The 285,495-nt window shown below is 46.1% G+C and overlaps 3 protein-coding genes, 3 long non-coding RNA genes and 1 other non-coding gene across 11 annotated transcripts; 6 read left to right on the forward strand and 1 right to left on the reverse strand.

Annotated features, from left to right (window-relative positions):
* The first annotated feature begins 28,097 nt into the window (after nucleotides 1–28,097).
* Nucleotides 28,098–39,244, forward strand: Lrrc15 (leucine rich repeat containing 15). Its single transcript, XM_046457977.2, has 2 exons — nucleotides 28,098–28,211; nucleotides 36,049–39,244. The coding sequence occupies exon 2, from the start codon at nucleotides 36,054–36,056 to the stop codon at nucleotides 37,881–37,883; it is 1,830 nt and encodes a 609-aa protein (XP_046313933.1). The 5' UTR covers nucleotides 28,098–28,211; nucleotides 36,049–36,053; the 3' UTR covers nucleotides 37,884–39,244.
* A 4,914-nt stretch (nucleotides 39,245–44,158) lies between these two features.
* Cpn2 (carboxypeptidase N subunit 2) lies at nucleotides 44,159–53,453 on the forward strand. Of its 4 annotated transcripts, XM_046458029.2 has the most exons (3): nucleotides 44,162–44,225; nucleotides 48,854–49,115; nucleotides 51,512–53,453. In XM_046458029.2, the coding sequence occupies exons 2-3, from the start codon at nucleotides 49,065–49,067 to the stop codon at nucleotides 53,153–53,155; spliced, it is 1,695 nt and encodes a 564-aa protein (XP_046313985.1). In that variant the 5' UTR covers nucleotides 44,162–44,225; nucleotides 48,854–49,064; the 3' UTR covers nucleotides 53,156–53,453. The 4 variants fall into 4 exon arrangements, with proteins under 4 accessions (XP_046313986.1, XP_046313984.1, XP_046313985.1 ...); XM_046458030.1 differs by lacking the exon at nucleotides 48,854–49,115 and having other exon boundaries at nucleotides 44,159–44,225; XM_046458028.2 differs by lacking the exon at nucleotides 48,854–49,115 and having other exon boundaries at nucleotides 44,160–44,225; nucleotides 51,424–53,453.
* A 16,217-nt stretch (nucleotides 53,454–69,670) lies between these two features.
* On the forward strand, nucleotides 69,671–191,912 carry LOC124101694 (uncharacterized). 2 transcript variants are annotated; one of them, XR_009228073.1, is made up of 4 exons: nucleotides 69,671–69,875; nucleotides 88,380–88,499; nucleotides 178,244–179,848; nucleotides 183,260–191,912. It is a non-coding gene; the product is annotated as an uncharacterized LOC124101694 (long non-coding RNA). The 2 variants fall into 2 exon arrangements; XR_009228072.1 differs by lacking the exons at nucleotides 69,671–69,875; nucleotides 88,380–88,499 and adding an exon at nucleotides 171,132–172,066.
* On the forward strand, nucleotides 143,127–143,199 carry Trnam-cau (transfer RNA methionine (anticodon CAU)). Its single transcript has one exon. It is a non-coding gene; the product is annotated as a tRNA-Met (tRNA).
* Nucleotides 191,913–232,727: 40,815 nt separating the features above from the next.
* Hes1 (hes family bHLH transcription factor 1) lies at nucleotides 232,728–235,264 on the reverse strand. The gene is made up of 4 exons (XM_046457907.2): nucleotides 234,901–235,264; nucleotides 234,656–234,751; nucleotides 234,304–234,391; nucleotides 232,728–233,652 (listed from the first exon to the last, which is right to left on the reverse strand). The coding sequence occupies exons 1-4, from the start codon at nucleotides 235,006–235,008 to the stop codon at nucleotides 233,102–233,104; spliced, it is 843 nt and encodes a 280-aa protein (XP_046313863.1). The 5' UTR covers nucleotides 235,009–235,264; the 3' UTR covers nucleotides 232,728–233,101.
* Nucleotides 233,647–235,829, forward strand: LOC124101767 (uncharacterized). Its single transcript, XR_006854703.2, has 2 exons — nucleotides 233,647–234,544; nucleotides 235,342–235,829. It is a non-coding gene; the product is annotated as an uncharacterized LOC124101767 (long non-coding RNA).
* Nucleotides 235,830–236,408: 579 nt separating this feature from the next.
* Nucleotides 236,409–266,694, forward strand: LOC124101866 (uncharacterized). The gene is made up of 5 exons (XR_006854720.2): nucleotides 236,409–236,466; nucleotides 240,173–240,238; nucleotides 251,237–251,341; nucleotides 253,522–253,675; nucleotides 266,373–266,694. It is a non-coding gene; the product is annotated as an uncharacterized LOC124101866 (long non-coding RNA).
* Nucleotides 266,695–285,495: the final 18,801 nt, after the last annotated feature.

Genomic DNA, 285,495 nt, shown 5'->3' on the forward strand with positions numbered 1-285,495 from the left:
GGGTCCCCTAAGTGGATTCAGAGAGCCAGCACGTGACTGTGAAGGCTGGGAAACTGCTCAGCATGCTTAGTCACCTCCCCGGAGTTTCCACTTGCTTTGCATCAGTGAAATATGTCATTTGGTTTTCATTTCCTGGAACTAAACACCACATCATTTCATAAGCATTTATGGAGCAGCAAACATATGACAGGTGTTCATGAATGTAATGATAAGCTTGGTTCCTGGTTTATTATGCTTGTATCACATTCTCATTTATTCTTCCAATTGAAAGCAGTTAAGCCCTTGTTGCTTTAATTGAATGGCTGTGCTTGTGAGAGGCATTGGTTGACACAGGGCTGCTAAATTGACAGCTGTGGGTTCCGTCCTGGCTCCTCAACTTACTGCATAGCACCTTGGGCAAGACACCTACACACATTGTCTAAGCCTTGGTTTCCTCATCCCTGAAAGGGGATAAAATAATACCTGCCTCACAGAGCGGCTGTGAGGATTAAAGGTGATAAAGCATATAAAGACTTAACCCAGTGCCCTGCATACAGTAAATGCTCAATGAATGGCAGTTATTATAACTCAAGGGTGAGCAATGATTGCTGCATCATGATTTCTAAAGAAGAGTTTTGAGTTGTGTTTTTCTTTGGATATAAAAGAAAGAGCAAACTTTCTCAAACTGGAAGTTCTATTCAAACCCGTCATCCTTACCTGTGGGTGGTCTCAGGGCTGTGTGGTGAGGCTCTGTGCTCACAGCAGAGCTGTGGATCCTCCCAACTGGATGTGGAGCAGGAAGACCTGGATCCTGGCATTTGTTGATGTACTTCTCTTTCAAGGACAAGTACAAATGTCTGCTTGCATGGTAGACTCATGTGTTCCCATGGTGCTTTCTATCTGGCACTGGGCACCCCTCCCACTAGGTCCTGGACACCCTTTACTTCAGGGTTTCGATTTAGGGTATCTGTTTAATGCGACTCTTGCACTGTAAACTTCTTAGCTGGATGTAGTCTTATTTTCAAATTTTGAAATTACTTACAGCTAAAAATCCAGATTTTTTTTTTTTTTTTATGGAATACTGACTGCTTTCTAACCACTATACTCTCAGGCAAGCTCCCTAGCTCTCAAGCCTCTGTCTCTTCACCTGCAAATGAAGATGATAACAATCCCTATTACTGTTGCAAGGATAAAATGAGATAATCCACTTGAGATAAAGTCAGTGGCTGGTGCCCTGGGGCTCAAAATAAGTTAACAATTCTGATTAGCTATTTCTGGAACTCCTCTGTATTCTAGGCATTTCTCAAGGCCTTAGCATGTGTTCATTCATTTGGCAGATATTTTTTGAGCACCTACTTTGTACCCCTTCTAAATGGAAGGACAGAACTATGGATAAAACAATGTGCACACTTACATGGGGTTTGCATTCTACTGTCCCTTCCCACTGTAACTTTGATCCAAAACTCTTGGCCATCTTCCAATATTCAGAAAAGTATGGGGGACAATTTTGAGCACATTGGCTACTATAAAATGTTTATACTTGGCTATGCTTGCTTCACAATTAAATTTTTTGTTTTTTAGTTATAGTTGGACACAATACCTTTATTTTATTTATTTATTTTTATGTGGTGCTGAGATTGAACCCAAGGCCTCGCACGTGCTAGGCAAGCGCTGTACCACTGAGCCATAACACCAGCCCTTCACAATTTTTTTAACAGAGTAAAATACAACAGATAAAGTTGAAGGCTCCTGTAGATATCTCTTCCCTGATTTCATTCCTTTCCTTCTCTCCTGAGAGATCACCTACTTAACAAATTTGGTGTTTCGCATCCATCCCTGTGCATGCTTTTAGATTTCTACTTTTGTTTTGGTAGAGTATTTTGTTGTTGTCATTGTGGTTTGTTTTGGTTTGATGCATCCTCAGCCACATCCCCAGCCCTTATTTTTATTTATTTATTTTGAGACAGGGTGTGTTAAGTTGCTTAGGGCCTCAATAAATTGCTAAGGCTGGCTGTGAACTTGGGATCCTCCTGCGTCAGCCTCCCAAGCTGCTGAGATCACTGGCGCGCCCTACTGCACATAGCTATTTTTACCTCATGTATTAAGATGCTCAGTTTTTTTTTTTCCTCCTTCAAGGTGTTGAAATGGTAAATAAATTTACAGATTTTGAAAAGCAAATTCATATCCGCCTTCCTGAGGTAAACTCAGCCTGGCCATGCGTTCTTAAAATATATTAATAGACTCAGTTGGCTAATGTTTTGTTTTGAACTTCAGTATGTATTCGTTAGATTTGCTTATGAATTTTTTTAAATAATATCTTTGAGTAGTTTTGATGTCCAGATTATAAACTGGGATTTTTTTCTCTCACTCTACTTTGTAAAACTGGGGTCATCTTTTCCTTGATCTTGTTGTAATGCTCCTCTGAAAACCCTTCTTGGCCTAGTTGTATGTGTATATGTGTGACATATCTATTGCTACAGAACAAATGCTCCAAATCTTAGTGACTTCAAACAATATGATTTATTATCTCACAGTTTCTGAAGGTCAGTAATTTGGCAGTAACTTCGTTGGGTGGTTCTGGCTCAGGGTCTCTCAAGGAGTTTTCATCGAAATCTTTGCTGAGGCTATCATCTGAACAGGGGTGGACAGTCTGCTCCCAGAGTCTCTCACACAGTTGGTAGTTCCTTGCTGGTTCATGGCAGGAGGCCTCAGACCCTTGCCACATGTACGCCTGTAGTAGTTTGTTTTGTGTTTGTTTTGTGTTACTCTGACAAAATACCTGAGGCTGGGTATGGAGACTGGGGTATTTTATAAAGAAAATAAATGTATCCAGATGTGGTGGCACATGCCTGTAATCTCAGTGACCCTGGGGGCAGGAGGATCCCAAGTTCAAGGCCAGCCTGGGCAACTTAACAAGACCCTGTCTCAAAAAATAAAAAGGGTTGGTGATATGGGCATGTAGCTCAGTGGTAGAGAGATCCTGGGTTTAATCCCCAGTACTGAAAAAAAAAAGTGTATTTAGCTCACAGTACTGGAGTTCCAAGAGCATGGTGCTGGTGTCCTGGTGAGAGCTCCTTTGGCGGACTCACAACATGGTAGAGAAGCTGGAAATGCAACATGCAGAAGAAACATGCAGAAAAGCCCATGAAGCATCCTCATGATCTGATGACCTGTTCTCACAGGACTTCCCAAGAAAGCAAGAATGGACCCTCATGAGAAAGCAATAAATCTTTTTGTTCTTTTTAAACTAACCATACTTATAGTACATATTAATGGGATTGGATGAGATATTTCCATGCTCTATACAATAGGCATGGATCATATCCAACAACCCTCCTGCCATCCCCTTGCCCCCACAGTAACCATGATTCTATTATCAGGTCAACTTAAAATAAAATCTGATGTCACGTATAACCAAAAGGAACAAATTTTTAAAAAGGTAACAAAATTTAAAAAATAAAATAAAATTTGAAAAAAAATACTGAACTGTATACTTTAAAATAACAAATTTTCTTATATGTGAATATATATCAAATTTACAAAGTAAATTCAAGGAAAGCAAATAGGATCAAGAAAATATTCATTGTAAAAAATGACCTACAGAGAAGGAATGTCCCTGTGAGAGAAGGAGAGAGGCATCCATTCCTTCCAAAGGTGGGGCCTGGGTGGTATGATCGTCCCCCAGCACGGCCACACTAGAGATGCATTTCCAAGCACATGAGCCTTTAGGGGACAAACCATGTCCAAACTGTAGCAACTTCTTTTGGGGCTGCTTGAATGTCTTCATGAGAGGGCAGCTGACTTCCCCAGAGCAAGTGATTTAAGAGCAAGATATCAAGGCAGAAGCCCACAGTGCTGTTTTATGGCATAGCTTTGACGATCACAGTCATTTCCACAGTAGCCTCCTGGTTTGCAGAGGCAGGTCTGTGCAGTGTGGGAGGGCCTTACTCACCAGGTGAACGCCAGGAGGCCAGAATCACTGCGGTCACATTGGAGTCGGATTGCCACAGTATACATGACTTGTGTGTGTGCAATTTATCTTAAATACTGATTGAGGTTTTTTTTCCCAGTGGTTACAGATTTATTCATTCTCTACACCCTCACTTTTATTACAGTCTTTATTTTGAAAGTGTCCATTTTGTCCTAGCATTTTTATTTAGCTTTAAAAATCTCCACCAGATCTTCAGTTGTTCCTTTTTAAAAATCCCTATTATTATTTATATCCATTTTTATCTTGTTCACTTTTACAACATTTTTTCCCTCATTTTATTAGATTTTTAGTAAGGTAAGACTTTGAGCTTTGGTGACCCACTGTATTGTATCATTGTTTTGTTTTCTATATCATTCATTGTCAATTTTTGTTTTTTTCTTTCCTATTTTTTTTTTTTAAACTGGGAAATGAACCCAGGGGCACTTTGCCACTGAGCCACATCTCCAGCCCTGTTTTATTTTTTATTTTGAGACAGGGTCTCACTAAGTTGCTTAGGGCCTCGATAAATTGCTGAGGCTAACCTTGAATTTGGGATCCTCCTGCCTAGACCCCAGAGTTGCTAGGATTACAGGTGTGATTGACCACACCCAGCCTAAATGCATTTTTTAAAAAAATATTTCTCTTATTGATTTTAAAATCAGTTGTGGTCTCTATGATTCCAATTCTTAGGACTTGTTTTAAGGCTTAGTACATAGTCAGTTTTTGAAATTGTTCTCTATGTGCTTGAGAAAAAGAATACATCATCTCTTCCCCATTGGGTTCAAGATATTATATATCCATTAGATAAATCTTGTTAATTTTGTGCTTAAGGCTTCTGTAAAGTCACTAAGTTTTGGTTTTCTTGTTAACTGATTTTTGAGAAAAAGTTGATTGTGAATTCATTGATTTTCCATGGTAATTCTATAAATTTAGCATATATTTTATTGTAAGTCCCCAAAAGGCTTAATTCTGAGATGTCATAAGAGGTTTGATTTTAATTTAAAATCACATAAAAGCTTAATTTCTAATGAATTTAACCTTTTATAGTTATGTGGTATCACTGTTTATCCCCATATTTTTTTTTTAAATCTGTTTTGTCTGATTTTCCCTTTTTTGTAGGTCACCTGTTTTCTTTTGGCCGGCATCTTTATAGTACTTTTGTTTTCCATTCCTTATTTTCACCTTTCCTCTTTGGTTTGACTTTAGGTGTATCTTTTTTTTTTTTTTTTTTTTTTTAGGTGTATCTTTTGTAAGCAGCATGGTTTGTGTTTTTCTAAACTTTATTTAGATAATATCTTTCTGCCAACAATTGAAATTGATCTGTTTACATTTAGTTACCTGCTTGCTGATGTATTATTATTAGAAAGTCACTGTGTGTTTCCTATTTTCCATTTTTTTCTTTCTTCTTCTCCCACCCCCTTTCATGTCCTCTGGTAGGTTGATAAAGTTTGATTATTATTTTTCTCATATTTTTAAAGGTTCTTTTTAATGGTTATCTTTTTAAAAAACATACTTAATGATAAAAATTTCCAACAAACTCAAAAGTATTAAATTTCTCTTTTCTCAAACGTGGCATGGATTTTATTGTCTATCCCCCTTCTGACAATTTGGATCCCTTTTATATCAATTTTGATAATTGTTGAGAAACTTGAAAATGAATAAAAAGGAGCAAATGCCATTATTTCTGTGTAACCCTCGTTTACTTCGGTGTCAGGAGTATAATATCATTCCATGTCTGTTCTATCACTTCCTTCCTGTTTCTAGAAATTCTGGGCCTTGTGCCAGCTGATTCCTGGAGCTTCTCTCTACAGCCTTCCTTAGTTGCTTCCACAGTTTCCTGAATTCCATATCCTCTTCCTCCTTGTTTACTCCTTATTTTATAACTGCCTGGGAAGCGGGAGACAGAGGGCATCTCTATACTTGACTGCTATTTTAACCGGGAATTCTACATCTTGCACCAAGATTGCTGGTAAGAATTTGTTGTAATTATGGATAGGTGATCCTTTATTCTTTCTTTTTCTTTCACTTTTTTTTTTTGTACCATTGAACCCAGGGGTGCTTAACCACTAAGCCACATCTCTTTTTTATTTTGAGACAGGATCTTGCTAAGTTGCTTGAAGGCCTCACTATGTTGCTGAGGCTGGCTTTGAACTTGTGATCCGCATGCCTCAGCCTCCCGAGCCACTGGGATTACAAGCGTGCACCGGGCTCTTTGCAGTCCTTTGTGTTCTGATCTCACCAGGCACAGCTCTTTCATTTCACTGATGACAATGAGAACTTCCAGGGTCCTCTGGAGACTTTTGTCCTTGCATTTTGTGAAATTCTCTCTTTTTTATCTTTTAATCTCCTTCCTTCTTACTTTTCTCTCATTTTTTAAATCTCTCTCTTCTGGAAGAGTCCTCAGCTCTGTCTCCCAATTGAAATTTTAATTTCTGAAATTACCTTTTAAATTGAGAACAGTGTTTGTTTGTTTTAAATAGACTTTTACTCTTGTTTTATAAACACAGATTCTTTTAAAATTTTTCTTAGGATACAGAAGTTAGTGTTTTTGAGGCTTTTTTTTTTTTTTTTGGTGGGGGTACCAGGGATTGAACATAGGGGCACTCAACCACTAAAAAGCCACATCCTCAGCCCTATTTTGTATTTTATTTAGAGACAGGGTCTCATTGGGTTGCTTAGTGCCTTGCTGAGACTGGCTTTGAACTTGTGATCCTCCTGCCTCAGCCTCCCGAGTCGCTGCGCTGGGATTACCGGTGTGCACTACTGCACCCGGTACATTGTTGAGTTTTAACATTTCCTTTTACTTTCTGAACTACGTCTTTTTTTTCTCCAGGATTTCTTGTTGTTTGTTGCTTGTTCCTCTCAACCTCCTGCTTGTGGTCTCATATGTTAGAAATGAAGCAACAAAAATGACTGACATTGGGAGCTTTGTACGCACAGGTAACTGTAAGTGACTTTGTATGCACAGGTGACTGCCAGTTTCACTTTAGGGTACTGGGGTGTCAAGCTGAGGGCTGTCTTGGCAATCTCCACAAACCACAGTGCTTGTGGAGGGTTGCTGCTCCGGGACCTAGTAATCTCTTGTAGCTTTTGTTGGTTTGTTTTCTAGGGATGGGAGCAGATGCAACTGTTACGTACAAGCTTTCAAATAACTCCACATTTTTTAAAAATATTTTTTATTTTGATAGTTTACATATTTTTAGTTTTTTTCTTTCTCTTCTTTCTTTCTTTTTTTTTATTTGTTCTTTTTAGATACACATGACAATAGAGTGTGTTTTGACACACTGTACCTACATGAACTCCTGGCTTTATTCGCCCATTACCTACCTGGCCTGTGTTGTACCTGGTGCCATGAATTTCTCTTGAGTTCTGCTCGGAAGGGATCCGCCACCCACCCAGCCATGCTCCTTCTTGCCTTCCACTCTTTCAACTGTTCTGTTTCATAAACTTGCTTGAACCTCCATCCATTGATGATTATCTCCTGCTCCCCGTGACATTGTGAATTGATAACTTTTTCAGTTCCTGTTCTGCCATCCAAGTGGGGTCCCCTGAAGGAGAGGCCACACATTGATATTTGAACTAAATTGAGCTTTTCTATTCTCTAAGTTTCTAGCTCTGGAAGTTTCCTTGACTTCTCTTGGGTCTTCCTCCTCCAGGGTTCCTCGTGCACTCTGCACCCTGCCCCCCTGCTATATGTTGTACTGGACTTTTATCTTCCTAGAGCCTCTGCAGGTTGGGCTCTGGACCTCTGTGGACATTGGAACTGACCGAGGCTGTTTTGGGAGAAGTCACTCTGGGCTTCCCAGCTTTTAAAACTCACCATTACTCCTAGGGCGTGCCAAAGTCAGGGAGATGCCAGGACTCACTGCCAGGAGCTGTGCACCCCCTCATTAGACACCTGGAATGTTACAAGATGATCCTATCAACATCATAAAAACACAAACACTCATTGAGTTCCCGGGCTGAGCCCAGAGTACGGGGAGGATGAGATGCCCAGGGGGGGAAAACAACCCCACCCCTTCCACCTCTCTTCCAGGAGCTGCTTCCTGGATTTTATAACCCCAGCACAGACACTGATATTTCCAAATCCAGCCTCTGGGAGGGTTCTGTGTTTCAGGGCCCATGTTCAGTATAACCTTTATAAAACATCTAATATGTATCTGGTACCATGGAGTTAGTTTGCCTAGCCCTCCTAACTGCCCTGAGAAGTGGGTGTTACTGTCCCACTTTACAGATGGAAAAACTGAGGTCCACCGTGAGGTGGGAAATACCTAAGGTTATGACGGGGAGAGCTGTTACAGGAGCTCAAGTCTCTAGGCTCCTGGAGGGATTCTAAGGCCCCCACCCCAGCCCCATCTCCTGGTATGGACTGGGTCAGCTGCCAAGCCAGGGGTAAGTGCCAGGGGACACCACTCGTGTTCATGGTCATAGACCTCTTGACCGAGCAGCTCTAGTCTTTCAAGTCTATCAGGGACCCCCTGGGAGCTGAGCATTGTTTGTGGGGACCTTCACTGATGAGAAGGAGAAAGAGGAGGGAAGGAGAGGAATAGAGAAGGAAAGCTGTGTGGAGAGAGTGGATGGGAGGAGAAGAAATGAGAGAAAGGAGGCGGGATCCTGAGCGCAGACACTGCTGACAGTGGTGACGGCTCGGCCCTTCCCAGGCAGGAGCCACCCAGGGTCCACCGGAGGCATCCTGTATGGCAGGAATTCAGAGAGTTGGTCTCAGCTCTGCCACTGATTGAGTTTCCCCTCACCAGGGTGTTCTGAGTCAAAGAAGGTAATGGAAGGTAGGTGCACAATAAGTGGGGGTCTGTTGGGCTTGAGGGTTCCCTGCTGGCTCACGGGGGTGGGGGGGGCTGGCGGGTGGGAGAATGTGGTATCTGCTCATCCCTCCACACCCCTAGTGTGACCCTGAACAGCGCCACTGGCACAAAGGAGACCTGGAACAAGGTGTCAACAGAGCTACAGAGGGGAACAGGTGTGGGGGGAGGCCTTCTAGACAAGTCTCTCCCATGGCCTGTCCTCTCTCCACAGACTCCCAGTCCAACCCTGCCACCCTCTCCTGCTGACCTCCACTACAGAGACCGCCACCATTGGAGGCCTCTACAACCCCAGCCTCCTCTCAGCAGAAGGCAATGAGTTGGGCCTCCTTCTTCACTCTGAAGAGAGGAGGAAAATACCAGTGTTTCTGTTTCTGTCCCTTCAAGCTCAAGAACAAATTCATCCTCAGTTCAAATTTCTTTCAGGTGATTGTAGAGGAGTAGAGAAGATGGTGTCAGTGAAACTCTGCTGAGCACCCAGCTTTGAGAATGGCATTGCTCTACTGAAACATTGGCCTAGAAACCTGGCCAGAGGTATTTAGGGAGAACACAGCCTATCCAAGGACGAGACCCAGAGAACCTCTTGGATATGCCAGGTCCCCGCTTCATTGCACCATGACCCTCCCACTGCACAGCACCCTTTTGTGGTCCCACTACAGTTACTTCTAGGTACCAAGAGGCCTTTCTATTTCCAGAGATGATGAAAATATCAGGGCTTAATTAAGGAAGGTTCTTCTCTGTTCAGAGTTGTCCGTGGGACTGCACAGAAGAGGGCTCCGGAGGTATGAGGCAGTGAGGCTCTCAACACCGGAGGGTCATCAGGAAGATGCTGGCCCTTTCTGAAACAGTAAAGCAACCAATCCAAAAAAGGACAAAAGCTAGCCCTGGCGGCTTGTGACTTCATGCTTTATGAAAGGCCATTCTTCTTCCTTGTAAATCTCTTTTCCTATTTATGCCAATGACTGCTGCATACATCTCCTGCACAGCCTTAAAGAATTCCCCCCCAGATGAAATCATTCCCACTGTCAGAGTTTGCCATTTCTCAAATATGAGAGGCAGAATGATGGTCCCCTAAATGTCCTCTTCCTAATCCTGGAATTTTGTGGATATTACTTTAAATGGCAAATAAATAAGCTTCTTACGCATGATTAGGTGCAGAAAGAGAGATGGAAGATTCTTCCCGGAGCCCAAGGCCATCACTAGAGTCCTCCTCAATGACAGAAGGAGGCTGGGGCTGGAGTAGAGAACTGAAGATGTGACAAAGAGGCCACCAATCAAGGAACACCGGCAGCCTCTAGAAGTTGGAAAGAGGAAGGATAACATTCTCCCCTAGGCCTCTGGCAGGAGCGCAGGCCTGCTGACACCCCGAGTTTAGCCCCATGAGGTCCATTTGGGGTTTGTGATAGTTCATCGCAGAGGTGACAGGAAACCCACTTTTTCCATTTTCTCAAGCATGGCCACTGGCACATCTTACTACAACTCTATACAGACGGATTTTCTTTCCTGGGATCCTGGTGATAAAAACTGCTAACTAAGCCTGGGGTTGTGGCTCAGTGGTAGAGCACTCACCTAGCACATGCAAGGCCCTGGGTTCGATCCTCAGCACCACATAAAAATCAATCAATAAATAAACAAATAAGTGCATTAAAAAAAAACTGCTTACAATTTTCCTCCCATGGGGCTGGGGCAGGGTTTGGCATATAGTAGGCATTTATGGTGGGTGCTCTTCTGAATGGATGCGCGTGGGCAACAAGCCTGGGCCTGACAGAGGCCGGTGATGACACGTGCTGTGCTCTTAGGGGCAGGCCTCATGGGACCCACAACCCTGGAGAGAGGCAAATCGTTCTTACTAAGATTTTGGAAAATCAGTTTTTGCCACTGATTTTCCAGTGGATGATTATGAGCCCCATAGTTCTTGTCTCTGAGCAAGTGTGGCTTTCCTGTCTTGGATCAGAGTGTGGGGACACGAGATGGCAGGGAGGACAAGGGGCTTGTGTGTTAGCTACCTCCTCAGGACTCTAAAGGGAGCATGACTCATAATCCTGGCCTGTAACTTAACTGTTCTGGTCCATGCTGAGGTCACAGCCAAGTGGAGAGAATTTAGAAGAAAATCGGAGGGGTGTCGGGGAGGGAGAGAGGCGCCGATGGGCTGGAACTGCAGAGCCGGGGCACTCAGCCTGCAAGTGAGGATTCGGAGGGCACTGGTTACACCAGTAAAGGGTGGATACAAGGCAGAGGGAGGGGACTTGTTCCCTGTGGTTTCAAGAACAGATTGGAAGTGGATGGGCGGAAAAAAAAAGGGGGCAAAGTATTCTCTGAAATGAGGAGAGACTTGAGCATCCTCTCAGGTTGCAGGGGCCCAACATGCACACCCAGACGCCGGCCTCTGAGACCCAGCAACCACAGGCCTGAAGGAATGCGGGCATTGGATGGAGACAGGTGTGGGGCTGCAAACTGCTCCTTAAGGTCCCTTCTACCTCACCCAGTGCATGATTAGCCACCCCTGCCCTGGGCTGAACTGGGTGGATATGGGTGTAACCTGCTGTCCAGACACTGGTCACTTGAGACACTGGCCTTGACCTCGTTAAGCTGACCTGTGCTGAGTGGAAGAACAATTTTCAGGGGTTGTTTTGGCTTCGGCGCTTAATGCCCTGGGGACAGTCCAACCTCAGACAAGCACATAAAGCCAGCTGCTCCGAAGCTAGGCTTCTTGTAGCTTGCTCTTTCCAGGGGAGGGGGCTTGGTTTTATCTTCCCAGCTGCTTTTGAAAAAGCTCAATTGTAGTGTCTCACAGAGTCCTTGCCAGGCACCAAGGTGTGGGTCTGGCTTTCTACCCACTTCCTGTGTCTTCGCCCTGGTGCATCCCAGCTAGGCCTCGGTCCTTCCTCCCTCCGTTTATCCCAACTCGACTTTCCTGTATCTTCTTCCTTCCCTGCTAAGTGTCCTATTGGAGGAGTCTGTGTGGTGATCTCTGTAGTGAGGTGAGGCTTGATCTTGCAGTGACGGGTCAGTGGTCCTTCATCAGTGGAGGAGGGGACCCAGCAGATCATACCAATCTTCACACTTCAGATAATGAAATTAGAGAAGACAGAAAAATGTGAGGGGTTTCTAGATACGAGTCCTGTCGTATATGTTAGCGAGATTCAAGTGGTCACTCTGACTGGCTGTGTGACTTTGAGTGAGTCCCTTCTCCTCTCTGGGCTTTAATGTCCCCATTCTGTAAAATGGGAGTCTGGATCAGCAGGTCTTCCCACTCTACGCTCTGGAACCCAGAGTCCGGCTCCTGAATCTAAGTGTCCTCACTCCTCACCTCCCTTCCCTTGCAAATCTACCTCCCTCCCTTCCTTGATGCATCCCTGTCACCTGTCCCTACCCCACCCCCATGTTGCACTTGAATGGTGGCCCTGCTCACATCCCCTCACATTCTCAGAACAGTTGGAAAATCAGTACAAGTGTCCACCTTGGTGTCTCTGTCCCCTGTGCATCCCCACAGTCCTTCCCACACCCAGCAGAATTGTGCTGGGATGGTAGTCCTGGCGGCTCTTGGCTGGAGGGTCCCTGGTCCTGCTGTGCTGTGGCCAAGCCCAAGGATGGCTGCTACCTGGAGCTCTGTCTGTGGCTCCCAGGTGGTTCCCTGTCCCACCTCTGTCGGTAAGAGAGCGCATTCTCAGGAACCTCACACCACAAGAACACAAAGTTCCCCGGGTTACCATGGCCCCGCTGTGACTCCGCCATGTCTGGGACAGGCATTCTTGGGACAGTCCTAGTGAGGACATGACTGGGAAGGGACTTTGTGACCTGAGAGCTCTGCGTGAAGAATGGCCACACTCAGAAGGTCCAAGGACACCCCCAGTGGCATTTGGGGGGCACTTTAGGTCAGCAGGTGCCACTGCACTGGGGCAGAGGCCTTAAGCTCGGGTGCTTGCTAGAGAGGGGAGTGGAGGGCACTGTGGCCTCCTGACTGGGCTGTCCCCTCGATACACGAGCTGAGTGAGGGCCTTCTTCTCTGGACTCCATCCCTGGCCTGGAGAGTAAGAAGGTCCATCTCCCCACCATAGTCATCGACATGATCCCACAGGGGCGTGCCCCTGTGGACCCGAGGGCCTTTTCTGCTTCCCTGAGAGCCCTGGGTCACTCAGCTCCTGGTCTCCACTGAGGCTGAGGAATCAGGGAAAGCAGAGCAGGCTGAGAGGCCGAGATTGCCTGTGGGAACCCACCTGCAGTGAGGCCCTGCTTGGCTGCTGCTTGGGCCTCCTTACCCTAGGGAGCTTAGGGAGGTGGGGTGGTGGCCAGGGACCCATCCCCACCAGGGGCCACATGGCCTCCCAAGTGTGGGTCTGACACATTTCCTGACACAATTCCATTCTCCTGATGGAATGCAGTGTCACCCTCTCAAATAGGGCCCAGGCCTTTGGACTTGGCTAATAGATGACCATGGGTGTCACTTCAGTGCCTGCTGGATCCAGCCCTATATTTCTTTTTCCTCTTGAGGAATTCCTACCTGTGCTTGGATTGACCTAGTGGTTCCTTTGTCAGGCACTTAAGGACCCTTTCTTTTTATACAACTGACTTCATCAAAAGAGGTCAACTCTAGCTAGGTGCGGTGGTGTACGCCTGTAATCCCAGCAGCTCAGGAGACTGAGGCAGGAGGATTGAGAGTTCAAAGCCAACCTCAGCAAAGCAAGGCAATAAGCAACTCAGGGAGACCCTGTCTCTAAATAAAACACAAAATAGGGCTGGGGGTGTGGCTCAGTGGTTGAGTGCCCCTGAGATCAATCCCTAGAACCCCCCCCCCCACCACCACCACCACAAAAAAGGGATCAACTCCAGTACGGCAGGTCTGGACACGGGAAGCCTTATACTTTGTCTGACACTTGGCCAGAAGGGCAGGATCAGCCTCATGGTCATCTGAGGCACATATTTAAAGAGCCACATTAATTGTGTTTTCATCATCTACCTAAAATAAATATCATAAAGACAAAAAAAAAAGTTCAGATGAGAGCAGTGATATTTACAAGAGCTGCTGGGAAGAGACGCGGGCTCAGCTGCTCCTCCTGCTAGTTTACAAATACACCCCTTAGACAAGCTCCAGGTGCAGAGAGCAGGGGTCCTGGTCCTCAGTAGGGTGCCCTCCTATTCTGAGGCAATGCCATCTGCTTTTGTGGAGGGACATTATAAGAAAAGACCCCGTGGGGCTCATGGCTCTCAGTTGTTAGAATGCTTTTCTGGAACGTTCAGATCAAGTGACAGAGTGTTCACTGCAAAGACCCTTAGGAGAAATGCTCCTTTGGCTGATGTCACAGGGTCACTCTCCTCTTGGGCCACTCCTCTTGTCTGGACATACGGATGGGTTTGGTTTCCTTTTCCTTATTGTCTGCCTGGAAGTTGAGGGGGAAGTGTATGTCTGCTCTGTAATCCCTCTGTCCTGCTGCTCTGGCAGTGTCCCCTGGTTCCCTGAAGGTGCAGCCTCTCTCACTGCTCTCCCCTGCTGAGAGCCCTGGAGACATTTGCCACTCCCTCCTCTCACCCCAACCCCTGCTCTGTGACATCCTTGGCTTCATTCACGCTCTTCCGAATGGCACTGGGGCTGCATGTGTCAGACCCACGGAAAACACTGGCCTTGCCGAGTGGGGGAGGGCAGTCCTCCTGTGCCTGCTGACCAGACATCCGGGGCAATGCAACCTGTCCATCACCTGTGGTCTATGGCCGCAGCACCTCCAGCCTGTGTTTCTATCCCAGGCAGGAGAAAGTATAAGGACAAAACTGAATGTCAGCCAGGTCTATCCACTGAAAAATAAATTTTTAATATCCAGACAGAAAAGCAAGTAAGTCGCATGCATGTGGCTGGATGGACAATCCCAAGTTTAGTTTTGAGGTGTTCACTTAGCCCCTTTCCTCCCTCCCTGTTGGCCGTTCACTTCTGTTTTCCCACCTTTAACTTGTCCTATCCTGGCACATTTTACGTAAATGCTAAATCCTCTCTGGAGCCAGGGCTTCCATGAAGACACAGCAGGTGAACCTGTAGATGGGAAGGTCTCTAGTTCTCTGACATGACCCAGAAGCTGCTCCAGCCAGAACCCACCCTGAACCATGGCTCTGCCCTTGAGGCCTCCTAGGAACAATGGGGAGCCAGGCAGATCCCAGGGATCATCCACCGTCAGCCCCAACACCAAAAGTTTCCGCACATCACTTCTTAACCGGGTCTCCATCACACTATCCACCTGTGGTTACTGTGTTCCTGAAGCAATCAGGACTTTCCTGTCTTCAGAGTTCTGTGCTAGAAGAAGCAAGGTGAAGTCCTTTCCCTTAGTTTTCTAGGAAGGAAATAGCCCAGGACCAAGTCTGTGGATTGGTATGGTAGCACATGCCTGTAATTCCAGCAGCTCGGGAGGCTGAGTCAGGAGGATTGCAAGTTCAAAGCCAGCCTCAGCAACGTAGAGGCCTTAAGCAACTTAGCAAAGACTCTGTCTCAAAATAAAAAAATAAGAAGGGGATGTGGCTCAGTGGTGAAGGGCCCCCGGCTTCCATCCCTGGTACAAAAAACAAACAACTTAAAAAAAAAATTCCAGGTGATGGCTCTCACAGTGGAACCTAGGCTCAGTCCTGTCTTAGCATGTATTAACTAGCACTTGGGCTGGGCATGCTGAAGACCATGTTGACACACATGTAGTGGTCAGCACCAAGCATCAAAGGGTCTGGAACCGGAAGTCAAGAAAGATGCAAATGTGGACTGTGAAAAAATTCCCCTCCTCTTTCTCTCCCTTGTTCCTGCCTCCCTTCTCCTTCTTTACCAAACGAGACTAGGTGAAAAGATGATTTTATTCATATACAAGTAGGCTGACATATATGGTTATCTGGTATAGCGTCCCCACTTTATAGATGAGAAGACTGAGACCCAAAGAGGGAAATGACTGGCTAATGTCCGTGTCTGGGTTCCTAACCACCCCCTGTCTTCTTGAACACATTCATTAGCCTGTTTATCTGGCTAAAGGCATTTCCCTCTGTTCCTTTGAGGGCCGCTCTCCAAGAGGAATTGGTGGCAGGGGCAGGAGAAGAGCAAGGCACCCATGGAAGCCGCAGTGGAAGAGTGGGGCTCCGCTCGTGTGCGGGCACGGGGCTGGCGGGGCCCTCAGCAGAACCTGTTCATTCACGCAGCGATGAAGGAAAACACCCTTGTGGCTCCGTCCCTGACCTTTAATTAGGTGTGGTGACGCTGGAGACTGCTCCCGCCGTGAGGGCTGTGAGTTGTTCACTTAATCATTTCAAAGGCTGCTCTGTTTTATTGTGGCATAAAATTTGGACGTCTCACATTAAAATGGACCATTAAATGCAACTTGAATTGCTTTAGGCCAGAGAGAACTTTTCCCTTCTTCTCCCTGGGACCAGCCCCGTCCCTTCCCTTCCCCTTCCCTTCCCCTTCCCGCCCCCACCTGTTAACTGTCTGTCTTCAAACTCTGAATCCTTTTGAGGGAAAGGAATGGGAAGGTTCTTTGGAAATCAAAGTTTTTCAAGCCATCTATCTGGCAAGCTTCCTGGCTGGGCTCAGATGGTCCTTGAGGCTGACAGGAGGCAGCCTCGGGTCTGTGGGTCCAGGTGGACTGAGGTCTCCATAAAAAATGAAACCACAGTCATGAGTGTCAGGGGCTGATGCCCAGGTACCTGTGGAAAAAGTTCAAGTTGCTTCTCCCTCCAGGCATATAGGGCCTCCCGATGCAATGGCTCTAAAAGCTCACTCCCTCTACCACAGGGCCTTTGCTTCTTGTCTAGATGGCCTCTCCTTAGTCCTGTCCCTCCCCACAGTCCTGCAGCCACCTTTCCTCTTCTCTGTGCCTTCCTGGATTCCTCCAAGCTGGACACATCTCTCCCTCCTCCATCAGATCAGGGAACATTGCTTACAGGAGGTCAGGACTGGCTTGAGTTTGGGGTGCTTCATATTCCTTGTGTGTGTATCTCAGTCCCCAAGCTTATTTCAGCTGGACCCTGCGGACCCCTCGCATTGTGCCTGCCTGGGGTCCAGCAGATGGCCACAAAGTTGTGCAGGACTTTTGTTCATCTAGACAGAGTCTAGCCCGTTCTTACGAGCCTGCCCGCACGACTCACCCACGGAAGTAGCATGTCACCAGTCACTCGGGAGCTATTTCCAGGCCCGCTTGAGAAACATTGCCGGGGACGCGCGGAGGATGGGGTTTTTAAAATAGAGAGAATTCAAGGAATGTTTCCTCCATTATAAAAATCATCAGTCAATGGCAGAAAAATGTGAAAAAATATAAAAGGCAAAATTATAGGGCCAGGAAAGATGGCTCATATCCCGTCACCCCTAGCCAGGCCAGCCTTCCCCGAAGGCCTACGCCACACCTGCAGGCTGAGGGCAGCGGGTTCAGGCCAGGGCAGAGGGGTGGGTTCGTGACCAGTTGCTCTCCCTGTGGAACTGGGCACCAGCTTGTCCAGAGTGGGTTTCCATGGCCTTTATTTTTTAAATAATATTTTAAGAAGGGACTAAACTTTAATTTCATAGAATGACATTTCACCAGTAAAACAATGATCCTCAATCCAGCACAATTTCACCTGAAGTTTGCTTTGTGTGTGTGTTAGAAATATATATAACATAACATTTATAATTTTCTCCAATTTTAATTTTGGTAAAAGACATACAAATTTACTCTCCTGATTTTTTTTCTTTTTTTCTTTTTTTTTTTTTTAGCACAGGGTATTGAACCCAGAGACGCTTAACCACTGAGTCACATCCCCACCATATTTTCATTTTTTATTTTGAGACAGAGTCTTGGTAAGTTTCTTAGGGCCTCCCTAAATCTCTGAGGCTGGCTTGGAACTTAGGATTCTCTAGCCTCAGCCTCCCATGCTGATGGGATTACAGGTATGCACTACCAGTCCAGGCCTATCTTAACCATTTTTTAAAAATTATTTTTTAGTTTTAGTTGGACACAATATTTTTATGAGGTGCTGAGGATCAAACCCAGGGCCTTGCATGTGCTAGGTGAGGGCTCTACCGCTGAGCCACAACCCAGCCTTTTTACCATTTTTTGAAAAAGTTTTTTTAGTTGTCAGTGGATCTTTATTTTTTACTTACTTTATTTATTTATATTCGATGCTAAGGATCGAACCCAGTACCTCACACATGCTAGGTAAGTGCTCTACCACTGAGCTACAACCCCAGCCCCATATCTTAACCATTTTTAAGTGTATAGTTCTTTGGCATCAAGTGGATGGCCACCATCCATCTCCAGAACTCTTTTATCTTCCCAAATGGAAGCTCTGTATGCATTAAGCATTGACCTCCATTCCACGCTTCCCAGCCCCTTGGCAACCTCCATTCCACTTTCTGTCTCTATGAACTCGACTACTTTCTGTACTTTATATCAGTGAAATCACTTGGTATTCGCCCTTTAAAGATTGGCTTATATCACTTGGCATAATGTCTTCAGGAATCCCTTTCCTGAAGTTAAACAGTATTCCTTTGCCCGCATGCACCACATTTTGCTCATTCAATCATCTGTCCATGGACTGGGGCTGCTTCCATGGTTTGTTTGGTTGCTGTGACTGCTGCTGCTGTGAGCACGAGTGTACAGGTTCTGCTTTCAGTTCCGCTGCGTAGAGGTAGAATCCTGCATCACATGGTGATTTTATGTTTAATTTTTTGGAGGGGTACCAGTATTGAATTCAGGGGTCCCTGACTACTGAGCTATATCCCCAGTCCTATTTTATATTTTATTTAGAGACAGGGTCTCACTGAATGGCTTAGTGCCTTGCTTTTGCTGAAGCTGGCTTTGAACTCGCAATTCTCCTGCCTCAGCCTCCTGTGCTGCTGGGATTACAGGTGTGCATCACCACGCCTGGTTTATTTTTAATTTTCTGAGGAATTGTCGTGCTGTTCCGCAGTGACTGTGTCATACATCCCTACAGGCAGTGCACAAGGGTTCCAATTTCTCCACATCCATGCTGACGCGTTATTTTCTGTTTTTGTTTTTGTTTCGTTTTGTTTTGATAGCAGCTATCATCCTAAGGGTAGGAGGTGGTATCCCTCTGTGGCTTTGGCTTGCACTTCCCTAACAACAGTGACATTGAGCATCTTTCCATGGGCTTGTTGGCCATTGGTGTATCTTCTTTGGAGAGAGGTCTATCTAGATCCTTTGCCCATTTGTTTCATCGAGGTGTTTGAGTATTGCTTTCTCACGTGTGGATACTCTCTCCTCCACCCACTGCTCCAGGCGCGACACTCCAACCAAACACTCGTGACTCTAAAAGTCATCATCATCACCAGGAACAGATGCTGGGGACCCAGGGCAATCTTATGAAACTCGTCTTTGGAGAAACACCACTAATAACTGGGTAGGGATGGAGATGAGTCTGGGAGTTGCCACTAGGGATTTTAAAAAGGTGACTGTCTGCTTGTTTGTCCCGTTGTTATTATTCTATATATTTTCAGTGTTTCTGGCTTCATTCTTCCCACATGAGGATGGTGCCTAATATAGTCATGTGCCATCTAATGATGCTGCGATCCACAAGTGGCCGCATATGCAACAGTGGTTCCATAAGATGATATCTCCCAGTGTCTTCCGGGATGTGTAAGGTGCCTCTGTGACGCTCGCACAATGATGAAATCGCCTGATGCTACCTCTCTCGGAAGGCACCCCTGTCGTAAGAGATGCATGACTGTTCCTTTTGAGACCTGTTTCTGCCCCTTTGGGATGAGAATGGAGATGATAAAGCCATTTCCTTTTCCATGATGAAGGAACATTTCCTTTGTTCCTGTTTGCTCATAGCATTGACTCTATGGGACAGGGCTGCAGAGGGCAGGGGCCGCTCCCACCCAGGGGCCACTCCCACCCACATAGCCTCTGCTGAGAGGGGGCCACAAGCTTGCCATTTCACACGTGACTTTTCTTCTAATCTCTGCATCAGTCAATGAGGCAGGTTGTCAATGGAGTTCACACGTGGGGACAAGAAGGCCCAAAGAGGCAGGTCAGAACTGGGCAGGGTTGCAATTGGAAGCCACTGGGAGCCTGGGCCCTTTCTGTGACAGGGAACACTAGAGTGGCATTTGCAGCCTGTTTCAAGAAGAAAATATCCTTCACTCCATCTCTTCTCAATCCTTCCCTCTCCACCAGACATTTCTACTCAGTCTGCGGATGTGCTTAATTCTCTGTCATTTGAAAACAATCCCTGTGTGCTGTGCTCTGTAGGAGACTATAATGGTGGACACATGTCCTTACATGTTTGTCCAAACCCACAGAATGTCCAACACAGGTGAACCCTGGTGGAAACAATGGACACTGGGCGATGACGATGTGTCAGTGCAGAGTCATTGGTCCTAACAAGACTGCCACTCTAGTGGGGGGTGTTGATAACAGGGGCTGTGTGTGGCAGAGGGTGCAGGGGCAAAGGGATATGGGAAATCTCTGAATCTTTCACTTAATCTTGTGGGAACCTAAAAATGTCCTAAAAAAATTAAGTCTAGCCAGGTGCAGTGGTGCATGCTGTCATGCCAGCAACTCAGGAGGCTAAGCAGGAGGATTGCTAGTTGAAGGCCAGCCTCAGCGATCTAGCAAGGCCCTAAGCAACTTATCAAGACCCTGTCTCAAAACAAAACAAACTATATACATACATACATATATATATATATATATATATATATATATATATATATATATGACTTGGGAATGGGGCTCAGTGGTTAAGTATCCCTGAGTTTAATCCCCAGTACCAAAAAATAAAATAAAGTCTTTTAAAAAAGAAAAAAAGACAAGCTGGGCTCTGTGGTATATGCCTACAATCCCAGAGACTTGGGAGGCTGAGGCAGGAAGATTGCAAGTTTGAGGCCAGCCTCAACAACTTAGTGAGCCCTGTCTCAAAATAAAAAAATAAAAATAAAAATAAAAAAGGCTTGGGATGTAGCTCAGTGGTAAAATGCCACTGGGTTCAATCTCAGTAAAAAAAAAAAGAGAGAGAGAGAGAGAGAGAAAGGGAGAAAAAAAAAAGACAAAAATCCCTATAGCCCCATGTCCCCTCCAAGACTGGCTTTCTGTCCAGTTCCTCCTGCTAGATCCTGTCTCCTGCACCTGTCCCTCTGCTTCCCTCACACTGACATGTCTAGCCGAGGGTTCCTGGTACCCTGATCTTGGGGGCTACCTGGGAGCACAGGACCCCTGCTCTGCCTACTGCTCCTGCTCCCTCCCTCAACGCTGCTTCTTGGTTCCTTTGGTTGACTCCTCTCCCTCTGTCTTCGGTTGCTTTTCTTACCTCGCTCTGCACCCAGACCCCTTAAGAAACTGCTGAGAGAGTTGGGCTGCCTCCCTAGAAAAGTGCACGCACATGTCCAGGAACTCCTAGACTGCAGCCCTCAGTCCTGCAGCTGAGAGTGGGTCAAGGGGTGGGGTTGGCGGGGTCCAGACTAAGGAGGCAACCTCCTATCTTTCCGTGGCTTCTGAGCTCTGTCCCAGACCCAGGCCTTCCCCTGAGCTCAAGCCTGGGTTTCAGATTTTGCTGGATGGGCCATGTTGGGGTCCCTCGGAGCCTCAGACCCAGTGTGGCTCCACACCTGTCCCTCCTCCTGTGTTCCCCAGCCCTCATATGGTATCAACCATCCACGCAGTCACCCGGCAATTGGACTTCATGATTTTTTCTCTTTTATCACTTATGACTTGGACTGCTGATGCCCCCCAAAAGCTGCTCACCCTGACTTCTACAGTTATAAGAGTTTAAATTTCTGGTGTTTAGCTCAAGACAACATTTCTCTTGCAGATAGGAGCAACCATGTGACTAAGATCAGGGCGATGGAATGTGAGCAGGAGTGATGAGTGTGGTTTCTACACCATACCCTTAGAGGGAAGGACTAAACTTTTTGCTTCTTCTTCCTCTCTTTGGCTGGAATATGAAATGAGAAGGCAAGATCTGGAGCAGCCATTTTGGATAAGATGGTAACCATGGATTGAGGATGGCAAAGCAATTAGATGGTATCTCTGTTCCCAGTACGATTAGGCCACCATTCCAGCTCTAGATGGGAAATGAACACCTTTTATGTTCTTGTTGCTTTGGGCTTGTTTGGTTTTGGTGTCCCAACCCATATCCTAACAGGCCCACTGTGTCACCCCCCTGCCACCATAATGGATCTATCCCCAAGCTTTACCATGCTTTACTCCTTGTTTAACTTACTGGTTGCGACTTCTCGTCCCATCCTCATGGGCCTGTCTTAGTTTGGGCCTTCATCATCTCCCAACAGAGCTTATGCTATCATTTTTCATCAGATATTCCTGCTCCCACCTTTCCTAGCAATCCATGCCCCATACTGCTGCCCAAGCTCCCATCCTCTAGCTCAGCATTTCTTGACCTTGGCATCTTGGATTATCTTGGACCAGAGGAGTCTTTGTTGTGGGGATTGTCCTGTGCATTGTGGGACTGTAGTATCTCTGGCCTCTTCCTACCAGAGGCCAGTTACATTCTCCAAGTGGTGACAGCAAAAATGTCTCCAGACTCCGCTGCATATCCCTGGGAAGAGGGCAACAGCAGCTTGGTTGAAAACCACTGCCTTACACTGAGCCATCATCTGTCTCCCCTGAGGAATGCTTCTGTGAACTTCAGAATGAGTCCCTGTGGGTGGACTCTTCATTTGTCGGCTCTCGTTGCCTTCCAAGATGACGTTTCTGTTTGTTCTGCATGTGACCCTGCTCTGTGGGATCTGCGCTGTTTCCCACACACTGATAAGCAGTGGTCCCTCATGCCTTTGTGCTTTGGCAAAAGCTCTTTTCATCCTCTGTGTAAATGCACAGATGCCTCCTCCTCCTCCTCCTCCTGCCAGCCAAAGCCCAACTGTCACCTCCCTGGCAAAGCCTTCCTGAGGTAGGCTCAGCAGCTCCCTGCGTCGCCCCTCCTCACACAGGCCTTATACTTGAACTTGACTGCCGGTGATCAGAATGGATTCACTCCTGCACCCCAGCACCTAACCCAGGGCCACTTAACGAATGCCACGAGGGCCAGTCGGGTGATTGAGGGAGGGGGCCTGGGTGTCGTGTGCCCACAGCAGAGGGGAAGGCTTTAGGATGGTGAGACTGCTCATGGGTCCCAAGGGCTGGCTTATGGGCAAGAGCAGGCACTAGGGGGCCCCAAAGTGGAACAGAACCCATTGGTGGAGCTTCCAGGAAGGATTTAGTTTAATAGAAAGCAAGAGTTCTTAGAAATAGGACTTTATTTTTGTATTTAAAAGTAGTTGTCCTAGAGGCTGGGGTTGTGGCTCAGCGGCAGAGCGCTTGCCTGGCGTGTTTGAGGCACTGGGTTCAATCCACATAAATAAATAAAGGTATTGTGTCAGTCTGCAAACAAAGTTTAAAGATTTAAAAAAAATAGTTGTCCTAATTACCTACTAGATGCTATTCAATAATGCACATTTATTTCAATGAAATGCAAAACTATGTAGAGTTAAAAATGTCATTCACCACTGCTCCCTGCCCACACTGCAGCAGTAGTGCTGCACCTAGCCCTGTACATCTTTTCCTGTGCATTTGTATATGGTTGTCTCTCTGTATCCATGGGGCACTGCTTCCAGGATCCCCTACCGGTATCCAAATCCTTGGATGCTCCAGTCCTTAGATAAAATGCTGTAGTATTACCGTACACACAGCCTCTTTCTTTTTCCTTCCTCCTTTCTTTCCTTTCCCCATCTCCCTCCTTCCCTCTCCTCTTCCTTCCTTCCTCTTTCTTTCTTCCTTTCTCTTTCTCTCTCCCTTCCTTCCATCCTTTATCTTCTTTTCTCCTTACTCTCTCTCTCTCCCTTCCTTCTTTATTTCATTATTTCTTCCTCTGTGTTGTCCTGGGGGTTGAACCCAGAGGTACTCTATCATGGAGGTATATCCACAGCTCTTTTTATTTTGAGACAGAGTCTCTATAAATTGCCCAGGCTGCCTCAAATTTGCAATCCTCCTGCCTCAGCTTCCTGAATCACTGGGATCCTAGGCGCGTGCCGCTGTGTCTTGCCTCTTATACACTTTAAATAATCTCTAGGTTACTTGCGGTACCTAATATAAATACTATGTAAATAGTTGTTACACTGTATTTAAAATTTTTTTGTATTTGTTTCAATTAGTTATACATGAAAGTAGAATGCATTTATCCACATATTTACACTGCATTTTTAAGGGAATAATGAGAAGAAAAATCTGTACATGTTTGGTACAGACACAATCATCCTGGGCCTACTTATATTTCTAATCCTTGGTTGGTTGTATCTATAGAACCCATGGACACAGAGGCCCAATTGTACAGAAGTGGATAAAGACACACTTATACACACGTGTGTATATAAGTGTACACATACATACCATAGAGGTAGATAACATTTTCCTTCACTGTACTGTTCTTTCTTGTTCCTCCTCATTTGTATTGAAAAGTTCTTATTAAACTGAGTAAATCAACAAAGACTGAAGTGGCAGAACACTCCATTAAAGTTCTTTTACAAAGGCGTCCACTGAGCAAAGGGGATGCCTGTTTGTCTCTGGGATTCACTGCTCTGAGGAACAATCTAATATTCACAGAACAGCCAGGACCCTAGGAGCTAGCCTGGAGCCACAGGCCACTCCTTGGGACCTTGAGGGTCCATGGCCTTCTCTGCCTCCAAAACAGAGGGGCCACTGCAAGGAGAGCAGAACGGAGTAGATGGATGGTCTGTGGAGAGGAAATAGGTGGGAGGGACCCGGCAGAGATGGGAGCCCTGAAGAGCCCTCTGATGCAGCCTCTGTGGGCACTGAGGGCCACTCAGTGAGGACATAGGTTCTGCCCCAACTTTTAACCTTTTGTGTGATTATGATCAACAGAGAGTTAGATTGCTTTCCTTACTGTTTCCTATATGTGGAGGTATAATAAAACATTTATGTCTTTTTTCTAAAGTCAATATATGCAACCGTATTACATAATCTATGATTTGCTTCTTTTGCTGATAAATTTTTCTTTTCAGCAAATAAAGACGTATCTCACTTTTTTTTTTTTTTTTTGGTACTGGGGATTGAACTCAGGGACACTCGACCACTGAGCCACATCCCCAGCCCTATTTTGTATTTTATTTAGAGACAGGGTCTCACTGAGTTGCTTAGCACCTTGCTTTTGCTGAGGCTGGCTTTGAACTCACAATCCTCCTGTCTCAGCCTCCCAAGCTGCTGGGATTACAGGTATGTACCATTACGCTTGGCTATATCTTATCTTTTTAAAGTGTCTATTTGTTGTGGATTTTCTTGACATATGTGGCTAGTCTCATGGACGGACACATTGTTTAAAATGATCCATTTTATATTTAGTGCTGCACTGCACATCCTGGAAAGTACAGCTTTGTGAACACGCACCACCATGTCTTCCTAAGTACACCTGACACTGGTGAGTGCGTTTACATACCTTGAATTTTCATAGCTATTGCTCTACCCATCTATATTCCCATCAGCATCAGCCGTGTGAGACCACCCACATCGTTGCATATTTTCCACCTTTTTTATTTTGCCAGTCTACCAGGGGCTTCATGGTGAGGCAATGCCCCTCACCCTGAGGTGGACTAAGTAGGATGGTAACTGCCCCTATCCAGTCCCTGTGCAGGATTTCCTCCACAGAGGGGAGCTCAGACCTGTGACCTGCAATCCCCTGGATTCTAAGCTTCTTACCCAGAGACACAAAGGTGGGAAAGATCAGAGTTTTCTGGAGCCCTGAGGCAACCTTGGCTCTCAGCCCCCACCCCCTACAAAGTGTGCCCTGAGGTTACACCTCCTGTGGTGATGTCAATAAGGCTAATCCATCTCAACTGTGGGGGCCAACTGGGTGCCATTTTGTTTTTCTCTGAGAAGAGGGTGGCCTCCCCCTGGAAGAAGGGGTCTCAGTGGACTGAAACTGAGAGCTCTTGCAGCTGGATCTCTGTGGCATCACCAATCTGGAGAAATGGTCCCTCTGCATGGCCTGGTTTCTGTATTGAAGCCCATGTCTTGTCATAAGGGCCAGAGAGGTTGGCCCTGAGTGCTTTGAGGGTCTGCCATGAGACCTTGAAGCCCAGCCATACTACACTTCCTGCACATGCCTCTGAGTGTGCTTGTTCTTCCCTGCAACATCCATGGTGGCCCCTTTCTGCCTGCAGAGGGTCATCATGCCCTTCAGGGAGGCATCCCAGCCCTCAGAGAGGACCCCCACAAACCTGGGCTCCAGCCAAATGTGATATTTGGTCAAGTGCTCTCTCTCCTTCTCTGACATGATGCTTTTCCACTTCCCCACGTGTCTGGGTCCTGTTCATTTTTTAGGGTGGCCTTCTACATGAAACTCCAGCACCATCCCCTCAAATGCATGCACATTCCCAGCCTTACCATGAGGAAGGTTCTGCCATGACCTCACTCCCCTCATCCTTTCACAGTCCCTGCTCTGCACAGTTGAAGCCAGACCATGGTTCTATCTCTAGTAGGTTGTGTATCCCAGAATTCAATCCAATGGTGGTGCAAATTTAGCACACAATCTGCAAGCTGGGTCTTAAATCCTGGTTCCGACTCTCAGCATATGACCCCAGGGAAATTTGTTAACTGGCCCAAGTCTCAGTTTCCTTGTAAAATGGAAGTGGTTATTCCGCTCACAGAAATTTCAAATAGATCAGTAATTCTCCAGTCAGTGTGTGTGTGTGTGTGTGTGTGTGCATGCGCACGTGTATGCAAAATGTCCAGTACATTTTTGGTTCTCACAGCTTGGGGTAGGGGATGTTACTGGTACTTAATGGGTTGCTAAGCTCTTATGACAGGGAAGTTTCCTCACATCAATCACCTGGCCCCTAATGTCATAAAATATGAAGTGACATATAGATGTCAAAAAGTCCCTCATGGTCTCTGTCTCACAGCAGTGCTTGCTGAATGTCCAACCTAGAGTGTATCCAGTCCATGCCTGTGTGGTCCATAACTCTCCCAGCATGGGCCTAGCACAGAATGGCTGCAGTTAGGATTCAGAAAAGAAGAGAAATGGGAGTCATTCTTATTCTCACAGGTTCAGTGGACAGGAAGTTATTACCCCTGGTTTGGGATGTGGCGGCCTCAGCAGTGAAAGAATGGGTTCTTCATGTGGAATGTGATTTCCAAGGGAGGTTAAGGATTGAAGAGATTAGACTGGGGGTAGACGGGGGTGGTAGTAGGACTCACTCCTAACAGTGTCTATCCTGCTTGTGCTCCTGTCATTGAATGGTCAGAGTACTTTTTGATTCTGGCTCTGAATCACAGTGCCCAGGTGAGGAGGAATGTAGTATGATTCAGGCTGCAGAGCATGACCATGGCAAGCCACCCAAATGACTATTTCAGTAATAACACTATGCACTTTTATGTCAGCCTTTCATCGCAGATCTCAAAGCACCGTGCAAACATTAATTAAGGCTCTTGGCATTCTGTGAGGCACTGAGTGTAATATCACTCTCCCTGCTTGGTAGACAGGGTAAACTGAGCCAGGGAAGGGCAGGGTGGCTTCAGCCCAAAGTAGCTCATAGCATGTTGAAGATTAGTCCTGGAGGAGAACCTGGGGACTACCAGCCTCCTGCCTCTCCAACTGTGATTTCCTCAGTCCCCCCAAAAGAAGTGATGTCTTGGTCCCCTACCAGGAAGGGACAGAGGGTAGACAGGTCATGGGCTATAATGCACAGGTAAAGGGCAAAGGAGAACGCACGATTCATTCTTAGACATGCCCCGTTGATTGCTGTTCCTAACCCAGCTCTGGGAGCAGGCAGAACCGGCACAGAGGGTGGCATCGGAAGAAAACCCAACGGCTGTTTTAAGGAGAGACTCAGTGGGGGTACTTTTGCCTTTCCTTGTAATTTAAAATAAATGTTCTCCAAATCCTCTCACCAGGCGAATTGGGTTAAGCATACCAGTGTTCCTTGTATTATTCTTGCAATTTTTCTGTAAGTTTGAAGCTATTTTTATATAAAAAGTTTAAAAAAGAAAAAAAAAATGAACACATTTTCTAGGGCCACAGCGAGCGGCACTGGGGACAGCTCTTAGGAGCAAAGCAGGGCTGGCTCCTTGGGCCGATGAGAGGCAGCAGGGTCCGCGGTCACTTGGCCAGGGGGCTGGGGCTGGGGGAAACTACCTTCTCCTGAGCAACCAACGCCAATGCAGCAAAAGAACCCAAGAGGAACCCAGGGGGAGAAAAGAAGAAACTGGTTTTAAAATGTGCTCCAATAACACCCCTTAAACTTGAACGCAGGTCGTGCGTCCGCCGGTGCCACTCCAGGACGTCGGGGCAGTGCCGCGGCCCTCGGTACCCCCGCCCCCGCCCCCGCCCGGCGCAGACACTGCCCCCTGCAGTGACTCACGCCCCGGATCGTTTAAATGTCGAGAGGGCACGGCCAGCGGCACTCATGCTGCAGCCTTGAGCCGTCCCGCGTCCCCCTCTCGAGCTCCCTCTGGTCGACTTTGGAGGCGGGCGGGCAAGAGCTGCTGGTAAGTGGGCGAGCTGCCCTCCCACCCCTCCGCAGCCATCCTCTTCCCTTTTCTGCGGGAAAAAGCCCGCTTGGGCTCCCCCTGGAGCGACCTCAAAAAGGGCAGGGCTGGCGTGGTGCCTGGGAATGCGCTCAAGACAGTGCCAAGTGGAGCTAGGGCTGGGGTTCCGGGTGGGATGCCAATCTGTGCCCCTACTGCCCCAGCGCCTGGGGATTCTGGTCTGCTTCTTGTTCCTCTTGTCCTTAGCATCTTTGATGTGGGCGCGGGTGGGGGGGCCGGGGGGGGGGGCGGCGGGAGTTGTTGAAGGTGCTGAGAGGCGCTTTAGACTGGTGATGGGTTGAGAGTTGACTCCTTTATCGCATGGCGTCACTTTCCCACCCAGTCTACCACTTTCTGGATACTAGATCCATTGGGGTAAGTGTTGCTTGCTTATTTATTTATTTAAAGTTAGGGTTATTTGAATCGTTGTCCTTCTTCCATATGCTACTTGTTGCCTTCCCTGAATTTGTGTCTCTCCAGGACGTTAGGCTTCCTTCACCTTGTTTCCCAGGGGGGATATCTGTCCTCTGATTTTCAGACTGATAATTGCTACAAATGTGACTTCAGCAGATGTGCGGGTGCCTGGTTGGGAGTTCCCATTTGGAAGACAGCTGTGGACTCAGGCATAGTTTGGATCCTAACTGTGTGTGTGTGTGTGTGTGTGTGTGTGTGTGTGGTTTAGGTGACCCTATTCTGGCAGCTTCCCCCTCTTCTTACTAGTCAAGAAGTGCCTGGGAGCCCAAGGCTTTGAACAGGGAGGCGGGGCTGGAGGTGGACCTGCAGGAAGGGTACTGTGAACATAAAACTGGCCTGCTGGACCTTTACCTGCATATCTGCTCCAATGTAGAGGAACCAACTGTAGAAAACCAGATCTTTTTTGGGACCTTCCCACCTGTGCCAAAATTTGGGAGAGCCCTTCTACCTCCAGGATCAAATGTGTTACCTCAGGGCAGGCTGCACCTCGCTGCGATGACACACAGGATGCGATGGAAGGAGCTGGGTGCCCGCGTGTCAGGCTCCACCTTCTACTCCAGGGCTATCTGGGATTATCACCTAATCACAGGCAGCACTCAGATGAGTTGAAGCCACTTGCTCCCTAACTTAGAAATTTCCTGACGGCTGCCACTTTTGTTCTGCATCCAGTGAACATCTGGGGTAAATTCAGGGCCAGACAGTCCAATTTGCCTGTGGTCTTGAGTCAGCCGGACAGGCTCAGCAGTGTCAACAGTGAGGCAGGCCTGTGAGAGGGTTCAGGGTCAGAGGAGAACTCTGAATAGAACCCTAGAAAGAGCAGGAAGGTTCTCCCAGGGTTGGGGGATATTCCCTTGTTTTGTTCATAAATGGAGAGAGTGGTGAGGCACTGGTAGAATTAGATCCAGATGTGGAGAAATAAGAGATGGGAGAGAAGCTGCCCCAACTTGGTGCTGCCAGGAAACACTCGTAGGCTGTTATTAGAGATGGTAATTAGCTTCCCTAAATCCTGACCACGAAAGAGCAACTGCAGCTTCAGGGGTTCATTGCCTCTCTCGGCTTTGGGACACAGCAGTTGGAAACAACTTCCAAGGTGTTTGGATCAGGGACTGATCCATTTCTAGCTGCTTGGGCCCCCTAGGTGCTACCCTGAGAAAGGACATGTTCATAGACCCTGGCTTCTTGGGGAAGAGTCCTGTTTGGGAAGTTCTCCCTGTTGTGCTGGGCAGCGTGTCAGTAGTTCCTGCCACTCTTGCCAAGCTAATTACAGCCCTGCTCTGGCCTCCATAGGAAGCCAACCTCCCCCAGCCCTGGCAGGATCCCCACAGAGGGGTTGTAAAAGGAATTGCTTTTAAAAATGTTTTATTAGTTTTTTTTTTAAAACAATGAACATTATTTTGTTTTGAGGGGCTGTGAGAGATGGGGGTCAACAATGGAACAGTTGGAGGATGAGTCAGTCTTGCCTTAGAGTTTCAAGAATGCTTAGGGCAGAGAATTCCTAAGTCAGGGACCTGCCAATGGGGCTGTGGGTGTTGGATTACTGGGGTCAACTCCTTCCGGTGATCCTTTCTGTTCCGTCGCTCCCCTGCTCCAGGATACGTAGGTGAAACTGAACAAACAGAAACATCAGAGTAGCCTTAAAGAAGAAAGCCCTGGAACCACGCAGCCCAGGAGTTGGGAGAGATGCTTTTTTCTTGGTACTGGGGATTGAACTCAGGAGCACTTGAGTTCACTGCTCCACATCCCCAGCCCTTTTTATTTTATTTTGAGAAAGGGTCTCACTGAGTCGCTTGGCACCTGGCTTTTGTTAAGGCTAGCTTTGAATTTGTGATCCTCCTGTCTCAGCCTCCAAAACCACTGGGATTATAGGCCTGCACCACCATGCCCAACAGGAAGAGGCACTTGAACTTGGCTGATAATGCCAGACAGGTGGACAGTGAATTGTGTATGAGCTGTAGATAATTTTTTAAAATATTTTTTAATTGTCAATGGACCTTTATTTTATTTATTTATATGTGGTGCTAAGAATCGAACCCAGGGCCTCACACATGCCAAGCAAGTGCTCTACCACTGAGCCACTACTCCAGCCCCAGCTGTAGATGATTTTAAAATGGAGAAGTAAAGCCACCTCTTTGCCCCTACCAGACAGGTAGTAAGCAAGGTCCTGATGCCTGGTAATAAGGTTTAGGGGTTTGCCCAGCTCTGAGGTTAGGGACCCTGACAGGGTGTCAGGACTCTTCAACAGACTGCATGACCTTAGGCAAGTCCCCTCTACCCTGTAGACCCCTCAGGTTTCTCATCGACAAAACAGCCAGATGGTTTGACCAGATCATCTCAACAGGCCTTTGTATCTCTGACCCCCTGTGCTCTAAATGCTGTATCTGGAAGCAATTTCTATGTTTGGGCTCAACTTAAGGCAAACTGTGGATTCCTGACGGGGTGCAGAATGGGCCGCTGAAGGAAAAGCTGGCAGAGGGAGCTGGACCAGCCTGTGGCATGACCTTCCGGCTCCCTATCCTGGTTCTCTGTCTGTGCTCTTGGTAGTAAGAGGTACAGGCGGTGGGAGTGGGTTCCCAGCTCGACTAGGCCACACTAGGTGTATCTGAGTGTGGTCTGTGGACCCCTGTGTTGGAGCTGCTTGGGGGTTTGTTAATTGTGGCTCTCTGTGGGTGGAGATCCAGAGATCCAGAAATCAGGATCTCTGTGGGTGGAGCTTCCAGAGATCTGATTTTACTCTCCAATGAAATAGCATCAGTCATCACTCACATTTGTTGTGTACTCACTTTATGCCAAGAATGAGTCTAGGTGTTTTCCATGTATTAACTCAATTTAAGACTCCAGTGGAAGACCTGTGAGTTCAGTTCTTAAACAAGCTTTCTTGGCCATTTGAACGTGGTGCTCTGGGGTGAGGTCAGTGAGACAGGGAGGTCTGCACACACCCAGGCTGAGTCTTTCAGTGACTTTGGACCCAATGCACTGAGCACCAAAGAGCAAGAGCAAGAGTGTTGTCCTGAGGACAAGCCTGGCTGCTGGGAGCGGGGCACAGCTCCAGGCCTGGCATCTCCCTTGGGAGACCTCAGGCTGCTTGGGGACCATCTCATTGCAGAAAAGGCCACTATTAAGAAGCCCTCTGAAAAGAGAGGGCCCAGACCCGGGGAAGCCTCTTTCGGGGCCTCGGTTTCCCCAGGTGGCCTGGGAGAGTGCAGGATCCCTCTCAGGCCCTAGGTCCCATGAAATGACCATGTTTATGTGAAGACGTGAGATTGGCTAGTGGGTTGGCTTGCTTGGAAACTTCTAACACGAGGTGGGTCTGACAAGATGAGTACAGGATCCTTCAGCCTCAGCATGCAGATGAGGCCAGGCCAAGTGGCACTACTGGTGATTCAGTGTGACCTGTGGAAAGAAAGGAGAGGAGAAAGGCGAGTCCCAGTCACGTCTCCTTCCTGCCTCCAGTCAGAAGGTGTTAGAGCTGCTCGGGCCTTAAGAGTCCTCACAGAAGGAAGGGGAAACAGACCTGGAGCACTGACCTCCGCTCACACTGTACCTTAGTGTTCAGAACAGAGCAGAACGTGGGTCTTCCGAGCTCCTTCCGAATGTTTTACTTTGTGGCATTGAAATAAGAAGGTGTGTCCTCCCAGGGAGCTTTGTGTTTAGGGAATGTGAATGATGGTATTAAACCCCAAAAGTCCCAACTCACCAACCAACAAAGCCCAAGGCTTCACGGCTAATTATGTGTTCACTCATGAGTCACGGGGTGTTTCTGTTGGAGATCTACCGCCAGCGTGCCTGGTTCCATCGCTTCTCCTCCTGGGGAGGGGCCGCGTCAGTGTCCAGGTGAGCTGTCTGGGTGTCCTTCTGTCTCTCTGCCTGGCTCGCTGACTTCATGGGTCAGCGGCAGACGCCAGGTGGACCCCTTCTCCAGGGGCTGGACAGAGGCTGGACCGAGTCTCTACAGTGATTGAGGACGCGCACGGCGCCTGAGGGAGAAAGGTGTAATTAGGGCTCTTCGTGGGCCTTTAACTGCCATCCCTCGGCTGCCAAGCGGCACTGGACAGCGTGGGCTATTAGTCTGCTGTGTGCTGGGCTCCTGAGGGCCAAGGGCCACACACGTCTGCACACTGGCTGAGGATCCAGGGGCCCAGCCCTGGCCTGCTCCTGCGCCCCTCCTTTCCCTTAGGGCCCTGCCGTTAGGCTGAGGTGGGCCCTTTGGGGGTGGTTGGAGCGGTGACAATCACAAGTGCTGGAAAACAGGAAACGTCTGGCTGCTCGTGGTGCCGGGTGGGCTCTGCAGACGGGAGGGTTTATAAAAAGACAGTCTGCAAATTCTTGTAATCTTTGTCACACCGAGTGTGGTCCATTTTAGACAACAGGGAATGGCCCTCTTCCCACAGGGAATTATCTCTCCATTCCTCCTCCTGGCCCTTGAGGGACCCTCCACAGGCCTGACTTGACACCCCCTCCCAGCTAAGGGGTGCAGACTCAGAGAGGTGGGTCCTCAGAGGAGCCTCCACCTACGTGCTCATTTACCTGTGAAGAAACAACACATGTTTTTCAGGTGATGGGCTCTTAATTCATCTGGGTATTTGGGCTGTGACACTGTTTTCGGAGTGTGCTGGGCATAGGAATGTGTGGTGACACTTCATGAGCACTGGGTAGCCCCACACCAGGCACCATCAGAGCCTCACCTTTTGTAAATCCATCTGGGGGTCAGCTGTCACACACACATACCCAGGGAAAGGACAGACACCCACACCTCTGCACAGAGCCCTGACACAGGCACAGTCATCCTATAAATGGATCTCATATCACCCTCTGGGACTCGGCCCTAGAATCCTGAAATCTTAGGGATGGACAGGACATTGGCTGCCCAATACCTCACTAGGTGTGGAGGCTTCTCTGCAGCTTCCTCATCGGGAGGTGACTCAGCTCTGCTTCAGCACTTCCAGGAGCAGGGAGCTGACTGCCTCTATGCTGCAGCCATGGGCTTTACAGACTCTCTTTGGTGGTGAGCTGAAACCCAGCACTTTGGAACTTTTGTGCACTAGCTGTGACTTCTGGAACTGCTGAGTTTGGTTGCTTTCTTTATCCCAGGGCGGCCCTTTCCGTATACTGGGGAGAGTGCTCCTGGGATCCCCGCGCCTTCTCTCTTTCTGGCCATTCCTCCGCCCCTCCTTCAATGGATGCACAGATGTTCTGGTTTCTGGGTCTTCTCACTATCAACTAGAGAAGTTCTTCAAGAAGCCAGTTTGTCATTGGCCTTTTTGAAATTCAGAGTGGAACTGAGCATGGCAGTACAGGTGTGGCCTGATCAGGGACTGTAGAGTTGAGACTATCTATCATCTCCTTTGTTCCACGCTTGATACGTCGATTGATGCAGTCTCTGGTCATGGTAGTTGTTGTGGGCAGCCTCTTTCTATGTGCGTGTTTATATATAAAGTGCTTCTCTCAGGGTGGTGGTTGAGCCGCTTTTTCTGTGGTCCCTGCTTAAGCAGTTAGTTTTCTGCTTTCAATTTCGGGATTTGGGCTTTTTCTATACAAGTTCATGATTTTAGATCTGTCCACAGCTTCATCTGGTCCCATTCTTTCACGTCTAGATTCCGTCAGCCAAGTTATTCTTTTTCCTTTATTTGTACCACTGTGCTGCATACTTAGCTAAATCCTTAATGAAATCGTAACAGGTCAGGGCTTGGACAGGCTGGGAATAAGTGAAGAGTTCAGCCTGTATAGGTGGGGATGAGCTTGGGGTTTTCCTCAGACGCCTTGTTGAGGGTCGGGAAGCAGCATGTGGGGCAGAGGCCAGGGCAGGAAGCCTGCATTATTTTGAGTTATGCTCCAGGCTCAGGCCCCCATGAGTTCAGGGGCACAGGAAGAAGCCGGACAAGGGCCTTCTCCACGCAGCCCGTGTATGCCTTATATGCCATCTTTTCCAATTCCTTCCTCTGACGCTGATGTTTGCTCATTAAGAGAGAGAGAGAGAGAGAGAGAGAGAGAGAGAGAGAGAGAGAGAGAGAGACTGCATAAACAAAGGACTCACCTAGGAGTTGGGGCACCTAGGATTTAATACTTGATCCTCAGTTTCCCTGCTTCCCCATAAAATGAAGAGCAGCAGTCACTCCTCAACCCTTCAGGAGTTACAGGGCCCTTTAAACCTTGGGCGGAGGTCACAGATGGCCTCTCTGAGTGTGTCTAAGTTTTCTGGAACCTACTTCAGGCCATCTGGGAACTGGGACTCAAGTTCCAGGAGGCAGGTCCCAGGCATCGGCTGGGGTCCAGCAGCCTCCCCAGCTGCAGACAGTTGCTCTGCACTGGAAGGTGGTTTGAATTAAACCTCCATGAAACACATGTGGACAGGTTGCTGGTGGTGGCGATGGGCTGGGTGGGGCAAGGCAGAGCGGGGGAGGGGGGGAAAGCTCGGCTCTCCCTCCATCTTTCTGCACACCAGCAGTGTGGTCCTCCCTCTGCTGGCTGCTACTGCTCCTCCGGGCAGGCCACCACATTTATAGGCTGGGCATCTTCCCAGGTTCAGGACCTATTTATTTGTTCCTATCTCTTCTCTGTTCCTCCTGACAAGGCCATGTTCCAATATCCTTTTAGCTGCTATGAGGGCTACAGAGCTGGATAAGATACAGTTCCCACCTTAAGGAATGTGTAGGAATGAAAGATGTGGCCCTTGTCCTTGAAAAGCATATTAATGAGGGAAGGAGATAGTTGGAAACACAGTGAATGTCCGGCTGTGGAATGTCCATGGGGAGGTTGGGAAGACCACCTGCATGGGCGGGAAATGAATCCTGATTCATGGTACAGGGAAAGCTTCCTCAAAGTGATGGCATTTGAGCTACACCTAGAAGCATGGGGGAGATTTGATGAGGATGAAGAGCACTCTGAGTGGGGGACACTTCCTGGGCAAAGGCTTGGAAGTGGGGAGGCAGGGGGAAGGCCAAGAGGCTTGCTGACCAGAGCAGAGGGGAGCACTGAACTGGGTCCATGATGATAGACAGCACTTGAGGCCAAGCCACTGCTGATATCAAGGTTGGCGTTGGCTTAAAACAAGCTGTAGTAAGCCTGGTAGGTGGTGCATAACTGTAATCCTAGCAGCTTGGGAGGCTGAAGCAGGAGGATCTCAAGTTCAAAGCCAGCCTCATCAATGGCCAGGCACAAAGCAACTCAGTGAGACCCTGTCTCCAAATAAAATACAAAATAGGGCTGGAGACGTGGCTCAGTGGTCAAGTGCCCATGAGTTCAATCCCCAGTACCCCCCCCCCAAAGAAAAGAACTAGTCACAGTGTCAGTGAGGTGACCCTGACTAACACGTGCTGTCTCCTTGCAGAGGCCATGCTGCTGAAACATTACCTCCTCTTGCTGGTGGGCTGCCAAGCCTGGACTGTAGGCTTGGCCTACTATGGCTGCCCGAGTGAGTGCACCTGCTCCAGGGCCTCTCAGGTGGAGTGCACGGGGGCACGCATCGTGGCAGTGCCCACGCCTCTGCCCTGGAATGCCATGAGCCTGCAGATTCTCAACACACACATCACCGAACTCAGTGAGTCCCCATTCCTCAACATCTCGGCCCTCATTGCCCTGAGGATCGAGAAGAATGAGCTGTCACACATCATGCCTGGTGCCTTCCGCAACCTGGGCTCGCTGCGCTACCTCAGCCTCGCCAACAACAAGCTTCAGGTTCTGCCCGTCGGCCTCTTCCAGGGACTGGACAACCTGGAGTCTCTCCTTCTGTCTAGTAACCAGCTGGTGCAGATCCAGCCCGCCCATTTCTCCCAGTGCAGCAACCTCAAGGAATTGCAGCTGCATGGCAATCACCTGGAATACGTCCCCGATGGCGTCTTCGACCACCTGGTGGGACTCACCAAGCTCAATCTGGGCAAGAACAGCCTCACCCACCTCTCACCCAGGGTCTTCCAGCACCTGGGCAACCTCCAGGTGCTCCGGCTATATGAGAATAGGCTCTCGGACATCCCCATGGGCACTTTTGATGGGCTTAGCAACCTCCAGGAGCTGGCCCTCCAGCAGAACCAGATCGGCATGCTCTCACCTGGCCTCTTCCACAACAACCGGAACCTGCAGAGGCTCTATCTGTCCAACAACCACATCTCCCAGCTGCCTCCCGGCATCTTCATGCACCTGCCCCAGCTCAACCGACTTACACTCTTTGGGAACTCCCTGAAGGAGCTCTCCCCAGGGATTTTTGGGCCCATGCACAACCTGAAGGAGCTCTGGCTCTATGACAACCACATCACTTCTCTACCCGACAACATCTTCAGCAACCTCCACCAGTTGCAGGTCTTGATCCTTAGTCGAAACCAGATTAGCTTCATCTCCCCGGGTGCCTTCAATGGACTGACAGACCTGCGAGAGCTGTCCCTCCACACCAATGCCCTGCAGGACCTGGATGGGAATGTCTTCCGCATGTTGGCCAACCTGCAGAACATCTCTCTGCAGAACAACCGCCTCCGACAGCTCCCAGGGAATATCTTCGCCAATGTCAACGGTCTCATGACCATTCAGTTGCAGAACAACCAGCTGGAGAACCTGCCCATGGGCATCTTTGATCACTTGGGGAACCTGTGTGAGCTTCGGCTGTATGACAACCCCTGGAGGTGCGACTCAAGCATCCTTCCGCTCCGCAATTGGCTCCTGATCAACAAGGGTAGGTTAGGGACAGACACTCTCCCAGTGTGTTCCAGCCCAGCCAATGTTCGAGGACAATCCATCATCATCATCAATGTCCCTGGCCCCAGTGTTCCGGCCCCAGCCATCCCTGAGGTTCCCAGCTACCCCAGCTACCCAGAAACACCACGGTACCCAGACGCACCACGGTACCCAGACGCACCCCGGTACCCAGATGCTCCGCGGTACCCAGACGCACCCAGCTATCCTGACACACCCAGCTATCCTGACACCACATCCACCTCCTCTACAACTGAGATCACTAGCTCTGTAGATGACTACACTGATCTGACCACTATTGGGGCCACAGATGACCGCAATACTTGGGGCATGACCCAGCCCCAAAGTGGGTTGGCCATTGCCGCCATTGTAATTGGCATTATTGCCCTGGCCTGTTCCCTGGCTGCCTGCATCTGCTGCTGCTGCTGCAAGAAAAGAAGCCAAGCAGTCCTGATGCAGATGAAGGCACCCAATGAGTGTTAGGAAGGCAGGCTGGAGCAGGGCTCAGGAAAGGAGAGACGGGAGCATCTAGGAATGTGAGCATTCTGCCTCCACCCTTGGGTCCACAGAGCCAGGCTCTCAGGGCTCTTTCCAGGCCTTAGAGAGAGTTGCCCCACCTTGTCCTGACCTGCCTGATTCTTCTGTGGAGAAGCAGGTCTCACAGGACATTCTTACCACCAGGGAGATCACATGGCTGTAGAAAAGCCCCTGGAAAATTTCCTATTCATATGCTTGGGTTTCGCTCAGAGGGGCCTTCCCCCAAATCCTCACCACCTTTCCTTCAAGAACAACTTTCCCTGCACCCAGGCCCCCTCCTGGCCTCTGTAGACTCAGTGGTGAGAAAACCTGCTCACTTTGTGGGAACAGTTCTCCACCAGGACAGCCCCTCTCCTCAGAGTATTATGTAAGTTGATTTCCCTTCTTTTGCTTCTCTTGTTTGTGCCATGGCTTAACCCTGTCCCCTCAGATGGAAGTTCTCCCCTTAATTTTCTGATCCTGAAGGCAGGGTGAGTTCTCTCCTCAAAGAAGGCTTCAAATCATTTAGCTGGTTTCTTAAGACCTGCAGACCCCCCGGCTTGGAGGATGTTGTGAAAGAAAGAACGAATCCCATACTGCTCAATTCCTGGACATACATTTACCATCGGATCTCTCTTGTGATTTTTGTCTAGAAAAGAAAGACACACGTGCAACAAACTCAGCCTTGTAGAGGATGATAATTCCAAACTACAAAGTTTGCTTGGCAATTTTTAGTCCTTTGTGGAATAAAATCGTGAAGAATTTTTGACTTCTAAAACCATTTAATTTGTAAAATCAGCTTATTGGTACTGAGTGGAGAAAGAAACCTGGTGTCTGGGGCTAGGGGTTTTCTTTTCGATTTTTTAAAATTGAAGTATAATATACGTACAGAAAAGTGGGAGCGTGATAATGTACATCCATGTGATCAGTGTCAAATCAAGAACAGAGCATCACCAGTATCCCCAAACCCAAGCTTTTACTGAAGGACTGGGACATCTGAAGATGACACGGACTTACCTGGATTCTTACCAGGGGCCTCACTGCCCCCAGCTCCATGGCCAGCTGTTGCAAAGGCCCAGCTGCCAGGATGACAAAGATGTGATATGGACAGCACAGGAGACTGGCCTGGAGAGGAATCTTAATAAACCCTGAGATCTGGAGGGACCCAGGCTTGCCAGGTCAGAAGTGTCCTAACTACAGTGGCCCATGCAACCACAGTGTCTTCCCTGCTGATAAGCTGCAGGTCATTGGAGGTTCCTTGTCTGGCCCCTTTTATGGGCATGATATGCCTATATCTGTTTTTAATTCACTTTCCATTTGGGGGAAATGAAATAGCTCAGAGATGAGATCTTTTAATTGAACATTCAAGTGTAATGGGAACCAGGGATCCCTCTAATGTTGTGGAAAAATTCTTCGTCAACATTAGTCAGCTAGCAGCAAGACTTAGGATTTTCACAGACAGCAGATATCAAGATACACTGACAGGTCCCAGTGGTTGGAGTGGCTCTCTGAAGTTCCTCCTACTTATCATCTGGTTATGAGTTAAGTCATTTGATCCAGGGTTTTCTCTTCCTTGAGTTATAGTTGAATTCCTGCTTTCATGCCTTTCTTGCTACACACATATTCACAGATGTTAAAGAAATTATGTTCAAGGCAACACATGTCTTTCTCTGGACATCTGATCCACCAGTTCAGAAATAAAAGCTGTAAAATTGAAGAATTTCAGGTCTCCATATCTGCCCAAGAAAGAACTTCAGTTGATCTCAGGGATGTAGATCCCTGAGACCTACCACCAATCCTGATTGGCTTTTATTAGGTCCCTCTACCTCACAAGATGAGTAAGAAGCCTCAGCAGCATCATGATGACAGGATGGCCAGGCCCCCCAACACAATGTCTCAGAAGGAATGTCTAGTGCATGTCGTAGCTTTTAACTGTCCCAGAGAATCTGATATCCAGGCAAAAGATATTATTTCCCCAAGGCAAATCTGGGTCTACAAATGTTTTCAAAATATTAACAGAATGAGTGCATGTGTATTAAGTAAGGCTCACCAGGACCCAAAAGGAAGGGAGCCCCAAGCTTGAGGCATGATTGACGGTGGCCTGCCGCGTGGGCCCAGGGGCTGGAAAGGGAATGTGGGTCTGCTTTCCTCCAGACAGGAAGCCTGGTTTGGTATCACATTCCTCAGACCCAGAACACTCAGGTGCTTCTTGTGAGTGAGCTCCAGTGTTTCATTGTGCTTAGGAACAAGTGGCTAGGGATAGAGAGAGGTAGGAACCCTCAGCATTCCATGCTCCCTACCAGCCTTAACCCAGAACTCCTGGGTGTTTCTGACATTGGCCATGACATTGGAATACCTTCCTTTCTGGCTCAAAATACTGGTCTGAGAACAGGTGTCTTCAGACGACCCACCCAGGTGGATCCCAGGTGAAGGGGATGGGCCTGTTAGATGACCCTTCCCAGCTTGCCTGTTCCTTTCTCCCATCAGAATGGTTTGGAGCCATCAGCCCTGTTGTTCCTTGTCAGGACTTTTGGCCTCTCTGAACTGTGCTGTTTGGTCAAGGAGTGGCCCCAAAAGCTGAATGGAGTGCCCTTTTCAATACGGCACTATTGAATGATGTATTTGCTCAATTCTTGGGACTGGAGTGAGCTGAGTGGTCCCTGAAATGTTGGGTAGGGTACAGAATTCCCTTCACTTCTCCTCTGTGCACTGGTTTCTAGGCCACCTTGCCGTTCACCAGCAGCCTTCATGTGACACGGAAGGAAGGAATCAATGTTGGAGGAAAGGACCATTTTAAGAAGTGCTTACTGTGCACAAGTGTCCTCCAAAGCTCTGGACACATTCCCCTTTAACCCTCCCAGTGCCCCCTTGGGACAGGGCAGAAGACCGTCACAACAGGTTCTCAGTAGGCTGGGGGTTTACTTCTGTCTTCAGCCTTTACACAAGACCTCATGCTCTGACTAGGGTTTTCACCATGAGAACAAAGCAAATGGGAGTCCCCGTCCTGGTGCTCCTCATACTCTTAAGTCACTGGGACCTCACCTGGCACTGTATGGATCCCAACTTTGTAAATACAGGAAACTTGTTCAGCCATGAAAGAAAAACTGGCCCCTGTCCTTAGAATTATTGGTCTGTGTGGATAGCGTTCTTTCTCTTGAGAATGTAGAGGTTCTAGATCTTCTCATGGGCAACCACACGATTCCCATACTTCAGATGTCAGGGTAGAGCTGATCCAGGAATCTACTCCCAAGCTCAGGAAATGTATGGAGAGCAGACAGCTAGCAAGTCACTAGATGACTGGAGGTGGGGGCAGAGGTGGGGTATATCCCACCCTTTAGCTATAAGCTACTCAAATTTGGCCCACGGCTGATCCTGTGGCCAGAACCTAACCCAGTTTGTTGGGGGAGGCTGTGGCGGTCTTGTGAAGGAAGCCACCACTGTGGCTGAGAGAGGGTGTGCGGCAGGCTGCTGCCAGGTGGAACTCCTCCCGATCCTGGGTTCCTTCTTCTATGGAGAGATGGTTCTCACCACCCATTGCTTTCATGCTGCCTGCAAAAATAGATCACCTTTGCCTTGCTAAGAGAATCACTGCAAATAGTCCCAGGTGCTTGGCAGTGCATGTAGCGATTTCTAGGCCCCCAGGGTTTTATAGAGTGTGAACCCTGGTGGGCAGGGTTAGGGGTCTGTCTTTTGCTAGATGCTGCTTGTAACAAATTTGGTGTACAGAATCAACAATAAATGGTATACCCAGGACATGTGTGCCCTCTCTGAACTTCTTGGTGGTGGTGGGGGCGGGTCTCACACCTGTGAAGTCTGCTCTTGCCACAGAGATCAAGCCTGGCCTGGATAACACCTCACAGAAAATAGATTCCAAGAACAGGACTTTGGAAAGTGAATGGGGACCAAAAAGGAAATAACAAATCATCTCCATAGGCTTCACGAACTTAAGACAGGAAATAATTTCCCAGAGTCACCTGGTGAACTAGGGGTTGAGCGAGCAAGAGACCCGGGCTTCCAGTTTCTTCTGTGCCACCCGGAGCGCATGTTGCTCAACATATTCACACGTGCAGGGCAGGAGGGCAGGACTGAGCTCCCGTCAGGACTCAGCACCAGGCTCAGCAAGTCACAGGCTCTCAGAATATGCCCTCGGAGTGAAGGCGATCGCTTCAAGTATCTAAATGTCCCCAGGCCTCCCTCAGGCCTCTAGTCCCAGGGGTGCCACAGCTGCTGGTGTAGGAACAGCAATGCTAACAGGGATGAGCCCACTGTTCCTTAACACACCGTCATCTCAGGAAAGGGCCTTCACATGGGATTGTCATGTGTTCGCTTACATTCCTGTCAGGTGTCAGCTTGTCCCAGGAATTTGGGACAGGACAGAGGTCAATAATGTTCATCAGATTATGTGGCTGGACCCCTTCAGGAATGAAGGACAGGGCTTTGCTGTGCTCCCCTGACCACTGAATCTCTGTCTACTCCGACAGGTTTCTGAAATATGAGATAAATAGAGTCTTCATCCCTAATCTCATGGAAGATCTCTGGAGGTCTTAATGCAAATCTCCCTCCACGCATGACCCACACGCCCATTACCTGAAGTTTGATTACATGTGCACACACGGTGGATGTGCACACACACGCACACACACACACACAGAGCTCCCTGAGCCCTCAGCCATACCTATCCCACAGAAGAGAATGCAGGGACTTATGGTAAATCTTGAGTAAATCATGGTCTAGGAACTGGCTAGTTATGCTGGGCGCGGTGGCACATGCCTGTAATCCCAGCAGCTTGGGAGGCTGAGGTAGGAGGATCACAAGTTCAAAGCCAGACTCAGCAATTTAGTGAAATCCTAAGTAACTTAGTGAGACTGTGTCTCAAAATAAAAAACAAATGGGCTGGGGATGTGGCTCAGTGGTTGAGTGCCCCTGGCTTTAATCCCCAATACAAAAAAACAAAACAAAAAAACCCCTACAAATGGTTAGTTAGTTGAAGAGTCAGAATTCAAACCCTGATCTCTCTAATGCCCAATTTCTCTTGTTCACCACAACATGTTGACGAATGGACTAGCTGTGTTTCTGGGGGTGTGGATGCCCTGAGAGCCTGCTCAGACAAAGGTCCATTCTCTCACCTGAGAGGGAGGCTCCCCAGAGGTGCCTCTTCCTCCCCATCCCCTCCTGGAAGCTGACACCCTGCTCTTGCCAGCCGAGGTGCCATCCAGAGTGGGGCTGGGTCCACTCTGTCCACTGCCTCTGTCCCTCTCAGAAACACCTGCATTCCTCTGCCAAGTGTGGATTTGTAACCTGTCTCTATTGAAAAAACGCTTCCTTGGTACAATCTGTTGGATCTTTGTAGCGCCGCTGAGGTAGTGTGCTCACGTGCAAAAGAAATATTATTTTGTCCTGGTAAAAAGAATGAGCAGAATATTAATACCATGCAACAAGTTAAAAAAAAAAAGCCATCAGACTACTTTGAATGGAAGACTCCTGGCATTGCAAATGATCTTCGATTGCTTGCTTCGGGCTGCACCCCTGAAATCATATGAACACTCCTGGGCACACATACACTCTCACCACACCCTCCACCCACTCTCAGGAACAGTTACTCTCACACATTTTCATCATGCATGCGTAGACACACACATTCCTTCCCTTGCACACTCTGACTTGCACTTGTATACTCTCCACACAGTCTTCAACTGACTCCACGGTTGGACACCTCCAGAGGCGGGAAAATCACTCCCTCCCAAAGCTGAGGCTAACATCCTTCGAGAGCCTGAGTGGGGATGTGTTCCACTTTATACGGGGCCAGAAATTCACTTCCTATAGTTTTCCCCCCTTTTAACTAAGAAAGGGTTCAGAAAGTTAGTTCATTAAACAAACAAATCAGCAAACAGACCAACACACACACAACCCTCTTAGTTCTCCAGTGGCCGTGTACAGAGTGGAGGAGGGACCTGTGGCCAGGGGAAGTGGACCCTGGGTGGAGCCCTCACCTCAGTGCCGCTGCTGGGTGCCTTCCAGGGCTGGTGGATGCCTTGGGTCCCAAAGGCGCCCAGCCTGCCACTTTAGAAGGATTTTGGCCCCACCAGGCACCTGTGTATGGGAGCAGCTTAGGGTCATTTTGTAATCTTTAGTGGCCTTGCCCAGGTTCTCTCTCTGCCCTGTGACCCTGATGACATTCCCAGAACAGGTCACGTGAGGGGAGGAACCACTGTCCAGAACTTTGATCAAGGCTGGGGCAGGCTGTACCAGACGCCCCTCTGCTCTGGAGGAAGATCCAGGGCTGCCTGTCCCACCTGCTCAGTCTTCATGGTAGGGCTCCCGGGGCCACGCCTGGGTCTGTGGGTGGTGGGGGCATCTGGCCTGGAGTCCTGGCTCGGGGGCAGGAGAGAGGCTTGCCTCTCTTCCCCGTTTGGGAGCATTTTCTATCTCCAGCAGGCTGCAGTACCCGGGTTCCCCTCCTGTGGGAGGAGCTGCAACGAGGGGCTTGGCTCTCTAGGGCTGGAAGGAGGCAGGAGGAGGCCTGGGCAGGGGCTTCGGAGATGACCACCTGGTCCCTGACTAAGTGGCAATCATCAGGGTGATCCATGGCTGGATCTGCCCTTGTCTAGACCTGTTACCTGGCATAATTATTGCTAGGTCCCTCTTCATTCCCATAAGTGTCCAGGTTTAGATGATAAAGTTTATTGTCACCTAGGACTGAAACCTGCACACAGCTGCTTTTTATTGGATGTCTGCTAGTGTCCAGGGCTTTATTCTTACTGTTTAATTGAGTACCACCGTGACCCTGAGGGCTACAATCATGGATGAGGAATTGAGTCTTGGAGGGATGGAGTGAGCGGACAAAGCCCACATGGCTAGTAGCTAGTGTAGAGACAGACTTTGAACCCAGGTCTGTCTCTGCCCTGGCAGAGCCAGAGTGCTTTCCTACTCCACTAAGCAGGATGCAGAGCATGGCCTGAAGTTAGGGGATCCCAGAGAGCAGTGCCATCTCTCTGCCAGCCCCAGGCCAGGTAATGAGTGCAGAGCATTGAACCCTGGCCCACCTCCCCGCCGAGTTCAATGAAGTGGGTGTAACTGATTTGAATGCAGAGCAGAAAGACCCAAGCCTTCAACAGAGGATGAGAGACCCAAGGATCCAAAGGAGGGGCAGTCAAGGAAGTGGGGAAGTGGGACATGTGCGGCCTTAGGAGGGTGGGTAGGATGGATCAAGGTAGCAGTAGGAGCTGGGCATGGTGGTGCACGCCAGTAATCCCAGCGGTTTGGGAGACTGAGTCAGGAGGATCAAGAGTTCAAAGCCAGACCCAGCAATTCAGCAAGGCCCTGTCTCTAAATCAAAAATACAAAAAAGGGCTGAGGATGTGACTCAGTAGTGTAGTGCCCCTGGGTTCAACCCCACTACCAAAAAAAAAGTGGCAATAAGAAAAGGCAAGCACAGGTGCTCCACAATGTCAGTGGGACCTGGAGTTGGGGACTGGGGTGGGAGAGTGATGGCACCCAATTCATGACCTCCTCTTGTTTCAAAATTCTGGCTGCCTCCTCTCCTAGAACACCTACGCGGCACATAGACAAACTCCCCTGAGCCTCGCAATGCTACGCCAACAGGTACAGAGCTCCAGGAAGCCCCTGTTGGGCACTTGGGGTGGCACATTTGTGTGTGCACAGTGAGCCAGTGTGACCCAGTTCAGCCTTCTGGAGGGGACTGGGAGTTCTGCCTCCTTTTTAACCCGACTATCTCCATTTTTACAACAGAATAACTTCCCCGTTATTACCAAAGTTATACATGTTTATCATTTCAAAATGTAGAGCATACATTTTTAACCAAAAGAAAAAAAAGTCACCCACAATTGTATTTTTCAGAAATAACCACTACAAATATTTTGTGTATAATCTGTTTTCAGTGCACGGATATACCTTAAAAATGGTAATGTAGCATTTTGGGATTCTACATAGATTTCATTTTAAAAAGTGCAAACATTACTAAACACATATCTATAATTTTAAAGATAGCAGAGAAGATTTGTACTACATCTGTGTAGCATAATTTACCTAACCAAGCCCTCAGGTTGCACATTTAGGCTGTATCTTTATTTATTTGGTATTTGGGATTGAACCCAGGGTGCTTAACCTCTGAGACACATTCCCAGCCCTTTCTTATATTTTATTAGAGACAGGGTCTCGTTGAGTTGCTTAGGGCCTTGTTAAGTTGCTGAGGCTGGCTTTGAACTTGCGGTCATCCTGCCTCAGGCTCCGGAGCTGCTAGGATTACAGGTTTGCGCCACAGTGCCCAGCTTCTCAGTCTCTTTTATTTATCTATTTTTATTGTTTTCATTTTGAGACAGGATCTCGCTAAGTTGCTTAGGCTTAAGGGCCTCACTAAGTTGCTGAGGCTGTCCTCAAACTCTCCATCCTTCTGCCTCAGCCTCCCAAGCACTGGGATTACAGGCGTGAGCCATCAAGCCCAGCTCTTTTTATTTTTATTTTTTTGATAGTCTGGTGCCTGCTGTCTCATTTCAGTGCCACACTGGCCCTAATAATGCTAGACTGTAGGTGTCCTGATTGGCGTTGTCATGGTCGCTCTCGATTTACAAATGTGAAAGCAGGGGCTTAGAGGGTCACACCTGGGCAGGTGTGTGTGGCCAGCAGGATAGGAGCCCAGGCTGGAACCAGCCCCAGTCTGCCGCCTCAGCCCCTTGACTGACTTCGTTGGGTTGAGAGGGAAGGAGACCAGGTCTGGGAGCAGCAGATCTTCCTTGGGGAAACGGATAAGGTTTCCATGTGCTTCAGAAGCCACTTTTCCTGCTTCCAGATGTGTGGCAGCCTGAGTGTAGAATCCAGCATGTACTGACGCAGTCTGGGGACCTGGGCCAGGGTTCTGGGCTCCCGTCACCCTCTGGAAGGAGTGAGGCTTAGCTCTGTGGTGGATGACAGATTGGCTTGCAACGCACACAGAAATGTACCAACCCAAGGGCAATTTGAGAAGAGGAAGGAGTTCATTTGCACCCAGTCAACCAAAAAAATAAAAATAAATAATAAAAATGTAAAATCATGGATTAGGCCAGACTTCCTTGGCTTGCTGAGTGTGGAGCATTTTTGGGGACATGTGCTGGTCTTATTCCCAGATGAAAACCAGCAACCTTCTGGCTGCCTCCCCATGGTGGCCCTCTGGTGTCCATCTCCACCATCCTTTGGTGGGGTGCTTCCCATCTCCGGAGCTCCCCAGTGACCTGCTCTCTTGAGGGTGGGCTGGGAAGGGCCTGAGTCTGTTCCTTTAAAACAAGGACAAAAATGCACTTTCACTTGGCCAGAGAGGACGAGGCTAGAAAAAGTGCTGTTGAGAAGCATCTCTCCAGTCCAGAGTGGGGCGGTTGGATGATCTCATCGGTTTTTCCAGAGCTAATCTCCATGACTACTTCGGAAGAAAACTAAGGCTGGCTAAATTCAGGAGAATCAGATTTGCTCTGAGGATGGAGATGCATTTAGCATGGCTAAATACTCCGAATCAGCCAGGCTCTGGGAATGGAGTTTTCTATGTATTCTCTCACTTAATCCTCACAACAACCCCACAGGGAAGGTAGTATTGTGTTGGTGGTTTTGGAGGTGAGGAAACGGAAACACAGAGAGGTTAAGTAATTCAGCTAAGATCACACAGTTTATTAAGGATGGATATAGGACTTGAGTCCAGATTGTTTGACTTCAGAGTACAAACTCTTAGTAAATCCAGAGCAATGCAAGAATGAGTCTTGGGCCAGGAGTGGATCATTTGGAAATTATTGGTGTTCTGCACCCTTATTGCTAGTATCCTTCCCTGCATCCCCACTCCATCCCTGTTGGCTAGGGCAAGAGGAGTCTTGCCTTGAACCTTAAAAGACCCTGTTCTGGCCTTCCTGTTCCTAAAAGATCCCTAAGGGTTTAGAAGATGTCAAGACCAAGGGGCACATGCTGACTGGAGGCTGGGTTCCCATCTTGAACCATGTTTCAACTACCCAGGACCAGGTCCATGTTCTCCAGGGTGATCTTGCCACAGAAGAGCACACCTTGGCCTGTGGTCCCTTGGAGTAGCTATGGATGGGGTCTCAATACCAGAGACTCAGGTGAGAAGAGAAAGACATAGACCGTGGGTGGGGTTCCCTGATATGCATTCACCCTGGGGCCTGCAAATGTGAGGAGCAGGCCTGCCCATCCCAGCCATTCCTCAATCTTGGCACAGAAGCCGGTGGGGTCACAGCAACACCCTACTTTGAGCACAGACCTCAGAACTGATCCTGCCCCTTGCTTCTGAGTGTGTGCATGAGAGTCTCCATTTCCCTGTCCTAGGTACTTCTAGATTTGCTCTGAGGATCAAGATGCATGTGGCAGCTTTGGGAACTGGCAGGTGGGAAGAAGCCCTTGGCTCGGCCACCCTCTCAACAGATCCCTCCCGCCATTGCTGGAGATGGTTTTTTGTGCCACAAGTCTCATGGTCTTGCTTCAAGGCCTGAAATGAAGCAACTGCCTTTTCTGGGAACTTCTAAAATGTATTATTTCCAGGTGACAGGATTCAAGAGGCCCAGGCAAAGGGAGAGAGGACACAGTCTGGGGCGGGCTCAGTTGGGAGGCACATGCTGCAGCAGGCTCGGTTCTCCTCATGGTGCTCCTCCCACTTCGGCCACAGTGTTCCTGGCAGAAGCAAGTGGGAACACAGGAGATCTGGGTTGTGCCACCCGGCCCGGCTGCAGACACCCCGGGCCTGCCTCCCTGTCCTGAGAGGAGGCTGGCCTGACAGTCTGCAGGGCTCTCGAATCCTAGTGTTGGATGGCCCTTCATACTGGGGGAGTTTATTCCAGAAACTGCCTTGGAGAACCAAAAATCCAAGGGGTAAGCCAGCAAGAGTGACTGGTCCCTGGATACCATCATGGCACATTAACAGTAAGAATTGCTGGTTTCTTATTGTTGGGCAGATTCCAGGCTGTGATCCTGTCCTGACTGGTGCTTCATGGGTCTGTGCAGCAGCATTCCAGGGAAGGACCCTGCGCCTCCCAAGCTGCTCATCCCTGTCTAGGAAGTTCCATTCAGCAAACACTGACTGAGCCAACAGGAAGTCACTTGTGCCCTGGATGCCAGGCATAGAGAGATGATGAACACACTCATCTTCACACAGAAAGGACAGCCATGATTGGTCTTTCAGAGTCCCTGGGTATTTTGTCCACAGGGGCGGCCCAGGTATGTGACATGCACAGGACGCCATTCTGCCGAAGCCAAAGTCCGCTGCATTTAGGTTTCTATGCGCATGGTCTCCTGAGAGCAGTCTCCTTCAAAAACTGAGCTCTGTAACTGCTGGCCCAGGGGACACACACTGGCCTGAGGTCCTTCCTTTCCTTCATGTGTCTCCAATTGCCATTGCAGGAGTCCCTTCTAATGCCACCGCCTGGAGTTTAAGCAAAGGTGCCTGAGAGAGGAATGCGTTTTCTCAGGGAGACACTTTCCCTTCTCTACAGGCTAGAAAGAACATTTCTGGGAAAACCGAGAGTCACTGAGTGTCTGAATGGATGAGGCTAAGTACACTGGCCTTTCTAAGTGCTCTGTGTGCAGGAAGACCTTGGGAACAGCCTTTCACAGCTGAAGCTTGAGGTGGCGGAGGCAGCCAGCAGAGGGCAGCAGAGAGACAGCCAGCTGCTCTTGCCAGGGGATGGCCTCCAGGGGACCAGGGTAAATTCCAGTTGAGGAGAGGTAAAGAGAAAAATTAGGGTCATGCTGCAAGAGGCTTTTCTTTCTTTAAAACAATTTATTTTGATAAGGCCAAATGTATTCTATCTAGAATATTTTGTATTTTTCTACTTTTTTGTTCACATTGCCTTTTCTGTAATGATTGTGGCTTGCAAGCTTTAACAATAGTTAACATAGTTACTAATAATAGTTCTAATAATAATAGTTAATAATTTACTTTAATACTAGTTAACATAGTTACATAGTTACTAATCTCTTGCACTGTCAGACCCTCATCTAAAACCTTTATTTATACTTGCTCATTTAATCCTCCCAATTATCCTAACACACTACTATTACCTACTTCTTAGATATAAGGAAGTTGAAGCACAGACGGGGAAGTAACATACCCAAGGTCACATGGCTAGGGATTCGAACTCACTACAAACCTCTACATGAGTGACGTGAGCAGGGTCATGGCCTGGAGAACACAGAGTCCCTAATGGGGCTGGGGCATTGAGCCCTGGTTATTCTTGCCAGGTGGAAATGTGAGCCCCCAGATCATCCTAAAATGTGGACTTTTGATCTGACATTTCCTAGTCTTTCATGTGCGAGCTACTGATTAATAAATAAAAATGACCACAGAGGAATAAACACAATGCACTTGTAAGCTTCGTCACCTATTTGTGATGCGTCAGTAGGTACTGGCAGGTTTTTCTTTGTTTTGCTTTTGATTAATAGTTAGCACACTGGAAGCTTGGACCCCTTGGTCTACTGGTTTGTGGAATTCCCAAGTCTGGGACCCTCCTGTCCACACAACACTGGAAAGTTCCTGGGCTCCATCATGGTGAGGTGGGGAGGGACATGGTGAGGTTGAGGAGAGCAGTTGATGGCAGTGCTGAGGAGCTGCTGTGTGGCACTGTACACACCCTCTGCGGATGGCAGAGAGCAGGTGGAAGGGTATCCTCACCATCAGGCCTGGAAGAGTTACATTTGGAAATTCCCAACACAGCGACAATCTTCCCATATATTGTTTTATTTGTTCTTTTTAGTTGTACACGACAGCAGAATGTATTTTGACATATCATACATACATGGAGTATAACTTCCCATTCTTGTGGTTATACATGATGTGGAGTTACACTCGTCGTATATTCATATATGAACATAGTAAAGTTCTGGTTCATTCCACTGTCTTTCCCATTCCCATCCCCCCTCCTATCCCCTCATTTTCCCCTGTCATGTCCCCACCTCCATTGATCAGAGAGAACATTCAGCCTTTGGTTTTTTGGGATTGGCTTATTTCACTTCGCGTGTTAGCACGATAGTCTCTAGTCCTATCCATTTACCAGCAAGTGCCATAATTTCATTCTTCTTTATGGCTGCATCTTCCCATAGTTTACATAGTATCTTGAAAAATTCTGCACTACCCATGGTCTCCTTTTACTCATCTTTCCTCTGTCTTTTTCTCTCCTTTCCTCCTTTCTCCAATCTGGAGAGAACATGGAATGTTCGCAAAACTTGGATGTTGGTTCTGCTGTGGGCACTAACCTGCAGGTGTGACCTGTCAGGCCGTCTGAGACCTTCATCTTCAGGAGATGAGACCCCACCCCACCTATCTTGCAAGGCTGCTCTGGGTGCTAAAACTATGAATAGGGGCTTGGGTGTGGCTTAGGGTGGGGTACCGCCCAGCATGCATGATGCCCTGGGTTGGATTCTTAGCACTACAAGAAACAAAACAAACCCAAATAAGAAAACCCTGTTACCACAACTGTGGCTTTCCCAGTGAGGCTAATCCTCCCTCACGATCCATTCCTGTTTCTAGGGTCACTGTCCAGTGCTCTGGACACTGTGCCATGCTGCCCTTGATAAAGGTGTCCCTTCTGTTTTCTCTCCCTCCTCGGATCTGGAAGATGCTCCCTGGAGCCTGGCTGTGCTGGGCTTCCCTCCTGCTCCTGGCCAGACCCACCCAGCCCTGCCCAGTGGGCTGCGACTGCTTCATCCGGGAGGTGTTCTGCTCAGATGAAGGGCTGGCCGCCATCCCGCTGGACATCCCACCACACGCCACGGACATCGTCTTTGTGGAGACCTCATTCACTACAGTGGGAACCAGGGCCTTCAGCAGGAGCCCCAATCTGACCAAAGTGGTCTTCCTCAACACTCAGCTCCATCACTTTGGGCCAGATGCTTTTGGGGGGCTGCCAAGGCTGGAGGACCTGGAGATCACGGGCAGCGCCTTCTCCAACCTCAGTGCCGACATCTTCTCCAACTTGACCTCCCTGGGCAAGTTCACCCTGAACTTCAACATGCTGGAGACTCTGCCCGAGGGCCTCTTTCACCACATGGATGCCCTGGAGTCCCTCCAGCTTCAGGGGAACCGATTTCAGACTCTGCCTTGGAGGCTCTTCCAGCCTCTGACGCGTCTGAACACCCTGGACCTGGCTCAGAACCGCCTGGCCCACCTCCCCGGGGGGCTGTTCTGCAGGCTCAGCAACCTGCAGACCCTGAAGCTGAGCAACAACATGCTCTCGAGGCTCCCTGAGGGTGTGTTTGGCAATCTGTGCAGACTGCAGGAGCTCTTCTTGGATGGCAATGCCATCAGGGAACTGTCCCCAAACATCTTCTCGGGGCTCTTCTGCCTGCAGAAGCTGTGGCTGCAGCACAACGCCATCCGTCACCTGCCACCCTCTGTCTTCTCCTCTCTGGGGAATCTGACCTTTCTGAACCTGCAGGGCAATGAGCTGCGGATGCTGCCTGTGGGTCTCTTTGCCTACAACCCAGGCCTGGTGGGACTGTCCCTGTCCCACAACCAGCTGGAGACTATCACTGAAGGCACCTTGGCCAACCTGTCTAGCCTTGTGTCCCTGACGCTCTCTCACAACGCTATCACCCACCTCCCCGCGGGTGTCTTCTGGGACCTCAAGGAGTTGGGTAAGCTCTACCTGGGCAGCAACAACCTGACGGTCTTGCACCCAGCCCTCTTCCAGAACCTGTCCAGGCTGGAGCTGCTCAGCCTCTCCAGGAACCAGCTGACCACACTCCCGGGGGGCATCTTTGACACCAACTACAACCTGTTCAACCTGGCCCTGCACAGCAACCCCTGGCAATGTGACTGTCACCTGACCTACCTCTTTACCTGGCTGCTCCAGTACAGCGACCATCTCTTCCACATCAACACCTACTGTGGGGGCCCCGCCTACCTCAAGGGGCAGTCAGTACTCTCTTTGAAGGAAGAACAGCTGGTGTGTCCTGTCACCCGGGACCGTTTGGGCTTCCAGGTCCACGGGATAGATGACAGGGAGCTAGGGGACATATGGGATCTGGCAGTGGAGGGAAGGGCAGTCTGGAGGAGGTGCACCTATAGCAACCCCGAGGGCACTGTTGTGCTGGCCTGTGACAAGGCCCAGTGTCGCTGGTTGAACATCCAGCTGTCTCCTAGGCAGGGCTCAGGCTTCCTGGCGATGAAATACAATGCCAGTCAGGAGTGGGACTTGAAGTCCAGCTGCGGCTCTGTGAGAGTCACTGTGTCTATTGAGGCTCAGGCAGTGGGGCCCTAGCTATAGAGCAGTTGGATCTAAGAATCTGGACAGTAGCTTCTGGGGCCTGACCGGGCAAGGGGCAAGGGTAGACAGAAGCTGGGTCTCCAAAGCTTTGGCTTTTCTGCTGCAAGGGACATGGTCACATCTCCAAGGTGGCGGAGGTGGAGTCAGGCCTGTTCCCCCCAGTTTGTCCTCCTCCTCTCCTTCCCCCATCATCCCTTCTCGGAGTCTGTGGACCGACAAGGCCATCCTTATTCCTTTCAAAGCACCCTTGAAAGCTGTGCCAGGGTCTGGAGAATAAACCTCCCCGGCTCCAGTGGTTTGCTATGACTCAGTCCCACCCCCTCTCCCCACCCCTCTCTCCAGCCCCAAGGAGCGGCCACCATTGCTCCAGGGACCCATCCAGCTCAAAACCCACATGTTGGTTTCAATGTCTCACCTTGGAATTTTGTTTTAAATGGATACAGAGATGACAAAGGAAATGACAGAAGTGGGGGGGCCAGGGAGGCAGGGCCTGGCTTCGTGCTGGGGCATCGTGTCATCAGCGCCCTCCTGTGGCAAGGGGAAGTCGAGATGAAAGAGTGCCCTGGGAAGGTCAAGGCCAGCTGGTGGCTCTCATGACAGGAAGTCCCAGAGGGCAAAGGTGTCTTTGCTGGATAAACACACAGAGGGCCACTCTGTGAGGATGCAGGACAGAGTGGAGGGAAGGACAGGGCAGGGACAGGTGAGCCGGGTGGGCTGCGGGGCCGCTTTGGCCACCTGGTTTTCTCACAGCATCTGACTGTCTGGGTTGCTCATTCCCTGGAATTGTTGTCCCTTGGTTCTTTCCCTCTTTCTACTTTTTTTCTTTCCTCCCTCCCTCCCTCCCGCCCTTCCTTCCTTCCTGTACTGGGGATTTAACCAAGGAGTGCTTTACCCACTGACCTATATTTCTAGGTCTTTTCATCTGTCATTCTGACGCAGGATCTCACAAAATTTCTAAAGCTGACCTTGAATTCGCAATCCTCTGCCTCAGCTCCCCGAGTCACTGGGATTCCGGGCATGTGCCACCGCACGTGGCTCTCCCTGGGGTTTGGAGACACTACTGCTGACCCACCCCACCTTATTTTCATGTTCCTCACCCGCCACCTACACAACAGCCTTTTTAGGGGTCCTATATTTCTGCCTCCCCAATAATCCCAATTGAGGGCCCCCTCCACATGGATGACCCCCCAAACTCCTCTTTGGGCTCAGCTCACCTCGGCGGCACACTGGCCTCTGCCTGCTTAGCAGCCACATGCTGGTCTAAACCAAGCTCTATCCCCAGCTCCTCCTGGGTTTCCGTCCAGCAAACTGGCAAACCTAAGGAGCTGGAGGTATCCTCCAATCTTTTCCCCTCCTTATCCTTGTGGCCAGTTAGTTAATGAATGTCCAGCTTTGGCTTCCATTTCTCTTTCCCCATCCCCAGACTCTGTCTCCTTGTCTTCCTTCCTAGTTTCCCAGCTGCAGCATGGAAAGCCTTGGGGGTATGGGGAGCAATGAATCAGCCAGTCCCCCAGCGGCCTACCACTGGGGCAGAGATCAGCCAAGAAGGCAGAGGACAGCAGGGCATGGAGGCGCGTACCTGTAACCCAGCTTCTCAGGAGGCTGAGGAGGAAGCTTGCAAGTTTAAGACCAGCCTGGGCGAATTAACAAAATAAAAAGAGCTGGGGATGTATCTCAGTGGTGGAGAGCTTGCCTAGCATGTGTGAGGCCCTGGATTAAAAAAAGAAGAAGAAGAAGAAGAAGGTGTGATGAGAACAGAACACAAAGCACAAAGAGGAAAGAAGTGAGCCTTGGCAAACGCTAGGGGGTTCAGAAGAGTACACACCTCAGACGACAAGAGCCTCAGGGAAGGCTGGCCAATAGTGGGCCTTGAGGGGAGCAAGACGGGGTGCACAGGTGACATGTGCAGAGAGAATGGGAGCCGAGGACTATAGACCTGCAAGTGGGGAGGTCAGGGCTGTGGGACTGTAGAGCAGGGCACTCAGTGGGGGAAAGTGGAGGAGGAGGAGCAAGACTGGGGAGAACAGAGGAGCCTCATATTTAGTAAGGATGCTGCAGGCAGTTTATGCAGAGGAGGGACATGCTCCTGCCTGTGTTTCAGGCAGGTGGCCCGCCAAAGTTTGAGGGGAACAGGAGGCGGCCACAGAGTGAAGGCTGTTGCCTGGCTTGAGATGGAAGCCACGAGGGCCAGGATGCTAAGGAAATGGAACCAAAAGCTAAAAAAGATTCAAACAGCTGACTGCAAGGCACAGAAATGCAAATTATAGCAACAAGATATCACATGACATCTATTAGACCCGCAAAGACTAGAAAGTTGGATCATGCCAGGTGTGGGGAGGGTGAGCTCTCCAGGGCCTGCTGGTGGAGGCCGCCTCTGGGAAATCCAGCAGTTCTGAGTTAAAGAGGGCTTGGGAGGGAGCTGAGTGGGTGGGCTGGGCAATGTGGAAAAGAAACCTGTGGGCAGTCTCCAATTTTTCTTCTGGGTGCCTGAATATAGCAAGAACAGGGCCTGAACCAAGGGTCAGGCAGTTTCAGGAGAATGGAGGGGCAAGATGATCAGACAAGGACACACGACTCTCCTTCCAGCTTCTGTATGGCATTTTGCAGACAAGTTTCTTTGTCTTTTTTACCCTTGCAGTGCTGGGGATGGAACCCCTGGCCTCGTGTATGCTAGGCAAGTGCTCTGTCACTGAGCTGCATCCTTAGCTCACAAATGGGTTTCTGGAGACTAAAATCAATTAATGTTAAGGTGATGGACAGTGGTCAGCAGATTCACCAAAGCATAGATTCCCGTAGACACTTGGTTCCATTTCCAAAATAATTTGGCTTAAGGGTGCTCTTGGTCACATCTTCCAAGGGTGGAGAACTTGGCCTCAGAGAGACAGAGGAGGCTGGGCTGTGTTAGGCTGCTGGCTCCCATCCAGGTGCTGACCACCATCTGGGGAAGTGACATCACCCTGCACCACAGAGGAGCTTCGTGAATCTCTGTCTGAGGAATGCCTGTCTGAGCTATAGACGTGGCCCAAGTCGTTCAGAGTCCGCTGGCAGGGTGAGAGGGACAAATATATGCCTAGCAGATGTTTCTTTCAATTACACTTTTCCCAAAAAATGTAACTCTGGATTAAATTAAAATAATTTCTCTCTCTGTCATGTGATGCTGAGAAAACAGCCTGCTCGGATCAAGGTGAGCTAGACGAGTGGGAGGCTCTGAGTGTGCCATGTACCCCAGGGTCTTCATGTCCTGTCTCCTTACTGGGTGCTCCAGTCTGGTCCAAGAGTCGAGTTTTTGATGGGTTTTGGTCTGGAATCAGTGCAGCCCCCCACTTCCTCAATGCTTGGCATTTGGTGAATCATTTTTTTTCACGTGTATAACAAGGTTGGTTGAACCCTGGTATTATCTGGGAGAGTTAAAGACAACAGTAGGAGCTGGAGGGCAGCTCAGTGGGGGAGAGCCTGCCTAATGTGCACAAGGTCCTACTTTCAGTCCCTAACACTAGAAAAAATTAAAAGTTAAGCTTTAGCTGGGCGTGGTGGTACACACCAAGCTCCCAGGAGCTGGAGCCAGCCTGGGCCATATGAGGAGACCTCTATTTCAAAAAAGCAAAACAAAACAAAGTCCAGCAAAAACCAACCGAGGTGCTTGGGCCCCATGTTCTGATGTTCTGATTAATTTCCTTGGGACATGGAGGGGAACCTAGATATCAGCTTAAAACAAACAAACAAATCAAACCAAACCAAACCACTCAAGTCCCAAACCAAACACTCCCAGTGATTCTAACATGGCCAGGGCTGAGAACCCAGGGCTTGATTTTGCCTCAGGCACTGGTCAGGTCAGGGTCTCACAGTGGCAATTTGCACCTTCCTCAGGTCCCTCAGGCGATGCTGGCCTTGTCACACCCATCGGTATGACACTACCTGAATGCGTGATGAAACAAGCCACGCATAAAAATGTCCATAGGTGTTCTTTTTCTTTCTTGTTGATGTTTTTAATCTTATCATCTTCGGTGCTCTCGGTGGTTTGCATTTTTGGAGACGCTACAGCTGGGTGCCCCCTGCCCTCTTTTCTTGCTGTATAAGGGAGGTTAAGTCATCTGGAAACATCATGGGAATCCCTTCCGGACACTTCACTGTTTGTAGTCCAGGGATTTCCTGGTACTTACCAGCCTCGGAACCCTGGGCAGGCCTCTAAGCTCTCTGTGCCTCAGTTTCCTCACCATATTATTCATCACCTAACAGTTTGCACCTGGCTCAGATCAAACTCCTGTCTTCATGTGAGGTACCCAGGATGATGGATATGCTAAATTCCCAACCAATGATCTCTTGCAGTGTTAGCGTTACTCTTTGAGTCCTGTGCTGCATGACGTTCTGGTCAACAGTAGAACACATATTCAATGGTGGTCCCCTGGGATTATAACAGCTGAACAATTCCTATTGACTAATGATACTGCAGCTGTCCTAGCGTCAGAAGACGTCACTTACCTGTTCGTGGTGATGCAGGGTTAAACTGACCGACTGCTCTGGCAGTCACATAAAGAGAGAGCACATACAATTATGGACAGTACATCATATTGGATTATGATAATGACTATGTTTCTGGCTTATGTATGTACTATACTACATTTTTATCATTATTTTAAAGCTTTCTCTTATAAAAAGACAAAAACAAAAAACAACTTTACTGTTAGGCAGCCCCCACATCTCCTGTATGTCACTCTCTTGGTTACATCAGGAGGCCAGGAGGAGTGATTGACCTGTACCACTTAGGTTTGCATAAGAACAACTCTTGATGTTCTCAGGATGACATGGAAAAACATGATAAAATTGTCCACTCATGCATTTCTCAGAATGTGTCCCCGAGGTGAAGTGATGCAAGACTGTATTTATAGAGAACTGTGGGTGTGGGTGGATATTAGGCACACACTGGCCAATTGCGTGACCATCATTTTTCCTGCTCCTCTTGGTTTGTTTCTGTAAGAATGTGAAAAATACTGTTTACATATCAAAATTATATTCTTTGGGAGGACTGGAAATGCAATTTATAAAATATTTCACTGCTAATAGCCGGTATTGGAAAAAACGGATGGTGCTGTCAACGATGAGAGCAGCTGGGTGCGGTGGCACATACCTGTAATCCTAGCCGATCGGGAGGCTGAGATAGAAGAATCATGTGTTCAAAGCCATCCTCAGCAATGGTGAGGAGCTAAGCAACTCAGGGAGATCCTGTCTCCAAATAAAATACAAAATAGGGCTGGGGATGTGGTTCATTGGTCAAGTGCCCCTGAGTTCAATCCCCGGTACAAAAAAAAAAAAAAAAGATGAGAGCATCTAGCACAAGTCCAACCATGGCTTCTTTCACTTTTTCTGCTTTATTTTTCCACACGGTCATCTACAGGTTTTTCCAATCTCCAACCTGCAAATGTTCTGATTAGGTCTCAGAACGCCCCCTAGCGGCCCAGTGGAAGTACTGCTTTCCACAGTAACAGGGACTTCTCCATCTCTCCTAAAAACCTTTCCAAAGATAAATGGCCACACGCTTTTGCCCACTCCTGCTGTAAGCAGCACAGAAAACACTTGAGAGACAGTTAAACTGACCCGCCATTCTTTCCCTCCATACTCCTGGGACTTTGGTATAAATGTTAATCACACCTGCTGGCTTTTGTTTTTGCACTTGGACCCAGAGTTGGGCAGTTTTGTGCAGTCGATCACTGTGCCCAGCAGAGGCCTGCCCCATGTGCCCCTGAGGTTGAGAAGGTTGCAAGGCGGGGTAAGTCCCAGGACAGAATTCCACTCACACGAGAGTCACCTGTGGTCCTCCCAGGCCAAGGTGGTACATACCTCCTCCTACCCATGAGATGTGACTTTTCAAGAGATGAGAGGGGACCTCTGGGTTAGACTTGGAGGCTGAATGGAAGGATCTGTATTCAATTCCTGGACTGATTTTATTTATTTTTTGCTCTGAAGTCTGTGTGTAAGCCACTGGTTTGTGGTGTGTGATATTGTTTTGACATCTGTGAAACCAGCAGACGCCTGGAATCTTAAAAACTAGATCTATGAAATTGGCGTATCCTGATACATGGCAAGCCAAGAGCCCCAGGGCATTTGTGATAAGTATTATTAAATCCAGTGAATTCACCCACAAACATGTCCCATATTTAATTTGAAATGTTAGAACTCATTCATACAAAATTTCATTTTCTAATTTCTATACTCTCTAAAACAGAGTTCTAAACCAGGGAAAAATAAAAATATCTCCTGAACAGCCAAAATAAGCTTCCAGTGCCTTAAATGAAAGCTCATGCTTTTACTCCAAACCCCCCTCCCCTCAGAATCTGCTCACCTTTTGATAGACATAAGCCATCAGGTTTGGTTTTAGGGTATCCAGACTACAGATTAAAGACAGAAATGACAAGTTGTGGTGGTCCTACTGGAGGAAGACTTATTAGCAACCAAGAAAGTTGATAGAAAAATGGCTAAATCAGACACAAACTCCTAAAGAGGAACAGCCTGGGCCACTGAGTGGAGGCAACTAGCAGTTCCTGAAATCAATGCGTTGTTAGGGTTGAGGATGCCGGTTAGGGCTGGGCCTGTGGCTCAGTGGTAGAGCACTTGCCTAGCATGTGTGAGGCACTGGGTTCAATTCTCAGCACCACATATAAATAAAATAAAGGTTCATCAACAACTTTAAAAAATTAAAAAAAAAAAAAGCATGCTGGCTTAGTTTGCATTTCCCTAAAAGCAGAGTTTAGGACAAGGACTTAGACACAGATCAGTGGGGTGGTGATTCTAGGAAGCAGTTCCATGAGACAGGGAAGGAGGAACTTCAGAAGATGCTCTGTGGAGGCTGTGGCAGTGGCTTCCTGAGAAATATCCAGAATGTCTTGCCTTCCTAAAGGACAAGAGGTAGAGCATTCACCCACCAGCTCCCCTCTCCAGCTATCATTTTGGGCTCATTGCATAAGCTGGGTTTCTGCAGAACCTGCTACCTCAGCAGATGCTGGGCAAAGGGTGGGCGGTCAGCACAGGCTACAAGTGCCCTGCTTGAAGCAACCACAGCTGAGGGTGATCCCCACTCCAAAGAGGGAGCATTGGGGGTTTCGTCAGATAAGAGGCCAGCGCTCAGTTATCCAGGGATGAGCCCATCCAAACTGCTTGTCTCGAGGGCTTGTGGTTAGCAAAGTGTCCCTGGCAGCTGTGAGGCTGCCACGAGGCAGCCATGCGCATGACTCTGAGTGCTGGGCATGCTGCGGCTGCAATAGCTCATGGGAGCTTTTAAAGAGGTGGCACCTGAACACCCCACGACTCCCAACTTCAGCTCGCAGGACGTGGAAGTGCAGCTTCTACTGCCCACCCTGCCAGGGTCGACTGTGATCTCTTCATCTCCACTTTGAGATGAGGCTCCAGAGGCAAGGTGATGTATTCAAAGGAGGTGATCCCGGGGAGACTGGTAAAAGGGTGAGGACGGGGGCAGTGGTGCACAGGACGTGACTAGGGGACCCCCAGCCACAGGAAAAGCTCTGAGTGCAAATGATTTCTCAGAGTCTGTTTCAACTCAGTTAAGGGAGCTGGCTCCTGATAATCATCACTGGCTGAAGAATGCCCCCGTCACCCACCACATTAGCCGGGAGACAGGTCCCCAAAGAGAGGCGTGAGTGTGAGTGCCTAGTTTAGACATAAAAGCTCCCAGAGGCTTCACCGTGTGTGCCCTCGACTCCCTTGGAGAGGACTCATTTTTGGATATTCCTGTCCCAAGTGCACTGCAACCTAGATGAACCAGGTCTCCACCTGACCCTTGACCTTAAGGAAGTCACTTTTGGGGGCCTCTGTTTCCAGGTGTAAGTGTGGGGTTTGGCCTCTGTAAGGTCCAGAAGCTTGTCACCATGGGCTACTGAGTGCTATGGCTAGCAGTCATTTTGTCATCCTTTTCTTTTTTTTTAATCTAGAGAAATATGATTGAAATTCTTTTATAAGGCTGTTGGTGAGACGGCCAAATTGTCTTGTTAAGATGGTAGAGTCACGTGACTTTATGTCAATTCAATGCCAAGAGCTCAGGAGAGGGTGAGAGAGAGGGAGAGAGAGGAAGAGAGCAAGTGTGTAAGGGGTTTGTGGTTTTAGGTGGAAGTTTTTAGGGCGTGAGATAGTTGAAGCAAAGAAGCTTAAAGACAAAGGGGAGAAATAAAAAGTAACTGCCACTTGAAGCAGAGACAAAAGAAGTGTAAACAGCTGAGCTGCCGCATTCTTTGGCTTTTGCCCACCCACATTGCCAGGAACACAAAGGCCAGCTTTTCCACAGAGTGGGGAACTCTAATATGGCCTGGGCCATTGGGCCACGTATGGTGCAGAACCCACCCTGACCAGAGCATCAGGGTGCTTTCTGGAGCCCGACTCTGAAGGGGTGGTGTTTCCCACCACCTCCAATACTGCTCTCTCCTGCCTGTGTCTGGCATCCATAAAGTATATTGGCAGGACATGGGGGCCTTGCCACGCACGGTGTTCCTGGCTGACCCCTCTGTGCCTGGGGCCAGGGTTGGGGCAGGCTGAAGGCTGGATGTGAGCAGTCATCCCAGGAGATGGATGGACAGCGGGTGTGCTCTGGGGGAGGCCAGCAGCCTGCTGCAGTTTTATTGCTGTTATTTATGGCTGAGCTGGGGCATCAGTCAGCAGGAGGACAGCTCACTGTAAGCTGACCCGGCTGCCGCACAGCCTGTGGCCTCCTGCCTGCCCATCCCAACGCTTCAGGGCTGTCAGCCTCAGAGATAATGACCAGACCTGGGAAGTGTGGACAGAGAGATTCCAGAATGCATTCTAACCCCGAGGCCTCTTTATCCAGAGAGAGGCGTGCATGACTGTGGGACACATGCTTGTGCCCGTGAGTATTTATAAAGCAGACATTTGTGAAGTAGACACGGCACAGGTAACTTGATTCTTATTTTGGTGAAGTAATAGGTCCTCCAGACACTGTTCTTTGAAATGGACTCGAGTCAGGATTTTTGTTCGTCTTTTTGGTGTGTTTGTTTTTGCTCTGGGTGTGCACGTGTGCATGTGTGTGTCTCAGCAATGGAAGTACCAGGGGATCCTATGTCAAATGTCTGAGTTTATGTTTCCTGTGCTTGCCTAATGCTTGTGGGTCCAGGGGTCCAGAAATGTTCTGGGTGCTAAGAGTTAATGGGATGGCTAGGTGATTCACTCCCCCCTACCCTCCTACTGCAGGACCCTCCCCGGTGGTTGGTAGCCACCCCACTGACACTGACCAGACTAGGTGAGAGCCAGGGATATGGAGTCAGAAGTCCAGAGTGGGGTCCCAGTGTAACCAATTCCCTTACCAATGACAAGGGTCTGATTATCCTATGTGGTCTGCCTCAGTGGAGGGCATGGAGATCAAGTGAAATGATAGAGGAGAAAGTGCTCTGGAAACAGCAAAGTGTTCCTGGTGGGTCCTGTGAAGCCCCTGCCTGGGGGCCCTTGGGCCAGCAGTGTAGGTCCAGGAGGGAGGCCAGGGTGCATCTGGAGTGCTTGGGTGGATGAGTCCCGTGGTGGGGGGAGGAAAGGGAGCTGGCAGAGTCCTAGGAGGTTGGGGAGCAGGGAAGTGATGTTATTCAGACGAAAGATGCCTGCTCTTAAGGAAGCTCGGGAGTCCCAGTCTAAGTAACTTGGCGGTCTCATGAAGTCAGCTGGGCCAAAGGGTCAGCTCGCCATTGGGCCCTGTTATGGTTTGAATATGAAGTGTTCCCTGAAGACTGGTATGTTGAAGGCTTGGTTCCCAAGGCAGCAGGGTTCAGAGGAGGGGACTCGGGGAGCTGACTGGATCATGATCATCAGTGGATTAATTCACTGAAGGATTCACAGCTGAGAGCAGTATTGGGAGGTGGTGGGAACAGTAGGAGATGGGACCTAGCTGGAGGTTCTAGGTCCATAGGGATGTGCTCTGGAAGCGCTTTTCTGTTCTTTTGTGGTGCTGGGGATTGGACTCAGGGTCTTGGGCATGCCAGGCAAGCACTCTGCCAACTGACCTCTAGCCCCAGTCTTGGAAGGGCATTTCCTGTCCCAGCCCCCTTCCCTATCCCCTCTCTGTTTCCTGTCTGCCATGAGTAAGACGGTTTGCTCCATCATGTCCTTCTGCCATGAGGTCTCTGCAACGGAGCCAGCCGTGGACTGGAACCGTGAACCCAAGAAATGCTTCCTCCTTTAACTCAATTTTCTCAAATGTTTGTCACAGTGACCAAAAAAGTCCCTTTACCTCCCTTCTTCTGTTTGCTCCACAGATAAACCTCCAGAAGCCCCACTGGGACCAGGCTTCACAGGACCCATTCATCAAACCTTAAAGGTTTACGTGGATCCTATTCACCAATACTTCATTCATTTAAAATATGTCGTCTGGGGCTGGGGATGTGGCTCAAGTGGTAAGCGCGCTCTCCTGGCATGCGTGCGGCCCGAGTTCGATCCTCAGCACCACATACAAACAAAGATGTTGTGTCCGCAAAAAAAAAAACAAAAAACTAAGAAATAAATATTAAGAAATTCTCTCTCTCTTTAAAAAAAATAAAATAAAATATGTCGTCTGGCATGGCCAGGGCTCTAGCTCATGTTTCTGTACCTGGGAGTTCACTTTGACACACCAGATTCTCTCTTTTCCTGGGGTACTTGAGTGCCAGGCCCAGGGCACTGCAGATGGCATGATGGTCCCTGCCCCTGCATGCTCACAGTCCAGTAGGAGAGGCAGAGTTGTCAGCCAGCATTAACCCTCCAGAGAAACTGCTGTGACAGCGCACTATACAGGACATGGGACTCCAGAGGAGCATAGCTGCCAGTCATTGCATTACAATTGCCCTAAAGTGCAGAAGCTTAAAACAACAGGGCTCACAGAGGCTCTCTTGGGGTTCCTGTGGGTCACGATGCAGAGAGGGCATTGTGGGGACAGCCTACCTCTGTGCTGTCCAGTGTAGCCTCTCCCTGTGCACTGGGTCTCCTCACAGCAAGGAGGCTGGGTCCCAGGGCAGGCTAAGGAGAGAGAAGTGCTGATCCTTTTGTGACCAAGCCTTGGAAGTCACAAGTATCACTTCCCCTGTGCTCCATGGGCCAGGGAATCACAAGTCCCATCTAGATGCCGGGAGACACTGACTCTATCTCTGGGCCAGGGTGAGTGTGGTAAAGCAGGAACATCATGCAGGATGGGAAAGCATATTGGAAAATACAACCTGGCACGTCTGTCTAGGGAGGAGGGGAAGGAATCAGGGAAGCTTCTGGAGGAGGCGATGCTTGACCTAAGTCCTCAAGACTGGAGAAAAGAAGATGTGGGGGGTGGGGAAGGAGAGATAATCCATGGTGGGTGGTGGGGGCAGCACCACACAGGCCAGAGGGTTGAAATCACTAGGGAAGTCAGAGCCACAGGCAGCCGCCTAATGCTGGAGAGCACGTATACAGCAGGGGTGGCCGGAACAGGCTGCAGGGGGAGGAGCTTAACCTGAAGATGTTCATCAGCCCCCTCCCGGGGTTGCTGATCACCCCGGAGTTGCCAACCCATTCAGAGAATTGGAGGAAAGACACCCACAGATTTTGTATTCCATTGCCAAGACTTGGGTCAAGTCCCCACCAAGGTGATCTCAAAGATCACAGGGAGGCGTGGAGAATCTCCCCCGGCACTGCATCAGGAAAGGAAGTTTGAAGCTCAGGTGGGGACAGTGACCATGGCCAAGGCCTGGTGAGGAAAGGCCCATTTGGGAGCTCTCTCTCCACCCAAGCTCCAGGCATCCTGGCTGTGTGGCGTGGCGTGGAGAGACGGTGCTTGATGCTGCCCTGGATAAACTGTGCTAGGGACACAAAGCTCCTGGGCAGGCTTCCAGGAAGTGCCATGGGAGGCAGGATGTGTGGCTCAGTCCCCATCAGGATGGCAGGTGGACATCTGAGGTCAGTGTTTCAGTGCTTAGATTCATGGACTAGCAAAGCAAGGATACAAAGCATGAGTTTATTTTGCCTGTTAAGACAATCGACTACAAGGACACTTGTTATCTATCTCATGAAGGAAAGGATGTTTCGAGACTCTGAGAAGAAGGAAGGACATCATCTCAGAATAAAGCACCTTCTTTCCTAAGATCAAGCCCTGGAGATTGTGCACAGACACATTCCTGAGTCAGGCCTGCCATCCAGGTGGTGTCTGCTCAGGGTTCTCTTGCAGATCCACAGGCACACAGACCCAGGGGTTTGTGTGGCCCTGCGGGGACTTACCCTCAGCTCAGTGGTCTCCCTGCTGTCTATGATGAGGTCACAGGTCCAAGCTTCAAAAAGGCAAATCAGTGTGGCTCTACCTGGGGTTCCACCTGTTGCTCTGTGAGTGGCTGGTCACAGGGGAACCAGAGAAGATGGGACCAGCCGCTGAAACCCGCCAGAAATTAGCCTTTCAGTACAGCAGTTGTCAGAGGGCTGTTGAAGATCATGACCATCTTCAGAGGCTGTCTACGTCTGCAGGTTATGGAACCCCAGGGGATTTGCCAGACTGAAGCCAGCTCTTATCCCAAATGCCTTGCCCAGCACGCTCTGGCTAGACTTGGCATTCACTCGTCATCCTTGTCCTCCAGGTATAGACTGAGTGTCACTATTTACATAGTGTGATTTGGGCTGGGTGCAGTGGCACAAGCCCAGGAGGCTGAGGCAGGAGGATCACAAGGTGGAGACCAGTCTGGGCAATTTAGCAAGACCCTGTCTCAAAATAAAAAAATAAAAACCAAAAAAGGGCCAGGGGGGGTGTGGTGGCTCAGTGGTAGAGTGCTCTTCGCATGGGGTTTAATCTCAGTAACACATCACACACACGCATGCGCACATCCCCCCCAACCCCCCCAAAAAAGCATACACACACACAAAATCAAAAATAAATAAATAAAACCAAAATGCAATTTTGATTTTTGAAACTTGGGCTTTATAGCTAGCACCTAAGTCAATTCTTCTTTTTGAAATGTTATGAATAGGTACCAAGGCCCAGAGAGCATTGTTTACTTGTTTGAAGTCGCACAGCTTTGCTCCTAGAAGTGGGATGATGCTGCACGTCTGACAGCTTCTCTGGGCCAGTCTTATTTGCACTGCACCATTTTCTCTCCTAGTCCTGAGGTCTGGCATGTCACTAAGCCACCAGATACCACTTTGCCCTGCTCCCCCAGGAGGCTCAGCTCCAGGACAGTGTGACTCAGGCATGAGCCAGCCTTTGCCCTGGCTGGGAAACCTGAGGCAGAGAGGCACCCTCATGCCTGCCATATCAGTCCATCCTAAACTCAGTTGTCAGCTGCAAACTGGATGTCCCTTCCTGGGAGGGTCCTCCCATGTTCTGTGATCAAATCTAACTTCTCCTGTCCTCTCACCTCGGCTGCCTCCTGATGTTCCAGGGCTAGGCATTGACCACTGTCCTTCTGTCCACTCCCTCTCTTCTGGCTGCTTTCTGTCTTGGGACACATTCCCCACCTGCTCTCTGGACCAAATAGGTTTGGCTGATAGCAGGTGGCGGACCAGAGGATGTGCAGAGGGGAGGAGCCAGGGCATTGCTCCTCCTACTCTCTCTCTCTAGTTCCAGTGCCCATTGTACAGGCCTGCCCTGGGTTAGCTCAGCCGGCAGCTCCTGGCTTCCAGTCACAGGCCACCCTTCTCTGTCCCTCTAGCTCTAGATGATGTCTGGGCTTCCTCCATTGCCGATCTCTGGTGCCCCAATGCCCGATTTGGCTTCTTGGGTTTTATAGCACCAAGTCAATTCTTCTTTTTGAAATATTAGTGTGGCTCATACACTGCTGGTGGGACTGCAAATTGGTGCAACCACTCTGGAAAGCAGCGTGGAGATTCCTCAGAAAACTTAGACTAGAACAACCATTTGACCCAGTTATCCCACTCCCTGGCATATACCCAAAGGACTTAAAATCAGCATATTACAGTGACATAGCCACATAGATTTTCATAGAAGTTCAATTCACAATAGCTAAACTATCAAACCTACCTAGGTGCCCTTCAACAGATGAATGGATAAAGAAAATGTGGTATATATACACAATGGAATATTACTCAGTCATAAAGAAGAATGAAATTATGGCATTTGCTAGTAAATGGATAGAACTGGAGGCTATTATGCTAAGTGAAATAAGCCAATCCCCCCAAACCAAAGGCCGAATGTTCTTTTTGATATGTGGATGCTGATTCACAATAGGTGAGGGGGTCAGTAGTGGAGGTTCACCAGATTGGACATGGGAGAATGAGGTAGAGAGAGGAGGAATGGGAGTGGAAATGACAGTAGAATGAATCAGACATAACTTTCCTATGTTCATATATGAATACGCAACCACTGGAACTCCACACCATGTACAACCACAAGAACGGGAAGTTATGCTCCGTGTATGTGTGATATATCAAAATACACTCTACTGTCATGTATAACTAAAAAGAACAACAACAACAACAAAGAAATACTAGTGTGGCCCCTGCTACCTGCTAGACCTCTGGTTGATGTGTCCCTTCTTGGAGGGCAGTGTAAAGAGTGGCCAGTGTTACTTCCCTCTGCCCAGTGAGTCAGGAGACTGAGCCTCTAGAACCCTTCCAGTCTCTTCTCCCTGCCTCGGCCTTGGACAAGTTCTCATCTCCGCTCCCTCCAGCCCAGTGGCCACCCTCCCCACCACTGTTCTGGGGGCCATTCTAAAATGTCAATCAGATCATGCTTTGGATCAGCCCCCTCCCTCCCCCACAGCTTTACAGATCAAGCCTGCACTTTGGAGTCAGCCTTGCCAATTTGGTCCCAAGCTGCACCCCATCACCAGACTAGTCATTTTCCAAACACACCACGCAGTGTCCTCTACCTCTTGATCTACCTGGCTCCCTCTCCAGGGCTGCTTTCTCTTTTTCACTAGAGAAAATCTGTCGATTCTTTAAGTCCTACAGCAAACGCTGCCTCCTCTGGGGTAAAACATGCCACTCCCCATTCTGCCTTCCGTGGCCCCTCTTTCCTGCGTCTTTAGCAGTCCTTGCAGGCGAGGGGGATTTCCCTGTCTGAGCCCTCCTTGTCTCAGGTACTGGGTGTCCCATGGCAGAGCACCATGGCCAGCCCAACCCAGGAATTCGGTAAATGTTTGTGGACTGGAATGAAAAATGCTCTTTTGGAATCTGCTGTTTGCCCCTGCCCCACACTCTGGGAGATGGGGCCTGGTTCTGAGTCCCATTCCTGTTTGAACAATCAACTGGAGAGTTACAGGCCTCCCCCTTTTTAACACCGGGGCTGTGCATTTCAGTGACATACTCAGTGACCCTGGTTAATGTTTAATTTCAGCGTCTTTGTTTTCTGTAAAGCTGATAACAGGGTAGTCTACCTGGGAATGCAAGAACAAGACCCACAAGAAGAAAACAAACACCCACAGTGTTTTTACTTAACAATTAAAAATTAATCATTTTCCAGAGCTTTTCTGGGATGGATGGAAATGAATTTGGAATGCTAACTGTAGTTCTACCAAAGGAAATAATCAGATAAAGTGATTATTATTAGTGATGCTTTCATCCAGCCCTCTATAGCCAGAACTTGGCACATCAGCTATAGGTTCGGCTCTAGAAAGGTTTGGTTTTCCTGAAACTTCCATCAGGGTCACTTTCCTACATCACAACAGAGATAGCTTCCTTTGGGATCCTGGATAAAGCCAGCACTTATCAACTGTAAATTCAAGGCCTCTTTTTTTTTTTTTGGCCTCTCCCTTCTTTTTCAGCCTTGACTGTCTGGGTTGAAGTCCTCTTTTCCAGCCAGACACATCCTGTTTATAGATCTCAGGCATGCCACAAGGTAGGGTTCACTCCTGCCTCTGTGAAGGCAGGGTAGACTAGTGGTTAGGAGTTTGAGGTCCAAATATGGACACCCTGGGATTCATGTCCAAGTTCCATCATCCCCTGGCTGTGACAGCCACCCATCACCTCCAGGAAGCCTGCTCTGATTTCCCCGACCTCTAGCATGCATTTCTCCTAGGGGTCTACCTGCTTAAATGCCATCTCATTGCCCCTTGTGGACATTTCCATCTCCACAGTCTTGTTGTGTCTATTTCATTCCCCATTTATTCATGTGTTTGTCTAGACTGTCCACTTGGACTACAAACTCTGTGGCCAAAACAGGTCTATCATGGGTCTCTAGTCCCTGAGACTGCCTTCACAAATAAGGACCATCGAAAGCACTCACCATTGGCTGACCAAATGAAGGCAGCATAGCCCAGAGGCCAAGGGCATGTGAAGAACTTCATGGGTCATTGAACTTCAGCCAAATAACTGATTACAACAGATGGAAATCCACCGTAAGCCATGGCCAGAGCTAGCCACTTTTGGGACAGGGGTTTATTTTATTTCTACTTATAAGGTAGGCCTCAGATTTCCTTTTCTCTGATAAGTCAGAAGAATAATCATGAACAAGAAATGGGTGTGAGTTAACACTTAGGTCAGTGGCTAACACTCTTTTTCTCCTTTCAAACCCGCCTCTCCTGAGCCACCCTGCAGGGCGGTCTGGCACCAGATTCTCTCTAGTGGTTTTCCTATGTCTCTACTTGCTGCCTCCACCCCTCCCAAGCAGCCAGGACAGAGCCTGGGCTGCATGTGGCCTTCAGAGCTTGCTTCCTGACTGGTGGGGGAAGACCAGGAGCACAGGTGCTACCTTCTGGAGTGATGTTTGCCAGTATAAGAGATCCCAGGTGCACAAACTGATAGGTCACCCTGGAACCCAGGACCTTAGGTAAGTTTCTTTCCTTCTGTGGACCTCAGTTTTCCCCATCAGTTATTCAAGAAAATTGGATCATATAACCTGGAAAGTTCTATCCAGCTCTCTGACTCAGAGATTTGGGGGAAGCTGTGAAGAGATCTAGCCTGAACACAACTTGACTAAATAGCATTTAGAGTAGTGTTTCTAAACTATATAACATATGAATCACTTGTACCTAGATACCATGTATCAGTGAGTCTGAAGAGGAATCTCAACCTGCATTTTTTAAACAAGCTCCAGGTGAATGCCAAATCTTTGCCCAATCTGGTGTATTTGAGGAGTGAAAGTTTAAGGTGTGGTCCTAGGACTGCAGCATCAGCATCACCCAACTGGAACAGACTTGGATCAGAAACTCTGGGGTGCTGCCTGGCAGCATGTGTTTTAAGTTGCCCCGAAGGTGGCTCTGGTGCAGCTCAAGTCAGAGAACTACTAATTTATGAGAGCCGCTTCCGAACTTGGGGGCAGACTGGAAACTTTTAGAGTTTCTGAAATATTGGTAGCTGAGTCTGGTACCCAGGTGTTCTAATTTAACTGGGATGGGGTGCTTTCTGGGCATTGGGATTTTTACAAGATCCCAAAGTTACCAGGCTGGTGGCGCACACCTGTAGCCTGTAATCGCTGCGATCTGGGAGTCTGGGCAGTAGGTTTACAAGCTAAGAGCTGCTTGGCGATTTAGTGAGACTCTCAAAAAAAAAATGATAATAAAATAAAAAGGGCTAGGGATGTAGTTCAGCGGTAAAGAGCTCCTGGGTTCAACTCCAGTATTTCAAAAGGAAAAAAAAAAAAACAACTTAGGGGATTCTAATATGAGGTCAATGAGCTTTGAGAATACTGAAGATGAGGGCTGTAGGCTCTTAGACCAGTGGGCCGGCGATTCCCCCGAAAGCGCTCTCCGGGCAATGGCCACTAGGGCGCGCTGTCGTGCCGTCTGGGAGGCCGGCGGGTGGCCGGCGACTGGCGGAACTCCAGCCTGGGAGGCGGCGCGCTGCGCCCAGGGCCGGCGCCTCCGGGAGCGGCTCCTGGCCGAGGCCTGCCCTGCCGGTGCATCTGTACCTAATTAATGTTGCTGCTGGCCGCGGCCTCGCCGCGCTTGACGTCAACGATGAGCCGGGTGCTGGGGAAACGTGCCCTGCAGCCGCTCGGCACAGGGCGCTTCACCGCGGCCAGCCCTGCTGCTCTCCCTTCCAGAAGGGACTCCGCGTTCACCTCTGGCACTGAGCCATGGCTCATGCTGCTCACATGGGCCAGGATCCTTTCCTCACTTCCACATGACTGGGCACCAGTTTTCTCCCTGTTCCTTGGGGTCCCTTGCTTCTCCCCTTCTTTAGCAGGACCCGAGATCCCAGGAAACCCCAGATCAGCTGCAGGAACCAACTTGCTTTGCAGGTTTCTGTCTTTCCCCAGCTGCCTTCCCTAGGTTCTTTTCCTTTCTCGCTGCTTGCTCTTCCCTTTCCTCTCTGATCTGAGCTGTGTGGATCAGGTATTTCCAGCTAAAATGTTTTCATACATAAGGGTGGAAGAGATGAGGCCGGGCTTGCCTTAGTTCTCTGCGCCAGGTAAGACAGTGCCATTTGGAAGGAACATTGTATATATGTATTGCAGGTATCTGGTTGTTGATAAAACTTCAAATAAAGAAAAAGTTCTCCCTTTAAGTCGGGGTGGGAGTTTTTTTCTGGAGCAAGAACCGGTCAAGTACAGCAATGTCTCTTGTCTAGCTTCCCTAGCTGGCTGGAGACATCCTCCTACCCCCTCCCCCAGGATTCTGCTGGTGGCACACCAGCCTTGCCTTTATCATAAAGCTCCACTTCATACTTCATTCCTGCTTATAACCCGCCCCCCTCATCTGTTTGATATTCGGTGTCACTGGTGTGAGGCTGCTTTTGGAGAATAGCCATGTGAGTAAAAGAAGCTCGACTCCCCTGATCTGGATGATGCCTGATGCCCTGCTGGTTCCACAGCTCATAATTCTGAGAAGAGAGGAGGCGGCGATTCTCAGGAGCAGAGGCAACCTTCCTTCCTGTCCCTCCCTCTGGCCCTGACTTCAGGGCCTGTTCCTGGTTTCCTCATGTGAACCCCAGCCTGATCCCCAGCCAGCAAAGTCAGGTGGGCATTCCCTGAAGCCCAGGTGGGCCAGGCTGTTAATACTGGGCAATTGGTGGGAAGCCAGGCTAGCCCAGGGGAAACTGAGGCGAGAGAGGGGAAGGGACTGGTTCAAGGTCATATACCTGGTTTCTGGAAGATCCCCTTTCCAGCTAATTCCTCAGAAACTCTGGCTGGGCCCAGGTGTGACACATTTCTGCAGTATTGAGAGTGTGGTCACCAGGCCCAGAGGGAGCTGGTTAAATTAGAAAAGCACAAGTCTCCCCTTGAATCTAAATGAGGTACTGTTCCTGAGGTGCAAATGTCATTCCAGAGCTCAGGCTGACCCTGGGTGCCAGTAAGTCACAGCCTGGGCAGGGGCTAGGGGTGGAAACTGCCTCTTAAGGGTTTAGAAGGGAATTAGCCTGTCAGGATAGAGGATCCGACAGGGATCAGAGGCTGGGAAGGAGGTGTGGCACATCAGAACAGATCTTGCTTCTTCCAACATGGACTCTGGAAATGAAGGTCCAGGTCTTGATTTGGGTCTCAAATGGGAGTGGCCAAGGAGATTTAGGCAGCCACACCAGTTTCCCTACTGCCTTGAGTATGTGTCTGGCTAAAACCCACTGGAAATCAGAAACTTGTGAAAGAACAACTCAAGGAAGACTAGAGATCTGTGCTTGTGTTTTCCAGGGAACTCAAGAGTAGACCTGGAAAGGGACTGGCTCCGGGTCACTGGACAATTAGCAGCACAGCTGGAGCTTGGATTCAGGCTTTGGACACTGGGCCATGTGTCCCCACCACACTGTCCTTCCCCTGTGGATAGATGTCCTGATCCCGTTCTGCAGGGGCCTCCCTCTTTCCTCTCTTTGGGGTATATACTGTGCGTATGTCTTTATGTGTGCAGATATTTCCAGGTCTGTCTCCACCTAAAATCCTAACGGCTTCCTGGAACCCAGGAAAAATGATTCTATAACCTTAGTCACCTATTCCAGGAGCACTATCAGGAATTTTTTTTGTGTCCACTTCACACAAATCCCCCATGTTCTAACTTAAGTCGCTCCAGGTGGGGCTGGGTGAACTCAGAGGGACTTACTCCAAGGGCCCCCTTAACCCTAAACCAACAGGATGCCTAAGGAAGAATGCTTGCCCCAGAGCGTGCGTGCCTGACAGGGCTGCCTTGAATCCAAATTGCAGTCCCGAGTTTGCCTGCTGTCTCTGCCTGAGATCCTGAATGATGCTGCTGTGGGGGGTGCTGCTTCTAGCCAGTGATTTATCATCTGTTTACTCAGAGAAACTGCCTGTTCATTTCTGCTGGTGGGAGGGATGGAGGGAAGGAGGGAGGGGAACGCATGTCCTCTGAGCTGCAGAGGTAGCTGGCAGGGATGACTTATACACTCCCCTGACTGGTGACCTCCATTAACTCTTTCTCCCTGCTGTTCTCTACCTGATGAGAAACAGGGACTGCTCTCCCTCCCACCAGGGAGGCTTCAGGTTCATTTTCTGTCTGAAGGCCATTACTTGCAAAAGTTCCACCCACATGATAAGCCAGGAGGAAAGAAGTCAGACCGTGGAGTCCTACTCTGTGCCGGGTGATCTTACTGGATCCTGTGTGGCAATCCTCAGATGCAGGCATTGTTTCCATTTCACAGATGAGATAAACCGCGCTGACAGAGCCTCAATTGTCTGAAGTCACAGAGCAAGGAAGTGGAGCTGGGATCCAAACTCTCATTCGGCTAGTGCCAAAGTTCATGCTCTCCCTGGACCAGGGTTTCTGAAAGTGTGAGTCTCAGGCCACAGGCCTTGCAACCGCTTCCTCATTCAGATAGTTGTTTCAAACACGTAATTGTTGACCCAGGCACTGTTCCAGGCTCAGGGGATTCAGCAGTGAACAAGACAAGTCCTCTCCTCGTGGACTTCCCACTCCTTGGGAGGACTAAGAAGTATAAAACATAAGTCGATTGCATGGTATAATTTCTATCATATCACTTCTATGATAGTACTTGGAGGGAAAATAAAAGGAGTATGGGATAAGGAGATGGGGCATGAGGAGGAGGTGAGTGGGTTTTGATTTTAAATATAGTGGTCAGAATGGAGCTGACTGTGAAGGTGACACTTGAACCAAGACTTGGATGAAATGAGTGCTTTGCTACTGACACTGCATTTTTCTGTGCTTCTTTCTACCGCTTGTTCCTGGGAGCCGGAAAAGGATTTTACTAAGTCATTTATTGCACACCAAAGTTTGGTAATCCCTGCTCCTCACCCTGTGTGCATTGCCTATGCAAAGGACTTTTGCCTAACAGGTCAGGAAGTATTTGCTCAGACCTACGTGCAGCTTCAGAGATCCTAGCAAGAAGAATCCAGAGTCCTGCTGATGAATCCCTTCTTGACTTGGTAATCAGCTCATACACAGTAACTCAAACAGGCAAGATGCTCCCATGACTGTGACTGAGTTGGGAAAGTTCCTAGTTGGCATGGGACAGGATAATGGTGTCTGGTCAAGGTGCAGCCTGTTTACCAAAGCAGCAGGTTGGTGTCATGAGAAGGGCGTGGCCTGGAAGAGTTAGGTTGTAAGTCAGACTCACCTCCTTCAAGCTTGGGCCAGTCGTTTGCTTTGGGGAGTTGTAGTTTCCAAGGTTTGGAACTGGAGATGTTAAACTTTCCCCTTGGCACCCCACGATGCTGCCATCACCTCTACCGCCAGCCAATCCTTGGGTCTGTCGACCCTCCATCATTACCCCTACCTTCAATGTCTTCATTTCATTATCATCAGTATTTCTGGTGTGGCCTATACTGAGATCAACACAATTCCAGCCCGATTAAATAATTTGGAACCTTGCCTAGGACTTATGGGAAGGCAGTTTGACCTGAAATAATAATGGAGAAAAACTGTATGGGGAGTCATTTACTGGGATATTGAAGTCTTTAATTTTGGAAGCTCTGTTCACTGAGGTCCAAAGGTGGGGTTTGTGTCACTCACTCTTCTTCTGGGGGAGCCAGACAAGTGTCTTGTAGCTTTAGTTGCAGTAAAAGCTGCCACCAACAGCAGCTTCAGACTTCCCCCAGTGGCAGGGAGCTGCCTCCCTGCCCAGCCCTATTAACTGTTGGCTTCCCAGTGGCTGGACCCAGCCAAAAACATCCTCTGCTGTTTGAAGTGCTTATTGGAAAAGCAGATTTGGTCTTGGCGGCAGCTCTGAGCAGTTCCTTGTGTGGGGTGCTCCCCAGGGCTGTAATTGAACACAAGAAAGCATCGCCTACTTTTGGCATTCTTGCTTTCATCTCAAAGTCACATTTAAAATTTTATATTTAAAGAAAGTCAGGGAAAGGGGCCAACACGGCTCACACGGCCACTGGTGCCAAAACACCCAACACAGCAGCTCCAGAAACGAGGCTGCAGAGGATTAGGGGGGAATTAGAACCATACCATGGGCCAGTGCTGCACGCCAGGCTTCCGGGCGCTCGGCCGTGCGGCCTGACCTGCGAGGTGCCTTTGAGGCTGGGTCCCGCTGCCATCTGGGCTCTGCAGAGCAGGGGTTCTGAGGGTTTGACTCTGACCTCCCTCACTCCAGTCCAGCCAGGTGAGAATTTTCTAAAAGCCCAGAAGACAGGGAAGCTACAGTTTGCATGCAGGCTCGGCTCCCCCAGCTGATCAGCCTGTTCTATGGGAGGGGCACTCTTCCCAACCCTCTGCCAGACTGACACTGGTGACTGAACCATGGAACTCGTTGAGGGAAAGGCCTGTGTCCTTCTCCTTTGCCTCCTCCCCTCCTGGCCGGATTCTGAAAATAGTAAGGGTTGCAGGGATGTTTGTTAGCAACCCTTGCAAAGGATTATTGTTGCATGATCACCTTGTGCCCCACTGTGATCCCTTCATCTTTATTAGGGATTTTTGTTTATAGGAAATCATCATTATTTCTGTAGTTGGTTTCCCCTGTGGTTGTAGGATCCTGTATTTAACCCTGATTTGCACTAAGCTTATTATTATTATTTTTTTGGTTGTAGATGTACACAATACCTTTGTTTTACTTTTATTTATTTATTTATTTTTGTGGTGCTGAGGATCCAACCCAATGCCAGGCAAGCTACCACTGAGCCACAATCCCAGCCCTTGCACTAAGCTTATTGATACCTTGTGTTTTGAAAAGGAAGGAAGGAAGGAAGAAGAAAGGAAGGAAGAGAAGGAAGAAAAAGATTGTGTTCTTTATAATCAAGAAATATACTGAATAAAATTATTAAAATAACCTTCCTATTTTCAGAGTCATAGAAAGGAGCAGGGAAGTAAAGGTATAAAACTTAAAACTATTCTTAAGTTTAATTCTGAGACTGTTAGTGCCCAAGAAAAAAGAAGAGAGGAAAAGGAAGTATATAGCTTCCTTAGGAGAGAGAACATTTATCTGTTTTTGAGTTCCAAGAGAAATTTCTGGGGTTGGGGTTATAGGTCAGTGGTAGAGTGCTTGCCTAGCATGCTCAAGATCCTGGACCCAATACAGGGGTGGAAAAGAAGAAATTTCTAAGGATTTCCTATAGAGTATCCAATGGACCAGTGTGTTGACAAAAGTTTTATACAAAATGCAGAAGTCCATTTGTCTGTGAACCAGCATTTAGTGTCATCATAGGGACTAGTGGAGGGATTGGTGGGGGAGGCGTGGAGTTTAGATTATAATAGAAGAAAATCCAGGAGGACTGATCAAGTCCTCTGACCTGTCCATAGTGCACTCCATACTTAAGGGCACTTTGAATTGGATCTAAGACAGGCAAGCAACAAAATGAATAAATGTCTAGGTCAGAATGCATGTCAGGGGCATGGTTTCCAGTACTACAGCCCCAGCCAAAGACTCAGTGGATCAGCTAATACCTGAGTTTTGGTGTTATGCCCGTTCGTGTGCCTTACATGTGTGCACATGTATGAATGGCTGTGAACAGAAGCCCTCTCCTCTGTCCTACCTCCCCCACCGGCTATACACACCCCATCACAGAGAGGGGCTCTCAGCAGCCTGTAATCAGCTACTCTGCCAGTGGTTGATTTTGATAACCAGCCAAAAATACAGGATCTTTCCGGGGTCTGAAGATCATTAACTCTTTGGAAGAACAACAGGATAGTCTCTGAATTCTCAGTACTGACAGCCTGGGGGCAATAGGCTTAATTACTTCAACTAAATATTCAGGAACAGAATGAAGGAGTCTTTGCTCCTCTGCTGCGGATTCCCTGTTAGCTGTGCTGCCCTCTCTGGAGCTGAACTAGATTCCCCGGCCCCCTCTCCTGCCCTTGATGGTGTTTCTCACTTTGGGTGATGTTGACTTTAGGAGCCAAACTGAACAGTGTTTCTTCTCTGTCCTTAACTGAGGACCTAGTGTGTTCCAGGCACCTGGCTTGCAAGGGGTGACCAACAGGTCCCCTACCCTGGAAGAAGTGGAGAATGTGACATCCCCTCTCCCATGCGTATATAACGATGAGACAACGTTATCCCACATGCAATGAGAATATGCTGGGAAATAAAAGTAAATTCTCAGATTCTGCCTTTCTCAGCTGGCTTTCCTTCTCTGGAGCCAGGGCCCATTTTCTTTCTATATCATGATTGACGCCACTGCCGATCTTTGGGCCCTTTGACCAAGGTTGGCATGGCTTTGGTGTAAATGCTATAAGCTGAGTTGCTGCAAAGACTCTCCTGAATTCTGAGAACAGGGCCTTCCCCTCTGCCACAAATGTGGGCTGAGCCAGGACAGGTGGCTGCAACAGCGAGGGGTGCCTGCCCCTGCATTCTTTTCTTGCCAGGTGGCCTGAGTGTCAATCCCTGAGAGACTACAGACTATGGCCATGGGACAGGCCTATGTGGGGAGGGAACCCCTGTCCTATTTATCCTCCTCCAGCTAAAAGAACAGCTGATGTTTCCCTGCCTTGTTTTCACCTGGGACAAACAAGGGCAGCATGAGATCACAAATGGGACCAGGGAGCCTGGATGCAGTCAGAGCCTTGGTCTTGGCTCAACTCTGATTGTGGACTCTCAAAGCCACTTCCCTTAGCATTTCACAGAACATAGCCACACTGTCTATATAGAGAAGCTTGATCTTGTGACTTCCCATGAAACAGCAAGCGGTTTCTTTCCAAAACCAGTTGTTCTTAACCATTGTCTACCTCAAAAACCTGAAGGATTCTCAGCGAGGTCCCTGGACCAGAAGCACCGGGGAACTTGTTAGAACTGCGTCTCAAGAGTATTGACTTGGAAGCTTGGGCTCGGGCCCAGTGATTTGTGTTTGACCAAGCCCACCAAGGACTTCTGATGCCTGCTGGGTGTGGAGCTGCTCAGGAAGAATGAGTCAGGATGGTAGTGATTCTTGGCCACAGGAGGATCTTCTGGGGTGTGTGCCAGAATCTCTGGAATTGGGGTGGGATGACACACATAGTTTGAAAAAGCCACCCTACTCTCTATGAGAGTAAGGAATCCAGAATTGAATGTTGCATAGGAGGAAACATCTCATGCAATGGTCTATTTTTTTTTTTTTTGAACGTTTTTTGGTAAGCTCTGGAGATTTTATAACATTGGAGAGACTTGTGTTTGGCCTGGACACCTCCCTTATCTTGTTTTACAAAGAATTCCTCTATGGAAGGAGGGCATTGTGGCCCCTGCAAGAACTTGAGTTTTTAGACCCACGAGTGTGGTATTGCTTTGCCGTCATCAAACAAGCATGTGTATCTATCTGTTTCTTTCTTTCTTTCTTTCTTGACTTTCTTGACTTTCTTTTCTTTCTTTCTTTTTCCTCTTTTTTTCTCCCCAACATGTTCCTTAAAGGAAGCAGATGTCAGGAATCCCTTTTCATTGCCCTTGACAGGGAAAAAGTATAGCCTAAATTGTTTAAAGTGTTTGTAAACAGTAGTAGAAGCAAGTTTTTTTTTTTTTTTTTCTCAGCAATGTTCTATCTGGGAAGCTCTTTGGACTTGAGGAGTTGGGTGGTAAAAGTAAGGAGTGTTTTCCTTAACCCACCATCTAGCTGCTATCTGCAGCGACTGCTTCTACTTGCCAGGCAAACCCCAGAGGAAGACCTGCTTCTTAGAAAGTGTGTTTTCCTGTTGAAGTGGGTAGCATTGATCTCAGGGCTTATCTGGGTGACAGGCTCCACCTCCTCTGAAGGTGGTGTTTCCCTTGTGGCTGCTGAGGCAGGAAGCAGGTGTCAAGGAGCTAACCTCATGGCCTCCCCAGAGCCAGCCAGGTTTACCACCAACTGTGGCCTGTGCTGATCTTGCTGATTGCTGAGTGGCTCTCGGCTCCCTGAGAGATGGGGTGTGCTGATGGTGCTCAGCAGATCCGGTGTGGCAGGTCAGAGTGGAAGTCTCTGGGCCTCCCTGGTGTCAACCGAAGTTCTGAAAGGACCCAGGGCTGCCACTCACTTTGAGCAGATGGCCCAGCAGGCACCTCATTGGAGGAAGGGAAGCCAGTTTTGTAAGCGACGGTCTCCTCTGAACTCCGACCTTGCCCCTCACCAGAGATCCACAGACAGGGCAGTTTGTTGCTACTCAGACGTTCCAAGCATCTAGAATAGTGTCTGGCATACAGTAGGTTAATAAGTATTTGTTGACTAAATAAATTTTTTCTTCCACCGTTCCCCCAAACGGGACCCAGCATCCTCTTAACCTGACAGGGAAGAAATTAAAGGACTTGTCCCTAGGTGGTCGGCTGCTCTTCTGATGCCCTAGGGACCAAGAAGGGAACTGAGAGATGATTGTCACCCTTCTTTAGATCTGACCAAGGGGCAGCTCAGAATGACAGATGAAATGAGTTCCTCGTACTAGTGTGTTACCTGTTTATAAAATTGCTGGGCCAACCCCTGCCATCTCACCCCTCCCCAACTCTGAGGCTGGAACCCAGCATTCCAGGTAAAGACAGAGGAGGTGACTTAGATGCACAGGGCTTTGCAGATATTGAAGGCAACTGATTCTCTGGAAGCTGATTTATATATATATATATATATATATATATATATATATATATATATACTGGGAATGGAATCCCAGGGATCACTGAGGTACATCCTTAGCTCTTTTTAAATTTTTTTTTTTTTTTTGAGGCAAGTTCTTGTTAAGTTTCTGAGAGTCTCACTAAGTTGCCAAAGCAGGCCTCAAACTTGTGTTTCCTCTGCCTCAGCTTTCCAAGGTGCTGGATTAATGGTATGCACCACCATGCCAGGCTGACAGCTGACTTTTAAACCAGTAGTTCACCCAGAAGTTAGGGGACTACCTGACGGGGCTGCATAGGGGTTCACCATTGGAGGGGCCTGTGGCCAGTGTGGTGGAGCCTGGGGCTTCTATGGTGAATTCCTGCTGAGTGCAATGTGACAGAGGACTCTTTGACCCAGACCCTCCAGCTTGAAGGACCCCACAGAATCCTGACCTCCATCCACCACTCTAGCTCAGACAGAAGTCAGAGGATTATTGGTGATAATCATAGAATATCAGTGATATTAACAGAAAGGCCCTGGGCCTTGACTGAGCAGTAGATGGTAACGTATAGAGTTATGTGTGTCTCTGCTGTGATTTTTAAACCTTCCTTTCTGTCTAGAGGTGGTGACAGTGATCCTGTGGTGCCCTCCTTGGTGGGGTTGGCAACAAATATGACAAGATGAGGGTGACTGGGAAAAAGAGCAATGAGTGGATCCAAAGGTAACATGCCACATAGATCTCAAATTAGATAGCACTGGTCGTTGTTTTTCAAGGAAGCCTTGGCCTCGCTCTTCTAAGCTCAGCTAGAAAGGAAACGCAGGGAAGAGAATTGCTGGAGGCCCAGGGTGGCCCTGGGCGTTGATGGTTGTGAATATAACTGAGTCAGAATAGCACGGGGCACCTGGCGAGAGACCATTTAGGACTCATTCAATTGTTCCACCATTCATCATTCAAAAAATGTTTCCTGAACAGCAGCGTGGCCCACATGGTACGAGCACCTGGGACAATGATGAGTCAGAGATGCCCTCACGGAGTTTACAATCCAACTGGCCTTGCACTGACTCGCCTACCCTTCTTCTCCAGGGATGAGTTGGCTTCCTACTTCAATGAAAAATAGAAGCCATCAGAGAAGACTGTCATAACCTTCTTCTTATTATTTATTTATTTTGCAGGGGGATACCAGGGTTTGAACTCAGGGGCACTAAACCACTGAGCCACATCCCCAGCCCTATTTTGTACTTTATTTAAAGACAGGGTTTCTTCAACTGAGTTGCTTAGAGCCTTGCTTTTTGCTGAGGCTGGCTTTGAACTCGCGATCTTCCTGCCTCAGCCTCCTGAGCTGCTGGGATTACAGGCATGCACTACCACACCAGCTTGTCATGAGCTTCTGTTCCCATATCATCGCCCACCCCACCGCATGCCTGTGGTTTGTCTCTGCCTCTCTCCTGTCATGCGGATAAACAACCTATTCCCTGGCTAAGGCCATCTCTCCACCTGCATGGTCTATCCCATGTCCTCCTGGCAGTGCCAGGACATGCCCAGTGTCTCTCCTCCCTCCTGGGACCATCAGTCCTCCCCTCTCTGCTGGGTCTCTTCTAGCAGCATTCTGTCACGCTATCACCTCTGCCGTTCAAAGGTACCCTCTCTTGCCCCATGTTCTCCTCCAGGAAAATGGCTCCGGTTCTTTCCTCTTTACAGCTAAACTCTTAAAACCGTTATCTGCACTTGCCATCTCCAAAGCCTCTCCTCCCATTCACCCATGAACTCACCCCAATCAAACTGTCACCCTTTGCTCTTGCCAGGGCTGCCAATGTCCTCATTTTGCTACACCCAGTGGGTGTTCTTGAACTCTTCTTATCTGGCTCCTGGCAGTAGCCGCACCACCACCCCCTGCCTTCAGTCTCTTCTCCACCCAGCTTCCACAGTGCCTTTCTCATTATTTCCCACGTACTCTCTTTTACCTCAGGACTTTTACACTTCCTGTTGCTCCTGAGCTTGGACCTTTTTTCCTCCAAGATTTTTGCTCAAATATCACCTTAGTAAAGACTTCCTATTTAAAATCACAACCTCTTCCACCCACATTCCCCATCCCTTCCCCCTGCTGTTTTTCCTCTGTGTTCTTATCACTGTTTAATTTAGTGGCACACCAATTCAGTGGTGGTGGGGGTGGGGGAACCTGTCCTGGGTTCAGATAATGAGATGCAATATCTGAGAGAATTGAGGGGATGGGGAGGGCACTCAGAGTCAGGCTGCTCCTCACAGCGCCACGCCCTTAGCAATGCTGTACAGCGTTCCCTCCAGCCAGGGTGGGCTGCCTCTAACCTCCAACTATTTCCCCACACTGTATTTCCATGTTTATTCTGCTAAGTCCCTGCACTAGGATGTAGCTACCAGAGAGTGGGGTGTTTTGTCTCTTTATTCACCACTGTGACAATATCTGACACATGGTAGGTGCTCGTTAAGTTTTTACGAATGAATGAATGAATGAATGAATGCAGTAGAGGATGTCAAGGAAGCCTGTTGTTAGGGTATCAGCAGGGCTTCTTGGATGATTTGGTGTCTGCATTGCTCATAACAAGGAGAAAGGTACTCTGGGCAGAGAGAAGAGTAGGCACAAGAGCCTGGGGCAGCTTCATTGTCAAGGCCATTTGTCAAGGGTCAGGGAGTCCTGAGTGGTGTTCCTTATAGGCTTTTCCTTCATAATGTTACTGTTTAGTAAATGAATGCTGTCCTTTATTGTCAGCTGATTGAGGTTCCTGTTGACATCTTGCAGAAGGCCGGTTGTCCCTTTTAATCAGAATGGTCATTCCCCACTCCTGCTGAGGCACTCCAGGCCCAGCTGGTCAGCACCTCTCCCAGCACAGTGTCAGAACTTTTACCTACCCTTTGCTGTTAGTGTAGAGGCTAGACAGCTCAGCACACTGTGGGTACAATCTGGGGGAGGGACCATGAGAGCTGGGAGCCATTCCCAATGCCACCTCCCCTAGGGGCTTCCCTACCTTCTCTTCCCTGCCCTGAGCAGAGTTTGTATATTCTTCCTTTTGTCTTCCTGTTCATTTCTTTACTTTAAAACTTATATTACCATCTCTATTTACTTCTGTGTTTGTGTCTTCTATTAAATGTGACTCCAAGAACAGATTCACTTCAATTCCTGCTCCTTATGGAGAACTGACACCTTGCAGAAAATCCATAAAGGTTTATTGAATCCACAGCAAAACCAAGTAGATCTTATGTGTAGAGCTATACCAATATCAAATGAATCCAGTGGTTTTTGTGATTATGCTTTTGGAGGATTAATCATGACAGGGATGTGACTAGCCCATGAGGATTACATATAAACATATATATGTATATACACGCACATATATATATATACACACATGTACCACATATATTTTTTTCTGTGAAGGTAATATATCACTTATTTTTTCTCTTTAAATTCCAGAGACCAAATATCATCCATAATTATTCAAATATTTTCAATGTAGAGTGCTTATTAAAGCATCAAGCATGTTATCTCCACCAAAAAATTGTGAATTAGATTCAAGATAATTTTTAATTTTTATTGGTATGAACCTAAACACTGTTTTTATATGTATGCCAAACCTGAGCTATGGAGACCAGATTATATACCAGTAGGCTGAGTGGGCCAAACCCCCCTAGACAGAAATCTTACAGGTTTCAGAAATAAGTATACTGAAATAAGCTTTTTAACTAGGGCAAAATCAGAGTTCAAAAACAGTTCAGTTAATATTTGATTATCAAGTTAAGATAGGTTGAAAAAAACAAAACTTTAGGCTTAAAATCGACTGTTTCCTTATGTGAGATGCATTTGAGAATTAAATATGTTAAATTTTTCATTTAGCAGATTCCTCCCCAGACTTTTAAAACCACTGCCAATAAATATTTACATATTCTCTCCCCTCCCCAAAGCATTTCCCCAGGTACACATGAAGACCACGCATTTGGAGACGCTGTTGCTTCAGATTAAACAGGCTCTTCTTCCAAGAGCAGCTCATAGGATTCTGCCCCAGCCAGAGCAGGGTTTGTGGCCTGTGGATAATTTCGCTGCCTCTGGTTGACGGATCAGGGCTGGGAATCTCATTATGGATGCCTTGGGACTCTTGTTATGGAAGTCTTGCCCCTCCTTCCAAGCCAGCCTTCCAGAAGAGGCCAGGATTGCATCATCTGTGCTGGGCCCCAGCCCACCTTGCCTGAGACCCACTCACCTAAAGTGTTTCCAGAGACTTCCAACAGCCCACTGTCATTTGCACCTCTGTTCCAGATGGGGAAAACTTGTGTGGCAGAAATTTTTCTTGTGCTTGTGATCCATGCCAGCCATCAGGTCTAGGAGTTTTTGGGAGAAGGAAACTTCACTCTTAGGAACAAAATAATCTTATCTACAAGGACGGAAAGTGGAGGCACTTTGTAAACCTGGGACCCAGGGCTTCCTCACCTGACCAGCTCGTGCTTGCATACAAACACCCAAACACTCTAATACCTCTTGGCAGTTGATAAATCTATTTTAATCTCAGCTCAGAGTTTCATTCTCTGGAATATCTGAGTCCACAGATTATCCAATGGGTCTCTTTTATTTTTTAATATTAAAAAAACTTCACAATTAAGTCATGGTCACTGTAGGAAAAAAAAAACAACCCTGGAGAATATATAAACCAAAGTTTAAAATATGTATACATCAAAGAAGTTACTAATCAGGTTTGCTGGACTCAATCAGCAAGGAAAAGAGGTTAAGCTTTGAAAATGCCAAACCTGCTTCTTTCCTTTTCTCCTTTGGGGGACTTAAGTACAAGGGCTGGGGTACTGTGGCCAAAAAGGTGTCACTATTGTCTAGGGCCAACCAGAGCACACTACCCCTTCTGAAGGGCCACTGTTGACTCTGTACCCCCAAACCCCTCCGTGATCCCAGGGGATAGTCTTGATGAGGCTATGGGCTGGGACCTGGGGAAAGGTTTTCCCATCTCCAGCTTGAACTGCTGTCTGCTCCACTCTGCAATCTGTGGCCTTCCCTTATTGCCTGTCCCAAGTAGAAGGAGCAAACAAACTGTCCTCTGCTGGGGTGGAGGGAGATTACAGCTGCCTCCAGCTGCCTATGGGTCTCTGCCTCCTCCTGTCCCACCCAAGCTGCACCGGATGCTGTCATGAGTCGTCTGTGGAGGCACCAGGGGAGCACCCATCCTTAGTCCCAGGGCATCGTTGAGGAGCTGGAATGCCAGTTCTATGAACCTTTGGGGAGCTCCCCAGGAAGGTGTGCTCTTATTCCACTGGTGAATGTCCTTTCACTCCTGTCCTGTGGGCACTGGCTATATCCTATATGAGAAATGCAGCATGACATGGTTCCATCTGGAATTGCCCTCCCAGGAAAATCTGCCTCTTCTGATTTGCCCTGGCTTCCCACAACATGGCCCATTTGGCTTGTCTGTGGGTCTTATGCATCAGGATTTGCCAAGGGGAGCACCAGCCCCAGGGCTTGGCACAGGCTCTGAGAACCTCGTGAGGCAGGGCAGCAGGTACTGGTGGATCAGGCTTCCTCTCCTGGAAGGGCATGCACTAGGACTTGCCTGGCCTGTGGTTTGCCCCCACAGACCTCATTACTCTACTCAGAGGCCTTTTTCAGAGCTACTGCCCTTGGAAGCCCACTCTAATGCTATAATGACATTGTAATTATGATTTAAGCAACACCTACCGGAAAGAGGAAAGGTGCATACATTACTGTTCACCCTTCAACTGCCTAGCTCCATTTTGTCCAACAAGAGGCCTTGAGACCGTCTGAGGTCACATGTGTATATTTTATGTTAAAACTAATCCTGACCCTTGTGTGGCCCACTCCTGGTTATGGTCAGCCAGGTCTGTTCAGCCAATGGCGGACGAGGAGAGTCAGATAACCATAGATAGGAGTTGGTGTGCACCCCTGAGCTAATAAATGTGGCCCCTCTCCATGGTGGATTGGGTCCCAGTCCTTACCTCACCCTCCTAATGACTCAGAGCTTCCCCACCAGGAAGGGAATGCACCTGGGGTTGGAGGTATTTCCCAGGCAGGTCCTGAGGGGCCTGGGTGGTTTCGTAGGGCCTGGTGGCACATGGGCCAGGGCTGAGGCTCAGGGTGCAGCGGCTGCGAGGGGAGGTATAGACAAGCGGCAGCCTTGAGGGGCGGGCAGGACATCTTTGGGGCCACACTGTGGCAACCAGAGAGGTGGCCTGCTAGCGTGCCCAATGAGCACATAATGAAGCCCTGCTGCCTGGGCCCCCTTTGTTCCCAAGAAACCATTTAAAAAACTCTTTCCTCAGCCCCCGTGCTAGGTGTGCGAGGTGAGCAGGGACAATGGCTGCAGTGGCAGTGGCAGAGCAGATTACCTTGTTCAGAGAGGCCTTTCTGTGGCCCAGCCTTGCAGGCTCTGGGCGCCATGAGGGCCGAGGGCTGGGGCACAGCAGGCCAGTGCACAGTGTCCTTAGGATCCAAAGGACCAAGAGTAGAACAACATCAACAGCAACAATGTCTCCATTGAGGTGAAGGGGCAAGGCGCTAGGACCTCGGGGGTCCTTGGTTGATGGCAGAAGGGACTTCTCAGTCCCCCACGTGGCACAAGAGAAAGGAGCATTGCAGACAACCTGCCTGCACTTTCCTGAAAGCCACGGTGGCACATTCCTGGCGTTTGCAATTATTGGGAAATGAGAGGACCTTTTTTCTTTCCACGCTACCCTCCCCTCCTCCCTCCGTTTTTCTTCCAGGCATGGAATTATCTACTTTAGCAGTTCAAAAGACATTCCATTCCCATGACAGAAGCCAGGCCGTGATGTTGGCACACACGGAAGACTCTTTTCTTACAGGGAGATTCAGGCAATAAATCATAATAAGTGCAAAATTTAAATAGCATTTCTTTAACTTTTAATGGCCTACCTTGCTTATTTTCCAAGTGCCATTAACAGCTATTTCTTCCTGTTTCCCAGCAAGGACCCATCTCACTAACAACCGTGAGTTTTATTCCTTTAATATATCCCCAAAGAAAATAGGTTGAGGGGATTCGTTCTGAACTCGCTCTCAGCTCTAAAATTCCTTATCTATTACTGAACAAAGGCTGACAGAAGATTTTAAAATAGATTGGAAAAAAAATGATCACCATGGCCAATATCTATCCTATCCTATCTTCTCTTATTTCATGCTTTTCTCTCCTTTGGCAAGCCACCTACATCTGTTCCAGAAGCAATCACACATATACATAGATCCGTTGACTCACAAGGCAGTGTACGCTAGAGAACGTGGAAGTAGTTAACCAAACACACCCCATAATGTACTATCCAATGGGAGACACCAAACTGCTCAAGAAGGAACCATCAGAGGATATTTCCCCTAGAGAACAGATCATTTGAAGTTTGCACCCCTCTATAAATAAGGGGGTCCCACACTTCTATACCTAAAAGTGTTGTAATTTACCGCTGGGCTGGAGGGTGAAAGACTATCTCTCTAGCAAGGGTCATTGTCAGTCTCTTAAAACATGACTCTGGTAAAAATCACATTGTTCAGGTATTTATCACAGTTCACTGGGCTTGATGGGTGTGAGAGTATTTAAAGTCTGCCCTGGAGAGGTGTCCAGGGAGATGGTGATTTGGGGGGCTTCTGCAGGAAGCACGGTGGAAGGGACAATGGGTCAATTACCAGCAGAGCCTGCGGTCTCCCTTGGAGAGGTTAAGGAGGAGAGCATGCAGCCTTTGAGCTACCGTGTCATCTGTCCTGGGGCTTAATCAAGTTATCATATCACCGCCAGTGTCCCCCGGCCTCTATCCATGGATTTGAATGAAGAGAAAAATTTGCAGACAAATTTCTAGCAGCAGGAAGTTGGTGCTCTCCTGTGAGGCTGGATGAAAAGCACCTGTAACCTTGTCGGCCCCCATCCAGCTCCTGCTGGGAGCCGCTTCAGGCAGCAGCCTGCTGGCTTCAGAGCTGGCTTGTCAGGGGAAGCTGGGCTGAGGGATGCTATTATGTGTTTCAAGAGAATGGCCCGGAACGGGCTCAGCTGTGGCCAGAACAGCACAATGCAGCCAGCTATCCATGATAGGGTAGGTGGACATTGTCCCCTTCCTTTTGATATTGGCCTGGAGTTATTTAAGTGAAAATGGGGCTGGCATGAAACAATCTTCTTGGTGGCATGTCTCTATCTATAGGGAGAGTGAGAGGCAAGGAGGTCTCCAGCCTCCCATCAAAACCAGATCTCTGTTCCTCTTTCAGCTGCCGTTTCCTCCTTTATGAAGTTCAGGTGCCTTGTGATTTTTATCTAACCTGCAGAGAGGGAATTTGATGATTTTGATGTCATATTGAGCATTGGTTCAGGGTCATGAGACACATCTTGTAGACCTAGCTTTGTGACTTGGGGAAGTGGCTTAGCTATTTTGTGTCTTCGTTAATTAATTTGTAAGATGGATAATGACCCAGACTGTTCCTTTCTTCTCAGGTTATGAATCGGGGGAATTGCAGACTGATCAGTAACTGAAAAGCCTTAAAACCACATTCCTGATGCCTCTAAAATCCTTCCAGCAGGCACATACTTTTTGATTCAACGTCACAAAGATGGGTAAGAGAAAGGAGAGTTATTAATTAGCATTAATATTTGAGCATTCCATCCTGAGAATAAGTTAATCACTGAATGTGAATTTCATAGTCATTAGCAGGAAAAGCCAGAGGCTTTTTTAACACTCTGTGGGACTTGTCGATCGGTCAAAATCAGCTTTTCTGAAGTTCCCAGGAAGTTGGACTTTTTGGCATTTCCATGAAAGGCTCAGAGCCTACATAAAAATCCAGGTGGAGACCTGGTTAAGAAATCTCTCCCTCTCCCACCCCCGACTCCCTCCTGCCCTTCAGACTGTTGTTTCTGTTCTTCAACTACAACGTGGCAATACCTATGGGCGTTCAGTCTAGTTGTAAGCTCCAGCCCTTTCTCCAGCTGTAAAATGGGGTACCCTTTCTCTGCCTCCTTACCTCATGGGAACAAGGTAGAGTGGACTGGTCAATGGTGGGGAAAGTGCTTTGTGAAGTGTAGGTAACACACACTCACTAAGGAGCATATCACCCATCTCACTGGGGTGAGAGTGAACACCGTGAGTCTTGCAGGCCTGGCACCATGAGCCCAATGTCGCGGGTGATCTGGCTCAAAAGAGGATTCTTCTTGCCAAGTTATGCCCTGGTCACTGGTTTGGATAGAACAGACATAGGAGGTATGATGCTTTTCTGAGGGGGTGGCCCTGAGGGCATGGACAGGACAGGGACATTGATGCCCAAACACAGAAATAATCACACAAGAAAACAGCGAAAATATGGAGTGAATGATTGCTCTCCTTTAGTTTGCGTTGGTTTGCCCCAAGCCCCTGCCCCAGCCAACAGCCACTACTTTCCTGAATATGGCATGAAGTGCTGCCCAGCGATTTTGCCTGGGCCATGCCTCTTGTCTTCTCTGCTTATTGAATTTTCCTAGTCGTCAGGGTCCTATGCAGTGTTCCCTCCTGTACGAGGTAGCTGTCTTCAAGTCCTAAGGCACTCTTTACTGGCCCCTGTGAACCTCTGTTCTGTCCTTTGCCCCATCACAGTCGGGTTGGTGTTAGCTTCTACTGTGGGTCCTTTCTCTCCTGCTCACACTGGGAGCTTCTCAAGGGCAGTAAGTGAGTGCTTCTGGCGTCCCAGCCTGAGGGTGGCTGCTGGAGAAGACTGTAGTTTATGTGTTCGATGTTGGATTTAGTTTTGCCACTCTTAAGGTGTCTGTGATATGAAGGGATTGTGGGATGGGAAGAGAAGATAAAATCTTATCTTTTCATGTTTATTTATTTAAACCAAACCCATTTTTGGTTTTGCCTTTCATATCCTAGCTGATAAGAAAATTTGCATAACCGCTTTCATGTAAATGGGAATTTCAATGTAAGTGTGATTGCAGGGATTGTCTGTAGAGAAACACCACCAATAGATGTGTGTGCATGCATGAACATGTGTGTGTATGGAAGCATGTTTACTTGTTTATTATAGGAATTAGTTCAGCAATTATAAAGCTAAGAAGTCCCACAATCTGCCATGCGCAAGGTGGAGACCCAGGAAAATCAGTGGTGGAATTTAGTCTAAGCCCAAAGACCTGAGAGCTGGAGGTGGGGTGGGGGTCTGATGGTTGATGGTATCAGTTCTGATTTGAGGGCCCCCAAACTAGGAGTACTGATGAGGACAGGAGAAAATAATGAACATCTCAGCTCAAGAAAAGAGAGGATTTATCCCTTCTATTTTTTCCGCTCTCTTTGGGCTTCAACAGATTGGATGAGGACATCCTTTTCCCATTCTGTTGATTCAAATGCTAATCACTTCCAAAACACCCTCAGAGAGCACCAAGAAATATTTTACTAGCTATCTAGGCATGCCTCCGCCCAATAAAGGTGACATACAAAACTAATCATCACTGTAATTATGACTCCTTTTCAAATTTTAGTCATGCCTCACTAAAGTCTTCTTTTTGCTGTCTTTTAAGAAATTTCAGGAAATCCTTGCCGAATTAGTTCCTGGCCAAGCAGACAGGAAGGCAGCCCCGGTCAGGGACCCAGTCTCACAAAATATCTCTTGTGCACCAATCTCCACTGGTTCACTTCCATAGGAAGGTACAAATTTCACCTTATGGCAAGGACCCAGTGTCAAAGTTTCTGTTTCCCAATTCCATATTTTTCATATTTGATCAGGGAACTCATTGGTCAGGGAGACCATTTCCTTCTGTGATTCTTAGTCTAGATCCCTGAACTCCCAGGCACTCATGAAAGTGGTAAACAAGCCAAATGTGGTGCTGCACAACTTCTTGGGAGGCTGAGGCCAGCCTCAGCAACTTAGAAAGATCCTGTCTCAAAATTAAAAATAAATACGTCTGTGGATCTAGCTCAATGGCAGAAGTCTTGCCTAATGTGCATGAGGCCTGGATTCAAACCCACCAAACCAAATAACCAAACCAATCAAACAAACAACAACAAAAAAAGAGAACTAAATATAAATATAGATAAACAAAGCTTTTTGAACTTTTTTAATGTTTTGCAAAGCCTGAGATAAGGATGCTGGATCTACGAACATGTGAAATTTCTAGGCATTTCCTTTTCTCTTTTTCTTTTTGGTTCAATTCACTATGGTAGTACTGAATAATTCAGGATAATAATAATAATTAAAAAAAAAAAAACCCAAGACATACCTGTACTTAAGTTTTTAGATCAAAGGTTTTTTTAATTGAGGTATCATTTACACAATAAAATTTATACATTTTAAAGATGCAATTTAATGTTTTTGCAAGCATATATGATTATGTGATAGAGCATTTCCATCATTCCCAAAAGTCTTCTCATGCCTCATTCATTGCTGTCAACGTGATCCCCAGACCCCTGGCTTCAGGCACCTGCTAATGCTGTCATGGTGGTTTTGTCTTTTCTAGAGTTTAACTGAAAGCTGACTTTTGTATCTGACTGCTTTCACTTCCTATACTGTTTGTGAGACTCGGCCATGTTGTTGCATTTATCAGCGTTTTGAGTAGGATTTCATAGGATAACTACAATTTGCCCACTCACCAGCTGATGGACATTTGAGTTGTTTCCAGATTTTGGTTCTTACGAATATGTGGGTATGAAAAATGTCACGACAAACTTTCACATAAAAGTCTTTAGGTGGACATATGTTTTTGTTCTCTTGGGTTAAGTATCTAGGAGTGGAACTGCTGGGCTGTATGATGGATTCATGATTAATTTTATTAAACACTGTCAAATGCTTTTCCAAAATGGCTGCACCATTTTTACACACCTACCAGCAGTGTGAGAGGACATTTGTTCTTCATACTTGCTAACACTTGGTGTTGAATGCTTCTTTTTTTTTTTTTTAATTATCCTAGTGGGTATATAGTGGTATCTAATTATGGTTTAAATTTATATTTCCCTGATGACTAGTCATGTCCACATTGGCTATTTATATATTTTTGGGAAGTGTCTATGTTTACCCATTTTTTTATTGCATTGTTTTTCTTCTTATTTGTTTACTGAAAGAAGTCAAGCCTTTCCTAAGACATATATTTTCAAATATTTTCTCTTAATTTGTGGCTTGTCTTTTCAACTTTTTCGGTACTGGGGTTTGAACTGAGGGGCACTCGACCTCTGATCCACATCCCAGCCCTCTTTTGTATTTTATTTAGAGACAGGGTCTCACTGAGTTGCTTAATACTCACTTTTTGCTGAGGCTGGCTTTGAACTTGTGATCCTCCTGCCTCAGCCTCCCAAACTGCTGGGATTACAGGCATGTGCTACCTTGCCTAGGCCCATAATTCCTGTTGTTGGTGTTCAGGTGATTTTGACAAAATAACCTCATAGAGATTTTTGGCTAGAGATTATTTTCTTAGAAATTTTATCATTTTAGCTCTCACATTGAGATCCATGATTCATTTAGATCATTTTGTATGTGATATAAGGTTTAAAATTCAATATTTTGTGCTGTGGCTGTGGCTCAATGGTAGAGCATTTGCCTAACATGTGTGAGGCACTGGGTTCGATCCTCAGCACCACATAAAAATTAATAAAATAAAGGTATTGTGTGTTTATTTACAACTAAGAAAAATATTTATTTATTTATTTTTTATATATGACAGCTGAATGCATTACAATTCTTATTACACATACAGAGCACAATTTTTCATATCTCTGGTTGTATACATAGTATATTCACCAATTTGTGTCTTCATACATGTACTTTGGATAATAATGATCATCACATTCTGCCATCATTTATAACCCCAGGCCCCCTCCCTTTTCCTCCAACCCCTCTGCATTATCTAGAGTTTTTCTTTTTCTTCCATTCTCCCTTTCTCTATCCCACTGTGAATCAGCCTCCTTATTCAAAGAAAACATGTAGCATTTGGTATTTGGGATTGACTAACTTCACTTAGCATTATCTTCTCTAACTCCATCCATTTACCTGCAAATGCCATGATTTTATTCTCTTTCATTGCTGTGTAATATTTCATTGTGTATTTATGCCACATTTTTAAATCCATTCATCTATTGAAGGGCATCTATCTAGGTTGGTTTCACAGTTTAGCTATTGTGAATTGTGCTGCTCTAAACATTGATATGGCTGTGATCCTATAGTGTGTTGTTTTTAAGTCCTTTGGGTATAGACCAAGGAGAGGGATAGCGGGGTTAAATGGTGGTTCCATTCCCAATTTTCCAAGAAATTTCCCTATTGCTTTCCATATTGGCTGCACCAATTTGCAGTCCCACCAGCAATATATGAGTGTGCCTTTTCCCCACATCCTCGCCAACACTTATTGTTGTTTGTCTTCATAATAGCTGCCATTCTGACTGGAGTGAGATGAAATCTTAAAGTGGTTTTGATTTGCATTTCTCTAATTGCTAGTGACGATGAATTTTTTTCATATATTTGTTGATTGATAAGTGTCTGATAAGTGTCTGTTCAGGTCCTTGGTCCATTTATTGATTGGATTATTTATTTATTTTGGTGCTTAGCTTTTTGAGTTCTTTATATACCCTAGAGATTAGTGCTCTATCTGATGTGTGAGGGGTAAAATTTTGCTCCCAAGATGTAGGCTCTTTATATACTTCACAGCTTGTTTCTTTTGCTGAGAAGAAGCTTTTTAGTTTGAGTCCATCCCATTTATTGATTCTTGATTCATTTTGATCATTTTGTACATGATGTAAGGCTTAAGATTCAATATTTTGGGCTGTGGCTCAGTAGTAGAGCATTTGCCTAGCATGTGTGAGGCACTGGGTTCAATCCACAGCACCACATAAAAATTAATAAAATAAAGGTATTGTGCGTTCATCTGTAACTACAAAAAATATTTTTTAAAAAAGATTCAATATTTTGAGCCTGGCACAGTGATACACACCTGCTATCCCAGCAGCTCAGTGAAGCAGGAGGATCATAAGTTCAAGGGCAGCCTGGGCAACTTAGAACTAGCCTTAAAATAGACATAAACAAGACTGAGGATGTAACTCAGGGTACAGCACATGCCTAAACCCCTGAGTTCTATACCTAGTACAGCAAAAAACAAAACAACCTACAACAAAAGCAATTCAGTATTTCTTTTCTTTTCTTTTGGTACTGGAGATTGAACTCAGTGGTGCTTAACCACATCCCCAGCCCTTTTTATATTTTACTTAGAGACAGGGTCTCATCTAGTTGCTTAGGGCCTTGTTTAGTTGCTGAGGCTGGCTTTGAGCTTGCCATCCTCCTCCCTCAGCCTCCTGAGCTGCTGGGATTACAAGTGTGTGCCACAGCGCTTAGTACAATTCAGTATTTCTACCCCATAGATACCCATTGCATTTATTGAAAAGACCAGCCATTCCCCATTGAATTACCTTGATGCTTTTGTTAAAAAAAAAAAAAAGTCAAGTGATTAAATTTGTGCAAGTTATTCTTGGACTTTCTATTCTGTCCTATTAATCTATATGTCTATAATTTTGCCAGAGCCATGGAGCCTTGATTACTGTGGTTTTTATAGTAAGTCCTGAAATTAAGTAATGCAAGTCATTCAAATCTGTTTATATTTAAATATTAATTTTGGCTATTTTAGATTCTTTACTTTTGCATATAATTTTAGAATCAACTTACAAATTTCTCTAAAACAACTTTCTACATATATATTTTTTAAATATTTATTTTTTTAGTTTTAAGTGGACACAATATCTTTATTTTACATATATGTAGTGCTAAGGATTGAACTCAGTGCCTCAAGCATGCTAGACGAGCACGCTACCACTGAGTGGCCATCCCAGCCCCTGTCCTTCTATATTTTTGATCAGGATTGTATTAAATCTAAAGATCAACTTGGAGAAATGAACATTTTAACAGTATTGACACTTCAAGTCCCCAAACATATGTCTCCATTATTATTTAGGTTTTCTTTCATTTACCTTAAAATTATAATTTTCAGCATATAGGTCTGGCATATTTTTCTTTAAATTCATTCATCAGTATTTTTAATATTATTTGTTTAAATTTATTTCCCATTTGATCCTTGCTTGTACATAGAAATACAACTGATTTTAATTAAGCTTTATATTTTTAAACAATTACAGGTTTGCAGGAAGTTATAAATGTAGTTATTAAGACCCATGAAACCTTCACTTGGTTTCTCCCACTGAGCCATATCCCCAGACTTATTTTTTGTTTTATTTAGAGACAGGGTCTCACTGAATTGCTTAGTGCCTTACTTTTGCTGAGACTGGCTTTGAACTCATGATCTTCCTGTTTCAGCCTCCTGAGCCACTGGGATTACAGGCATGTACCACTGTTCCTGGCTCCGATGGTTATATTTGACATGGTCATAGTATAATATTAACTGGGCATTTGACATTAATACACTGTGTGTGTTTGTGGTTCTGTAATTTTATCATATGTGTATATTCTTGTAGCTATCACCACGATTCAAGATGCAAATTATTCTGGCACCACAAAGGTCTCCATTGTGCCATTTACTTACAGTCACACTCCTCATTCTCTCTCCAGCTATCCCTAACCTCTGTCAATCACTATCCTGTTTTTAGTTACCATACAATGTGTTCCCTTGGGCTTCCCTCACTCAACAAAATGCCTTTGAGATCAATTCAAACTGCTGTGTGTATCTATAATCTATGCCTTTGTATTGCTGAGCTCAGTACTCCAGAAACCTGTGGTATGAAACCATTTGTTTAACCACTCAACTATTGAAAGACATTGGATATTATAAATAAAGTGGCTAAGAACAATTATGTATAGACTTTTGGGTTGGCATACGTTTTCATTTCTAAGGTATAAAGACCAAGGAACATAATCATTATGAGGTACATTTGTTTATTTAGTTTTTAAAGAAACTGCAGCAACAGTTTCTTAAAAATGGTTGGAAGCAGTTTCTGAGATTCATTTTCTCTGTATCCTGGTCATTATTTGGCATTGTGACCATTTTTTATTTTAGCTGTTTTAATAGATGTGTAATGATATCTCATTGTGATCTTACGTTGGATTTTTCTAATGGTTAGTGATGTTCAAAATCTGTTAGTATGGTTATTTGCCATTTGTATATCCTCTTCAGTAAAAATCTCTTTATGTGTTCTTCCCCTTTCCAAATTGAATAGTTTTTACTGTTGAGTTTTAAGAATTCTTTATATATTCTAGACATGAATTCTTTGTCAGATATGTTGTTTGTGAATATTTTCTCCCCGTCTATAATTTTTCTTTTTATCCCCTTAAGAGAATTCTTTTCAGAGAAAAAGTTTAATTTTGACAAAATTCAATTTATTAACTTTTTATTTTACTGTATCTTTTCCTTTGGCCTTAAAACTCTTCACCAAGCTCTAAATCCTGAAGATTTTTCTTTATATTATCTTCTAATTGGTTTATATTTTACATTTAAATCTGTGATCCATTTTGAATTATTCTTTGTAAAAGATATGCTTTAGGTTGAGGGTTTTCTTTTTTCTTTCTTTATTTTTATTGATATTGGGGTTTGAACCAGGGCCTCATGTGTGCTAGGCAAACACAGTACCACTGTGCTACATCCCTAGCTAGTTTTAAAATTTTACTTTGAGACAGGGTTTTGCCAAATTGACCAGGCTAGCCTTGAACTGGGATCTTCTTGCCTTAGCCTCTCAAGTAGCTGGGGTTATAGGCATGTACCACCAAGCCAAGATCTTTTCTTTCTTCTTTTGTCCATGAATTTGCTTCAGCATCATTGGTTAAAAAGTCCTTTGTTTCTCAGTAGACTTGAATTTGCAGCTTTGTCAGAAATCAGTTGGCGACCTTGTGTGGGAATATATCTGGTTTTCTGCTTTGTTCCATTGCTCTATTTATTTATTCCTCTTGCTTACTTGATTACGGCAACTATATAATAAGTCTTGAAGTCAGATGGATTTCTCTCACTTCCCCAAATTGATTTAGTTATCCTACTTCCTTTACTTTTCCATATACATTTTAGAATAAGCTCATCTACATCTATGAAAAACCATGCTAGGATTTTGGTAGGAATTATATTACATCTGTATATCAGTTTGGGGAAAATTGACATCATCATTATTGTTGAGTCTTTTTATCCAAGGGTATGGTATGTCAACCATTTGCTCAGATTTTTCTTTGATTTCTTTCATTAGCATTTTGAAGGTTTCAACATGTATGCCTTGGACAAATTTTGTTAGATTTACACCTACATATTTCAGTTTTTGTATGATTATAGATGGTACTAATTAAATTTTTTGCGTTCCATGTATTTGTTGCTAGTATATAGAAACACAACCTATGTTTATTTTATATCTTACAATCCTGCTGACTCATTTATTACTTCTAGAAGTTTTAGAGATTTTTATTTGTTAGATTACTTGGAATTTTCTAATAGAGTTTTATTTTTTCTTTCTTCTTGTTCAATTCTTGTGACTTTTATTTCCTTTTCTGGCCTTTTTTGTTCTGGCTAGACCTTCCAGTGCTATATTGCATAGTGGTGGTAAGAGTGGATGTCTTTAAAGTTCTCTTGGTCCTGGTGGGTGGGATTCAATCTTTCACAGCTAAGTACAATGTTAGCTATAGGGCTTAAAAAATATGTAGACACATGTTATTTATCAAACTGAGGAAGTTCACCTGTATTCCTAGTTTTTGGAGAGTATATTTTTGCTTTTTTAAAGTCATGCATGAAAAATTGGGGTATATATGTGTAATAAGAATTGTAATGCATTCCACTGTAATATATTTAAAAATATAAAATCAATAAAACTTAAAAAAAAAAAAAAAAGTCATGCATGGGCTGGGCATGGTAGTGCATGCCTATAATCCCAGAAGCTTGAGAGACTGAGGCAGGAGGATTACAAGTTCGAAGCCAGCCTCAGCAACTGAGAGACTCTAAGCAACTCTATGAGGCCCTGTCTCTAAGTAAAATATTTAAAAGGGCTCGGGATGTAGCTCAGTGGTAAAGTACCCCTGGGTTCAATCCCTAGTACCAAAATAAATAAATAAATAAATAAATAAATAAATAAATAAAAATATAATAAAATCATTCATGGATACTGAATTTTTTCAAACTCTTTTTCTACATCTATTGCTATAATCATGTTTTTCCTTTTTATTCTATTAATAGGGTGGGTTACAATCTTGAATTCTTGGATTAAATCCACAGACTCATGATATATTACCATTTTTATGTATTATTTAGATCTTATTCTAAAATTCTGATGTGTGTGTGTTTATGAGGGAGATTAGTCTTCAGGTTTCTTTTGATTTCAGTCAGGTTTTGATGTTGGGGTAGTACTGACTTTCTAAAATGAGTTTATAAGTTTTCCCTCTATTTTCTTGAAAAAGATTAGGTGGGGTTGTAATTTCTTCTTTAAATACATGGTAGAATATACTAGCAAGGCCACTCAGGTCTAAATTTTCTAATGGAAAAGTTTTTATTTATCAGCTTATTTTCTTTAACTAATATGAAGCTATTAAAATCTTTTGCATTTCAAAGCATTATGCAGATTTAATGTAATTCCTATTAAAATCCCAATGTTATTCCTCATAGAAATATAAAAAGCAATCATAAAATTCATTTGGAAAAATAAGAGACCCAGAATAGTCAAAGCAATCCTTAGCAAGAAGAGTGAAGCAGGAGGCATCACAATACCCAACCTTAAACTATACTTCAGAGCTATAGTAACAAAAAAGACATGTATTGGCACCAAAACAGACATGTAGACCAATGGTACAGAATAGAAGACATAGAGACAAACCCACATAAATGCAGTTATCTCATACTAGACAAAGTTGCCAAAAACATACATTGGAGAAAAGATAGCCTCTTCAACAAATGGTGCTGGGAAAACTGGAAATTCATATGTAGCAAATGAAATTAAACCCCTATTTCTCACCCTGCATAAAACTCAACTTAAAGTGGATCAAGGACCTAGGAATTAGACCAGAGACCCTGCCCCTAATAGAAGAAAAAGTAGGCTCAAATCTTCATCATGTCAGCTTAGGACCTTTCTTCCTTAACATGACTCCTAAAGCACAAGAAATAAAATTAAGAATCAATAAATGATATGGATTCAAGCTAAAAAGCTTCTTCTCAGCAAAGGAAATAATCAATAATGTGAAGAGAGAGCCTACAGAATGAGAAAATCTTTATCACATGCACATCAGATAGAGCACTAATCTCCAGGATATATATAAAATCCAAAAATCTTTACACCAAAACAAACAAACAAACAGAAAACAAACAAACAAAAAACCCCCCAAATAACCCAATCAATAAATGGGCTAAGGAACTGGACAATACACAGAAGAAGATATACAATTGATCAACAAATATATGAAAAAAAATGTTCAACATCTCTAGCAATTATAGAAATGCAAATCAAAACTACTCTAAGATTTCATCTCACTCCAGTCAGAAGGGCAATTATCAAGAATAAGTAAGAGTTGTTGAGAATGTGGAAGAAAAGGCACACTCATACATTGCTGGTGGGACTGCAAATTGGAGCAACCTCTCTGAAAAGCAGTATGGAGATTCCTTAGAAAACTTGGAATAGAACCACCATTTGACCCAGCTATCCCACTCCTTAGTTTATACTTAAAGGACTTAAAATCAGCATACTACAGTGACACAGCCACATCAATGTTTATAGCAGCTCAATTCACAGTAGCTAAACCATGGAACCAACCTAGGTGCCCTTCAATAGATGAATGGATAAAGAAAATGTTTATATATATACATATATACACACAATGGACTATTACTCAAACTAAAAGAAGAATAAAATTATGGCATTTGCAGGCAAATGGATGGAGCTGGAGAATATCATGGTAAGTGAAATAAGCCAATCCCCAAAAAACCAAAGGCCAAATGTTTTCTAGGAAAGAATGGAGGAACTTTGGATTGGGCAGAGGGGAGTGAGGGGAAGAGAGGGGGCAAGGTGACATTCTTACCCTATATACATATATGATATGAATGGTGTGACTCTGCATCGTGTTTAGCCAGAGAAATGAGAGATTGTGATCCATTTGTGTACAAGGAGTTGAAATGCGTTCTGCTGTCATGTATAAGTAATAAGAACAAATAAAAATAAATCTTTTGCATTACTTCTTGAGTTGGTTTTGGCAATTTGTGTTTTACAATGGATTTACTCATTTAATCTAAGTTGTAAATTACATTGACAAAAATTATTTAAATAAAACAAAAACATTTTCATGTCTGTAGGATCTGTACTCATGTTTTTATTATTAAAAATGTCCCTTTTTATTTCTTTAATTTTTGTCTTCATATCTACTTACACCTGACAATAATATAGCTCATCTGATATTAATATAGATTAATACGTGTTTCATCTATGTGTGTTGTAAACTATACAAGACAGTGACATAGTTTTTGTTTTAGACAGCCATATATTATAAATAAGTTAAGAGGAAAAATATATATGTAGATTTTTAAATTTCTTTTCTTTCTGAGGATTGACGTTCCAATTTGGTAAATTTTCCCTTCAGTTTGGAAAATTTCCATAGCATATTCTGTAATGCAAGTCTATTGGAGGCCAGTTTGCTCAGTTCACTTTTTAAAAATGAAAATTTCTTATTTGCTATTTATTAAACATCCTGACTCTATAAATTTATATCTTTCATCATATTTGAGAAAAACTTGTCTATTATTTCTTCAAGGTTTTTCTGTTTCATTCTCTCTGTTCTTTTTTTTTCACATTGTTTATGTTTTTCAATACCCTGTTAATTTATATTTATATTTTCACTCCTTTTCCCTTTGTTCTTTACATTGATAATTTTTTGTTTCATATTTAAATTCACTTTCTCTTTTCTTTGCCATCTCCATTCTGTAGTTAAACCCATGTAGTATAGTGATCTTTTAAAGTTTTTTTGATACTGTATTTTTCAATTCCAGAATTTCTGTTTTTAATCATTTGTATTTCTTCGCTCAGCTGTTCTACCTATTCACTCATTAGGAGCATGTTTTCTTTTATTTCACTGACTATAGTTATAATGCATGATAGAAATTCTTTGTGTCCTAATTTCAACATCTGGATCATCTTATGTTGTCTCAGCTGATGTTCTTTTGAGATTGTGTTCTATTTTCCTGGTTCTATGCATATTAACGTTTTTTTAAATTGTATTCTTGATATTATACATGTTAAATTATTCTAGATTTTTCTATTTTTCTCTAGTGGATGCAATTTCTTTTCTTTATTTATTTTTTCTTTTTTTTTTTAGGTCATTATCTTAGGTTATATTCAAATTGCAAACTCCATTTCTTAGGTGGCAAAGGCCAGTTATTGACTCAAATCTTTCTCTGGTATCTTAGCTGCTTTGAGACTTCTCTGTGCACCTGTGGCTTAGGGTTTGCACAGATATGTGGACAAACAGAATTTTTGGACCTTATCTCTGGCTCTTTCCTTGGATGATTTAGCTTCTCTTGGTTCCCAGACCCCCCATTTTTTTTTCTTTTCTCCATTAGTCTCCCTCCACCCCCACTCATTGTACTGTACTGAATCAACTAAAAGTGATATTTTCCATATTTGCAGCTCAAAGCTGAATCACTCTTCAGAACATGGATGGTTATCATATTCTCGCTCTTTCTGCTCACTGAATGCAAGATGATTCAGACATTACTAGAAAGGGAAGTTGGCTATAGTTTAATCACTAGAAATTGAAACTTATATTTTTTCATAAATCAAAGAATGGAGTGATTTTAGGATTAGAAAGGACGTGTTGAATCAGACACAGAGTAAGCCCTAAATTAATCCTCAGGGCCCAAATCTTCTCCTCAGCAACCCCTTTTGCTGGACTACCCTCAATGAAGGGTGCTCACTACTTCATAAAGCCGCCCATTTTATTGTAGATAGTTCTGAGCTTTTGAAAAAGTTTCACTGACTATGATCACTGACTATGACTCTTCATTCCCAGTTCAACCCCAGGGACACACATCACGAGCCCAATCCCTAAACTCTCTGTAGGGGAGAAGCCTGCACTCCTCCTGGCAATCTTTGTAATGAGATTTCTAGTCTCCTCTTGATGCTGGTCTCCTCCCTTGAGCAGGATCTTCTAATTACACAGTTCTCTTAAGATGTGAGGTTCAGGAAGGTCCCCAGAAGCCTGTTCTTTCCATGGTGCATCAGGTTTCCATTGGCTCTTCTGGCAGCCATGTTACAATTGGCTCACGCTAAGCTAGCGGCCAGTGAGCACACTTGGGCCCTTTTCATCTTTCCTTACTTAAGTGCACACATCAATTTTCCCTGACTGTCCTCCCAGCGCTGCCTTCTAAGGGATCTACCATCAAGTTTTGGAAAATTTGCTACCATAGTCTGTCTTGCTCTGAGATCTTTATCATGCTTAAGGTTTCAAGCTTGGACAAGGCTTGGAATTACATGTCTCAAAGCCCTTAAATCTGTATTTCTGCTCTATAACTTACACAAAAACTAATTTTCAGTGTGCAAGGGATTTTGTTCACAGCCAGTGGTGAGAAAAATTTATAAATACAATTTAGATCTTATGGTTTATCAAAAAATTTCTATATCACCTCATTGGACCCACAGAATAACCAGAAAAACTATATGAAGTGGGCAGGAGAGGATGTATCATCACTATTTGACAGATGAGGAAACAGAGGCTGCGGTCAGGGGACAAAGAATGGTCAAAACCAATGAGGAACTGTATACTCTCTACAAAACACTTTTCTCAACCTCTCAAAGGCTCCAGACTTCCATTTGAATTGTCTCAGCCATCCTTTGGGTGGAAAGTTTTTTCCTCGGGGCATTTTAGGGTACTGATGATCTGAACTAATTTCCCATCCCCTCACCCCTGGCTCTCAGGGGTGGGGGAGGAGTACATCTGGGCACAGTCAGAAGGGAGAGGGGTGTCAGCCTGCTTTCCAAGAGATTACTTCTGGAATCAGTGGCCTCCAGCCCCAAACAAAAGCTCAGGTATGGAAGCTTGGCTGCCCCTGACCTTTTACATGCCAAGAGCCAAGCTGTGGGGAGGAGGGGGACTGCTACACAAAGGGGTCTGCAGAGTGACCCGGCCTGCCTCAGCTACCTGCTGTTCGCCACAATGGGGCCCGAGGCCTGGGCTGCCTCTGGAGGCCAGAGAAAAGGCCCGAGATAATGACAGCCTGGGCTACCGCTGCTCTCTTCAGAGGAGCGAGAAGAGGGAGGCGGCAAAAGCTCCCGGATAATAAAGAAGTAACAAATGAGGAATAAAAGCTTATGGAAGACATCTTAACCCAGGGATGAAAAAAAATGTCAACATCTGTGAGGCTTTCTGCACCAGCAGACCCGGGCCCTAAAGAAAACCCTCGAAAAGCCATTCACTGGCGCAGAGGCAAAAAGGCTACATTTTTCTATGGGTTCGAAGAGGCCGCCCTCTCCCTTTCGGATGCTGCTGAACCCAACGCTAATGTTCATCTTCAGTTTTATTAAGGAAGCCCGGGGCAGGAGGAGAATGGAGGGCCAGGGCCATCTTTATCCCCAGGCCTGTGAGGTGGGTGGGTTTAGGAGCCCGCTAGAGTCTGCACATGGAGCAAGGAAGAAAAGCCAAAGGAATTAGAGAAAACACTGTTTAACAAGGGGTTCTTTTGACCAGGGCCTTTAGGAAGGACGGGGCACCAGGAAAAGTAATCCTCTTAGCACCGACTTACGTGTGTGTACAAAACAGGCCAATGGAATCCGAATGTCCTCATGGAGCACTTGCTAAAACACCTAATGAAAACACAAAGATTCCCCGTTCTGAGCGTCACCTTTCATTCAGAAGATAGAAAGTGGCAGATGTTTGCTTATAAGGGCTGATTTAAAAATTCAGGCTGGGAGTTGGCGGGTGGGAGAGGAGCCGACCCACTCTTCCTGTGAGGTGTGGCCGGCACAGCCAGGCTTCCCTGGGAGATTTCACCACCCTCCTGCCTGGTGCCTCGGAGGTGCTATGTGTGCTGTGATTTCTCAAGTGCTTCATGTTAACCGTTGGAATGAGTCTCCGCAGGCTGAGTAAGAGAAACCGCAAATCCTGGCCAACAAATGCAGCTGCCTGGGAAGGGGGTGGACGTTGACATGGGAAGAAGTGAGCTTCCACATTTGTGACTGCTTTATAGTTGGGGACCACTGTGGCTTGGCCAGAAAGCACCAAGATGGTCCTTACCATCCCCACACACCCACATACTTACACACAATCCCCTAAAATAGAGGCAGACAGTCCCCTTCACACAGAAACATAGACACACACACACACACACACACAAACCCATCCCACTGACCACGTGTGCACACGCACACACCTGCACCCTTCCAGGTATAAACACACACATCATCATCCTTGCCCCCCAGTACATGCCCTCCGCACACCCATCCACTCCCTCCCAGTCTCTTAGTCAGCCCTCGGGCCAGCATCGTCCTCAACCACTTCCATAGCACACAGATTTTGGGGGCCAAATGTTTCCGTTATGATTTGGCTCTAAAATGAAACAAGATGCAAATGAGGATAAATGAAATATTTTGGGGATTGCTATGAAGGCTTTACCTAAGCTAAAGCAAGAGTGTACACTTTGATTTCCTCTTTCATGTGGTAAGGGGCTATTTGAAATTCAAAATTGTTGTTTGCTGTTGGGACACAAAGGAATAGAGGTGACAGGGGTAGCCACAGAGAAATTGGTGATGGGCTTCAGCGCTGGTGTGAGCTGTCCATCTACAGGTTGGTTCTGTGATCCTAGGCTGCCCGGGCAGGCTGTGAATTCGTAAGTCCTCCCAGTACTTGAGTGGTGGTCCCAGAGCTCTCTATCATCTGTCATGTTAAATTGCGGGGGGGGGGGGATTCTCATGCTGGGCATCTTGTTAAACTGGAGGCACTCAGATATCTTTAGTGATCCTAGTAATAATATTATTATTTATGAATATCGTTATGTACTAGCCACTGTTCTAGGAGTCTAAAGTAGATTATATCATTTGATTTTCATAGTTCTACAGTATAAACTCCTTTATTATACCCAATTTGCTGATAAGGAACAAGCATGGAGGAGTTAGGGACATAGTTGGCAGTGACCACAGTATCCACACCCAGAGCCACTTAACACCAAGCCTCAGATATTAACCTCACACTACCAGACCTCTTCAGGGAGCTTATTCTAAATGGTCCTCTGTTCCCTTTTTTTCTTGGTCAGCAGATGAGGACTGACTCTGTCCTTCTGAGTTCATCTTTGACACCCTTGCATGGTCCTCTCCGTTCCTTTGGAGGAATGAGGGGACCTGGGAACATTCCAGGCATCAAGTCCTGCTGGAGAGGGACACTCACCTGCTGGGCCCCACACCATTGAGGTGTTTGAACATGGCTCTTTGCTTCAGCAGGAGGGTGCACATCCAGGGACTTATTTCCACTGCTACCTCAGGCCCTGCCTCCATGAAGAGAATGGGAGCCTCCTGATTGGCGCATCCCTCTGAAAAGCACACCTTCCCAACTCCATCTCTCATTCTCCAGGTCCTCATTGCTGAGGCGCGAACCCAGCTAACCTGGAGAAAGTTCTGCAGACATTTCCTATCTACCAGGCCCATTGTTCCAAAGTGTGGGGAGCCACAGTCCCAGAGAGGAATCTTTACTGATGATTGGTTCTGACTCCCTTGTGGTACCTCTGAAGCCGTGTTCTCACAGCCTTTGATTCTGGAAGCAGAACTTAGTTACTCCTCTTTTTGAATGTGGACTGGGCTTAGCGACTGTCTACCAGAGAATAGAACATGTCCGAAGGGGTGGGATCTCTCTTCCAAGATGGGGTTATTGAAAGACAGTAGTTTCAGCCATGGGTTCTCCATCTCTCTCTGTCTCTGACCTTCTTACATCTGGGGAAAGCCAGCTGCCTTGCTGTGAGGCTGTGTGGAGAGGCCCACGTGGAGAGCACATGCCTGCCAGGCATCACACAAGTGAGGTTGGAAATGGATCTTCCCAGCCTGCTGACAGCCTCCAGCCTGCATTGGGACAGCCACTGAGTGATCCTGAAAGCAGATCTAGCCCCTGTTTCACCTTGGGATGACAGTACTCTTGACAGCAACCTCACGAGACCCCCCAGGCCACAGTCACTGGGCCCAGCTGCTCCCAGATTCCTAACTCCATAAAACCACAATGAGATAGCAAAAGTTTTGTTTTGTTTTGTTTTAAGCTGCTGCATTTGGGGGTGATTTGTTATATAGCAGTAGATAACTAATGCACTACCTTAGGGTGCAGTTGGGAGAACTGAGGCCCTGTTGGGGGAAGTCACTTCCCCCACTTCACAAAGAACAAGTCAGTTCTTGAAATTTACTCGGAAACCTTGACTGCTTTTCTATGTTCTTTCTGCTACATCACATTTTCAATCACTTCCATGTTCCTCAAATAAGCCAGAAGTATTGAATTTGGCCAGCCTCTGCCTGCCTGCAAGCTCAGGTCTTTACGTCCAGAGCAAAATGGACATGGCGGGGGGATCAGCGATGACCCAGGGCAGCTAGAGACAGTGGTCACATAGGGGCTGCTGGAGAGTAGGACACCCCACCCGCCCCGTTTCCCAGGGTTTGTGTTTTGGCTCACATGAGGAGTTCAACCCATGTGTAAGAATTTCAAATTTCATACTGAACTTACCACCCAGAAATAACTATGTGAAGTAAGCATAATTCGTCTGTGTTTGCTTTTTTTTTTTTAATTTATTATGAACTTAAGCAAAGTTTATGGAAAGAAAGGAAACTGATGATGGTGAAGCGCAGCTACTGACACCTCTCCCAGTTCTCTTCCTTAGTGTTCTCTGCACAGCTGTGATGGTGCAGCCCACCTCCTGTTCCTTCCTCCCTCATCCAGCATCTGCCGTGCCCCGGGCCCTCTGTGTGCAGTTGGGGACTCAGGGCCCACGGTGTCTGGCAGTCTCCCAGACCTCCTCCAGTTCACTCAGTCACCCCTTTGCCCAGCTGCCCCAGTTCTGTGACCCCTTGGCTCTGCCCAGCCCCTCTCCCACCCAGCCCTGGTTCACTGGCTCAGGAATATAGCCGCATGCTGGGACTGGAGTCTTGTTGTTCCCCCAGCCTCTTCTCGCTCCTCGTCCTGCAGAGCAGTAAATGGTGCCTCTGCTGCCCCCAGACCTGGAGGCTGCACAGCCTTGCTGCTGATGAGGGCCCTCCTCTGTCATTGTTCATGACAACTTTATGTCCTCAGTGCCTGTCCTGGGATGTCATATTGAGTACTATTCCAGCGTGTCCACAGTGTGGGCTGGGCTCATCAGAATGCAGTGACCAGGCCCTCACCCAGCCCCGAATCTGAGAAGGGCTTGGGAATCTGCATTTTTTACAATCTTTCCAGAGAATGCTAGTACTCACTAAAATTTGGAAACAATGCCTCTGCTGTCTCCCATTATTTATAATTTAGAGCTCCTAGAAACTTCTTGGTTGGCCTGGTTTTTAGTAGCTTTTGAGACTGACAGAAGCAGCCCTGGGTTCTCTGAGTGAAGCCCTCAGCTGGACCAGGCCTTTATTCTACCTCAGTCTTCTCTAGGCCTTTTCCTCTTCCCATTGTCACTTGTTACTTGTAGCAACAGGAGGGAGGTTGGAGAATGCCAGCATCTCTTTTTCGTGGGTCCTTTCAGCTTCCTGTCCGAAACAGAGGGAGGAACTAAGAATTACGGGTTAAAATGAGGGCTCGAAATTTACTATTGACCTCTAAGAGTTGTTCTCCTGTGTTCTGTATCCGAGGGAGGGATTACGCTAGTGGGGGGGTTCTACATTCTGACCATGCGAGGACTTTGAGGTCCAGCCTCCCATAGCTCCTCTTCCTGCATCCTCCCACTCTACTTGTGGGGGCCAATCCCCAGGGCTTCTGATTCACTGCTTCCCCCAAAGTAGAAGAAATCATTCCTGACCTGCCTGACAATGTCCCTCCCTTTTTGTGATCCTGGACAGGTTCCCAACCCAGCCTCAGTGGTCCCAGCTATAGGATGAAGGTTCTGAGAGGATGGTCTGGGGAGGACTTTTCAGCTTTAAGGTTCTGTGATATTTGCTGCAGTGTGTGTGTGTGTGTGGGAGGGTCTCTCAGTACCAACTAGATCCCACCCTGAACTTGACCTCCTCTCTCCCATTAGTGGCTTGAACCCCTACTGTTTGTGGCTTGGTCCATTCCTCTGCAAGGAAAGAACAAAGAAAGGCTCCAGACCCAAGTCCTATGAAATCCAACCACACAGAAATATCAGTCAATTTAAGTGGGGGGGTGGGTGGGTGGGCTGGAGAGGTCTTAGGAAGTGCTGTGGGCTGTAACGTCTGCAGAGCCTGTTTACTTTCACACCCTAGTGAGTGCCCTCCCTCCCAGTGCGGCTGGGGCTGGTAGTTGAGCAGCAGCCAGCTCCTGGTTTTGTAGCTTTGCTTTAGGTCCAGGATGCCTGGATTCTCCCCAAGGCACTTCCCAAACTGCTTGCCCCCTGGAGAAACAGCCCAACAGTAGAGATTCCAGGGCGGCGGATGCACAGTGTGAGATGTAATCGGAATCTAAACAAGCCCTGCAGAGTGGGTGATAAGTTTGACACACAGGCACAGGTGTGAGCCCCAGCCCCCACAGCTGTCCCTATGTGACAGCCAGCCTCAGCCTCAGCCTGGAAATACCACCCTGAGCATCATGGATGTTGTCTGCAGTCACAGGTGTGACGGCTTCCAAGCTGACATTTTGGGTCTTTTGAGGTATCTGTCAAGAAGAGATTGATTATTATTTGCAGCTCACATTGACCTACCCCTGGTGTTTCCCATCATGGGCACAGTGTCCTCGCCTGCTGGTCAGTTGCCCTGAGTCCAGTTGCTCTTGGCAGGCCTCATCTGTCTGAGGCTCCATGCAGGCACTGAAGGAGGGATGCTGCCTTGGGGACAGGTGCTGAGTTTTGTTCCTCTGCTTCATCTCAGCATCATGACCATGAATGAGACAAGGTCAAGACAAGGTTCTGGAGCCTTTGGTCCAGGGACTGGCACTGTTCTATCAGCTCAGTGCTGACATCCACAGTGGGGGGCTGGGTCCACAGATCCTGACTCAGACACATGGTGGCAGAGCAGGGAGGATGCCGGAAGCTGCCATGAAGGAGAGAGGAGATCCAGGGCCTGATTGGTCCCGGAGTTTCAGGATGGGGGCAGGAGGGCAAAGGTCGCTTCCCCCCAAAGATGATATTAAGATGTGATTATGGCAGATGTGAGGGCAAGGCTGTGACTGGAAATAAACTTCTAGTCCTGGCTCTGCCATTCACTGGCTGGGTGACGCTGGACAAGTCAAGTTGCATCTCTGGGCCTCAGTTTCCCTATTGGTAAAATGTCAGATGCCCTGTGTGACAGTCCCAGCACTTATGTTCTGTTTCATTTCCCTTTTGTGATTCTTTAGTTTTCAAAAGGATGCGTCTGGGGGAGGAGTGGCTGAGGAGACAGGAAGCGTGTCTTGGAGGTGGGTGTGAGAGGACTGTTCAAGAAGGTATTTCTCAGAATCAGAGAATTATTTTCCTCATTCCAAAGAGGAGGAAATAACTCCAGAGGAGCTCAGCAATTTTGCCCGCTGGAGCAGGGCAGGGCGGGGGTTTGGACCACATCTGCTCTGCCCTTCTCCTGCTGCCTCACTTGGTCAAAATTTTCCCATCCTCCAAGCCGCTTCTCAGTGTCACCTCCATGTGACTTTCCCTGGAGTCCCTAAGGGGAAGTGGCTGCTCCACCAGCCCCTATAGCACGAGTCTACCTTTTTCTTGCCTCTTGACTTCATTTTACACCAGAGACAGTCTGCCTGCCCCGGTGGCCTAGAAGCCCCCCAGAGCCTGGGACTTTGACTTACTAAGCCTGTCCCAGCTCTTCCATGGTAAATGACACATATTAGGCACTTACTGAATGAGTGAGAAATTGAAGTTACTCAGGGGATCCTCTGCCTCAGCACGGGGGTTCCTCAAGGCTGTCACCTCCTCCTGTGTCTCAAAGAAGAGGCTATGTATTCCCTATTCCAGCCCCATAATGGTCCTCAGTATTGAAGCTCATGGCCCAGTGTAGACGGGGGCTTAGAGGAAATCCACTCTGTCAACTGTGCTTTAAAGAGGATTCCCTTGAGGGACTCTAGATCAGGGTCCCCTGTGCTTGCCTATGGAGAGCTGATGTGACTGTAACCTCTCCATCTTTCCATGACCCATTGTTACCTCAAGCTACAGGAGGCCAGAATATGTCACTCTGATGTCCATTACTTCCTGTGAGAAGCCCCATGAGGCCAGGACCATGGACAGTTTAAGTTTGCCTTGGCACCTAGGCCCATGTGAAGCATGGAGAAGAGACTCATGAGGGATTTTTTAGGATTGCATAGAATGGACTATTCCTATTTATTCCAAAAACATGAGATGCCAAGCATGGCTGAGCCTCTGAAAGACCCTGGAGCTCAGGTAATGCGTCCACTCATTGTGGGAATGGGCTCCTTGACTGTCAAAGAGGAGGAGAGTTGAAGAAGAAGTTTGCCCTGTGCATCTGAGGACTGTGACTTCTCCCTCCACAAGGGAAGGTCTGCACAGGGGCGGGGTGGGGGATGTTGTCTCAGCAGGTCTCAGCAGGTGGCAGCCAGGGCAGGAGAGGCAGCATGGGCTTTGGAGTCAAAGAGACCTGAGTTTGAATCCTGACTCTGTTTCTTTCTGTGTTGCCTTGGCAATGACTTGGTCTTCCTGGGCTCACTTTCTTTGTTGTATGAAAGGGGGTAACATCTACTGGCAAGGTTGCTGCCATGTTTAAACAGCTTGTGGAGTGCCTGAGTTCCAGGCACTACCTTTCCCTCTTGTGGGACAGGGGTAAGTTTTGGTCCCTCTGGGGACCAAGGGAGGCATGGCAGTTTCCTCGGCTCTGATTATGACGTCAGCTGCACAGTGAGTCTGTGAGATGGCAAAGGTCAGAGGGAAACCCGGCTGCAGGAGGTGGGCCTCCTGCCCTGTGTGCTGCTGGGGCCTCCCAGAAACCTTCTGGCTTCTTTGGCAGTACCTAGTACTTGGGTCCTTATCTGACTTGCTGTGTGGCCCAGGTCAGTTTCTTTCCTTCTCTGAGCCAGAGTGCTCCTGGGATTTTGGGCGGATCACACCTGCCTTGTGCACAATGTGAGTCTGTGTGAGGGTGTGTGTCAGCCTTTCACCTAGAGCTGAGTGCGTGCCAACACCAACCATCACCATGGACTAAAAACTCTGTAAGGAATAAAGGAGCCTTGCACCATAATTCACCAAAACTTTTTTTTTTCCAGAAAAAATAAAATGGAGAGGGAGAGGTTAAAACGAAGGGGTGGGGGGGGGAAAGAATTCGAGCCAACACTCTGACTCCTTGTCAGCCAACTGGAGGAAAGAAGTGAGTAGCAGAGGTTTGTTTCCAAGGGAGTCTGTCGGAGCCAAGAAGAGCGGCTGCCAGCACTGCTGGGCCTGGAGCCAAGGCCTCCTCCAGGGGCCAACCGCTCTGCGCCCTCCAGACCCCACTGTGTGTTAGACAGGCTCCTTCCATCCGTGTGGGGTCAGGGTGCAAGGAAGCCCCAGGGCCTGGCTTCCCTGGGCTGGGGCTGCTTCTCCTGCTCTTTCCTCTGGGGAGAGGAGGAGGAGGGAAAGCAAGCCCCAGCTGGGCGTTCCATTCTGAGACTCAGCTAGAGACCATCGTGACCCCCACATCAGGGCTGGGAGGGGGGCAGGAGGAGGCTGGGGCTCTGTTGGGGAGGACCTGGGGGTTGGTGGGCGGGGCCACCCGCCTCTTGCTTTCCCGCCTACTGCAGGGGCGGTGGGTGTTTGCTGGCTTTAGTCCTCCATCTTTGTCTGCCCAGCTATCTTCTTTCCCATCCCTCCTTTCCTGCCTTTCTCACCTGTTTCCCAGCCCAGGTTGTCCCCGGATGTCCCCAGAAACAAAAGCAAAGCCCTTTGAAGCAGCCTCTTGCCCCTCTGTCTGCTCACCAGGGACCCATCGAGGCCCAGGCTGTGCTCCTGGCTGCCTGTGGATGGTGGAGGGGGCGCTGAGCTGCTGGCACGGGCCTTTGGTGCCTTCTTCAGGTTGCAGAGGGTGTATGGGGACCTTGGCAGCGGGCATGCAGCCAAGTCAGGAAGTCCTGAAAGTGGTCCAAGGCCCAGAGAGAAAGGGAGGAGGGGGTGGAGTTGGCCACGTTGACAGCTACTGGTAGTCACCGAAACCTTACCTGGCCAGCGGGAGGCACTGAGGATGGGGAGGCTGAGGGAAGGGGCAATGAGCATGTGGCTGGTGGGTGCACTGACATTGTTCCCTTTCACCATGGTATGAAGACAGAGGCAGATGGGGTTGGTGGAGAGGCCAGGCTGCAGGGCAGGGGTGGAAGGCAGGTGGCTGGGAAAGGTCAGTGACAATAGGTGCCTTAGAGTGAGCCACTGACCCTCTTATCTTACAGAATGGAAAACTGAGACCCAGAGAGGGAGAGGATTCACCCAGAGGCAGAGTCTGGCCTGGCTCCTTGCCTTGTGCTCCTTCTCTCAGGCTGGTCACCGTGCCAAGCCAGGCCAGGCCCCTCTAGTGTACCCATGGACGAAAGGTGTGTCAATCAGCTGACTGAAGTGGGGGCAGGGGTGCATTTTCTTAAAGGGAAAAATTATTTCATGATCAGCTTGCCTCCCAGTGTCCTTGGGTCCCCTCCCTCCTTTGGCTTTTTGAAGTGAATCAAGGTGGACATTTCTCAGGGAAGATCTCTTTACTCTAGTTAATCAGATGCTGGGATTTGGAGTAAAGGATGAGGGTTCACCCTCAGGCAGAGGCAGTGGTGGAGACACCTTAACCTCCCTCCCCTCCCACAGCTGAGCACAGTATTCTCTGGAAGCCTTTTCTTCTGGCAGCATCTATCTCAAGGGGAGCTGTGAACTAGGGACTGGAGGACAGGATCTGGGCATGGGTTGGAGAGGGAAATTTTTTTTGAGGGTTGGGGGTGCCAGGGATTGAATCCAGAGGCACTTAACCACTGAGTCACATCTCTAACCCCTTTTTAATTTTTTTATTTTGAGACAGGATCTTGCTAGGTTGCTGAGGCTGGCTTTGAACTTGTCATCCTCCTATCTCAGTCTCCCAAGCTGCTGGGATTGCAGGCGTGCGCCACCACACCTGGCCTGGAGAGGGGATTTGCTGTGGCAGGGAGGGAAGAATGGAAAGAGCTTGTTGTTATTATTTTGGTTTCCCTAACTGCGCCTCCCCTGCCGTCCTGTCGGAGCCCATCATCTATCTCTGCCACGTTCCCAGCTTCAGTCCCAGTTTCCCTGGATTCTCCAGTGCTCGCAGGATCAGGTCAGAACTCTTTGGCTATCTGTCCTCATCTGTCATTGTCCCTTACACATTCCCTGGTCCTTGCTGCAACAGGCTGATCTCCATTCTGCCAACACTCTGCCTCGTTTCTGTCCACCTTGCTTTCCCAGCCTGCTTCTATACCCCGTCTCTCCTGACTTCCCTTTCCTCTCCTGCCTCATCAGCCTCCCTGCAGACTGTCGACCAGCCAGCTCATGCCCACCTGTGCACTCACTGTCCCTCTGCCAGGAGAACCTTCCATCAGACTATGCCCCTACTCACCAGGCACGTGGCCGGGGCCATTCCCTCCTTCTCCCTTAAAGCTGAGCCTCCACATCTGGACACTAGCATCCCTGCTATGCTTCCCTCTCACCTGCTCTTCTTCTTTCACGGGACATAGGACAGAAGATTGAGATTGTTGGTAATTTATCCTTCTCCACATGACCACTGCTTATGGTCAGGTCTAGTCTTCATTCATCATAAGTCTCCCAGTATTTAGCACTTAGTAAGTGCTTCCTCAAATATCTCTTGAGTCAAAATGAGCTCTTTCTTACTGGCCTAAGAGCCCCTGAAAGATAGGACCCACCCCCACATTGCCAGAACATCTGGCACAGGACCTGGCCCACAAATTGTCCATAAATGCTCAATACACTGAATTTCAGTGCTGCTAGATAGTTCTGGGGAGAGTGGTCAATAGTTTTCTGCCCCTAAACATCCCCCTGTTTGCAAAAAGAACTTCCTAGCTGTCTTGAGATGCCATCATTCTCAGCTTTCAGAGGTGAAAAGCAGTTTGTCACAAGCAGAGAATGACAGACACTCGGGGTGGGAGAGGAAGAGGGACAGGAAGCAATTATGGGAGGGGCGGGTGGGGGAGATCCAGGCTGTCACCCATCTCCCTAGCTTCCCTTCTGCAAGTGAGAAGGAAAACAAAGCTCAGGAAATCCTATTTACCCTTTCAGGGATGTGGAGAGTACTTTGTCCTCCTTTCCCCATCAGCTCTGCCAGCAGGAGCAGAAGGAGTTATCTGAAAAGGAGAACCCCATGTAAATGTTAGGTTTAACGATATCTCCACAAATATTCAGCATGCCCACCAACTCTGGGCTGTTTGCAATTAAAAATGCATGTGGCATTTTTGGTCATTCTGTCATATTTTTTACTCCACCAGAGTCTGCTTCCCTGGCATTTACGTCTTAGTGGAAGGAGACAGATGAAACACACATATAAAACCAACAGTAGCGCATCCCATAGTGCTCTGCAGAGAAGTGACCCAAAGCAGCACCTGAGTCATGAGTTCACCAGCAGGGAGGGCCTCCTGGAGGAGGTGCCTCAGAGCTGGGGCTGGGATGACTCCCTGGAACTGGTTGAAAAGATGGGAAGAGCCACGTGGCAGGACCAGGTGGAGGGACAGCGTGTGCAATCTTGCCTTTTCCTGCCCCAAGGAGCAAATTTGCTGAGTCCCATGTCATTGGGAGAGCAAGGGAGGGCGAAGGCCACATGAGGTGGGTCCCAGAGGCAACAGGTGCCAGATTATTTGTGTCCACCTCCTTAAACCTGCAATTCCTTGGAGCAGGGTTTGGTAGGAAGAGACCTGCAGCTTAGGGGAGAGGCAGCTGTGGACCTGGGTCTACCACTGCCTTGCTGTGGGCCTGGCCTCTGTAAGATGCTGTCCCCCTCTGGGACTCTAGTTCCTCTCTGATTCTCTGCTTCCCTGCGGGGCGATGCCTGACCACCCTCGGACCTGGAAAGTTTTGCCATTTTCATGCCCAGCCCTTGCAGCCCGCCTGAAAACAAGATAAAACAGAACCTGGTGCCTCAATATTCATTTGCCGAAAGGAACCAGTGTGCTTCCATGCAGGGCTGCACCTTCCTGGGGCCTGCACTGGGTCTCCTCTTAAAGTGAAGACTGCTTTTCAGCCGTCATGACTGTAGGTTGCTGGTTTTCCTCACACCAACAGCTGGTCTGCAGCTGGCTGTCTGCTGGCCTGGTTCCAGGCTGATAGGGTGGTTGAACTGATAGGAAACTCCACAAGAGCAACCACGGGGTCCCAGCCGCAGGACTCACCAGCCGCCTCCTTAGAAATGGGCCAAGACCCAGCACCTTCCCCCGCTCCTGACTCAGGGTGACCCGCGTGTGGATTTTGGCAGGTGAATGCCATGCACCAAACTCGTGTGTGGCAACTAGGGGACCACCCAGCCCTGAAGAGTTGGCCCGCCACATTTCAGGGTGGGTTCTTTGCATGCGCAGACTTGTTTTTCCTGGCACTGGGGAGGCCACATGCTTTGTGGCAATAAGTGTGAGGCACCTAAGTGGCCTCCATTTCCACAGTGAGGGGAGAGAGAGAGAGAGAGAGAGAGAGAGAGAGAGAGACACTTTTTGTGCGGAACAGAAGGTTACGTGGGAACAGAACCATTTATAACCCATTAAATTGCCTGTCCTGATAGACAACCGGCCCCTCCTCCGTGGGGGTAATATGTACAAGATGTGTAGCCTTCGGGCGGTGCAGCAGTGTGCTGGGCCAAGGCTTATGTTCTGAATAACCGTCTAGGCAGCGCTTGCTAATTAAAACCAGGAATGGCCTTGCGTCCTGTGGCGAATGGAGAAGCTTGCAGTCCCAGGACACGGGGAGGATCCTCTAATACCCTTGACTCACTATCCCCTTTATAAAATCACCTCCCCACCACCATGCAGTCCAGACAAACATGCCTGGTGACCAGGACTGTATAGCCATGAAAGCAGTCTTTTTTTTTTTTTTTTTTTTTGGTACCAGGGATTGAACCCAGGGGTGCTTAACCACTGAGCCATATCCCCAGCCCTTTTTATACTTTCAATTTTGAGACAGGGGCTTGCTAAGTTGCTTAGGGCCTCTCTAAGTTGCTGAGGCTGATTTTGAACTTGCGATCCTCCAGCCTCAGCCTCCTGAGGGCTGGGATTATAGGCGTGTGCCATTGGGCCTGGCTGAGAGTTCTTTCTTGAAGCAATCAGAACCTGTCATCTACAGATAGTCACTCTAGGGCCTTTGTCATGCCCTCTGGAGTCAGACACAACCCAGGCCCCTCTCAGTGACTGCTGGCTTGAGCGGCCTGTGTTCCTTGACTGCTTTTCCTGGGACCTGGTTTCTACCCCTCCTCCATTCTTCCCAAGTATCCTTTACTTCCTGATACTTGGGCACCACCCCTCTGCCCAGTGGTGGGCAATACCTGCTCTGGCTACCACAGGAGGCTGGAATGAGCCCTCCTGGGGGGACTCTGTGTGAGTGCTTTGAGAGCCCACTGCCAACCAGCGGCTCCCCCCATCCCCAATCTTCATTTCCACCTTTGTTTCCCCCTAAAATGGAAAAGTGAAGTGTTAAACCAGGTCGATGAGACTCTCTAAGACTCTTTAGTAAGAAGAAGCAGCCCTCACAGCAGTATCCTGTTTGTGTACCTCTTAAGACTTTGAGAATTGGGGCTACCAGGAAGGTGGACACAGCGTGGGTTATGTTCCACGGGATTGCTGAAGACACTGAGACTAAGGGGGAGAGATGGCATACCATGAGCCCACAGGTAGGTGGCAACACTACCCAGGAACCCAAGCCCTCAGACAGCTCCACTGAGCAGGGGAGATGGGACACACTTTGAATGCAACAGCCTGAGACTTGTACTCTGTGTACTCTTGGGCACATGGTGGATGGCCCTGAGGTCTGGGGTCATGCCCTGTGCCCCCTCACACAGCACTGTCTGGTTCATGAGGGAGTGGGCAGAGGAAGAAGCTGAGTGTTTTTGGTCCCCTCCTGCTGTAGTTCTCTGTCACGGAGAGCAGAGACAGGGTGTGCCCACCCAGCCAGGGCCTGGAGGGGGCCGATGACAGCGGGTGCCTGTCCTGCCGCTCTCCTCAGTGCCCGGAAGCCTGAGGGCACAAGGACTGGCTGCCTTCCCAGGAAACACAGCTCTCTGTCTGCCTGTTCTGTCCTTGAGCTCAGGCCCAGCTCTGTCCCATGACAGGATCCGGGCTGTGGGTGGCAGGCGGCAGGCCTGCTTCCTCCTCTGGCCTCCAAAGGTCTGGGAAAGCCTCCAAGCCAGGGTCCCAGGCCAGGCCTCCAGGGGATGTCCCCCACCCAGGATTCCCCAGGGGCGCATGTGGTTGCATTCAGTACTGGAGGCCTATCTCTGGAGAGCTCAAAGGAAGGACTTTGTTTTCAGGGAAGAAGACAGGGCAAGGGTCACCTCCCCCGCTTGATGAGTGAGTAGCTCAAAATGGCCTCTCTCCAATCTGTCTCTGCCAGGGCAGGGGTGACAGGAGGGGCCTGGGCCCACTCTCCAGGGAACAGCCTGCAGGCTGCTGCGACTTTCATTGACAGGGTTGGAGCCGCTCCCTCTGCCCCCCACCCCAGCGTTTCAACTGCCCTGGGCCCCTACACAGCTCACACAGCTGTGCGCGTGTGTGTGGGTGTGCACACGCGTATGTGGGGTGAAGGTGGCTCCAGGGGGAGGCCTTCTGAACCCTGGCCCCACCACAATGAGCAGAAGGCAGCCTTCTCCTGGAGACTGTGGGGTCAGGCCGGCTGTTAGAAGGGAAGGCTGAACTGAGAGGTGAGGAGTAAGAGAAAGGAGGCTGATCTGTCTGTCAGTCAAACTCTTCATCAGGCTATCCTGCGGGGCACTTAGGTTCTGGTGATGGAGGGCAGAGAGGAGAACCAGTCTTACTCCTAAGATGGTGACATGTTAGTGTGCAGGGCGGGGGTGAAAAAGCGTGGGCAGTGAGTGAGAAGGTGGTCACTTTTTTTTCTGCCAGTTTTGAATGTGATGCACTCAATAATGCCTATGTGAAATAGAAGGAAAAGATCTGGTTTCCAGTCCCAGCTCTGCAGCACACAAATTGCCTGAGGCTGACTCAATGTTCTCATCTGTGAAATGGGAACCAAAACGTGTCCCATTTAAAAATCGCCAAATTGTTGTGGGAATCGGAATCGAAAGGGCCTGAAAAACAGTTGAAAAAAGGCGATGTGCTGTAGGTCTGGGGAAGGCGCCACATCTGTCCAGGCCCCGGAGAGAGGGCAACCTAAGGGCATCGCGCATCATGCTTTCCCCGCTAGGGGGAGCAGTCGGTACTTTCAGAGACAGAGCCCGCGTGGCACTGGGGAGCGGGAGGGGCAATGGGCCTTTCCGTGCCCCCACCCTTCGGCTCGCCCTCCGCCCGAGCAGGACCTCGCTGCTCCCTCTGCCCAGCACTCCCTCCTCGGCGCTGGCAGCCTTTCAGAGGGCCGAGGAGGCGGCTTGGCTGCCAGGAAGGGTGGGGCTGCCAGACACTGCTGAGCGGCAGGGTGACCCGGCCAGTCCCGGAAACTCTCCAAACCTTGGACCTCAGAGGCACATCCGGCGACTCTGAGGGGTGGCCACAGGGGCTGTCACGGGGCCTGAGGGCGTGTGGGATGCCTCAGAGGTCAGGTTGCAGGAGACTTCCAAAACGGGAAAGAAAGAGCACGTTTTATCCTATTCTGGGGCCACAAGACTTGTGATGTACTCATGGTGTTAACAGAAGCAGCCTTCAAAAATGTCTTCCCACCCCCGGTAGCCGCCATAAAGCATGCGTGAATCCTAGATTTATTACTTTTTTTGAAAAGTCAACCCATATTGAAGTGCTGGGCACTGTGCCATGCTGGTTACCTACATGAATTCTCCAACAACTCAATGAGATGAGATAATTACCATGTCCATTTCATAGATGAGAAAACTGAGCGCAGGAGTTAAGAGTGACGTATCCAAGGTCACCTACATACTAGTTGTTGGATTCTGGTCCAGGCAGGTCTGGCTGATTCTGGACTTCAAGTTCTTGGCTTTCCTGGAAGGCAAGGATCATAATTAACTCATCTCTGCAGAATCCCTAGTACCTAATATAGGCCCTTTGCATTTGGGGACGGGGTCTCTTCCCCACTGTTGATTGATGAAAGGACATAAAGCATGTGACAGCTTAGCTCAGCGATGAGCCCCTGGTGGTACCATGTAACCTGGAGCCGAGGTCCGCTTTCTTCCTTTCCCCATAGAGTCCCTGTGTTCGTGAACACCAGTTTCAGAGAACACAACCTTCCTTCAGGGCCTTGCCTGGGCAAGACTGTTAAAGGCCTCAGGCTGACCCTGACAGCCAGGGTGAGGTGCCTTACAAGTGGGGGACAGACTAAGATTTACTCCTCTGTGTCCCAGATGCCCCAGGTCTGGGGAGTAGGAGGGCAGCCACCTGCTTCCTTTGCTGAAGGAGCCTTCCTCTTTTGCCTTGATGGAGGTGACATGAACCTGGAAGTTCGGCCTGCTCAGAGCCCCAAGAGGCTGAGTCACACCGTCTGGACCGTGTACATGAGAAACACTGACTCTGTGTCACAGCCTCAAAGGATGTCACGGCTGGCGAGGGCCGTGTGCAGCCAGGCGTGAGAAGGGAGGGAAAGGGCCTGCGGAGGGACAGCTGGGATAGACTCCAGGTCCCTGGTTCCCATGCAGAGCTGAGTGGACCTAGGTTGCCTCGTCATATTGGCAAACACAGACCTGAGCTTCTCTGTGCCCCTGGCCTGCCCTGCCTCTTGGATCCTCCATTAGGTGGTCAAGATAGAACTGCCCCTACCTCTATCAGTTTGGCCTTTTCTGGGCTGGGGCTCCACTCACGCTGACTTGGAGGGAGATGGTTGGAATCCAGGCAGAAAACAACCCATTCCAGAAACCTTGATAGAGAAAAACTGGTTCTAAAGTTCTGGAAGAGATGGAAGGGCATCCTGGGGGGCAGCCTGGAGAATGGCAGCTGCTACCACTCCTGGGCCGCAAGGCCGGAGAGGAGGTGGTGTTTCCAGGATTCAGTGAGAGCCAGGCCACTAGGGGAAGTTCCCTGGCAGAAGTTGGGACCCCAGAGATGTTGCCGGAGAAGGGAGAGGGGAGAGCATCTTGGTTTCTGCTTCCTCCACTCAGTCTCCTGGCACCAGGAGACTGCATTTTGGCAAATGTGGCTTGCAGGGGTAGGAACCTGAGATTGGAAGAGGACAGGGCAGGGTGAAGCATAGATTGAAGGTGGAACAAGCAAAGGACCTGCCTAATCCCCACCTAGTGACACTCAGGGATAGCCTGGCATTCCTCCAATGGGTGGCCAAAAGGATTGGCCCTTGAAGAGCACATTTGCCTGTGGAAATAGTCTCAAGTCCTTTGTTGGTTACTTGATGAGTTATTATGCCCCAATATTATCTGTGCCCAGAGTGGGGTGGGGAAGGAGAGGATCATGTTTGGAGGTTGAGCTGTTTCCAGTACGTTTTTTTGAAGATAGGGGAGCCTCTGGTGTTTAACCAAACACCAGTTTTTTTTTTTTTTTTTTTTTTGTTAGAGCAAAACAAAAGCCAAAAGACCTGTGGGCAGTGGGCAGACAGAAGTGCATATTCTGAGGAATATTGGACTCAGAATCAGGAGTCTCCAGGGTAAGTCTTAGCTTGCGCTTGTCACTTATCTTTGAGCCGGAGGCTCTGCATCTTTCAAATGGGGACTTTTCAGGGTTCTGCAGAAGTGAAGAAGGTATGTAAAGGAGTTTGCAGATAGCGTTCTTGATAAGGGCTGTACCTCTAAACATGCACCCTGCAGGAGAATCGGTCAGCCTTGTCCTGCGGTTATTAGGGTGGCCCCTGTCATCTGTAACCTGTAAGCTACACAACTGGATTCAAGAGCCAGCTTGTCTACACTCTCCCCTAAAGGAGGAGTTTGATTGTCAAGGTTTTGAACTCCCTTCCTTTCTCTTTTCTTCCCTTCCTCCCTTCCTTCTCCTCTAGTCCTGTGGTAGTGGATGGAGATAGGCACAGGCCTGGTCCTCACAGAGTTTGCAGATGAGCCCTTCAAAGTCTATGAGGACAATCTCCCTTGAATACCTCCAGTGATAGGAGGCTCACTACCTTCTCAGACAGCCTGGATGAATTCTGCCTGCCTATCATGCTTGCTCTGAGCCCCTGGAGCTATCCGGACATCCAGCCCCATTTCCTATATCATGGTCCTTGAACTGTGGGGAAATAAACCTTAGGCCCACCAAATACTCTCATCCTCCAATTTCCACTTGTGAAAGGGGACCTGATTCTCATCCATGAAGTTAAGTCCCTGGAGATTGAGAACCGGGATGGGCTGCCATCAGGTACCTGAGCCCCTGGGGCAGAGGGAAGGTATTTGGTGGAGATTCATGAAGAGACACAGGCAGAGATTTGCAGGTGGCCAGAAAGGTGGGCTTAAGTGAAGCATGGGGGGGGGTCTGTCCATCTGGGGTGTGGGGTGTATGTGAGGCACGCTCTGGCCCCCTGCCCAGGACAGGCCTGAGCTCCAGTGTTTCTGTTCTGATTCACAGTTTCCTCTCTTCCCGAAGGGATCCCCTTTATAGTTATTGCAGCCTGACCCCAGCGTCCCTGTGAATGTCAACTGACAGCTGCACGGAGTGCAGCCTCTACGGCAACCCTGCCGGGTGCCAGCTGGATGTGCTTGGCGGCTGGGGCCCTGGGAGCCACCTCTCAGGGATGTCAGAGCAGAGCTGCAGGCCGCCCTTCCGTCAGCAGGAAGCCCAGCCACAAACACTTGGACAGGAAGCCTGTGTGCTGGCCAGCTGAGCCAGCTCTGGTTTCTCCTGCGTCTGAGGGTTTGGCCCAGGGTAGAGGAAGGCGAGCCAGGTGCTGCGGGCTGCACTGACAGGGCCACGAACTCCCCCTTGGGCTGGGGATGTGGGTTCAAGGGTGTGAGCGGAAAAGCATCATCCAGGCTGGAGCAAGGAGGCACTTCCTGGAGGAAGGGCGAGGAGCAGGGACTACGGTGTTTACCGGGCTTGGCCAGCAAGACCCCTTTGTGATGGTTAAATTGTGCCCAGATAAAATGTGCCCAGTCCCCCAGTGCAAACCCAGGCTGCCTCCACCTCAGGGAACATACTCTCCAGTCTCGTGGGGTGGGATGCCCGCACAATCCCAGCTTGAAGGATGACTCCTTTCAAGAGAACTGTCCCATTAGAGAATGACTGAAAAACAGTGAGTTCAGCCGGGGACAAAGGCGATTTTGCATGCAGGGCTCATTCTAGGTGTGATTATCCTTAAGACAGTTTATGTACCTACATCAGCCACTGACACCCCCAGGATTATAGAGCATTTGAACTTCTTCACAAAGACTTTTGGGTATTTCCCCTCACCTTGGCATCTTGCAACCTGATAGACCAGTTAGAGATGGCCAGTGTCAGGGCCCAGGTAAGTAGCTTGGCCCAGCTCAGCAGTGGCAGAGCCCAGGTCATACTGTGACTTCTGTTGGTCTAGAAAGAGAACCAAATGGTTTCTTTCCAGGCATGTGGGCATCTTTTATTGTGCAGGCTGCCTGGGGGATGAGCCCTGGGCTGGGATCTGCTGCTAATAGACTGTTCGGGTGTCGAAGCCCATTCTGAAAGCCTCCTGGGACATCCTGCCGGGGGCTCTAGTCACTCCTCCGCATTCTCACATCTTCATTTATACCTAATAATCCAGAGTTGATTGTGGTCTGTGGCCTCTGTGGTTCTGACTCTAGGCCAGGGCTCAGCAACTTTTTCTATAAAGGGCTGGGTAGTAAATATCTTAAGCTTTGTGGGAAAATGGTCTCAGTGGGCAACTGCTCGACTTTGGCAGGATGATGCAAAAACAGTCACAATGTGTGAAAACGTGGACGTGGTTGTGTTCCAATAAAACTTTATTCACAAAAACAAATGGTGGGCCAGAATTGGCCCCCAGGCTGTCATTTGTCAACTGTTCCTTTAGAGCTCCATGGAGACAAAACCCCTTACTTCTTCTTCTTCTTCTTCTTTTTTTTTTTTTTTAATAAAACCACAAGCACTGTCCCCACCCCCAGCATACCATCTTAGGTTAATTACATTTATATTTTGTGCTTAATAGGAGTTCCATGTTAATCCAATGGCTGAATAAATGAATTAATGCTTTTGCAGACGAGACTACTGTAGTACTCATTAAGTTTCAATCTGGATCCCCGTCTGGGGAAGGTGTCATGTGTTGAGTGTAATCTCCTTGAAAGAATATAGAGGTGGTTTGGAACCTGATTCTGCTCCTTTCCAGCTGTGAAAACATGGGCAGGTAACTGGCTCCTTCTCAGTCTGGTTCTGTTTGCTATTTTGAGATATAGGGCGATACTCAGCTCAGAGGGTGGTTGTGGTGCAAACGGAGAGTCCATGAACAGCACATAATATGTGTTGGAGAAATGGCAGGAAATGCTACCTGGAGGGAAACGGTATTACTACTGAAGGCCACTTTGTGCTGAGAGTCAGGATACTACTTAAAAACTGCTTTATAATCTCTTAAAGAGGATGAGATTAGAGTGGAGGGAGCAGGCAACAGTATTAAATATGGAAGAAATAAGAATGTACATGGAGATGTCCATCTCTGAGGCGCAAATGTATGGCACGGGGCCTCAGCTTTCTCTTGCCTTTGACACATAAAGAGGATATTGTGAGAATAAATGGAAAGATACTCCTCAGCCTGGAAACCCAGGCTCCTGTCCACCAGGCACCTTGCAGAGCGTGCCCATGTGACTCTCCTGTAGGCATCTGTTAGCTTTTTCACCACTGTGACCAAAAGATCTGTCAAGAACAATTTTTAAGGAGGAAAATTTATTTGGGGGCTCATGGTTTCAGTCCATAAATGGCCGACTCCATTCCTCAGAACTAGAGGTGAGGCAGAACATCATGGTGGAAGAGTGTGGTGGAGGAAAGTGGTCAGGAGAGAGCTGAGAGAGAGAGATCTCCTCACCACAATAAAATATAACCTCTAAAGGGCACACCCTGATGACCCACCTCCTCCAGCCACTTCCCACCTACGTTCAGTTACCACTCAATTAATCCCTGTTGGGAGATTAATGCACTGATTAGGTTAAAACGCTCATAACCCAATCATTTCACCTCTCACCCCTCCTGCGTTGTCTCACACATTAGCTTTTGGCAGACACCTCCCATCTACTCTATGACAGCATCCCAAACCCTGTCTGACATGACCACCTCATCTTCACCCCACTGCCTTCTCCATCTCCCCAGATCCCAAGCTAGAAGGCTGAAGTTCATCTGTATCAGGCTTGCTCTCTATACCTCAAGGCCAGCAGCTAACAAAGTGACCACCATCCTCTAGTACCTTCCTCTCCATGTCCCCGCCTGGTTGGGGTATGTCACCTGTGCTATTGCAGTAGCTGCTTCCAGTGGGTCCCTATGTCACCCATTTAACTAGGGTGCCATTGGAGTGATGTTTTAAGATGCAAATCTAGTCCTGTCCCATTCTGCTTTTATGCTCATCAGCGCCTGCACCTCTTTATCATAGGTCATTGTCCAGTTAGTCATGGTCTTCTCCGCTGGTCTTTTCCAGCCTCCTCCCTTAGCCTCCTTTCCCATATATTTGCACCTCAGAGATGGACCTCTCCATGTACATTCTTATTTCTTCCATATTCAATACTGTTGCCTGCTCCCTCCACTGTAATCTCATCCTCTTTAAGAGATTAGAAAGCAGTTTTTAAGTAGTATCCTATGGATTGAAGTTTTAAACCTCAGTCCCAATAGGATATTTTTTAAAGCATGCCCTACCCCCCAACTAAAAGGGAATTTGGATATAAGATACTTTCTTTTTAAAGCTTCCTTGGCATGTCAGAATTAGCCAGGTACTGTGCTTGTATCACCCCTCCACCCACAAACAGGAGGCTTTCAGTCCAGAAGAGGAATGACAGTGGCAAGGAAGGATGCTATTTGATTAAGTTATCCAGAATTCTTCTGTGTCAAAGACTGGAGGGGTCCTTCCAGCCCTGGGAGCCTCCAGTAGAACCTGTCATCAGCTGGCAAGTGAATGCATGACCACTAGTGCAACCAACACGACCCACAGCTGCTTGGCCTCCTACAATTTCAAAGCCCTTGTCCTGTGAATCTGGAATGAAGAATAAGTCCTCCAGGCTATAGGAACTGGCGGTGAAAAATCCTTCTGACGGGTAAGTGACTCTCATTGTCTAGGAAAAGGTCCCAAGTATACATACCTAATTGGATGGAGATACACACAGGCTTGTTCTGGTCTTCTCTGTTTGCCTCTCTTCAACCCCAGCCAGGCCCTGGTCTTGCCTCCAGGTCACTGAAGTCCTGCCAGTGTCTCCTGTTCTCCTGAGGATAGGACACCAGTAGGCAGTGCCCCAGCATGGTGTTGACTGAGCTTCTGTTTGCATGCCACCTGTTTGCATGCCAGAGTTAATTAATTAATCAGTGTCCTTTCTTCTTTCCTGTGGAAACTACAAAACTCTTTTTATTTAAGGAGCAATGTATAAGGTGTAATTCTTCTCAGAGGTCAGCTGAGCTGAAAACTTAGGTGAATGCAAGGAAATGTTCTTAAAAATAGGGAAAAAGCCATCTGTTTTGGCTTAAAATCTGTCATTACTAACTTCTGTGTTGTAAAATTCCTGTTCAGTTTAGAAGCACTGAGGTGTGTTTGACAGAGAATGAAGTGGGAAAATTTCCCTTAATTAGAAAGGGAAATGAGATCATCTCTCTCATAAAAATTTTTCTTTCTTTCTTTCTCTCTTTCTTTTCTTTTCTTTTTCTGGTGCTGGGTATCAAACCCAGGGCCTAGAAAATGCCAGGCAAGTGCTCCACCAACTACTAAGCTACACCCCCAGCCCCAAAATGCTACTTTTGATGCCAACTCACCTATTTTCTAGGAATGTTTAGAGAAACACTGTTGGATTGAATTTCTATAGTGTTTAGGATTATTAGTTAGAAAATACTGTGAGAGGCATATCTTGGCTTTATTGAAACTTCAACTTATGAAACATACACATAAATAGATTTTAGCATTGTGAAAGAATCCATAGAATAATAAGGAATATCAAATATATTTAAAATGTAGTTATATTCACTGAGCTTGATTTAACATTGAAATGAACTTTCTAGGCATAAAGCAGTAATAGGATTTTTTGATATTGCATTGATTAGGATTAGGTGTGGGTAAACAAGATGGAAATTTGTTTTTCTCTCCTGTAAAATCTAGGTGGAGGGTATACAGCTGACATCCTCTCCCTACCACAGGTTTATTCATTTATTCATTCATTTAATCAGTCAGCCAGCAAATATTTATTTAGCACCAACTAGATACCAGGGTTACAGCACTTGGGTGGTGGGGAACAAAGATCTTCTCTCAGCACATTTTGTTGATCCCTTGCCTTGACTTCATGATCAAGATGGTCACGTCCCTATATTCTAGGCAGCAGAATGGAGGAGGAAGAGATTACACAGGTGCTATCTCTTAAAGAAAGTTCTCAGCAGCTGCGCAACTCCCTATATCACATGCAATGAGTCTCACAAGGTTCCACCTAACTACTAGGGGTCCTAGAGCAGGTGGTCCAGGTGACCACAACTTGGCAGCTGGAAGTCCATTATTAAGGAAGAGGGGGGAGAAATAATTGGGGATGGAAGGGAACTATTAGTTGTTTTTTTTTTTTTAAACAAATCAACTCGTGCTTTCAAAATTAACTTTTATGGACTCCAATAGATCCAAAATATTATTATTCTAATATAAAACCAATATAAAAATTATTGTGTCGTTTTATGGTACTGTCTTTGAAATCCAGTACATTTTTTTGCCCTGTTATTACTTCCATTCTCTCGCACATTCACTTATATCACATCACAATTCAGATGAGTCATATGCGGGGGGGCCGGGGGTGGGGGGCTGTTAGAAATGCTGGCTCTCAGGTCAAGCCCTGCATTTTAACAAGCCCCTCACCCCAGTTATTCCTGTTTATTGGAGTATGAAGAGCCCTGTTCTGCTATTCTTCTTCAGGTGAGAATTTCCATTAACATCTAATTAAAAAAAAAAAAAAAACTACAGGAAAGAGACACCGTCTCCTGAGGACTCTCTGTATGTCAGACCCCTTCTTCCTTTTTCTGATCCCTTTGGACTGCTAATGGGATCTTCTGAGAAGGGGTGACGTCAAAAAAAAGTTATACCAAAAAAAGTTAATCAATCTTGGTTAATTGACAAAGGAAGAGACTTAACACCAAACCACATAGAATTGTTGGATCGGGCGTGGATTTCATTTTCAAGACTTTCCTCCAATGCCAGGAGCAGAGTTCGACAATACGTTGGATTTCTCTTAAACTTGTTGTCTGACTTTTTAAAATAGCTTTATAGAGATCCAATTCAAATATCGCACAGCTCATCCGTTTCAAGGTCTTGGTATATGCACAGAACCGTGTCATCACTACTACAATTTCCGAATTATTTTCATCAAAACTAAAATAAATCTGTGGGCACTACAGCCATGCCCCACTTCCTCCTAGCCCTAAGCTACCACCAGTCTACTTTTTATCTCCATAGATTTGTCTATTTTGAACATTTATATAAATGATTCATACCTTAAGTGGTCTTTGGTGCTGGCTTCTTTCTCATGGCCTGGTGGTTTCAAGGCCCATCTATGTTGTTGCACGTGTCAATACTTCATTCCTTTTTAAGTCCGCACACCATTCCATGGTATAGATTTACAGCATTTTGCTTATCCATTTGTAAACTTGTGATGTTATAATACAGAAATCAGAGAAGCAGCCAAAAAGTAAAGAGGATCTCAAAGAAATCACAGCTCCTGCAGGATTCAGAGTCACAGAAAACTAGAACCGGAAAGGACGTTAACAGTGTCTTGCTGTCCGTGTGGGGATCTGAGATCCATTAAAGGAAAACCATTTGCCCAGGGTTCCCCCACATTGGGGTCAGGCTGGGATGAGGACCCAGATCGTTCCTACTCAGAATCTTGTACTATTTCCTGTTACTTCCCATACTTACAGCTTCAGGCTGTGCTTCCAGGTAGCCATGGAAACAGTAGTTCCTGGCAACAGTGGGGATTCACACCAGTCTTTTCATCTTAGTCTTGGGCTCAATCTTAGAACACCATTTGGAGTTTGGAAACCCAGTGTGGATCTGGAATTTACTTTTGGAGGACTGTTTGGAAGAACTATACATTATTGAATTTTCCATCACTAAAACAAAAACCTGAGAGAATCAACTCATGAAGATAAAAGATTTATTTGGGGCTCACATTTTAGAGGTTTCAACCCATGATCGTTTGGCCTGGTGGCTTTGGTCACATAATGATGAGGCCGCTTGGTGGAACAAAACCACTCCCCTCATAGAGAGTAAAAGAGAGGAAGAAGAAGGGGCTGGAGTGTCAGTGTCCTCTTCAAGGGTGAGGGCGAACACCCGGCCACCTATGAATGGCACCACCCTGGAGACTAAGCTTACCATGTGAACCTTTGGGGACACTTAAGATGGTGAAATGTTTGTGTGCTATTATGGACCTTTTTCTACCTCACGTTCAGCTACATTGCTTAAGTAACAGAAAGAATGCATTGAAACCTCAGTGCTTTGCATCTCAGGCCATTCGCTCCAGCAGAGGCCCAGGGAGGGAAGATGACTTGTGCAGAGCCTCTTTCAGGGTGTGTGGCCAGTATTCTCTTACCTATCAGGGCCTTAATCTCAGACTACAGGAGCCGGTCTGCCTGCATGGTGCCACTACCCCAGGAGGCTTGCTGCCCCCCCTGGACCCTTGCCTCTGCCACCACCACCCTATGTAAGTGCCGCTGTCTCCCTGTCTTTGTGCTTTCCTGATGGCTTCCAGCTTTCAGGCACGAGCTTGCGATTAGCTGAGTGTGGTGAGGGAATGCCACCTCCTGAACAGCCTACGTGACAAGAGGCGGGCTGCGCTCCCACCTATTTTGGATTCTTCTAAAATAGACTGTTTAGATGCTGCATGGTCAAAAAACAACAGGTGTCCTCCACAGTTCTAAATATAGTGTTCTTGAGTGAGGGAAAAAACAAAGCTTTGTCCCCCACAAACAATACCCGTGTTGGGCAGTGAGTCAGGCAGGCAGCAGCCAGGAAAGGCAAGCGAGGGGGATTTTTCTAGGGGAATGCATCCCCTTTTGACTGAGTCTTAGCAGACAGGAACAAGTTGGGGCGGGGACTAGAGTCCAGTGGAGGATGAGATGTTCTGTTAGGGTTTGGATGTGAGGTGGCCCCCAAAAGCTCATGTGTGAGACAATGCAAGAAGGCTCAGAGGAAAAATGATGGGGTTATGAGAGCCTTAACCCTATCAGTGAATTAATCCCTGATGGGATTCACTGAGTGGTAACAAAGGCAGTTAAGGTATGGCTGGTGGAGGTGAGTCCCTGGGGGCATGACTTTGGGGTATATATTTTCTATCTGGCTAATGGAGTCTCTCTCTGCTTTCTGATCATCATGTGAGTCACTTCCCTCCATCACACTCTTCCGCCATGATGTTCAGCCTCACCTCCAGCCCCAAGGAATGGAGTCTGCTGTCTATGGATTGAGACCTCCGAAATCATGAGCCCTCAAATAAATTTTTCCTCCTCTAAAATTGTTCTTATCGCATATTTTAGTCCCAGGAGTGAAAAAGGTGCTAAAACTATGTTTCTACAGAACAGAGATGCCCCCAAGTTAATGGAGTGGAGACCTTTATAGTCCTGGAAGTCTTCGCATGGAGAAATGGTCAAGGGGAGCAGGTTCCTACAGGCACAGCTCACAGATGGTGAGCATCTAAGGCTGTGCTGTTGACTACTGTAGCCACTAGCCCCAGGTGATGTTTGGGTACATACCGAAATTATAATCTTTTTGACATATTGTATAAATAAAATGGATTATTATGATTAATGTTACCTATTTCTTTTTTCCTTTTTAATGTGGCTTCTAGAGGATTTAAAAAACTCGAAGGCTCATGTTCTAGTTTTGTTGTACTGCATAAGTTCTCTTCTGGATCTAAGAAGTTCCATTCTTACACAGTTGACCCTGTATAAGTGGGGGGCAGCAAACTTTCTGCCTTCAAGGCTCCCTTCAAGGCTGCCCTGGGTGTACATATTGGTGGGTATCTATGGGATTAAAAAATATAACAATATTTTCCTCTTTCTAAAACTGAGAGGCAGTATCACCTTTACTGCTCAACTGGAGAAAAACATGTTAGGTGTGTGGTCAAGCAGGCTTGCTGATTCTTGTCCTTAGAGCAGAGACCCTTGCTTGCCTGGTACAGATTGACAGGTGCAGAACCCCCCCCACACACACACACACACACACATCCCTGGTCAGAAGGCACCTCTTGTCTCATGGAGTGGAAGGGCTGACCGCACAGGTGGAAGCTCCTTTCCTAAACTCACCAGTGAGACCCATCATCCTGCTTGAAGCTGAAGCATGGCTGGGAGTGTTTCTCTCAGTGCTACCAGTGTATGGAGTGTGTGGGAGAAAGAAAAAGAGTCAGGTTTGTCCAGCCTTAAACCTCCAGAAATAGCCCAGCGTCCAATGGGGTGAAATGGGGATCTGGGGGTTATGGGTTGGACATCCTGTGCCATTGCTTGGCAAATGATTTAGCCTATCTAAGCTTCGTCCTCTCACAGGTGCTGCCCCCATGGCCATGAAATATGACAATGCACAGAAAGACACAACTCCTTGCCCAGCTGAGACCAAGTGCTCCACGCAGACCAGCTGCTGTTCAGTGCCTGCGGCCAGCACTCATGTGCTGTGTGTGTCACATCGTGTGAGCTGCGGGTCGGGGCTGGGGTTTTCCTGTCTTTCCCTAACCGCTCTCCTATCTGAATTATAGACCTGCCGGAGTTCAGAGCCGTTAGGGATCCTGATACCATCAAGGCTCTTTGCAGATTAGGTAACTGGTCTGTGAAAGGGGAAGGGAGGCGGCAGCTAGTATGAGGGCTGTGTGGGGGTTTATGAGACACGTGGAACTTCCCCACCCTCTCCCCCGCCCTGTCACCACCACTTCCTAGACCTAGTAATTCAGGAAGGCAGTCTGTCTGACCAGAAGCCAGGAAGTCTGCCGGACCCACTCCCATCCCGGTGGCCAACAACCACTGTCCCTCAGGCACCTCATACAAGTCCTGCCTCCTCACACAAGTGCAGGATCAGCTGCTTTCAGAATCCACTTCTGGGTTGTTCTGGTTTCCTCATAATTTATATCTCTGTGACAACCTCAGGTCACCTCAGGTTCCAATGGAGCTGTCCCACACCCAGCATCTGGAAGGAGATAAGGAAATATTTGTGTGTGTGTGTGTGTGTGTGTGTGTGATTTATCCTTTTAATACTTTCCCCATTTACTTTATTTATTTATTTATTTTCAGTGGTATCAGGGATTGAACCCAGGGGTGCTTAACCACTGAGCCACATCTCCAGCCCTTTTAAATATTTTATTTAGAAGTAAAGTCTTGATGAGCTGTTTAGGGTCATGCTAAGTTGCTGAGGCTGGCTTTGAACTCAAAATCCTCCTGCCTTAGCCTCCTGAGTCACTGGGATTACAAGTGTGAACCATGTGCCTGGCTTACTTTATTGTTTCTTAGTAAAAATATTGTTTGCTATTTTAATGCAAATCTATTTCTAATTCCAAGTATTTGATAGTAAAAGGTTATTTTTCCTAAAATATTTTTAAAAGTGAATACATAATCTGTGCTGCATTCAATAGAAGATATGTTACAAAATTGATTTCACCTCAAAATTAATTTGAGTCATATTTGCTAGCCATAACCTGCAAGTGGGATATACCTAACCTATTGAATCCACATCATTGGCATTTCTCTAATACTTGTTTCATATACATGAAATGCATTTCAACCATTTACTCTGGATAAATCTGCTTTTTGGAGAGTAGAAAAGTTGATGAGAAGAAGCAATGAATTTTCTATTTGAAGAGAAACACAGGCAGATGAAGTTGAGTTTACTCCGAGTTCCTGTTCACAGCACAAACGGGGAACAGTATCAAAACCCGAGGCAGACACCAGGGTTCTTATCTCTGAACTGGAGATCTTGAGTGGTCACTTTCATCTCCAACCCTAAGGGATTGGCCTAACATAGCCCTGTCACATAAAGATGGCTTTGGGGTTGCAGGAAAGATATTGTCCCTGATGCCCCTTTGGTGAATTGCAGGGGTGGTAGCTCATCAGGCAATTGTATGGGTTATGTGCCACAATTGCAGGAAGGGGTCTGTACTTCTGAACCCTGCAGCTAGCCACTGTGACCCCTCTGTCCCATTGGGTAAGCTCTTCTCTTCCCTGTTTTAAGTTTCCAACTGCTTTTTTTTTTTTTGTAACTGATATCAAACTCAAGGGTGCTTTACCACTGAGCAATATCTCCAGCCCTTTTTATTTTTATTCTGAGACAGGGTCTAAATTGCCCAGGCTGACCTTGAACTTGTGATCCTCCTGCCTCTGTCTCCAGAGTTGCTAGGATTATAGATGGTCACCACTGCACTTGGCTCCAGCTGCTTTTTAGCAGGAAAACATTAGGATCCAGTCATTCTAGGTTTGCCTTCCACATTATTAATTGATTAAAGTTATAGACTTTTGAAACTTGCCTATTCATATGAGGCCCTTTCTAAGGAAGATGAGCTTTCTTCCCATCTTTGATTGCTGACTGCTCTCATTTATTCCAAACCCTAAATTTCAGCCCAACTTGTGATGTCTGCATATCAGTTTTAAGCAGTCAGCCTGGACTTCGTCACAAAGGCAGTGTTTTAGGGAATCTAGTTGTAGGGTAAACACCTGGGGTTTCAGAGTATAAGCTGAAGTCTCTGCCCTAAGCTCTAGAAGAGCAAAGGTCAGAACTAAAAGCTGCATTTTTTTTTTTTTTTGGTGCATGTGTGGGACTATTAAGCACAGTAATCTCCCTTCATCTGCAGGGAATATGTTCCAAGGTCCCCAGTAGATTCCTGAAACTGAGGATAGATAGTACTAAACCTTATATGTGTTATTTTTCTCTTACATACATATGTATAATGAAGTTTAATTTATAAGTTTGCTACAGTGCAAAATAATTAATAATAATAGAACAATTATAGCAATGTACTGTAATACAAGTTATGTGAATGTGGCTCTTTCTCAAAATATCTTATTATTCTGTAGCCACCTCTTGTGATGGTGTGTGATGATATTTAAGAGAAGACTTTACAGATTCCCTTTGGAATGTCCCAATTTCCAGCATCATTAGGCTTGTGCTTTGGGGCCATTATTAATTAATCATATAAGGGTTACTTAAACATAGGACTATAATGCTGTGAGAGTCAATCTGATAACCAAGATGGCCACTAAGTGTCTAATAGGTAGGTAGTGTATATAGTGTGGAAACAACTGGATAAATGGATGATTCACCTTTTGGGTGCAAGAGCGTAAGATTTCAGCATACTGCTCAAAATGGCATGAGATTTAAAACTTATGAATTATTTATTTCTGGAATTTCCCATGTTTTTGGATTGTCATTGACTGGGGTTATCAAACCATGGCAAAAAAAACCCCAAAAAACTGCAGCTAAAAGGAACTGTTATAAATGGGACTCTCCTAATGCAGTCAAAGGAGGTCAGCAGCTCCAATTCAATTCAAGAGAACTTAATGGGGCCACTCAGGCCACACACTGCACTCATCACTAGAACCTTCCACACTTGGCTGAAAGTCTACATGCTCCTAGAAGAATATGTGTTGGGCACTAATTATCTGACCAGCTCTGTTCTAAGTGCTGTGAGGGATCCAGTCAGGGAACAAATCTAACACATAGAAGACCACTGTGTGGTACAGGTGGCTCTTTCCACAGCTCCTTTCATTGGTGCAAGCTTCAGGCAGGGGACTTCTACAGCCAGGCCTGATGAGGCCACTGGCAAGAAGGGCTGGCCTTTGTTTTGCTACCACAATCAGGTTTCTGTAGCACCTGGAATTAACTGAATATTTGCCTTTAGTACTTTAGTCCTCATTTAGAGCTAGCTCTCAATCCTGAACCCTATTCTTCTAGGTTGGGGCCCAAGCAGCAGACTAATCTGCCACCTTCTTGAAACTGTTCCCTGTGTCTTGTGCTGGGGCTTTGCTCCAGTCTTGATGGCCACCAGCTCCCCACCTTGCTCCTGCCTCTTTGACCCTGCAAACAAGCAAGAGCAGCACAGACATATTGTCCCCGACCACCACCATGCTTCTGTTTCTGTATTTCCCTCTCAGGGAAGCATGCCTCCTCCATCTAGACCTCCAGCTAGAAACCTGAAGTCCATCTTACATTCCTGCCCCCTCTCTGCCCTGTCCAATTAAAGTGAACTATGCACCCTCAAATCTGTTGGTTTCTCTCGGTTCCCAGGTTCCCACATGCGTCTGCTTTGCTCTGCTCCCCACTGCAGTCTCAGCACCCAGAGTGGCACCTATCAAATGGTTTTCACGACAGCTGCCGAACAGATGACCATGAGAGAGCACGAGTGAGCCACGGGGACCTTGCCTAGCTCTTGCTTACCTCCTGAGCCTTGTCTCTCCCCTTCCCCCAACCTTACCCTTCTCCTGGCGACCATCCTAAACCATCCTTGCAGCTCTGTATATCCTGAGCCCAGGATCCATCTTCCGGAGCCTCCTCTTCTCCTCCTATCTGAGTTAAGTGGCTTCTCTGTACCCTCAGTCCCTTTCCTAGAGAGCACACAGCTGCTGACATTGCTATTGCCTGTTTGTATATCAGTTGTCTTCTCATGATAAGTTCCAGGAAGCAGAATCTGTGTCAAATTAATCACTGCATTCCCAGTGTTTAGCACAAAGTAGGAGCTCTTCAAGTCATTGTTGCCCAAATGAAGATCTAGAAACTCTGGAGTCTGTTCCTAACTCCCTCCCGCCCTCACATATCTCCCCTGGTGCCTGCTGCCCACTATCCATATGTATTCTGGTCCTGGCACTCTGAGGTCCTCTGCTGTCCTTGGGCCTCAGGACCAGCTCCACTTGGCAATTTGTCTGAGGCTGGTATCACCCATTCTGTTCTTTCCCACACCAGGCCACTTGGGTCAGCGTGTCCTGATCTGTGCTGTAGGACATGGTTTTCTGGCCCTTGACCTTCTAGGGTCTATCCAATGCTCATGCCCTCTCTGGCATGTCCTGACTGGGCCTCCTTTGGTGCTCCATGCTGATTCCTTCATGAATCCCACAGCTCTCTTGGGGCAGGGTCAATATCCAATCCATTCCTGACCCTGTTCCTGTCCTCACAGCACCCAGAACAAGAGCTTGTGTGTATTCTGGTCCAGGCAAAGGTCAGCCAGGTTGAGCTTGGTTGATCTGAGGTTAATGCAAGGAGTGGTGTGGCTCTGGGGATGAGGATGGTTGGAGGGAAGCCCTGAAGGTGAGGGAGAGAAGAGACGAGGATGTTCCTCCCAAGAGTGTGGGTGAAGGAGAAGATGAGGAGGACTGAGCAGGAACAGTGGGGAACAAGGGTGTAGGGAAGGAGGGAGCTGGCAGAGCAGAGCTTTGACCTCAGTACCCTGTTTGGCAACCCCAGGCCTCCCAGGCAGCAGAGAGCACACTGGGGGTGTCTGCAAGTGCTCTTCCTGGCCACAGAGGTGCTGGGAAGGGCGTCTTGCTTCTTCTCTGCCCTGCTCACCCTTGTGTGTATATTTCACCCTTTTATCAAGGTAGGAATCAAGTCAGCCATGTTCTTTATGTCTCCTCCTGAAAGGATATGAACCACCCTTATCTTCACCACTGTCCCCACGCATCCTTCTTGTCATTTCTCACATAAAGAAGGCTGCATAGTTTCCTGACATTCATTTTATTATATCATTTTGGCCATCGGGGCTGTCATGATTTATAGCTTACAGTTAAGAACACAGAAGTTCAGAGAGATGGGAGGGCTAACCCAAGGTCACACAGCCAGTCTTGTGGTGGGGTCAGGGGAGCATGGATGGAGAAACCAGCTCCAGAATTCTCTTAGAAAGCATTGGCAGGCACAGCCTGAGTCTGGGTGTGCGCATGCGTAAACGTGTCTCTCTCAATTTGTTCTGCATGCACCTGTGTCTGTCTATACCCCATGCGTTGGTGGTTGCTTGGGCTGCTGGGCAGGTGCCTTTGTAAGCATGGACGTGTGGAAGTGTGTTAGGAAAGTCCTGGGGTCAAGCATGTGTGCATATGGCCTTGGCGTGCATGCATGTGTGCAAACCGGCACTCTGCTCCCTTCTCAGATGTCTTGGCTGTGGCTTTGACAACTGAAACCCAGCTGCGCTCTGGCCGGGAAACATCCGCTGTGGAAACCTAGGAGGAGCTGACAGTCCCTAAAGAGGGGTTACGCATGCTGCCAGCGAGCGCTCCTGGCGCGCTGCCTAATTCCCTGCACATGCTCTTTAGATCTGTTTCTAATTTGGACTCTGCCTCCTTCTGCCCCCACCCATCCCTTTCCACTCTCTCAACTTGCCTCAAACCGGTCAAATTATGCTGAATAACGGCTGAGCAGGGGGGAGAATGCTAAAGGTCGCTGGTGGGCTGTTGGAGGGTGTAATAATGTCACATTTTAATTTATGCAGGGAACAGTGCAGGAATCAAAAGCACTAAATAATTTGGGCTGCACTCGTAGCTCGGCCAACAGTTACTACTGCAGGTCATGCCACTTCCAGGGGAGAAATCACTTAACTGTCACACTCTGCAGTCCACGGTGCTTGAGAAAACCCATGTAAATATATAGAGATGCAAAATACGGTATCTTTTCTCTGCAAGGGGACTTGTATTTGGAGATTTGCAGCATCAGCAAGAATCCCTCTAGTTGTCTGAGCATTATCCAGATGTTCTGGGCGCAGTGATTCTAAAACAAAATATGTCTTCCATATATTTTGTCGTCCTGCGACACACTCAATGCCTGAAAGACCCGACTCCATGGGAAAGTGTATACAAAGCTGAGAGAGAAGAGGGTAAAGCAGAGTTGTATGTACACATTGATGGCAGCTCAGAGAAACTCATTTTCATGCCTAGAAAGAAGCGAGGGGGGAAAAAGAAAAAAAAGGGGGGGGGGAAGGACTCCTGGACACATTTGTTGGAACTTGTTCATGTGTTTAGGGCTTAGGGATGTGATTGGAGATAGAGTTGTTTCAATGATTAATGTGGACATGGAAAGAATGCATGCATTTGAAGGCAGGGGATTGCCCTACTGATTTCTTCTGGTTCCTTGCAGGCTCCAGAGCCTGGGAAGGTTGGAGGTGGTTCTCACCTGTGCCCTGTGACTTAGTAGCTGGGGTTTGCACCATGCCTGGGTCTTGCAGGGAGACGGTGGGTATGCTTCTCTTCCCTTCCCCCAGCATGCTAAGTGTGTGCAACTGATGTGTGCTCCAGGGGCTGCTGTGGGAGCCTGGCATGCTGCCTCTCAGCCAGCTTAGCAACTGCAGGAAGGTGGGGTTTGCAGCCTGGGGGCCACCGCCTGGGAAGCTATAGGGCTGTCAAGACCTGGGAGCAGCACCCTCCTCCATCTGGCTGCAAAGGAAGCAGGGGGAGAAGCAGCTTGGGGTGGAATGGTACCCTGGGGACTTTACTCCTCTTTCCCTACCACGTGGCAGATTTGGGCCAGCCACCAGGACACCGTAGGAAGAAAAGGACGGAAGGGAGTCTACATTTCTGTGTGCCACAGGGCCCGTCTCTTATTTCTCCTGTTGCCATTTATTTAGTTATTTAATCATGTGTCATGTTAAGGATTCCACATTCGTCAAAACCCTCCTTTAATCCTCAGAGCACCCTTGAAGGTGCATATGACAGAAAAGCCTAGATGTCTACTACAGGTGTGCTTTCCCCCTCTTTAGAGTGTATCCCACTGAGAAATGGCTGCTCTGTCACATCTTCCAACGCCCTTAGTGAGTTCCAGCACTAGGATTGGGGTCCTGGCCCGTGGAATGTGAGTAGGAGTGAGCTGTTCTGTGTGGAGCCTGGCCCCTGGAAACCACCCAGCAAACATTCCCAGAGCTCTGTCCCCTTGGATGGAACAAGGGCAACCCCACCTACCCTTGGAAACCACCCAATTAAAATGGCAGAACATCCATCATCCTGGCTTTCTGGATGCCTGTATGGAGAGACTGCCCAGATAGCATGTCCCCTGCCTCATCCTGAGCAAGAAATGAATTTATATTCTATTGTTCCCAAGCTATTCAACTTTTGTGGTGATGTTATAGCAGTGAACTCACCCTAAGTAATTAGGAATTTTCACTCTCCTTATACAGATGACTGTATAATGACACTCAGGACAGTTATTGCCCAAGATCACATATTCAGTAAATATCAGGGTCAGTGCAAATCTCAGCCTTTCTGGTTTCAAGGTCAGGCTCTGATCTTGTGAATTGTCCCAAGTGTGTTTCAGAGAACACTATAAAAACCACTACCAAGCTGGGTGCAGTGGTGCACGCCTGTAATCCCAGGGACTTGGGAGGCTGAGACAGGAGGACTGAGGGTTCAAAGCCAGCCTCAACAACAGCGAGGCGCTAAGCAACTCAGTGAGACTCTGTCTCTAAATAAAATACAAAATAGGGCTGGAGATGTGGCTTGGGGGTTGAGTGTCCCTTAAGTTCAATCCCCAGTACCTGCCCCTCCCAAAAACCCACTACCCAAAATACCCCCACAACTCTGGAGTTCAAATTGGTTTGGGAAATACCAACTCAAGGCCGCAGGTCTCTTGGCTGCAGCTCTTTTTAGGATGGCAGCATGCCAGTGACTTCTGTGAGCACTATCAGAGATCAGGCTCCTGCATCACACGACCGAGCCTTTGCTCCAGAGCTTCCGGCGGAACAGGCTTTGGGAGGGGTTGAGCTCCCATGTCTTCAGTTGTGGGGTGAATTGCGTGCCCTTCCTACCCCCTCAAAAAAGGCACTTTTAAGTTCTAACCCCCAGAATCTTAGAACGGATCTTGTTTGGAAATAGGGTCCTTTGTAGATTTAACCAAGCTAAGATGAGGTCGTTAGGTGAGCTCCAATTCAATGTCACTGGTGTCCTAATAAAAGGGGAAATTTGAGCACACAGAAAGGGACAGGCAGAGTGGGGAGGCCTTATGAAGATACACGGTGACACAGCCAGAACACCCTGTGAAGACAGAGGGTAGGAGTGATGCTTCCGTCAGCCACAGAATGCCAGAGATGGCCTACAAACATCAGAAGCTGGATGAGACAAAGACGGACCCTGCCCTGGAGTGGTCAGACAGAGAGTGTGACCCTGCTGGCACCTTGATTTTGGTCTTGTAGCCTCCAAAACAGAGAGGATGAATTTCTGTGCTCCATGTCTGCACATTGCTATGGTGGCTCTGGGAAATGAGTAGACAGCTTTGGACTCCTGTCAAGACTTAAATTTCTTGGCAATGCTATCCTCCCAAGAATCATCCAAATGATAAACTGGGGTGGCTTACCAAAAGCTAGATGGAGGACAAGAGCGAGCCTTGAGGGATAAGCAATAGCACCAATAGCAATTGAGAGCTGCAGCTTTGGGGCAGGGCCACCAGGCTTTGCATCCCACTTCTTGTTTATTTATTTATTTATTTTGGTACCAGGGATTGAACTCAGGGGCACTCGACCCTGAGCCACATCCCCAGCCCTATTTTGTATTTTATTTAGAGACAGGGTCTCCCTGAGTTGCTTAGTGCCTTGTTTTTGCTGAGCCTGGCTTTGAACTTGTGATCTGCCTGCCTCAGCTCCCCAAGCCAATGGGATTACAGCCATGCACCACCACGCCTGGCTGCATCCCACTTCTAGTGTGCCCTGGGCCCATTACCTCCCATTACCTCAGCTCTCTGCACACAGCTTCCTTTTCTGTAATGTGGGGACACCAACGCTTCATAGGTGACAAGAGACTAAAATGCCTAGGCTAGTAGCTGGCAGGTGGCTAGTACCTGTACCTTTGAAATGACACAGGGAAGATTGCATGGTAACTTTAAAGGCAGACAGGCCACACTAGAATCCACCACTCCTGTCTCCATGGGCAATTTGATAATTGCTAATCACTAATCTTTTGAAGTCTGCATTTCTCCATCTATATACTAGAAAAAGTAGTCTCTATTGTGAAAAGATGATTGTTTTTTTTAAAAAAGGTAAAATCATGACTCTGAATAGATAACAAAAAGAACACACATTATTTTTATTAATAAATGAACCAAAGATGTTACAACTGATTCAAAAGAGAATGCAAAGGACAGGCATATTTATGGATCAGGAATTTTGATTTTCAGAAAGCCACAGTGAACTGGCTTTTGCATGTGGTAGAAGGGTTGACAGAACTTGTTTCCTGTCCCCAGCCAAGAGCCATTCTGTCTTCTGTTCCCCAAAACTTACAGAGCTGTAGAACTAGCTCAGAGCGGAAATCAGCCCGGAAGAAAGGGCTTGGAACAACACATAGCTCTTCTTGCAGACACCCACTAATCCTTTTGCTGATTCCAGATTTCCTTATTGTGTCTCACATATTGTATGGATGGGGTTGGGAGAAGATGAACACATGAAAAAAACAAGTTGCTGAATAAGGCACAATCCTATTTTCATAAAAACAAACTAGGTGTATTTGTACACACACACACACACACACACACAAGTGGGCGTGCTGTACTGTTGATTAAATATAGACAAATGTCAGGAAGAACACACAAGGGTTGTCAATGGTGACTGCCTCTGGAGGGCAGGATTAGTGATGGAGATAGTGGAGGGAGGCTTCCATGACTACTTCTTCTTCTTTTTTTTATTTGTTATTTTTAGACATACATACAGTAGGATATATTTTGAGATATTATACATACATGGGGTGCAATCCATTGCAATTTATTTTACTTTATTTAGTTGTCAATGAAACTTTTGGTTCTATTTATTTAGTTAGTTGATTTCTTTATTTAGGATTAAACCCAGGGCGTCCCACATGCCAGGCAAGCTCTCTACCACTGAGCCACAATTTTGATCCCATTCTTGTGGTCGATGATGATGTGCAGTTACACTGGTCGTGCATTCATATATGAGCATAGGAAAGTTATGTCTCATTCAGTCTACTGTCCTTCCTATTCCTTTCCCTCCTCCCTTCCTTTCATTTCCCTTTGTCTAATCCAGTGAACTTCTATACTTCCCTTCCCTACCCTCCCGTGTTATAGGTTAGCATCCACATATCAGAAAGAACATTCTACCTTTGTTTTTTGGGGACTGAATTATTTTACTTAGCATATTAGTCTCAAGTTCCACCCATTTACCAGCAAATGCCATAATTTCATTGTCCTTTATTGCTGAGTAATATTCCATTGTGTACATATACATTTTATTTATCCATTCATGTGTTGAAAGACACCTAGGTTGGTTTCATAGCTTGGCTATTATTAGTTGAGCTGCTATAAGCATTGATATGGCCACTGACATGACTTATTTTCTAACCCTACTTCACAGTATACCATGAATGAGGCATATCTGAATGAGAAAACTGTCCATTATGCTTAGCACCATGGGTAACATTTCATATATTGTTGGCTTCTTTATTATTATGAACTTATATTTAAAGAGCCCAGATTTCCCAGGGTTGTTCTGGGGACAGAAATCACCAGCTAGACCCACCTGAATGTAGCCCTACTACTGATCCCTTTCAGTAAAGCTGGTTTTATAATCTGGCCTTGCATTTTGGAAACCTGAGAACTGGAGAAGGCCTTCTTCCTGGGGTACAGTCTTGGGTGGCTCTGTCTGTTTTTTCCTCCAACTTCCGCAACCCCGCCGACTTGGGCTCACCCAGTATTTAGCTACCTGACCACAGGTGGGAGTCCTGATGGGGGCCAAACTCTAGAAAAATGGGCTGCCTACATCCAGTGCCATCCTCCTGCCCACCCTGAGACACCCACTAGCTCCATAGGAGACATGTTGGCACACTGCCCTGGAGGAGGTGTTGGGCACAAGGGTCAAAGAATACCAAGTTTTTGATCACACAAATTCAAGGATCTAATTTTAGCCTCCTGTTTGTCCCCCAAGGTTGGCCATGGTGCATTGGAGAGGACTTGGGATGGGGTCATAAAATGTGACCCTAGTATAGGTTTGGCCTCTCACTAGCTGTGTCTCTGTGGATTGTGCTTTAGTTTTCCCATCTGCCCAAGGGGAATAAAAAAAATGTTTATTACCAAGAGCTACTGTGAATTTCAAATGAGGTGATGTCTGTTAAGGTATTTTGTGATCTGAGGGTTCTGCTGAGATTTGACTATATAGTGTAGTATATTTCAGGCTGCTCTTACTATAGTAAGAGCAAATGCTATCTAGTACTTCCCTGTGTCCTGGTGTGTGTGTGTGTTTTACATATATGTAATCACTCACTGTTCACATCTTTGCCATGAGTAATGTACTGTTTTCCAGTCCTGATTTTACAGATGAGAAAACAGAGGCAGAGAGGTAAGTCACTTTCCCCAGTTGGATGGAATCTTTCATTAGGGAACCATCTTTTCACTGTCTCCCAGGCTCAACTGTGTTTCCTTTTCTTTTCTTATATCCTTTCTATTGTAGAATATGTCAGTACATGTAAGAGTAAAAAGGATATGATAACAGTAATAAGGATATGAATTTATTACCTAGCTTCATAAATTCCCAAATTACAGCCAATCTTGCTTCCTTGCTTCCTCCCATCATTCCTCTATAAAACAAAACCTTTAGGTCATGTCAAATCTTTAGCAGTTTTTCAACAATTCCCTAATATCATGACTATTCAATGTTCATATTTCCCAGGTTATTTTCTACCTTTTAAATTAGATTGCTTATTTCAATTGGAATTCAAATAAGAGTTCCACAAAATAGTTGAGTGTTAGGTTTCTTAAGATTATTTTAGCATATAGGTTTCCTCCTCTCTTTAATTGCATTTTTTGGTTTGTTTGTTGTTGTTTTTTTGAATAAAGTGTATGGATTTTGCTGAACACACCCTTATGGTTTGTATACGGTTATGATTCCTCTGTTCCCTACATTTTCTGTAAAATCATATTATATCTAGAGGCTATCCAAAATCAGGTTTTCTAAAAATAGACTTGATTTTTTTTTTAGGGCTGTTTTACATTCACAGCAAAACTAAGAGAAAGGCACAGACATCTCATATGCCCCCCGGCCCAGCACATGAGTAACATTCTGCCTTGCCAACGTTCTCTGCCTCAGTGATGTACTTTTTGTGGTTGACCCTACATTGATTGATACATATTAATCATCCAAAACCTGTTTTAGCTGGGGATGTGTGTGGCTCAGTGGTAAAGCATTTGCCTCATATGCACAAGGCTCTGGGTTCAATCCCCAGCATCATCTAAAAAACAACCTCTAAAGCCCATTTTACACTAGGGTTCGCGCTTCATGTTGGTTTTGGACAAATGCATAATGACATGCATCCATTACCATATTACATACCTTACATTAGCATGTATCTATATATCCCTACTATAAGATGGAAGAGCTTCATTGCCATAAAAATTCTTTGTAGCCATTCATGGTGGTGCACACCTATTGTCTTAGCTACTTGGTAAGTTGAGGCAGGAGGATCACTTGAGCCCATGAGTTCCAGACCAGCCTGGGTAGCAGTGAGACCCCATCTCAAAACAAAAACAAAAACAAAAACGCTTCTGTGCTCTATTTATTCATCCCTCCCTGCCTCGCATCTCCTGGCAACCACTAGTCTGTTTTCTGTCTCTATAGTTGTGCCTTTTCCAGAATGTCTTATAGTTGGAATCATGCAGTATGCAGCATTATAAGGCTGACTTCTTTCACTTAGTAATATGCAGGTGAGATCCCCCATGTCTTTTCATGGCTTGAGAGCTCATTTCTTTTTAGCACTGAATGATATTCCATTGTCTGGATGTGCCATAATTTTTTAATCTATCCACTTACTGAAGATATCTTGGCTATTTTCAAGTTCTGGCAATTATCAATAAACATTCATGAGAAGGTTTCTCTTTGGACTAAGTTTTCAACTTCTTTGGATTCAAATCAAGGAATGAGACTGCTGGATCTCATGGTAAGACTACATTTAGTTTTATAAGAAACTGTCACACTGCCTTTCAAAGAGGCTGTGCCATTTTGCACTCCCACCAGCAACATCTGAGAGTTCCTGTTTCTCCACACCCTCACCAGCATTGGGTTTGTCAGAGTGCTTGCTTTTGGCCATACTAGTAGTTATGGAAAGGTATCATTGCTATTTTTATTTTTAGTTTCCTAATTATACATTCTATGGAGCATTTTTTCATATGTTTTACTTGACATCTGTATCTTCTTTGGTGAATGTCTGTTAAGGTTGTTGACCCATTTTGAAAAAAAATGGCTTGGCTGTTTTCTTCTTGTTGAGTTTCAAGGGTTCTTTGTAAAGTTTAGTCCCCTATCAGATATGACTTTTGCAAATATTTCCTCCCAGTCTGTGGCTTATCTTTTCATTCTCTCTGTCTTTTTGACAGAGTAGAAAAACTTGATTTTAATGAAGCCCAGATTATCAATTCTTTCTTTTATGGATTGTGTTTTTGGTGTTATATCTAAAAAGTCATTGCTAAATTGAAGTCACCTAGGTTTTCTTCTACCTTTTCAGGACTGTTATGGTTCTACATTTTACATTTAAGTCTGATTCATTTTGAGTTGATTTTTTTTGTGTGTGTGAAATTCTGTGCTTGGATTCACTTTTTTCCATGTGGGGATCTACTTTCCCCAGCATCATTGGTTAAAAATTGTCTCTTTCCTCAGCTGTACACTGTTCCCTTGTCAAAGACATGTTGACTGTATTTATGTTTGTCTATTTTGGATTCTCTATTCTGCTCCACTGATTTATTTGTTCTTTTGCCAATATCACACCATCTTGATTATGGTAGCTTTATAGTAAGACTTAGAGAGTTGCATAATATCAGTCTCCTTCTGTATCATGTTTGTTATTCTGGATCTTTTGCCTCTACATATAAACTTTAAGATCAGTCTATTGATACCAATCAACAAAATAATTTGCTAGGATTTTGACTGGGATTGCCTTGACTCTGTAAATCAAGCAGGAAGAATGGACATCTTGACAGTATTGAGTCCTCCTGTCTTTGAACATGGAATATTTCTCCATGTACTTTAAAAAAAAAGGTTTTTTTTAGTTGTGAATGGATATAATACCCATATTTATTTTATTTTTATTTGATGCTGAGAATCAAGCCCAGTGCCTCACATGTTTCAGGCAAGTACTCTACCACTGAGCCACAACCCCAGCCCTCTCCATGTACTTTTGAAACATTACTTTGCTTATCAGAGTTTTGTAGTTTTCCTCATATAGATCTTATGCATATTTTGTTAGATTTATACTGAAGTATTTCAGTTTTTGAGGTGCTAGTATAAATGGTATTATGTTTTAAATTTCAAAATTTACTTGTTTGTTGCTGATGTATAGGAAAGCAACTGAGTTTGCATATTATCATCCTTGTGTCCTACAACTTTGCAATAATCATTAATCAGTGCTAAGAGAGTTTTTTGTCAATTCTTTTGGATTTTCTAAATAGACAATCATGTCATCTGTGAACAAAGAGAGTGTTTTTTTATTTCTTTACAATTCATATGCCATTTTATTTCCTTTTCTTGTCTTATGGCATTAGCTAAGACTTATAGTAAAATGTTGAAAAGGGGTGGTGGGGGGGACATCCTTGTCTTGTTCCTGATCTTAGCGGAAAAGCCTCCATTAAGTTGATAGCTGTAGGTTTATATATATATATATAAATCAACTGAGGAAGTTCCCCTCTATTCCCTAGTTTTCTGAAAATTTTTATCATGAATAGGTGTTAGATTTTGTCAGATGCCATTTCTGCATCAGCTGTTATGATTCTGTGGGTTTTTTTCTTTAATATGTTGATGTAATGGATAAATTCTCTGAGTTTTGGATGTTGAACCAGATTTATATACCTGGGATAAATTCCATTTGGTTGGGTTGTTTAATTTTTTATACATTTTTGGATTTTATTTATTAACATTTTATTGAAGTTCTATTTTTTCATATATTTTTAGGAGAATATATTAGTCAGCAGTTTTCCTTTCTTGTAATATTTGTCTGGTTTGGTTTTAGGGTGATGCTGGCCTCATAGAATGAGTTAGGAAGTATCACCTCTGCTTCACACTCAAAGAGATTGTAGAGAACTAGTATAATTTCTTCTTTAAATGTTTGGTAGGGCATACAGTGAACCTGTATGGGCCTTGTGGTTTCTCTCTTTGGAACTTGTTAATTATTGATTTAATTTCTTTAATAGATATAGATCTATTCAGATTGTCTATTTCTTCTTGTGTGAGGTTTTGTTTTGTTTTTGTACTGGGGATTGAACCCAGGGGTTAACCACTGAGCCACATCCACAGTCTCTTTGTATTTTTTATTTTGAGACAGGGTCTCACTAAGATGCTTAGGGCCTCACTAAATTGCTGAGGCTGGTCTTGAACTTTCAATCTTCTAGCCTTAGCCTCCTAAATCACTGGGAATACAGGTGTATGCCACCATGATGGGCTTGCATGAGTTTTTTTTTTTTTTTTTTTTTTTGCTGGGTGGGAGTTACTAGGGATTGAACTCAGGTGCACTCACTCACTGAGCCACATCCCCAACCCTATTTTGTATTTTATTTAGAGACAGGGTCTCACTGAGTTACTTAGTGCCACACTGTTGCTGAGTCTGGCTTTGAACTTGTGATCCTCCTGTCTCAGCCTCTTGAGCTGCTGGGATTACAGGTGTGTGCCACCATTCCCAGTTTATGTGAGTGTTTAACAGATTCTATTTTTTAAGAAATTGTCCCATTTCGTCTAAGTTATCAAATTTGTGAACATAGAGTTGTTTATGTATTCCTTGGTTATCATTTTAATATCCATGGGATCTGTAGTGATGTCCTCTTTAATTTCTAGTATTATATCCCTCCTCTCTCTTATTCTCTATTTATTTATTCTGAATGAATGAACTAAGAAAAAAATTTTCAGTGCTGGGAATTGAACTCAGAGGCTTGTACATGGAAGAGAGAGCTCTATCCATAAGTTTATCAATTATATTTATCTTTTTAATAAACCAACATTTTATCTTCTTAATTTTCTCTATTGATTGCTTATTTTCAACTTCATTGATTCCTGTTCTATTTTTTTTCTTCTGCTTGGTGTGGATTTAATTTACTCTTCTTTTTCTAGTTTCCTAAGTTGGAAGTTGAGATGATTTAGATACTTCCTTTCTAATATGTATTCAACACTTCGAATCTCCCTCTAAGCACTGTATTACTGAATTCCACAAATTTTTGGTAAGTTGTATTTTAATTTTCATAAAACTATTTTGAGGTTTTTGTTTTTGAGGCCATGTGTTCTTGATAAATGTGTTGTCTAATCTCCCAGTAATTGGGATATTTCGGCTTTCTTTTATTGCTATGTAGTTTTAGTCCGTTGTGGTCTGTAGACATTGTATGATTTCTAGTCTTTTAAATTTGTCAAGGTATGCTTTATGAATAAGAATATGGCCTATCTTAGTGAATGTTCCATGTCACTTTGAGAAGAACCTGTGTTCTACTGTTGCTGGATAAAGTAATATATATAGATGTACATAATATCAAGTTGATTGATGGTGTTGTTGAGCTCAATATCCTTACTGATTTTCTGCTTGCTGATAGAGGAGTTTTGAAGTCTCCATTCAAACTTGTAGATTTGTCTAGTTCTCCATGCAGTTATATCAGTTTTGCCTCACATATTTGACACTGTGTTAGATATATGCTTGTTAAGGATTGTTATGTATTCTTGGAGATTTGACCTCTGTATTATTATATAGTGGCCTTCCTTCTCTCCAATAACTTTCCTTGCTCTGAAGTCTGCTCTGCCCAAAATTAATATAGCTATCTCTATTTTCTTTTGATTGATATTAGCCTAGTATAGCTTTCATCATCCATTTGCTTTTATTCTATGTGTGACTTTATATTTAAAGTGGAGTTCTTGTAAACAACCTGTTGGTAGGTCTTTTTGATACAGCCTGATGACTTTTTTTTTTGTACTCAGTGGCACTCGCCCACTGAGCCACATCCCCAGCCCTATTTTGTATTTTATTTAGAGATAGGGTCTCACTGAGTTGTTTAGCACTTCACTTTTGCTGAGGCTGGCTTTGAACTCACCATCCCCCTGCCTCAGCCTCCCAAGCTGCTGAGATCATAGGCATGCGCCACCACATCTGGCTGCCTCATGATTTTTAATTGATGCATTCATACCATTGATATTCAAAGTGATTATTTATATAGTTGGGTAGATAGCTGCAGTATTGTTTTCTATTAGTTGACCTTATTTTTTGTTCCTGTTTTTGTCTTATACTCTTTTTGCTGTCTTTTGTGGTTTTAATTGAGAATTTTATATGATTCTGTTTTCTCTTTCTCTTAGCATACCAGTATTATTTCCTTTGTTTTTTTTTTAAAGTGGTTGTCTTAGAGTTTGCAATATATATTTACAACTAATCTAAGATAACTAATCTAAGTTCAAATCACACTATTCTGCATCAGAAGTACTGTGAGCACCTTAAAATAACAAAACCATTACAATTTTTTCCCACCAGTTGAATCGCTGTTGCCATTCATTTCACTTATATGCAATTGAATACATTGTTGTTATTTTGTACAAACTGTTATCTGCAATTCAATAAAATATAAAATAAACATTTTTATTTTATCTGCACTTTTCCTTCTCCAATGCCCTTCCTTTCTGTATGTAGATCTAAATTTCTGATCTATGTAATTCTCATTCTCGCTGAAGAAATTTTAAAGTTCTTGCAAGGCAAGCAGGTCTATTGGCAACAACCTTCTCAATTTTAGGTTTACTGAGAAAATGTTTATTTCTCCTTATCACTCAAATGATTTTTCAGAGCATATAAATCTAGGTTGGCATTTTTTTCCTTTTCAATACTCTAAATATTTAATTTCATTCTCTTCTTTCTTTCACAATTTCTGAGGAGAAATCAGAGGTAATTCCTTTTTTTTTTTTTTCCTGCAGTCAGAGATAATTCTTAACCTCTATAAGTAAGGTTTTCCCCTTTCCCCCATAGGTAAGGTTCCCCCCGCTCTAGTTTATTTCAATATTTTTTCTTGATTTTTTGTAATTTGAAAATGATACACACAGGTAGTTTTTGTTTGTCTGTCTGTCTTGAATTTGTCCTGCTTGGTGTTCTCTGTGCTTCTTGTGGTTTAGTATCTGGCATCAACTTAGGAAAATTCTCAGTAACAATTCTTTCAAGTATTTTTTCTTTTCTTTCCTTCCTTCCTTTCTTCTACTTCTGATATTCCTGTGCATATATGTTACGTCTTTTGTAGTTGTCTCAAAATTCTTGGATATTGTATCTGTTTGTTTGCTTTTTCAATGCTAGGGATTGAACCTAGGGGTGCAGTACCACTGACATATATCCCAGCCTTTTTTGCTTTTTATTTTGAGACAGGGCTTGCCAAATTGCTGAAACTGGCCTCAAATTTGTCATCATCCTGCCTTGGCCTCCCAAGTTGCTGGGAATACACTTGAATATCATGTTTCTGTTAGATTTTTCAGTTTGGGAGTTTTCTATTAGGATATACTAAAGCTTGGAGATTCATTTCTCAGTTTGTCCAATCCACTGCAAAAGGTCCATCAAAGGCGTTCATTCTTCTTTACGGCCACAGTATGTTTGACCTCTAACATTTCTTCTTTGCCCTTAGAATTTTCATTTCTCTGCTTATGCTACCCTCTGCTCTTGCATGCTATCTGCTTTGCCCAGTAGAACGCTTGGTACATTAACCATGGCTCTTTTATATTATCGACATCCCTGCTCTATCGGAATCTGTTTCTGGTGCTTTCCTTGTCTTTCAAACTGAGGTGTTTTTTTTTTTTTTTTGCTTCTTAGAATTCTTTATAATTTTTTCTTCATAGCTGGATATGATGCGGCAGGTAAATCGGCTTTGGTGCTATGGCAGTAAGGGGTGGGGAGAGAAGTGTCTCCATCAGCAGGCCTGTGCCTCTGGACTGGAACCTGGCACACTTCTCAGTTCACCCTCCTCCCTTCCAGTGGGACAGGATGGCTAAAGGGACTGGGGTCTGCTGTTTCCCCTGCCCCCTGTGGAGGGGACTGGAGCTGTTTTTCCCCTTCCCTCAGATCAGTTAGGCTTTGATGAAACTCCAGGGTCTGGTAAAATGGTTTAACTGGAGGGAAGGTCTTGTTAAGAAGAACCCAATGCTCTGGTGTATCTTAAAAATAATTCCCCCACACTGTGCCAGAAACATGAGGGGATTTTTCTCTAATATTCACTGTGAAAACTAGTTGAACTCCTGGCGGTAAAACTCACTAAAGTGTGGGACCACCCTATGACGGGGTGCCCCTGGAGTCTTGAACCCTCTGATGAACCCCCATGTGGCTTCCAGTAATGAGTTCTTTACAGTTTTTGTTTTCTTCTAGCCTAGCGCTGGCTCCCTTGCAGCTTGCTGCTCTGATATGTTGTGATTCTCTCTATTTGACTGTCCCATCCAGTGTGGGGACAATGGTTTTCCCTGTTCCTCTTAACAACCCCATGTGCTTGACACTAATATTATTACCATTTCGATATGAGGAACCAGCACCAAAGAGATCACATCACTTTCCCCAAATGTCAACACTGTGTTTTCCAAAGAGAATAGTTCTATCGTGGGAAGTCCTTGACTTGGGGACTCTCCGAGCTTATTTCATCGACACACTTTGAATGCTGTATTCTGACTCTGACTGGCCTCTCCTGACCTCAAGATACAGCATCAACTGCAAATTCTTCTCTTATCTTTTAGGGGGGTCGCCTGCCAAGGCAGCCACTCACGTCCAGATTTCTTGTCCCAGCATCCCCATATAGATAGAAGATTATGCTTTCTCTTCAAGTAGTATTTTCCAAGCTAGATTTTGGGGAAATGCGCATCTGCTTGGAGCCCTTTGGCCTTCTGAAAGGTGACAGCTGCTTACCTTTTCTGTGATTCTTGAGAACCACACTATTGTTTTGCTACAAAGGCAATCTGTTAGGTACTATTTAGTTTGATTATTTTACAAAATATCCATTCCCCTTTACATTTACCCTCTACTCCTCAAAACAAGTGTACCCTCCCACAGGTCCTTGACTTAGAGCTGTTCCCACCTACCCTGGGCTATAGGTAAAGTCACATATTTCTGTTTCACCTGCAGATCTAGGTAATAATCTTTGTATCTCATGGGGCTATCACATGTCTAAGATTCCTTGCTGGAAAAAGGGAAGTAACAATATATCATGTCAAAATTTCAAGAACCAAACCTCATGCTTCTATAGGGAACCATGCTTCTCTATGTGTGCTTCTATAGGGAACCAAACCTCTCTGCTGCCAGAAATGTGGGACAGGAGGTATGGGGTGAGGAGTAGAAAGTGGCACCGGGAAGCAGTGGGCAGAGCCTGTTCCAGATGAAAATGGAATAGGTGGGTCCCCTTCTTCAAAGGTGATCACGAGTTTCAGGATAGCCGCAACAATAGCAATAAACCAAACACAAAGTCCTTTCAAATGCAGGCCCTGTAGCACTGCACCAGGGACACACTCGTGAAGTCAGCCCTGGCCACGGGAGCCCCAGTGGCACTTTGAGAGCCCCCAAAAGACTTTCATAAATGGTGCAGTGTTTTCATAAATGGTGCAGTGTTTGTGAAATGAGACCTGGTGAGAATGGGCTGTATATGCTGCCACTCTCAATTGCGTCTCAACTGACTGACCGTTGAAATACTTCAGAGAGAGATGCAGTAGGAATCAACAATGAGTGTCCAGGAATCAATGATGAGTGTCCAAGTGGAAGGCCTTGGAGTGTTGGAGCTGTGCATGACCCAGCACTCCAAGGCAGTAATGGCCTAGCACAGTGATACCTGCTTCAAGATGCTCCTCACCCAGGACAGGTCCCAGGAGAACATGACAAAGTACATTTAGACCCCAATAGTTCAGGAAATGAGAGTAAGAATTAACAAAAGGGATTACATCATTAAAAACTTGTGTACAGCAAAGGAAACAATCAACAGAGAGAAGAAACAGATTATAGAATGGGAGAAAAATTTTGTCAACTATTCATCTGACAGAGGATTAATGTCCAGAATTTATAAAGAACTAAAAAAAAAAAAATTAACATGAAAAGAACAAGTAATTTCCATTCAACAAATGAACAAATGAGCTGAATAGACACTTCTAAAAAGAGTACAAAATGTCCAATGAATATATGAAAAAGTTCAACATCTTTAGCCATCAGGGAAATGTGAATCATAACTACATGGAGATTCTATTTGAAGCCCAGGCAGAATGGATATTATCAAGAAAACATAAAATAACAAATTCTGGCAAGGATTCTGGGGGAAAAGGAGTTCTTACACACCACTGGTAGAAATGTAAATTAGTACAGCCCCCACCTAAAAACAAACAAGTAAACAAACAGTATGGTATTTCCTGTTTAGTTATACCATTCTGGGTATAGACCTGAAGGGATCAAAGTCAGCACGCAAAGAGATACCAGCGTACCTGTGATTATTGCAGCATTATTCACAACAGCCAAGTTATTGGATTAACCTAGATGCCCATCAAAAGATGAATGGATAAAAAAATTGAGGTATATAAAGAAAAATTAATAGGGAGGATGAAAACAATCAAAGCACACTATACATGTATAGAAATATCAATGAAACCCATTAAACTGTACAATTAATAGGACTAGTAATATAATAATAAAAAGCAAATTTAAACCATGGACATATGAACTGTGGAAAATAAAGTACTCTGAAGTCTTCTTGACCTATCCTGATGCAGAGGAGGTAGGGAGAGGAAGCATTGGATTGGCTTGGCTTGGAGAAGGTCAAGAAAGGGTGCCTTAGCTTCTTTTTGGAAAACAGAAATGCAAGGAGAAGTGTCTGGTAGATACTTATGTATGTGAAAGAGATCTGGGTGTGCAATGGCAGACACAGCTGGGATTTTGCCTGCTGAGCAGCCATCGCTCCTCTTCCAGAGGAGAGACCACCAATAGATAGGCCATACCCAAGACTGGGGGCTGGAATGTGTGAGTTTGGGCACCAGGCAGTTGTCCTCAACTATGGCTGCAGGATCTCAGAGACATTTCCCTCAAGACACCAAGGAATAAGAATTCCCAGGCATAACTCCAAGGAGCACCATTCACTTCTAGTCCACACCGGGCTCCAGAAAGCCTTTCCTCTGCACCGTGATAGGAGTCTGCAGTGAGGCTCAGTGTCCTCCTCCCTGGAGGTTTGCTAAATTATGGCTTTCCCACTGGTGGTACTGGGACCTCCACTGGTGGTTGGGGTGAGGGGTTGTCCATGCTCCGCAGTCTTGTCTATGATGAGGCCTAGGCTGGCGATGGGCATGACATTCTGTGTTATTCTGGATTTCCCTATATTGCACCCCAAAATGAGTGCCCATTTAGCAGGCAAAAGCAACTTGAAGCAAAATCACTCTAACTCCTGAGAGCAAAAACTTGGTCTTCCTGAATTTACTTAATATAGTTTTTATGCTCATTTAATCCTTAATCTGGCTGATTTTTTTTTTCTGGCCTAGTGGTAATTCACTGTGATTGTGAATAGAAGGTTGAGGATCCCTGTGCCTAAGAGTGCAGAATCTACAGGCAGATTGCCAGAGTTCAAATCCCACCTCTGCACACCTGTAATCCAAGTTACTCAGGCAAGAGGGTTGCAAGTTTGAGGCCAGCTTCAGCAACTTAGCAAGATCCTGTCTCAAAAAAAAAAAAAAATTCAAAAAAATAAAAATAAATAAATAAATAGATAGATAGATAAAGGGCTTGGGGTATGTAGCATAGTGATACAGTGCTTGCCCAGCATGTGTGAGGACCTGCATTCAATCCCCAATACACACACACACACACACACACACACGAAGAAAGAAAAAAAAATCCCCCATCTGCCTGCCAATACTAGCTGTGTGAACTTGAAGGAGTCATTTGGTGTATTTCCTCATCTGCAAAATAGGACAAAATATTATGGGTTGTGGAGAGAATTATAAGAGTTAATATGAGAAGATTTTCTGTCCTATAATGTATTCTAATTATTGTTAATGAGAAACATAATAATAAAATACACAGAGACAATTACGATTAACTCAGAAAAATGACCTAACTGGTTTCTTAGAAGCATTAATACCTTGCAGAGATGGAGTCTTGGTCTGTGGCTGAGATGTGGAGTATTACTCTCTGAAAACAGGCTCTCAGGAAAGGCCCTATCCCTTGTCTCCACATGAGCAGATTTTTTCATGCCTTCAAAGAAAAATTAGAAGAAAAGAACAGATTGCTTCCGTAGGATTGGACACTTTCCAGAACTTTATAGCCATGTTTTAAATTGATGAATGGCTGGATGGCTGGTGGAGACCCTGACGGGCTGGGGCTGCAGGGATGTTAAAACAAAATGATAGAAATTAAGACAATTCAGCTTGAGTTTCCACAGAGGCATTTGACCCGACCAGAATTCCTTCCAGAACAAATGAGACCAGGATGAGCCCACACCTGTAACAACACCAATGGTGTCCTTGGCTGAAGGGAACCACCAGGACATGGAAAAGCAAATAAACAGTCAGGGAGGGCAGACAAAGGAAAGACAAAGACCTAGGGATGGAACCTTTTTTTAAATTTTTATTTATTTATTTTAATTAGGTATATATGACAGCAGAATGCATTTTGATTCATTGTACACAATTTCTGCACAACTTTTCATTTCTCTGGTTGTACACGATGTAGCGTCACACCATATGTGCAGTCATAAGTGTACCTAGGGTAATAATGTCCATCTCATTCCAACATCTTTCCTGCCCCCATACCCCGTCCCCTCTCCTCCCTCCCCTTTGCCCAAAGTTTCTCCATTTTTCCCATGTCCCCCCTCCCTCTCCATCCACTTATCAGAGAGAACATTTGGCCTTTGGTTTTTGGGGATTGGCTTACTTTGCTTAGCTTGATATTCTCCAACTCCATCCATTTACCTGCAAATGCCATAATTTTATTCTCTGTGAATGCTGAGTAATATTGAGATGACAGCGGGTTTTCAGAAACCTACCTGTGACTGAAACAGGAAAAGAAGCGGCTTCCTGCTACTTAAGGGGATGCTGTGAAACTCCCAGGTGTAGAGCTGTATGTGACCAGCAGCCTGTTCTCCTTGGGGACACTGTGTGTGTGTGTGTGTGTGTGTGTGTGTGTGGCAGGGGGTGGGGGGTGGGTGCGGAGACTGCCCCATAGGGAAGCATCAGGCTCCATGTGGGGGGTGAGGGGGGTGGGGGGGAGCAGATCTTCATAAACTAAATGCCAAAACTTAGATACTTTACCATCTACAATGATTATGAAACTGCAAAAATTATGTGAAATCATAAAATTACAAAATCAATACAATTTATCTGAAGAAAGCTTAGGAAATACAGAGTACTTATAGCCAACTACCCATAACCAACCTTTGTTAAAAGTTTGGTATGTATTTTTTTCTAGACCAAAAAAAGAAGAAGAAAAAAACCAGGGAGTTATATGATATCTTTAAAAAAAATATGGTTGTGATTAGACCTTATTTAATATCACTTCATAATTAATTTTGCATGAAATGAAAACATTTTATACGTATGATTGAATGGCTTATAATATTCTGTCAAACAGATTATTATTTGGTATCCTTTCAAAACATTTTGAGTAATTCCTTTGTTGTTAGTATAAATATTGATGTAAAGATCGCCTTTTAAATAACTGCTTTATTAAGATGTTATTCAGGTATCATAAAATTCACCTTTTAAAGTTCCAGTGCTATAGTTTTTAGCATATTCCCAGTAATACAAGCATCACCACTATCTAATTACAGAATATTTTTATTATCCTAAAAAGAAACCCTAGACTCATTCCTCCCTCCCTTCAGCTCCTGGAAACTACAAATGTCCTTTCTCTTTCTGTAGATTTGCCTATTCTGAACATTTCATGTAAATGAAATCATATGACATTTGACTTTAATTTTGGCCTCTTTCACTTAACTTACTTTCAAGGTTCATCCATATTGTTACATGTGTCAGTACAATCATCCCTCCATGTGGTTCTGGGATCCCTTGAAGTTATCAAAATCCATGGGTGCTCAAGTCCCTTGTATAAAATGGCATAGTAGTTGTATATAACCTAGGCCCAACCTCCCCTGTTCTTTAAATCATCTCTAGGCTACTTGTAATACTTAATGCAATGTAAATGCTATGTAAATAGTTGTGCTGAATTGTTTAGGGAACAGTGACAAGGAGAAAAGTCTGTCTATCTTCATTTAGTACAGATGCAACTTTTGAATATATTCAACATTAAATCATCTCTAATATATATATATATGAAGGGAGATATTTATAGGGAATATATATGTTTCCATCTGCATCTGCAATTGGTTGAATCCACAGATGGAGAACTGGCAGATATGTCCCTCAGATGATGGACGTGTGTGCCTCCAGCTTTCGGTTATTGTGGACAATGCTGCTATAAACAACCATGTACAAGTTCTGCAAAGATGTACATTTTTACCTTTCTTGAGGATAAACCAGGAAGAGGAATTTCTGGGTCAGATGGTAACTTTATGTCTAACTTTCTGAGTAACTGCCAAGTCCTTTTCCAAAAGTGCTGGAAATTTACATTTCCACCAGGAACGTATGAGATTACCAATATTTTCACATCCTTACCACACTCGTTATTTCCTTTGTTCAAGAACAGCTATAATAGTGGGTGTGGTATCTCATTGTGGTTTTGATTTTCATTTTCCTGGTGAGTAGTGATGGTTAGCGTCTTTTCATGAGTTTATTTGTCATTTGTATTTTTATCTTCTTTGGAGAATTGGGTCATTTTTCCTTTTATTGTTAAATTTTAAGAGCTCTTGTCATATTCTGGGTAAAATCCAGCCATATGCAACTCCCCGCCCCCATCTGTTGCCCATCTTCTTAATTTCTTGACAGTCCTTTGATACACAAAAATTTGTTTTTTTCCTTTGGTTGCCTGTACACATTTAGCATCATATCTAAAAACCCATTACTTGGACCATAGTCACAAAGATCTACTCCTTTGTTTTCTTCTAAAAGTTTTACAGCTTTAGTTCTTATATTTAGGTTGCAGCATTTGTGTCTCATGGGAACACCAATGACTGCTTTCTAGAATAGAACTTGCTAGCTTACGTGGTATGAAAATTTGGTGTCTCTGGATATATATTGCCAAATTGCTTTCCAAAGTGGTAGTACCATTTTTCATGCCTGTTGGCAAGTATGAGAGAGTCCATTTCATTGCACATAATAAGCTTTTTAAAAGTCTACCAAGATTAAATCAAATTCTTGTTGTGTGTTTCTCCCAATGATATCATTCACCTTCTTCCAACCCCAAATTTTAAAGGTACTGAGATAGTTAGCAAACAGTAGAGTTTTGTGTTGCTATAATAGATATAATGGACTCAAACTGAGACAGCTATAGAACAATTTATCTCATTGTTGGAAACGAACATCTATGGAGTACCTCCTTGGTGCAAAGTGTTGTGGAGGGGAGGGGAGAAAAAGGAGGGGAAGGAGATACAAAGATGAATGAGACAACCCATCTTCCCAGGGATCTCTCTATATGTATCTATTTATCTATCATCTACCTATCCATCCATCCACCCGTCTATCCTCTCTCTATATCTCTATCTATATAGATATATCTTTCTACATATATATCTATATAGAGATATATAGAGAGAATATTATATAGAGAATACACACACACACACAATGGGTGTGTGTGGGTAGAGAGAAAGAGAAGGAGAGGGAACAAGAGAGTGAGAGCAAGAGAGAGAAATTAATTATAAGGAATTGGCTCATGAGATTATAGAAGCTGAGAGGTTCCATAAAGCCAGCAAGCTGGAGGCTGGTGGTATAATTCCAGTTTGAGTCTGAGGGCCAGAACACCAGGAGAGCCTATGGTTTATGTTCCAGTCCAAAAGCTGGCAGAGTTGGGACCAAAAAAATGCCAGTGTTTCAGTTGGAGTTTGAATGCAGGAAAGACCGATGCCCCAGCTCAAGGCAGTTAGGCAGGAGGAATCTCCCTCAAGAAGGAGCCCTTTTGTTCTAGGCAGGCCTTCAGTGGATTGGACTAAGACCATTCCCAGTAGGAAAGGTAATCTGCTTGACACAGGGTGTGATTCAAATTCTAACTTCATCCCCAAACACCATTCTGAACATATCCAGTATCACTAGATACCTGTGCACCCTGAGGCCTAGCAAAGTTGACATAAAATTAACCATGACACCAAAGGTTGGCAAAGGCTTCACTGAGGTGGTGACATTTGTGCTAAGAGTGTGAATATTGGGGAAAAGCATTCTAGGTAGAGGGAAGAGCAAATTCTGAAGTGAGAACAAGCCAGCGTTTTTAGGAACAGTCAAAAGACCAGCGTGTTTGGGAGGAGATAAGTGAGGAGAGGATTAGTAGGCGAGGAGACAGGCAAATCCAGATTGTAAGCAGGTCTTGACCAGAAGGTACATAGGAAGGCATTGGGATTGTATCAGAAATGCTAGCCTCCTGCCCTACCACACATGCTGTGTACACGAAAAGGGTACACAGCATGTGTGGTAGGGCAGGAGACTAGTTGTGAGGTCGGGTTGGTCAGGATGGTGGTGGCCTGAATTAGGGTGGTCGTTGTAAAGGTGGTGGTCAAAGCTTGGATTTATGTTGAAAACAGAGCATGTAGAACTTGTTAGTGGGTTGAGATAAGATGCGAGACTAACAGATGAATCAAATATCATGCCTAGATTTTTAATCTAGCAACAGAATGTGTGTTGGTGTCCTTTATCAAGATGGGGAATTGTTTGCTAGGGTTTTGGGCTGAGCTGTGATGCTTTGGAGAAAATCAGAAGTTCTTCTTGACCTCTGAAAATTTCAGCTTGTTACCTCTGGCCATAGCTCAGGCCTTCTGTCTTAGCCTTTTTGGGCTGTTGTAACAAAATACCTTAGATCAGGTAGCTTATAGATAACAGAAATATCTCACCATCTGGAGGCAGGGAAGTCCAAGATCAAGGCACTGAGGATCCAGGGTTTGGTGGGAACTCACTTCCTCATGCAAAAGCTTCTTCTCACAGGGCAGGAGAGGTGAGGGAGCTATCTTGAGCCTCTTTTATAAGGAAATTCATTTTATAATTCTTTTATATATTTTATAAATTTATTTTATAAATTAATTCTGCCCATTCCCCAGGTCCTATTTTCTAATACCTCCACTTTGGGCATTCAATATAGGAATTTGGGAGCATATAAACTTTCAACCCATTATATTTTTTTTATTGGGGCACCTAAACATCACATAAACATTCAATCTATTGCATATCTTAACCAGGAAGGGTTTTCCCTACAATGCCACACTACTTATCCACCCCAAATAAACATACTGAACACCTGGTATGTGCAAAACTCTATTCTAAATGCTGGGAAAACTGCGTGTACAAGCTAGACCCAGCAGGGTGTTATCCCCAGCACAGCTAGCCTTCAGAACCAGCAAATCTTGATTGAGGTCTGTCATGTGCTGGGCACTGGGCAGAATACAAAATGGACCAGCGCTTCAAATGTTTACAATTTAATTGGATAGTTTATGCAGAGAGACAACTGATCGCCATAAATTAGCTCCAAAGACACTTATTGAATACCTGCTAAATTTTAGGTGCTATGCTAAATTGGCCACAGCTGGGTGTAGAAAGATGTGTTATAGTACATTCTTTTTCACCAAAAAGTTTGCCTTCACATGGAGAGAGACTTGCAAGCAGATGATTTCAGTCCAATATGCTGGAGAGAGGACAATATGGAAACACATATATGGTGCCTGGCTGATGCTGTTGTCCTGCGGTAGGGGTGCAGTTGTAGTAGCTAACACCTCAGCTGTGTGTTGAAGGATGAAGCAGACAGGAAAGGGAAGAAGTCATCTCTGTCCAAGGGGACAGCAGAGAACAGAGCAGTTGTGGTGGGGGAGGGGAACAGAGCTAAGGGCTTTATCCTGTAGGGGACAGGGAGCCCTGCAGGGTGCTCAGTAGGGGAGTGGACACAGGGGCTTGCATTTTACAGCTTCATACGTGTAGGCTCCTGGTTATTGGGATGGTGTGTGTGTGTGTGTGTGTGTGATGGGAGGGGAAGGGATTGGAGGTGGTGATAATAGCAGGAGAATGTGCCCGAGGCTGACAAGGGAGAGAGAAAAGATGGGAAATGAAGGCTCAGAAAGCCTGGGGCTCTGAGATCCTGAGGACCAGATCATAGTGGTCAGGAAAAGTGTCACTAGGGAGGGGGGTGGAGAAAGGTTGAAAGGGGAACTTGGGGGAACTTAGACCAAAAGTAGATGAAGGGGCTGGCGGAAAGGGGTCAAGGAGGGCTGTGGTCCGTGATGACAACAAAGCCTCCCTGCACTGGTCTGCTTTGGTGATGTCATTGAATCCTTGTAGCAGTGCCCTGGGTTAGGCACACACTCCACTTTAAAGACAAGGAAATAAAGGGTCAGAGAGGCTGAGTGATGTGGCTGGGATCGCGTGCTGTGGAGCTGCGGGTTTCCATGCCCTGTGTTTGTTTTACCCTCTTTTGTCCTATGTCTCTCCTGGAGTTATGGTTACAACTGAGGCAGTGCCACTCCCAGGGAGACCCTTGGCTTTATGCTAAGGACCCCAAGGAACAAGAATGCACGAGAGTTTCTGCCTCTTCCAGCCCAGCAGCCCCTCCATGCACTCCCCCTGAGACTCATCCCCTGCCTTCCCTGAACCCCAGCATGTCTGACAGCCGTCAAGCTCATCACCTCTGAGATCAGAAAGGCTTGGAAGTAGACATTAGTGGTCGTGAGCTGAGGAAACACACAGAAGAGCAATTAAAGTGGGCGCATGGTGGTGAGCCTGCCTCGAATGGTTTGCAGCTGCAGAAGGCCCTGCCTTCCCCCCTTGGGCTCTGCCTGGCTGCTGGGGCTGCCTGTCTGTATTTCGCATCCTGACCAATTAGATCCCCATGTGTGCTGCAGGCGTGAAAAAATAGAAAGTGAATAATCCTTCATTCTCCTCTGCATGGAAAGCAGCTTTGATCCTCCTGGCGCGGTGGCCCTGTTCCTTCAGAGAGTGCATCCCTTCTCAGTTTCTTTCTTTCTTTTTTTTTTTTTTGTTAACCCAGTTTCCTTGTCTCAAGATGACATTAACTTCCACCCAGAGACCTGCGAAATGACCACAATTCGTCTTCAGACCCTTCTGATCAAAGCTGGGTTGGATTTTTTCTTCACGGCTCTTTTTAGGTTTTTGCTACACAGTCCTCTTTCCTAACATTGGTTTGCTGCCAGTGTTTCCAGGCTGAAATCAAAAGGAATCATCTATTAATATCAGGCTTCAATAACAAGGCCACCATTGTTTGCTTTGTTTCAGAGTACCTGTGGTCTTCTGGGGAGAGAGAGAAAGTGTGTGTTTGTGTTTGGATACGCAGTTTCAAAAATGAGCAGGAATTGAAAGAGTTAATAATCCTGGTTTATTTCAAATGTGCGATAAATCTCAATGACTCTAGGTAGAGATTCAAATACTGAGCACCCGATTAATTTTGAAGGACTTGGAGGCATTTTTGGTAGGAAGACATTTTAATGCTATCAGTAGGGGATAGTGGAGCTGGTGGTGATGAATACTCTAGGAGTGTAGGCAGTGAGGATGGAGGTGAGAGATGATAGGGTGTTGGAGGTGGGTATAGGAGGAAGTGAAGTTGGGGTGGTGGGGATGGAGTTGGTGAGTACAGAGACATTGAAGGTAGAGCAGGTGGGGGTGGCAGTGGTATAGAAATGGGGTGGTGATACAGAAAACATGGAGGTAGCAGTGGAGGTGCTAGAAGTAGAAGAGGAGTAGTAGACAGGATGATAGAGGTGCAGGAGGGAATGGAGGGGTGCTGGAGGAGGTGGTTGTGGAGATATGGAGGAGGAGGAGGTAAAGGAAGTGAAGAAGGTAGTGTGGGAGGGGGAGGGGGAGGGGAGGGGGAAGTGGAGGAGGGGTGGGGAAGTGCTGAGAGTAGCAGGTTGGATGAGAGGAATGAAGGCAAGAGAATCATCTGGAACATCCAACTTGAAGGTGCTTGGAGCTCCTGAGTGAACTGCATGGTTCAGTAAAAAAAAAAAAAATGCACTTGGAATCATGGCCCTGGGTGCTCACCCTGCTTCTGCTAAGCTGGTGGCCTTGAAAAGATCACTTTGCCTCATCATTCCCTGCTATTCATTGTATGAAATGAGGTTGTTGAATGAGAAGATCTCTAGCAGCTTTGTCCTTTTTTTTTTTTTTTTTTTTTTTTTTGGAGAATTTAATACAGTCACTAGAGTTTTGCTTGCAGTTATTCTGGACATTTTGAGGATGGAGTTCTACTTCTCATTTCTTTGGTGGTCCTTCCTGAAAGTAGAGCAGAGTGGTCCTTATTCGCTCTTTGGCAGTGCTGGGTAACTGAGCTGGCCGTGTTGCCTAGTGCTCATCACCCTCAAGTCATGTCTGGAACCAAAGTCAGACTGATTCTCTATACACTGGCCTCAAAGGAAAGGCCACCAGTTTGGTGAGAGGGTTCCAAATTGGCCTATTTTCACCTGTGAATGCACACTGCCAGAGACAAGAAATGCAAGCATAAAGCCAGACTATCCTGAGCCCAGCTAGTGACATTGGTCTAGATGAGCTGGTGGCACAGGATCAAGGAGGGTGATTCTGGAGTGCATACTCTGCTGCTGGTATGAGCCTGCCACAGCCTCTCTCATGCTTGGAACTGCACACCCCAAGGCAGCAGGAAGGACTTTTAAAAGAATCAGAGCCAATTTATCCCTTTGGACAAGAAGTCAGTCCCAAGAAGCCAGGAGGACAGTTGTTGATATTGAATTTTTTCAAGACAAAATCCCTTTTGTCAGGATTTAGTGGTGTGGCAGGAGCACTGGACTTTTAGAGATTGGCATTGAGGTTGGTTCTAGGGGCTGGAGAGAGCACTTGGTCTAGCAAGTGCTAGATTTAATCCCCATCACTGAGAGAGAGAGAGAGAGAGAGAGAGAGAGAGAGAGAGAGAGAGAGAGAGAGAAAGGAAGATTTTGAGTACATCACTTCCATTCTAGAGCTCAATCTCCTCATCTCCATTTTAATGGAGGCAGTACTAAAGCCAGCTCTGTGTTGCCCTCTCTGTTAAGAGCACTGGGAGCTGCTAGATATCCAATTCATCTTAAAGGGTCTTTAACTGGGACTCTCCTTGAAACTTCTGCCTGGTGAGATTGATGGGGCAGGTGAGAGCCAAGGTGATCTGACGTAGAGTGCTCCTGGTGCCATATCTAGTGGTCCAGGGCCCATTGCTGACTTCAGCATGAATTTCCAGTTTGGAGAGCACCACTAATGAACCAGAATTTCAATCTCTCTGAGATTCACTGGCTGTAACCACATCCAAATGCCTCCAAAGATGTAATTACCCAATAGAAGAGCCAGGCCTTGTGAGGAGGACATCCAACATTTCCTGAGTGTTGACAATCTATCAAACTGGGTGCTGCTCATGATGAATAGTGACTGGTTCTTCTAAGGTGGGTATTATTATCCCTATTTGACAGATGAGGAAATTGAGGGTCAGAGAGATTTAGTAAATGCCCAAAGTCACTGAACTGATCCCTGGAAGAATCAGGATGGAAGTTTAGGTCTATCTGTCTGCTTGTCTGTAAATGTCTTCACTATGGCCTGTTGACCTATTTCCAAGACAGGTTGAAGTCTTTGTACGATTGATTTTTAAATGAGGACAAAGTGGTCTGTGTGACTTGGGGCCTTGGAGTTTATACTCATTTTTCAAACCCATTTCTCTAGCCTATAGGTAAGATCTGGAATCTTGAACACTTGGTTGCCAATAATTCTTATCTCCCCACCCCAAAATAGGGACTTGGTGGAGGGGACTTTCTGGCCAAACTCAGAGGGGAAGGGGCTTTAATGTTCTTGATTTTGTTTTCTTGAGGGCAGGGTCAGTATTGCTCAAAAGCTTTGCTAAAGTCGCCGAAGTGATGGTGTCTGGGGGTGGCTGCTGGTGCAGACAGACACTTGGGAGACAGCTATTGGGATGCCAGTAAAAGGGGCAACACATCCCTTCCATCCTCAGGAGCTCTGTTAAAAAAGAGATGGAAGCAAAAGTCACTTTTTTTTTTGTCCCTCTTATTGAAATGCTGCTCTTTTTCCAAACCCTTCTGAATCCTTATCATCGTTCAGGTCATATTTTATTTACTTACTTATTTATTTATTTTGGTGCTAGGGGTGGAACCAGGGCCTTACGTATGTGAGGCAAGTGCTCTACCACTAAGCTACATCCCCATCCCTCAGGTCTTAGTTTAAATGTCACCTCCTTGGGCACACCTTCTCAGACTCCTAGCTGTGAAGGCCATCATCCTGTCACTCTGTCATACAGCAACATTCTTGCCCTTTACAGGCACGATGGCCTCAAATTGTAATCGGGTCTTTGGTCATTGACCATGTGACATCTGTCTCCACACTTGTTCATTAGACCCATAGACTGCTCACCACATGGACACGTCTGTTTCTTCCCCACGAGTACATGGGCTGAACAGACATGTGAAGGTGCTTAGAGTAAAACAGTTTTTGTGTTTGAAGGGGTGGTGTGTGAGCTCTGTGGGAAGTGTCAGGAGACAAAGGGAAGAGAAGTCCATGTATGAGCAGTTGTAAAAACAGGGCCTTTCCTACAGCACCTGACAGAGCTGAGCAGCAGGGCTGCCCAGAAGGGCCCAGGGTTCCCTGATGTCCTCAGTGATCCAGATATTTGCAGCCTTCTGCTTCACTGTCCTCTGGATCATGCAAAGTGGTGCTACCATCCCAGGGGCCCATGCTGACCAATGATATACAGTAGGAAGCCGGAGCAGGATCTTTAATAAGAGAAAGGTTGCGCAGCAGATTTTTTCTAAGGACAGGCCCCTTGGCCAAGACTGGGTTCTACTTTCCTGCTCTAATGTCAAGGAAGGTTGGCAAGAGGGTGTCAGGCATTTCCCTTCTCTGAAGTGGGAAGTGGGCTTCACCAGCAAGCAAGGAGGTGGGGGTGAGGAGAAGACAACCTTGCACATGGACAATAACTGTGCCCACTGCACTTCCTAGATGAGACCCTCGTGGTCCCAGGTAGGAGGATGGACTTATAAATAGTAAGATTAAGAGAGATCACATTGTTTTGATAATTAAGGAAAAAGTTCACAGGTCAGTCAGCTTTCCATTACTGTAACAAATACTGAGACAATCAATTTATAAAAAGAAAAGGTTTATTTTGGTTAGCAATTTCAGATGTTCCAGTTCATAATCAACTGGTCCTGTTGCTTTGGGCTGTGGTGGGGTAGCACATCACAGCGGAAGCACATAATAGAGTAAAATCACTCGACTCTTAGCCAGGACATGAAAGAGAGGATGAGGAAGGGCCAGGGTCCCACTGTCTCCTTCAAGGTCATGTCCCCAGTAATATTAAGATTTACCAATGGGCTCCACCTTTAAAAGTTTTCACCACCTTCTAATAGCACCATGGGTTAGGAACTAAGACTTTAAAACAAAGGCCTTAGAGGAAGGCCTTTGGAACCCTCTCACCAAACTGGTGGCCTTTCCTTTGAGGCCAGATTCTAGATCCAAACTATAGCAGTCTATATTGCAATTGTTCTCTGATGCATTGATGTAAGCATGGAATCCTTTCTCAGTTCAGGAATACTAGTTAATTCATTAGCCATCTGCTGTGAAATTAGCCACACCTCCCTGCAGCTGAGAGATGAGACCAAGGTCTTTTCCTTGGAATACCATGTGTCAGAGGTTCCTATGCTAAAACCATTAGAGAGTGTCACCAGTCCAGTGGCTAGATAATGAGACTTGAAAATAACTAGGAGGCCTCTCTTTCCCCATCTCCACTTCCTGCTGTGGCCCGAGTCTTCCTGTTAGTATGCAGAGATTCCTCCCTTATTTTATATTCTTTTAGTTGCCTGATTACTTGGCATCTCCACTGGACTGTTTTGTAGACCTCTTAAACTTCATGTCTCCCAAAGCAACTCTTGGTTACCCATCCCCCAAAGTTCTTCTTTCCCAATCTTCTCCATATTAGTAAACACACCACCATTCACCTACGCTCACGCCACAATAAAGGAGTATCTCTTGAACCATCTCTTCTCCTCACAGCCCACATCCAATCTGCCAACAATTCTTGGTAATTCTATCTCTAAAGTATATCCCAGGTTTGGTCACTTCTCACAGCTGCACTGCCCTTGGTCTCCTCTTTGAACATTTCTTCTCTTGGCTGGGCCACTACAATTCATTAGTCTCCCTGTCACTGTTCCTCTTGCTTAGAGGCCACCCTCTATTTGGCAGCCATAGTGGTCTTTAAGAAATGAGGATGTATTCCCTCCTCTACTTAAGACTCCTCAATGGCCTCTTGGTACCTACAGAATGAAATTCAGTCTTCCTTCATGGTCTTCAAGACCCTCCATGATCTGCCCCACAACACAGACTCCTGACAAGCTTCGTTGGTCATAGGTTAGCAGACAGGCCAGGTCCTAAGGACCTTCATGACAGTAACGTCCTCTGCTTGGACTTCTATCTCTGTGTGCTCTGCAGACTGGTCTTTTCTTCTTTGGTCTCAGTTTAAATGTGGCCTTCTCAAAGAAGTCTTCTTTAACTTCTGATCAAAAATAGCCCACACCTCCAGTCTCTTAACATCCTTACCATGTTTTATTTTCTTCATAGCTCTTTGAATTATTTTATTTATTGGCTTTACTTTATTATCTGTCTTCTGCAGCAGAAGATGTATGGCTCACTGCTGTAGAACCCTCTAGAACAGTGTCCATAGTTATGAGTGAGTACTCAGCAAACGTCTGTTGACCAAGAACAAATCTTAAGACCTTTTAATCTCATATTAAAATACAAAACTCTTTGGAAGAAGAAAGAAAGCAATAATGTCCTCTTGGGCCTTGGAAGGACTGAGGTTCTGTGAGACAGAGGGCATTGCAATACCCATAGAAGAGGCCTAATACTGCAGTGAGCTTAAGGACAGGGGAGGACAATGGTGGTTTATAAGCAGATGGCTCAGGATTTGATCTTGATCCATTAGGATAAATTTGGAGACTGAAGATACCTAGGTCAAGGGAAAGAAAGTCACTCAGAGATTGTGTGGAGGGGCTGGGGTTGTGGCTCAGTAGTAGAGTGCTCGACTAGCACGTGCGAGGTCCTGGGTTCGATCCTCAGCACCACATAAAAATAGATAAATAAAATAAAGATATTGTGTCCAACTAAAACTAAAAAAAGAAGAAGAAGAAGATTGTGTGGAGTTCTTAGCTTCTCAAGATGTTGGGCTGTGTGACCCCTGAGGTTTTGACTAACGATGATTGTTCCAAGTTCACTCAGTGGTTCACTCAAGCATTCAGTAGGTATCCCTTGAACATCTACTGAGTACCCAAATCTGTGCTGCTTCCTAGGTTAGGACAAGGTATTGTCCCTCTCCTCATGAAACTCTTAACATAGAAGACAGAGGTCAAAGAGCTACACAAGGGGATGGGGTATAGCTCGATTGGTAGAGGGCTTGCCTTGCATGCACAAGGCCCTGGGTTCAACCCCCAGCATCATACACACAGACACACACAAAAAAAAACCCAAGAATCTTCCTGGGTTACCTGGTATCATCACCACATTTTTACATTTTACAAAAATGCAGCAAGAGACTTGACTTTTCAGGCAGTATTTTGCTTACTGTCCTTCAGAAACCCCTGAGGCAGAACCATCTGCATGCTTGGAAGGTTTGTGAACACTCAGGGAAAAAAAATTCACACAAATCAATATTTTTTAAAACAATCCTGCAGTAAAGGTGGGGCTCGAGAATCAGGGCAAAACAGCATTTGTCTAAGTCCTGGTTTTATTTGGGCAAGTTGCCACTTTTTTAAGCCTCATTTTTCTCATCCATAAATTAAGGAACATTATAGTGGAGACTCCTTTGTGGAATCGTTATGAGAATTAAATAGGGATTGCATGCCAATAATTAGCACAATGTCCGGCACATGCCGAGCTCTATAAATATCAGCTACAGTTTTACTAATACATGGTTTTAGCTATGGTTATAAAGACTAATTATTGGGCTGGGGTTTAGGCTCAGTGGTAGAGTACTTGCCTACCTAGTATGCACGAGGCCCTGGCTTCAATCCCCAGCACCACAAACAAACAAAATCAAACAAACAAAAAAGAACTATGCACTACTAATTATTCTCCCCAGCTCAGTGATTATAAATGAAGGATTTGTGTAGCATCTCTGGATGCTCCTTGCACAGACTGTGACCAGGGCTCAGCCAGGCTGGCAGTGAGTCTCATGTTCCCCGAGGACAGGTACAAGTCTGGTCACGATTTCTCTCCATCAACCTTCTTGTCAGATCTGTAGAAAATGATCAATCCCCCTTGGAGGTTCCTACTTACTGTGTGGCAGCTTCTGAATTATACCTCTCTTGTTCAGACAGATTTTCCCCCAACCTTCCACTGCCTCCTGCCCCCCACCTGTGCTTCCTCTCCAAAGTACAAGTAAATGTCATTTACATTGATTTTTAAAACTTTCCCTCTGGGGATCCCATTTCCACCCCCTGTAAGTCTGAGAGGCCAGCCTCTGATTATATTTTTCCTAAGTTTAAATCAATTTTTATTTGTTATGGAAACATTAAGTCTTCTTCAAAAATAGCCTCAAGTCTTTGGGATAAACTCTAATGTGGGCTGTGTACACACGCCGATGACAGGCCAGGAGAAGCCGTTGGGAGATGGCAAGGCTTCTGCTGCAGATGAGCCAGGGAGATGGGGTGGGACAACAAGGGAAGAAGGGAGGAGGAAATATCTTCTCTGATAAGTGGATGCTGATCTATAATGGGAGGGAACATGGGATGAATATTATATTTATTTATTTATTTTCCACAGTGCTGAGGATTGGACCCAGGGCCTTGTAAATCTGGAGCAAGCACTTTATTTATCAAAGATCTAGTCCCCATCTCTTTTATACTTTCAAGAAACAATAGTATTGACCTTGTGGGCTTTGCTGAGAGTGTTTGAGGACTAGCTTTTATTTGATACCTATTAAGCATTTAGTAGGGGTGACTTTAAATGTGACTGAACCAACCATAAAAACAATCCTGGGTGGAGGGTATTATTTTCTCTTTAATAAATATGGAAAGGGAGGCTCTGAAGGTTAAATTGGTTGTCTGGAATCATGTGATCTGTAAGTACAGAGTTGGGCTTCAAATTGGGTCTAGCTTAGGCTGACTTTTGAGTCCTGTCCCTTTCACTAGACGGAACCAGAAGACAGTCTCTCCAACATTGTGCCACCTCATCCTGTTTCCAAACATCAATGTTCTTGGCTCCAGCTCCTCATAGTTTCCTTCCTTCCCCAATTACATTCATTCAAAACACTGGTCCTCCCTCACCTGGAACTTCCTTGCTCTCTCACTCCATGCTTGGACAATGGTTGCAAAAGGGCCAGTACTTCCCAGGTATCTTAAAACATTTCTTGACTAACAACTTCCCAATGACATTGGGACCCCTTGACAACCAACACAATGTCTGACTTTAAAATCAATAAGCCAGTGGCTTTTTGATTATAGTTTTTGCCTTTACTGAAGTTATACCTGCATAAAACTTAAGAGATTCAAATAGTTCTGCAAGAGAGAGCTCCAGTGTGCATGTCTTTCTGTGTTTTGATCTTTTCATTGTAACCATTAACTCTTGAATTTCTACAATGAAAGCTGAGTTTATACTTCATCCTGTGCCTTGGCACCCCACCCCCAATGATATATAAGCTTCTCTTCCATTCCACAGCCTCCTGATGTTGTAAGGTGCTAATGTAGTGTATTCAACATTCCCTATTTACAATATGAAAATGTAAATTATACTTTGAATGGAGTTCTGCAGTACTCTGTGATTACTTTTTCTTTGCTGGAATGAGTAGCTGTCTGAACTTTTTTTTCTTTTGGTGTAGTTTTCTTTGTGTTAAGCAATCATTAAAGTTCAAACTCTGCCAAAGTTTTAAATCCCTTCCACACGTGCTTAGATGACTGAGTCTTCCGTCACAATCATCTGAGGGCAGAAGCCTGTCCTGGGTTCTCCCTGCAGCAGCGCGGGCAGCTGCCCTCTGCATCAGGTGGATTCTGGGATCCCCCTCTGCATCGGAGGGATTGCCTGCACTGCCCTTCTCTGCCAGACCTGGCTGTTTCCCACAGTCTGTCTTCCTCTTTCTTGGTTTACTCCCTCATTGGTGAGAAGCTCCTTTCTAACCACTTCATGAGAAAAGGGGCATAAATCTTGGTATTCCCAGCACTTGGAATCATAGGTGCCCAATAAATGTTTGCTATATTACTGAAAGAATAAACGAAGAAAGAAAAGCAAGAAAAACATCAGCGGAGATAAGCTTATCACTAGTGTAAGAGATGAAAGGGAAACAACTTAATGAATCAAGATAATCTGATGTTTACCTGAGCTAAGCTTTGAATTTATGATTTATGTAAGTAATAATGAAAGTTCATGAGAACACCTGGATTTAGAGAACTCTTATCTTTTCATAAGGCAATCAGGTGCAGGACGGGAGCTAGGCTGTGAGAGAGCTATGGAAAATTTCTGTATCTTGGTTTCTTTGTCTATTAAAAAAAAGAAGAAGAAACAACAATACCTACTTAGGAGAACTGTTGTGTTGAGTGAGAACTAGTAGTTGCTGAGTTCTTTGTCATGCCATCTTGCTAAAAATGGCATATAACTTCGATTATTCCAGCACCTCAAACAAAACAAAACAAAAAGTATAGATTCGCATACGATGTTATAATGGCAAGAGAGGTGACATGCCCAGTTTAAATCCTGAATCCCATGGTGACTTGCTGTGTGTCCTTGGGAGAGGCTCTTTCCCTTTCTGAGCCTCAGTGCTTTCTTCAGTGGTGCTGGGTGGCTGGTGACTAAGGTCCCCCACCCCAGTTCCTTGGTACTATGATCTTGTTCTGGGAGATGCCCTCCTGCAGCCCAGCCGCCTCCGCCCAGCTGCTGTGAACATGTTTGCCTTGGAGGTTGAAGCTGTCTTGCTCCTGGCACCAGACTCTTTAAGGCCAGGACCCCCTGGTTGGTGTCCTCTGAGGTGGACCGGGAAGAAGCAGCCCATGTTCCATTCTTCTGCAGTGTAATGCAAAACAGATCCGGCCTTGGCTCCCCACACCAGGAAGGGGACTTCATCGTGAAAGCCACCTTGTCAGCGTCAGGCCTGGGTGATTAATGACTCTTTAATCCCATAGCCGAATACCTGACAAAATCCGCTTGGACCAAAAAGGCAGAACAAACCTAATTAGCCCGGTCGACCCACTCACAAGGTGTGGGTTGCTAAGGCTCCCCACAGCTCCAAGAGCAAGCCTCTCCCTGCCTGTCCCTTTCAGGTCTGTGAAAGAATCAAGTGGCCACAATGGGCACGGACTCCATTAAAAGGAGGGGGCTGGCCAATGAATAAACATGCAGGTTACCGTGTTGATATTTCACTGAATGCCATTCTGAAGTGGGGTGTTTGGGGCCTTGGAGGCCTGCGCCCCTGGTATTGTGCTGGGGGAGGGACTGGCCATTTGAAGTCAAGGTGAGGACATACTGGGGGCAGATGGAACCTGCTTTGTTTGTGAAAGAGTTTTTCTGCTATTTATGCTAATGAGTGGGAAACACTTCCCAAGCATTTCAGATGGTTCTGTAATGAGGCCCGGCAGAATGTGCCAACATTGTTGGCCCTGGACAATTTTAAACTCCCACTCCGCACATTAGCAGCCCCTTTCTTTACAGGAAGGCCCTCAGAGGGTGAAAGAGGACAATGAAGGAAGAGTGAAAACATCACAAAGAGGGGCTTTTGTTTCGCCTTCCTTTGAACCCTCTGAAAAGCCCGCTCTCAAGGGGTGTGTTGGGCCTGCCTTTCAAGGTTACTGAACCCAGAATCCCCTGTTGTTTAGCAACATAGAAAGCTGACCTTAATTGACTCCACTTCTGAGCAGGCTTTGTAAATCACTCTGCCCCAGACTGAAATTTCCTGACGGCGTCTGCATGAGCTATGGAGTGTCCCTACATAGGCTTCCAACATGCCAGGGCAACGTGTCGGCCGTCGTGTGGACAGTGATGTATAGCTTACCCTCCCTTCTCCCTGGAATTCTCGTGAGGACCTGCCTCGGGATTAGGAGACGTTCTTCCCATTTTGCAGGTAAGTGAAGGGAGGCTCAGAGCAGTTAAGCAATCTATTCAGTCATACATCAAGAATTGGAGCTGTGACCCAAGGATTTTAGATTGTATAATGCATCAGAAGAGATACCTTCACTGATGAGTTTCTTTAAAACATTATCTTGAGCTGGGCGTGGTGGCGCACACCTGTAATCCCAATGACTCAGGAGGCTGAGGCAGGAGAATTGCAAGTTTGAGGCCAGCCTGGGCAGTTGAGTGAGATTCTGTCTTGAAATCAAATAAAAAGGGCTGTGGATATAGCTTAGCGGTAGAGCTCCCCCCCACACCCGCATTTAATCCCTAGTACCAATGATAATAATAATGATAAATAAAAGAACAAATAAACCCATGTTATTTGTAGAGAAAGAAGAATATCCCTAGGTGAATTCATGATAGCATTTCCTCCATGAGACTTCTTCCACTCTACTCCAGCTGTAGGCAGCTCATTTGTACCTGCCCCTCCCCTTCCTGATCCCCAAGTTGCCCAGCCCCACCAGGTAGATCTTGGGTGGGGCAGACCTGGGAGCTCCATCTTCTGTTTGGGATGACATTTTCCTGAGGCGCATCTGGCCCAGGGGTGTGGCAAGGCAGGTCCACCTTGGATCTCACTTAGAAGTTCACCTACAGTTCAGCCCTCAGAGACATGTCCACACCCTCAAAGCCTTTGAACTAGTCATAGTCAAAGCTGACCTTGGCATGCGACCGGCAGCATAGGATTCCGTGCTCAGGAGGACGCTGTGCTTGGTTTGACACTCTGCTGTTGCCATCTTCACATTTTGGTAATTTCATGTTGAAGCTGAAGCCTCTGCTTGGAAAGTAAGATCAGATGAGACAGTAGAACAAATGGTTTATGCAATGGCAGTTCCTTGTTACCCTGTCCACACAACAATCTCCATGTCCCAGGGGTGCAGAAATCCAGGGGGTCCAGGAGTTCTGTGAGACCCAAGGAAGGTGTGTCATGGCCACAGCTGAGTGAGTGAAGGGGGTGGGGGTGGGGGTGCTGATGGTACTCAGAGACTAGGTTTTCCATTCGAACCACATGGAACGATTGGATCAAAGACAATGACATTCTAAGAAACATGAATGACCAAAGGACCCTACCATATCTTTTCTTACTCATCTTCCTTCTCTGTATCAGCCAACTGTCTATGCTAAAATAACAACAGAAGGAGATAGTTCTCCTACCATACATACCTCCTCGTCCTTCGGGTTAACCTCATCAGCAGAGAGGGCTGGAGCCTGTGTGTGCATTTCCCAGAGCAAGAACCTCAGCAGAACCTCAGCAGGCTTAGTTTTGTGACTGCCACTGTTCTGGTAAACAACAACAACAACAACAACAACAAAATACGTGCATGTAAGGGCTGCAAAATAAAACTCCTGTGACTTCCATGATTCTATCTAGGAGTTCAACGCCTTTGGATTTGTATTTAAGACTGGCACTGTACAATTTAAAGATAAACTGCAATATCTTCGATCTCAGCTATTCAGGAGAATTGCAAGTTCAAATCCAGCCTTGATAACCACTGAGACCCTGTCTCAAAATGAAAAATGAAAAGGGCTGGGGATATGGCTCAGTGGTAGAGCCCCCTGGGTTCAATCCCCAGAGCCACAAAATTATTTTATAAATAATATTTGATTTATAAATTAAGTTGTTTTATAACTCAATTAAAGAATAAAGATGAATAGATTAAAACTTATTCTAACAGTTTAAAATTTTCCATTTTTCTTTACTTAGAATGACATTAATTATAAAATTTAAAAACCTACCATTATAAGTTGTGAGAAAAACCACCAGAGAAAAGGAAAAAGCTTTACATTTCAGGACCTTTACTGGCACATTTCCCTTGGTTTTTGAACAAGGATGCCAGCCATTTTATTTTGCACCGGGCATTGTGAATTATTAGGTAGGCAGCCAGGTTTCTGGCAGAAGACCTATAGAAACGAAGACTGTGTGTTAAGAAAAAAATCTGTGGTCGTAGATCTCACCATTAACTCAAAAACTACTCTGTTAGCAGTGCTGGGCTGCTCTGCATTGTGTTTGGGTGCCAGCTGGGCTGTTGAGTGGTGCTGTATTGCTCGGTGGGCAAAGAGTGTTGTGGAGAAAGCCAGTGTAGCCTGACTTGCTATATGATCTTGACAAGTCACTCACCCCCAGACCTCTATTTTCTCAGTCTGTAAAAGAGAGATAGCACCTGTCTTGCTGCTCAACAGAGGTTCCCTTAAAAACGATGCATAAAAAAGTGTTTCAAAAAGTTTAAGATGTTGTGCACGTTTCAAGTACTTTATAAATTTTATTACCACTAAAATACTATAAGGAATCATAAATTGCTATCTTTGTTCCTTCTGGTTTGCAAATTAATTTTAAAAGAATTCCTGCCAAATTCTCATAAGCTGAAATACATTTTTTTCCTCTTTAAACAAAACAAATTCAGTGATAACTGTTTGGAAGGCAGTATGGAAACTCAATAGACTCACAACCCCCCTTCCATCCCCACCGCTTGCAGTAATGCAATATACATCCATGTTTTTAAGAATTGAAGTGGTTTGGCCAAAACAAGGAAGTTTTACTCTATAATAGAGAAAAAAGCAGAATATAAAAATTGTTTATATAGTATTCTGTGATTATACAGTTGTCAAGCCTGTGTATAGAAAAATGACCAGGAAATAAACCAAAAGCCTAACAATTAGAAAAATAAAATAACTTGTATAAGGATGAATGAGCCCAAATCACACAGGCCCTATCATAACATGGTCCTACTGTTTTTATCACACCGTTTGGATAACTTCTGGATGAAAATATGTCTCTCTGAGTGTAACAGCTGTTTATAGGCAAAGTGTGATTTCACAGGCAAAATCTGATTAACCTGATGAAGCTACAGGAAATGTGTTCGTCTTATTCTTTCAGTGGAGGTTCTCTATTATATGATAAGAACTTTATGATAAATAGCAGGCTGGTGTAATAGAATAATGATTGTATTGGGAGGGAAAATGTTTTTTTTTCCCCCTGTGTCATTGGGAAAGTATCTTCTCTTACCTTGGACCTCAGTTTCCTCATCTGTTCCTGGAATGGTGTGGAAAGGGCCTCCCAAGACCAATATTCTGTGTTTTGATGGGTTTGTGTGACTTTCTAACCCTTAATGCCAATGTGACTCTCAGGGCCACCTGAAGTGAGGTGATAAACCCATATGGGGCTACCTGGCTTCCTGTTTCTAGGTGGCTAAACTGACCTAGGCTCTCAAATACCTGTTCCAAGTCCAAATCCAACTTTCCCTCCATCTGATGTCCTCTTTCTTGAATGGGACCATTCTCCCAGGGTGGAAGGTTTTTCTCCCATTGCTCAGAGGGGTTTGCTCTGCTTGGTCTGGCCATGTCCCCAGAACACCAGCACCAGCACACTTTTAAGTGTTTGCTGGATGTCCACTTAGGGTTTCATTCTTATTTATTTCTCCTTCTAGACTTGCAAGCTCTTTAAAGACAGAGACCTTATCAAATTCATCTCTCTTTCCACAGTCCTAGCCACATTCCCCACCCAGGTCCAGCACCTAGTAGGAGCTCAGTTGATGGACATCCAGATATTTTGAGCCGACACAAATGATGCCAACACCCATTCTGCTGCAGTAGATGTTCTTGCTCATGAAAATTCCCAGGCCACCTAGATTGGTCCCAGTATCTGCCTCTAGCCCACCAGCGAGAGGAATGGAGAGGCAACTTGTGAATTTTAGGAAGGATGGGGACAACAGCTAGAAAATGTCATGTCCCAGAAAATCCTTCCTGTCTTGACTGGAGACCACACCAATCATGACCTGTGGGCTTTCCTTATTTTGCAATGGTGTTTAAAATGGCATTTGGATTATATCCCAATCCTGTGACCCAGAAATGAAAAAATTCTATAAACCCATTAATAGCACTACATTCATAATAGGCTTTCATAAGAAACAACCTAAGTATCTCTCTCAGCAGAAAAGATAAACCAGTTTGTTAGATCCTCACTAGGGAATCCTACTCAGCAAAGAAAACAAAGCAAAGTATAAGGATGAATCTCAAAAGGTAGAGAAGGAAGACACCTAGAATACTGTTGTATAATCTACTTAAATGTAGTTCTCCAGCAGACAAATGAACTGAGGGTGCTAGAAATCAAAATAGTGATTGGCAGGCCATGGGGAGACATGTTCCCTCCCAGTATAATCATTATTCCATGATACCAGCCTGCCATTTATTATAAAGTTCTTATTATATCATAGAGACCCTATGTTCTACTGGAAGGATAAGATTAGCACATTTCTTGTAGTCTCAGGAGGTTAATAAGGGGGCACAGGGGAAACTTTGCGGGTAATGGAAATGTTCTGTGTCCTAACTAGCCAGTAGATACCCAGGTTTCATTTACCATACTCAGTGAAGAGTACATTGTACATTTTGTCACTTTTTAAATTAAGCCTCGATTAAAAAAAAAAAAGCCACACTATTGAAGTGAAGTTTCATCTGTCTTGTGCAGACTGGCTCTGGGGTCAGAGACCAGGAGGGGAGGCTGTGTCTGGCTGGTGCAGCTGGACCACACTGCAGATGTCCTCACATCCACGAGGGCGGCCCCTGCACGTGGCCCATTTTTCAACTAGGCACTTTGCTGGCACTTGGTGAACGCCTGTTTCTCCCAGGGCTCTCTCCTGGGACCCTCAGAAAACTCATCCGTTTTCCCCTGGCACTTCTTCAGCTCTCAACTTTTCTCTGTTTTTTCTTCTCCAGGCTAATTCCCCTGTGGTCCACCATGCTTCATTGGATGGAGTTTCCAAACCCTTCTTCCTCACAGTTTCCTTCCCCCAGGATAAGCTCCAGCTGTCTAGGGCCCATTTAAAGATAACTCTGAACACTTCTGCCGACTTCTACCTCCAAAGTGATTTTAGCAGGAGGAGGGAACTGTGAGTCTTAGCCTGAACAACCTTCAGGTTAAACGTTTGTTTAAGATGGAGCAGAGAAAAATGAAAATGTGTTGGGAATCCCACACAAGCCCCTGCGAGTGATTGACACACATTTAAGCAGACACGGACTTTGTGCAATGCCAGGGGGCTGATACATTAATAGATATAATTTGTAGGCTCCCAAGGAGAGGTTAAAGAGGAGAGCACAGATTCCTTTGAGCTGACTTGGTGCTCCCATGTCATCTGTCCCCAGACTTAATCAAGTTATCATATCAACCCAGTGTCACTTGGACCCCAGCTCTCTGTCTGAATGAGGGAAAAATTTGCAGACAAATTTCTAGCAGCAGGAAGTTGGTGCTCTCCTGCAAGGCTGGATGAAAAGCACCTGTAACCTCTCAAGGCCTCCCTCCTGCTCCTGCTGGGAGAGCAGTTCAAGTGGTTCCCTTATTTGATTACGCCTCTCAGGCCCTCTCTGGTGTAGGTATCCAATTCACCGCCATGCCCACTGGCTCCCCACGAAGCAGCAAACATTAGAGTCACTCTTTTGTGAAATTATGGGGAAGCTGAGTGGCCCAAGCGCTAGTGTGTGTGTGTGTGTGTGTGTGTGTGTGTGTGTAGAGACACATGTGTATAGAGGGGAATGCTGTTAGAAAATTTGGCATTGATTTATGTTTACTTACTGTAGCACAGAATGACTGAGTGGCATCTCCAAATTCTCACAGTAATAATAATAAACAGTAGGGAGGGGGAAGAAAAGACTACCACATTAAGTGCTCTGTATTATTATTTTTAAGGAGTTTGCAAAAACTTTATAACAAGTATAACTTACAATCAATGGATCTAATTCTATTATAGATTTCTTTTTCCCATGACCATCTAATTCAAGTTATAGTACTATGTATTATTTTCTAATGAGCATATAAATTATGATCGTCTTTGTAACTTTTCACACCAGAGTTATTTATTGCTGGACCGATGTTGACGCCTCGCTAGAGTTGTGCATATTTTCACTTGTCAAGCAGATAGAAGTGCTGTGGTATGTGCTGTGAGCGCATGCCCTCTCCAGATTGCCTCTTAATGGTTTTCTTCAAAAAATTAAAAGAACATCTATGTTCCTATGTAATTACAAAAAAAAAAAAAAAAGAAAAAAAGAAAGAAAGAAAAAAGGAAAGGAAAGAAAGGAAGGGGGGGAGAGAAAGCAAAAGGGAGTAAAAACTCTGCAAGACAACGTTTTGTGTTCCTTTCAGGAAGTGTCAACGCAATGGAGGAAAGGAAAGGCAACATCTATAACCTGGGAATCCAGAACAGGAGAGGCGTTTTCCAATCAGCCTGGCACCGAGGCTCCGGTGGAGCTGGTAGCGCTGCACACTCAGAATGAGACTGGACTTGCCCGGAGAGTCGGGGACCGTGCTGGGCTTGTAAGACGTGGAGTTATCATTCATCTATTCATCCCCAGTGGGTGAAAAAGGGAAGTAGACCCTGCTGGACTCAAGATGCTTATCGATTCATCCCTTTAGCAGGCAAGCAGGAAGACGCGTGAGCCCCTCGGGCTTGGGGCTTTGGCTCCTGGAGAAGTTCTGCCCGGTTCCCACAGGGGCTCGGGAGCCAGAGGAGCTGGGAGGGGCGGCAGGACCCCGGCGGCTTTTATTTTGCGCCATAAAGGCCTTCACAATGTCTGCTGGAATTTCAACAGTTAAAGAGACCCCCGGTACAAAGAGGCGCTGCGACAGTAATCGGGAAATAAATTTGATTTTCTGAATTCTTTGGCAGCTGGTGACAAAGGGCCAGGTATGGCGCCGCGGCAGGGGTGATCCCTGCAGAAGGCGGCTGCGCAGTGGGGCGTGCGGCCCCCGAGGCACAAAGGCGACCGCGCCGGGAGTGCGCCACAAAGGAGCTGGGGCTCTGCGATGGCCAGGGCCGATGCGGGGCGGGAGTCGCCCACTGCTGCTCCGCCACGCTACCGCGCTGCGCCAAGGCCAGAGGCGGAGAATCAAGGGCGCAGTGCTCGGTCTTCGACCTGGGACTTCAGGGGCCTCCACTGGGGCCACGAGCAGCAGGAGACTTTTATAGCTTAAATCAATTCAAGAAATGTCAATTAACCCCTTGCCTAATTCAGCCTTTTGCTGGGGTTTTTCAAGGGTCATTGGGGAATTCCCTTCTCTGTGAGGGGCCCCAATTTCCCCCAGGTTCACCAAACCGAGGAGGCCCCCTTCCTTTATTTATGGGATTATATTTTGTCGTTTCAAATGTCTTTCCTATTTGTGTGTCTGTAAATGGCTTTCAGGGCCGTGGTGGATCTTGTTCCTCCTTAAGAGACAAACCAGAAGTGCTAGGGAGAAACCCTAGGAAATGGTGCTGCTAGGCCTCTCAGGCAAGAATGAGGACTTCATTCACGCATGCATGCATGCATGCAAACACTAAGCGTCCCCTTTCCCTCCAGCCCTTCACTGATCTTTGACTATTCTGATCTCCTCCAGTTACTTCATGCTTCTAAGTCTGCTGCGTCTCAGCGCCTCTCCAGTGCTATTGGAATAGAACCTCCAGCTCCCCCACCAGCCTGGAAGCCCCAGGGAGGGAGCAGCATTCACTTTTTCAGCCACACACCCCAGCCCCCTCACTTATGGAGATGCATGCCCATGTCGAATTTTCTCAGCACCCCTCTCCGATGTTCCAGCAGCCATCACTCCAGAAGCACATCAAACTTGGGTTCCCTTCCTTTTCTGTTCAAAGTGAGGCAGTCCACAATTATTTGTAGGGGATGTCAAGAGTCCAGAAAAGCAGACTTGGATAGAACAAGATGTGTTAGCATGCAGCTTGCTAATGCTTGAGCCCTCTGTGGTGGAAGCAAATATGTAAGTAAAAAGAAGATGAGTATTATTTTCTTGTGTGTGGGGGGGGCGGGGGTGGTGGTACTTGGCATTGAATCCAGGGGCATTCTTCCATTGAGCTATATCTCCAGCCCTTACTTTTTACTTTGAGACAGTACCTCACTAAATTGCCAGGCTGTCCTCGAACTTGCAATCTTATTGCTTCAGTCTCCTGAGTCATTGGGATTACAGGCAGGTGCCATCAGACCCAGCTAGAAACCCAGTATCCTTATCTGCTATTAATCTCCTGGTTATGATAGGACTTTTTTTTTTTTTTTTTTTTAGTGCAGAAATGGAAGTCTCTTGCTGGACTAATTCTTCCTCAGACTGAATTCATTTCAGCAAAGTTTCTGCATGAATCTTTCTCTCAGAACCAACAATATTAAATAATCATACCAAAACCTTTTGCTTAATTTCCTCAGAATGTCCCAAAGAAACACTGTTTCCTGTTGGAGGCATTTCATTTCAGGTTGATGTCTCATTAATTTCAGAGTAATACAAGACTTGTGTGTAAATGCAGCGTTTGCCGTCAGCAGCACAGAGCCCGAAAATGAGGTATAATTAAATGAGAATCTCCACACAGAACAAGTACCCTAGGAATTCTAGAAAGATACATGATTCTCAGCTTGGCCCAGTGACAGCAGCAGTGACAGTTTCTGTCTATGTCATATTTCTGTGTGTTATACTGGTAGCATGAGGATGTCATTGTCATGCTCATAGGATGTCAGGTATGGAAGCTTCTAGCTGCTATATTGTCTTAATTAGCTATTGCTGCATAACAATGACCACAAACTTAGTGGCTTAAAAATAACACACATTTATTCTCTCACAGTTTTGTAGGGTAGGAGTTTCAGGCACAGTTTAACTGGATCCCCTGTTTCCTGGCCTCTTACCTATGGGTGAAATTAATGTAGCTTTAATCAGGTATGGGCCAAGGCTGGGGCTCATCTGAAACTTGAATGGGGAAGATCCACTTCCAAGCTCATGTAGTTGTTGACAGGATTTCATTCTTCCTCAGCCAGAGGCCACTGTCATTTCCTTCTCATGTGGGCCTCTCTAATGGCAGCTGACTCTAGCAAAGCCAGCAAGGGGCCAGTCAACAGAGAGAGTTTGCCAGTAAGATTGGTGTCACAACTCTATGTAATACGATCATGCGGGTGACATCCCACTGCATTTGCCATATTCTGTGGGTTAGAAACAAGTCACAGAACTTGTCCATACTTGAAGGGAGGGGATCCCACAAGGGCTTTGATACCAAGAAGCATGGACCTGGGGGCTTCCTCAGACTCTGTCCACCACATTCATTATACCCATAATTAAACTGATTCACTATAATGCGGGTGTGCCCTGGTCACAAGCTTAAGGTGTTAGTTTGGTGTCTAGACTCAAATCCAGGACTTTTATTTTGTCTTATGCTTTTTCCTCTATAGAATACTGATAGCCTTCTATCATTGTAACAAATACCTGAGAAAATAAGCTTTCAAAAAGAAAATCTGAAAAAAAAAGAAAAATGAAAATCTGCTAGTAAATCATGGTTTTGGAGTTTTCAGTCCATGATCAATTTGCCCTGTTACTTTTGGACCTGGGACGGGCGAGGCAGCACCTCATGGTGGAGGAGTGTAGCAGAGAAATACCATTCACCTCAGGGCCAGGGAGCAAAAGAGAAAAGGAGGAAGGGGCTGGGGTCTCATAGTCCCTCCAAGGGCATGCCCTCGTTGACTTCACCCCTCCAGCAGCCCCCATCTCCCAGTAGCTCCATGCTGGGGACCAAGGCTTTACCCCACAGGCTTTTGGAGGACACTCAAGATCCAAACCATAGACTATACCTCCATTATACAAACTTAAAACATAAGAAACCTCTGGCTTTGAAAAGCAGGAAGTGTTCACATAACAATCTAGGTGAACTGCCTAGGTGAACTGCCACCCCCAACCCTAAATCTGTGTGGTCCTGACTACAGAATTCAAGGAAACACAGCTCCCCTGCCCCACAATCATCCCTAAACCAAAATGGGAGGAAGTTTAGGAATCAGTGAAATCAGGAAATTTTAAGAATCTCAGGGTTTGCTTAATCCCTGACCCCCCACCCACCCTAATCCCCTTTCCCTGAGTTCTAAAAAGGAGAAGTGATTCATTCAAGCTCATAATGACACAGCCTGCTTCTCTTTCTTTTTAACACACTTGTAGCTATTTCAGAGAGTATATTAAGGAGTGGATGACCAATGGAACAGCTGGACTTAGGACTCACTCCTGTCCCTTCTCTCCATAGCAAACTGTAGCTCTGGGTCGGCAGACCCACCCAGGCTGTGATTCCAAAAGGAAAACAAACAGTCCTGGTAACAACACAGCATGTTGCCTCTTAAGAGAAACTTGTCAGATCATAAATTCTGGGTATGCAAAACCTTGTGTGATCACTTGGGATCAACTTGAGATCACAGATATAGTATTGTGTAATACCACCTTGACTTCATCTCAGTAATTCAATAATGCAACAGTTCCTACCTCACAGGGTGGACTTAAGTCTACTTTAACGTACGTGTGTGTGGGGGGGTGGGGGGGTGGGGGGGTGTTTCTGGATCCAAACCTTTGTCTCACTCAGTCACACCGCCTTTCTGCCTGTGTGTACTGGAGATAAATTTTCTGGCTTCAGATCCCTGTATTTGGCCAAACAGTCTCCCAGCAGTTATGATCAATAGTTCCTCCTGCATTTATGCTCTTATAAAAGAGACCTCTGGCTGCATTCACGTTCCGACGTCCTCTGAGAATAACTGATAGAGCAAATGAAAGGTTATAATGAGCCCTGTGCCTGTCCACGTTAGCTTAGAGGCCCTCAATTACCTCTCCCCTGGCTTTAAGGAGTGAAATCACTCCACTTGTCCGGGTAGTTCAGAGAATATGATGAGGTTGCCTCTTGTATGGGCTAGCATGGGTTTCTGATCCTGCGCTGCCTTTGAGTTTTATTTCTGGGACCCACGTGAACTTTCTGAAGGTACTCTTCCCCTTCCCTCTCCTTCCCTTCCTCCTTTCTCTCGCTCTCTCTTTTTCTGTCTTTCTTTTTCTCTCACTCTCTTTTTAGGATTAGAGACTGAACGGAGGGGTGTCTTACCACTGAGGTATACCCCCAAAACATTTTATTTTTGAGGCAGAGTCTTGCTAAGTTGCTGAGGTTGGCCTCCAACCTGTGATCCTCCTGCCTCAACCTCCTGAGTCACTGGGATTATAGGTGTGTGCTACCACCCCTGGCTTGAAGGCACTTGTTTTCTAACAATCAGAAATATAGTTCAGAAAAATAGCCATCAAATCACTGGAGAAGAAATAAGAAAAGACATTTATTTTAGCAGTAAACATGATCTCTTCTGGAATTCATCACTAATTTGTGAATGTATTTCTATTTTTAAGGTCCAGATCAGCAGTAGAAGAACGTGGATTGATTCACGCTGAATTTTGGGCTCGCTGACCTAGACATTCACTGAATGTGGACTATCAGGATTGTCCCTTTGCACCTGTTGCTCCTTGTCCTTGGAGTAGCTTCCAGCTCCTCTTCCTGACACACTTCTTCCTGCTGCCTGTTAGGGTCCAGCTGGACTGTCCCCCGCTCTGTGAAGCTGGCTGCAGTTCCTGCTTCCCACCCTTTCCTCACCATGCACAGAGGCAGTCCCTCTCTGGACTCCCGCTGCTCCTCCTTGCAGCCTTATCTGCGGTCACTGTGTTTTCCTAGGAGGCTGACAGATGTGAGAGTGAGGATTTTGTCTCACTCATCTTCATAGGCTTTTCAGGACTCAGCTTATACTGGCTCACATCCATGGGTGGGTGGATTGTAAATCTCTTGAAGGAACATCTCTTTGATTGGCTGGTTTGACTTCTTTTTAACAAATAGCTTACTAGCTTTCCTCCTAGCCTTTCCTGGCTAGATGCAGCCAGATATCTAACAGCATTGAAATGATACGGAAACAAAAACTGTGTCCCGGGCATACATTGGCTGTAATGCAATTCAACATTGTACACTGCCATGGTGCTGTGATACACAGAAGAAAGAGATTGGGCCTCTGTCCCTGAAGGCTTTTTTTTTTTTTTTTTTATACTGGAGATTGAACCTAGGGGCACTTAACTACTGAGCTGCATCCTCTCCCATTTATTTATTTATTTATTTTTGTATTTTATTTAGAGACAGGGTCTCACTGAGTTGCTTACAGCCTTGCTCAATTGCTAAGGCTGGCTTTGAACTCACGATCCTCCAGCTGCAGAAGGATCCAAAGCTGCTGGGCATGGGCCACTGGTGTGGGCCACCATGCCTGCCTGGTATCCCTGAGGTTCTTGAATGAGGGACAGGGTTGGGAGCTTAGAGAAGCACACAAATTGTTGAAATGTGGGAGGAAATTAAAGTGTCATAAAGAAGACAGTGTGCCATGGGGGTCCTAGGGGAAAGCAGGAAGCCATAGAGAGGGTCAGGGAAGGCCGCCTGGAGTGGGTGGCACATGAGATGAGACTTGAGGGACGATCTGCAGGAAGGGATCTGGATGGAGCTGCAGGGCCAGGTAAGAGCAGAGTGAAGAGTCTGGAAGGTGGGTGGGGCCAGTACATGGAGGCCAAGGGCTATGTGCCAAAGAGTTTGTGGTCAGTCTGGTGAGCAGGGCCGGGGCTATTTTAAGTTAGCCAGAGGACCTGCTGTCCAGATGCGTGGAGCACTAGAGGTGGGCCTGAGGCTCCAGCTGCTGGTCTGATGCTGGTTAAACCAGCTCCCGACCCCTCCCTCCTTGCTATCTTTACTGTTGCTTTGTAAGATTTCTGCTCCTCCCGCACTTGCATTTCCTGTGCTCCTCCCCGTTACCCTTTAATTTTGATTTGCGAATTCTGTGGGGATTTCTTCTTACCCTTCATATATGTGAAGGGATCAGCTCGTCTTTCTGCTACCCCTGCAGCTGGCCCCACCTGGTTCCCTTCGCTCCCTGTCCCAGCCCTGTGACCCTTCTTGGAACTCTCCCTGCCTGCTCCTCTGCACTTCCAGGAACACTCAGCCCCAACTTTAAAACATCACTCAAATGCTCCTTTTGGCCTCTCTCAGCCTAGGTAAACATTAAAATTCCATTGTCTATAAAGCAAATAGAAATTCACTCATGAGAATCCATATAAGGGGCTTTTAAATGAAGTAGTGCTCAAGAGTTCAGCCTGGAAGGTATTCAAGGCAAGGGGCTCAGGTCTACCATCCCCAGCCCAGATAACTCGCCACCTCTGCGTGAATGCGCCCAGCTCTGGAAGGTGGGCAGATGGCCTGGCAATGTGTGAGCAGCTTCACCTCCTTCCTTCCTCCCTGTTGCAAGCAGCCAAACCTGCTGGAGAAGCCTAGGCCACACAACAGGAGTTGGGTTCACTCACTGTCTGTGCCTGGTGGCTTCTGCTCATTCATGTCTTCCATTCCCTGTGGCAAAAGGAGGTTGTGTGGAAATCCAGACATGCTCTGAAGGGGGTGTCTTGATTTTTTTTATTTTTTTTTATTTTTGGATCCCTTGGCATGGTTACCTGCACACGGGAGTTATTCAATACGTGTTAGCTGGGTCACTCCCTTCCAGTCCACTAAACTCCATGTACTTGAAATCCTTTCCATAGACTCTCCTGGATATCTTGCTCTACAAGAGCAGTCCCAGGCACCCCAGCGCCTTCTGCCTGGCTCTGTAGGTCTTGTTGCCGGGCATTGTCTTTATGTGCTCAGCTCTGTTCAGACTTCTTCCTACTCACCATGCCCTGCTAAAGCTACAGAGCCACCAACTTGACTCTCAAAATGGAGACCTTGAGTTCAAACTACCCAAGTAAACACAAACTCCAAAATGATGTACAAATATAGGCAAAACATCAAGAAATGATGGATTTTCTATGAAGGATCATATGAGATAGCAATAGTGAGAGGAATGGTGGGCTAAGGAACCACTTTTAAGTATTCAGACAAAGCAAATGAAAATGAATTGGTTATAGTAATATTAAGAGAATAGGCATCTTTCTTAAAAAGCATTGATGAGGTCTGTCTTGTAGATTTCTAGTCAGAAAACGTATTTTGGTTGTATGATTTCTATTCTATCTTCTTCCAGAAATGGTTTGAGAGATATAGAACAAGTCAACAGGAAAAGAGAAATAATTCATTACATATTAGCCCAAGCTTTAAAACTGTGTAACCTCTTCTCCTCTGCCTCCCGTGTGTGAGATGAAGGGGTTAGAACAGGACATCTGTAAAGTTCCTGTTGGCACCAACAGGCTGTGGTTGATGGAGAGCAGCATGATTTCTTATAGGAGTGAGTTTACTTTCTGTGTGTGTGTGTGTGTGTGTGTTTTAATGGAGCAGGGTACTCATTCATTACTGGCCATTCTTTAAGTATATTTTTCTCTGATTAGACTGTGAGCCCTCCAGGGTCAGGACTGCCATCTTCACAGTAACTGGCACATAACAGATGCTCAGCAAATATCATCTAATGAATGGACAGGGAAGGCAGGTGATTTCAAAGAATGAAATAGAATTCTCCTATTCTTGGAAGGAAATTTCCTGGGAGAAAAAGATTTTAAACCTGTCTGAACACTTTCTTCTGGGGTCTTTTCCCCTGTCATCTAAAGTTGGTGTAAGCCTCAAAGCACAGCAGGTCACCCCTGTGCTGGATATTTTCAGTTTTTATTAGCTTTCTGACTTCTTTTAGATTCAGCTGATGTCTTCCTGGTTATCTTGATCTCTGACAACAACATAATAAAATAAGCAGCTTTGCTGCTTGATGGGGAGGAGCTGTCCATGTCCACCTGGGTTGTTGTGGTTCAGGGGTTCTCACTCCTTCTGAGCCACAGAGATGTCAAGACATTTCTTCAGTAGAAAACTCAGTCATCCATCCTGATGTTTTGTCTTTAGGAGTAAATATCTTGTAAGATTATACATCAAGATTCTTATTGTGGAGTCTATTGATTTTATAGGGTCCAAAAATATTCTGAAAAGTGGACACAATATGTCGAGACTAATCCCCCTCTGAGACTGAGGGATTTTCTTCCCATTAGAAGAAATGTCACAGTCTTAGTTTGGTTAGTTTTTTTTTTTTTTTTCTTCCTTGGTAGGAGGTAAGTAGCCTTACACCACCTTTGAATTCATTTTCCCTTTTGGAAAAAAAAATTCATAGGATCACACAAATGGAAACCACTGTTGAAGCTTTTTTCTTTCTTTTCTTTTCTTTTTTTTTTTTTTTTTTTGCATTTAGCATGATGTTTCATGCACGAATCCCATAGTATCTTCTCCTTCGGGCCTGGAAAGGGTCCTAGACAATGTGGTTTCCAAGGTTTGCTGACTCCTGGAGTCCTAGCCAAGGGAGGTCAAGTCCTGAACAGATTCAGTGGGCAGAACCCACTCTGTAAACCCAAGTCAAGAGCCTGGAAAAAGGCTGGACAAGTGTTATGCCTTGCTTGGCTGAGCAGATAGAATGAGGAGAAAAAAATAAACAAAGAGAAGATGATGACTAAATTCAAAGAGTGAAATTCAGAGGTAGACAAATACAAAGAGGGGTAATATCGTCACAGGTCTGAAGTTAAGAAAGGGAGACCTGAGTAGAAGAGGACCTGTGCAAGTGGGCCCAGTCTTTTGTTTATATAGTGGGAAACCGAGGCTAGGAAAAGGGCCAGGATGGCTCCATGTCACACAGTAAGTTAGAGACACAGCGGGGGTGGGAACCGGGTCTCCTGACTCCAGGGCTGCTCACGGGACACCATAAGGTCAGCCCAAACTTGTTCCTCTAAGATCGCGTATGTTTAGTGCAGTCAGAGGGTCAGAGAAGAAAAAGAAAGTTGGTTAGTTATGGTTTGCCCACTGCACTGGGCCCCGGGCGAGGCCTTCTCCCTGTAAGCACTCTTTCTCTGAAGAGTGGTTATGAAGGTTTGTTAGTTCCATTGGCCTCCCAATTCTTCTGGAAGCTTCAGCAAAGAGAAAGGGAAAAAAAGGAAAAAAAAAAAAAAAAAACCAAGTAAATCTTCAGTTTTGGATCATGAGAGGAACCCAGAAGAGGCCTCACTTGAAGGCTCACTAGGCTTTCCTCAGAGAATAAGATCTTCCCCAAATCTGTAGTTTCTTTGAAGCTTTTTCTTTCAATTTTTTTTTCAGTCTTTAAATAGGAAGCAACTCAAATATTTCTTTGTTAGCATATGCTTCTTCATTTGATTGGCTGGCAGACAGTATCATGAAAATCTGACTGATATCATCCCCTTCCTCCTTCCCTGCTCTCCTTCCCCCTGGCTGAGTCCAGGACTTCCTTTCACTCCAGGCCCTTCCTCTCCAAGTCCAAACCACGGCCTGGGGGTGCCTAGCCTATGATATTCCTGCTTCCAGGAAGGCTGTGGCATCCGAATACAGAGAGCCAAAGGATCTACTCCTATGCCTAGTCGAGTCGCAGGGGGATGGGGCTGGAAGAGTCACCAAGGTCGGCTTTTGAAGGTCTTAAATTGCCAAATGCAAGAGTTTTCTCTTGATGCTCTAGGCCATGGGTGGCCAGAGAAGTCTTTAAAGGAGAAACATCATGATCAGGTTGAGTGTTTAGACAAGACTGTGGAGGAGCTGTGTGCAATTGGAGCGGCAGAGAGACGGCTGCCCAGGCTCAGGATGCTCTGCAGGAGAGGTCCTGATGGCTTGACCTTGGGTCGCGCCACAGTGACGACAAAAAGGAGATGGATTCAGTACATATAAAAGAGAGATTCAAAAGGATCTGGCTGTGATGAGCACGGAGAGGGTGGAGGGGATTATTTGGTTAGGGAGGAGGAAGTGGGCAGGGGAAGTCCAGGAATATCAGGTTTCTGGCCTGGGAGCTAGAATATATCCAATTAAGTAAGGAGGCAGAGATATGGCAGGATGGGAGCTATGAAGGAGAAGGAATGGTGCGTTCCTCTTGGGGCATTCTGAATTAAGGAGCTCTTGGGACATGCAGATAGATATGGGATAGACAGGTCTGGGATCAGGAAGGCACCACAGCTAAGCATCCGGACCGGCTAGCCAGATGGTGATGAAGCCAGGTGCAGAGGACTCTGATGGGTTTATGCCTAGATCTATGTCCACTACCCTAATCAGAGTCTCTGTGTCCTCTACACTGTCACCCCATTGATCCTTCTGAAGCACTCAGCTCAGACTGAATGAACTACCAGTGTGCACAACCTTCAGTGGGTTTTTAATGCTCAATGAAAGACTTTTTCCAAGGTCTTTCATGCCCTGGCCTCTCTCTGCTCTTCTAGAATTGTTTTTATCTCCATACAAACACCCCATGCACCTTACAAACTAAACTATATCTTTTCTTGAATATACTCATTCTTTTCTGTTTGCTCAGGATGTTTCTTTCACCTTTTCCTCTTGAAAGCCTATCCTGTCCACAGAGAATCAGATGAAATTTTCCTTGGCCACCCGCCCCCCCCCTATAGTGATCTTTTGGGTCCTGATGCCTCCTGATTTGAATTGTGACACCCCTCCATGTACCATGGCCACATGGTTGTGATCCTCTTCAGCTCCCAAAAACAATAGGGCTAAGTTCCGTACCACTTGCCTCAAGGAAGGGACGTAAGGAAATATAGAACTAGGAGAACGATTATTAAGACAGACCTTGGCTTTTGAGTTTTAAAAGTCAAGGATATGAAGTTCTAAGGACTTGGACTTTTGAGTTTACATTTTATGTAATAAATTATAGATTATTTGGAAACAGATGTGAAGCCAGACTTCCTAACTGCCAGATTAGAAGCAGATTCTCCAGATTGAGTAAAAGGAGAATTGGAGGGCTCAGTCTCCAGGAATCCTACAGGCCGGGGTCTGGTGGGCACTGACTGCCACTGCAGCTACTCAGTCTCTATCCCAGGAAGTCTTTCTCCCACCACCGCATGAGCTGACCTTGCAGTTGGAACATCAATAGGGACCCTCCATCAAGGTAACTCCTGTCAGGTCCGGAAGACATTGTCTAGTCTCTTTCTGGGTTGCTCAGATGGACAACTCCCTTTCCCATTGTCTAGGACCCTACTGTGAATTCTACTCATACGTCCTAAGATAAAGGGTGGGATCCCAGACGTCCAGTGGTCTGCTAGTGATATAACTCCTGCCCCACACCATGTTTGTACTTCTAGGATAGCTCAGAATCCCCTCTGGCAGAAATATACTCTGTCCTTGACTTTTCTACTACCTTTAGATTATGATCTTTCTCATACTATGGATACTTGTTAGGTTGGGTATCTTTGGGGGCCTCTCCATTCTTCCCCACTTTCCTCTCTTCTCCAGAGGCTGGTCAACCAGGACTCAGGCCTTTGGATTTCCTGTTGACTCAGACATCAGGGAGCCCTGGTAGGGAGGGGGAGAGGGCAGTCAGGGCAACAATTCCTCTGGCTGCTCCTTGTCAGGTAGCTGCTCTCAATGGGATCCTCCCTGACCTCCTGTCTCCTTTGGAGTTCCTGTCACCTTAGTCTTATCTTGCTCCTTCTGAACAAGGTGGTGAAAGTTCTGTTACCAGCAGCCTCAGACACCACACTTATCTCTTGTTTTCCTCTACCCTTGTCTGTATCTTCATAGCCAGTGCCTTGGTTAAATCCTCCTTGAATTATTCCAATTCAGATGGGACATCTGTTTTCTAACGGAATTCTATTGCAGATTCCATTTTCCAAAAATGGAATGATATGATAATATCTGCCCTTCCACAGCTCTTCTTACAATGTGACTTTGACAATTCACCCTCAAGAGGAAATGACACTGTGACTTCTGACTAGTCATAAAAGATGATACTGCTTCTGCCTCATTCTTTGGGAACACTTGCCTTTGGAGCCTGGGCCTGTCATGTAAACAGTCTGACTTCCTGGCGACTGCTGTGCTATGAGGAAGCTGAAGCCAGACCCTGAGTGTGACCAGTGGAGAAGCCCTGTGGCTAACTGAAGAGACAGATTCATGACCAACGCCCAGTGGCTTCAGCACCCCCTGACTGCAACTACCAGAGAGACCAGGGCCAGAATTGCCCAGCGGAGCTCTTCCTGAATTCCTGTCTCACAGGCACCATGAAAGAACTCGAATAATCACTGTTGTACGTGGCTCTCTGCGAAGTGATTTACTATACAGCGACAGATAACTGCGACTGACGGATATGCTTCAGAGACATCTGCAGATGTGCGTCTGCAGGGGCAAACAAAAGGTGTCCATTCTGGGTGGCAAGCTTCCTGTGATGAAGGGATTGGGCCTTATTGTATTCCCCAGAGTGGCCATCACACAGTGGTCCATTCATGAGTATTTGTGAATGGCCCAAAAGATGTGCCAGTGAGAGTTTTGGTCTTCAAGGAAGATTTGGGCATTCTGATCATGTGATAAATAAGAAAATGGAGGTCATTGCATTGCTGATCCCCTGAAGGACAGACTGTGGGTTCTGTTTCCACTTACAAGTGTGTTTCTTTGAGCCCTGATGATGAAAATCTGATATCTTTCTGATTTAAGATATTCTTTTGAACTGATATTTTCATTAAGAAGCTGAATACTAATTGTATTAAAAAGAGATAATGGACTTTCCCAAAGACTCATCCAAACCTCCACACTAAGAGTGGCTTCCCTGTTTTCTCTCTCACGTGTGTGTGTGTGTGTGTGTGTGTGTGTGTATGGTGTGTGGTCAGTTCAAGGCCAGAAAAAGAACTGCCCCAAACTGGGAAATGGAGTTCAGTGTGGGGAAAGAGGCCACCGCTTGGGTAACATTCCTGCTTGGGTTTGGAAACTGGGTGTGCCAGAAATTTCCTGGAAAGTTTATTTTTGCTGAGTTTTAAGCCTGACTTCAGACCATTAGAGCTCTTGGATAATGCCAGTTTGTTCAAACATGCAAAGAGCCAGCTGTCCCTAGAAATGAGATTATCTCTTGCCAGCTGAGAGTTTGTGGTCTGGCTCGTCTACGTGCTTGAACACTAAACTTTTAAAGTAAATTTTAAGTAAAGGTCAGGGAGATGTTGTGTTGCCCAGAGGCAGGGCTGATATGAGTCCATCTAAATCAGTGCCTTTCCCAGGGGACCTTATGCACATGCAGATTCTGACTCAGGGAGTCTGGAAGAAGACTTCAGATCCCATGAACTGCCAGGTGAGGCTGAGGCTGACCCATTGACTGTATTTTGAGGAGTACCCTTCGAGTAGGGGCTCTGCTCATTCATCTTGGGGAGGTCCCTGACTGAGTGGCCTTCAGCCTGACCTACCTCCACTGGGCAGTCTTTCCAGTTGGGTCCCAGCATAAGTATTTTTGGCTTTAAGAATCTCTAGTAAAATGAAAATGTCCTTGGGTTGGGCAGGGTGCAGGAAGGGTCTCCATTGATTTCGGTCACCAAATATTTCATTACTATTGTTAAAGAAAAAATTTATGCAAATGCTTGTTAAAGATGATAAGGTAGAACTGGCTGTGGTGGCGCACGCCTATAATCCCAAAGGCTCAGAAGGCTGAGGCAGGAGGATTGCAAGTTCAAAGCCAACTTCAGCAACTTAGCAAGGCCCTAAGCAACTTAGTAAGACCGTGTCTCAAAATAAAAAATAAAAAAGGTCTGGGGGTGTGGCTCAGTAATTAAATGTCCCTGGATTCAATCCTTGATACCAAAAAAGAAAAAAAAAATGACAAGGCAGACTTTATTCAAGTGGGCTATCGAACCAGTGCAGCAACCTGTTGCAGTAGGTGAGAGAGACTGTACTCAACCCAACCCCAATGGGAACAAATAACAATTTATAACCGAAGCACCAGCAGGGTGCAAACAGAAAAGGACTGAGAGGGAAGGATCAGAGGTTTTCTGGATAAAAAGCGTGGTAGGGTTATTGGTGAAGGCAGGCCAAGGTGATAAGGTCCCTAAAGTGGAAGAGATTTTACTGAACTCACTTAGCGGGGTTCTTGCTCAAACTGGATCCTACAAGGACAGAGAGGGAAGCCTGGCATAGGGCCTTGTCAAGCCGAGGACTCTGAGGAGCCCAATTGAAGTTGTTGGCAAAAGAGAGACCTTGGTCACTGCTTGAAATAAAGATTATAATAATAACAACTAAACTTACCAAAATCCACTCTGGCCAAGGCTTGATGTGTTGTACTGAGTCAATTAACCCTCACAATAACCCGGCCGCAGTGGGCCCTTCTTAGGAGAGAACCAAGGCAGATAAGGTAAGTTCCTTGCCCAAGGCGATCCAGCTCTCATGGAAGAGCCCTGAGACTGGTTGTCAGACATGGGAGCCCCAGGTCCTGAGGTGGACATGGAAGGGCCCTGGACAGAGCTGAGGGTCATGTCCTGAAGCAGGCTGGGGGAGAGCATAGTGGGTCAACCTTGCCAACTTTTTGACAACCCCTGGAACAATATGGTTGCATGTTTGTCCTGAAGAGGGTTATGTTGTCCACATTAACATGTCACCCGTGTCTTTCTTGAGCACTTAGGGCGCATGCAGTGTTGTGCCAGATTCTGGGCGCCAGGGCTGCACAGCCAAGTATGCCGCATTCCTATCCCCAGGGGGATCAGTGTCTGGGAAGAGGCGAAGCTGTATTGGTATCAAAATGATATACAAACCATACCACCATCTGCTGCCAATCTCGTTGCCATTTTTGTGATCCTCAGACCCATGTCCAATGTTGAAGTTACAAAGCCTCTGTCCCTAAGCATTGGCTCTCAATCGGTGCCTGGTGGCATCTCATGGTCATCCCTTGCACATTCCTGCCTCTCTGTATTGGCCTGTTCTATGTTCTCCTTCTGGAGCGCCGTTCAGCCCTTCCCCCCCTATCTAAATCCTACACTACTCTGAGGCAGGACATTTCTTCTAGAAAGACTGCCTGGGTTTCCCAGCAACATCTGTAACAGGGGTCTACCCCCATCAAGGGTGACCAACTGTCCCAGTTTGCCTGGGACTGAGGATTTCCTTGTGTATCACATTTCTATTGTTGCTTAACAAGTGACCACAAAGTGAGCAGCCCAGGACAACACCCACATTTGCTTATAGTTCTCTGGGCTTGGCATGGCATGGCTGAGCTCTCTGCTCAGGTTCTCAAAGGCTGTTAACTGAGGTGTCCGCCAAGTGGAGGAAGTCCATGCTGAAGCTCGTTCAGCTTGCCAGCACAATGCAGTTTCTTGCGACAGAGGGCAGAGGTCCTATTTCCTTGTCAGCTCTCAGCTGAAGACCTCTCTAAGCTTTCAGAGGGCACATTTCTTGCCACGTGACTCTCTGGTTTCAAAGCCTCTAGAATCCTGCTTCAGACCACACTTGACTTTTCTGCCTGTGACCTGTAGACCCACATTTAAAGGGCTCCTCTGAATGAAGGCAGGCCCACCCAGCCAATTTCCCTATCGATTTCATCTTCACCACCCCTTTCCAATAACACTTAGATTTGAGGTGTGACTGAATAGCTGGAGGTGTGTGTACTGGTAGCTCTGAGAATCTTGGGATTCATCCTAGAATTCTCTCTCCCACTGGATTCAAGACTCTTGGTGATCAACCTGTGATGGTCCCAGGCAGACTTGCACTCTTGGTCACTCTGCCAATGGGTTCAGCACAGGCAGGTTTCATGATTCATTTCTCTTCCCTACCTCTGATCCTGGCCCTCAGCTCTGCACATAACAGGTCTTGGTCAGATGTGCTAAAGCTGAGTGACAGACATCAGCACCAGGCAGCATCAGAACAAGTGGGACATAGTGATAGTTAGCATGGGTACTGAGCCAGATGAAGCCAGACTCAAATCCTAACAGGTCTGCTCTGTGATCTGTGACTTTGTACCTATATCCTCTGGGCTTTGTACATACATTTTCCCCAATAACATAAAGATAGTAACGATACTTATTTAATAAGGTTGCTGTAAGGATTAAATAAAATCATATGCATTGACCATTAAATCATAGAGGAAGCGCTTAGTGAAGCTAGATATTAGTATTATTATTAACCATACCAGAGCCAGATAAGTATTGAAAACGGCCATTGCCTGTGACACCATCTCTAGGGCAGGCTGCAGGAAGAGGGGCTAGCTGGTGATTGCCCATAATCCCCCAGCACTTTGAAAAATTGAAGGGTTTTCCTTCAGTGATGTCCAGCCCAACCTAGGTAACTGAGCTCTCCTCTGCAAATTCCTTTGATAATTTAGTGCAAGAAACACATCTTCCTTTAATTTAGAACTTTTGGGTGGTACAGCAGTACAGATGTTAAATATTTTCTGCGTATGACTCCAGAGGGTAGGGGGTGGATTGGTAATTCTGAATCCTTTGAACATCTTAGGGTCTCTCTGGATGAAAGGTACATGTTGAATGTGGCATTTTATAAAATTAAAAGAAAATAATTTTCTGCTAAAACAGCTGTGGGATCTCTGCAGACCAGAGGGATGTCTCGAAGCAGTCCTTGTACCTCAGAGCACGGGGCCTTTTGGAAAACATCTGGAAACTGCACATCCAACTTCATACACGACAAATCAAGTATGAAGTTGTTTATTGAGGAATTCCTCAGTTTCAGGGCATTTCATGGCAAAAAAAAAAAAAAGGGACCTTCTTCTAGTGCAAACTTGTGCTATGAAAAGTGTACTCAAAGGGCTTTATTGTTCCAATTAAAATAATTTCAACTTTAAATGATTCTTTACAAAACAACACACAGACACAAACAAAAGACATCCAAACTTCCCCTTCTCCTCTTCCTCCTCCTAAAGTACACAGCTTTAGCCTTCAAGGGGGGATTTGCTGCCTTTGTCCAGAATCCAGCAAACCAGGTGGTCACACAATCAGCAAACCAATAACAACTACAGACACTGCGATTTTCTACTTGGCTGCCATAAACAAACACTGAGCAATGGGGCAGAGAAGACCCGCAGCATCCGCAGCTTGAATAGAGGAGCAAGACAAACAGAATCACGTCCCAGGATTTAAACTAGGCCCTAGGCAGCTCCAGAGCAGAAGAAAGCAAGAAAGAAAGGGAGGGAGGGAGGAAGGGGAAGGGAGGAAGGGGAAGGGAGGGGAGAAGAAAGAAAGAAAAGGAAGGGAGGAGAAAGAAAGATAGGAAGGAAGGAGGGAGGGAGGGAGGGAGGGAGACAGTCTTCCTCCTCCACCTCCCTTACTCCTCCTCCTCCTCTTTCCTTCAACACAAATGTTCCGAGGAAGGATCCCCTAATACCTAAGCTTAGTGGAGCTTAGTGAACTGTAACAGGCCCAAACAGGGGCCATTGTGACCTCTATGATGGATCACTTTTGTGTCCCTTGGGAGATAGACTTTCCTCACTCTCTGCCACTCCTACCCTTCCTGCAGATATTTAGGGAGTTGAAGTTGAGGGGAAATTAAAAGAGGAAAAAAAATGCCTTTTCAAGTCAGTTTATTTATGTGGATTGTATTTCCCATCATGAGGGTTATTTTATTGAAGTAGCTCTTAGAGCTATGAGTTGGCCTGCCCTCCTTTTCCATGTCATTTAAAATAAAGTTCCATTCCCAAAAGACTTTGATGTAATTTACAGTAATGTTTTAAAGTGACAGTCTCTGGCTGTCTCTGGGCTAGAGAGGACTTCAGAGGTCATTTAAGTGCAGGGTTCAGGTCAGGCCTGTTTATCAGCACCTGCCTGAGCTGTGGTCAGAATCCGGGGCTGACCCCCACTTGGGGAACCTGATATGGCCTGCTGGAGGAGCCACATCTATGAAGAACAGGTGGTCTAAGCCTGCTGCCCACCCCTATGACCCCCAATTTATATACGTGAAAATTGAGTTCCGGAAAGAGGTTGGTGATCTGTCCAAGGTCACCCAATAAATCAGTGGCAGGGCTTCCAGACTCTCAATCCTGGATGGTGTCCATGGCCTGTTAATCCCCTGAAAAGTTCTCTTTGGTACAGGGAGGGACCCTGACAACTCCCCAGCAGTGGGTGTACTACGCTCTCAGGTGAAAGCAGTGGCCATGTCACCAAGAGGACGCTGACTCCAGGGCTCAGAAAGGATAAACACCCTTCGAATTTACAGGGAAGCTGCCTCTTCTAGTGACCACAGAAACATGTCACAGAAACATTCCTTAGAGGAAACTCGGTTCCTTGCCCAGCTGGCTTCATCTGGTTCTACAGCCTCCACTGAACCCCATCCCCAGCCCTATTTTGTATTTTATTTAGAGACAGAGTCTCACTGAGTTGCTTAGCAACTCACTGTTGCTGAGGCTGGTTTTGAACTTGTGATCCTCCTGCCTCAGCCTCCTGATCTGCTGGGATTACAAGCATGTGCTGCCTCGCCCAGCTCTAACAGCTAAACTTGCGATTCCCAGTAGCAACAGTATCATGGCTGGTGGACTCTCGTTTCTTTCTTTCCCCTTCCCCTTTTCTGCTTCCTTCCCTCTCTCCCTCCTTTCTTTCTGTCCACAGAAAGCTATTCTTTCCTTTAGCCTCCAATCCGTAGACTATCTTTATTTCCTGGAGCTTCCTGAGCCAGGAGAGCAGACCAGTACAGCTGTAAGTGCTCTGGAGGTGGCGGACACCTCCTGTCTCCCCCTGGGGAAGCTTGTGGCTGCAGCGCCTGCCTGGATTTATAGCTCCTTCCCTTACCAGAACCAACCAACAAGCAGGCAAAGGTTTAGCATCACTCTTGGGTTCTGCAGTCTGCATGCAGGAGAGGGAACAGTTGTCCATTCTAAAATATAAGTTTCTAAATAGAATTTAATTCTAAAGTGAAATAGTTTGTTCATAATTTGGAAAACCAATGACGGTTGATTCTCTTTCTCACTTGCTCTTTTTCCACTTTTGTTTTCTTTTCTCTCCTTTGGAGAAGGAGCTCCAGGAACTTTGGAGTGTGACGATTTGATGACTTTAGCCCGGGTTCGGGCACCTGGCTGGAGGTCGGGACTGGTATAATCCACAGTTTGCCCTGTGTGTGCAGCGGGCTCTTTCCTGGAGTCCCCCTGTCACATTTCATTTCATGTAGGACAGCAAAGTAAAGGCTACCGTTTCTTGTGAGGAGAGACTGGATTTGGTGATCTTACTCCTGGGTTTAAATTCTCTTCTCCCCAACGTTATACAATCCCAGAGATTGTTTTTCATTCTGATATTGGGTAGACATCTGTGCATTTTGAGGGACCTGAACGTCCCTGTCACAGCTGAAATAAAACCCATCGACTTCTCCACCAAACCAATTCCTTCTCCCACCAACAATTTTTCTTTTTCTTTTGAGCATCTCAATTTTGTCACCTGGGAGTCGATCTGCATTCAGTGCTGGGCTGAGCCATATTGGAGACTGAGACAAAAGAAAAAAAAATCATCATACATTGTATCTTTATTTGCAATTTTAATATTTCATGCATGATGAATGTTGACATTAACTTTTATTTTAAAAATATGTTAAAATATTATTTATCTTGATTACTGAGTTTTTCAACACCCTCTTAAATTTTTCATATTAGGCTTGGATTTCTTGATCCCTCTTGACCCTCCTTATTCAACTTGGCTGGAGATCAAGTCCTAAAGTCCTGGAAATTCCACCTTGAAACTTATTAGTGGTTCCTTTTTTTAGTCAGGACAATAGCAACTCCCTCTAAACCTGGCTTCCTGCTTCCATCGACCTTTACTCCCTATCAGTCCTTCTCCTCCAATGACCTCAGGGTGCCATACTCCACTGCCATACGCCAGTGACTATGGCTGCCATACTCATTTGTCCTCTATCCACTCTGTCCCTTCCCCCTTCAGTGGGGCTGACTTCATTCCCAGTTCCAGGGTGGGTCCTGGATGGGGTAAGGCTCAGCTACCAGCTGAGGATGGCTCCTATCAGTGGGGCCCAGGATGTTTCTGGATGTTGCAGGAGGGAAAGCCTCTCTCTCCTTCCCTCTGAGCTATGGTTTGTGCAGCCCTCAGGCCAGAAGTGCTGTAGAGATCTGGCTGCTGAGTCATCAGAGATGAGGGTGATGCACAGAGAAGAGTAGAGTCAGGAGAATAGCAGAAACACTGTTGAGAGATGATCTAATGTGATCTGAAATGCCCTACTTCCGGACTTTTCCACCAAACAAGCCTGCCACAGTTGCTGGGTCCTCCCTGAGGTAGAGGCACAGTGGTCCATGGACAGGTGGAGCTGTGGTTTGGATGCAGTTTGTCCCCTCCGAAGCTCATGTTGACAGTTGGTTGCTCTTGTGGTGGTGTTGGGAGATGGGGCCTTGAAGAGGTGATTGGGTCACTAGGATGAATGCCTTTCTCTCGTGAGTTCTTACTCTGATGGACCTGGATTAGTATCCCGAGTGGGTTGTTGTACAGCAAGGCTGCCCTTGTGTTTGGCCTCCTTCACATGTGCCCAGTTGCCCTTTCAACTTCCATCTGTTGTGGCACCCTCACTGGACGCCATCACTGTGTTCTTGGACTTCCATTTCCAGAGCTGGTGAACTAAATAATCTTTAATAAATTACCCAGGCTCAGGAATTCTGTTACAGCCACAGAAAATGGACTAAGATTATTATTTATTTATTTCACCAGGACTCTATCGTCAGGCTTTAAGATTATTTCTGTTTTTGTTATATAAATAATTCTGCAATAAATATCTCTGTGTTGCTGTTTTGCATATCTATAATAGAGTGTGTAGATAAAATAACTGGAATTGGAATTACTGAGATGAAGGGTTTCATATGCATACAATTTTATTCTGATAGAAACTGCCAGATTATATTCTGAGGAGGGCAAACTACCAGTAAGAGAATTTGAGAGTACTTAGGAGTGAGATATTAAATATCCTGAATAACACCTGCCAATCATGCAGATGTTAGCTATCAACCTAAGGTGCTAAAGCCAGGTCCTTTGAGGTCCTCTACTGGGCCAGGTGCTATCCTTTAGTGGTTGAGGGTGAGGAGTCAGGACTCCCAAGGGAAATACTAGGGTCAATAGAGCACACAGAAAGGATTCAGGTGAGTAGCTGTTTTCGGGCTGTCATGGAAGGACTTAAGCACATTGATCTGTTTGCCTCTGTCTGCACCAATAAAAGAATATTGTTTTGAAAGCTATGCAACTTTGTCTAACTTTATAGTAAGTGGTGCTGTTTAGTGAGTTTCTCTTTATTGTTCTTTTTCAAAAATTCTCTTGGTTATATTTTTCTCTCCTAGCTAAAGTTTGTGCAACAGACTTCTAGATGTCTAATTTCATCTTCTGCTAGAGAAGGAATGTGCCATCCTCTCCTGAGGTAGATCTTTGACCAGGTCTCCTGGTCATTCTGTGGGATATTTTTCTCATTTAACTAGTTAAAACCAAGAGTAGAGTAACTATTTAGAATAAAAGTCAGAGAAGACGATGCAAGATAAACAACAATGGGAGAAAAGAGAAGTCTCTCATCCTGCTGTGTCCCATCTTGCAAAAGAGAACCCTCGCATCCAGACAGATGAAGATGCGGGGGAGGCCACACTGAGAGTGGGTGGCAGATCAGGAGACACAGGGTGATGATCCTTGGTCCAGGGCTGCCCCAGGCCTGGTGGTGTCTGTTGCTTTGACTCAGCCCTGGACAGCTGCCAGGGCATGCTTGTGAGGCTGAGTTCACATTTCCTGCCTGCTCCCATTACTAGTAAAGGGGGATGAGATGGCGTTAGAAGGGGTCTGAGCCCTCTCAGTCAGTATCCCAGCCCTTCTGGAGACGCTATTCTGAAGAATGTCCCCCTGTCCTGCTATGTCTTCTTCATACCACCTTTCATCCCCTGAAATACTATTTATTATTTCTATTCTCCATGTCCCAGAACGTGAGTTCCCTCAGGGCAGGAACTTTGTGACTGTATCGCCACATGGCTAGAACAGTGCCTGCACATTGTAGCTGCTCAATAAATCACCGAGTGATGGAGGACTTGCTTGTTTCTCCAAGAGGATGAGGAAGGTGACATCAGTGAATGGCACAGCCCTGTTAAGGGTATAAGTCAAGCTGGAAATCAACTCGGGAAGCAAATAGAGATTAAGGACACAGTCCAGGAATCTTGGCACCAAAGCTCAAGGACCCCAACCAAATAGCCCTGAAGATTTTATACAATTCTTTCTACCTTTTACTAGATTTATTTCCCAAACTTTCAAATGTTGAGGAGGAACAAAAGTGGGGAGATTGTTTATGATTTTTAGGGGGAACTGACAGGTGAACGAATAAAAACAATGAGGCTCAACCCAGTCACAGTTGCTTGGGGGTGTAGAAGGGAAGGAGGAGAGACGTCCCAGAGAGCACTCACCCGTGTTGGTGTACTGACAGTGCATCCAAGTGCAGAGGGTCTTTGACCTTTGGTTTCCAGACTCTCGAACTCACCCCCACCCTCAGAGGCCCAAGGTGGAGGCAGAGCCTTATGGGGGAGAGGCTGCAAGCCCAGGGAGCCCCATCTTTGCAGAGGCCATAGTACAGCAACAGGAGCAGAATTGCTGCCAACTTGCAGGGACCTTGGCTGTGAGGCCTGAAAACCAAGCAGAGTCCTCCCTAGCTGCATAGCTGTGCCGTTTCCACAGCCTCGTTTCTCCCATGGCCCGAAGGTGGGCATGGCTGCTTCCAGGATGAGCCTATTCACTAGAGATTGAATGGGTGAGTTTCTCCACCAACCCAGTGAACGGGGGGGCCCCTGATCAGAATTCATTTATTTTTAGAAAAATCATGTGGCATTTCTTTCATGCCAGGTTTGTGAAATAAACCTCTACAGAACACAATATTGAAAAAATACCCTTGGGCCTAAGTGAAAGATAAAGAACAACACTTGGAAGAGGCATGTCCAGAAAGAACCGGCAGAAATCAGGAAAGCTCTGTGCTGTTTTTGCCTCTGACACCAACAAGCTCTGTGACCTTAAGCCAGTCACTTCCCCGACCTGTGCCTCTTATTTATTAATTGATTCAGTGAAGGGACTGGGACCAAATTCCTGGTCCACGTTACTACAGATGCAGAATGGATTTGGGGGACATGGAAAAGCCATGCAACCAGATTCTTGACTGAGGATGTTGCCTTAGGCACGGGCCCAGTACCGTTAATTTCCACTTCAAAACAATTGACTTTTTGGAAACTCGGGGTTCCTACAATTGCAGAAGATGGCCTGAATAAATGTGACATTCTGACTGTTACCTGCTTCAGCAACACTTGCTCATGCACTTGCAGTCTCTGTTGAGTTGGGGTCTTTATGGAAGTCCATACTTCTTGGAATTTTATTTTAAAAAGAAAAGAGCCTTTGGAAAACAACCAACCCTTCCTAACAGGCTCATCTTTCACCGGAGCTGGAACAGTGTAAACATGACTGCGTGAGGCTCCATGTTTATGTTTTCTCAATGACTTCCAGATCAAATTTGCTGTGTTTACAAGTTGGAGACACTTTTTCTAACCGCCGGCATTGCAAACTCCAACCAGGGGCCCAACGCCCCAGCTGAGTTCTTTCTGCTTCCAGTTATCCTGGTTTGTGACAATATCTCTATGATGTCCCAGCAGGAAGAGTGCCCGTATACTCTGGTTTTTTCATACTTAAATGGATCAAGATGCCAGGTTATTACTATTATTATTTTAAACTTGAAGCCTTAGGCCCAGAGGTGAGATGCTGACTGTGGAGGGGACTCTCCCACCATGCTTGACCATTGCTTGAATGTTCCATGAGCCTCCCCCAGTTCTTACCTCATGCAGACCCCATGATCTGACTTTGAAGTTGCTCTTAAGTTCCTTGAACCACAGGCAGCGTTAAACAGATGCTGGAAACCCTGGGTGCTGGGGAGCTTGCAGGGCGCCTGTCGAGGTAACCCATCAGTGCTCCAACTTCAGATAACTGAGGGCTTGACTCTCTTCCCTTCATGAAAAACAGTACCCACTAAAACAACCCTTTTACTTCCCCTCAGGCTGGATTTTAATGCTCATAAGAGATGGTGCTTTCACCAGTGATATCCACGTGTCAAAAGTTGTCCCAAATCTCAAAGTTTTCACTGGCAGGCGATGGAGTGCGCTGAACCATCTGTCACCTCCCTCTGTGGCACTGAGAAGAAAGAGGGGACCTGGCTGAGGAGCCTCTCCCACCAGTGAGGCCTGGCAGGTCATGTGACCTTGGCCAAGTCTTTGGCTCGGTGATGTCCATTCTCCTTCTCTGCCCTCTTGCCTCCGAGTTTCCACAGGATGGGGAAGGTGTGAAGGACTTGGTGCCCAGTCAAGCACTAGGGAGGCAAAACATTCCCTGATCATCAGGCTCAAGGTTTTAGGAAGGTGGTGCAGGCTGTTGCCATGCAACTAGGGATAAAAACAACAACAAAAATTTGTTTTGATCATGAACATTCCTGAAATGGATACAGTGCAACCCACTGACTGTCTCTGCAGCATCCCTGTCCCCACTGCCTTTTAAAATATTCTGCCTTTACTGTGGCCAAGAGGAAAAGAGGAATCTTTAGCTAAGCTATAGTAGAGGTGTTTTGGGGGGAAATAAGCAAATAAAAATGTTATTACCAGGAAACTCATCCTAAATCAATTTTAATGATCGTTCTTATTAGAGGTTATGATTTCCAAATTATGTATTCGTGGCCAACCCACCACACACACACACACACAAACACACACACACACTTCCTTCTTTCCTTCCCTCCCTTTCCCCTCCCGTCTTCTCTCTCCCTTCCCCTCTTCCTCCCTCTCTCTCTCTTTCTGATTTGATTTCAAGTGTCTTATTAGTACTTAAAAATTCTCTTGAAATTGGGTAAATAAAAATATTTTTTAAAAGCAAAAAAAAAAAATTACAAAGGATTCATACAGGAATCCGATTGTGGACCTTTGTATTTTCATATTTCTGTAGCTCAGTACACGGAGCTCTTCTGGCTGTTGATCAAATAAAGCCTCAACCTGGGTCTGAAGGAGATTTCATAGTCCTGGCTCTGGTGTTTTGCTGTGTGGCCTCTGGACAGTCACTTCCCCTCTCTGGATCACAGCCACCTCATTTAGAAATACAGGGGCTGGATCAGGTGGTCTCTGAAGTGCCTTTCAGACTTAAATTTCTTCCTATAAATGTTGTTCACATGAATAGAACCCAACACCTGAACAATTAATAAATAAATCCCACCCTCTCCATACTTTTTAACTTATAAAGCAGACCAATAAAGGTAAAACTGCTTATATTATAAATTTTTTTAAAAAAATAGCTGCTTCATTTTAGAAATAATTTGATTTACGTGTAGCTTTTCAAATTCTCGCATACCAGTAATTGATAAATTTCATCTAGTTGGACATTTCAGTGATGGTTCTTTATCCTTAGTAGCTGACCCTGCCACATCCATCAGACAAATTCCCAAGAAACACTCCTGTAATGCTCAGTTGAAATCTCTAATGGGCCTGAGCAAATCAGACCTAATGTTCACTCTGGTGAGCAGTCACTTTGAAAGCATGTGTTGCTTTCTAATTATCATTTTATTTCTACCATTAGCCACATTGGAAATATAAATCACAGCTAATATCTTTCAGAAAGATGGCTAACCCCTCCCCCAAGAGCTGACCAAGGGGAGCCGGGGACATTGTGGAAAGCATCAGGGATACAGAGTCAAGGAATCATAGGTGATGTGACCTTGAATAAGTCACTTCCCCTCTCTGGGTCTTGGGTTCCCCAAGTGTAAATGGTCCAGGTCACTGGGAAGAGTCCTTTGGCCCTGCTATGGACTGAATGCTTGTGTTCCTCAAAATTCTCCTAAGTTGAGACCTGACTCCTATGTGGTGGGATTAGGAGGTGAGGTCTTCGTGAGATAACTAGGTGTCTTAGACTTTTCCTGTTGCTATAACAAAATGCCCAAGACTGGGTAATTTATAAGAATAGACTTTACTTCCACACAGTTCTGAAGCTATGAAGTCCAAGATCAAGGCTCTGGGAGTTTTGGTGTCTGGTGGCTGTTTTCTGGTTCCAAGATAGCACCCTGGTCCGTGTGTGGCACATTATGACAGAATTTGGAAAGACAACAGGCCTAGCTGGTTCCCTCTAGCCTTTTCATAAGACATTAGTCTCCTTTGTGGGGACCAAGTCTCCATGGCCTAATCACCTGCTTAAGGCCCTACCTTTTAATACTGTTGCACTGGGGATTAAGTTTCCACAAGCATTTTGGAGAGGATGTGAACATTCAAACTACAGCACTAGGTCATGATGGCAACAACCTCTTGAATAGAATTAGAGCCCTCACAAGGGACTGGGAAAACCAAATTTCTCTCCTGCCACATGAGGATACATAGAGAGGAAGCAGGATATATCAGAAAGCATGCCCTCACCAGTCACTGAATCTGCCAGCACCTTGGTCTTGGACTTCCCAATCTCCAGAACAGTGAGAAATTTTTGCTGTTCATGAGTCACCAGTATGTGGTAGCTTGTTTATGGCAGCTGAATGGACAAAGGCAGGTCCTGATGTCCAATAATCTCGTCAGTCACTGGGATACTGGGTGTAGGAAAATTATCCCTCCAAGTCTTTCTGATGACTGCCTCCTTTACGCAGTTCAAGCAAGCAGGTGTACACTAGACCTCAGTCATTGTGTCCTTTAGCTTCAGAAGGGAGGTGATATTATTTCCTATAAAATCATGCAAGATATACATGACTGTATGACCAATGTGATTCTGCAATCTGTACAATCAGAAAAATAAGAAATTGGGCTGGGGATGTGGCTCAAGCGGTAGCGCGCTCGCCTGGCATGCGTGCGGCCCGGGTTCGATCCTCAGCACCACATACAAACAGAGATGTTGTGTCTGCCGAGAACTAAAAAATAAATATTAAAAAAATTCTCTCTCTCTCTTTAAAAAAAAAAGAAAAATAAGAAATTATACCCCATTTGATTCACATGTATGATATGTAAAGATCATTGTACTGTCATGTGTAACTAATAAAAAAATAAAATAAAATAAATAAAAATAAAATAAAATCATGCAAGAATAAGGACATGGCTATGATGAGGTTGGTTTCAGGGTTCTGGGTAAGTAGGTGAAAGGTTCAACTTCTCTTTATCTTATTTAATTATATTTTCATTTATTTTGAGACACAGTCTGGTTATACTGCCCAGGCTGGCCCCCAACTCCTGGGCTCAAGCAATTGTCTTTCCTCGGCCCTTGGGTAGCTGGGACCACCAGGTGTGCACTCCTGCTTCTGGTTTTCAAGTTCTGGCTAATGGTGTAGGGAGGAGCTTTACAACTTTTTGAGATACAAAGTCTTTTTTTTTTTTTTAATGAGAAAAATATATCGGCTTAATATATGTCCCAGGATATACAATAAATAAAAGTGGCATTTAGCAGGCATACCTTATTTTTTGCAAATTTACAATATTTATCACAAGTTCAACTGGAGAATGTTTGTTTTGACTAATAAAAATTTGAAATTAGAGAATCCGGTGACAGTTGCCTGTCTTATCAGTCCCTGCATCTGATAACCTGCACTTTGTTGTGCCCTAGTTTTCCAGGTTGCAGAGGGGTAACGTGGCCGTCAGAGGAGACTCTTCCAGAATACAGAGTGTAAACTTTTTGTTCTAAGGTCAACCCCCAAATGAGTTACAGATCCCTGTTATTGGTTTCTGATGTGTTAATAATACAGTATAATTCAATTGAGTGTGCATATTATTTCTTGTTTAAGTTTAAAAGAAATAGTTCTAACTAGTATTAAAAAAAAAACATAGGTTTAACTGTGCTGTGAGTCACTTGTGAGGAATGTCTTTGGACTGTGGACCTGGAGAATTCGAAGGGTCTGAGGCAGCCCTGCTGGGGATAGACAGGATCTATGTTGTGGGCCACACTGAGGCAGGGAGAAAGGCCCAGGGTGAGCCGCAAGCAGACAACATGCAGCCCCGTTGTTCTCGAGCCCCACGGGATCCCTCAGTTTCTTCCCTCTTATGGTATCCTATTCCCTCAGTTGAATCAAAACAAAAAACAAAACAAAAAAATGGTAAGACTCTTGCCTCCCTTCACAGGCTTCAGACCACACCTGGAAAGGTCCTCGAAGCCAACATGTTAGAGAAAACAAAGCATTTCTCTGAGACCACCATGGAGGTAGGAGTGGTGGTCTTCAGAAGGCTGCAAGGTCTTGCAGCTGCCTTCCATAGGCCCCAGCCTCCGCCTAGCCAGTCTCCTAGTGTTGCTGCTGGAGGATCTGGGTTTTATTTTTAGTAATTATATTTCCTAATATGCCCGTGTGCCAAGTTTTATACCAGGCACTGTGGGTCACAGGGACAAACAAACTTAGGGCTGAGACGGGAGCTCCTAGGTCCTTTCAACTGAGAAAGAAGCTGGATTCCTGGTATCCTTGAAGATTATTTCCAGCATTGACTTGTCTCAGAAATCTTTGAGCACTAATTCATTTTTCTCAGTCCCAGTAAGATCTATTTAAATGTTCACATTCTTCAACCCCACAGCCACCCCAAGCACGAGTGGTAAAGTCCGCTCCCCTGTGTCTGCTGGTGATTGATGGTCCTGCTCTCTCTCTTTGTATTCTTCGGGCAGTAAGTTTAGATTCTGGATTGTTTCAAAGTGGCAAGGAGCAGTCAGCATGTGGTGTCTCTGAAATCTTGGAGACATCAGATCATGTGCTAGTAACATCATACAATGAAGGAACTAAAAAAATAAAAACCACCACCACCAGAATTCTCTAATATTTGTTAGTCAAAGGCTGAAGCACTGAGGACTAGAATCCTGGGGGAAGTAATATTGCAAAGGAGGAGAGGGAGGAGAGGGAGGAAGAGAGGCAGCAATGCTGTCCGAAGCTCATCCACTATTTCTTCTTTCCCAGGGTCTCCAGCAGTAGGTGGGACTGGGAGCCCTGCTCTCTGTGTCCTTGTGACTTAGCAAGCAATTTTCTCTGAACCCTCAAACTTCTGGAGATTGTTAGAGGTGTTGATGGCTTGGCAGATGAGAAGCAGTCCATGAGGAATTGTCTATATTTCAGCGAGGCTAGTGGTACTCTTTCATTTGCCTGTGTGGTGACTCACGCAGACACGGAGCATAGCATTATGCTTGCTCCTTGATGGAGCTACTTGGTCTCTGTGAACCTCAGGGCTCTCCTCTGTAAAATCAGGAGATTAATGTCTTTCTCAGAGTGTCACTGGGATTGGCCATAGCGAGCCCTCTATAACAGATAGCTGCTATTGTTAATGGTTTTGCTTAATGAAAAATGAGAAATGGAATGATTACCTAATAAAAGCAGCATGTGGGTAGTCAAAAGCCTATCAAAATGTGTAGCTCTGAAGAGTTGTAAGTGATGAAAAGCCAGGACCTTTTACGCCAGGTGACCCTAAGATTTTTCATTTTCACTGGTGCTGTAGAGTGGACATAAAGGCATGATTAAATTTTAATTGGGAAACTTTCATTTTATTCCCTTGGGCTGATTATGCATATCCACTGGTGTCATAAAACTCAAGCCTAGGACCATAGTGCAGGCCACATGCCCCATGGTGACCTCCTTCTAAGCCACCTCTGGGTCCTCTAGATTGAAAACTGTTGATTGAAAAGGGCAGAACAATACCCTCTGTCACGATGGCTACAGATCCCATTCAACCAGGACAGTGTTCTATTGATTCACTCACACACCCCAGCCGGGGACATCAGTGATGAGGACAGTTCACCTGGGACTGAAGGTTTCAATGACACCACCACCCAGTGGTGGTGGGTCAGTGAAGGCTGTTCTAAGATTTTTGCTAAAACTGTTTAATCTTGTTGCTACCCTTTGTTTCTGGAGCTCTTCTTGGCAATATGTTGAAACATGTGGTTTTTCTTCTTCAAAAAAAATATTGAGCACCTAAAATGGCTCAAAAAAAAAAAAAAGTCTATTAAAGGTAATATGTGTTTGTGTTGTGCTGAAAACAGGCCCATGAAACATAAAATATGGTTCCCAATATTTTCATAATAATGTATTCCATGATTCTAAGGCTAGAGCTCTGTACCTTATATGGTTTTCCTATTTATTGAGTCCCTGTGGAAATGTCCTGAGGAATGCCAGCTCTCCTCCCGCCCTCCCTCCCAACCCATGGTCCACCACCCACTCAGTTGTAATGGACACTCTGTAGAAGGTCTTTCTTAGGCTACCATGAATAACAAGGTCTGTCTTTCTATATTTGAAGACTTCAGCTTAAAAAAAAATGGAATAAATTCATTTTTTTCTTTATGAGACACTTGAAATGTAATAGTTCATTGAAGGGAGGGGGAAAATCATTGCTGAAATCCATTTAGTGTTAGTCTTGACAAAAATGAAAGGAATGAAGATTAACAATTCAAAAATGGAGCTTGTTAATTAAAATTAACTACAATTACACAACTTGTCATACAGCTCCCTGGGATCATTTCTCTCCTGCTTAATTATGATGATGAAAAACTTATCTTTTACTGGGATAAAATGAAGTCATCCTTATCACAGAGAAAAATTGTTTCCCAAGGCTGGCTGCAGAAGTAATGTTTCTTTAGAATTGGGAAAAAAAAAAAGAAAAAGCCACTCAAATAATTCATTAAGTGAAGTTCTTCTCCAGAGCTAACCATGTATTAGCATATGTGCAGAAAAATGTCTCACAAAATGAAACCAAACACAATAAGCCAAGTTTGTGCCCCGTCTGGTGGTTCAAGGCTGAGCAGGGGCATCTCTTGAGGCTGAGAATTGGAGACCCACCTGGGCAATGCAGAAAGAGCCAGTCTCAATACAAACTACCCAAACACCCAAACAAATACATTCAGATTTCTACAATTAGGAGTTTCACAGTTGCAAGAGCCTTAACAGGAACATAATTTCAAGATCATTCTGTTATTGAACCCATACTCAAAATACCTTGTGCCTGGGTCATGTGATTGATTAGATATGGTGGTTACCATGTTCTAGAATTCCCCTCCCTCAAAAAATAAATTCATTCTTACATGGTTACTGTTACATGCTATGTAGCTATGACACAGTTACTAAGCTAGACATGGGCTTTTGAGAAGTGTCCTCCTCCTTTTCAGAGAAATAAAATGATTCCAAAGGAAGAGGAAAAATGGGAAGAAAAAAAACCAGCAGGCTTTAATCTCCAGAATAACTTCAGCTCTCAGATAAGGGAGAGCAGGACTTTCCTAACAGACATCTCCTGGCTCCAGGGATTTAGGGTAGCTCTGCACCTCTGTTGCCATCTGTTCTGCCCACCACTGGCCTTTGGAAAACCTGTTAGAAGGTAAAAAAAAAAAAGGTCCTTTTATGTTTAAATCTCACTGCCTCTGAAACCCTTCAGCAACAGGCTCTTTCCTGGTCTCTCTTTTCTTGGCAACACTAGAAGACCTTTGTAAACATCCTCCCGGAAGAGTCTGTAGATCTCTCTGATAAACTTGGAATGGGGAAAGAGTTAAACTCCTGTCTGAGAACAGATTGGATGGAGAGTCTAAAGGATTATTCCCTTCAGAGAAGCAGCTGAGATCACCAAGCTTGAAAAGGTGTCAGGGAGCAGAAGGATCCCTTCCCGGTCTGCTACACAGGCTTTTTTTTTTTTTTTTTCTTTTTCTTCTTTTTTTCTTTCCCAGAACCCAAGGTTCTAATAAGCCCTGTTGCTGATCAGGAGGAAGGAGCACAGTCTTTTGTCCTAACTGCACAAGATTGGGAGCTCAAAGGCAATGAAACTTTAAAAGATGTGCTCAAAACCAATCAGAGCCACTGGCATGCAGACTACTCCACCCAAACTGAAAGAGCCCATCAGGTCAGAAATGAAAAAAAGAAATTATTATTATTATTAAGGAATTTATTACCCCCCCTTTCTGTCCACCATTGACCTCTGGACAACATCTCACTTATCAGATCCATCTATTTTTACCTTTCTCCATCATAGGTCTAAGGAAGTGTATTTGTCAATTGAAAGATAGTAAGTGAATATAATCAGGTGAGGTGGCACAGGCCAGCAATCCCTGCTACCCAGGAGGCTGAGGCAGGAGGATTGCAAGTTCGAGACTAACCTGGGTGATTTAGGAAGATCTTATCTCAAAATAAAACAAAAAGTGGTGGGGTGTAACCCAGTAGTAAACCCAGTACCAAAAATAAAAATAAATAAATAAATAAAAATGTAAGATTTCTAAGGAACCACATTGAAATGAAGGCTAAGGATCCGTGGGGTCTCAGGGCACACTCTCACTTCTTCTTACCCTACCTTGGTTTCTTCTCACTGGAATGCAGCTGTCTCTTTACTGTTGGGCACCCAGTGAGAGTTCCCAGGAGACACTGTCAAAGATTAGATGATGGTTACTCCAAAGTAGAGGGGATTCTCAAAATGGTTGGAGGTGGGACTAGAAGGCCCCTAAGTCCCCTTCTCTCCAGTTCTAAGGTCCTGTGGACTAGGTCTTCAGACCTGTTTTTTAGAAGGCCAGGACTAGTGGTTCAGACATAATTTGTCCAAGTCGAAGAAACTAGAGTTAGATATTGGCACCTTGTCCCAGGCAGATGGTGGAACAGCAGGTGTGGATGCTTCTTGGGAACAGCAGCACATGGTGAGTTTGTTAGGGCAGGTGCTGAGTGGTTGTGGAAAATACTAACTAAAGGGTGGTAAAACAAAACAAACAAATAAAATCCCTTCTCTTCTTGGAGTGGTATCTCTTAAGTGAGACCATGACTCAACTCCTAGATGACAGATTGCATCTATTTTTTTAAAGTAAGCTTTAGTGGAATATAATTGACACAAAATAAATGCAAATAAAGTGTACAATTCGATGGATTGTGATACACACACACACACACACACACACACACACATGAAACTATAACCACAAACGAGACAGTGAATATATCCATCTCTGCCGAAGGTTTCATGTCCTTTTCTGATCCTTCCCGATCCTCTCCTGCATCCTGTCTCCCTCCATTTCCCAGTCACAGGCCACCCCTAATTTGCTTTACACTCTTGCAGATTAATTTGCATTTTACAGAATTTTATGTAAATGGAATCATGGAGGATATCCACTTCTGATCTGTTTTCTTTTACTTGGCATAATTAGATTGAGAATCATTCATGTTGCTACATGTACAATCAGGTGCCACACAAAGACGTCTGGGTCAACGATAGATTGTGGTCCCGTAAGATTAGATCACATTAATGACATTGTAGTAGTTTTTATCAGTATCCTGTGACGTTTGCTTACTGATGGATTTCTCAAAATGTATCTCTGTCAGTGAGACAATACAGCAGTAGTAGTTGATTCCATTTTACTGCTGAGTAGCAATCCATTGTATGGATATACCATACTTGGTTTATCCATTCACTTGTTGATGAGCATTCATATCATTTTTCCAATTTTAGGCTACTACAACAAAGCTGCCTTGCATATTTCATGTACAGGTCTCTGTATGCTTTCATTTCTCTAGGGTGAAGGTCTAAGAGTAGAATGCCTGGATCTCATGTTAGGTGAATGTTCCAAGAAATTGTTTCTCAAAATAGTTTGGACCATTCTATATTCCTACCAGAAGTGTGTAAGAGTTCTGATTACTTCACATTCTTGCCAACACTTGCCAGGTTCAGTTTTTGCTTTTTAGATATTCTAGTAGGTGTGTAGTGGTTTTGTATCTCGTTGTGATTATACTTTGCATTTTCTTAATAATCAATAATATGCACCACTTGTAATCCATATTCTTCTTGGATGAAGTGTCTATTTAAATCTTCAATTTCACTTTGTAACTAGTTTGGCTATGGTTTGTCCCTCAGTGGCTCAGATGCCTGGCATGGTAGTGTTGAGATGGTAGAACCCTTTAAGCGGTGGGCCCCCTTGGATGTGGGGATACCACCCTTAGAAAAAAATAATGTAGTTCTCAAAGGACCAGGTTAGTTCCTGAGAGAATGGGTTATTATTTTTGGTACAGGCAATTGAACCCAGGGATGCTCTACCACTGAGCTATGAGACAGGGTCTCACTGAGTTGTTCAGGGTCTCACTAAGTTGCTGAGGCTGGCCTTGAACTTGTGGTCCTCCTGCATCAGCCTCCCAAGTTTCTGGGATTACAGGAGAGGGCCACCATGCCCAGCTAAGAATGGGTTGTTATAAAAGAGCAAGCCTGGCCCCTCTTGGTTCTATTTCTTCCTTGTTCAAACATATGCCCCTACTGCCAGCAGAGGGAGGGGATTCCCTTCCCATTTCTCTACCATGTTGTGATGCAGCCAGAGTGTAGCACCATGCTTTTTGGACTTTTCAGCCACCAGAATCATGAGCCAAACAAACCTCTTTTCTTTATACATTACCTGTTGTCAGGTATTTTGTTATATCAACTCAAAATACAGTTAGTTTTATATGATTTGATACAATTCCCATATCAGATTTGTGATTTGCACATGTTTTCTACAAATTCTTTTTTCTCTAAAGTTTTTTATTCTGAAAGCACTATCTTTTAAAGAAGTGCTAATTTTGATGAAATATAATTATTCATTTTTTAATGTACAGTGCTATGCTTTTGATGTTGTGTCTAAGAAACCGTTGCCTAATCCTAGGTTACAAAGATTTTCCTTTATGTTTCTTCTTGGAGTTTTCTGGTTTTATATTTAGTTAAGATCTAATTTGGGTTATTTTTTGAATGTAATGTGAATTGTAGACAGAAGTCCTCTTTTACATTATTGTTCCAATTTTTCCAGGACAGTTTGAATAGGTTATCCTTTCTCCACTCAATTGTCTTTGCTGAAAATTAATTGACTATATGTTTGGAATGGATTTCTGTACTGTATATTGTTACTTTGATCTATTTGCCTTTATTTCACAATCACCATACTGTCTTGATTACTGTAGTTGTAAAATAAATCTTGAAATCAGACTGCCTAAGTCCTCCAACTTTGTTCTTTTTCAAAAGTGTTGGTGTATTCTATTTCCTTCACATTTCCAAACTGGACAGGACAGGTATGAAAGTCAAACCCACAGCACTAACTCAGCTATTTCATGCTCACATCCTTTAACAGATTCCATCACACCTACCTACTTGCTGTTGCAGTCAGCAGGAGGAGGAAGGGAGGAGAGAAGGGAGGGCAAGGCCTTGTGGGAGAGGTTGATTGGCAGCAGGGCTTTAATTTCAATGGAATGTTTTCCTGGGCATCACCTTTCTTTTTCTGGATGGGTGGATGAGTGCAGATTTCTTGGGAGTGTTTTTCTTGGGCACTTTTATTGGGTTTCAACTAAAAGCACAGGATATTGGTATGGATCTTCATGGTTTAGGTTGATTTGCAGTCCACCCCAAAAACGTCCTGAGGTTGTATTTTATCCAGCCCTTCTCACCATTCAAAAACCTACCTCAGATCGATTTACAGAACACCAAAGCTGGGAAGGGCCTCAGACCATCTAAACCATCCTTATCCTCTTAGTCTCCCTTTCTATGAAGAAATTAGAGTGAGAGAGAGTAACTCAATTCCAAAAATGTGAATCTGACCACAGCATTGACCTCTCTGTAAAACCTTTCAAGGCAACCCAGTGATCGTGCCTGCTGGTTGGCCCAAAGTAGTCCTAGTCCCTCCTGGTTGCTCAGATGCAATTAGTGACAATAACCCCTTTCACTTCCCCCAAACAAACTAAGTTAGATTATAAATTATATGGTCAACTTAAGTAAGATTTTCCAAACTATGGATCCCAGTGTGGAGACATGCCAGGATGGTGACGTATCAGAGTTACATACCTAGGTTCATTCATGCATATAGAGTTTCCCAAGCAGCAGACAGAAAGGAAACTAATATGTGTTAAGGGTCTAGGAAGAATGTTGAAGTTCAAGGACCGGAATCACTTGAAAATAAGGACCTATGACCTCAGGAACCCGGCCCTCCTTATCCAGTCTCCTGGCTTCCCTGCTCTTCTCTCAATGCTCCACCTCCTTCCTGAGGGTCCAGTCATGAGGAGCAATTCATGGTTCTCTGACTCTGCCATGTGACTTCAGTGCTCTATTGAACATGTTTTCCCTCTGCCGGAAGATACCTGCTCCTCACCTTTCCATCAAGGCTCCCAGAATTTCCTCTAGAAATTGGTACTCCCTCTTTTCAGCCTCCTTTTGCCCTCCATGAATTTCTTCCTGGCTCCCATTATTGCTCTCCACCAGCTACGCATGTTTATAAGCCCATGTCCCTCCAGGACAGTAATGGACTTGAGGAGCAGGACTAAGCTCTCAGCACAGGGACTAGCACAAGAAGCGGATCCAGGCCAACAATACCAACCACATTCATTTCATAAATATTTATTGAGAATTAATTTTGGTCCATATCTGACATTGCAGGGGACACAGCAGTGCACACAAGATCCCTGTGTCCTGGGAGTTGCTTCCCTGGGCCAGGATGGGGCACACTGAGAGTGTGGGACAGATGCACGCATCACACAAATGTGTACATTTGTACCTGTGCCTGTTCATTTCCTAGAACCTTGTGTTCCTCTCAGGAAGCAAAAAACTAAAAAACAAAAACAAAACAAAAGCGTCAAAACAAATCAGTCTTTTTTCTATGTAGTTTCTTTGTGAATTAAGCAGCATAAATCTCTGATCTATTTTGAAACAGGGAAAGGGAAGTCTTGAGAGACTAAAATAACTTTCTCAAGGTCACTGAGTTGAGTGGTTGGTCCCTTGGGAGGGAAGTCTTGTGCCCTGGACGCGAGCTCAGCCCGGCCAGGGAGTGGCCTGTGCAGGCCTTGCTGGCTCCCTCTGAGCTGCAGCCTGTTCACCTGAGGCCTGGGGCTGGGGCTTCTCAGCCAGAGTGTTTGTGGAAGGCAGGGCTATGTTTGTGCCTGTAACCAGGCAGGGGCTCTTCCCAGAGGCTGGCCCAAGGCCACAGGGGCTGAGCAGAAGCCATGTGCTGTTTGCTGTGAGGAGAGCTCTGTCCTCAGCAAGTTATTCTTGAAATTCCTGGAGAAGGGAGGAAGGCTTACAGCCAGACCCAAGTAAATACCCGGTTTTGAGAAGCTTGGCAAATGATAATGGGAACCACTGAAGAAAGAGAATAGAGAGGGGAAAGAGTAAGGGATTGAGAGAGAGAGAGAGAGAGAGAGAGAGAGAGAGAGAGAGAGAGAGAGAGAGAGAGAGAGAAGAGATTGAAAATGATTATCAGGCTGAGTCCTGAGATCCAGCTTTGGAGAAGGAGGAAAGATGGAGTCAAACTTAATGCCTCTCTCTCTCACCCAATTAACTTCGGCCTTTAAACAACACCCCACGCCCATGCTAGCTCAACAACTTATTTTTAATTTTCTTTCATTCAGAGGTTGCAACAACTTTGGGTTACTCTGGGTCCCCTGTCGACCTCTTTCTGTCTTCACCAACTCTTTAATTGCATAAATGGACACTCTTCAGGTGCAAGAAGAAACTGAGTAAGATGTGTTCTCTTCAAGATGAAGAGAAAGGCAATTGGCCTGGGGAGATGTTTCTTCCCAGGCCAGTCTGGGTGGTGGCCTGCCCTGCTCTGTCCATGGCCTTGGGGAACTTGGCCTGTCTCCTTTGGGGTGGACTTCCCCTAGCTCTGAGCATTGATTAGATTGAATCACAGCTTAATTCCAGTTCACAGAGCCACAGGGAAAAGACAGAAGGTGACTTAGAAGTGCAGAGAAATGCAAGCTGCTGCCAAGTAACCTGAACCCAGAAGCACAGATTACTCAATCTCTGAGTTTGCCAGGGGCCTCACTTCAACACACCCTGTGCCTTCTCCCTCCCCAGTCACAAGCTTTGACTGGAGGAAGAGAGAGAGAGAGAGAGAGAGAGAGAGAGAGAGAGAGAGAGAGAGAGAGAGAGAGAGAGAGAAGGGTATTCCTGTGCCTAAGGGGAGGGGAAAGGGAAAGGAGTCACAGTTCGATTTGGAAATGCTTCATCAGAGGTGTGATGGGATACTCTTGTTCTGTAATTTCATTATTCTTCATTCCAGGAAACCGAGAAAAAATCCAGAAAACAGAGGGCAGCTGCAGTAGAGCCCTCACACAGGGAGACAGCCCCCAGCCCCGGTTTTGCTTTGGCAAGCAAGAGAGCCCCCAGGTTGGGAGCTGAACATCAGACTCCAGGACCAGCCTGATGTGTATGGCCCCCTCTCCAGGACACTCCCTGCCTTCTCTTTCCCCTTTCCACTTGGAAACTGCATCCCAGAGTGGGCTTGGGGATCTATTGGGTCTTGGTGCCCATTACAGTGTGTAGTATGTGAGAGGTGCTAAACACAGTCATTGGATGAATGAATGATTAGAACACGAAGCAATCAGAGAGGGAGAAAAGAAGGTGGAAGTCAAGACTGGTAGAGAGTTAAAGGGATTCTGGGTCTTGGTGCAGAAAATGTATACTTTTGACTCAAGGACCATAACCAGCCACTTCTAACTGCAGCCTCTATCATAAAGAGCTCCGTAGCTCACTCTGCACAGCTGTGCCCCATCCATGGGCCAGGCCTGTGCCATTGGCAGTTCAGGGGATTTCGGTAGCAGCGTAGAGGAACCTTATGAGCCAAGGCTCCCATTTTTAAATGAGGGCAAGTGACATTGCCAAGGTCATAGTGATTTGGGGCAGAGCTCATCTCCAGGTCAGTTTCTTCTGGCTGCACCTGGCCCCCTCCAGGGGATTTAAAGAGACAGCTTTTCCTGGATAAAGATAGATTGATGGCTGTGACTCAGGAGCACATGAAACCAGTTCCACTTGGCCTGGCTCTGCCTTGTCTCTCAGTCACTCCCAGCCCTGGAGCTGCTTGGAGCCATCCTCTATTTCTCCAATGTTCTCTCACCTACCTGGAATGCCCAGTCTTTGTAGAACACATTGCTTTTGCTTTAATCACCTTAGGAAGCTCCTCATTTTCTTTCAATTCTTGATCTTCATTTAAATTCCCAGAGACTCAGAGCCCAGGGTCTCATTCCCTTGTGCCTACACAGTCAGAGCACACGCAGGTGCTCAGTGAGAGTGTACCACGGGGAAGGGTGGAAATGGTGGAGCACAGAACTCAAGGCAGCCTGGGGAGCCACGTGCTTTAAAAGCTTTGTGGGTTTTCTCAGCAAAGCCTTGCTCTGGGTGGTCTGGCGAGGAGACGCATTGCCTTTCTGTGCCTATTAGCCAAGTAAAAAGTGTTTGCTCTTCAACCATCATTTATTCTCAGACACATGTGAAGGACTGAAGTAGCCTTCCAGGTCAAATTAAAATCAAGCCAAATCGAGTTGGTAGATAAGAATGGGGACTCCAGCTGTGGCAAGCTTGTGAGCCCCTTGCCTTTTAACATTAATTTTCAGAGATCCAAGTGCAAACTTCCTTCAATAACAATTTATGACTCAATTCACTTCCAGTCTAATTCAGGAGTGAAAATCCCACACCCATAAATAGTCAAGAAAAGCTCGTAACATGCACTGGCATGCAAATATCATGTGAAATACTTTTTATTGATGGCTCTCTTGGAGTGGAGTCTACAAAAATTACATACTCAGTTACATCAGTGTTTCAACCACAGGGGGAAAACAAAAGACCAGGCCTTCAACCGGACTTCAAAAATGGTGGCTAAGATGCTCTTACAAGGTCGTAACTAAAGCCAAAGAGAATTTTAGAGATTCCCAGCTACATTTGTAATATCCCATAGTGTTTCTTATAATATCAAGTGATGTCACAGGTTGCTCAAAATCCAAGCAAGTATACTTTGGTTTAAAATTTTACACACACACACAAAAAAAAAAACAGAGTCTCACTTATGGACATTTTGTTGTATCACTTTTGCTAGACATTTACTTTTGGGATGAGAACTAAGAAACCATGTAACAAATAGGCATCTCATATCCAAATGTTGTAGATCCCTAGAACTGCCATTAAGAAAAAAAATGCATTTGGTGAAATAAAAAATTATCAAATAAGAAAAAAAATAAAGCACCTTTTTTGAGAGGAACATTATTATTATTCAAAGAAATAATAAGAAATAGAAACAACCATGAAAGCTTTCACTATTTGACTACAATTGTTCCATGGTGTTTAAGGATGTTTGGAGAAATAAAATGATGTTACTTTCACAAATCGTTGGGTATGTGTGATGATGTGAACCAAACTGGTTACTTACCTGGATTTTAACTTGTCACACAAAGGGATCAGTGGAAAAGGAGGCTAACACAATGGGTGGGGCTGTTTCTGAGGGATCTCAGAGGTTCTGTGTTTGAACCTCACTGGGCAAAAGGAGCCATGGATGGTTTTGAAGGGAAGGAGGCAGATGATGGAGCTCTGCGTTAGCAGATTACACCAGTTGCCTGGTGGAGAGAGATTGAAGAAGGTAGACCAGAAGCAAAAAGCCCAGTTCAGAGGATGTAGCAATAACTGATGTGCACAATACTGAAGACACTTGAGCTGAGGCCGAGATGTGGAGGTATTTAGATGAAATTATCTAAGCTCCTGATGAATGATGATGGCAGGTAGGTATGAGGCAAAAGGATTTGAAATGAAAGACAGCTCTGGGATATCTGGGAGGATAAGGATCATTAAATCCTCCAGTGCTGGGCTGGCCAGTGTGGCAGCCACTAACTCACAGAGCACCTGAAATGTGGTTAGTCTACATTTCTGAATTTTTGATGTGCTATAATTGTACTATTACAAACCTATTCCAAAGACTTAGTACTTTAAGAAATGTAAAATGTACCACCAATATTTTTATATATGGGTTACATGTCAAATAATACTATTTTGGATATACTAGGTTAAATAAAAATATTATTAAAATGAATTGTTTTTAAAGGTGGCTTCTAGACTACAAGACCATCTAAAACTGTGTACATGGCTCATGGTTGATTTCTCTGGGACAGTGCAACTCCAGGGCCTCTCGCTGAACTTAGGACTCAGGTCCAAATTCCTCACTGTGACCTGCAAGGCCCTGTGTGATCTGACTTCTGCCAGCCTTTCTAGCCTCAACTTGGACACAGTCCTTGTGGTTGCTCCTCTCCGCACAGCAAGATCCTTTCTTCCCCAGGGTGGTGCCCTGTTCCTGCCATGTTTCTATCCTTGTCTTTACAGGGTTGGATCCTTCCACCATTCAGCTGTCACATAGCTCAGAGGCTGTCTTCTCGGAAAGACCACCTTGACCACTGTTTCTAAAACAGCCCCCCCTCCCGCTATAGTCCACCCTTCCTCCTATTTTGTTTTTCTCAGAACACTTTGACACTTTATTATTATAGAAATTCCCTTTCTTTCTCTCTCTCTTTCTTTTCTTTTTTTGTTGTTGTTTCATGGTGTATCGTCTATATCCTGAGAACAATTTTTTTTCTTTTTCTTTCTCTTTTTTTGGGGGGGGGCTTTGTACATCCTAGATAAGATATATTAGGTTATATATATTAGGTTAATCACTGAGCTACATCCCCCCACCCCCCAGCACAATTTAAGTTCCAAGAAAGCAAGAACCTAGTCTATCTTTTTCTTCCTTATACTCCCAGTGTGTAGCATACTACCAGGCACCTAATAGATATGTGATACATATTTGATGAATGAATAAATTGAGAAATATAGAAACACTGAAAAGCCAAAGGTTCAAGGAACATCTCAACTGTTAGTTGTTATCTTTGGGAGGGGGGGAGCATGGTGATTTGGCAAGTGCTCTACCACTGAACTACACATTCGGACCTCTCCATATGACTACAAGGCTTCTCCCTCTCCCTCTGGTCTGTGTGGTCTCTCCATCAGTGCAGCTGGCTTCTTAGATCACCATTCTGGGCTCCCCAACATGCAAAAACAGAAGTCCCCAGGCCTTCCTCAGGCATAGGTCTGGAACTTGAACAGTGTCACTGATGCTGCCTTCTATTCTCTGAAACAGTTTCAGATTCAGCCTAAAATCCAAGGGAGTAGAAAAAACTCCACCTCTTGATTGGGAAAGTGACAACAGATTTGCCTTCTCCTGAACCCACCCAAGAGCTGAGTTCAGAGACTTGGATGCTTGTCAGCAATTATGATCAGTGGACAGACCCAGAGAGTCGACCCAGAGGTCAGGCAGAGCCAACAAGGAGGAGAGCCTTCCCCTCAGTCCTCAGGCAGAAGGCATAGGATTGTCTCCAAACCTGTCACATGAGCCCAGGAGCCACTCAATATTTTCTGAGCAACCACACCGTGACAGGCAGGGTGGGTTGATTTCGGTATAGAGGTGCAAAGAAAAGCAGCGAATGTTTCCACGTGCCAGTTTAGCAGCAAAAGATGCAACCAAGACACGACTTAAGAAGAGGGTAATCAAATGCTGTGCTGAGCTGAACTGTACCTATTAGCAGCATTACCAGCATTCATAAGAGGGAGAGATTTTCTCCAAACTATTGTCAAAGACTCATTTTTAAAAATGTAAATATTTTAAATATAAAGTAGCATAATCACTATGGAACATGGAGAAAAGAAAAAATATGTATTACCCATATTCTCTTTCCCCACCATTTCTGGATGTTGCCTCCTAGTCTTATTCTAGAAGTGGGATCTTTTAGGGTACTTGAGAAACTGCTGAGGTATGGGTGGCTTTGTGGGGCTCATCTATGATTACAGGGTAACGGATGAGGGGACTTCCCAATCCTGTGCACAGGCATCCAGAGGGGGAGAAACAAGCCTGGTCAGGGCATTTCCTGGGTCTCATCAAACAAGAACACCCCAGACTGGGTAGTGGATAAGCATAGTATGAATGGTCTCCTGGGCAATTCTTGGAAGGCAGATCTTGGTGGGACCCTGGCAAAGTCTGAGGAGCAGCCTGGAGGTGGGAGGGGAGGAAGGGAATAAAGAGGGAGGAGGAAAAAGCAAAGACCAAGGTTGTCCTGGGGTGCAAGGGGACCAGCATCTTGCCCAGGGTATCTGCCTATTTGCTTGCCTGTTTAACAAAACTTTATTAAGCCCCTACTGCCAGTCAGGCATTGTAATAAGTCCTGAAGAGGCAGTTATGTGGCCATTATGGGCAGCTCACAGGTTCATGTGATAAATGGGCTTCTGGGGGAAATACTCATGGCAGCAGGACATGGTAAAAACTCAGCAAAATGAATTTTAAGGGAAGGAGGCTCAGGTGAGGCTTTTGAGGCAATAGAGTCTGAGAATTGAAAGCTGAGTATTAGCAAAACGGACAGGCAGGAGTGAGCTGGAGACAGGAGGGATTTTCTAAGTGAAAATAACAGCAAATACAAAGTTAAGAGATGTGTGGGGAGGCAGTGGGGCGCTGAAGCAAAACAATCCCCAGACCATAAGTCTGCCATGGAGGCTCTAGTTCAATCTCATCCCTTGCTAGAACCAGGTGGGCTTTTGGGGTGATGGCTCTCAGCACATTTTTCTCCTAGGTGACTTACATTCTGTGTTCTCACTTGACTGTGATCTCCCTAAAGACATTTGGCATTTATTCATCTCTGCATCCCTCATGGTTCCCAGCACAAAGCAGAGCTCATAGGATGTCTCTGGAAGGAACAGTGAATGCGAAGCCAATCAGTGCCATGGGTCATTTCTTCACACAGAGAAGCAAAGAGGTTGAATTGGTCGTCTCAAAATCAGTTTTCATCTCAAATATTTAGAGTGTTTTGCAAACTGTTGAGTAGTTTGTGGTAGTTGTATGACTCGAAAAACAGCAGCAAACAATACTGATCCTGAGGCTGGCCCTGGGCCCATTTATAAACACCACCCGGGCTGGCCAGAAGTAACATTTTCTACCTTCACCCACTGGCCCTGCAAAATCAGATTGGACTTTTTGTTTGACCAGCTTTGTTCTGCTATGTTTTATGACTTTGGGAATCAGCTCCTCTGGGAGGCCTCTCTTGTCCACCATTCTAAATTAGACCCCAGCCCATGTCAGCCCTTCTATCAAAGTGTCCTACATTAGCCCCTTTACATCATTTATTGCAAGTGCACATGCTTTCTTTCATTTATTTATTTTCTTCCCCATGGTGGAATGCGAGCCTCGGCCTCGCCTGTCTTGTTTGTTGCAGACACTCTGGTGCCTGGCACGGTGCCTTGCATGGAACAGACACTATGCTAGTCCTTGCTGAATGAATAACTAGACAGCACCCACTGGGAACTTTTTTGTGGGCCAGTGACCCACACAGGTCCAGGATGCCCTTCACTTCGCTTCAGGTACTACAGGCTGAACTGCAGACGCCTTGAAGAAGCTATAACGTCTCTTCTAAGAAAATCCCCCAGTTATTAAATGCTCTGTTCTTTTCTTTTCAGTAAAGACTTGCTCTGTTGCTCAGGCTGACCTCCAAGTCCTAGGTTCAAAGAATTCCCCTACCTCAGTCTCCTAAGTAGCTGGAGCTACAGGTGCTTGTCACCACACCTAGGGAAAAGATCTTTGGTGTGTGTGTGTGTGTGTGTGTGCGCGCACACACACGTGCTGGCATTTAAACAGAGGGTACTGCATGTGCTAAGCCTCTACCACTGAGCTGAGACCCTAAATGCTCATTTTGATCTGGAATGCAAAACAGCAGTCACAGACAGGAAGAAAAGTCCAACAATCATATCTGGAAAGTCAGCAACTGCTTCACAGCTAGGGAACATTTTGCTTACAGAGACTGTATTGATCTTGTCACAAATAGCCACATTGTATTTGTGGCTTTTCTGGTGTGGCCTCACCCACAGCTGTGCTTCAGAATCACTGTGACACCCTGATATGTTTCGCCTGCTGGTTTCTCTGGGTCACAGTGTGACTCATTCACCTATTAACAGACAACTCTTTTTCAAAGCTGCTTCACCAAGGAGATCTTCAAAATGGGATAATTTTCTTCCTTCCTAAAGTGTAGGATTTATCTTCCTAGTCTCTTTATATCAGTTTTGATTCTGAAATAATCCTGGTAATTCATTTGTGCTGAGGATCATGAATCTTTATGCTTCCAAAAGATTGTGTTTGATTGTTTTAACCTGATGTCATTTTTGAGAGACAGGAGGGAGGGAGGAGCCTGCAGTTCCTGTTGGCTGATTTTTGTTACACATGTGTTATGGCAGCAGAGCTGGAGTGAAAACAGATTTCCAGAAAAATGGCTCTGGTTACATATGAGGCAAAAGTACACTGATTACAGAGATTAAAACTATGTTTATTTGCCCTGGACAGGCAGCAAGGCAGAGACCAGCTTTGGTATGGTGCTCACAGAGATGTGAATTCTAGAGACCCTTCCACTTATGTCACTTCCTAGCTGTCATCTTGGCCAAGTTGACTACCCTTTTTGAGTCTAAATAGCCACATTTGATGTGAAGATAACAGTCTTATTTATATGCTGGGATTCATTTGGGGCTCAGATAAGATGGTGTTTGCAAAGACACCCCATGAACTTGAAACTCTTGTTCAAATGTGAGTTGTTATTTTTGTTAATATCATTCTTCTTTCTAATCTAACAATATCCAATTTCCATGCCAGCTACTGTGCCAGGTGCTAGGGGCACAGAAAAATTTGCATAGTGTCAGGTATGGAGACCAATAAGTTAACACTATAGTCCAGAATGAGCAGTGTCACATTAGATCCCTCAGAAAGACAGCATGAAAGTGGGAAGGGATCAGAGCAGGGGGCCTGGTAGGCATCAAGATGGGCTTCCTGAAGAAGGTACACTGAGCCAAGGACATGTCATAGGGGAGGTCTCCTGGAATAGAACAGAATAGGAGAACTTCTGGCCCAGGGATGGCAAGATAGGTGGTGGGTTTGAGAAGACACGTTAAATCTAAGAAAGCAGGGACAGGGCACCTGGTGAGGGTGGGGCTAGGGTCATAGACTGGGTTTGAGCCATACTGACTGCCAGGTGGAAGTGTCCTGAGGACAGCTGAGTTCATGGTTTGGGAGCTCAGGAAAGAATTCTGCTTGAAGACATTAGATTGGGTGGTGTTCTTCATGCAGATACTCATCACTGCCCTGAGTGGTTGAGTGACAAGAAAAAGAGATATGGATAGAATAGAAGGAAAGAATCCATAGTAGGTATTGAGAAATCACTAGAAAGTTTGGAGGAACTTAGAAGAAAGAGATGCCACTGTGTGTAAGGAGGAGGGTATTTCAAGGATGGAGTCTGAACATGGTCAGGACCTCACAAATGTCAACAGAGGAAAGGACAGAAAATAACCATCTGGTTTGCTCCTTGAGTTGCCCTTGCCAGAGCTTGTCAGTAGAGAGCAGGCCAGAGTGAGCCTGGCTGCAAAGATGAGCACAAGAGAGAGAAGAGGCAATGCCCACCCTGAGCAACATCCAGGCATTGTCAGTGAGAAGGGAGCAGAGGCCACAGGATGTCTCTTGAAGTCTGAGGAGAAATAGATGTGCTTATGTGTTGAGGGAGGGGGGCTTAAAAATGGCAAGGGAGGTTGAAAATTCAGAAGAAATGCAGATGTTTTTGGGTCACCTCCCTGATGAGGGGAAGAAGACTAGATCCAGGGCAAAGTCCTTAAGAAAGGAAGAAAGGATGGAGCCAGGTGAAGGGAGAATTCAGAAGATGATAGGAAGCAGAAGACAATGCAGGGGAGAGTGGATGGCACCAAGGAAAGGTTCTTAAGTGAGGAGGGAGGAGTAAGGCTGTGAGAAGGCAGACTGGGTGCCCTCTCTCCAGCTCCAAGTCACACCCCTGAGGCTAAGGTACCCACACTCCCCATCATTGTACCTGTGCTCTGTCATCAATGAGCCTGCAGCATCCAAACAAAGGCAGAGCCAGGCACTGAGGGGATCCACATAGAAGCTGGAGGTAGAAGGTGTTTATTTCAAAGAGATCAAGTTTCCAGATAGTGCAGTGGAAAGGTTGAAGGGAAGTTCTGATGTCATATGCTAAACATGAAAACTTGGCTTTTTAAAATATGAAGTTGAATTCAGTTCCATAGCTAATTAAAAACTGATTGCTATACCTTAAGAATGTCAACTGATTGAAATCAAACTTATATTTTTAAACCAGTGTGTCTTATTCTGTTTTCTGTGGCTATAACCGACTACCTGAGACTGGGTAACTTATAAAGGAAGAAGTGTATTTAAGCTTATGGTCTGGAGGCTGGAAATCCAACATCCAACAGCCATACCTGCTTGGCTTCTGGTGAGGGTCACCTGCTGCACATGCCTGATGGAAAAGCAGAGAAGCAAGTGGCCAGAAGGGAAGAGAGAAAGGGGAGCAGAATTACCATTAGTTAACTCATTCCTGCAAGAAAGGCATTAATCCACCCATGAAGCTCCACTCCTGTGACTCAGACACCTTCCACTAGGCCTCACCTCCCAACATTGACACAACAGCAATCAAATTTCCACACCAGGGACAAAATCATATTTGAATCACAATGCAGTGTATGTATATAAATATGTAGCTAAGTATCTGATAGAGGAGTTGTGAAAATATTGGAAGCAAAAACATTAAACTATCTCAAAATTCCTCTTCTTTGCATGGAAACTCCAATTTTGAACTCCAAATGAAATTCAGTGAAATTTCAAAACGAAATCTCAAAGAGATCAAACTAAGTTTTGTTATCCTCTAGACAATCATATATTATTATGTTCCAGTCTGGGCCTCCCCCTATTGCCCCTCCCCCCAACTCTAAAACAAGAAAAGAAAAACAAAAATAACTCAAATGAGTCTTTGGTTTCAAAGATTTTTAGAGGCTTGTTCTTCTCAGCGAAGCATCAATGGCCAATTCCACGATCACTCTATAAAGGAATAGTAATGATGGACAGTTTTAGGAGAAATACCTATTTGATCCTGAAAAATTCTATTTTTTAGGAAAGTAATCATATGAGTCATAATTATGGAACAGAATGCAGGAAAGAATAGCTATGTCCTCAGAGTATTTGTTCTTCACAAATCTGGGCTGGGGGAAGCATCCCTCAAGCTTCATTTCTACTGGGTATTCTCTAAAATGAAGAAACACCACAAGCAGTTTTTTTTTTTTTTTTAATTTTCAATGGACTTTTATTTTTTTATGTGGTGCTGAGAATTGAACCCAGGGCCTCATACACGCTAGGCAAGTGCTCTATCACTGAGCCACCACCCCAGACCCCCATAAAGAGTTTTATACTTATCTATGGAAGGGGTGACAGAAATAAGTGAAAAGCTTATGCCAGATGTTTCCTTATCTCAACCCAGGAAACAATTCTGGGGCTGTTAATACATCTTAAATGTCATACTCTCCCGTCTCTGTTAAGGAATAATATTCCTGGTTTTACATTTTGATATCTCAGGGACAAATTTTAGAATCATATAGCTAGTGAGAAAAACTGAAGAGAAACGATGTGGCAGAAAACATGAAGTTTGGAGGCAGTGTTTGTTTTTTTCTAGATTTTTTTGTAAACTAAATTTATAAGTTTCATGTCTCAGATTGATGACTAAATTAGTAAAAAAATTAGCTTAACATGAAAACAGATCATATCTGTGAGAAACATAAAACAAGCAATGTTTCTTCAAGGAACATACCTCTAAGTCAAACTTGCAGTTTTGAGGGGAAATTGCATAGATCCCTGCTTACTAAACATAATTTGGAAACAGATACATTTCCATAAATAGAATATATACAATAAAGTCTTCTTATTAATTTAGATTCTAATGATTTACTTCAGTTGCAGTCATGGCTCTTCTTATTCTTATTGTAAGGATTTATAATATAAATAATATTTCCAGAATCATGTTTAACTGCTCAAAAGAATATGTCCTTTAAATGATTTTAATGCATTAATTTTATCAAAGCAAGTACTTTTGTAAACTGTGAATTCAGACTCGTTACAAGAACTTGTAAATTTACTGCTTTTCCCACTAGATATTTAAAATGCAGTTTTCCCACTAGTTCAGACTGACATTTTTGTTTAGCCTGACTAGTTCAGCAAGTTTACTGAATTCAGTAAATGTACTAGGGGGAAAACCCCAACCAGTTGGGGAAATATGTTTCCTAAAGAAACTGTAGGTTATCAGGCAAGAGTCCCAAAAAACTGCAGATCACATTTCCTTCTCAGAAAAGAAGTGGGCAGATGCAAAGTTTGGGGAGATCCATTTTAGGGTTGAGAGGGAAAGTGGTAATATTTTTTTAACTCTTTCTGCTCTGATATCACAGCAAAAATAGAGTCTGAGTAGCATGTACGTGAGCAGATCCTACCAAATGTAGTTTTCCTTTGATGTGCAACACAGTGGACGTGAGTTTCACTAGCGAGACAGGTCTCCAAGAATGTAATGTGTGAACTACAATGCCCGTTCTGCAGGTTCTACATTTTTAATTGCATATTAAAAGAATGGGCTATACAATTATCATAGAACCTTGGTCAACAGTTCTGAAATATGTCTAATGCACAGGCTTTGTGGAATTGAAGGACTTTAGAGGCTTCCTTATCTGACCTTCTTATCTTACTTGTGAGGAAACTGGAGCCCAAAGACTTACGGGGACTTGTTCAGTACATCATAGATAGCAGCCAATTTGGAACTAGAAACGACATTTTCTGACTTCGAGTCCCACTCCTTAACCATGTCAAAGTGGCTGTGTTTATTCAAAAGATATTAGTTTGTTGTTACTATTACTATTTTGGTTCTGGTGATCAAACCCTGGGCCTCATGCATACTAGGTAAGCACTCTCTACCACTGAGTTGTATCCCCTAAAATGATTAATCTTGAAATTCAACATTTGACAATAAAATTTCCTAGGTGAAATTTGACTAGTTAATGACTGTGCTAGCAATTTGTATGGTCACAAAAATTGATCATTTGGAAGACCAAAAAGTTACCTGTTATGAGGTATAATCTTTTGTATCACCGCTAAATAATATTCCTTGTTTACAGCATTAAAAACAAGAGTAATTTAAAAAAAAAAAAAACTATCTCAACTACCAGTCTGTGAGTATAGCTGCAGAAATCCTGTCTTTCTTCTCCCCTTATTCCTCTAGTGCCTGGTTCAGTAATTACCAAATGAATGCATGAAATTCAGAAACTGAGGAAGAGATTGTGGTCCTCTTCGATGGGGCCTGGGGTAGTTACAAGCAGACCCTGAGATCCCTGGGCAAAGCCCCCGGCTGGCTTTCTGGTCTGGTGAACATCCTCCCTGGTTGTTTAGGAATCATAACAGCTGACATACACTGATGGCTTATGTCCAAGCACCATTCTAAATGCTTCAAGCATATTTTTCCTCACAACCCTAATGAGGGTCTACCCTTATGAGTCCTAAAGTACAGATGAGATTTCTACACAGAAATCTGAGGCATTAAACAAGGAAAGGTGGCCAATGCCTGCAGTCCTACTTATTCTAGAGATAGAGGCTGAGGCAAGAGGATCACTTGAGCCAAGGAGTTCCAGGCCACTCTGAGCAACACTGCAAGACCAGGCTTAAAGAAAAAAAGAAGAAAGAAGAAAGAAGAAGAAGAAAAACAGAGAAGTGAGAAACTTTGCCTTGGGCTTAAAACCTTAAGCAATCAGGAGCCAGATCAACGTACTTTTAACCTCTAGTTACACTGCAGTGAACCAAAGACCCAGGCAGGTAACTTAGTCCTTTTGACCTCTAAGCTTATCTGGACAGGATTTGAAAATTCAAATGCAATGACCATATGTGAACTTCCTGAAATTTCCCCAAACTGGACCTGTATTTTTTTCTGTTTGCCCTCACCTTCCGATTCCTGACTTTTCCTATTATCTTTCACCTCTGGACCTCAAGCACCAAATTTCATGAATATGTCCCTGGTTTCCTCTCCAATCAGAATTAATCTTTCCTTTCTGGGTGCCCTTTATTTAAACCTCAGTCCTGGCACTTAGCACATCAAGCGTGGGATGAGTCACTTGTGTGTGTGTCTGTCTCCCTGGTTAAACAGAGCGCTGCGTGAGGGCAGGGGCAGTGTGGTGTCATCATCTCCGGCCTGCTGCTGGCTGCTGGACACTTAGTAGGTGCGCCGAGTTTTCAGAAATGAGGTTCCTTTTCTTAAGGCATCCAGAGTGGCGGTCTGGTGGCAAGGTCTTTTTCTGGGACAACTCTGGGCTGAGATGACCTCGCCCCGCCCCTGCCTGCCCACTCCTGCCCTGGCTCGGCCGGCCGCGAGGACCTCTGGTTTGCCCTGACACTGGCCTCGGCCCAGTTTCCCGGCTTCTAAATGCGGCCCGGAGCTACCGGGGGAACTGGAAAAACACTGGCAGGCGGCCCCACCCCCAGGCCCCCGCGGGCCGGGCGGCCGCGGCTCTGCGGCTTGGGCCTGCTGCTTGGGAGGCGCTGGGGCCTGGGGCGGGGGAGGCGGGGGAGGCGGCGGGCGCGGGCGGCTGCCTGCCTGTCAGCGGGAGCGGGCGCGGGCTCGTGTGTCAGCGACTCCCTCCTCCCTCCTGCCCCCGCGCCGCCCGCCCGCCCGCCCGCCGGGCCTCCCGGCCTCCCGCCGCCGCCGCCGCCCGCTCCCCCCGCGGCCTGGCAGGCTGCCGGCTGCACAGGCGGGGGTTCGCGCCGTTCTCACGACCTCTCAGGTTGCCTGAGCTCATCTGGGAGCTATTCATTTCCTGCCAGAAAGCAGCCGGGCCTGCTAAGCAAGCCACCTTGGCCGCAGGGCCGCCGGGGCCGGCCCGGCGTGGCCGCCCTGGCCCGCTCCCTCCCGGGCCGCAGACCCCGGAGGCCTCCCAGGAACCCGAGAGCCGCCCCGGCGGGCGCGCGGCGGGGGCTGCTGGTCCGCCCATCTGGTTGCACTTAGGAGCCGGGAGGAAGCTAGCCGAGGGTTGTTACCGGCCAAGGGGTGTGGGAAAAGTTAATTGACTTTAATGACAGGTTCCCCAGGACGGCGGTGTCTATGAGGGGGCCCAGTTAAGCCCCTGGGTCCCCAGTGCAGAAACACGTGGGGAGGGATGGGGCGCGAGGAGGGGCGAGCCTCCAAATGGTGCTCAGGCGTCGCTTGGAGAAAACTCTGGTTTTGACCTAAGAGATCCACCTCCCTTCCCACTTAGGCGCCTTTCCTCCGCACTGGAGGCTGGAGACCGAGGAGGGGCGAGGCAGGGATGGTCTCCAAAGAAAGGCTTAATGCGCACAGCCAGAGAGACTTCCAACACCAACCTAGGAGCGGTGCCTTATCTCTCTGAGGGATCAGTACTGCTAGAGGCTAGTGAGAGGGGCTGCTGGGTGTGCCCCAACGCTGTCCAATTAAATCTGACCCAAGGGACCTCCTGGGAGGCAAAAGGCAAGTGTTCTTTGAAACTTTGTCTCTCCCCTGGCTACTCATTCCAGAAACAGCCAGGACCCAGGCGAATAGTGTCTTAGCAATAAATTCACTCAATTATGCACTTGGAAATGCTACAGAGAAGGAAAATGACTTTTCCAAGGCGACATAACTGGACCAAGAACCAGAAAGTCCCACCTTATTGGGTCCTAGGGACACCCCCTCCCCCATCGTACAGAAACAAATGCTTCATCTAATAGTCTAAGCCCACATTTTAGGGAATAAGTGTTCTTTTCAAACCACCAATTAAAATAACAGATGACTGATTTTCCTTCCATTTATTTCTCCTCTCCAGGAAGATAACCGTGTCTATGTACTTTTGGTGATATTAGTAAGTGCTTATTTTTGATATAGGGAAAGACATAGAAATTTAATTTTCAGTTGATATGGAGAGTGTAACCCCCCCATCCCATAACTTTCAAAGACCATCAATGTAAAGCAATTACTTTTATAAAAATTAAGACCCTGATTACTGGATAATTTTTACCAGGACAGTTAAGAACTCCTACTGGGGCCAGGGGACAGGCTTACCAAATGAAGCATTGAGTTTGGGATGGTTGTCTTGATGGAGCAATTGTTACTATGTTTGTGTTTAAACGAGGGAAAACGTGGAAAAATGATATGATAAAGAAGGACATGTGTGTTTCTTTGGTGGAGGGTGTGTTAAGACATCTTTCGTGTACATAAAATAAGGAAAGTAGATCCATTTTTTTTTTAATTCTCTTTTTAAAGCTTTCCCTCTGGGGCTGAAGCTGGGGCGAAGGTATTGGAGAGAAAACCGACTGCTGTCTACTAGATCATTCCTGTGATAGAGCCGCTCTCCACACTGGCCTGTGGGAAAGGCCAGAGCCAGGCAGGGGAGAGGTAAAGCTTTTGAAACAAGACAGAAAATCGTTGGCTTTATCTTTGTTAGGAAAGCTTCAAAGATTGATCTCTCCCGCCTCATCCTTCTCCTCCCAGAAGCCGCTCTTAGAGAAGGGGGGTGAGAGGTTGGCGGGAGGGGCCTGGAGGGAGGAGGACTGGCCGGAGGTGGGGGTAGTGGGGGAGGAGGGCGCGCCGGCCAGACCCACAACGCGGCTGATGTGTCTGGTCTCGCAGGGCTCGTGGTTTTCATTTCCCCAACACCTGGATGCAGTCAAACACCTGGCCAAATCTGACAAAATCTGACAAGCCTTTGTGATGGGATTTGGAAGAAATTCCCTGCAGATCCTGGCACAGTTTAAAGCTGTCCGCTTTGAGTTAGGACTTGTTAAGGAGGGTTATGTGAGCTGAAACCCGAGACAACCCTTTTGCTTCTATCTGGAGCCCACATCTTGCCTGGAAATGGGGCATGACCAAGAGAAGGGGTCGCTTGCTGTTTGTATTAAAAGGGGAAGATGGCCTGTGTGCCTGCCAGAGTAGCCCCCACATGCTTTCTCTATTAGAGCCAAGCACAGAAACTTATCAAAAACACATGTCTGGTGTTAATCATCTGGGTTTGGACTCCACTTGGGAGTCTAACTAGCTGTCCCTTGGCATAAGGAATCTGTTGACCTCTTCGGCTTGCTTGAAGAGGGTGCAGAGAGGCATTTCAAACTTTTGGATGCTGGTGCTAGGGAATGTCTAACTACACCTATGTAAAGACTAAGTACCTCAGTACTTGTAGGTAGGAGGCTGCAGCCGCTAAGAATGTTTTTACTTTGGGTGTTGGTAGCTACCCTAGGGGAGTAGTGTGCAGGAGACATTTTTAATGTGCAATGGGCAGTAAGACTTGATCCAGTGAACTTCATAAGTTCAGTTCTTCTCAGAAGGAATAGAACAAGGACTGAATAAGTTTAAACTTTTTGAAATCCTTGAAGAGAATGACCAAAAAGTTTATCAGGAAAGCCATATAAGATGGGTTCTTGTAAGTTACATGGAACTTACTCTTTTTTCATTCATGGATTTAATTTAAAAAAAAAAAAGAGCCAATTTCTGGATTCCCAGACTACATGTATTTCAAATCTACAATGAGTCTTTTTTTTTTTTTTTACATATTCTGAAATAATCAGTTCTAAGACATAAAAGCCTTCACTTTTTTCTTTTATTTTCTCAAACTTCCCCAAAGGAAGATACTTTAAGAGCATTTTCAAACATCTTTGGCATCACATAAAAAAGAAATCTCGTGTAAAAAACGAAATGTCATCTCAAGTTTTATAATACAAAGGCGCAATCCAATATGAACATATAAAATATATACAAATATAGTGCATGGTCAGTCACTTAATACAGCTCTCTACAAAAAAGTAACTTTTTAGAAATTAAAAACAAAAACAAAAAATCCAAAGTAACCACTTAATCACAAAAGTCTTCTTTCCTAACAGCAAGTTCCTGTTTAGTGTCCGGAGGGGAGAGAGGTGGGCTGGGGAATTTAGGGGAAGGGTGGTCTGAGCCCCTCAGTTCCGCCACGGCCTCCACATGGAGTCCGCCGTGAGCGAGGAGCCGCTGGAAGGAGACACTGCGTTGGGACCCACTGAGGTCCCACTGTTGCTGGTGTAGACCGGGATGACTGGGCCGCTGTGCGCGAAGGCCCCATTGGGGATGAGGAAGGCAAATTGGCCGTCAGGAGCCGGCACCACCTGGAAGCCACCAAACACCTTGGCCGCCTCTCCAGCCTGGCTGCCCAGCTTGCAGGGTGCGCCGCCGGGAGGGGGCGCCGCACCTCCGGGGATGGGCACAAGTGGTGGCGGCGGCGCGAATGGCGCGTGCTGGGGGCCGCCGGGTCCTGGCGGGGGCGGTGGCGGCGCCTGCAAGGCGGGATGCGGCTGCCCAGGGTAGGTCATGGCGTTGATCTGGGTCATGCAGTTGGCCAGGTGGCCGAGCAGCCGAGTGCGTACCTCGGTGTTAACGCCCTCGCACGTGGACAGGAAGCGGGTCACCTCGTTCATGCACTCGCTGAAGCCGGCGCGGTACTTCCCCAGCACGCTCGGGTCTGTGCTCAGCGCAGCTGAAAGGCCAGAAGGAGACAAACCGGTCACCAAACAGCCACTGCTTCCCTCCCTGGGAGGTCCCTGCGGCGGGCCTCCGTGATTACGCACCCGCAGAACTACCTCTGGCTGGGAGGGTAGGGTACATTTAGAAAAACCAGTCACCTCTCTACACTAGCGTAGTGATCAAAGCCGCGACACTACGTCCTCATTCCCTGTCGCTCCATTTAAACAGATTTCAGCCTCAGATCAGCCACCCCACCCCCTCGCGCGTGGTGACCTTGGGTAATGCCACCCAATTTGCCATCCAACTCCCATTTTCCCTTCTGCAATGAAGGTATGATGGTGTGGGTGACTGCTAGACTAGATGACCCTAGGCTCCACTCAGCTCAAACCCACCACAGTCTGCAGTCCTTTCGCCCCTACCCGCTTCCTCCACAACCAAGCTGCCCGACAACCTCAGGGCTACAACCTCTCTCCCTCCCTTTCCGCAACAGTAACAACTTGGAGTTGTGGCTATAAATAAGACCCAGACCGTGGGAACGCGAGAGTGAGCCAAGGCAGTAAAATGTAGATGAATGCTTCTCAACAACCACGGGCGGAAGTCTGGAAGAAATCACCGCGGGGCGAGAGGGACGCCCGCAGAGGGGGACGCGGCGAGCTGCCCTTACCAGTCATCTGCGCCCGCTGCAGGTTCCGGAGGTGCTTCACTGTCATTTCCAGAATGTCCGCCTTCTCCAGCTTGGAATGCCGGGAGCTCTGCACATATGAGGAAGCGAGAGAGAAAAGTCAGACCCCTGTCAGCTGCCTCAGAGTGTTGGGGTCCCTAACTCCGGCCGCAGCTCCCATATCCCCGGACCCCTGGCAAGAGGGCCCAGCCTTCCTGTTTAGAAGAAGGCAGTGCTTGGCTGGGTAAGATTTTCGCACAGCAAGCGAGAAGGTTTCATTCTTAGTGGCTGAGAAAATAGGGCTTCTTATTTATTAATTTTTTTTTTTTTTAAAAAGGCAGCATTCCCCACTTACATCTTTTTTAAGGGCATCCAAAATCAGCGTTTTCAGTTGGCTCAGACTTTCATTTATTCTTGCTCTTCGTCTTTTCTCCATGATAGGTTTGGATGACTGTAAAGGGAGTTTAAAAAAAAAAGCCTGAGTTCTCTTGAGATTTGCCATGTCACCCCGGGGTTTTAAAAGAGAAAGCCCCCCGCCCCCCGTCCCCATACACACCAAATAATTTCGTGGGGCTGCAGATATACAGGTATTGCCCTTACCTTTCTGTGCTCAGATGCTGTCTTTGGTTTATCCGGTGTCGTGTTGACACTGGCTGGGGTAGCAGCCACCGGGGACGAGGAATTTTTCTCCATTATATCGGCTGGCATTTTTTTTTCTATTCCTTTTTTTTTAATCCCTAGAGAATTTTATTTTTGGAATACTTCATGCAAAAAAAAATTTTTTTTTTTTTTTGCTTATGTCTCTTTTACTTGAGACATTCACAAAACTACTGAGCGAGTGCTGAGAATTTATTATTTTATGGCTACTTGGTGATCGGTAGCGCTATTCCAGGACCAAGGAGAGAGGTAGACGGGGGATTCCGCTGTTATCAGCACCAGCTCCGGATCCTGTGTGATCCCCAGGCCCTGGCGGCCTCTATATATATCTGGGACTGCACGCGAACGGCTCGTGTGAAACTTCCCAAACTTTCTTTCCCACAGTAACTTTCAGCCAATGGGAGGAGGAGACACGCGGCACCGCTCGTGGACCGCGCCCCCCCATTGGCCGCCAGGCACAAGGTCTGGCGGCCAATGGCGCGCGCCTGAGCCCGGGGCACCGGAGGCTACAACGTCAATCAAAAGGATTTTAACCCTTTGCTACTCTCCCCTCTGGGCTTTCCTTCAGAGAAGTTTTTCCGCTTTGGTTTTGATCTGGGCTATTTCTTTCCAGGCCAAGGTCTTTGCTCTTTATTCTCTTAGCTATATGTAATACAGCTACTTTTTAATAATTTAACTTGAGATTTTTTTTTTAAATAAAAAGGCATAGAAGGCCAAGGAAAAAAAAAAACATATTTGCGGTGGTTAAAAAAGAGCGGGGGAACTCATGAGAAGGTATGTTACCAAAATATCTGAAGTGATTTCTCACTCAGATGATGATATTCAGGGGGGTGAAAATAGATCATGTAGAAAATAAAAGATCTTTAAAATTCTTTTTTTTTTTTTTTTTTTTTTTTGCAGAAGAAGTACTTTCCACTTTACATTGGCAGGGTTTTTAGAGCAAAGTGGCTTTTAAAATGCGTCCCTCCCCTCCCCAGTCCCTTATTTCTCTTCGGGAGTTGGAGCTTTGGACTCCATGCTTCCTCAGGAAACAATCAGAATAATTTCCAACGGAGTAGAAAGGAAATGGAATTTCAAATGAAAAATGAACAAGGGGGTTTTGATGCCAATGCCCTCACGGACGCGCGTGCTCCTTCGCCACCCTTTCCCTTCCACCCGCAGGCGCTTAGTTCTTCAGTACGTTGAGGTGGCAGGCAGGGAGGCAGCCTCTCCCCTCCTCAACCCGCGGGCGGCCAACTCGGCCCGGGCGCCCAGCACACGCGGGCCCTTTAAGAGCTACACCAGCCGAGCTGCAGTTTGACATCAGCCGGCCGGCGAGGGCGCGCCTGGAGCCCGAGCACGTGCCAGGATGTTTTATTGCCGCCGCGGCTGCGGCCGGCCCGGAGGATGTGTGTGTGTGCGTGCGTGTGTGAGTGTGTGTGCGCGCGCCCCGGGGGCAGGGAGGCGGGGGACGGCGGCGGGCGGCTGTGAGCGGGGGCTGGTTCCTAGTCCCCGGGAGAAGCCAAGAAGGTAAATAGCAGCTGCTGTGCTCGAGCCTGGGAAAACCCCGCCCCCTGCTCCTGGCCCGGGCTCATTGGCGCGCGCTGCGTGTGGGGTGTGTGTGTGTGTGTCCGGGGCCCCCTCCTCCGGCCCCGCCGGGCCAGGAATCCGAGGGGGCGGCGGGCTGGGAGCCGAGTCTCGGCGCTTATCCTCCCCCCCCACCCCCCGCCAAGGTCAGCCCTTCCGGGCGGGGAGCGCACGCCCCGGGGTGGAGAGTGGAGAATTAGTTCGCCCCCCCACCCCCACCACATTTTCGGGCTTGGGGTTTTAACTCCGCGGAGAGGCTCCTTTGCAATAGCCCGGGGGAGGGGTGGGGGCCTCGGTGTTTGCTCCTTGCCCCTGCCCGCCCGCCCTGCTTCTCTCCGCAGGGCCCCCGGCGCCCGCCGCGGTCACGAGATGCCTGACCGCACTTAGGAAGCGGCCGGGTCAGCCTCCTGCCTCCGCTCGGCGGCTGCGGTTAAAGCGGCTTCGCGCCGCCCTCCCCTTCCCCGGGTCCAGGGCAGCCGGGCAGCTCCCCCTCGCTGCGCCCGGGAGGCCGCCGGCGGGCGGCCGGGAAGAGGCGGGCGGCTGCGTGCTGCCGGCTGGCCGGGCCGCGCGCCGGGAGGAGCCGCCGCCGCAGCCGCCGGGTGCCACGTGGCGGGCGCCGGGCCGGGAGCGCCAGGGCTCTGGCGGCGGCCTCCCTGGGGGATTTGCCGCGCGGGGCGGGCGGCGCGCGCTGTCCCGGCCGACCGGCCGCCACCGCCGCCTCCCACCCGCCCGGGTCGCTGGCCCCCTCGCTCCCACCCCAGTGCCCCCATCTGCCCACATCTGCCCCCAGTCATCCCGCCGCCGGAGAGTCGTGTTAGTTGCTCGGTGGGCTACCGACTGACAGCCCGGGATCCCAGCATCTTGTTTGATGTAGCCCCCCACCCCACCCCCCAAGCACGTCCCGGAGGCCTGGCACACATTTCTCAGACACTTCATTCCTTCCTTCCTCTGGGCTCCCTACTGAGATAATGTTGTAAATGATTTCACCAGATCTCGTCCCGGATGAGATTCTGCTGCTCCTCACTCTACGTGACCTTGGGCAAGCCCCTCTTTTGCTTTTATGATGGAACGCACGCGCAGTGCCAGACACTGTTCAACCCTGGGATTACCACGATGACAGACACAGTGGCAGCCTGCAGAGTCTGCAGTCAACTGCAGAGACAGACCCTGATTTTCTGACTGATCACCAGGCATTCCTTATTTTCCCTTTCTTGTAGGGTTTAGATGATGGTCTGACAGATCAGGAGGACCTAACCCAAACAGGAAACCACACTTCTGGACAATAGTATTGCCAGGCTCACTGGGGGATGCAGGAACAAATATGACAGTTATTGTTCACAGGAAGCCTACAGAGTAAAATACACACTCATGAATACAGCTGACATATGGATCTCCTAAAGGATTCCTCTGGGAGGTCCTAGGTTCAAGGGAAACAGGTGTTTAGATAGAGGTAAAATGCTATGGAGGTCTTGGAGAATTAAATTACTTTTAACTTGGGATACTATGGAAAACTTCCCGGAGGAGGTTGCTTGTGCATTGTACCTTGAAAAATAGGTAGGATTGGGGTATTGGAAATGTGCCAGGTCATGGGGCTGGCAAGGCTGGAAATAGCCAGGACATTAAAGGGCTAGATCCTGGGAACTTGGATCTTTATTCTGGGAACATGGTCTGGTGCTCAGGGTGAGAAGAAATTTGAAGCCATAACACAAGACCTTTAAACATCTTGTTTTATAGAGAATTTTGGACTTTGCATAATGGACACTCATAAAATGTTGATTAGCAGAGAAGGGATAACAGGTTTCTCTTTTAGAAACATGGCCCTGGCAAAAGTGTGGAGTGGGTGCAGGGTCTGGAGATAGGCCAGTTAGGACAGTCAAGCCAGGGAATTCACCTAAGTAACAGGTATAGACTGACACCCAGAAGCACCTGTTTAGAGCCAACGCACCTGGGCATTGACTGCTCACTATCCAACTACTTGAGTTCACCCCTTCAACCCAATGTTCCCCCCACCACCTGGAGTCTGGCCAAGGCATCCTTGTGTTTCTAACCATCTTTACCTTCTAAGCCTCATTTCCCACCTTCCAGGACAGCCCTGGAGACTGCAGCCAAAACTACCTTATTGCAGGCTTGCTTTACTCCTCTTGCTCCTTGGGCTACTCTCTGGTGTGTGTGTGTGTGTGTGTGTGTGTGTGTGTGTGAACGAACACACAGCAGAGTGAGCTGTGCCCTATCTCGTTCTGAAGAAGTGATGAACAAAGCTTCCTTTGTTGACCTGCCACCTGGTCCAATGGAGTTGGACTTTTCTTTCTTACTTTACACAGAAAGGAAAAGTGGTGATGACAGAAAATTGTCTATTGCTTTCAAAAAAGTGGGGTTTCCCATGTATTTGAAAACCTCTTGGTGAAAGATGGTGAGTTTATGAAGTTAGCCCCCTTTGCCCTATGCTCCCTCAAACTTCACAAGCTTCTTAAAATGTTTCTGCTCGGCATCTGACTTTTTTTAAAAAAAATGCATAAATGCATTGGCCCAGTTTCTTCTAAGGAACTAACCCTTTCCCAGGTAAGCTTGTTAACCCTCTCCAAGATCTTCCCAATTTTTCAGAGCCAAAGCCTATAAGCTCTGTTACGACCACTGTCTGTTGCTGCTGAGCCCTAATGAAATAACTAGGTTGCCACCCCTGTCCCTTCAAGGCTGAGAATTTTTCATCTAATTCTGTTATCCCTGATGATGCATAGAGAATGAAATATAGTCAAGTAGAGTCTCATTGCAGTACCACAAGCAGTCCCCTAGGTCAAATAGTTATTCAGTAACTCCTTTACTGCCACTTTCAAAGTGTTTGGTAGAGTGAGACAGTAACCACACACACACACACACACACACACACACACACACACACTTAGATGGAGGGACAGAGGGCCCAAGTAACCAATAATTAGTCCTTAGCTATTAGTATTTGCATCTGGCAAGATGAAAACAATTCACGAGCTCCTTGACTTTCTCCACTGTAATCATTGATGAGGAAAGTCTTGCAAATATGCTCGAAGATTATTTTTTAATATCCTTATTCTGGTCAGTGAAAATAGGACCAAGTTGGCAGTCTCTCCCTTCTTTCTCCAGTGAGGCAGTAAGCTCCTCAACTCAGGAGAAAATGTTTGGGTTTTGAAGCCTCTGCTTCAATAGGAAACCACCTTTATTTTTTCAGTTATCCTTTTCCTCCTACTGCCAAAGAAGAGAGAAATGTAACAGTGGGCATCAGTGGAGGTCACTTCTTTGATCCCACTGTGATATCAGCAAAACGGAATCTTTCCCACTGCATCATGCCCAACAAATGCAATCAGGGATCCCAGGTTGGCTCCTCCCAGCATGCCCCCCACTCACAAGGAGAGATTTTTTTGTCTTGTATCACATGTTTGCCTTTAAAGCATAAGACAAATACCTGCATCTCTAGTGAGACTCCCCTTTGTTCCCTAGGTATGGGAATGGTTTGTGAGTTTGGTTTAAAGCTACAGAAAGGAAAGAGCAAAAGAAGAGAAAAGGTATTTTGCCTGAGGTCTTGAAGCTTGCTCCCTCGCTCTGTCTCTCTCTCTCTCTCTTTTTTTTTTCCTTTTCCTCCGCTTGACTGACTTTCTCACACTCGGTTTCCCCGCAGCCTGCCAGGGACGTGCTAGCTGCCTTGCCAAGAGCTATCCTGGGAGGGCTATTGAAAGAGCCTGGAGTAAGTACCCACAGGGAGGATTTTCTCCTCCACTCAGTACCTGCCCCGCACCTGTGCAGGGGGCAGTCCCACACATGTCACCTGATCGCAGCCCTTTCAGAGACCGTGAGAAAAATACAACCAAGGGTAGAAGAGATATGTTTGTCATCTCTCTGCCAGGGCTACAGCCAGCTCCTTGCAGTCCAAGTGCCCAGAAACAGCACATTCCAGGCTGCTTGTGCATGCATGTCTGCCTGTGTGCCTGCCTACGGGGTGGCGACTGGGACGGGGTGGGAAGCTGGAAATCACCTTCATAATGACTGTCTCTCTGCTCTGTCCTCTGGCATCTGGATGGCTAGTAGTTTTATGATTCTTTATGGGAATCATTATCATAGTCTTTCCTAGATGAGAGTCTCTATGTGTTCAACACAGAATTTATGACTGGATTTTTTTTTTACTATGAACCCCCAGGGAGCCTGTAAGCCCCCTGAAATGGAATTCTAAATGTGTCTATATATGCATCTTCATCAAGAGTTTAATAATACTTCTCAAATGCATGAATAAATGCACCCTTTTTAATTTTTTTTTCCCTGAAGAGAATCCACAATTTTCAGCAGAGTTGCAAAGTTTTTTTTGTGGCTAGAACAGGTTAAAGAAAGCTGATCCTGGCAATCTGTGCTTACTAGTGGGTATTTTAAGCCCCAGAGAGTGAAAGGGACTGGCTCAAGGGCCCACAGCTATGTAAGTCTGGGTAGGGTAGGGTGGGCAAAACCAGCTCTGTCCACTGCTCTGCAATGCTGTGGTCCTTGGGTAATTTTAGGGCAGGGTTTATAGAGCCGAGATAGCCAGCCAAAGCCTGCATTTAAAGTAGAGACATTAATAAAGATATTTTGAATTCCTGCAACATTGTTTTTTATTAATTCTGAAGCACTTGCAAAGCTCTGGGTCCAATGTTTGGATGGAGAAAGGGAAAGGAAAGAAAGAAAAATGTCTGTTGAAGAAAGAGGGTTCAGGAATGCTTGGAGCAAGTGCCCGGTTGCCATGCAGAGGCGGCAGACACAGGGCAACTCTACATTCCATCTTTGATAAAAATAAGTAGCCACTTCTGAAAAAAAAAATGCCTGGTTGATTCCTGGCTAAGCCAGGACCTCACTAGGCAAACTGGGGGTGGGGGCAGAAAACAGAAGCTGTCAGCATTGGCTAATAGCAGCCTGTAATGCTCCCCCGCCCCCAACACTCCACTGGAGCCGGTGAGACCAAGGGATTGTGCACTCTTCTAATGGGATCTGAAAGAGGATGGCTGCCAAGAAAGCCCTTTCCAGCAGGATGGGGGCAGGGCGCCCTGGAATGACTGAACTCCCACATTTGGCCTGGCCACAGCTGCGGTGGTGAGAAGGCTCTAAATGTGCTCTAAGTTAACCTCCTAACCTCAGAACAGGGCTCTGGGGGCAATCCTGCAGGGCCAGGGGGAAGCAGGGCAGGCCCAGGGATCACAGTGATGCTACCTTACACCCTGGTGTATGAAAGGCTCCAAGCTGTGCTAGGGGCTAGGGCATGTGAGGGCAGGCCCAGGGGCCCCATGAAGGCTCAGGAAGGTAGGGGTGAAGCCCCAGCGCCTAAAAACCCAAAGCATACAATTACTCGGCCTGCTAATAAGCTGCTCAAATTGTGACATCAGACCAAATTTATTTAAAAACAAAATATCTAGAAAAAACATTTGAGTAAAACTTAGGACTTGAAAATAATGCGGGAGGAATACATACAATATATTTTTAATTATAATCCTCATCTCTCCTTTCGCTATCTCACAAAATATAGAAAGCTGGGGACAGGGGAAGAGTTGGAAGAGACCCTAGAGATCACAGAATCAGCCCACTCACTTAATGGATGAGGAAACTTTGCCTAGAAAGATGTGACTTACACAAGGTCAAACAGCTTCCCTGGGGGGGAATAACAAAGTTTAAGTTAGACTCACATTTTCTACCTGCCAATCGAGAACTTTCCCTACTGTATCTCTTTAGAAACAAACATTTTAAATGGCATCGATGGTAAGTTACTAACATTATTCCAAAGATTAATTTGATTGCTGATGAGCTATCTGTTGGTGAATTATTGTGATAGCATTCTAGAGCACAGTTCATGTATTAGCTGGGCATCAAACCCGGGGCCTTGTGCACACTATGCAAGTGCTCTTACCACTGAGCCATATCCTGAGCTCCCAGTACGTGGTTCAATTCCAGGTTTGCTGTAGTATGATTCTCTCTTGGATTTGCTCATTGCCCTGTATGCTCTGGCAAGGAAGGAATCTTGATTTCTTAGTTCTAGGAGACAGGAATCCTTTTGCCTGCCTCCCAATTAAATACGTCAAGCCACATATCCTTTTTCTTTCTTATTATTGCCAACCCTTATTTATGCCCTAAAAGGAAGACTGGGGGAGAGAATATTCCAGCTCCTGAATCTGTGTTCCCCTGATGCTAAACGTAGATCTCAGGACCAGACAATGTGATCCTAGGAATACACTGAACATGAGACATTGAGCTGCTTGCTGGCTGATGACACATTTAGGAGAGGAATGGGTGAGACAAATAATGGACTTCACAAGTGGTTGGGATGATGTCTATATATGCACTATTATTTTTACTGCTAGATATTAGGCTCAGAGAATGAGAGATGATGACTCAGGCAGATGCTACATGGGCAGCCCAAGACCCTGGTGGGTTCTAGAATGGTTGGGACCTTCTGGTCTCTTTCACAAGTTGGAGACACCTGTCTCCCTACTTCTTAGTACATGATAGTTGACAAGGTACTTTCATGTCCTCATACGCAGCCTTATCACCTAACCTATCTAGACTGAAGGAGCTAGGTGGGCAGCCCAGGGAAGGAGGGAGAGGATTTGCGTGATCAGTACAGGTGACATTTGGTTGGACTACAGGCTAATGGGGACACAGGATATGTGGCAGACAGGCTTTCTGTAAAATAATACCTCTACGAGGAGCTCAGGGGCCAAGAGAATTGATTTTCTTTGTCAGGGAGAGCCATGGGCGAGAGTAAGATTTCCAGAGTTGTCTGCCCATTTCATTTACAGGGCAATCCCAGTAATTTGAAGGACATTTTGTGGGGGAAGGGGCAAGGAAGGAATGTGATTTCTTGTAGAGGAAAACTAGAAGAGAAACATGGGAGAAGGAATCCCACTTAGCAAGATGACTGAGCATGTTCTGGAAATGACACTGCCAGCTGATGATCTAGGCTCCCCTGAGTGAGGACAGAGCTGCTTGGTTCAGCACCCAGTGCCTTCTGAAAGGTTTCCTAGGAAGATCTCAGAAAGGGACACCAGCTATGCCGCTGATGGGCCTTGGAGAATCCTCGAACTTGCCTCACTTCTCACTAGTGAGTTGCTTATTCTGTGCGTCTGTGTTGCTATAGGCATAACATAAAATTGCACTGACTGGGAAAGGCTGTGGGATTGTTTGGAGTCATGCCAGGGAACAGGGGCAATGGGAAGACTACATCCTGCTCTATAGTCAGTCTGAGAGGTGGTTCCAGAGGGGCGGTGGGTGGGGGGGAGACCGAGAGTTAATTTCCATTGTCTTCCACCACTGTGGGCAGCTGCCACAGAATGGAGTTCATTTTGGATCCCCTTAGCTTCACTCAGTGTGTGGACATTATGTGAAGTTGGGAAAGGAGTCCCTCCTTTTGCAAGATTGGACTGACACAGGCCAGCCTTGGCTGAAATCTAAGAGGGCCAGGGGAGGTCAAGCTTTCTGGAAACATGCTGGTGTGTGCCAGGCTTGTCTGACCTGACTGGAGGTCTCTTGATAAAGTTCCAATATGTTGCTGGCTCCTGGAGGAGGTTGTCAAACTGTGCGTGCATCATATACATATCCAGCTGTGGCCTTTATCTCAATAAGCTCCCCCAGTCACGTAGGAACCCAAGCAGTCACATTCAAGTATTTGATCTCCTTGTCCTGGGTGGCTAGTCAACCCTCTACACCCTCCTCACCTGCCCTCAAAGTCCTGCACCTGGGACAGACCTAGACTCGATATCTGGGACTGCCTATCACCTAGAGAGAGGGGTAGAGTCTCAGCTTGTTTGTTTTATATCAAGGGGGAAACCCATATTGATGGTGGTCAGACAGCATAGCCAGGTTAGAACTGTGTAATTCCAAGTGTCTGTTCAACTTAATTTTGTTCAGTGAGTACTTATAAGCACCTACTCTGCAAATTAGAATTGTGCACAGACTTTGACAGGTACTTTTGTTCCTGGGTGCTATTCATTTATCAGAGTGATGGCATCCTTGGTTTATATTCTAACAATTTCCCCTTACCTCCCACATTCTTCATCTCTATTGCTTCTCTGGTAAGGAAGCTACAAATCTCCTCTTGGTATTTGGTAGGTAGAATATCTTTCACAAAGTAGGCACCTCCAAATATTTGGAAAATAAACACATGCATGAACACAGACTTAAGAATATATTTGGTGATTCAAGGAACCCTCAGAGAGTCAGCATATTTCTCTAAATTTTCTTTGATTGCTTAATCAAAGGGTGTGTTTACTTGGCCACTCCTGGGGACCACCTCTGGGTAGCCAGATTACCCACACAGACAGCTCCTCTCTGTTGCAACCAGGTGAATTTAGAGGAGTCTGTGACCATCCGTGGTTTCCCAGGCCTATCTTTATTGATGGTTATTAAAGACACACTACTACATGGCAATATGCAAGTACAAAGCAATTCCCAGGGTAAGGTACGTGGGAAGAAGTGAGATACTGAGCTCCCAAACAATCCTGCTGTCACCGCAGCCTGCCATATCTACGTATAGTTAATAAGTAAAATTTAAGCAGGTTCCACCACTGGGCAACAGATGGAAAGGGAAGAAAGACCAGTGGGCAGATCATGGTTCTTTCTGGAAGACTGGAAAAGAAAAAGAGGAGGCCCCCCGGGACAGGTGAGTCTGGTGGCAGCCATTTCAGCAGTGCACAAAACTAGTGAATGGTCAGGAGGTGGGGCCCTGCTTCTGTATCCTGCCCTCAGACTTCCTTTTTATGCCAGCTCCTCATGGAAGGTTCTGTATAGTCAAGAAGTAAATAGTAACTATGCTCAGAAGTATTGGGTTGAATAAGTGTGAATGGAACACACAAAACCACCTGTTTTCATAGAGCACTCCAACACACCTGTTGATTTACAATGCTGAGTTTTAGCAATATAGGGGGCTGTAAATTTGAGGTGCAATGTACTCTTGTATATAAATAGAGCCTCTGTGAGCTTCAAGTTTCACAGCTGAGATTTGACTGATATGAATTATTTCTACTAGGAATATTGAATGTATATCCATATATATGTTTAAGAAAAATAGGGTAATAGAGTAGCTAAAAAGTCAACCCTGGAGCTGAATTTCTGGGTTCATGTTGAAGCTTGTTTACTTTCTAGCTGTGTGTCATAACAATTCTGGACCTTAATTTGCTTATCTGTTTAATGAGAAGATATTCAGAGTGCCTATCTTATAGGAATACTCTGAGGATGAATACGTGTACTGTGCCTGTAACAGTGCCTGGAAAATTGCAAATTCAATATAAATTCTTAACTACTTTTATTTCTCCTATATGTTTGATCTGATATTTAAGAAGGTACCTTCAGCCATCTTGGACCCTTCCTGCTCTCCTTCTGTGTAGGTGACTATATAATTTATGGCCCAAACTGGAACATTTTGAGGACCAGAGACAATTAAGAATGACGTCAGGAGAACTGGTGCAAACCTGACCCCACCCCCACCCCCACCCCCGCCCCCCCCCTCATCCTGGTTCTGTGGGTTGTATGTGCTCAATTTTTCATTTGTTTACTCAATCATCTAGATGCTTCTTTATGGAAAGCTAGGAGACATTTTATTGTAAAGTCCGCAATGTTCCAGCACTTTCACATCTGTAGGAGGTGATATGGATTTAGGGTCTATAGAGAGAACAGCCCCAGTTTTTGGACCTGGAGGACATTATGCAATGTATATAAGATAGGGAGAAGGAGAGAGAGGCTCTTTCATGGTTTTACTCATAACATATTTGAAATGACTTGTTTTATTCTGGGACAGAGCAAGTATTCTCTGGGCTCTCCTACTTATCAATTTGTATCCAGCAATCCTACCAGGGACGCTTGCATCTACCAACCATGACTGAGAACATCCATTTTCCCTGGGTGTGTGAATATGGAAAAGGAAGGCACTACAGATGGAAATTTAGGCCATTGTTCAGGGCTGTGGGAGACCTCAAGGGAAGGAACACTTTCCCACCTGAAATATTTGCCCTGTTAGCCTTGAATTTGACAAGTCTTTGTAGTTAAAAAATATACTCCTTTTCTGAACAGGCCAAAGTCAAGGTTTAGGCTTTGTTAATTTTATAAAAAAAAAAAATAGACAAGAAAGAAAAGAAAAATGGTCTCCTTGACTAAGTATTCATATATGCCCCTATTTAATGATTAATAATCCCTAGTGGGCTATTGTTTGATGTGGCCTCAACTGGTTTGAACAGGGGAATACTGATTCACTCTTCAGGCATTTAGGAATCACAAGTGTTTACCTTGAGACAATAAATGAAAGGAGAAGATAAAAATAACACCCAAATATGCAGAGCTCTTTGAGCAAAAATGGGCGATAACGTGGGATCTCAATCTTTGATACCCTGCATGGGGCCTGCTGCTTTCTCTCAGAATAAGACTGTGTAGAGTGACCCAGACAGGGGCTTTTGAGTATTATAGATTTTTCCTTTCACTTGTTGATAGGTTCAAGACAAGTTTTCACCCTGGTTTCCATGTCATGAGCTTTCATTCCCCACTCCCACCTGTGTCCACAGGTGACCCCATGCCAGTCTTTTGCAAGGGAGTTTCTTTATGGGGCTTTAAAGAGCACCCTTCCCTAGAGTTTTGCTCGCTGCTGCTGTCTTCTATTTACCCTTGTTCAAGGGGACGCTCCAGCAGGAATCCATAAAGGGAGATGCAGACCTGTCTTAAAGTGGGACACATGGGGCTTATACTTCCAGCCACTAAACTTAGACTCCATTGAAGGATCTTGCCCATGGCAATTATTACTGGGTGGTCTCTTGGTGATTTTTTTTTTTTTTTTGCTGGGAATGGAACTAAGGGTCTTTTGCATGCTAGGTAAGTTGTCTTCCACTGAACTCCACCCCCAGCCCTTAATGGTGATTTTTGGATTTGCCTTAACATGTCTATATTTATGAATTGGGCTATAGGGACAAGTTGGAGCAACAGTTAGCTCTGGGGCTGCTCACTGGAGCCTTCTGTAATCTGGCCCACCAAACGTGCCCTCTCTGTTCCAGGGCCATCCTTCCCTTCAGACCAACTGTCCCTCAGATCTCCCTTCCCTCAGTGCCCTCAGCTCTCCAAGACATTCCCTGCCTCCAAGACTCAGCCCCATCCCCACTTCTTCACTCCAAACAGCTGCACTATAAGTTGGAGGCAATGATTCTACTCTGCTTCACATCTGTCACTCCTGGAGGTGACACAAATAGCCCTGGGACCCCAGAGTCCCTTAAACACAAGAATGAACACCAAGTGTGCCTTCAGCCTGTGCGTGGCTAAAGTTGGTATATGGCATTTCACAAGAAGGGAAATTTTATATTTCCTCTTACTTTTCAAGTACATTTTGCATTATATTCTCCATATATTCATATTTCTTTTAATATAAAAGTCACATTTCTGCACCTTCCTCTGCCCAACTTTTCAAGTAAAATTGAAATTCCAGCTTTCCTTTTGTTGGGCCACTGTACACTTAAGAGAGGGCCACTTTGAAAAGTTAGACAATTTAACTTAAATATACATGTTTAAAAATTTCAAACTGTCCAAAAAGGTAGATCCTGAACAGTAGTCCTTCTGTCTGTAGACCCTGTCCCCCAAGCCCTGCCAAGGGGCAGTCATCCTTACCTGTACCTTATATACCCATCTGGGGATTGCTAATAAATAGTCAGTGGCTGGGAGCAGATGGTAACTGACAATTGAAGGTCAGCTGAGGCCCTGTGAAGCCAGCTCCTAGCACTGCACTTCCAGAGCTAAAGCGCTCCTGTGCAGAATGGCTGGCTGCTGCATGGCCAACCTGCCATTTTTATTGTTGTCTTTGGCACAGACCCTTAGGGTGAGTTTGCAAAGACTCTACACTTGAGTGGAATTGGGGCATTTGGTGCCACCCTCCCTGGCTCTGGGTCTGTGCCCTCACAAGGGGTTTGTTGTCATTGAGCTGTCCCAGGGTGGCTGTTGTCTTCTCTGTCCCTCAAAGTCCGCCAAAGACAGGAACACAGCCAAAGCCACATCAGGAAGAGAGGCAGGTGGGAGAGAAGGGGTGGAGGGGCCTGCCTCTGCCTGGCTGTTACAGCAGAGCCAGAGACGACAGCGATTTGAGGGGGGAGCCTTCTCATTCTCCCTGCCCCTCCTGTACCTGACAGACCTGAGGCTCACCTGAAAGGCGGTGCTCCGGGTCTACCTTTCCCGTGGGAATTCAGCGCAGCCAACATAACCCCTGAACTCTGCTGGGCCACTGCCAGCAACTCTCAGGCCTTCCCCCTGCCGATTGCAGTGACATGATGTCGTTTTTATTGAGGCAAGATTAGATTTTTTTTCTTTAAGTTTTCAGAAGTGTGGTTCACATGATCTCTAGTACTTTTCCTATTGCTTAAAGACCACAGAGCTGACAATTTCAATTTGCTCCAGCTTTTATCACTAGAAGACGCTTAAAAGAAAAAAGAAAGAGGGTAGATGAAAATATTCTCCTTGGCCCTGGCTGTCAGGGTGACGATGGTAAGGACCTCCGCATCGCCCACTTCCCTCATGTCTCTCCTATGATACGAAGATGTGAGGGTGCTGAGCACCGGATGTCCAGCCTTGCTGACCAACAACACATGATGACCTCTAGATCCAGGGGTCCTCATGCTACAGGCAGAGAGGGAGCTCACAACCTTAAGTCACTACCAGCTATCCCCAGAGTGTTCCAGAGGATGCTCATCTGAGATATGGGCAAAGTAAGCTCAGAAAAGTTTTCCTTCCTTTTGATTCTATTAGCTAATTCTCCTCCTCGGAGGCAAGATTTCTTGTCCCTCCCTTTCACCTTTTCCTCTCTCCCTCCGTCCCTCCTGGCAACTCATTTATTGAGCATAGTTATTTATTGCTTGGCTCTACAAGGTGAAAAGACAAAGTTCATATCACTCACCATTTTTAAAGGAAAGTTGAAGGAGACTTATTCACATGAATCATGGGTTTCCAAGTGTCAATTTAGCCCCCCCAAATGGGTCATGTCATGAAAAATCATGAAAAACCCGAGAACTGATCACAGTTTTATTTTGTTATAAAATCAGAGAAGAGCCTCCAAGGACTGAGAGACATGCTGAAGAAATGACTCCCTTCTGCTCCAGGGAAGGCTCAGAGTGGAAAGAATATTTACACGCCTGGGCCACGGAGGAGTCATTTCAGATCCCAATAGTCTGATGCTCACAACATCCTGCCGAGGAGGGAGGGGGAAGTGCAGCATGGCCTTGCATGGGACCAGTATGTCATAGGTGCTCAAGGGGTGGGGTGGGGGATGTTGAGTGAATGTTGAATAAACCCCCAATTTACAGCTCTAAGATGGGATCAAGAGTAATCAAGAGATTGGTCCCAAGTCCGCAAGTTAGTGGCACAGCCCAGCCTTGTACTCAGACGTCATAAGTACACACTCCCTAATTCCTAGAGGCACCACCCTCTGGAGATTTCTCCAACCTTCTGCCTTCCCTAGGACAGGCAGGAAACAGACTCCAGAAGCTTTGTGAGTCTTTGGAGAGTAAATTTTGTGGATGAAGGTTAGACTGAGATCAGACATGGGCAGAACCTTTCATTAGGAGACCCTGCCCCCTTGGAAGGTTCTCCCAGGATGAGTTGGTTGACTAAGAAGCCTGGGTGTAGGGTATTGCTTTGGGATGTGGACTTCTGAGCTGTGCCCAGGCCACTGTGAAATATCCTTGGGGATCATTGCCTTTTGGAATTCTATTTTTTCTCCCCCTGAACCAACTTATTCTGTAACTTTCAGTAATGTAGATCAGAAAAAGCTGGATTCAGAGCTTGCCCCAAGGAATGACTCTCCATTTGGTCTTGTGGACCTTGATTTTTCTCCTTCAGAGAGGGAAGGAAAGGTGATTGTGGGAGTGAAGTGAATCCCAGTTAGCTCAGACAGCTTTGCCAGGGTTACAGAGCAAGGAGGCTGCAGAATGGAACCAGGACTTGGAAGCCTGCTGACCCCTGCCACATGACTAGGTTGGAAAAGACCCAGAAAGACATTGAGTCCTTGCATGGCCACCCAGAGGTGAAGATCACAATCCAGGCCAAGGGCCTAGGGCTGAATCTGAAAGATGCCTCTGGCCAGGAAATGCAGTGTAGGTGCAGAGAGGAGGTTGAAGGAAAGGAGAGTCTGTGTGGTTGGTTGAAAAGGGAGACCAGAAGGCATGGCAGCCCACCTTCCTGGCCACTCTACTCTGAGAACATGAGACTGTGCAGAAAGCTTTGGGTTGGAAATCAGAGAAGAACCCAGGTTCTGGTCCTGTCTCTGCCATAGGCTCATTGTGTGCACCCCTGACAAGGTTGTCTCTGCCATTTCTCTGGGGCCAGCTTCTCCATTGTTGATCTAATGGTTTACAAGCCACAACCTGTGGGGCTTCCTCCAGGGACTGTGGCTCTAGGGCCTACAGGTGGTGCATGCTGAACAGGTGAGCCTTTCTCAAGACCTATAATTCTTCTTCTAGAACCATTTGGCTTTGCCTGTTCAGATATTGCATAACCTCATAAGATTTTGGTCAAAGAAAGTGCCCCATTGATTTTTTTCTGTTGAGTTAAAACAAAACAAAACAAAACAAACAAACAAACAAAAACACGGGAACTAAGATGTTTTCAAATTCTCTCCATCTTGAGAATCTTGCAGTTCTCCATGTGGCTTTTGGACTTTGTCTCCTCTACTGTGTAACATGTTGCTCTTTAGTCACCATGTTGCTTTTTCTCTTCCCAGGGGATCCTTGCAACATGATACCACATGAGTCTGTGAGACCTCTTGCAAAGGATGTCTGGGACAGGGGGCCTGGCCCTCAGACCGTTCATCACCTACCTGACACAGGTGAACAAAGAATTTCTAATATTCTTTATCAGTAATAGGGACCTCTACTTGTCTCTCTCACCTTCAGTCAGCCCCTCTGGGTACTCAGTAGTAGGTGCTTAGTAAATATTGATGAAGGAATAGCTTGCTCCCTTTGTAGGAAGAATCACTGATGTACTGATACCTTTGCTGATGCAAAAGAAGTTTCCCAGGGTTGGCAGGACCAAAGTGGAGCTGTGGGTCCTATGTTCCCTTTTATCTGATTCTAGCTATTAGAAGTTGTCACATGTTATGGCCCCTGCTGACACCTTGAGTTTGAAATTCTGGCCTACAGAACCCTGAGACAATATATTTCTGTTGTTTTAATCTATCTGTTTGTGGTACTTTGTTAGGGGGCACTCTGGGAAACCATTTCAACCCCTACCTCAATACTGTGCTTAAAGAGGAAATCTATAATCATTTTTCCTTGAACTTTTATGAAATGTTCTGAAGAAAATATGTTTGGCTAGAACTTACTTTTTGGAAATATTAATTATAGTGTCCTTTCAAATATTTACTTTTTTTGAAGCATTAATTACAGTGTCATCAAATATTTCATGTAGTTTTAAAACTATGTTTTTGCATGTTGGGTCATATGTGTAGCATACATTAAGCAGCAAAATAAACAAAAGAAGCAATAAAAACAATAACCCTCCCCAAACATAATTTTTTTTTTCTACAGACTCCTCTCCCCCAGGTTTTTGTGCTTTTTTTTCTGATTCTGGGCTTCCCCCCGACCCCCACCCTAGACAAACATTCTGTCATCCAGCTGTCCCCCAGCCCTCCCACAATCTCTTCAAAAGTAAGTTTGCTGAGAACTGGCTGCTTTCTTTGGCCTGAAAGTCGAATGTGTGTCAAGTCTGGGGGATTTTGGCCTTCCCCTCTAGGAGCCAGGTACGATTGTTTGGATTAAATGGAGTGCAGAATCATTTTCAGCTCTCTGCAGACAGGATGCCACTTGCCTCTGAATCTTTCTTGTGTGTTGCTCCATGGACCCAACTTCTGGGGAGGTTTGCAGCTGGAGCCTCCCCTTGGGTGCCCTTGAGCAAACCCACAGTCTGGCAGATGAGAAGTGTAGCCCTCCCCCTCCATCCCCCTGGAGATGCAGGAATTTGTGGGACTCACCTCGTTTCTGGTTATTAAATAACTGGCAGGGCATCAAATGTCAGGGCTGAGAAAACAGAAGGGCCTACCTGTTGGACCAAATGACCTCATAGCCTGGGCTGTTCTCATGGTGTCACCTTGCACTGTCTGTCAGTGACTCTTTCACCACAAGACTTACATCATACTGTTCCAAACACCTAACCTGCTCCTGTCACTATGCTTACAACACTGCAAATGACAGTGGCTTAAGGCTGTGATTAAGCCTGGGGGGAGGAGATGGAATGAGTCCCTTTTTGCAAAATATGGAGGATGTGAATGGGAGCAGTGAAGTGGTGACCCTGTTAGAATTCCAAAGTCCCCACAAACCTCCCTACCTGGGCTTCAAGTGCCAGGCTTCCCTGGGCAGCAGGTGGAAAAGAGAAAGCCATCTGCCCTTTCCTCCCCAAGATCTCACCTGGGACCCAGGGATTTCTTGCAGGGAAAGGCAGGTTCTGGCACCTTCCTCTAACAGAGCAGCCACAATTACAGATGTCTGGTTGGAAAATGATCTTCTCTGGGCTTTAGTGGGTGACTGGAGCCCCCCACCCCACCCCCCATTGGAACTACTTTTCACTTCTGGGCTGGGTTCCCAGGCAAAGATTATGCAAGACTCCCACCAAAAACAAGAAGAATGGAACAATCTTGAATAGCAAGTTGTAGTTCTTCAAGTTAGAGGTGGAAGAATTGGGGGGAAACTGAAAGCTGCCTTTGATTAAATAACAAACTCTTTCTCCCCCTCCCTCCCTCCCTCCCTCCCTCCCTCCCTCCCTCCCTTCTTTCCTTCTATCCTCAGTAATGGAAATGGAACCCCAGGGCCTCATATACACTAGGTAAACCCCCTATCCCTGAGCCGTACCCCAGCCCTAAATAACAATACTTTGCCCTTCATTTTTATTTCAAGTTATTGCAGAAACTGGCCACGTAAAAACACTACATATTCTGCTAAGCCATCACTGAAGACTCCATCAATTATGTTACTCAATGTCTCTGTGTCCGAACTTATTTCTCTTTCACTTTAGCCATATTTTCATAATGACACCTTGCCATCAGGAAGCTCACCTGTGCTTGCTGGCAGTGAGGAACTCTACAGTCACTTTTCCTCCTTGGGGTGATTGACAATAGTTCAAGACCATGGTCCAAGTACACTTCACATAGAGAATGATGAATGATGAGGTAAGAGCTTCTGTTGGGGAAGGGGTGGGACCACTGATTCCTTTCTTTTTTTTTTTTAATTTATTTATTTTTAGTTCTCGGCGGACACAACATCTTTGTTGGTATGTGGTGCTGAGTATCGAACCCTTTGGGGCCTGCATGATCCACCAAGTAGGCTGTGAATCCACTTATTCAATCTACTGCAAAGAAAAGATCATGCACCTGCTTCTAGAAACCTGGGAAGCAGCAGGAAAACAGGCACCATCCTGATTGTAGAAGTGGGGAGTAGGTGTCAATGATGGTGAATCCCTAGCTGTGGCTGATCATGGAAGTCCAGGAGGGGCCAGAAAACAGGAAACAGCTCTACTCTGAGCAGACTGGGGGAACAAAAAGCAGTGACCCTGTCATAGTGCTCCAGGCAAATGTGACACACAGTCACCCCCATTATCTGCTCTTCTCCCCCAGGGGAGGAGATGGGAAAGATTCTCTCTAATCCATGCCCACGTGCACTCAGGAGTGCAAGCTTCCCCTCTGAAGAAATGTGAGGAGAGGCACTGAACTACAACAGCCAGCTTAAACTGGACCCTAAACCTTTCCCTCTTCTCCCTACTGTAGACTGAATTGTGTCCTCATGCCCTTCAGATATACATGTTGAAGGCTTAGCCCTCGGTGGGAGGGATTTGGAGAAGGAGTCTTTGGAAGGATCAGGGTTAGATGATGCATGAGGATGGAGCCCTCATGCTGGATAGCTGCTTTTACTAGAAGAGACACCAGACAGCTGTGTGTGTGTGTGTGTGTGTGTGTGTGTGTACACCATGTGAGGACACAGCAAGATGACATCCCCCTGCAAGCCAGTGGGAACACTCTCACCAGAAAGTGGCCTGATCTCAGACTTCCAGCCTCTAGAACCATGAGAAATTTGTTGTTTAAACTGCCCAGGCCACCACTTTGTCATGACAGTCTAAGCAAACTGATATACTCCTCGGTGATGTTCTTGGTTTCTTCCCTCCAGTTTTGTTTTATTTATTTATGTGGGATTGAACCCAGGGGTGCTTTACCACTGAGCTATATCCTAGCCTTTTTAAAATTTTTTTATTTTGAGACAACATTTCCCCAAGTTGCTGAGGCTGGCTTTGAACTTGCAATCCTCCTGCCTCAGCTTGACTTGTGGGGGTTATTAGTGTGCACCACCACGCCCAGCTCTTTGTTTTCATCTTAAGCTTTGAAAATCATGTTTCTTTTCTCCTCCCTTCATTCCTCCCTCCTTTTCTCCTTTTTTGGGGGGTGTGGGGGGGTTCCCAGAGATTTAACCTAGGAATGCTCTACCATTGAGCTACATCCTCAGCCCTTTTTATTTTATTTCTGAATCAGGTTCTTCCCTAAGTTGCCAAGGGTGGTCTTAAACTTGTAATCCTTCTGCTTCAGCCTCCTGAGTTGCTAGGATTACCAGCATATGCCACCAAGCCTGGCACAGTTTCTTTTCCTGTGCTGGGACTGAACCTGGGGACTTGCATATGCTAGGCAAGTGCTTTACCACTGAGCCACATCCCCAGCTCCTGGCATAATTTCTTTTTAAATTATAAACTACAGTTTTGTGCCATATTATCTGCAAGCAAATGAGCGTGGGCTTGGAGTTCGAAGGCTAATGTGCACAGGCACAGAGAACAAGCACATGCTTTACGAGTGAGACCTTAAAAGCTAGATTGGATGAGGACAGGAGTTCCCATGGGTTTGGAGTGGGGTTTGGTAGGACATGGCCAAGGGCAAGGTAAGGTGAGCTAGGAGGCCAAAGGGAGCACTGGAGGTGGGAATAGTCATGAGTAAATATGAATAACTGTCATTCCTTTAGCCCTTTACAGTTTGCAGAGTAACTCACATTCATTACATCTCTTAATCCTCACCCTGTCAAAAGGGGGATCTGAGACTCATACCTCGGCTTTTTGGCTCCAAGTTTCATCTTCACCCCCAGCCCCCTATTCTACACTGTCTGAGCTGCCTGGGGAGATCAACTTGACGAATGGGGAGGAAGGCTATTCCCTGAGAGCAGTGAGAAATGTAGTGTTGAGCTAAGGCCTGGCCAGACTGAGGATCCAGGCACTATGAATTTCATGTGGAAGGAAATAGGAGTCATCAGAAGGTTTTAAGTGGTGAGATCCATCCTACTGAAATCTAGGTGGAAAGGGGGGAGATAGGAGTGGCCGTGTTAGTGTGGGGGCTTCTAGAGGGAGCCTGGGTCTCTAGTTTGTACTGTTAGTACCCAGGATATTGTTGGTTTCTTTCTTGGGACTCATCACCACGCCACTGGAGTTGAAATTGGAATTGGAAGGCAAAATTGAACTATTCTGTTCCTTTCATTCACTATATTTATTAATGGGCCAGTGTCTTGAGAGTAAGTTCATATTCATTTCAGCATTTTTGCTCTACTTGCCTCTCTGGAGACCTCCCTGCTTTCTCCAAAAAAAAAAAAAAAAATTGTGCTTAAGTCTATGCTCTAACCTGACTTACAGTTGGGGCAAACATCAACTTGACTTTTATTATATTTACTGAATATTTACCAAGAGTCCCCCGTGTGCCTGGCACTGGGCAAAGATCCTCTATTGGAGAAACAGGAAAAGAAGGGATACAGGATAGATTGTTAGAGTGCTCAAGGACTGTGGTCAGCAGGGGCCTGGGCATGAGGGCTGTGGCTGGTGGGAAAGGAGACAAGGACCCAAAGAATGCAGGAGAGGGTTAGGTGGGGTCTACCTGCAACAGTGAGGGTTCCTCCCCTCTGAGATTGGCTTTGCCATGTGATCAAAGGGTGACCTGGAGGCCACTCAAACCCTCAGCCCCATGGGTCTTTCTCTTCTGCCCTGGCCAGCTAATCTTCCTACAGGGACTGCCCTAGCAGGGTCTGTCCGCTCCCCTCCCACCCTCATGATGTTCCCCTGGGACTGCAGTGGGGAGCCCCACCCTCCATGAGGGAAGTCTGTGCTATGAGGTGCAACAGGACACCTGGGGCCTGTGACAATGACTCACTGTGTGCCCTTAGGCAAGTTATTTCATCTCTTTGGTTCCTTCCTCTTTCAGAATTGGAGCAGCTCCCTGTAGCTACCTGGTTTGGTAGTTGATTACTACAGAATTGCAGTGTGTGTGTGTGTGTGTGTGTGTTGTGAGACTTGCTGTTTAATAGGGTGCTAAGACAGCGGGGAGGCTGTCCTTCCCGCCCCCCAGCCCCACACGTGTGGCTCTCATTACTGTCAGGAGGCGTTAAGTCGGCCCCATGGAGAAGAGAACAGACCCCTTAATTAGGCACTGTTCCCACATCCAGAGAGGGAGCGGCCTGAGCCTGGCTGCCCTGGCCTTGCGGGGAGTCCAGCCCGCAAGGCGGAGGGGCCTGGGAGGGGGAGGCTGCGGCCAGGGCATCTGAAGGGCTCAGCAGGTTTACACTTCGCTGACCTGATGGATGAATGGGGCCCTGTCCACCCACATGGGGGCCTGGAATCTTCAATTATGGCAATTACATCAACAGGTCGGAAGGGCAGCACTTTCCACTGAAGAGGTTCAGGGCTTAAAAGAAAAATCCTAAAGCCACTGTTCCCCCCCTCTTCTTTTAAAGGGACTGGGCTGATGAAAGAAGACCCCCATCTCCAGTCTAATTGGGCCATGGATAGAAAACAAAGATGTGGCAAGTTTTTGCGTAAAATGGGGCTGGCACGTGCTTGGTGCCTCTTCACTTCTGACTCAGTTCGCACTCAATTTTGTTTTATGGTCCCTGGTGCATGTGTACCACCCCATGGCCTTTCTTAGGATGGACAGGGCCTGGTGCCTTCATTTCTCTGAGTTCCCCCAGCATGCAGAGCAATAGGTGGCAGTCAAGATGGTGCTGCACTGGTGTCAGAAAGATGGGATCCTTGGAAAAGTCAGTGTGTCTGACTCTCAGTTTGCACATCTGTACAATGGCAAAATGTCATCTATCCTCAGAGATTCCAGGTGCTACCACACACTCAGACTGATGCAGTATTTTCTTTCTCTCAGCTACCCTGTTAGGTAGCTAAGACTTAAAATGTGGCCCTTGGACCAGCGTCATCGCTGTTATCTGGGAATTTGCTAGAAATGTAGACTCTTAGGCCCTACTCCAGACCACTCCAGACCAACCAAAGGAAGATCTGCCTTTTACCAAGATCCTCAGGAAAAGTGTGTATACATCAAAGTCTGAGAAGCACTTTTCTGTGCAGATTCTCATGAACATTAAATGTAAGCAAGTAAATGAGAGTGAGCCTGTGACCGTGTTCTCTTCTGGGAAAGGATAGGACTCTTTACCTGAGGGCTACAGGGAGGCTCAAGTGAAGAAGTTGTGTATAACCGGCAAGGTCTTTGACAGTCACTCACTGATTCCTTCAGTGAACATTTCTTGAGCAACTACTATAAAGCAGGTTTGGCGCTTGTGCAAAATATGTTCTTTGCTTAGATATTTAAAAGAACTGAGTGAAACATGTTGAATACTGTTAAATAGCTCTAGTTAGTACAGAGGGTGATAAGGGAACGAATAACTAGTTCTGACTAAAGTTCAGGGCTGGGTAGGTTAGGGGAGGCTTTCTTACAGTGGTGGCATTGAGCTTCTACTGGAATGAATGAGGCAGAGATCCTTCTGGGCAGAGGGCAATATAAAAAAGAGCTCTGAGCCATGAACAGGCATGGGGGATTTGAAAGTGACTGTTAATCCCCAAACAAGAACCAGAACCAATAAAGTGATAAATAGTGTATTGGGGGATGGAATCCTGATCTGACGGGTAGGTACTGACAAGAGAGGTGTTCATATTCAGCCTGAAAAGTATTGTGCCTACAGTGTTGATTACCTAAGAGGAAGACACTGTAATTTTTCCTTTTTATTCCTCGCATACTCTAACTGATGAGGTTTGTTGCCAGCATCGACGTTCTACTTCCTACGATTTTAATCTAACACTGAGTAGCAGTGTTTCGGTAAGGACGAGAATAGGTTTCCCGATGTCATTTGCATGTATGACCTCACTGGAAAGGCAAGGGGGCACCTTCCTTAACTGAGAATTTCTATGTCAGCATGTTTCGCAAATGGCCAAAGCTGTCACCCAGCACCACCTGAGAGATGTCACTGCTTTCCTTCCCAACTGCAGTGAGGCATGTGGCTCTCAGTCGGAGAGCACAGGACAGAAGTAGAAATACCACGGAGGCCCCAGAGAACAGAAACTCTGATGTACCCAAGAAAGGGCTTCCATCCTAGACTAACCAAGAGTGGGGGGCCCTGTCTCTCAGAAAACCACTGTGATGTGGAGTCTCTGCCTGGTCACAACCAGTGAAACCTGGAGTGAGAGGGGGTGACACCAATGTGATCACATGCAGAGGCAAAATCACTTCCTGAAGTGGGTCCGTGAGCTGCATAGGGTATAAACTGAGTTCTTCTGTGAGTAGAGGACCTTTAGCCTGGCCAGAGGGGTGAGCTCCTGCCCGCGTCTCTGGTTGTGAGGGCACTTAGGCTGCCCTTCTGCAAGCTTGTGGTGGTAAGGGCAAAGCACCCTGCACTGGGCCCCTCTCGGTGTGAAAGGACAGCAGTGCCCCAGACACTCAGGCTCCTTTTGCTCACAGGCTGAAGGCAAGGACTTTGTCTGCTTATATTGAACAGCACCCTTAGGTGCTATGTTAATATTTAACCCAACTTGCAAATAAGGGTTATCTGTTTGTTTCTGGCAAGGACATTGGGGCAAATGGCTTTCTGCACCACTGCCCTCAGTATTTGTGCTCATTCTCTTTGGGCAAAGGAAAGAAATGACGCCTAGTCACGGGTCCTTTTCAGTTCTCTGTTGATTTAGGTAGCCAATGCTTAAAAAATTGGTCCCAGCAGATGGTTGCTGTGGGCAGATCTTTACTATGAGCAGTATGGTGCAGTAGACAGGCCGAGATTTGCAGCCAGGTGGTACTGGATCCAGGTCTGGGCTCCTCCTCTTACTCGTTATGGCACCTCTTAGAACCTTGGTTTCTCCATGAGGACTGCAGGAGTGAACTGCCCTCTTGCCTGTCATGAGGACTCAAGGAGACAGTGCAGCAGCAGCTCCCCATGCTAATGCGTTAGCTCTGAATCTGGAGGTGACACAGCTCTGGAGAATTGAAAGGCTTTCAGTTCGTGAAAACCATGTCAGGATCAGAACAGGAGGCAAGCACAGGAACTGAGTGCCAACCCCTTCATCAGCCAGAAAAGGAAACTGCAGCCAGGAGCACCCCACCCTCCCGGGGCCCAGTGGCCACCACACCCGTCCTTAGACCCATGTGAGTGCTGCAGAACTGGGTGTCTCGGCCATCAGGTTTCTTGGACCCTCCCTCACCACTCCTCCCACCACCTGGTCTGGTATTTCCTCTCCTTGCCCTGTTTTGCCTTGCTTTGGGGATTAGGCCCTTGCAAGTCCCAGCTACAGCCTGGAGTCCCCTTAGTAAGGACTTCGGTTACAGCCAGTGCATTGTTTCTGACTACTTGGCAAGTACCTCCTTTTCCAGTAGGGCAGATATTCATGTCAAAAAAAAAAATGTTTTTCTTCTCCCCCTTTGTTAGTTTTTGGGCTAGCATGCCCCACCCTTCTTTTTTTAAGTTTTTTTTTTTTTTTTTTTTTTTTTTAACAGCTGGGAGCAGTATTTGAAGATCTTGGGTACACATGGCATGAGTCTGCTTCATTGAAGAGTAGGGATCAGCGGGAGGAAGAAGGATATCTTAAAAGTAACGTAAAGCCAGGTGTGGTAGTACATTCCTGTAATTCCAGTGACTTGGGAGGCTGAGGCAGGAGGATCACAAGTTCAAAGCCAGCCTTAGCAACTTATTGAGACCCTAAGCAACTCAGTGAGACCTTGTCTTAAAACTAAAGAGAAAAAAAAAAAGTAATGTTAAGACATCAAAAAGAGCTCGAAGATTTCTGCAGCGGGTGATCTCCGTGATAAACTCTGTCTCCTTTAGATGCTACGCAGTGCCTTAAAAACTCTACCTGCCTGAGCTGAGCCTCAGTTTCCTTTTCTGTAAAGTGAGGGTAGCAATGATTTCAATCCAGGTGACTTCAAGTTGTTGTCTGGACCACAGCAGACCCTGGATGTGGGTGTCCTTGGTAAGCTACAACCCTGTGCCCTGTGGAGGGGTTGCCAGTATCAACTCAGGTCTATTCCAGGCCTGAGATCTGTCTATCTTCAACTGGACCAGTCCTGGCTGTACTAAGCAGCTCCCCGGAAGCAAGTTGCATGGACTCCCTCTCCCCAACCCCTTCTGCCTGTCAGATTATGCTTTGTGGGTGGCACAGAGGCTCCAGGTATTTGCAAGGTCACTTTGCTGGGAGACTGTCTCCCTAGATGGGATCTCCTAGGATAAACACATCTGAACCAAGAGCCCCAACTACCATCAGCCCTCTGTTAGGGGTCCAGGTTGGTGTCCAGGAAGATATGTGGGGCTCGCACCAGGACATTGCACCCCTGGATAGGTAGGGAAGGAAACATTCCTAACAGGTGTACCCAGCTACCAGTGGCATCTGCATAAGATGTTGACATTCACCATAAAGGAATCAAGATAGTTGTCACAAACTTTTCTTAGCTCCCATTTGGAATACTTACTAGTTCCTTCACTGGGTATTTGTTCTAATGTTTGCACATTTCTTCAATCATGGCATTTTTATCAGTGACTTATTATGTGTCAGAGCAATGCTAAGGGCTCTGCATTACATAGACATACATTATGTCTCATTTTAGTCAGGATAGGCTAGATGGTGCGCTGGTAACAAATGACCCCACATCTCAGTGGCTCTAAGCAACAAACAGCCATTTCTCACTGACATGATGCCCTCAGTACAGCTCTTCAGGGAAGGGACCTTCAATCCAAGGAGTGCTCTGTCATCATTCCAACAGCAGACTGTGGGATCTGCTGCATGGGGAGAGTGTGTAAATTGTGCACCATTCAGGAACACTCTGCCTGGAAGTGACACCCTTCATGTTGCTCATGCTTTGCTGGCTAGAGGGTGTTACATTGCCACCTCTACCTTCAGGCAAGAGTAGGACAGTGGACTCCTTCCCTGAGCCTTTAGGAAAGGAAACAGGTATATATGTGGATCTCTGTGCAACAAACCAGCAATGTAGTCATTTTTCTATTTTACACAAGAAGAAACAGGCTGAGCAGCTTCACTTACATAACTTGTAGGGGGAGAGGTGGGATTTAAACTGGGGAAGGCTGACTGCAAAGCCTTTGCTGTTTCCTGTGTATCACTCCCTGTGGTGCATGTGAGATGGCTGTGTCACAAGGTAGGAAGCTGCAGCCTGGCAATCAGAGCATGGGTAATGGGCTGTGAACTGTCAGAGGAAGGAGAGATCACATCCAGTTGGAGAAATCCAGGTGGCCTTCAATGGGGAGGTGGCACTTGCCTCTAGATGGTGGATAGGTCAGATTTGGATGTTTAGAGATATTTATTCTTTCGGTTAGTCAGTTATTCCTCTGGGTCTCTTGTGCCTGGAGAACCAACTGTTTAGAAATCATTTAGTCACACTGCACCCTCACTAGAGAGGTCTGGTGTAATGAGGGTGGGTGGGAGCCAGTTCTGAACAGTGTTTGACCAAGGAGTGTTCCTGGAGTGGGCCCTGGGGAGAAATTTGATGCAGTGGGCAATTAGGAACTGAATTTTATTGCAGATTTTGTGTACCCTTCCTCCTTCTGGCTCCCTCCTTCCTCCTCCCCTTTCCCTTTCCTTCCCTGGCCACTCCTCCCCTCCCCCTTCCCCGGTGCTGAGGGCTGGGAAAGGGGAGGAGGCAGACACAGCTGGGCCTCCCTGGGGGTCTCCCAGCATAAGGATGGGAGGGATAATGTTGCAGGGCCCCAGGGTCCCAGTGTTTGCCTAGAAACTCAAGAAGAAACCTCCAGTGTGAGGCAGAGTGACCCCTTGGAGGGGTGTGGATAACTGGAGTCAAAGAAAATAAACCAGCCACGGGGAGCAGGCAGGACGCCTGAAGGCAGCCAGGGCGGCCAGGCCTGCTGCGGAGAGGGGCGCGGGGCCTCTGCTCCGTGGGCTCCAGGCCCTGCGGCCTGGGGCAGCTGGTCCCTCGGGCTCACCCAGCCGCCTGCACCTGGCCTGGCGCACAGCTGTGCTCCAGCGAGCTGCCCCACCAGCAGCCAGTTTCCGTCAGAGCAGCTACAGCGGAAGTTGGCGCTTCGCTGATTTTCCTGCTTCTCCTCCCCCACTCAGTGAGAACTTGAGGTTAGGGGACAGACCATGCCAGCTCCGGGAGGGTGTGGATGAACCGAGGACTGAGAGGAGCTGGGAGCCACCCTCACATGAGGCTGAGGCTCCGCCATACCCCTTGTCCTTCCAAATTCTCAGGCTGCAGCAAAGGGCCTGAGGTCTCTTCTTGGAGGAACTGTTGTGTCTTCCTGGGGCTCAGAGAGGAGTGCCACTGTGTCTGTGTTCTACAGTATGTCCCGTCTTTCCTTCTATGGCATCAAAGGATCTCAGTGCTGGAAGGGATGGGGGTGGTTTACCAAGGCCAATGGTTGCTAGACCTGCTGATGGTCACCTAGGAAGCTTTTAAAAAGGCTCATTCCAGGATTTGAGCCCAGAAGTTCTGACTTAGAAGTTCTGACCTGGCCGCAGGTTCCCTGGGGCCACACCCAGAGTGCCTCAGTGACTTGTGCTTGGCCACCACCCTTTCTCCTGTGAATTGATCGTTCTCATTAAGGGGACTGCTCTCAACACCTGCTGGGAGGATCAGCCTTGGTTTATTGCACTCTGTGAGCACTTGCCAGTTCATTGGGCCCAAGTCACCCCAAACCCCACACCCAGCCAGGAGTGGATTTCTGCACCAGCTATGTTCCATTTGATCCAGGAAAGGAGACTTTCCCCAGGTGGGTGACCAAGGTGTTTGTAGGCCAAAGCGGAGAGGAGAGCCTGGGAGCCAGAAACATGGTTCCCAGCACTCCAGATGCCTGTGCTTGACAGACAGGAAGGGCTGCAGGAAGCGTGGGCCATCCCTCCTCCAATATAAGAGCCACCATTGTAGTGTGTGTTATTACACACACACACACACACACACACACACACACACACACACACTCCAGACACTGTCTTCTGGAGACACACCCAGAGTATCTCTCCAGGAAAACATTTTTATCTTCATTTCTGAATTTCAAGAAAAGCTTCACAAAAAGTGATGGCTTTGCTCCAGGTGTGGACTCTACTCCTATAGCATCTCATGGGCTTGTTTTTTTGTTCTACCAGGGAGGCAGAGGGTGCAGGGTGGACCTTCTCCTGCACTCACAGAGCACATTGAGCTCAGAGGGCCTGTGGTTCTGAGTTTCTGGTGGTAAAGAGCTAGGATATGTGGACTGTGTTCTCACATTATGCAGACAAAAGTCATGCATATGTGTCCAAGTGTGCACATATGTATAATATGTCATGAGTGTGTATATACACACAGCTGGCCCTCCATATCCGTGTGTTCTTCATCCAGCGTTTTAACATGGATTTAAAAAAAAATCAAGAAATGCATTTGTATTGAACGTGTAAAGACATTTTTTCCTGTCATTTCCCCCTAAACAAGATAGTATAAAAGTATTTATGTAACATTCACATCTTATTAGGTACTAGAGATGGTTTAAACTATATGGAGGGTATGTGAAAGTTATATACAAATATGCAATTCTATCTATCTATCTATCTATCTATCTACCATCTAGCTTTTGAAATAGGATATTGCTATGTTGCCCAGGTCAGTCTTGAGCTCCAGAGCTCAAGCCATCCTCCTATCTCAGTCTTCTGAGTAGTGGGGACTACAGGCACATGCCACTGCACTTGGCAGCTACTATGCCAATTTATATCTCCTGAAATGATCTTTTTTTTCCTGGTATGGGGGACCAAACACAGGGCTTTCCATATGCTAGGCTAGCTCTCTACCACGGAACCACATCTCCAGTATATATAAGAGACTTGATCATGCAAGGATTTTGGTACCTGTGGGGTCCTAGAACTAGCCTCCCCACATATTAAGGGTGACTATATATGCAGAGAGGAAGAGAGAGCACACATAATCGGTGAGGCAAGTAGGGTGAATGCTAACTATAGTGGCTCGTCTGACTAAAACACATAGGTGTTCTTTGTACTATTTTTATTTTTGTAATGTTTTGCAATTTTAAATTTATTTCTGAATAAAAGTATTTAAAGGTGTATGTTTTATTCAAAGACAGGAGGCAGTCTGAGTCTGTGGAGTACTTATCCATGGAAGTCCTACTTGTCACATTATCATCTATGCATTTTATTTTTTATTTTTTAAAAAGGGCTAGTGGTTAGTCAGTGGTACAGAGCCTCTTGATATGTGTGGTGGGGGAGAACTTGGATGTGGCCTCTGGTCTTTTTTTTTTTTTTTTGTACCAGGGATTGAACCAAGGGGTGCTTTACTGCTGAGCTACATCCTCAGTCCTTTTTGTTCTTTATTTTGGCATAGGGTCTCACTAAGTTGTGTAGGGCTTTACTAGTTGCTAAAGCTGACCTCAAACTTGCAATCTTCCTGCCTCAGCCTGCCAAGTTATGGGGATTACAGACGTGTGACACCATGCTGAAACATTTATGTATTTTAAGATTGACTTAAAATACAGGGCTCATATGCAAACTTCCCTGGCCTCCCAGTTCATGTACCCTGATTTCATGTATTTTTCCTTCCACTTATTCTGACAGGTAGAAGTGAATTATTTTTAATTTAATGTGTTTCTCCTGCTGGACTATAAGTTTCATGTAGACAGGACCTTGTCTGTCTTATTCCTGGATGAATCCCAAGAGCGAAGCACAGCTGGAATATCATATGGGTTCAAGGAACATTTGTTGAAAGAATAACGAATGAGTGAATGAATGACATTGTGGGCCACAGATGCACATAGGTGGACACACATGTGCAAACAAGCTTATGTCCTATTTTCTTAGCTCTATTGCTCTGTTCGGCAGTTAGACTGGAGATGCCAGGATTTGGAGGGCAGCTGGCAGGGTGGCATCATGCCTCTGGAAATGAAATCCTGGGAATGAATGACATCCTTTGGGAACAGAGGAGGATGCCCCTTCCCAGCCAGGGCCCCCTTCTCCTCCCGACCTCGAACTCAGAGGCTCTTCCGGGGGAGAAATGATGCTCTTGTGGCAGGTGGCACAGGCATCCCAGAGACAGCGGGCTGTGAGGGGGGCAGGGATGCTGAGTGGAAGCTACTGCCTTTCTGGAAACAAAAGAGCCCTTTAGAGTCACTCGGTGTCATGTCTTCCTGCCCTGGGCTTCTGCCAAGCTTCCCTCTTCCTATTGTGGAGCAGCGGCAACACCACAAATCTGACCTGCATTTGCTCCTGATGCAAAGCCATGGGGCGTGAGGCAAATGGGTGCAGGAGCAAAGGGCGGGGCCGGCCTCATGGCCAAAGTGTGCTCATCAACAGAGAAGTTTTTGTTTTAATCTTTGAAAAACCTAATGCATCTACGTATTCAAAATTGAAAAAGCATAAAAACCCATGCCCTTAAATGCCCCCTCTCCCACTGCCCTCTATCCATCCACTTGCCCTTGATGATGTTCTTAGTTTCTTAGGATCCCTTCATGGAGAGTTCAGATATACATGCAAGCATAGAATTCCATACATGCTGCCTTGTTCACTTATTGATAGACTTTGTCTTTTCTATAAGTGTTCATAAAAAGAATGTCCTTGATTCAGTTTTGCTTTTGTCTGCATAGTATTCCACAGTGTCAATGTCCTAAGGAAAATGCCCTGCACAACTAAGGAGCCAGACCAGCCTCTATCTATGAGGAGCCCTTGGTTCCCCAAGGGTGGTGAAGAGTATTGAGGAGACATCAGGAATCCTAGGCCCATACTGTTCTTCAGCGTTGAAATACGACTGTCAAAATTGACATGTGTGATAAAGGTAAAATGCAAACTGGATTTTGAAGATTTCACTTACAAATGTAAAGTATCTTATGCATGATTTTTGTATCATTATAAATCAGGACAATGATATTTTGACTATATTGGTTAAATAAAATATACCATGGGAATAAATTCTACTGGCTTTTTTTTTTCTTTTTCAAAATGTAGCTACTAGAAAATTCTAAATGATGTATGTATGGGGCCAGCATATTTCCATTGGAGCCTGCTTCCCAGGAGACTTAGAGCCCACGACAGAGCTGAGGGTGGGAGGCCCCTGGAGCAGGAGGGGGAAGGCAAAGGAATAGGAAGGAGCTGCCTGGGCTGGGTCAGGAGTTCTTCTCTCCTCCCGTCTCACAGCAACATGCTGGATGATCCCAGGAACCTCCTTACCCTTGTTTCCTCCTGTGTGCGAATGTCAGGGAGGATCAGAGAAAGTCCACGAGGGCTGGGTTCCTCTGTTCTGTCCACAGCTGGAAAAACTCCTGACCTGGAGTGGGTGCTTGCTGAGTGAATGAATGAATGTAGGAAATAAAAGGGGGAAATTTGAGTTTTTTCTTTCCAGGGAAGTGAAGTGTAGGAATCATGGAAGTATTAGGATTAGAGGCCCCTCAAGATTGTAAAGATACCTCCCTGTATGAAACCAAGAATCAGAATAAAGGATGAAGTGACTGGCACTGGGCCAAGAGGTATTGATGGCAGAACCAGGGCCACCCCCAGTTTCTTCACTGACACAATCACTGAGAATAAGGGTTGTTAGAAATTCTTATCTGCTCTTGGTACTATCTGCTGCAAACAGGGCCTGGCCCGGGAAGCCTCCTTCCCTTCTGCCCATTTTAGGGTGGATAATGATTCTTCTGTGTGGCCTGAGGCATCAGGTCTGATGAAGAATGGGCCCAACAGGAACCTACTCAGACCAAGGCTCAGCGTTTTCCAGGACACTCCCTTCAGCACCAGGACCCAGACAGAGGCCCACCATCTCCCCAGACCTCCAGGGCCTGGGGCCTCTTCTGCCCTGGCCTGGAGAAGCTGGAGTCCACCCCAGGGGAGGTAGAGAGGAGCCGGTGGCAGGTTGGGCTCAGCAGCTAGCAGTCCCTAAATCATTCACGCTGGGGTGGGGGAGGCTGCGGAGGGGATTTTCATAGATTATATTGAAAGAATTACAATGGCGAGGGAAAAGAGCCTAGTTCCCACAGTGTCCGGTCACTCCTGTGGGGGGCTGTGGGAGCCGGGTCTGGCTGCCTCTTTCTCTCCAGGGCAGCAGCACACAGTTTTTAATAATTAAGTAACTTTAATTGTCCTGGGAAAGCTGAGCTTGCCTTGGGGCACACTGCACAAACTCATAATTAATGTTACCAAGAGAGATTAGCAAAGGAGAACTGAGAAATGATTCACTTTTTAAAAAGCGCCTTGCTGTTAAGCCTTGTTATCCTTAGTTTAGAACCTCATTTATCTGCTTTGGGGAGAGAGAGAGAGAGGGGAAAAAAAAGCACCCAGCTAATGCATGTGAAATGAAAACTCCACGCCTTTGTAATGTGGTTTAGAAAACATCAGACCAGGAAAATGTTGCCATTTATTGATCCATTCTGGTGACTGAGGGAAAATTTAAGACTGGAATATAATGAATAAATAATAATAATAATACCTTAATAACAACTCATGCTTCTTGATGCCATCTTTGTTGCTTAGAAATTGTCTTAATTTGGGATTTTTAAAAATAATTTTCTCTCCTTTTTTTTTTTTTTGAAAGATGAATCAAATTCTGTGTCATTTTCAATGATTATATATAAATTGATACTAGGGAAGTGTCTGGCACTTCCAGGTTCAGGGAATACTTGATGAATTCATGAGCACATGAATGAAAGAGAGAAGGACCTCAAAAAGGAAAGGTTGTCCTTCTACAGCAATCCATGGGCACTATGGAGGGCAAGACCAGAAAATCCTGAGGGAGAGGTTTGTGATGGGGAAAGGAGGGTAGACAGAGAAACAGGTGGCAGTGGTGTGTGTATTGGGGGAGGACTTTGGCAGTAATGATAGAGCCAGGGGTGGGAGGAGAGGCCTCGGAAATTAGGAGTGGGGATAAGGGCTAAGATCCTCATGCATAATCAGCCATCTATAAATAGTACACGATTGATTGCCCTAAACTGGTAGGTGTGCTTCCTGATCAAGTCCCAGTGTCTCCACAGCACTGCGCTGTTTTTTTTCTTCCATACCAGACAACAAATTTGACTGAATCCCTCTGATGTTCTGGGTGCTGATTTTAACGTGGACATAGATGAAGAGACTGTGGCTCTATACCAGAATATCTGACACCCCTCTCTGGGCACCTCGGTTTCTTCACGTGTAAGATGGGATGATAGAATGCCACATGAATGTCCGGGAAGGTGGAAGTCCATAGTATGAGTTCCTGAAGTAATTTTTTTCCAGAGAACTCCGTGGAGGAATTTTTTGGACAGGTGCTTCTTTTCTTTGGGCATTTCCGTGGCCTGGGTCCTACCCAGGGTACTGTTCTCATCCAGGGGCTAGTTAGGTGCCCCACTAGGTATGGCTCAGGTGGCTCCTCCTCCTGAGTCCTGGGGTGGGGGCTGAGAAGCAGTTTGTCCCAACTTTCCTGAGATTGCTGTTCTGTGGCCTCTCTGTGGAGAGGCTGGTGAGCGAACAGGAAGGAGGTGGTGGCCTTCAGCTCAAGGAATGAGTCCTCACAGGATATTACGTAGGAATAGACGACTCACAGAGACTGCCAGCTGTTGAAGGCACACAGCCCTTCTCCTCCTGGTGCTTCCCTGTTACCTCAGGCAAGTGTGGAGGTCTGAGCCACGGTGGCCTGGAGTGGGGTGGGTGGGAAGGTGAGGTATCAAGGATATCCCAGTCCCTGAGGTTTTCCACAGGGAGGCTCCTGAGCACCTGGAAATCAAGACACTGAGGTGGCCAATGCAGACCCACAGGTGGAGAGGACGGGGTTCAGGACTGGTTGGGCTCAGGGACATGAATCAGATCACTTTCTTCCAAGGGAAGTTGGCTAGGTAGTGGCTATGGTCAGAGAAAGCATACTCTAATAATAATGAGTGTTACTAATAATAACAATGGCCCTCCAAACCATTCCGAACACTAGATGTTATGTGTATGTCCATGTATGTGGAAGTGTGTGTATGTCCATGCTCAAAAGGGTAGCAAACAATTCATACTGTCTTTATACCTTGATTTCTTGCTCATAAAACTATATCATGGGACTAGCTCCATATCAGAATATACAAAGTGGTGCCAATGTTTCAATGGTCAACTAGCGCTTCATTTTATTTAACCACTGTTTTTAGCAGTACTAATAGACATTGGGGCACTTTATCCTTTGGTCATTCCTGGGTTTCCTTAAAAATCTGAGCCTTCACATTATCTGTTAACATATTTGAGTGCAGCAGAAACTTCGGGGGGACAGATTATTGAGAAATGAATGTTCTACCCTAGGTCTATTACCTGTTTGATTTGTTCATCCCTGCACCTCAGTTTTGCCATCTGTCCAGCAGGGACTTTGGGCTGTATCTGGTATCCCTTGTGCCTTGCAGGATGTCTGTCTCCAGTCCCTTGAGTCTCCCCAAACCCCAGATGCGGCGGAGCGATCACTTCACAGAGGGTCACCCCGGCTGAGCTGTGTGTGGGTGGGGAGGCAGGCTGGGTGACCCGGTGCGCCTCTCCTGTCTCATGATGCAATGGTGAACCCGGGCAAGTTTGGCCTTGCTCTCCTTGGGATCCAGCGTGATTCAGGCCGGTAGCGTGGCTTCCCCACCAGCCAAGGAGCTGCAAGGTAACTTTCCTGGCAAGAGCTCCCAGAATGTCTGATTACTCACCTGTTTTGCAACCACAGCAAACTCCCAGCAAGAAAAGGAGGCAGCTAGCGTGGCTTCCTTCCTGAATTAATGACTTCAGCCTTATGAATGACTAATCAGTTCACCGCGGAGCAGAACTGGGTGGTTGGGTTGGGGTTGGGGGTGGCAGCGAGGTGCCAGGTTGTGGGCCGTGCTTTCACCCTTTCTGTCCTCTGCTTGAATGCCTTTGGGTCCTAGTGCTCTCTTTTTAGGGGTCAAAACTGAGGCCAGACATCCTCCCTAAACTCCCAGGGCCTGTTGACCTGGAAATTGTTGCTCTCAGCTGATTGCAAACTTCCTCTCCAACCTTAGCTTCAGTCAGGCAGAGGGAAAGCTAACTACTGAGGGAGAAATCCAAGGTGAGAGGGCTACATAAATTTTATATAATAGATTCTGTGTTGTACCTAAGAGATTTTTGAAATTAACCTTTTCCTGGGAGAAGGTTTACAGGCAGTCAGAACTATTTAAAGGAGAAGTTTAAGACCAGAACTATGGATCTGGGACTTCTTCAAGAACGGCAGTGCTACCTTGGCTGGTTTCTTTGCCTCTCTTATTTCGGACAACTCATTGTAGACTCTAAGATGAATGGGGACTGGAAGGAATGCATCTTATTTAAAGCAAATTCTCTAATGCAAATCAAAACTACACTGAGATTCCATCTCACTCTAGTCAGAATGGCAATTATTAAGAATACAAGTAACAATAAATGTTGGCAGGGATGTGGGAAAAAGGGTCCACTCATACTTTGCTGGTGGGACTGCAAATTGTTGCAACCACTCTGGAAAGCAGTATGGAAATTCCTCAGAAAATGTGGAATGGACCCGCCATTTGACCCAGTTAAGCCATTCCTCAGCATACACTCAAAGGACTTAAAATCTGCCTACTACAGTGACACAGCCACATCAATGTTTACGGCAGCTCAATTCACAATAGCTAAGCTATGGAACCAACCTAGATGCTCTTCAACAGATGAATGAATAAAGAAAATGTGGTACATATATACAAAGGAATATTACTCAGCCACAAAGAGGAATGAAATCATGGCATTTGCTGGTAAATGTGGAGGCTCTCATGCTAAGTGAAATAAACCAATCTCCCAAAACCAAGGGCCAAATGTTCTCTCTAATATGTAGATATCGTAATAAGGGGTCGGGGTGGGAGGGAAGAATTGAAGTTCATGGATTAGAGGAATGAAGGGAAGAGACGGGGGATGGAAATAGGAAAGACAGTAGAATGAATCAGACGTAACTTTTCTATGTTCATATATGAATTCATGACAAGTGAGACTCCACATCACGTACAACTGTAAGAATGGGAAGTTATACTGTATGTATATATAATATGTCAAAATACACTCTACTGTCATGCACATCTAAAAAGAACAAATGAAAAAGAAAAAATATAAAAAGCTAGTCCTCTGGTTTCCCTGACATTTCTGCCCTCTGTTTTTCTTCAGTGTGCCACTTTCAGGCCTGCCCTGGTCCAGTCCTCTGCCCTTCAGCATGTGTTGGGCAACAACTCCTTGCGGTGGCCTTGGGACATGCCTAGGCTGTCACCGACTGGCACAAGTTGCACATGGGCCTCAAGTATTGGCCTCCCCTGGCCCTGGCTGAGGAGTCCTCCCATGCTCCTTTGGTCTGGGCACTGGCTCCTGCCATGATTCTCCCTCTGCTTTGCCCTACTGTCCCTGCTCCCCTGAGAAGTGGGCTCTTTCCCTCTGGCTTCAACCCTTTGACTTCATTTTGAAATTTTCTCCCAACTAACACTGATATGTCCCCTCGGTCTATGTCATGCAGGGCTCAGGCCACAAGCAATCTCTGAACGTCCTGGGTGTGTTAGGATGTTTGTTCCTAGCCATACGTGCTGGGCCCTGTCTCTGATGATCAGGTTGAACCACCTTCTGGACCCTTCCACAGGAAGCTAACTTAACGGGGGTTCTGTAAAGTTCCCGTTATTCCCTTCACATTTCCTTTCCAGGGCTGTGTGGGCTTACTTTGTCTTCTGAGGTTGAAGGGAATCCCCAAGTAATGCAGGGGTTGTCTCCACCCAGACACTTGGTCATTACGCGATTGGATGGGAGGATGGTTGTTCCCTGGGCAAACCCACATGGCCTTGAAAATGAGCATTGCCTTTTGCTCCATCTGCGGATCTGAGGCTTAGCCCTCAATCCTCAGCCACTGTCTTGGATAACAGCTCTGTCTTCTTTGGAACAATGGCTGCAAAGTTCACCTCATCCAGGGGGTTTACCATTTCCATTTCCATTGAGGATAGAGTTGGTCTTTGTGGAAATCACCTCTCAAGAGAAAAGCTTTAGTAATTTAGGACAAGCCCTACTCCTTGAAACTTCTCTGAAATCCCCCCACAGGTTCATTTTATATGCTCATAGTAGGCAAAAGAGGACCTCCTCAGGGAGGCAGATCTCTGGGTAGCAAGGCTTCCCAAACTCCAGGTGAAATTGTTCTTCCCCTTTTAACATCTGGATAAGCCAAGGTCTTAATGTAAAATGCCCCAAAGAGCAATCCCTATGTCTCCCTCCCCTGCCAGTGCCTCCAAGCTCTGGCCCCTGGGCCTCTGCCCCTTCCCCCATTTCCTGTCCCCAACCTCTTGGCCTCAAGGGGCACAGCCCTTCCCCTTAGTGCAGAGATAACGCCTTTCCCAGTAACAGAACCAACATGTGCATTTCCTGAGACTAGAGACGAAAGCTAATGAATCGCCCACTTGAAGATCAACAATCTGTTTGACTAGAGATTTTTCTTTTCTGTTCTCCACCCCTTCCCCTTCCCCTTTGGTGTGCTTTTATACCAAGTTGCTGAAATTACAGGGCATGGGTGGTATTTTTCTCTTTAGAAATCTTTTTTTTCAGCCAACTATGTCAAAAATACCTTCATACTTTGGGCTGGATGGGAGGAAAGGAGGGAAAAGGCTTTAATCCCCCCAAGATGAGGCTTTATCTGAAAACAGACATGCAAATGCTGAGCTTGTCAAACCCTCAAATGTTTGCTTTATTGTTGAGAATTATGGCATCCTGCCTGCTGAGCCTAGGAGAACTGAGCTGGAGGAGGGAGCCCTGGTAGCCTAGCACGCACCGTGTGGAAAAGGGCAGCAGAGGCACGTGCCAGATGATGGGGACAGATAGGAACAACTGCCCACAGCACCAGTCCATCCCGTCCTGGCCCCTCAGACTCTACCAGATTGGCACTCTCCTTGTAGGAGCCAGAGATGAGGACACAGGAATATCCAGGTGCCAGCTCACAGACATCCCAGGATTGCTCTGTAGGTGGAGGGCACTAGGGCACTTGGACACTTGGACACTAGGGCCAGCTGGCGGAAGCTCATCTCTGCTAACCTGAATGTAACAATAGAGACTTCAAGAGAAACTATCTTGCATGGGCTAGTCATTTGAGGTCTCAGGTGAGCAAGCTCTGGGATTCTCCTCCATCAAGGGACTGTGGGTGTACAGGAAGGGGGCAGGGTTAGCAAGGGCTTCCTGAGAACCACTAGATAATTATAAAGTACTCCACTGGGTTTTGCTCTGTGGGCCTCCTGAGTCAGATCTACTATCCCGAGGTGGCAAGTTCAAAGCTTTGTGGGAGAGAGAGAGGAAAACACGCGTGCTAATGGGGGGCAGTCTGGGATAAATGCAAGAAGAGAAGGGCAAGTGCTCGTCCCTCCAAAACAAAAGATTTACACAAGATGAGAACATGATTTAAACTATTTTACTGCAACTATACCTCTATAGAAAAGCATTTTTATAATTAATTAATATTTCCTACCCCTTAACCCTTTGCCCTGCCTAAGGAAAGGATAGAAATAGGACAAGAGGTGACATGTTCTGAATGACTGGGTGCTTGGATCGGGCATAGGTTTTTACTGTGGCTATAAGGCTGCTAACTCTCCTATGTTTGGATTATTATTGTGAGCACTAAATGAGTTAATGGTTATAATCACATGTACACTCTGCACATTATAAATCAGTAAATACCTTACAGTCAGTATTATTTCCTTGATAAGGGCAAGCTTGAGAGCTCGAATTATGTATTTAACTTATTGAGCACCTACTATGTTCCAGGCACTGTCTAAAGACTTAACACATTATATACAACTAGAATGTAAGCTTGATGAGGGTAGGGACTTGATCTTATCACCTGTTGTATTCCCAGGGTTTAGAAAAGTGCCAGTCACAGGAAGCCACAACATGTATTTTTTAAGGGTCAAAAAAGTGATTTCTAATCCTGACTGGCCCCTGGGGCACTATCCTTGCTACACAGATGAGGTTGTGGAGGCCAGGAAAGGCTGAGTAACCTGCTCCAGGCCTCTCCCCAGCTATTTAGTGAGCTGGAATTGTAGCTCAATGCCTGTATCTGTGAAATTCAGGCTCTTTCCATGATGCTCAGGCTGGCCTGAGGCTCTACTGGCCTTAGTTATCCTCAACAAAGCAGACGGCCATGCTGAGAGGCTGTAGGATCATGGGCAGGCAGATTGTCACTTAAAGCTGCAAGGACGCTCTAGAAAGTCAGCTTCAAATGCTGAGGTCAAAGCTGAGTATAAATGCTGAGGTCTTGTTTTGGGAGAAGGCAGAACAGCGTCTGTACTAAGCAGAACAATGGCACTCAAAGCTGCTACATTGTGATCCCTAGAACCTGTGAATATATTGTGTTATGGGCAAAGGGAAATTAAGGTTGCAGCTGCAATTAAGCTTGCAGGTCAGCTGTAACCACAAGGGACTTTGTAATAAAAGAGGGAAACAGGAGAATCAGATTCAGCTCATGAAACTCATGAAAGAAAGACTCAGGCCTGCCATGGCTGCTTTTGAAGACAGAGGAAGAAACAGGTGGCCCCTACAAGCTGGAAAAAAGCAGGAAAACAGATTCTCTCCTGGAGCCTCAAGAATGAGAACTCAGCCTGGCTGATACTTTGATTTTAGCTTAGTGAGACCCGTTGTAGATTCCCATCCCAGTACTGTAAGAAAATATATTAGTATTGTTTCAAGGCACCAGGTTTATAGTAATTCGTTACAGTAGCTCTAGGAAACAAGTGCAGACTCCAGCAGGTTGAGCCTGTGCCCTGGACTCCAGGGAGAGACATGTAGAAGCAAATGCAACACACCCAAGTCTTCTGGAAAACTCCTTTTCAGGCTCCTTCCTACTGCAGCCAAGCTGTAGCTCCCAGATGGTTGCAGACTTCAAGAAGTTCCATGCAGCACCTTGCCCTGGGCCCACCACATACCTCTCACTTCCTGTTCTGGGTCTTTCTGTCCTGCTATAACGACACTTGCCAATCTGCATCCTAGAACTTTCCAGAGCTGTCACCCCTGGAGTGACCCTTGACCCACGAAGACAGGAACCTATGGGAAAAATGCTTCCCTCTTTGACCTATAGGGTGGGCCGTTCTGGGATGCCTTTCTCCAAGTTTTTTCGAAGTTTCCATGGAATTGAGTGCTAGCTTCTCCTGTGGCTGCAGCCTCAGCAATGCCCCCTGGTATTGTCTTTCTCTCTCATTTCCAGGTTTCACTCTCCAGCTGCAGCTCACCCCTGCTCCTTGGGATTATCCCCAAACACACCTGCATGTGAGCCCTGGTCTCCAGCCTGGCCTTTGGAGGAAACTGCTCAGACAAGGTTGCCTGTACATAGCAGCTGTCCATGTAGTACTTGTTCTGAAGCATAGCCCTTGCCCAGCCTCAGAAAACTGACAGGAACTCCGGAGGAGCTTCTGGTGGCAGTGACCCCTGGGACTCGCAGACAGCTTTAGAGCCTAGAATGAGCTTCTATCCTCAGGTCCCGACTCAGGGTGCAAAGGATACTTGCTAGTCCATAATGTCTGAACTTAATTGCATCATTAGCAACTCAGCTACAAAATGGGTGATTTGAGAGCTGCTGGGAAGCTGGGAGCCTCCTGGCCCCTCCAGGGCAGCTGTTCCCAGGGTTGGCTGAACAGGCTTTTGCAGTGGGATCCTTCCTGACCCCACCCCCAGCCTGGCCTCTCAGATCCTGAGGCTTTCTCACCAGCCAGGCCCAGAACAGATGGAAACAGATCTCTAGGGCATGTCCAGCTGATGTGGATTTCACAGCAGGCGGAAGAGAGAGGGGAGCAGACAGCCCAGCCCCTTCCCACGGACACTTGGGAGGCCACACTGGTTGTCCAGCTGTCCACCCTCACTCTTCTGAAAGGGGTAGGACTTGAGACTGGAAGATCCATTACAGCGGTGGGGGTGGGGGCTAGAAGCTAGAAATAGAAAATCTTGCAGTTTTTAACTTGAGCTCCAAGGAGCCTTGGGGGCTGGGGAACCTTTGCCATCAGTGCTTCAGCCTGAGCTGAGCTGCTTTTCAGCCTCACTCTGAAGCACAGCTGCATAAAAGGCTGGACTAGTCTCTAGTCCATAGATGTCCCCTCCCCCTCCCCTACTTCCTGTTCCTCAGCCCCCCGCCCTTTGCTCCTTTCTGTACAAGTACATCCATCTGATCCCCTAGGCCTGGCTCAGATGCTCCACTTTTATTAGGAAGAGGTGTCCTCCTGTCCCTCTCCCCCCTAATTTTAGTAGTGCCTGATTTCTCTTTCTTGTAAAATTTCCAAGGTCTCCATCTGCATTGATCAAATCACATCTGGGATCATAATTCCTCCTGTACTTGGCCATGTTTTCTCACAGTACTGAGTCCTCCTCAGAGCAGGGTCTGGTTCTTTCTTGACCCTGTAGTCACCACGGAGGTACTGGGTAAAATGTCTTTCTTGGCTTGCTTTTTTCTTTAATGAGTGTGTGTCAAAAGGCTGATGTTGAATGCTGCTCTTCCCAAAGACCCTATCTCAGTTGGCTCAGGATGCTTTAACAAAATATCACAGACTGGCTGGCTTCAATGTCAGACATTTATTTCTCAAAGTTTGGAGGCTAGGAAGTCTAAGATCAAGGCAGTAGCTGATGCATGGTGTCTCATGAGGGCTGTCTTCCTGGTTTGCAGAAGTCTGCCTTCTTACTATGTCCTGAGATGGCAGAGAAAGGACTCTGGTTGCATCTTCTTCTTATAAGGGCATGGAATCTCATCACAGAGGCTTCACCCTGATGACCCCCTCACTCTGAAGTGAAACCTAATTACTACCCTCAACCCCCTCTGCAAATGCTATCGCTTTGGAGATTAGGCTTCAACATGTGAGAGGAATTTAAACATTACAGTGATTGAAGACTCTGACCTTGTAATCATAACAGCCTTGGAGTTCAGTATTGGGAATTCTGCTCAGAACAACCCCTTTTGAATGCCATCTGCGTGACAGGCATTGGGTGGAAGTTGTAGAGGTATTCAGGGATGGGTGAGTCCAATCCCTGTCTCCCATTTGCTCACAGCACAGCAGAGCTGCTGCTGCACACATAGTCATATGTCATCCGTGCTGGGATGGGAATGATCCAGGGGGAGAGTGTGCCAGGGGCCACTGGAGGGAGAGGAGGCATCCTGGAGGACATCCTGCTGCTGGGTGCTTCAGGGAGGGTGCTGCCACCAACTGAAGGCAGGCCTTGGTGGAATTTAAAAAATATAGTGCCTGGTGAGAGCTAAGAAACCAGTTCCTTCTTTTAGCTAGTTTGCTTATTGTCTTATTCATATTTTTCAAGGATTTATAAAGTTCACAAATACTTCAAATTTTGTCAAATTTCGACCATGGAGATGAATCCAGAGTGGAGCTGCTGTCCAGCACGGTTGCTACAGACACGTGCTGCTACTTAAATTTGCTTAAATAATTTAGAATGTAATAATATAAAAAAATCATCATAGTCACACTAGCCACATTTCAGGTGCTCAATAGCACTGAGCCACCCTAACACTGGTAATACTTGTCCCTTTCGTCCCTCAAGCCACTGTAAGAATAAATGGGAAGGGCTTTAAACTAACAAGAAGAAAGTTGTTAGGAGGCCCAAGCACTAATGGTCTGTGGTACCTAGGGAGGGCCTGTCCTTGCTCAGAATGGGTCGCACTGACCTGGTGCCCCACCCTCAACTGAGGATGGGAAGGAAGACAGGTCTTAGGGAGCTGGTTTCTTAAGTTCACCCAGGAAGCTTTCAAATGCAGGCAGGAATGAACAGGAGAGAACATGGACAGAAGCCTCAGCTGAGTTACAAACACATCGTGAGGATCATGAATTTTTGTTGTGCTTTTCCCCTAGGTAAGTGTGATCCCTTTCACATTTACTAGTCTGCTTGTCCCTTTGGTGTTTCCAAAGTGGAGGAGGACATCTTTGGTGAGACAGACCTTGAAACTTACAAGGCATCATTCAGCCTACCAGGAGCCCGTAGGAATGTGACATAACACCCTTACAATGCCATGAAGAGCATGTTACTGATTTTAGGGTATCAGTGGGCCACACTGATGACAGAGTTGCTCACCATATACACAGGTCCCATGCCAAGGGCCAGAGTTGGCTGGTCAGAGGAAGCTCTCAATGATGTCTCAGGACATCATTCGCCATCCATGCCTTCCCTCATACTTTACTGGTCTGTGTACCCAGTCACTGTACTGCCTATGTTCCTGAAGAGGTGATAGAACCAAGCTCTTATCCTCCAGCTGTAAAGCTAGTTAACTAGAAGTGACCAGGTTTAGTGAAATAAAAATCTACTGCATGTTGCAGCGATGTGGTGAGGCATCCAATCAGAACACATGTCCTTCCCCTGCTCTCTCATTAAATTGGGATATTGCTTTAATCAACATTCTGAGTTCCTCTTGTGTGCTGGCCTGGGCTTGGTGCTGGAGGGATGCACAGATAATCAGTGCAGGCCGTGAGGCAGGAAGCTCGCTGTCTGTAACGAACAAGCAGCTTGCATCAGTTCCCAAAGCAGACTGGTCACTCTGACAAGTGCCACTGGGAAAGGGCATAGACTCACTGAATGACCCTCTGAGTCAGAGTCCTCAAAACCCCTTCAGTGTTCTCCCTCTTCAGTGGGTTTGCACGACTTTCTCCCAGTGTCCTCACCTTGGGGCTCCCCTCTGGTTTGAGTGACTTTGGAAACTGCTATCTGACAGGCATGAGTAGAGATGCCCACTTCTTCCCTCCCAGTAGGCCGTGTTCCTGTTTCCTTGGCAGGGCTAGAAGACAGAAGCCATTTCTCATGGCCCCGGTGAATTCCAGCCTTGGAAAAGGCTCTAAAGAGGGATTGGTCCAATTTCTCTCACTTGGGGAAACCGAGGCCCAAAGAAGGGAAGCAACCCCCTTTGGGGCCTCAGGAAGCGAAGCAGGGACTTGGCCTGTCATGTGGACCTCAGGGTTTGCATTCTTGCTTTTAGAGTATCTGAAGAAGAGCACAGAGAGGGAGGGGTGTCCTGCTGCCTACAACACATTCACAGAGATAATCTGTCAAGGGAAGGAAGAAAAAAACCAAGGCGAACAAGCCATCTATTCTTGTCTGCGCCATTTTCCCATGTCAGGAGCAGACTGTGCTGAAAAATTTAGGTTTCTCCTTTCATGTTTCCTTTCATTGCACTCAGGACAAAATGCCTTTCTTCTCCCCCTTTTCTTTGGCAGGATTCTGACCAGGGCTGTAGAAAAAGAATCTTTTAAGAACATATATATCTATCTATCGATATACATTCAGCCCCTGACAGTGACACGGAACTGTAGTGCCTCTTAATTACCCAGGAAGTGACAGGGTCAAGAGGTGTCTGAAAGCTGCCTTGTGGTTCTGGGCATTGATTTCTCACCATTGTCTCTGCTCCACAAGCTGGAGTGGGAGCCACGGCCGCCTGGGTTTTGTCCGCTGTTCAGATTTCTTCCTTTCTTCCTCTCTCACTTTTTTTTTTAATTTGAATAGAAACTTCTGGCATTTTGAGTATTGATTGGAAATTCATAAAAGCAGGATGTGTTTCGGGTTGGCTGATCAGTCATAATTGCTGCTTGGATTCTGGGGGAAGAGGTCAAGTTCTTACAGAATGCTCTCCCACCCCGCAGTGCCCCTGTTTCCTGGTTGCTCTCTCTTTTTCTTCGTATTATCATTGGATTTTTCCAGGGGAAAATGACAATTAGAAAAAAAAAAAATTAATGGTCGTGGCTGTAGTTGGGATACGTAGATAAGTTGTGTCCTTTGTTATTTACAGAGTTTTGAGGCAGATATTGGTATTATTTTAAAGGAGGGAGCTGAGGTTTTGAACTACAGTCATCAAGAAGTGATAATTCCAGAATAGAATTGAAGTTGTTTCTGGAAATTTTGGTTCAGAGTTTTAGAAATTCCTGGAAAGTGTGGTTAAGCTGTACTTGGGGGTTGAGAAACCAGAGGCAGGGTATCAGAGAAATCAGTAGTACGCAGGCTTACCTGCGTATGTTGTTCTTCAATAAGTGGTTACCTTGTGGAAGCAGAGATTGGTCAGTTCTTGATGTGGTACTGGGGGATTCTCAGAGTATTATCAAGTCCTGGTAGATGTGATAAGTTCTGCTAAGAAGGAAATTCAGAGTCAACAGCACGAAGTTCTCCACTTATTTTTTTCCAAATCATATTTTCCAAATGTGTTGACTGGGTGAACACACTTTGGAATCTTCCAGAGCCCCTGGAAAGTCAGGGGCACAACATTTTTCTTTCCATTGCACAAACAAGACATTGAAAAGTTAAGATCTCAAATCTAATGGTGTTAAGCAGAAAAAGAATCTAAAAGTCTTACTCCTCTCCAGAGAAGTCTTGGGTTTTCTTCCTAAGCCTCCATGTTTTTAATTAAGGTCTGAAATACAGCAGAAATGGATAAGCCAGTCCTTTGGCTTTAAGTTGGAAGGTTTAAAGGATAGGGCCAGGCTTTAAGAGTCAAGACCCAGAGATGTAGTCTTACTGTACCTCTGATCTTGAGCAAGACACTTTCCCTCTTCAGACCGAAGTTTCTTCATCTGAAAAGCAAGTGGTTGGACAAGTTGACCTCCCACTCAGCTGGGGCCCAAAGAGCAGAAACAAGAAATATGTTGATATCTACTTCTGAGTACTGGCAAAAAACTCTTTTGGTTTTAGGTTGGGAATGAATAAAAATGTCTTTGGCTCTTTGTTTTTCATAAACACTAACTACATAGGACTTAGGATTCAGCTTGAATAAAATATATCCAAATACCTGTCCCCTAGACCAGACATAGATTGCAGATGGATGGGTCAGATATTGAAGCTGTTAAATAAATATCGAACAAGTACATATATTAACATGATGCAGAAACTCAGGTATAAGAATATCTTATAGCTCTAGGAAATGTTGCCTGCTTGTTACCAAAGATTCTTATACATTCTACACCTAGGTGCATTCTGAATGCATGAGTCTATCCATCCATCCACCCATCTACCCACTCACCCATGAACTCAGGAACCTCTCAGTCTGTGGGAGGGAGAAAGGAACGGATGCCGCAACAAGGAGGTTAAGAGAAGTACCATAGGGCTCAAAGGAAGGAAGAGAGTACTTACATTTGGGGACATCAGGGACAGTTTCACGGAGGAACTGGCCTTTGGTCTAAGTTTCAAAGATTGGGTACTCTGTGAAGAGAAAGGGAATGTGATGGAGACAGCATAAGCAAAACTAAGGGATAGGAAAGTATTGTGTTTGTTGGGGGAACACTGAGAAGTCCACAAAGAAGTTCAGTTAAGCCTTGTGCAGTGGCGCATGCCTGTAATCCCAGTGGCTTGGGAGGCTGAGGCAGGAGGATGGCAAGTTCAAAGCCAGCCTCAGCAACTTAACAAGGTCTTAAGCAACTCAGCAAGACCTGCCTCTAAATAAAATATAAAAAAGGGTTGGGAATGTGGCTCAGTGGTTAAGTGCCCCTGGGTTCAATCCCCAGTATCAAAAACAAACAAACAAACAAACAAACAAAAGGTCAGATAATAAGAGAAGACTGAAGACACATGAGACTCTAGGAGTAAGGCAATTAACTAGAATCACCAGCAATGTCCTGGAGGACTAGACATCTTAACAGCAGAGAGTGTGAAGAATAAATAAGCCACATGGCAGGAGGGCTGGGGAGTAACTAGGCCCTGACTAGCACATTTTGTTACAGGAAAACACTGCCTGAATAAAACACAGAAAAGCAAAAGGAAACCCTGTGCATTATGTGAAATTTTACAACAGCCTCACATTTGGTCTCTGAGAGAGCTACAAGTATCTTTATAAAACTGGGAGAGTTTTATGTTTATATACAAGGAGACTTTATATACATAGGAGACTAATTAAGGGGTAAAAGGGAGGGGTGTGTGAAAGGAGTTCATTGTTTTTGTGTAGAACAACAGCCTGTCCATCTTCTTGCATCTGGCCCTTGTAGGCTACTTTTCTAGGATTGCAGAGATAGCAACATGGTGAGTGGAGACTGTTGCTGTGGCCTGGGCTACAAGGCCTTCTCCCCTGGGAGCTTCCATGAGGGCCAAGCACTGAGAAAAGGAGCAGAGGCCTCAGCTAGCATCTAGTCTTTGCTCCTCAATTAGGTGTGACTTGGGAGAGTTGCCCAAACTCTTTAGAATGGTGTCATTGAAATGTGTATGGTTAGAACTCATTACAAGAAATATGAAAAAAAAGAAACTAGCCATAAACCTTGACTCTCCCAGTCTGGCAGATGCTTTCACAGGTTATCATTTATTCTTAAAATAGATCCCTGGGAATTATTTTTCCTAGTTTGCAAAAAAAATTGAGCTTAGAGAATTTGAGTAACTTGAACTCAAGACACTGGATGACTTTGATAAGTTACTAGATGATCTTTGTGCTTTAATGGCAATTAAAACTCTTGGAGACAGGGATTCCTGACCGCCTGGGACTGTTGACTCACTAGCATGTATTTCTGTAAGGGTTTTAAAGTGGAAGAGGGATGGGAAGGCAATGGATAGGAAGAAGGGAGAGTTGGAGGAAAATATGAGGGAGTGGAGAAGAACAGAATCACTTTGCAAGTTTTATAAATGGATTCCTCAAAGATGGGGGAGGGAATAGCCGGCTGGAGGAAGGATCAGCTGGGTTGTGGGAAGAGCGGGCCAGGCCAACCTCACCAGGAAGGGATGGGCTCTGTCTTGTGGCTGGTGGACCTAGTAACCTCAGTGGGAGGTAAAGCAAATAATACTTTGTTGGTTTTGCTAAAAGAAAATAAAAGAAACCCAGTTTACTCCCTGAGGCTCATGTGCCTGGCCAGCTGTTTTGTAACCTCCAAGCTGGTCTGTGGTGCTTGGCTTCTAAGGTACCTGGAGTGTTCTAGTGAAGTGAAACCAAGATTTTCTAGTTGCAATGACCTTTTTCCTTCAGAGGCATAATCTATTTATATATAATGAAATATGAAATAATATCTTTCACACTTTCATTATGACTAATACATATCAAGGTCCAGGGAAGTCCCCCCTCCAGCAGTCATGATCTCTCCAGAAAAGTCCCCCCTGCAGCAGTCATGATCTCATTTTTGTCACCATTGGTTAGTCTTGACTATTCTAGAACATCATATAAATTGCAGTCACACAGGATGTTCTTCCCCTGTTTACTGTCTTTCGCATAGCTTCATCTTTTTGATATTTAGCACAATCTCAAACAAGCCTGTCACGAGGTTCAGTAGATCAATCATTTTCATCAAGGAGTAGTTATTCCATGATGCTCCGTTGTGTGACTCTAGCACAGCTTATTTATGAATTCCAAGTTTGGGTTATCATGAGTGAAGCCTTTTGTGGACATGTTTTCATTTGTCTTAGGCAAGTACCTCTGAGGAGGGTTGCTAGGTCACGGGATAGATGCAGGGTGTGCCAGGGTGGACGGGAACCAGCTAGCAAGATTTGCGCTCATCTTTTTCCAACTCTGCTTTCAGTGATGTCATGTTGTTGCCTTGCAATTGGCCATGGAAGGAGTATTTACAGCAGGGAAATCAGCAAATCAGGCTTGTTTTTTTTTTTTTCTCAGACAACCCATTCTTAAATACTTGCCAGTACACCATTCTGTAGGTAAATGTTCAACTCTGTGAGAAACTCTTCATGTCTTGAAGTGGCTGCACCATTTGACATTCCTGTTAGTGATGTACAAGAGTTCACATCGTCTCCAACATCTGGTATTATCAGTTTTTAGTTTTTGAGTGTATCTCAGTTTTAATTTGTATTTCTCTGGTGACTGATGATGTTGTGTACTTTCGCATGTATGTATTGTGGTGAGTCATTGGTATATCTTCTTTTCATAAAGTGTCTATTTTTTTGGTTATGTAAAAATTGGATTATCTTTTTATTACTGAGTGACAGAGTTCTTTATATGTTCTGTACTTAAGTCCTTTGTCAGATCAAGGTTTTGTGAATATTTTCTCCTGGTCTGCAGTTTGCCTGTTTGTTTTATTTTTTTGTGATCAGACATGTTTAATTTTGATCACATATAATTGCAAGCCTTTTATTTATGGTTCAGATTTTCTGTGTCTTATCTAAGGTATCACATCCTATTTCTTCTGCCTGAGTGGCCTTCTTATTGCCTCTCTCTGGAGAGCCACTCATTCTTCAAGGCTGCTGTGGTTTGAATTTGTCTCCCGATGCACCAGTGTTGGGAAGTGGTCCTAGTGAGGGTGATTAGGCCATAGGGCAGAGCAAATAGATTAGCACTTGAGCTTGGGAGTGAGATGGAAATAAAAGAGGGAGTTTGGTTCCCTCTTATTGTCTGTCTGTATCTTTCTCCTTGCACTGCTACCACAGGTTGACAGAGCAAGAAGGCCCTCACCAGATATTGACTTCTAGATCTTGACTTCCCAGCCTCCAGAACCATAAGCCAACACATTTCCATTCATTATAAATTATCCAGTCTGTGGTATTCTGTTATAGCAGCATGAAATGGATTAAGATGAGGCCCAACATAAAATCTAGGGAATGCTTTCTGGACTTTGACTAGAACCATTCTCAGTTCTGCACCCCCACTTAATAATTACTAATTAATTATGACCTCTTTTATCATGCTATAATTGTCTCTTTTTTTGGTCTCTCCAATCTGCCTGATTTAGAACCCCAGATGAGGACTGTGGGTCTTTGCCTTACTCCTCTTCTGCACCTGTCCCCTCTGTCATCTTCATCTGCACCCTGCTAGGTGTCTGACCTAAAGTAGGTTCACAGAAAATGCTAATTGATTGAGTGAATTATCTTGAATGTACCCTGTTGATTGATCAT

Source organism: Marmota monax, unplaced genomic scaffold (assembly GCF_021218885.2).
Source record: "Marmota monax isolate L192 unplaced genomic scaffold, Marmota_monax_Labrador192_F-V1.1 WCK01_AAM20220418_F8-fsc00052, whole genome shotgun sequence".
In the NCBI taxonomy this organism is placed as follows: domain Eukaryota; kingdom Metazoa; phylum Chordata; class Mammalia; order Rodentia; family Sciuridae; genus Marmota; species Marmota monax.

Bases quoted from the DNA above. Each gene is read 5' to 3' on its own strand.
- Lrrc15 (XM_046457977.2), top strand. From the start codon at position 36,054: ATGCTGCTGAAACATTACCTCCTCTTGCTGGTGGGCTGCCAAGCCTGG.
- Cpn2 (XM_046458028.2), top strand. From the start codon at position 51,455: ATGCTGCCCTTGATAAAGGTGTCCCTTCTGTTTTCTCTCCCTCCTCGG.
- Hes1 (XM_046457907.2), bottom strand. From the start codon at position 235,008: ATGCCAGCCGATATAATGGAGAAAAATTCCTCGTCCCCGGTGGCTGCT. The intron at 234,392-234,655 runs GTAAGTGGGGAA...TCATATGTGCAG, and splicing joins TGGATGCCCTTAAAAAAGAT to AGCTCCCGGCATTCCAAGCT. The intron at 233,653-234,303 runs GTAAGGGCAGCT...CTGGCCTTTCAG, and splicing joins GCAGCGGGCGCAGATGACTG to CTGCGCTGAGCACAGACCCG.